At 39.0% G+C, this 288,358-nt stretch overlaps 1 protein-coding gene across 1 annotated transcript; it reads left to right on the top strand.

Annotated features, from left to right (window-relative positions):
• The first annotated feature begins 98,449 nt into the window (after positions 1-98,449).
• On the top strand, positions 98,450-273,898 carry LOC131251260 (ferredoxin-dependent glutamate synthase, chloroplastic-like). Its single transcript, XM_058251878.1, has 33 exons — positions 98,450-98,933; positions 110,794-111,106; positions 126,896-127,338; positions 127,442-127,573; positions 129,015-129,113; positions 129,565-129,635; positions 138,450-138,546; positions 152,267-152,359; positions 180,959-181,104; positions 209,093-209,252; positions 216,338-216,448; positions 216,589-216,804; positions 218,674-218,831; positions 232,292-232,421; positions 240,241-240,299; positions 240,476-240,581; positions 243,033-243,129; positions 254,346-254,461; positions 254,536-254,733; positions 254,858-254,968; positions 256,573-256,812; positions 256,925-257,023; positions 266,264-266,359; positions 266,450-266,647; positions 266,723-266,797; positions 267,027-267,155; positions 267,274-267,372; positions 270,727-270,869; positions 270,998-271,091; positions 271,198-271,436; positions 271,528-271,606; positions 273,099-273,182; positions 273,279-273,898. Exons 1-33 carry the CDS (start codon positions 98,676-98,678, stop codon positions 273,438-273,440), a joined length of 4,851 nt encoding a protein of 1,616 aa, XP_058107861.1. The 5' UTR covers positions 98,450-98,675; the 3' UTR covers positions 273,441-273,898.
• The last annotated feature ends 14,460 nt before the right edge of the window (positions 273,899-288,358 follow it).

The raw sequence follows: 288,358 nt of genomic DNA, 5'->3' as shown, positions 1-288,358 counted from the left end.
GGCTGGTGGGTTAAACAATTACCGTCTCAAAAAGTCTCACACATATGGAAAGGAATTATGGAGATGATGAGGGTTGTTCTGCCAAGCATTGGTTTCGTCCTTGGCAAAGGTAACAAAATCCAGTTTTGGGATGACATATGGATAGGTGAGCAGACGCTCAGAAGCACATTCCCCTTCTCCTACCAGATCGCCGTATCCAAGAATTTGTTCGTTGCGGACAACTACTATGAAATGGATGGAAAAATCATCTGGAATGTGACTTGTTGAAGAAGCCTTCAAAACTGGGAGATTCCGGATTTCACGGGTCTCCTAGAATGCCTCTACTCGTCAGCCCCTTCGCCCTTGTCTCTAGACTTTATTTTCTGGAAACCTGACAAATCGTCCTCCTTTTCGGTTCGGTCCCTATATAACCAGATGGACAAGCTGAAACACAATCTAAAGCCAAATCTCTCCTTTCTTTGGAAATACGATGCCCCTCCAAAAATCATTGTTTTCGGTTGGCTGGCAGGGAAAAAGAAGATTCTTACGGTAGACAATTTGAGGAAGAAAGGTATGATCTTATCCAATATATGCTTATGCTGCATGCGGGCCGAAGAGACTGTGGATCACCTGCTGCTGCACTGCAATTTCGCTACATTGATTTGGGCAGAGATTTTAAACGCTTTCAATGTTCACTGGTGTTCCCCGGGGGAGGTTAGCCATTTCCTTCTTGCTTGGCAGGGAATGTATTTGGGCAAGGTGAAGACGATTATTTGGAGGATGTCGATTCTTGCGGTCTGGAGGTCAATGTGGGGGGAGAGGAATAATAGATGCTTCAGGAATATCTCCAACTGGGCTGGTTCGGTCGCTACTAAGGCTAAGCGTCTCATGATCGAGTGGGCCTCGAATGTGAAGGACCTTTACGGTCAAGATTTCTTTTTTCCTTGGGTTGTAATGGTCGGCTGCCTCCTCAGCAGCTGTTTTTTGTTTTTTGCCTTTCCCTTTTAATGAAATTCTTCATCTTTCAAAAAAAAAAAAAAACCTGTCATGTTTTCAATATATCGTCATCATCATCATTCAAGCCGTATGCCAACTAATGGGGTTGGCTACACAAATCTTGTTCTGCCATTCCACTCTATCAAGGACCCTATCGTCTGTTAACCACAGGTCATCAGATCTCTTCTTACTGCATCCTCATGCTTTTGGATCTTCCCCTTTCCCTTGCACATGGCTAAGCCATGTAAGTCTACTTTCCTTCTTATTGCACATTTGGCTATTCCTAAGTTCCCTCAATTGTATGCATTTCTAATTCTATCCTTGTCTTTCCACTCATCCCTCTCAACATCCTGATTTCAGCTATGCTCATTCAGGCCTGGCTCAACCCAATGGCCTAAAGTTCAGGCCCAAGACTGGCCTGTGGCAGGTTGATGGGTTAGCCCGGCACTGCCAGCCCAGATATTTCTTTCATTTCCTTTCAAAACAAACTGAAGATTACCACTGTCAGACTGCAACCAGAACTTGTTGGCAGTGTCTCAGAAGGTGAGACTTGTGCTTCACTGTGTTCAAATTTAAAAGGCCGTATCTTGGAGGTCGGGAATCCTTGACAGCAATTGAGGTTCCACTTGGGAAAGTGCACCATTGAGCAATGTTGCAGACCTTCCTCTTTTAAATACAAGATGGTCATTTTTGAACACCCTTATAGCCCTTGCGAGTCCTCTGGATTGTTATTTATTTATTTTTACATAGGATGACCTCCAAATTTTCATTGTCTTGTGCTATGCCAAGCTCAACGGTAGGACTTCTCTCATCTTTGCATGATAGTATGTCAGTAGTAGAGGCAGCGTGAAATGGCGCAGCTTTATGGACCATATGGGGGGAATGAAATAACTGCTGTTTTATGAACATTAGCGGCTCTTCCTCGACGGCAATTTTGATAAGGGAATGGGATCCTCATTAGTAGGAGGTCTTTTGTATTTTCCTGTGTCTTTTCTGTTTTGTTTTTATTTTTAGTTGTATTCTTTGCCTTTTGGCTCTTCTTTAATATTATTCTTTAACTTTTTTAAAAAAAAATCATGGTCCTTTGTTGTGTTGTGAGAAATGAGGTCAATGACATCTTGTATTATTAGCCATCATTGTTTAGGTTTTTATTGATGATACAACATTTTATTTGAAAGTTCCAAAGATCCGAGTATAATGAATATGGAGACCCAATCATCCCAAGAGACCTTCACTAGAACATTGGCAGCAGAGTTAGCTTCCCTTGGAACATGGCTGAAAATCACCTTCAAAGAACAACATTTTGTATTATCACTTACGATAACAACCCTCTTCCATGAGGCTGAATACCCTCCAAATGCCTATGTTATAGCATTTCCACTGTTTGCTTGATGACAGGGGGGCCAATTAAGTCTTAAACAGAAGAGGGAGAAGGGACAGGAATCATCTACAACAACCGTTTACGCAGTGCTGCATAAAACACCCAAGCTCCATGGGGCCTGCTGTGTTGTATGAGTAAATCCACATCGTCCATCAGGTGAGAACTCTTTATTTGAACCATACCGACAAAAGATCAGGCCAATAAGAAAACTCCAATGGGCTACACCAAAGCAAACAATGTAAAGTTGCTCCTAAAACCTCCAAGTTCATGTGGTGTTGCCCACCAGAGTTTTGTACCACACTGATTTTTGTGTATCTTCGTTTCACCTTATGAGTTACACCTAATTAATGGGTTTGAGAAAAAGATACACAGCATTGGTAGTACCACACAAATCTATATTTGGCATCCCATCCGCTTTGTTCCCTGGCTTATTTTTTGCACCAGGGCCTATAATCGTGGATAGAACCTGATCAACAGGAGTGGATTTTTACATATTCAACATGGTGATATTTTAGATGTTGCATAAAACAGGTGTTGTAGAGGTAGAGGATTCCAGCCCACACATCCATTTTAATTGCCATCAGTTGAGCATTATGAGCATCACCAAAGACAGAAGGGCCTGAGAACTATATTCTAATTTCTCCTTGGAGAATTGGTCTAATGGAAATCTTTCTATTACCAAGAGCACCTGAAAGCTCAGTCCGGCCCTACCTTGCTCGGGTGGTAGACTCTCAGGAGTTTCAACACCGGGTCAAGGGTTTGAGTACCCATAGGTGGTGAAATTCCACTACGGCGTGTGTGCGTGGGGTGTGTGCGTGCGTTCAAAAAAAAAAAAAGAAAGTCCGGCCCTACCTCCAATATTTCCATCAACGGCTCCATTTAAAGAGTTTGCAGAAGAATTCAGAGCCATCACCCTCATACCTGTCAGCATCTTCCCGGCTGAAAATTTCAACTAAACTGCAAACTAACTGCGCCCAGATCCCTATACACAGCCCATGAGGTTTTTCCAACCTTAAGATTTTTCTGTCTTTTTCCAAACATTTCTTCCTAACTTATGATGCAGGACGACATTGCTGGTTCAAAGTTTTTTGATCGAATTATGTTTAGATAAGAAGCCTAATAGGCAATCAGGTGTGGGTGGCCCCACTGATAATTACATGTAGCCTTTCTGTTCGTATGGATTGTGTTTATAATCCGAATGTATGAATCATGGCTTTATGACTTGGACGTGTCTGATTCGAGTCTCATTCGGTCAGACCTGATACTGGCATTTAGACCAACTTGGACGGTTTGGCTGACTCAGACAGAGCCAACCTGGGCTGATAGGTTTCCATTGAGATATAGTCCTTTTTCAATGGAATGAGCCTAGTTGAGATGTCCTACATTAATAAGCATTGGTATTTTTCTCCAGCAAGAACTGTGCAGGTATGCTGCTGCCATGAGGCGTGGCATGCTCACGTGCGGTTCCACCAAATTCCTGTATTCCTGAAATGCCTACATAAACAGTCTCTATATACGTGGTTAGATAACAAGCGATGGCAAAATCATTAGCCATATCAGCATTTGCACAGATCAGACCATATCCATCTGTCAAATGAAACCCGTTCCCATCATCAACCACCCATTTCTGTAACATGCCATAGATTGCCAATCAAGAAGGTCCCACACCCATCTTATCCTCGTTGCCATAGTCCAAAACTCCTCAGAGGACCCGCTAGGTTCTTTGCAGTGGTATGAGCAATTTGAGCTGATGGTGGATCAAGATCCGTCCTCTCATTTTCACAACCACCATTTTTCTTTGCTCACCACCATTTTTCTTTGCTCGCTGTCACGTGTATATTAGTTTTGAAATTCGGGGCTGTTATCATAGGCATTATCTCCGTGATCTCCACACGCAGCATGAATGCAGGTGGAAACCATGAGGTACAAGAGATGGAGGCGGAGAAGAGGATGGATTTAGGAGGAACCAAAGTGCAATTTCTAGGTCTCTCAGTTGGGTTGAAGCTTGAACACCCCACCAATGCAGCCGATACCTTTTAAAAAACCCAATAGTTTTAAAAACTAACAGAAAATAAGCACAACCATATGGAGTGGGCTGATGTGTCTTCATAATCATTTGGAGTGAGTTGATGTGGCAGCACCACGGTACAAAGTGGAGTGACATGGCAATTTGGACTACATTAGGCTCTCCCTGGAGTGAGATGCGTGTTTAACATTCTCTCACTTGGCCTATGTTGATACAACTAGTTTTGTAAAAAAGCATGATAAGCTTTGGGGGAAAAAATTGGCGTATGATCGTAATTTTGAAAACAAAATAATTTCCTTTCTAATTTTGTCGAGAGAAACTGTATACTCAATCAAAGAGTTCCAATGAATGAATCCTGGTGGCAAATATCTTTCAAATAAATATTACCTTCCATGCATCACGATATCATTGACTCCCTTTGAATGAGTACTTTATGTAGCATAATTTCCTTATAAATTACTCAATGCTCATTTGGGATCCTACTTTTTATCCAAATGGACACTCATTCATCCTCTAAAACCTTATATATACCAAAATATGAGAAAACAAATAAACAATAGAATAGTCTCAAACCATATATTGTAATATCAAAACAAATAAACTCTAAATGGTGTCTCAGATACGTATAATAATTCAAACAAAAGATAAGCTAATGAGTCCAAACACTCTACATGTTCCTCCTACGATTTAGGGTTAGCCCTTTGCCATGGGATCCGCAATCATCAACTTAATAATTTATGTGCTCATTGGTCACCTGATGATTATGAACTTTCTCTCTAGTAACGAAGTACTTTATGTCAATATGCTTGTTTCAACTTCCACTTCTATTGTTTCTAGAGAAGAACATCACAATGGAATTATCATAATAAATCCTCTACAACTTCAATACAAAATCTACAACTCCAATCCCTGTAATAAAATTCCTCAATCATAATGCCTACAAAGTAGCTTTGTAGTAGCATGTCACAAACTCTACCTCAATAGTAAACGAAGCAATAAGCATATGTTTTACACTTCTCTAAGTATATCACTTTCTGTAAGCAGGAAAATATACTCTGATGTAGACTTTATTCTACAATAAGGAAATGTTTGAGTTGCTTAGCATACTCCTCACCATGTCCATAAGTGTACGGTTCCACCTTTCAACTACACTATGCTAGTCTTGTGCTTTGTTCTTTAAAGAAACTTACAAATGGACTTGGTCTTTGTCTTGATTATGTGTACCTTTCGTAGTATTTTTTACCCTTATCTAACCTCAAGATCTTAATTTTCGTTCATAATTGTTTATTTAGTTCTTTCTTATAAGTTTTGAAGGCATCTAGGGAGATTAGGACCAAATAAAAATAATGCCATTTAACATAGAATTGCTTACTTAAACAAATGTACCCATTAACTAAAAAAAAAAAAAAAAAATTAACTCTAAGACTTTCAATCCAATAGAGGGTCCAATCATATAGACTACAAAGGATGCAACATGCTAAACAACTAGTGTATAAATATGATAGTGTACATGTATATGTGAGATGTGTTAACTATCAAATCATAACATTCATCTAATCATGCATACATATAATTCATCAATTAATCATATAAGCATAATTAGAAAAGTATTCAAAAGACAATCCCAAACACAAGCATGTATAGTGGTACAGTTTCTATACTCCACTCCTGGCAGAGCACTCAACCCATGAGTGTACCAGATTTCACTATCGGAGGTTTTAAATCAAGTTCACCTCTAACCGTTACAGTCATACACATAGACCTACCTAGCGTACACTCCCGTCAGAGGCTCTTGCAAGAAACTTTAGTTGATTTTCAATTGACTAACCAACAACTTCAATCCTCTACATTTACTCCCGTCGGAGGCTCCCACGGAGGTTAATACATACACACTTATGTCTGGTGAATTCGGCCATACACAAGAGCCTAGGTCCTATACAATAACCTATTGAGTTTGGGTTACAAACTCCTACCCTCAATCCTATGCAAAGAAAGAGAGTGAGGGCTTACTATTGACACTTGTCGAATTGAGCCCCTTTAATGCGTCATGCTTGAGTCACTTCTTCAAAGCTCTCTCATGCTTGAATTAACTCCTCGATTACTCACCCGATCGTTGATACCAATGCGTTGTCAATGCTTCAACTCCAAGATCAAACACATTAATATGATGCTCCTTTGAGGTGACTAAGGTGTATGAGTTGGGTGAATCTCCTACAACTGATGAGAGGATTATGTTTCTACTAGGGTTTTGCATAGGTGGTCATTTTAGAGGTTGTTTAGACAAAGGATATATTTATTGGGTTTAGTCTAATCTCTAGAGAAAGTGAGATTTCAAGTTCTTTCATAAATGGAACATTTGAATGCTCATAGAGTGATGAACCACTTGAAAGAGAGCATGAATCTCAATGGATGAGAGCCTATAAGGATTTGGAAGTATTGGGACACTCTAGGATCTTTTTCTCACTCAAACCATCATTTCCACAAAGATCTAGTTGTTAGATTTATAGAAAAAGATCCAACGGATCTATAACGGTTAGTCTTCGGTTGGACCGAATTTAGTTTCGGCCGCACCAAATTAGACAAGAAAAGCCAATGGACAGATTTTGGCACTTTTGGTCAGAATGAATATGGTCTTCGATCGGACTTAACATGATATTCGGTCGGACCAAATGTGGCATTCGGTTGCAGTCGAATTATCTTAGATTTCTGTCTTAACACACTGATATGCTTTAGCCGATTTTGGTTGAACTAAAGATTCCTTAGGTCGAACTGAAGGTTGCTGAAAATCATCTAAAGCCTAGTTGAACATGTTCAAATTAATTCCTAAGGCTTTGGATGATTAAACAAGGGTTTTCTATTAGGAATGAATCATCTAGATGTATGTTGTTTTGGACCTAAATGAGTCTAAAGTTAGGAGAGACCACGACACCTTATATTTACTAGTTTCTTCACTCCTTAATGCTAATGTCCTTTTGTGTCTTCAGTCTTCAGCTTCCAAGGGATCAACCGACTCCCTGACACACAAATGCATGCGATTGATAAACAATGTGCACAAATAAATGCACTAATAATCTCCCCCTTTGTCAATTTGTGACAAAAAACTAACTTAGATAATGTCATGGTTCATACCAATGACATATCAAAATAACACAAAATATTACATATCAAATATAAATGATTTATAACTTAAAACAAACAAGACATGTAACAGTAGCAATACTCCCTCACAATTGCTCCCCATTTCTTCATCAATTTTTGCAACAACAAACAAATCCTGCAAAATAGAATTCAACTTGTTTTAATGAGACTTAATCTTTCTCCTCTTTTTTTATTATTATTTGACAAAGAGTTAATTCTAATAGATATACTAATAACAATGTAATATAGAACAATATAAGTCATTGATTTACCAATTATAAGGCACATATTAACAAAGGAATAAATGGTACAATTATTATTGTCATTCACAAGATATACTAATCAAATTAGAAATGACTAATGATAGTCTAGCAATAAACATATGATACTTAAAATTAAGTAACTTTGGAGTTAAAATTATTTTAAAAAAACAATTAGACTATAATCCTTAAATTTTAATATTAAGCACAAGATGAGGCTAAATCCTCTGATTTTCCCATGGTGTTCACAATGAGGCTGAAATCCTCAAAATTTAACAGTTAGCCCATATATGAGGTTAAAATTCTCTGATTTAACAATTAGCCCACATATGAGGTTAAAATTCCGGTACACAGTACAAGGACACTGGGTTAAATCGCAAGATGGTGTGCAGACGAAGATGTAAGATTTATCATTTATATGTAAGAGGAATGACCCCGATCAAGACAAATTACAATCAATCTAATTAAATCACTAAATCAAATCTAAACAGAAAAAGAAAAATATACATGAAGGATTAAATCTTTTCTAATAAATCTATTATGGGAACTAGAACCCTTACATTTTCTTACAATTTGAAGTGCTTCCACTTTTGAAAATCTTACCTTTTTTATTTTTTATTTTATTTTTACACACACTCACAACTCACCCACACACCACAATGGGTACGCGAACCATGACCTCTGTGTTGAAACTCTTGTGGGTCTACCCTAAACGCCCCTACTGTCAAATAAAGACGCTTGGGTTTCTATTTCAAATGTAATTTCCAAATATGCTCTTCTTCCAAGGATGATGACTGACGAGTGAGGATAGACAATACTATAGCAAGAAGGCTGACCATGCGTGCAATAAAATATATAATGAGATTTTTCCCACTGCAAATCTCACCTTTTACCCATCGGCATTTTTGAATCACCCAAACTTTACTTTTCCTAAGTAAATCACTGTTGTACAAATTAACTCTTCGTAGACAAAAATACCCTTGCTTTCATGGTGCCACCGTGGGACCCTGTCTTGTCCACGGTGGCATCATGGATATCATAGTGGCACCGTCTACTATCAGAAAAATAGTCAAAGGCCGTAGCTAAAAGACATATGGCTATGGATTATAACCGTAGCAAGGCCATAGCCATTGCTTTATTAGATTCGTAGCCACTAGTTCTATGGCTACCTTTTATAGTGAAAAGTTCATACAGCTATGGATAATTGACCGAGCCTAACATGAAATTGACCGATCCTCATATGAAATTGACCGAGCTTTACATGAAATTGACCAAGCCTAACATGAAATTGACCGAGTTCTTCTTGAAATTGACCGAGCTTCACATGAAATTAACTGAGCCTCGCATGAAATTGAACGAGTACTTCTTGAAATTGACCGAGCTTCACATGAAATTGATCGAGCCTCGCATGAAATTGAATGAGTACTTCTTGAAATTGATAGAGCTTCACATGAAATTGACCCAAACCTCACTCCATTCGATTATTAGTCTGCATATATCCATCGACCCAAACCTCACCCCAATCAATTTCAACTTATCTGCATACAATCTAATCTTTGTCTCATAAAATTGCTCATCTATACCAATAACAAAATACAAAATTTCACAAAATTTTCCTCTTCTTCCCATGCATGGCTTCTTCGATGGATGCACCATTTTCATCATTCCTTAAAAATGAGCTTTTGGTGGTAGGGTATTCTCCTATGAAGGAGAGAAGATTTGAGAAAATGAGTTTTCGGTGGTAGGGTATTCTTGTATGAAGAGAGGGGAGAGAAGATTTCAGAAAATATATTTATATTGTAGTGAGAAAAGCTGGTGGTTCAGTAAATCTCCCCTTTTACCCACGGCTTTTCAGATCCACCCAAACTTTACTTTCCATAACTAAACCACTACCTTTGTGAACCACATCTTGGTGGGCCCAACAAATGATTATGAATGTTTTAATGGGAGGGTAACCCCTCTCAACTTTTGTATGTAGTGTGGCCCACACAAGTCATGGATTGATGCGATTTTTAAACTTGAGTCCCAGTATGAAATGGTAAATCTGACTGATGGGGTAGATGTTCGACACCCATCATGATGGGCCCACACAGCTCGACCGCATATATATATATATATATATATATATATATATATATATAATACTCCTGCAAGAAGGCTGACCATGCGCGCAATAGAATATATGATACACTGGCAAAAAAGACTGGACATGCGCATGATCAAATATATAATGTTAACCCAGCAAAAAGGACTGACACATGCGCATGCACACATTTGCATATGTTGCTTGCACAAATTAAGCATCTACCCCATAGAAGTCATGGATTGTATTCTGGATGGGATACAACATGAAATTTGCATTGACTAGATAATACAAGCCACTTGATTGGTGGTCATGACATTGACGGTTAAAAAGCAAATATCAACGGTCCAAATTCAATGCACAAATATCCATTGATTGGTTAGTTAAATTATGGTAAAATCCATACTTCGGGATGGCCGGGTGAACAATGTAATCCATGATTTGGACGGCCATGATTGATTACATATTTCTTGATTTACAGCTATTGTTTATACACACATGCATGGTCCTCCACAATCTATTATAATATCATTTTCTCAATAGACCTTTTTTTTTTTTTTTAACACACTCGTTCACACCCTACGTACACCCACGCACTCACACCTCAGTTTAACGAGGTTTACAGAGGCAGGACAATCAGGGATCGAACCCTACTTTCACTTACAACCACAAACCTATAAAGGTTATACGGCTGAGTAGAGTATCATTTCTGACCAGCTGAGTATGACGCTCCATACGTAAACACTTATAATTAACGGGGATTAGCTACCGACGGCTTTTGTAGCTATTGGCTATTGTAGTAACGTCACTAAATTATGTGGGCCCCGGCTAGACTATTTTAGGGCATGAGCTAAAGAATTAGGTAGATCAAAAGCAGTAGGCCCAACATGGAAAACGGTGGGGATTGAACACCTACCATTAAGAGCTTTTTGAGGTCCACAAAAGTTTTTGATTAAGTTGATATTTGTGTTTCCCTCCGTCAGTGTCTACGTTAGCTCGTGAAAATGTTGGATGTCAAATAAAAATCATAGTAGCCCTAGGAAGGTTTTAACTGTGGGTGTCAGTATTTCTATTATTTTTTATAATAAAGTTTACTTGAGCTTTGGATCCGCTTCATTTGTTGGCTCATGCCCTGAAATAATCTTTCCAAATGGGCCTTTGGGGGTGGATACAACACATACACCGTAGTGAAGCCCACCGAAGTAGCAATTTTAGCTACTGAAGCCGTCAGTAGCTAATCTGCATCCCTCAGAAATCATATACGTGGCATGTATTAACTTAAATGGACAGATGGGCTTGGGTTGATGATACACCTGCACCGGCAAATAATTAAATAAGCTTAATCCGACTTGGATGACGAGTGTGCAATTTCTAACTAATTTGTAACTGCCTGCGAATCATCCATCAGTCTGGCAGAGAATCAAGTTCTTCTCCTTTTTACGTTGTTGAGATCAACCCCGTCCATCAGGTGCGCCACCCAGTTTTTTTTTTTTTTTTTTTTTTTTTTTTTCTGGGAGCCCAAAAATCAGATCGATTTAAAACTTAGGTGGGCTACACCATGGGTGACATTTTCGATGGTAAGTTCCACCATTAAAATCATCCAAATTGCGTGGGGTCCCATGGTGTGTAAATGCCATCTAATCCACTCATCACCAAGATGAATGTGTTTTAAAAAATAAGGATGATTCAATAGTCATGTGCGCCCCCACACTGAATTTACATATATATTTCAGCTATGATTTTACACGGTTTCCAACGATGTGACCCACCTAAGTCGTATGTTGGACTGATTTTTACCATCCATATTGAAAATGTGGCAGCACACCTGATGGACGGGGTGGATGTAATGAACATTCTTCCCCAAATGGTGCTTAGTTTCATTGGGTATGACCGCGTGTAAGCATGCTAGCGCGGACCATTCTGTGGGCTGGCGGCTTTTTCTGTTCGTTTAAAGCACGGGGACAGTTGATCCATAAATGCTCGAAATCACTGTTAGCTGATGAAGCTAGAATTTATGGTCGGCTAAATATTATAAAATCTCTACAAGTTAAGAAATTAAAGATTTTGGAACTTGATTTACTCCTGTGGTCAGCTTGCAGTTGGAATTTCTGAGTAATAACATCGGTGATGAAGAAAAAAAGGATCAGGCAACTTCTTTTTCTGTGTTTTTTTTTTTTTTTTTCACGCGCACAGATATGCGATTTTTACTTAATGAGAATAAGGAGTTTTAAGAAATTTACTACCTCTAGAGTTTTACTGCCTCGTGAGATCAAGACTTAGGAGACTGAGCATTCAATGTGCCAAGATCAAGGTGCAATTAGTGGAAGCAATTAAAAGATATAGTTTTCTACTTTATGTTGCATCTGGATCTGACTAATCAACTAGGCATAGAGCATACACTGGGAATCTAAAACAAAAATATTGCAACTAAAAGGAAAGCAAGTGTAGATGTATGCCTAGATGTGAAAGGGAAAAAAAAAAAGAAAAAAAGAGAGAGATTTGACACTCTTTGACAAAAGAGATGATTAGATATTTCCAATTCCGACCCTATTTCAATTAATTTGAGCTGTTGAAAAATGGAACGCTTCTCTCTCTATATGCTGCAACCTACTGGTCTTCCTTTCTCTTAGCCTCTAGCCACCCCTCTCTCTCCTTGATCGAGTGGGGGTAGTCTTGTTTATATAGAGAGAGTTGGAGGAAATCATATTCCTACTGATAACCATCACGTCTAATCTCGAATCCCAAGGTGTTCGTCAATTGTTGTGTGTTCGGGAGAGTTGACTTTGGACATGGAGGGAATTTGATGTAAAGCGGGTTGCGGACACTTTCATTGCAAAGATGGACCAGAGAAGGCCCGATAGGAGGTGGAAATAATCCGGACCGTTAGAACTTTAAATCAGTGATAGCTCATAAATTGGGATGAGTTTTTCGACATACTATATATGATTTTAGGGTAGGAGGACCTACTTAAGCCAACCAACCTACTATGCCGAATTTGCAAGATTCTATCAGGTCGATGGTCAAAAGTCTTATTTAGTTTCATTTTTACTATAAATCTTAAGTTTTAATTTGAGTATAACTTTTGATACTTTGAGTTATAGAAGTCGCCCTCAACGTGAAAAGGGCTTAGAAAAGTTAGGAGAATAATGTGGTTGGGCCAAATTGGACACTTACTATTTTTGGCTAAAAACTATGAAGTCTAGTATGAATAGAGGTTCTCTATAAATAAAAAATTTACTATTTATAGTAAGTCACATTTTTAGGGTGTTTGAGTTGGAGTCTAAGTATAAAATTCCATCCTAGGTTTGAGTTCCTTGTTTAAAGAGTTGTAACTTCATTTTTTTTAATCAATCAATCAAGTTATTCCGAATTTATTAGGAATTATTCTTGCTTTTAATCCTTATGGATTCAAGGAAGCTTCGCGAGGAGTCCAGAGAGCTCCGTGGATTTGGAGTAGTTATCCCCTGAGGAAGACAGTGATCGACCTCATTACGTCCCTCCCTGTACTAAGTGACGTCAGAGCGAAGACTCCCCTCGGACCGATGGCAACTAATGATGGAATGGACCAAAATCCCATGGACTGTAATCTAGGGATTCATTATCTATCGGAAAGAATGAAATCTTTCCACTAGAAGAGTTAGTTGACAATGATTGTATTGCGGAAGCGCTAATTATGCTCCGAGCCAAAGGAGATGCTCAACCACTCGTGATAACTATACGACACAACCCCTTTTTTCGTAAAGCGTATCTGGAGGCAAATCGCAAGGCTATCCCAGATGAGTCGTGCTCCAACAAACAAGAACGTCGATGGCGTTGTTGCCCCACAGCTGGTATACAATAAACCAGATCGTGCAGAAAGAGACTATCAAGATAAGGTCGAACTTCTCAGTTTTAATGGCATATTGTGAATAGAAAACTTCATCGATTGATTAAACAAAGTAGAGCGGTATTTTGATTACATGAACGTGCTGGAAGGAAAGAAAGGGAAGTTAGTTGTGTTCAAATTGAAATCCGATACTTCTACATTATGGGAGCAATTACAGTTCTCACGTGCCCGACAAGACAAGGCTCGAATCCAATCATGGCCATGGATGAGATGCCTTCTTCGGTTACGATTCATCCCTAGTGATTATGAGTAGGTGTTCTTCCAGTAATACCAAAATTATTGAAAGCGGAATCATACCGTCACAGATTTCACTGAAGAATTCTAGCGGTTAGTAATGTTGAATATTTTATTTGAGACCGAATCACAAAAGGTAGCACTATTCATTAGCGGTTTACGACCGACAATTCAGGACTGAGTTCAGATGCACCCAGTCGAGACCATGGATAAAGAAATTCAGTTGGTGGGTAGGGCAAAAATGCAGCTTATAAGAGTCCCTAGTTAGCTTTATCCTTTGACTCAGGTCCCCATGAAGGGTCCCACGTAGGATTCGACATTGGCTAAAGGAAATGAACCAGTAGGAGAGCGCCATCAACCTCCTACAACCGCAAACCGTGATACGAGGAGAGATCCATCTAGGCCCTAACGTATAACGCCCACAATAGCAGGTTCAAGCAGGATTCCAAATCCTTATGGTCGATAAAGGCCAGACCATTGTTATTATCATAGCCAATTGGGTCATTTATCAAATAATTCCATCAACGTCCTGCAACCCACTTGGCCATTAACGAAGGGGGTGCTAAAGTAAAGGCAGCGGAAGGATGTCTTGGATTTGATAAGAATGAACAAGCTGTTGAAGAATGAGTTGGTTATGAAGAATGGTTATCCTAGGATCATGGCAAATCCTTCGTCATGAGGCAGTTACTGTACACTCCAAGGAAGGAGTTGCACCCGAGTGGCATAATATATTCCGTATGCGGTGTACCGTCAACAAGATTTTTGATGCAATCATAGACAATGGTAGTAGCGAGAACATCGTCTCTAAGGTGATTATGTAAAATTTGCGACTACTTACAACAAATCATCATTCCCCTTACTCAATTGGTAGGATATAAAATGTAAACAAGATAAAGGTAGCTGAACAATGTATTATCTCATTTTCAATTGGTAGGAATTATAAAGATTAATTACTTTGTGATGTTGTCGACATGTAAGCATGTCATATGTTGCTCAGTCAACCATAATAATCAAATCGTGATACAACCCTCAAAGGATGAGACAATGTTTTTGTCTTTATCAAGGATAATCGCAAGACGATCCTAGCTCATATGGCACTAGATAATCACCCCGAAGCTTCTAAAGTGGAGGGGAGCTCCCTCTTGACCATTCAGGATTTCGTGGAGGAATTCAAGGAAATTGGCGAGGTGTATGCTATGGTGGTAAAGGGTGAGGAATTGGAGCCCTTAAACATTCCTCCAAGTTTAAGGCAGTTTCTGAACGAATTCAATGAAATTTACCCCAAAGAGTTACCTGATGGATTGCCCCCCCATGCGGGACATCCAATATCCCTGGGGCTGGTTTACCCATCCGACCCCATAATTGGATGAGTATGAAAGAGTGTGAGATACTTTAGAGGCAGGTAGAGGAATTAATCTGTAAGGGTCTTTTGTGAGAGAGCATGAGCCCATGTGTAGTGCCAGCTTTATTAACGTATGGGCGTTGTCACATGTGTGTCAGCAACAGGGCAAGTGTAATGTCCCAAAAAAATCCGTACAAAGACCCGAGTACCACTTCGGGCAGAAATCACTAAGGGTCAAATTATGTAGAAATTAGATAAAAATTAATTAAGTATTAAACTAAATTAATTAGTAGATTAGCTTGAACCGCTTTCAATACGAACTACAAGACCCAAAACCATTAGAATTGCTAACTCTATATTACTTAAAAACCTAGGAGAAATCTCAAAACCCAGTTGCTCTCGGGAGCACATTGAAACTCCGTATCGGACCTGGACTGCGCGTCGAAAGTCCGATAACCATAAAACTATACAGTTATGACCACCTTACTAGGCTTGACGGCCATCGTGGGAATCGAGCCCGAATAGTATCCAAAAATACACAACTAGAGCCCTGAGTAAAGTGTGTGAGAAACGCGAATATACTTAAAAAATTAACTCAAACTTAAGTGAATTGGGTTGTTCGCTTATAGGAAAAATTTAAGGTTTTAGACCTTCAATTCTGACTCAATTACACCCTTGGATCAGAGAAATTTTTCTACATAGGTCAGTGTACTTGTGGCCCTAATCGAGTGACAATAGTCGTTGAACTGAAACCGGTCCTCCACGGACGATCCATAAATCCGATCGGGCCGAAATCTTAACTTGGCTTAGATCCATTGTCAGGGAACTTGCCCCTTACCGTGTGCAGGTAATGGGCCTCCAGATGGGCCCCGTCCATCAGAAATGGACATCCTTTGACTATAACCTAAGTATACCATGGCCCTGGGGCCATTTGCGTCAATTCTGGGTCTATATAAGGGCCTTAACCCACCCCTCTCTCATTCCATGCGATTTTTCAAACCCTAAGAGAGGGAAGAGAGGAAAGAGAAGGAGAAAGTGAGGAGAAGTGTGAGAGATCCTTGGAGTTTGCTGTAGCGATTCTTCCCTGCTACTCCATACATCGAATCATCCCTAAACCTATCTACACAAGCGATTCCGATTCCGTTCTTGGATAAGAAATCCTAACCCTAATCTGTTTTAGGTATCCAAGTAGGTGAATCGACGAAATAGCTAACCTATTTCGTGAATCAGGTAGCAGTTGTGCCGTAGAAAAAGGTGTAGTGTTCGAACTGAGTTCGATACGAGTCTACCGACAAAAAGTGCAGACTATAAACATTTAGGTTATAGTTTTCAAGGCTTTCAATGTCATTTAATGATTTATGATTGTCTTAATTGATGTCACATGTACTTAAATACAATGTTTTCTAGGTATTACATATATATGAACTATGTTGGATACAATGCATTCTATGTGTTTGTTGAAATGTTCGAATGAAAGTGAAATCAGGATTTGTGCTTGCCATGACTATTAATCTAGAATACATGTTTACTGTATGTAGGACAACTCCTTTATGAAAGGATTTGCCTTAATATATGTTATAACTAATATATGTTATGTATGTTAAAATGTCTGAATGAGTAAATGTTTGATGTATTGTACTTTATGAGGGTGTTGAGATAAGATTCTCAACCACCTTCACTATATGTATAAATTCCTTCATGTAACTTAAATCCAACTACATGATTTATGTATGAAATGCATATGTGTGATGATATGTTCGTTCTGTATTTCATAAAATGCTCAAATGATTGTAGTGTTTAAATTGTTTGTTCAATACTATTATGACTATCACATGTGATTACTTATTGTAATTGAATATGATTGGGACTACTACATAGTCCAGGCAATCGGTAACGGTTCCCGTTTGAGTGGCCGAACTAGTTTCGTCACATTGGATATGTTCGTTGAATCCGAGTCATACGATGATTGTCGACAGTGGTACCATGTCGATTAATTCAGCGTACGCTCGTAACAATCGAACTTGTCAAGTAACCCAATTGGCCTATTGTGTGTTTACCATGTATGGACACTACTGTTTGAATCTAAGGTACCAACTTACCAGTGCAAAGCCCGTTTAACCTTGGTACCACGATCCGCTAAGACTCATGAGCCGGGCATGGTGGTATGGGACACTGTGGTCGAGCTGTCAGCCTACGTTGGGGTGACAAGCCTCCCCGTAGTGACCAGTGAACAACCCAAACTCGTGAGCTAAATATGGTGGTATGGGACACTGTATTTAAGCTGTCGACCTACACTGGTGCAGCCTGGCTGTGGTCCCTAATCGGGATGGTGAAGAGCCTTCAAATATAGACTGTCAGTTGGTAGGGCGTTGGTGAAGTGACCTCGAGTATACACTAGGACTACGCTAAGGTGACGAGCCTTTCCGTAGTAACCTCGAGTATAAACTAGGCCTGCGCTGAGGTGATGAGCCTCTCCATAGCGACCTAGAACTGCTAACGTATGAGATTAACTAGGTTGACTAAGTAAAGGGAGGTGCCTTAGCTTCCCAACCTGCTGTATGAATAAGACTAAGTAAGAACTTGGTTAATCACGTACATGCATCGCATTGCATGTGCCTTTAGCGTTGGAGTTAAGCACAGAGGAAGGGGTGCATGCCGCGATCGTGAGATGATGTCGCAGAGGGAGTGTATGCGAGGGCATGCATCATTAACACATATCATCTTTGCATTAACCAAAGTACCTAGGAATGCTTGTTGTATTGCTTTATCATTACTGCTTGACTGAATTGATAACATGTTAACCTTTGCTTTATAGTTCCATTGAATTAGCTACTCATTCCCACCTGGGATGGTGTTTTAAAACACCACCCAGACTCTGGTTTCGATGCAAGTAATGGTAGAATTTATGCAGCTGAAATGGACTTCATAGGTGAGGAGGAAGAGTTCTCCTACATTCAGCTCTCAGGCGGGTCTATATAGACCCCGTGCTTATTCGACGGGTTTGCAGGGACTTATGATTTAATCAAACACCTTACATTTGATCATTTCTCTATTTTGAACCAATGCATGTATATATTCAGCCCGGTAACATACTCATACTCTGGAGATTATGAAACACTTATATACTTTATATATCTATCTCAATCTTCCGCTTGCCAAATTATATTAACTCTAGAGTATGACATGCTGTTTTAGTATAATCCCACCCATGTTTAAATGTACTAATATGGACAACATTCAAACATTATTATCTATGTTGCATAAGTGATGTTTTGAACCTCGGGAGTTGAGATTTGCTCGACCCCCGATTTTCAGGGCATTACGGCAATTAACAAGATTACCATTAAATATTGGTTCTCGATACCGCAGTTGGATGGCATGCTTGATATGCTAAAAGGTGTCAAGGTATTCTCTAAACTAAATCTAAAGAGCAGGTACCATCAGATTCATATTTAGGTCGATGATGAGTGAAAAATGACATTCAAGACCGAGGAAGGGTTGTATGAGTGGTTGGTCATGCCCTTCGGTGTATTGAACACACTGAGTACTTTTATGTATCTGATAAATCAAGTGCTGAAGTTGTTCATGGGCCAGTTTGTAGTAGTATACTTTAATGATACTGATATATAGGTAGGGTGAGATAGAGCACATGGAACATCTCAAGCAGGTGTTATAGGTCCTATAGTTAACAAGTTATATCTCAACTTGAAGAAGCGTAATTTTTTAAGTGGATAGCTTGTTGTTCTTAGGTTTTGTTGTGACATTCACGGGTCATGGACGATGAAAAGGTACAAGCCATCGGAGAATAGCCGATTCCCATGAATATTCATGAAGTGAGGGGTTTCCATGAGTTGGCGACATTTTGTCATCAATTCATGTGGAATTTCAGCACTATCATCGCACCCATTATAAATTGCATGAAAAAAAATGGTTGTTTCAGTGGACCGATGAGGATGAATGAGTTTTGCAAAAATCAAATATCGATTGTCTATATCACCGATATTGGTTCTTCCCACTTTCGAAAAGTTGTTTGAGGTTGAGTGTAACGCCTCATATGCCAGAATTCGAGGAGTCTTATCACATGAGGGCAAACAAGTTTCCTTCTACAGCAAGAGGCTTAGTGAAGCCTGAAAGAAATGGTAAACATATGAGCTTGAGCTGTACGCAGTGGTTCAAGCGTTGCCACCTTGGCAACATTATTTGATTTAGAGAAAGTTTGTTTTCTACATTGACCATCAAGCCTTAAAGTTTATTAATAGTCAGACTAACGTGAACTATGTGCATGCTAGATGGGTTGCATTTTTACAGGAATTCACGTTTGTTCTAAAGCACAAGTCAAGGTGGGAGAACAAGGTGGTTGGTGCACTTAGCCATCGTGCATCACTACTGGTTACGATGAGCAATAAGGTGGTCGGCTTTGATTGTCTCAAGGAGGTATATGTTGAGGACCAGGACTTTAAGGATTCATAGATGAGGTGTCAAGGGGGTCATCTCAGTGACCTACATATGCAAGACGGTTTCTTCTACAAAGGGAATCAACTTTGCATCCCCCAAAGTTATCTGAGGGAGCGGATTATCCAAGAGCTACATGGAGGTGACCTTGTTGGACACCTTGAGCGAGACAAAACATGGGCTGTTGTTGAGGAACGGTATTATTGGTCACAATTGGTACGTGACGTGGGTAAAGCGTTGTAGTGCTATTATGTTTATCAGACCTTTAAGGGTCAGTCTTAGAATACGAGCCTCTACACTCTATTACCTGTGCCTGAAAAAACTTGGGAGGACTTATATATGGACTTCGTATTTGCTCTCCCACAAACACAGTGTGGCATAAATTTGGTACTCGTGGTGATAGATCATTTCTTAAATATGGCGCACTTTATCCCATATAAGAAGACCATCGATGCAACACATGTAGTGAATCTATTCTTCAGAGAGGTCATGCGGTTACATGGGGTTCCCAAGATCGTTACTTCTGATTGTGAAATTAAGTACATTAACCACTTCTAGCGAACTTTATGGAATCGGTTCAGTACGCGACTTCAGTTCAATAATGCCTAACATCAGCAGACTGATGGGCAAACTGAAGTTGTGAATTGTATGTTAAGAAACTCATCCGGTGTGTTTTAGGTTCGAAGCCGAAGTAATGGAATTTTACCTTATCTCAGGCAGAGTTTGCATTCAATAATATGGTGAACTGCTCAACATGAAAGTCCCCATTCCAAATTGTTTATGGTCGAGTGCCCCGCCACACACGTGACTTGGTCCCTTTTTCCAAGCTCTCAGGTATGAGTATTATAGCAGAACATATAGTGAACTGAATCAAGGACATTCATGTGAATGTCCAAGCCAAATTGAAAGCTTCAAACGACAAGTACAAGGAGCAAGCCGATAAGCATCAATGGCAAAAGGTGTTTGAGGTGGGCGACAATGTTATGGTTCATCTATGTAAGGGGAGATTTCTGACCAAGACCTACAACAAGTTGAAGAACAATAAGATTGGACTGGTACCGACCCTCCAAAAGATCAATGACAACGCTTACGTTGTTGATCTTCCAGATGACATGGAGATCTCGCGTACTTTCAACGTTGCGGACTTAACCGAGTATCATGAACTGAAGCTGGAAGAGAACTCAAGGTCGAGTAGAGTGGGTCACATATGCTTTCATCACAAAGATGGACCAAAGAAGTCCCGATCGAAGGTGGAAATGATCCAAAAAGTCAGAACCTTAGTCAGTCCTATCTCATAAACCAGGATGATTTTTTCAACATATCATATATGATATTGGGTAAGAGGACCTACTTAAGCCAACCAACCAGCTATGTCAGGTTGCCCATGCCGAATTTGCGAGATTCCATTAGATCGATGATCAAAAGTCCTATTTAGTTTCATTTTTACTATAAACAGTAAGTTTTAATTTGAGAATAACTTTTGATCCTTTAAGTTGTAGAAGTTGTGCCCAATATAAAAAGGGCTTAAAAAGTTTGGAGAATAACATTGTTAGGCCAAATTAGACACTTATTATTTTTAACTGAAAACCATGAAGTTTATTAGGAATAGAGGTCGCCTATAAATAGTAAGTTTACTATTTATAGTAATTCATGTTTTTAGGGTGTTTTAGTTGGAGTCTTAGTCTAAAACTCCATCTTAGATTTGAGTTCCTTATTTAAAAAGTTGTAATTTTTTTATTTTTTTTGTTGTTTTTTTTATTATCATCAATCAAGTTATTTCAAATTTATTAGGAATTATACATGCTTTTATCCCAAGTGGATTCAAGAAAGCTCACTAAGTCCAGAGAGCTCTATGGCTTCGGAGTAGTTATCTCCTAAGGAAGACAATGATCGACCTCATCATGTCCCTCCCTTTGCCAGAATTGAATTTTCTCTAGTGTACATGCTTATATTTTGAGGTACACTTACCATACAATCTTGGGTGCCATGTGGCAAGCTTTGATTGGTGGATGGTGGCCACTAGGAATTAGATTCTCGGTGACACCATCATCATTTAATTTTTTTTATCAAGCTTAATTTTGGAGGATTTGGGAGAAACCTTCAGCTGTCTGCATTAGGATTTTGAGTGCTTTCGAGGTCAAACAGGTGTTTAATTTTGGATGTTAGTTCGATTCAAACAGAATAGTTCTCTTGTCTCAAGTAGGGTGTGTACAGCTAATCACTTAATTTTTTTTACAAGTGGCTGGCATATCCTAACCCAAACTAAATTGTCCAAATTTTAGTACCCAAGATAATCTAGTCATCATCCAGAAATCGTATTGGATAAACAAATGCTAATTCTTGATTTACACACCATGTGACATCTCAGCTCCACTTTGTATGTGCCCTAGACTAATACATCCTATACAACCATTCATTTTTTATGAGTGTAGATCACACAAGGATTGGAGTGAGATGGCTTTTGGAATAAAGCACATGCCATCTGGGTTATGTTAGATGATAAATTGAGATGACCTTTCATAAAAGTTTAAATAAAGTGATTTAAAAAGATGAGAGAGATTTAGAAATGGGTGTTAAAACCATCAAGTCCAAGGGCCTTATTGGAGTTGCCTAACTTAATAGCATTTGCAATTTTGAATTTAGAAATAAGTCTGCAAAGGGATGTCCCTTCAGCATTCAAGATTTTCAAAATATTTTTAATAGAACTAAGATCAACCTTAAAAGAAGAGGGGCTAGGAATAATAACTTTGCAAAATGGTCAACTAAAGCATCTTTAATTTTAGATTGATTGGTGCAAAGATGGCCCTTTGAATCAATGACTTTCCATATCGTAGACGATGATTGTTTAGCTTTAGTTAGGGTATAAACAAACTTAAGAGTTATAATCACTAACTTTAAGACTACAAGAACGAGCTTTTTACGTAAGCTTGGAAATACACAATGTCTACCTTTGCATCCCTTCTACATTCCAAATTAGACAGAGACAAATTAAGTCAAATGATAAATTGGATATCATCTAGCTATTTTTTAGTATTCTGAATTTAAGAATTTACATAAGGCCTTTCCCTAAGCTAGTTCCTAAGAGCATTTTTCACATACCCAAGCTCAATAACAACAACATATATGGGAGTAACCTTAACCCACCTTCCCCAAGCTTCTGCAACCACCGGAAAGATTTTTTTATTATTATTTATCTAGTGATTGAAAAACCTAAAGGTGACCTAGGTTTGGGAAACAAGCATTAACATAAAAGAAAATGGCTGAATGGTCTGAAAGGCCAAGATTGAGATATTAGGCCTTATTGTTTGGAAAAGAAGTAAGGAAACGTGAATTTGGCTTTGCCCTGTCCAGTCTACAAAGGATCATATCCTTAACGACACTTGAACCAGACCAAAAAAGGAGTTACCCCAAACAACAATTTCATCAATAGCTACCATATTCAGACTACCTGTAAGTGCTATGTTTGTTTGTCAATTTTCGTTTAGACAAAACAACTTGAGTTATAGTCCGTCTAATGTGGATCAAGATGGAAAGTTCAAGTCTCAAGTCATTCAAGTTCATCATCTACTATGGAGACCAAGCTTAAAGTACAAGTCATAAAGTTAGAAAGTACAAGTTATGAAGTTGGAAAGTTCAAGATAGAATGAGTTCAAGTTCTACTACACTTCAAGTAGAAAATCAAGCTCCACCTTCAATATACTTCAAGTTGAAGATCTATTATGCTCTATTGAAGATTTAAGAAGAAGAACAAGCGTTAATCTTCAATGTCCAATTTTTTTAGGTATAATTGACCCTAGAAAGACCTTTGACTTAGGTGCTTTCAAATGATAAACTTATATGGGTTTTTATACTTTGGTTTGACTTTAGTTCAACTAGTATAAGCTGTGGCTCGACCAATCTACGATAGTCTTCGACCAGTCCAATTTTGAAATCCAAAAATGGATATTTTTGGTTTCACAACCAGTCAAGCAAACTTCTCAACCAGTCGAAGAGGGACCTTCGACCAGTCGAGGGTTGCTCGACTCAAAGTCCAGTAACTTAATTTTGTCACTCTCGACCAGTCGAAGCTCATACTCGACCAGTCGAGTAGGGCCCTTGACCAGTCGAAAAACCGTTTTATCCGATCGCATACAAATTTTAAAATTTGGTTAGATCTTAAACGAGTCGAAGGAGACCTTAGACGAGTCGAAGCAACAACTTTTTAGCCCATAAATAAAGGCCTTCTCTCAATCCGAAATTACTCATCCAAGATAAGAAAACCTTCACTTAGAAAGAGAGAAGTCCCTACTATTTCAAGCTATTACACGGTATTTTAATATTTTGTTCACATAGCTTTTGTTTTGATTCCTTGATCTCTTTTTATGAACTTTACTTTTTAAAAGAGAGTGATCACTCTTCTTTGAGATCTAAAGGAATTCAAACAAGTAGTCCTTGGTTTGAATTAATTTAAAATCAATCTAGAACCTAGAATCTTTGTTTGTGTTACTGGACATTGAACATTCTACTTCAAGCAAAGCAGTTCTGCAAGCTACTTCAAGAGATTTGTCTTCAAGAAGAAGATAAGTGCATTTCTATATTCTGTGTTTTTTTTTCTTTGAGATACCTAGAAAATCTCATGTATTGGTTTTAACTAAAATAGCCAGAAAATCTCAGCATGGGGTTTCTGTTTGTGATAGCCCTTCTAAAATCACAATTGTATAAGGTTTTAAGGTGAACATGTGAAAACCTTATTTTTAGTGAACGCCAATATCACGTGGATTGTGATTATTGGGAGTGGAGTAGGTGTGGCTATTTGAGAACGGTTGTGTACACACCAAACCACTACAACTCCTGGTGTTTGGGGTGGATGTTTAGTTTTTGCATATATGATGAATGATTGTAATTTATGTATGCAAATGTGGTGAATGCTTGTAATAGATAGCTCTCTTGTCTCTTGCTTGGTTTGAGATATTAATCATTACAAGCATTCGTGAAATTAGGTTGTCCTACCTAAAACTTTATTTTTGGTGTAAGGTTGTCCTACGAACTAAGTTTGAATCAATTTTTCAATACTAATGCTATTGAGATTTCTGATTTATTCTAATTTATTTATTATTTCAGTTCTTTAAGTTTTTATTTGACATAGTCCTATTCACCCCCCCTCTAGGACTGTTAACTCACCTTTTTCACTACCATTAAGCTTATTAATAGGGACATTTTGGGAGAGGCCCCACCCAACTTTCACCAATAAATCTAGTACACAATTGAGGTCACGTTAAAAAAGGACAATGATGACAGGAGGCCCCTCCAATTAAAAGGAGATGGCCCCACAACTGCTTTCTAATTAGTGCATCATTTAAGCCATAAGCTCAATAAAGTGAAGGAGTCCATAAAATGAAGAGGATTTAATGAGGCAATGAATAAGTTTATCAGTAATTTCAATCGCATTAAGGGATATAGAATTAGACCAAGTAATGATTATCCTACTGTAAGAGAATTGATTAACATTAGATATATATTGACAATAACTAGGAAAAAATGAAATTGCAAATGCCATAGAGATCAAATAATACGAGATTCAAGAATGTAAATAATGGAGAGTTTAAGGCCAACAATACTATCCTTGACTTCCTTTTGCATAAAGGTCATATTCTGTTGTTGATGTCTTAAATCTATGAGTAAGATGCCATCGAGCAGACGTCGATGGCATTGACAAGTGCTCAATCCCATCGAGAAAATCTTAAAAATTCCATGTTGGTTGTTGGAACCTTTTACATTGCCAGTCGATGCCATCGAAGTAAGTTCAATGCCATTGACAGATCCTCGATGGATGGTTGATGCCATCGAAGTCCCATCGAAGATGCACGTAGAGTTGCATAAGTGTTGGATGTGTTTCCTATTCTAGTTGCGATACTTTATATATTGGGTGTAATTGAAATTTGGGAGATGGAAGATGTGTTATAAGGCTTTCTAAATCATTTCTAAGGGTTTAAAGGGCATAGCTAGGGCTTGTGAAGTGGATTCGATGCTTGTTTGAATCGATAACACTCTATCTCTTGTAATTTCTGCTTTCATAGTGCATTACTCATCACTTTGTACCGTGGTTTTTTCCCACAAGGGTTTTGCCACATAAAATTCGGATTGTTCTTGTTTGAACTTTGCTTGATTGTCTCTATGTGCTTCCACGGTTCCCCAACTTATTCAACCCTCACAAATTCCAAGTTAGCACTTGCATTTTGTATTGTTGAATATTTGTGAGAGATAAACGGCGAGGATGAATCAATATGAATCACTAGTCCAACAACTTAATTAATTTCTACTAGAACAATAACATCTACATTGGTATTACTATTTAAGTCTGAAAGGACTTCGAGTGTGTTCGCATGAACACTATCCAAGGTCCTTTGCCTTGGAGATCTTGAAGATCTGGGGTAGACATAGATAGTTTCCAAGGTAGAAGAGCATGTCCTACAATTGGTTATACTAAGGTTATAAACTCCAAAGGAGCATTGCAGGGAGAGGCTTTCTTCACCCAAACTTGTTTTTCCCTCTAGATGAAGAAGGAGCTATTTAAGATGAGCTATAGGCTCGAAGTGGAAGGACAATTAGGATGAGAGTCATTAAAGTTGTGCACAACGAGGCAAGCAACCTTTGAGTGATTAAACGTGCAGCATTTATTATATGCTAACGGTTTCTACATATATTCCAAAAAGTTGATCTACTTCTGAAAGTGGTTAGCTTATTGGTAAACAATGGTTTTCCAATCAAGCTAGCAAGTTAGGTCCTTACTCATGGCTTAGTAACAGATTCACAATAATTTCAACACTAACGTCATGGGTTCAAGTACCCATTGTCGTGTGTGGGTGTGAGGGTGTGTACTTTAATAATAATTAAAAAAAATCAAGCTAGCAAGTTTAGTTTGTTGTATTTAAAATTATTTTAAAATAATATAGTGTTTCAAAATATCCGTTGGGATGGGCTATGGCTGTGGCCATAGGTGCCCTATGGATGTGTCTTTTCACTTAAGTCTGAAAGGTTTCATCCTTTCATATTTTGTTTTGAAAAGTTGTGTCTTTTGAAGCCTCAGGGTCACACCAATTGGGTTTAAACCCAATAGTCACAACCCTTTTTGAAAGGGTGTCTCCACACCCTTAAGGGTGTCTTCACAAAGTCTATAAATAGACTTCTGATTTTAAGTTTTGGAATAGATTAGAAAATCAAGTTTCCTCTTAAAAATGTGTTCAAGTAATTTCTAGTTCGGGTTAAGACTACAAGTGGTTCAAGCCCGTGTATAGTGAGTGCACCACTGGGACCGGGTCATAGTTGTTGTATCCTGGAGGTCGATTGCTTTGGAAACCTGTTGCACTTGGGACGCTGTCCAAGGGGAGTAAATTTGATTTCAAGCCGAGTGGCTCATGTCACGCCTTGACTTTAATAAACTGATAAGTTTTCTCTTTTTCTCAATTTAAATTTATTTTATTTAAATAGTTTTTCAAACTCCATATCCCAACAATTTGAAATCGAATATGTTTGAAAAACTATTTAAGAATTACGGTTGCATCTATCTAGTTTGAATAGCCCAAAATGAAACTACACTAACCGATTTGTGAGTCATGGTCTATATAATCTAGAGTTGTCATATCTCTCCTAATGGTCAAGATCTTGTAGATACTTGTTATGTAAGTTCTTTAGACCACATGTACAAAAGTGAATGTATGCACCGACTGAGAATGGTTAGAGTACTTTAGATCTTGATATCTATAAACGAGAATGGTTGGACTATGATCAAACATATAAGAGGCCTGAATTCCTGAATAATTAGCCGGGTTCGTTGTAACCTCAGTTAGCACAGAGTATGATTCTCAAGTTGTCAGATGGGTCGGGCTAAGGCCATCTTGGGTACTAGAGTTATAATCTACATATGGTCCTTATGTCCCAAACACATGTCATTCTATCGCACACATGTAAAATCCAAGAAATCTACAGTGCTTACCTCTTGGATAATGTCAGGCCCCGTTCACTCACAAGAAAGTCCGCATTTAGTAAATTTTCTCAAAATCATGATATGACATTAAAGAGCATTTCTTTTTAGATTTCAAAATTTGTGATTTATTTTCTCATAGCTTGAGTCAAACATAACCTTCACGTGAAAATAAATCAAACTGTTGAACCATACTGAGTATGATATACATTAATCTCAACATCCATGTACAATGAAGATCAACCTAAAATACATTTCAAAATGAGATTGTGTTGGGATTCCCATCATATTAGGAATTCTTCTTTGTAGATTATCATTCATGGTTAAAAAGAAAACTATAGAAAGAAAAATGTGAAAGCAACTTAAAAATACAATCTTTCAAAGTATCTTCTAAAATGGGCTTGATAAGTTGATGGTGTGGTCACTATCTCATAAGTCTGCTAGTTGCTCACATATGGATGGGTAATATTCATTGTACAGTCAACCGGATGAAGGATCTAAATCCGTCATGTACGTGCCAGAAATAGAATTCTTGGTATTGGAAAATGTAGTTGTTAATTATGTGCATTCCCATCATTTTCAAGTTGGTGCAAACCTTAAGAAGGGTCTAACAAGGAGTATCTGGCGGTTATAACCACTCTATCTGAACTTGACATGTTGCATGAGAGCAAATAGCATTCTAATGACCCTTGATTAGTCCACTGATCTGATGGACCTCACATAGGAACAAAATCGCCAAATATAGAAGGACTCGAATGTCCCAATAATGAGATTTATTGGGCAATCTATTAAATAAATAAATAAAAAGGTAGAGATGACTCAAATCCAAAGGGGTGTAAATGAAAAAAAAGTAATAAGAAACCGATAATTTAACCACTTGTTCAATGGAAATGAAGTGGACAGTTAGAATTATCTATCCTAATTGCTCGTGGGTTTATTTTCTCATAAGTTTGCTCTCTTAGATAACTTTTTAATACTTTAACAGAGCACTGTGGTTCATACACATGCAATCTATAATTCTATATGCTATATGTCTTTGGATAATCTAATCTGCGCCTAATTTTGATGATCAAGACTATTCAACTAATATGCCGGACCATGTATAATGTATATCATCAAATTATTCTCCCATTGGACAATCTTACATGTCCAACTTATGAACTACAAGTGGATAGTTTATTGTCTACTTTATAATGGGAGATTTTAAGAAAATATTTGATGGTGACTAATGGTGGGTGGCACAAGAGTGCATGGTCTGAATCGTGAAAAAATGGGGCCTACTATATTATTGGTGTTAGAACAAATATAACATATCATTTTGATCAAGTGCATGTTAAGGAGTTGATTTTTGTGTGATTGATGTGCATAAAATGAATATATATATATTAATGTTGATCTTTAGAAATGCAGTAGAATGCACGGTTTCACACTAAGACGTCATTGCACACATGTTTGTAACATGAGTAGTTCATTAGGTCCTTCTTTTTATTTATAGTGACCTAAAAATTAAGTTATAACATAGACCAACCATTGGTATGAATAACCTTTATGTTAATGAGTGCACATAAGAAATAAATGAGTATGCTATATTGAACTTGGTCAAATTAATGGCCAAGTCTATCAAACCATGGGTCCACTTACTACTGTGTATCTATAAACAACGCACATTATTCATTTTTTATCATTACATGTATCTTGTGGCCTTTGATCCATTCTATGTGGGTTAATGATTGATATGTTTGAGTCTTATATTCATATGTTACATGTACAAAATATATTCTTCCCATTAGAATATGAAACATTAAACAATGTATGACTCCTGACACATAGACACTCAGAAATTGTACATATGTGGAAAAAATCTCATTTATAAAGATTTTAAATTGTGGGGGTTATGTACTTAAAAAGTTATAAATCCATATAAATATTATATTGACCCATGTGGGATGATTGAGCTAGTGTAATTTTAAAATATTATCCTTCACGGGCCCAATAGATGAAAGGTTTAAATCTTACATATGTATTACTTTTATGAATATTAAGTACTTCATAACTCATATTATATGAATGTTTGTCTGTCTAGAGTTTCACTTACCATGAAGCAATGGGTAGCTTGAGTTTATCAAATGGACTAGTAGTGAATATGTCTTAATTCAATAATAATTCTGACTTACATTTTATTATATATATAGAAAGTGATATTATAGAATATTGGGTCCAATGACAGACAGATTATTGGCACATATCACTTAACTGTTTAACACACTTATCGCTATTTTTTTATAAACAGTTTATATTATTGCTCTTAAACATAAAGTTGTTGATAGGTGACGAGTACGCATGCCTAATTTATGAGACAAGTTGTCACGCCCCAAACTCGAAAATCGGGCTCACAAAATTCTCGATCGCCTAATCCGGTGCTGACAGCCTCCACAGTACCCCATTCTCGGCTCCTACCGTTCATATGCCAGATTTCGATCCTGGGATGCTACAAGGAGGATTTTTATTTTTATTTTTACATTTAACTCGTAATAAGCATAACCACAAGCATACCCAAATTACAAAGGCAACATCATCATCACATATCCACTAATATAAACATTTGAATACAATGCTGAAAGGGAAATACATAAATCGAATATCAAGCTCCAGAAGACCGTTGCACGCTCCAAGCTCAATGCTACTGCAACCTAACATCACCTGCATGCATCTATTATGCATAAGCTTATAGAAAGCTTAGAGGGTGGTGTAAGTGTGTGCACAAGGTAAGTGCCAAGTATTCAACGCAATGCCATAGTCATACAATACTGAAAATACTGGTAATCCATAAATCGTATCATATCGGAATAAGAAGAAATATTGACAAGATCATGAATTATCAGGGTAAACAGAAATACCGACAAGATCATGACAAGATCATAAATCATACAATAACAAAGTAAGCGAAAATACAGACAATTCCATGAGTCAATCAATATCAGAATACACAATATAGAACAGCTATGCAAATGAGGAGTCGTAAAGGGGCTAGGTATTAGATGCCGATGATGCGATGCAATATGCAATTTCTGATGAGTCCATGAATAGCATCAGTCGTATCTAGACCATATAATGCAGAAACACAGTAACCCAAAATGTCATATGCCATGAATGTAATGCAATATGCGGTGCAAATGGAACGACCATGCTGGAGTGTGAAGTCGGGATGATAGTACGTAGTATCGCAGGCTATAGGGTCCATCACAAGGGACTTCTATCTAAACCAGTCTCATACCTAAATTTGGATAGTCAAACCCAATGTGGTAAACCCCTGATCTCAGGTTAGTCGCGTGCCCAACCGAAATTCTGGCCATGCGAAGGTACACAGCAATTAGTTGTGCACCACCAGCCCGAGTGGATGGTGAATGAAATGAATGCATGAGTGTGCAACTCTTACTCAGTACAATTCCTCTCTAGGATCATCACCAGGGTTTAGTACACTCCAAATGGCACTGCCGCTCTCCCAGCCGCACAGTCCAAGTGAGCTTAAGAAACCTCACTATCTGCTTGGCCAATAGTCTACCAATACCTATCCAGCACGTTGATAGCGGACCCATTCATGAGCTAGTCAAACTCAGCCTAGGATTGCCCCCTACCCTCGAGCGGGTAAGGCCACACCCCCTCCCAACCGACCACGACACAGTGGGAGACGCGGCCTCCTAGTATTCGGCATTCGGGCGCTCATGTATCCACTCGGTCTTGACGTTGGGGCATCTCCTGGCCACGGAGGTTTAGGAATTTTCACCCAAAGACATCTATGGCGCCCGTATGCTAGAACCAAATATTTTCGGTGTCCCATCTGGCCATCCACGATATGCCTATGGAGGCTACGACCCTGATGTCACTAGGGCGTACAGTAATCACAACACATAATGTAAGATGCATGAGTCATACAATCCAGTCATGTGTCAATCTTGCACATACCATGCGCTCATGTGAAATAGCCTCCGCCTATCAGGGAGTCTCATAACAATCTGCCCAATGACATATGCAATAGTCAACCACATCTCATAAAAAACATACAGATGATGCGTATGGGCATGTATGATGATGTTATGCTGTCACATACTCATAATCGGTGTCAACGATCGGCCTTGACAATGTGGACATTTAACCAACATTGCCCCCAAGGAATGGCTCACATAGAGCCAAACATATAATGGGACCACGACCCCACATAAAGGCCTAATATACAACGCAATGGGCCTTACTCAAGGGCCACATATACACAACAGGTGGACCCTGCTCATGGGCCTCAAATACATGACATGTGGGCCCTACACATGGGTCTCGAATACATCAAATGGGTCATGCATCATGGGCCTAATACATATCACAATGGGCCTTGCCTATAGGCCACGAATACATCACAATAGGCCTTACCCATGGGCCTCAAATACATCACAATGGGCCTTGCTCATAAGCCTCAAATACATCACAATGGGCCTTAACTACGGGTCGCATATACATCATATAAGTATCAACAATAGGCCTTGACAATCGAAATCGACCTTAACAATCGGGTTCGACATTTGGAACTGGCCTTAATACTCAGCCTTGGCAATCAGAATCGGCCCATACAATCGGTCTCGACAAATCAGAATCAATCGATAATCTAAATCGGCAAATCGGTCACGTCAATCAGCAATTGATCACGACAATCGAAATCGATCGATAGTCGAAATCGGCAAATCGGTCATGTCAATCGAAATCAACAATCGGTCATGATAAACGGCATCGATCAGTAATTTTCCTCGATTCTCAGAATCGACAATCAGTCATAATAATCGGCCTCGATCGCCAGGCGGGGTCCATATGTGGACGACCGATGATGGACCAAGCGATATCAATGGGGCCCACTTATTTGGGTTAACCCACTGGAGAATGATGAAGATGGGCCTTATCAAGCCTAAGGAAAAGTCACAATGTAGAATCTAACCATCACTACTCAACAATGTTGACATTTAACCATCATTACTCCTAAGGAATGGCCCACATAAAGCCAAATATATAGTGGGCCCATGGCTTCACACAAAGGCCTAATATACATCGTAAAGGGCCATAATACATTGCATGGGCCTTACCACCTGGCCATAAATACACCATAATGGGCTATGACTCGTGAAACTCAATATATAGCAATGGGTCGCACTAATGGGCCTCACACACATCAAGTGGGTTACATCAATGGGCTGCATTAATGGGCCTCACACACATCAAGTGGGTTACATCAATGGGCCGCATTAATGGGCCTCACACACATCAAGTGGGTTACATCAATGGGCCGCATTAATGGGCCTCATACACATCAAGTGGGTTACATCAATGGGCCACATTAATGGGCCTCACAGACATCAAGTGGGTTACATCAATGGGCCGCATTAATGGGCCTCATACACATCAAGTGGGTTATATCAATGGGCCGCATTAATGGGCCTCATACACATCAAGTGGGTTACATCAATGGGCCGCATTAATGGGCCTCGCACACATCAAGTGGGTGACATCAATGGGCCGCATTAATGGGCCTCACACACATCAAATGGGTCACATCAATGGGCCGCATTAACGGGCCTCATACACATCAAGTGGGTTACATCAATGGGCCGCATTAATGGGCCTCACACACATCAAGTGGGTCACATCAATGGGCAGCATTAATGGGCCTCAACTCACGGGCCTCAATACATCACAATGGGCCTTAACCCTTGGGCCCTAATACATCATAATGGGCCACATCCCATGGGCCTCAAACTCACCACACTGGGCTACATCCCATGTCTTAAATATATCACAATGGGCCTCATACCTGGGCCTCAAATAAATCACAATGGGTCACGTCATGCGAGTCGAAAATACATTACAATGATCCTCAACGCATGGCCCGGAAAAATATCGCAATGGGCCGCTCATATGGGCCTCATGTATATCGAATCATGCCATGCCAATGAGCCTCATGTATATCGAATCGGCCTAGATGAACAATACCTATAACAGTGGGCCGCACGTCCAGCGGACTGGACGGCGTGGTTATAACACATACATCACGATGGGCCCAACCCCAAAATAAATGGACGGTGTAGATACAAGGCCTGCATCATGGTAGGTGGTTAGATGGTACAGCTGCATCATGGTGGGACCACACATGGGTCCTTAATTTAGACGGCATAGAAGAGGCACATACCTCATGGGGACCACAGAAATTGGTAACGTCAATTCACCAGCCATGTAGCAGGCGTGAGGTACACCATTCAAACCGTTGGTAGGTGGGTCCCACATGGGGCCCACAATATAAGTATATACCATATACATATATGTGTATGCATATATATATCACACACCTATATATATATATATAATAAAATATTATATTAAAAGGAGAGAGTTCATACGTCTAGCATCTAGATTGACGGTGTGGATGTCAAATTTAATCATGGTGGGGCCCACGGCAGGGGCCGTGGGTCCCTGCCTTCCACCCGCCGTAATGACGTTGCAGCGTCCTGCTGCAGCAGCAGTAGGCGCTACCTAATGTTCATTTTTTTTATTTTTTGAAAAAATAGAATTTCTATGGTTTTTTGTACATGGGGCCCACAATAGGTGAATCTAACCCATCCATTGCATTTCATGTCTCAAGACAGACCAAACAAGCCCAATTTTCAATATGTTTTGGAGGTGTATAAAGATCGAAGTGCATTTTAATGGTGAAAACTACTGTTTTCTAAGCTATGGCCCGCCAGATAGTCGGATTGACTTCATTTTTCGGCTCAACACCTAAAATGACATGGGGAATAGAATGGACGGCATGGATTGGATTGATATATCAAGTTGGGGCCCATAGAAGTGGTCCATCCAAAGTTAAAAAAATCAAACTGAGACTTTTGTTTACTTGTCAGTGCACAACACTGTCAGTTCACTCTTCACCTTGTGGCATCGTCCAGCGTCCCTGGACGCTGGACGGTTGGATCACACATATATTTAAGGTGGGCCTCACCACAGATATGCTTTCAGGGTGGGCCACCAATGGTTGGATGGTGTGTATAATACACACATGACTGGTGGGTCCCATGTCCAGCACCATCTTTCAAGGTGGGTCCACGTTCCAACACCAAAAGAGAAGGAGAGGAAGAAATAGAAAAAATAAGGAAAGATTGGTGGAAATAGGAGGGACCCCACTACTATGGCCCCCCTATACAACACATATATCAAGATGGGTCCTACATATGTGGCTCTCAAATCACAAATCAAGTAATAAAATCACCCACCTCAAGATCTCTCCTTCCTTCTACCGCCAATGCATGATAGAGTCCCAAATGGACAATTTCAATGGTTGAGATGGGCTTAGGATGGTGGGATCGGGTGGTAGAAAGGTGGGCCACACTACTCTCTCCCATGGAAGCCATGGACGTGAGTTGCTCCCATGGAGCTTGGGAGAAATCAGAGAGAGAGATGAGAGAGAGAGATGATGGGAGAGAAGTGATGGTGAGTGATGTAAGTAGGTACTTTCTTGTAAGAAAATGTTCACTTTTGAAGAGGGTGGTTGTACTTGGGGATGGGTGTAAGTGATGGTGAGTGATGGGAGTGTACTTGACATTTGATGTGATGGATTCTCTTAAGATTTGTAACGCGCGGCATTTTTCTCAAACTGAACGTGGGTCCACATCCCCCTACCAGGGTACCGGATCAGTATGCAAGACATGGCATTGGAACCGCGACGACGGTGCGATCGTAATGGTACAAGTTTCGGCTCGAACCGACTTCAGTATGCGAGACTCGGTTTAGGATCGCGTGCAAACGTCGGATACGGGTCAAGGGTTGCTAGAATTCGACCGAAAGGGCCGCGGAAGCCAACAGAACGGTACGGACTAGGACACGGGTCTTACACAAGTTACATTCACTTTTAGCATCATTCACAATACTTTCTATACAATATTACTTGCTTAGAAAGGCAGAGGAAATGTTATTTCCATCCAATCATGTGCCAACTTAGAACACCGTTAGGCCGCGTCTCCCACTGTGTTGTGGTCGATTGGAAGGGGGAACGGCCTTACCTGCCCGAGAGGAGGGGGCAATGCTAGGTTGAGTCTGACTAGCTCGAGGAATGGGTCTGCTATTGACAAGCCGGGCCTAATATTGGCAGGCGGATAGTGAGGTCTCTTCCACTCACCTTGTTGCGCGCGATGGGCAGCAATCTGGTTTGGAGTGTAATAGACCTCGGTGATTTTTCAAAGAGAAACCGTACTGATATGTGGACTTATTGAGCAGAAATTGCATAATCATTCGTTCACTATCCACTCGAGCTGGTGGTGCATAACTATTTATTACGTGTACCTTCGCATGGCGAGGATTTCGGTTGGGCGCGCGACTAACCTAAGATCAGGAGCTTATCACATTGAGTCTGACTATCCAAATTTCGGTATGGGACTGGTTTGGATAGAAGTCCCTTGTGGTGGACTCCATAGCCTGCGATACTACGTACTATCATCCCAATTTCACACTCTAGCATGGTCATTTCATTCGCACCGCATATCACATTGCATCCGCAGTACTTAGCATTTTGAGTTACTATATTTCTGCACTTATATGGCCTAGACGGACTTAACAGCATTTACATATTACATTGTACTCTCGACATCTGATATTTGGCTCTCTTTGACTCTTCATTTATATAGTCGATTTGTATTGCGTATTCTGATATTATTTGACTCATGGACTTGTCAGTATTTTCGCTTACTTTGATAACGTATGATTCATGACCTTGCGCTTATTTCGACATTGTATGATTATGTCATTGCATTGAATACTTGGCACTTACCTTGTGCACACATTTACACCACCCTCTAAGCTTTCTATAAGCTTATGCACGATAGATGCATGCAGGTGATGTTAGGTTGCAGTGTTGAGCTTGGAGCGTGCGGCGGTCTTCTGGAGCTTGATTTTCGATTTATGTATTTCCCTTTCAGCACTGTACTCAAATGATTATATTAGTGGATATGTGATGATGATGTTGCCTTTGTGAATTGGGTAATCTTATGGTTATGCTTATTATGAGTTAAATGTACAAAAGAAATCCTCCTTATAGGATTCCAGAATCAGAATCTAGTATATGGACGCTAGGAACCGAGAATGGGATACTACGGAGGCTGTCGGTACCGGATTCAGCGATCGGGATTCCTGTGAATCCGATTTCTGGGTTTGGGGGCGTGACACTAGTATTGGTAACCCAAGTTATACAAGTAGAGATCCTATGCGATAGATTCAATGGGTAAACAACAAGACACGAAGTAGACGATTGCACTAATATAAATGAACCCCTTCTATGGTGTACAGTGCGAGCAGCAATGAAGAAGGATGAATTTTTGAACTCTTAATGAATCCATAGCCATATATTTGGTGGTGTACCTAATTGCTACGTATACTTGATGGAATCACTTATATAGGTGTGGAGGTGGAGGCCGCTTCCTATGAGAATCTAAGCGAAATCCAGGTAATGGTGTATGGCTGAAACGCACCGAACCGCAGAATCACCTGTAGCGAAAAAGTTGTGTGAGTGGCATGTACTTGCGATCTACATCAAAAGGAATCAGGTTCAAGACTATGGTGTCACCTGATTCCTGTAAACCTGTCAGCTTACTCTAATGTCGGTTAAAGTCTATAGTGACACCGACACCATTGCACAACTCTTCCATCTTAACCCGAAATATTAAATAATGTGAAACATGTGAGGGATTATTGTATTTTAAATTATTTTAAAATAATATAGTGTTTCAAAATATTCATTGGGACGGGCCATGGCTGTGGCCATAGGTGCCCTATGGATGTCTCTTTTCACTTAAGTCTGAAAGGTTGCATCCTTTCATATTTTGTTTTGAAAAGTTGTGTCTTTTGAAGCCTAAGGGTCATACCAATTGGGTTTAAACCCAATAGTCACAACCCTTTTTGAAAGGGTGTCTCAACACCTTTAAGGATGTCTTCACAAAGTCTATAAATAGACTTCTGATTTCAAGTTTTGGAATGGATTAGAAAAATCAGGCTTCCTCTTAAAAATGTGTTTAAGTATTTTCTAGTTCAAGTTAAGCCTACAAGTGGTTTGAGCTCGTGTATAGTGAGTGCACCGCTAGGACCGGGTCATAGTTGTTGTATCGTGGAGGTCGATTGCTCTAGAAACCTGTTGCACTTAGGACGCTGTCCAAGGGAAGCAAATTCGATTTCAAGCCGAGTGACTCGTGTCACGCCTCGACTTCTATAAATTGATAAGTTTTCTCTTTTTCTCAATTTAAATTTATTTTATTTAAATAGTTTTTAAACTCCATATCCCAACATAGTTAACCCATTATTTGTACTGAATGTAAAATTCAAAGTGGGAAACTTGATCCAAAGTGGGATTGTGTTAAGGTCCTCCCTTTGAAGAGAAATTATGGAAGTCTAATTCCTAAGCATAAGAGAATGCCTATTAACCAACAAAGGTCCATTCTCAAGCACTTCTTGTTCTCCTTGTAGTCTTTAAATTTAATAAGGTAAAACCCATCCTTAAGTGTGATAAATTCCACCTTGTACAGGCCTTTTCTAGAGAAAATTAGTCAAAAATTAAACTGCACAAATTAATTTTTCCTCATTTTAGTGTAGAGTTTTCAACACATAACACCCTCCATTTTACATATATATTAAATAACTCCGCTTTTCATTATTACTAAATAACATTTTCCCTTTTTCACATAGGGTTGTAAAACACCATGTGCTCAAAATTTAACTAGAGTTGTACATGAGTCAAGTTAGCTCAATCAGCTCGCTCAACTCGACTCAGAAAAGCTTGACTTGCCTCAACTCGAAATTGGATTTGGACCGAGTCGAGTTGGTTTTTGGAGCTCAAAAAATTTTCAAGCAAGTTCAAGCTTGCTCGAGATTGACTCAATTTGGCTTGAACCTCAGCTTGAATTGTTTCGGATCGAATCAGCTCGATGACTCGGATCGGTTATTTTTATCTTAATGCTGCTCACCAAATGTTTGATGAAATAACTCAATGAAGTATCGTTTCAGATGCGTACATTCTTTGCAGAATCAGTTAGTGGCGAGGAAGGAATGTATATGAAATAAATACTATATATATATATATATATATATATATATATATATATATATATATATATATATATATAAACTTTATGCTATAGAATTGCCTTTATATCTTGGTTTTTATGTTGCTTGCTGAGTTCTTTTATGAAATACTTGTGAGGTGTTGTTCGTGTTTTGCATTTTGTGAGAGATTAAAGTTGCATTATATATGTTTGAAAAAATGTTTCATAGGCTCAAACTCAGCTCGAACTAACTAGAGCTGCTGATGGAACTGAGTCAAGTTGGCTAGTTAGTCTCGAAGATCGAGTCAAGCCGTGTTTGAGCTAGGGTTAGCTGCTAGTTGAGCCGAGCTGAGCTGTGCCAAGTTCAACTTGTGTACAGCTCTACATTTAACTATTTATTACATAAAATGACGCTTTATCTTTGACTTTGTAGAGATAGGAGAATTTTTCATTTTACCCTATGCACTCATAGATGGCTCACCATTGAACGGTATAGATCATGTGGCTATGTTAGGCCCCACATAGCTAAGCAATTTGGATCTCGCCCAAAATAAAAAGGGCAAAAGTGTTATTTCACATGGTCAATGTTCAACAATAATGGTCTATGGTTCAATGGTAAACTTATATGCACAAGCTATTTTATGATCGGATGTTAAAATGAAAAGGGTTATTTGGCATTATTGAAATGGAAGAGAGTTCTTTGAAGCATTGGAAAAGGAACGGTTTTATATGTCAAAAACTCTTTAACGTGCTGTGAAACAAAGATTCTACTTATTTGATTATTTGACTATCCAGTTAGTGGCCATTTATTGGACGGCTAAGAATGAAAAATATGCAATGGTATTATTTCAAGAAACAAGTGCGAATCAAAGGTTAGGATTGTCCTACAAATCTGATTTGAGGACTGCTTGCTCATCAAGCGTCCTATACTGCCTACCATATCTCCCCATTTTCCAAATCTGACAAGTGGGGTCCGTCTTTTTCGTCCACCATATGCCTATGCCTCTGAAGTATAGCAGACATCCTCAATGGGAGTCTCCCAACAATGGTGTACTTTCAACCGAGAAAGGTCCTAACATTGCTTGCTGGAATCTTCACGTGTTATTTCTTCAGGGTCCATGCTGGGACCCAACAGACCAACGGTCTGGATTACCGCAGAACGTGCGCAACTTGTCACCGTGATGTAAAGATTTCATCCACACGGTCCATCCATTTTTCCAGACAATTTAAGGATAAAATATCAAAAAATGAGGCAGACCACACATTGGGGATTAAATGCCTACCGTTTAAAACTTCTCTGAGGCTACAGAAGTTGTGGATCAGGCTGATATTTGTGCTTTCCTTTCGTCCATGTCTATATATACTTACGAACATGTTAGATGGAAAATAAACATCGCAGTTAGGAAGGTTTCAACAGTTGGCATCATTGGAAATGATGCTTACTGTGATGTGGTCCATTTGAGCCTCAGATATGCCTCATTTTTGAATTATTAATCTATAAGGATATAAATAAAAGTATGAACGGTGTAGATGAAAGATATAAATCACGGTGGCCCCTCGGAGCCCCAGACCTGTACCGAGCTCAATACAGGCAGGGGAAGTACCCAATCCACGTCCCATTTGACTGAAAATTATGGGATAAAGCGGAAATGCAATGATGCAGGTGATTTCTGGTCTATTTCCTCGATTTTTTTCATAACCTTTCCAGGCCTATGTCCATGCCACACGGTCTTGATAAGATACTGTTGGAATATTTGGTTGAATTAAATAGACTATTAAAAATCGAGAACCAAAAAATAAAATAAAATTTGAGAAAGAAGAACTTATTGAATTGAGTCGAGGCGTGACTGAGTCACTCGGCTTGAAATCGAATTTGCTCCCCTTGGACAGCGTCCCAAGTGCAACAGGTTTCCAGAGCAATCGACCTCCAGGATACAACGACTATGACCCGGTCCCAGCGGTGCACTCACTGTACACGGGCTCGAACCACTTGCAGTTTAATCCGAAAGTGCTGAGTTGACTCAGCGATGAACTCAGCAGAAAATGCTTAAAACCGAATATCAGAGAGTGTTTTATAAGAGAAGAATTTTTCATATCTTTGAAACTGGAATCGGATGTCTTTTTATAGACTCCGAAGTGGTGCATAAGCACCCTTTTCAAAAGGTTAGGTCCGTTGGGTTTAAACCCAACCGAGGCGACCAACCGGAAGGGACACATCTCTCTGGTTTAAAACGAAAAGGCGCAAGTGCGAGTACACTCCCGCATATACAGTCCTGCGAGTACCCATACACACACCCACGCGAGTACACACACACCGCACCCGCACCCGCGCCCACGCCCACGCCCAGCCCAGCCCAGCCCGTCCCGTCGCGTCGCGCACGCGGACACGGACTCGGACTCGGCTCGGCTCGGCTCGGCACGGCACGGCACGGCTCGGCGCGCGCGCGCGTGTGTGGTTAATGGCATAGATTAGAGCTATTGGCATAGCCCCCCCACAGGACCAAATTCACATGCCCCCTGAAAGGGGCTCAAGCCCTAAGCAAAAATACTATCTTATATACAAGATAGTTAACTTTGTGAAATCCGATGTGGGACAAAACCCCAAACTCAAAAGTACTACAATTTCAAAAATGGAGGGAAATTACCGAAAATTTGAAAATTCAAATTTTACTACTATTTTAAAACAAAATATAACAATCCCCCACATGTTTTAAAATAAAACCCTTTCGGATTAAAGCGTAATAGTTGTGCAATGGTGCCGGTGTCACTATAGACTTGAACCGACATTAGAGTAAGCAAGACAGGTCTACAGGAATCAGGTGACACCATAGTCTTGAACCTGAATCATTTTAATGTAAATCGCAAGTACATGCCACTCACACAACTCTTCCTCTGCAAGTGATTCTGCGGTTCGGTGCGTTTCGGCCATACACCATTACCTGGATTTCATGAGTGCTCTAGAGAATTCGCCTAGATTCTCATAGGAAGCGGCCTCCACCTCCACACCCATATAGGTGAATTCCATCAAGTGTATGCAGCAACTGTATACACCACCAAATATATGGCTATGGATTCATTAAGAGTTCTAACAACTCATCCTTCTACGTTGTTGCTCGCACTGTACACCATAGAAGGGGCTCATACAACTCAGTGCAATCGTCTACCTCGTGTCTTGTTGTTTACCCATTGAACCTATCTCATGGGATCTCCACTTGTATAGGTTGGGTTGCCGACACTGGCAGCTCATATATTAGGCTCAGCCCCATTCCCTTCGATGTATCATTGACTAACCTTTTAGATAGTCCTTTGGTCAGAGGATCTGCTAGATTCTTTTTTGACCTCACAAAGTCAATAGATATGACTCCATCACGCAACATATGTTTCACTATGTTGTGTCTGAGTCTAATATGCCTGCTCTTTCCATTATATATTTTACTCTTTGCTTTCGCTATAGCTGCTTAACAGTCACAATGAATAGATACGGCCGATACAGGCTTTGGCCACAATGGTATATCAGCTAAGAGATTTCTAAGCCACTCGGCTTCTGATCCAGCCTTTTCTAAGGCAATAAACTCGGATTCCATAGTAGACCGAGCGATACATGTCTGCTTGGTAGACTTCCAAGAGACTGCTCCTCCACCTAAAGTGAAGACGTATCCACTCGTGGATTTTGTCTCATCTGAATCACTAATCCAGTTAGCATCACTGTATCCTTCTAATACAGCAGGAAAACCACTATAATGTAAACCATAGGCTATACTGCCTTTTAGGTATCTCAAAATCCTAGACAAAACATTCCAATGCTCTTTTCCAGGGTTATGTGTATATCTACTTAGCCTTCCTACTGCAAAAGCTATGTCTGGTCTAGTGCAGTTTATTAGATACATAAGGCTACCAATTATTATGGAATACTCCAATTGAGACCCACTATTTTCTGTATTCTTCATGAGAGTCACACTATAATCATAAGGAGTACTGACAGGTAAACAGTCAAAATGGTTAAACTTTCTCAATATCTTCTCAATGTAATGAGATTGAGATAATATAATAACACCATTTTTCTGGTTACTTCAATACCCAAGATTACACTAGCCTCTCCTAAGTCTTTCATGTCAAACTTAGATGACAAGAATTTCTTAGTTGTATTAACTAATTTAATATTAGTTCCAAAAATAAGCATGTCATCAACATAAAGGCATATAATAACATAATCATTTCCAGAAATTTTACTATATACACATCTGTCTACATCATTTATATGATAACCATTTGATTTTAAAACACCATCAAATTTTTCATGCCATTGTTTAGGAGCCTGTTTTAAACCATATAATGATTTAATTAGTCTACATACTTTATTTTCTTTTCCTGATATCTTATAACCCTCAGGTTGTTCCATATATATTTCTTCTTCTAAGTCTCCATTTAAGAAAGCTGTCTTAACGTCCATCTGGTGTACCACCAGTTTATATATGGAAGCTATCGCTATTAAGACCCTGATAGTTGTGATTCTAGTTACAGGAGAGTATGTATCAAAGTAATCTATTCCTTCTTTTTGTTTAAAGCCTTTTGCTACCAACCTAGCCTTAAACTTATCAATAGTCCCATCTGGTTTTAGTTTCTTTCTAAACACCCATTTACAACCTATTGGTTTATTTCCAGGAGGTAGGTCTACAATTTCCCAAGTGTTATTAGATATAATAGATTCTAATTCATCATTTATTGCTTCCTTCCAAAAGGTTGCATCTGGAGAGTTAATTGCTTCTATATAGGTTATAGGATCATCTTCTACTAAGAAAGTGAAAAAACCATCTCCTAGGTTAGTTTCTCTTCTAACCCTAGTACTTTTTCTTGGTTGTATCTCTTCTACTACTTTCTCGTATGCATTTTTACTAGTAGATGCAATATCTGATTCACTGACTTCCTCTATTCCTATAGATTTAGATTTCATAGGGAATATGTTCTCAAAGAATTCTGCATCCCTAGCTTCTATAATTGTATTAGGATTTAGAATATTATCCTTAGTTTTTAAAACTAGAAACCTATAGGCCGCACTGCTTTGTGCGTAACCTATAAATGCACAGTCAGTCGTTTTAGGACCTAACTTTCTTTTCTTAGTTTCAGGTAATCCTACTTTAGCAAGACACCCCCACACTTTAATATATTTGTAACTAGGAACATGATTCTTCCATAGTTCATATGGTGTTTGTTCAGAAGCTTTAGAAGGAATCCTATTTAGAATATAACAAGCAGATAGAATTGCTTCTCCCCACATATTTGAGGGTAAGCCAGAACTATTTAACATAGCATTCATCATCTCTTTTAGAGTTCTATTCTTACGTTCTGCTATTCCATTCTGTTCTGGTGTATAAGGAGCTGTAGTTTCGTGAACTATTCCATTCTTTTCACATAATTCTCTAAATTGAGAAGATTCATATTCACCTCCTCTATCTGTTCTAAGTCTTTTAATTTTTATATTTAACTGATTTTCAACTTCAATTTTGTATTTAGAAAAAGCATCTAAAGCTTCGTCTTTGTTCCTTAACAGATAGACTCTAGTGAACCTAGAGTAATCATCTACAAAAGTTATGTAATATCTTTTTCCACCTCTAGACATGTGATTTCTAAAATCACCTAAGTCACTATGTATTAACTCTAATAGAATAGATGATCTTTCTATTTGTTTAAAGGGTTTTCTAATGAATTTTGATTCGACACATGTTTCACATTTGTCAAATTCTTCATTAGATATATTAGGTAATAAACCTAATCTTTTCATTTTCTTCAATGATGTTATATTCACATGACCTAATCTACTATGCCATAGATAAAAAGGTTCAACGATATAAACAGAACTGAATGTCTTTTTATTATTATCATTGGATACATTTATAATGAATAAACCATCGCTACCCCTTACCAACAAAGGTTCCATTCTTAGTCATTACAAGCTTATCTGAATCAAATACTAACTTAACACCAGCCTTATTGAGGAGTGAACCAGAGACCAAGTTTCTTCTAATGTCGGGCACATGTAGGACATCATTCAACATCAGAGTCTTTCCAGAAGTGAGTTTCAGAAGTACTTTCCCTTTCCCTACAACTGGAGACGTTCTAGCATTACCCATGAACACCTGTTCATCATCTCCTGATACTTGGTAGGAGGTAAACATGCTACGATCCTTGCACACGTGCCTAGTTGCACCAGTGTCTAGTACCCACTCCAAGTTGTTTACAAGGAAGACTTCTGACACCACAGCTACTATCATGTCAGACTCATTGCTTGTTTCTGTAAGGTTAGCTTGCGGCTTATCTTTGTTTTTCTTGAGCCTACAGGTTTTGATATGATGCCCAGGCTTTCCACAGTTGTAGCAGTTTTTTTTTCTTTAATTAATTGTTTGCATTCTTCTTTTTGAGCCTGCATTCATTTGCATAATGTCCAGGTTTGCCACAGTTATGACAGTTGCCCTTTTTCTTATTATTTGCCCGACTTGATTCCATAAGATTTGCCTTTGAATCTATCTCATTTTTATTTTCTTTTTGGTCCCTGATTCTATTGGCCTCCTCTATTCGTATGTGTACGATAGTTGTTTCCAAAGAAACACCGTTCTTTTTATGTTTCATTCTATTCTTATATTCTTTCCAGGAGGGCGGTAACTTTTCTATTAGTGCTCCTGAAAGAAACACTTCATCCAACTTAATTCCTTCTGTCGATAGTTCATGAACTAAACTTTGAAAATCATGAATCTGATTTGTGACAGGTATATCGTCTGTCATTTCATAATGAAGGAAATTAGCAATTGCATGTTTCTTAGCGCCTGCATCTTCTAATATGTATTTCTTTTCCAAAGCAGTCCATATGTCTTTAGCAGACACGTAAGAAGCATACACGTCATATAGTTCGTTGGATAAAGAATTTAGAATATAATTTTTACAATTATTTTCATCTGTTACTTCAGTTTGATTTGCTGGATCTATAGTAAATGATTCAGATAATATGTATGAAACTTTTGGGGTGGTCAGAGCGAACATCAGTTTCTGTTTCCACCGTTTAAATGATTGTCCAGCGAACGGTTCGATTTTGGCTAACTCAGTAGAAGCATTTACTGTTACTGTAGCCATAGTCTATGTAATTCAACAATTTTCGATTTCAAGATTGTTGGAATATTTGGTTGAATTAAATAGACTATTAAAAATCGAGAACCAAAAAATAAAATAAAATTTGAGAAAGAAGAACTTATTGAATTGAGTCGAGGCGTGACTGAGTCACTCGGCTTGAAATCGAATTTGCTCCCCTTGGACAGCGTCCCAAGTGCAACAGGTTTCCAGAGCAATCGACCTCCAGGATACAACGACTATGACCCGGTCCCAGCGGTGCACTCACTGTACACGGGCTCGAACCCTTTTCAAAAGGTTAGGTCCGTTGGGTTTAAACCCAACCGAGGCGACCAACCGGAAGGGACGCATCTCTCTGGTTTAAAACGAAAAGGCGCAAGTGCGAGTACACTCCCGCATATACAGTCCTGCGAGTACCCATACACACACCCACGCGAGTACACACACACCGCACCCGCACCCGCGCCCGCGCCCACGCCCACGCCCACGCCCAGCCCAGCCCAGCCCGTCCCGTCCCGTCCCGTCGCGTCGCGCACACGGACACGGACACGGACTCGGACTCGGACTCGGCTCGGCTCGGCTCGGCTCGGCGCGCGCGCGCGTGTGTGGTTAATGGCATAGATTAGAGCTATTGGCATAGCCCCCCCACAGGACCAAATTCACATGCCCCCTGAAAGGGGCTCAAGCCCTAAGCAAAAATACTATCTTATATACAAGATAGTTAACTTTGTGAAATCCGATGTGGGACAAAACCCCAAATCAAAAGTACTACAATTTCAAAAATGGAGGGAAATTACCGAAAATTTGAAAATTCAAATTTTACTACTATTTTAAAACAAAATATAACAGATATTGTCCCCACCACATCACAGCCACTGACAAATATGGCCAATTTTTTTAAAATATCAGGATAAAATCATTTAGCATATTTATCGCAGTATTTTCACAATATTTTCAAATTAGGGAGCATTTCAAAATATCTTGTTTTTGTCGTGATAATATAGCAATTAACTGGAAATATAATAAAGATTTAAGGAATTTAAAATAAATATTTTATTCTTTTTCTTTTTTCTTTTTTAATCTTTGCGTAGATTTCATTTAGAAAACCTCAAAGTTTGAAAATCTCCAGAAATTTTGGGCCGACAAATTGCCTGGGACGAGATTTGTCAATGTGATCACAGCCAAGGGAAGGGGGTGAGTTGATCTCAACCTCCCAAATGATACCGTTCATACGCTGGAACCTATGTTACATACAGGGTCATTGTACGAAATATTAGTTGAACGGATGATTATCGAAAGGTGAATTTGAAATATTGAAAAGTAAATTTTTAATGGTTTTTATTGATGCAGAAATCTTATTAGCCTTTCTTGGGCTATTGAACATGCACAAAGAACAAACAAGAAAGGCCCTCGCTCGTGCCAAATGCCCTCCGATGCCTAAGTCAGGAATCTAGGTCCAGTTGAGTGTTGAGGGTTTAAAGCCAGAGATTGTGCGTACCTTTCACCATTAGAGATACTTTTTTTATAGTCTTTAGGAAAGGCGGTAGTATAGAGGAAATTTTCCTATTTAGTAGATACGTATTGGAAATTGATTCAGATCCTGGATTAGTAGGAGGATCTTCCAAGATCCTCGGCAAGGATGTCAGGGGTCTAAGCATGTTGCAGATATCATTTGAAATCCTTGGAAAAGACTCCAGACGGATTTCTCTTAGGCCCGATCCAATTATCTGAGATCATTGGAGACGCCCAATGGGAGGTCAAGCTAGTCTTGGTCGGCCTGACCTGGGAGTGTCATGCCGACCTAGGTCTTGCCAACTTGCGCTATGTCAACCTATCTCCTTAGTCAGGCAACAGGGCCGAATGTCCCTGAAAAACTCTGGGGATCGGAACTGGCGGATGTAGTGCTCTTTTAGGTGTTGGCTAGGTCGTCAGATGTCCCGATCTGGTGACGAGATGCCGAGCTCTATCTTACTCCGATCTCGGGTTTTGAGTATGGGATCGAATCCGTTGTGGTGTCCGACCTGGGGAGGTGTGCAAGGGTTCGACTTGACCTTTAATTATTTGTCGACTTATTTTTCCTATAACAGTAAGTCCCTCTACTTTCGAGTTTATGCAGTGGGCTCGACAAGTAGATCGATTTTTGCCAGATCGAATCACAGTGCATTCATGTCGTCAAGTCATTTTGCCATTAATTACCAAGAAAGGTGGTTAGGTGCAAGTATCGAAGCGTATTAGTAATCATAGTATGACACCCTCGAAGTGGCGTGCCATGGCTCGAGGTCACATTTGCTGTCAAGGTGCCTTTTCGACACCAAGTGAATGCGGCAGCGACGTGTGGCGTGACCTCGGTCGTGGAGTCGTGCGGCGAGTGGCTCGTGCCGGGAACCTTCTGATGCCTAAGTCAGGAACCTGGATCTTCATTATCTGTTCTTTATGCAGGTTCGTGAGCTCAGGGAGCGCTAACAAGATTTTTGCATTAACAGTTTTATTTTCAAATCCAACAATCAAAAGGTGAGATTCATTAATGAAGTATTATTATAAGTCTGTAAGGCAATACTGAGAACATGAACATTCCAAATCAACGTGTAAGATTCAACTAGGGTGAAAATCGGCTCTTGTAAAATTGATAGTAGTTTTATGTTTTGGACATGGACCTTGTGTGAGAGCCCACTCACTGGTAGAGGTGTACACGAACTGAGCTAGCTCGGTTAGCTCGCTCGACTAAACTCGAAAAAGCTCGATTCGACTTGGATCGAAGCTGAGTTCGAGCTAAGTCGAGCTGATTTTTTAAGCTCGAAATGAGTTCGATTCGAGTTCGAGCTGACCCCAGCTCGATTCTACTCGAATCAAACCCGAATCGAATTCGGATCGAACCAGTTCAATGACTTGGTTACCTTGACAATGATGTTGCTCACCAAGTGTTTGATGAAATGACTCAAAGAAGTGTGGCCGGTGGCAAGGAAGGTATGTATATGAAACCAACACCCTTTTTTTCTTGAATTTTGTGTTGCTTAGAAGGTGTTTAATAAAATGCCTGTAAAATCATCACTGCGGTCTCAAATACAATGAGATTTTGAAGGTGCAGTCCAGGTGTTTGTGAAAATGCTGCAATGGCGAACTCGGCTTGATCTTGGCTTGAACGGGCGGAGCTGCTGATCAAACCGAGCTGAGCTGGCCAGTCAGGCTCGAGGACCGAGCCGAGCCGAGTTCGAGCTGAGGTCAGCTGGTGGCTGAGCTGAGTCAAGCTGAGGCCAGCGCAACTCGGTTCAGCTCGATGTACACCCCTACTCACTGGACGGTTCAGATGATTGTGATCTTGACCAAACTAATAGCTTATGGTCCAGGGTGTGACGTATGTGGGGCATGGTTGGCATTAGATAAGGTTCAAATTACCACCAAGAGTCAAAAGGCTTTGGTACTGGACGAGGAATTTTTGTCGTGATCTTGGTTTTGGATGAAGTTTAAGTGGCAATGAGAAGAGGAGAGAAGGTGGGCCCACTACATAAAAGGCCCTACTCTCCGACGGAAAGAGGTGAAGAAGTGGGCCTACCATAAAAAAGGCAAAGGCGAAAAAAAGCGCCTTACGTTTCCACGGAAGGTCGGCCTGTCCTCTCGATGTTTGAAAAGTCCCGTTCGCCAACTGCTCCCGTATCTTTCGTTCTTTGTTTTTTTTAATTTCATTTTCAAGGTTCGTCACCGTACATACCAATCTTATCCCTATTTTTTTTCGGAAGGGGCCGTAGCCGTCTGATAAAGGTCTCTTGCAGGGAGCGGATTGGCTTGTGTACCACACACCACCGATCTGTCTGGTGTGTGTACGTGTCGTGAGAAGACGATCGTTGACGGTCCTCGAGCTCCGGACTGTACGAACGGTTCAAAGGAGATCAAAGGTACGTGGCCCCACAATTGTGTATTTATTATAGCCACACAGTTTATCCATTCGGCGATATCATCTCAGAGCATGAGTTCAAAAATGAGTCATATTCAAACTCTCAAGTAATTCTCACCGTTAAAACATCTGTAGGTCCACCGTAACTTTTATTTGCTATCCAATTTGTTCATCGGTTTATAAGGCCATGTAGACTTGATCGAAGATAAAAAAATAATAATATCACATTGATCCAAAACTCCAGTAATGGCCGGACGGATCGCATGGGATTAGGAGGGATGGGATGAATTGAAAGGTAATGATGTGGTGCCAGTGGATTGGTTTAGAGAAAATGACCACTGTAACCTTTTACCAAGCGGTTTTTATGAAGGAATGCAAACTTAAGTTACCAACTTAGACTAGCACGTGCGGACAGCGACGTTGAGGACGAAACTAACCCTCCTTTTCACTTTCACTGCGAAGACAAGCGCTGACGCTCCTCCAAATGAGAGTTGTACGAGCGGCTTAAAAGAGATCAAAGTTACATGGCCCCACAGCTATGTATTTATTATATCCACAACGTTCATCCATATTTCTAGATCATTCCGGAGCATTATCAAAAAAAAGAAAATCATATCCAAAGATCAACTGGGCCACACCACAGAGCAGCGGAAAATTAATTTTCATCTTTGAAACTTTTGTGGGCTACACCGTGACATCTATTTTCCATCCAATCTATTCATAAGGCCACAAAGACCTGGATGAAGAGGAAAAACAAATTTCATAATGATCCAAAACTTGTGTGGCCCCTAAAAGGGTTTCAACGGTAGACGTTCAAGCATAATGGTAATGGTATATGCACAGGGATATGGATATAGCTACGGTTATAATCCGTAGCCATAGCAGTTGCCTGGCGATCAATCCTAATCCTACGATTCCACCGCAAATCGCTGTCCCTATTGGCGATAAATTGCGGATTTTGCTATTCCACCCCCCGATCTATGGCTACGGATTATAACCGTAGCTATAACCGTATCCCTATGCACTTTCTTTTTTCTTTTTATTTATTTTTATTTATTTTATTTTTTATGTGGAGAATTTTATTCTACCTACATTTTTTTCTAACACATATTTATATAAATATGTAAATGTAAGCATATAAAAAAAATTTCTCTTTTTTTCATTTCTTTCTTTATTCATATAACACGAATATTTTCTAAACCAAAATTAGTTACTTGACGTACCATATATAATTTTAGGGCTGAAAGTTGGGCGGGCTCAACCCGACCAACCTGTGACCAATCCGACATTGGGTTGGGCTTGGTCAAGATGTATCAGGTTTGGTCTTGGGGTTGAGCCATACAAACAGCAACTCGATAAAACTTGGGTTGGGCTTGGGTTGTGGTCTTAGGAATTGCTAGGAAATGCATGGAAATGACCGTGAAATGAAGGAAAATAACCGTGAAATGAAGGGAAATGACTGTAAAATGCATGGAAATGACCATGAAAAGTATGGAAATGATCGTGAAATGAAGGGAAATGACCGTGAAATGCATGGAAATGACCTTGAAAAGAAATGGAATCGCCGGAATTGACCGTGAAATACATGAAAATGACCGTGAAGTAAAGGGAAATGACTTTGAAATGCATAAAAATAATCTTCTAAATAGCATTAATTGCTAGTATTTATCATAAAAGCTAACTTTTTACAAATTTCTAAGAAGAGTGATGGAAGATTGAGAAAACTACAAATTTCTAGTCTTTTAATAACTACAAAAATAAAAAACTAATCAGTAGTAAAAATTATAACCATTCTTAGTCTTACTTGGATTATCAGAGAACAAAATCAAACCACCTCTTCAGGATGAGTTCTTTCAGTTGGTGTAGTACATTTCCACTAATTTACAGCCTTCCTTTTCTTCATTTTAGTATTCATGGACCAGCACAACACAAAAGTATTCATGGACCAACACATGCAATATTAAACAGATGTGAACGCTGGATCCCTTTTTCAAGGGCTAACCTATGGGTCAACTGCTTTGACGACTTCGTTTAGGAGAGGTTTGAAACCAAGCATCCAACTTCGAACAATACAACCAAAAAAACCGCAACACAATCAAAATATTGAACATTGATCATCGTATATACCATACACAGAATCAAAAGGTTATTTTGGGTGTTCTTGAGTGCACTCCCAAATTCACGGTTGGCAGGGCTTCTATGGCAGACGTGTAAGTGTTGGGTGGGGTGGCAGAGAAAACAGAACAACATTATGAGGGACATGTTTTCATGATTTTTCAGTTATTTGCATCTGGAGAACTTGTAGCATGGAGGAATTTCAGAAAGTAGAAATTGAGCAGGCCAAACTGGAAATTGAGCGAGACAAACTGAAAATTGAGCAGGCCAAACAGAAAATTGAGTGGGCCAAACTGAAAATTGAGCGGGTCTAACTAGAATTTGAGCGGGACAAACTGGAAATTGAGCATCATTCAAAGCATTCCTCATAAGATCCATAAAATATTCTTTTGGGACACCTCTATAGTTTAGTAGTGAAATTAAAGTCTTATTTAGGTACGTTTTCCTTAGCTGGTTACTAAAAAAGGAAGACAAGTAATTTGGATCAACTCTTCACATCACATTTGTAGATAACCCATAACCGTTACATACGAGCACTAAAAACAAACAAGGTATTGTACTATTATTCACACAACCAATTTGAAGATGGAGAACCCCAACTTCTCACCCTAATAAAATTTCAAATACTCCCAACAAGGATGGAATTTATTCATAAAAGGATTGAAATTCTTCCTACAACATATGATGTATAATCCTAAGAAAAGGTAGGAAACAACACTGGCAAATGAGCTGAGGAGTCTTATTAGAACATGGGAGATCATCAATGTATATAAAATAATCCTCCATGGGTGATGCTACAACCAATTTACTACACAATTAACGAAGAAGTGATCACGGATTTATCGATGAACCAATAGGGTTGGTTCATAATGGAGTATCCCAATATTATTTTGATTTTCCATCTGAAAGGATTTGAAGCAGAAAAAGGTTGGATGTTTGGTCCCTCCAAGACATCCAGCACTAAACTGAGAGACCATTTAGAACTGGTTTCTCAGCAAACAGGAGATATTTTTGGCATTCTGGAGGCATGCAGCCCCAAGAGGATAAGCTAGGATGTTCGCTTTATGAATATTTTTATAAAAATTGAGTAATCTGGTAGATATACCCTAGGTTGTTGGAAACTTATATTAGGCGCATCCCCTATAACTGATGAAGAATCTTGGATATACCCTGGCCCTATAAATGTGGGATCCACCTTAGGTGGTCTAAATAGTTCACATTTTGGCTTCATTGTGCATAGAACATCCCCACAATGTTCTATGTCTTCTACTACAAGTTTTATATGTTTATATCGAAGAGCCATTGTTTTTTGTTATGTTTGCAACTTTTCAGCTTTTCATTGTTTTATGTTCAATTGCCAGTAGTTACACCATCCAGGCATTGCAATGCCTGGTAATTGAAATATCCAATGCATCTAGATGCCCCCAATTCAAATGATCCTGAAGTAATCTCACATAGTTTTGTTTCTTAAAATTCTAAAGACTTACCATTTATAATTGGTAAAATTGGAGAAGCTATATTGGTGGGTATTTTGAAAGTGGCTTATTTCCCAGGGTATTCATTATGTCAAAGCACCGTTCTAACATACCTAAAAAAATGCTATGACCAGTTTGATATTTGTCATGTTTCAGGACTTGCACATTTGTGTAAGGACAATAGATTTTCAATCTTTTAGAGTTTATTAACTACTCCTAAGAGCAGTTGAAGTTGGCAAAGCTAGCCCTTCTCTCCTTGTTCAGGTCTATTCATGGTTCTGAAGGTGGCATTTTTCAGTTTGTCCCGCTCAATTTCCAGTTTGGCCGGCTCAATTTTCAGTTTGTCCCGCTCAATTTTTGGTTTGTCCGGCTCATTTCCATGTTTGCCCACTCAATTTCTAGTTTGGCCCGCAGAAATTCTAGTTTGTCCCGGTCATTTCCATGTTTGCCCGCTCAATTTTCAGTTTGTCCCGCTTAATTTCCCATTTGGCCCGCTCATTTTCTAGTTTGGCCCGCTCATTTTCAAGTTTGTCCCGCTCAATTTTCAGTTTGGCCGGCTCAATTTCTAGTTTGTCCCGCTTAATTTCCAGTTTGGCCCGTTCAATTTCCAGTTTGTCCCGCTCAATTTTTAGTTTGTCCCGCTCATTTCCATGTTTGCCCACTCAATTTCCAGTTTGTCCCGCTCGATTTTCAGTTTATCCCATTCAATTTCCAGTTTGACCCGCTCAATTTCTAGTTTGGCCCAATCATTTTCCATAAATTTTAATCAAGGGAGCGAGATTTGATTGACATAGCTAACCTTGGCCTCAGAATAGAGGGTTTGTATGGTTCTTGTTGCCTTCTAAAGCTCTTTGACCTGTGGAAATTTACAACAGTAAGAGGTATGCATTAATTTGCTTGTTTGAAATGAATAAATCATCACTAACCAGCAAAAGCTAAAGAGCATCTTACCATTTTCTTAAGTTGCAAAGTAGATCAGCCAGCTACTTTCTAGTTTCATGGAGTAGAGATAATACTTTACCATAGAGCCACAACACTATTTCCGTTTGGTAACAATAGCTCTATTCACATAATCATAGGAGAAACAGAGAAATCAACATATTACATACAAAAGGGAAAACTGTCCCAGGAGTCAAAAGTGACATCTTTAGTTGGCATTTGTTAAAGATGGATGGTATGGTCATGAATGCCTAATAAGAGTGATCCGTTGGAATCATATGTAGGGGTTAAAGATGAACAGTCTACATCAATGGATTGGACTAGGTATCCCAAAGCAACTACATGCACTATAACTTACATTACTCTGAAAGCAATGAAGCATCTCTCCATCTCCTCCACTTTCTCTTCTTTCTTGGCCTCAGCAGCTTCACCACCGGCACTTGCAGCCACAGCAAAGCCACCACCACTGAACCATTAGGCACTGAAGCAAACTTCTCCCTACATAATGATAATACAAATTAACAAGATCTCACCACCAACTTCAGTTCAATTCTTTGGAAAAACTTCCCCTTCATTTAATGGCATGTTTATTCATAATAATCGAAATACATCAAGAAAGGGGTAGCGATTGTTCAATAAAAATAAAGATCTAGGAACATTTTAGTAATGAATTTGTCTTTTAAAAAAAACATTCAATTTGTCTAGAGGCTGAATTACTCTCATCAAACCAATGTTTTCTAATTGCCATGTTTACTTAATGTCATTATTCCATTGTTAGGTGCCATGAAGAGATAGGAAGCCTCTAAAGATATTTTCAGGCTACGACAGCAAAAAAAGGCTAGGATCTTCCAACCTGGGAGATTTCAGCAAAGATGATATAACTTCAGCAAGCAACATATGAAATGCAAATAACTGAATTTTGAAAGGCATATAACTGAATTTTGAAAGGCATATAACTGAATTGCCAGCAAACTACTTTCTCATGAATACTAGTAAACATTACTAACCTTTTCCATTTCCTCATGATTTAGACAGAGCATTTGCAATTCAAGTCACATGGGTACCCAAAAGTAGACTGAGAAAATTACCATTTGGTTGTTAGGCGAAAATACCGAGTTCTTGCTTGGTCACCTCCTCCTCGTCGCTGTTGACCAGACATCTTTTGCTCGGAGCAATCTCCTACACCACAATGGGTACTCAAACCCATGACCTTAGTGTTGAAACTCCTGTGAGTCTACCACTAAGCCATGAGTAGGGACCCAGAACCACTGGAAGAGGTAGTGTGGTTTATAGGGTGGAATAAAATCACTAGGAGGAACAAATATCTGGAAATTTGTTTTCAAGTATACTATGACAATAGTTTTGCAATTCCAAATACCAGCTTCTAGATTGAGTAACTTGGATTGCATAAATGATTGAGTGAACACATAGCATGGGAAATAGGAACTGTAGGCATTAGTGAGTAGAAATGAGCTGAAATGAGCAAGAATGAATCAGGCATTTCATCGAACACATGGACTACAATGCATTTCATAAAACATAGCATTTGTAAATCATTTCAAATAAACAGCACAACAAATTCTTAAGCATAGATCGCAACCCGTGATCATTATCTGGGCCCTCCGAGGCCGATAAAACGGTAACATAGGGTTCAAACTTGTCCGCGGTTTCGAAGTAGGAGTTTGACACAGGGCGTAAGGATCTCTACAATAGATGTATTCTATTAGCAATTGTGAAAAAAGGGCTTCAATAGTCTAGGTTTTTGGGTCAAGGGTCGGATCTCACCTGTTTGTGGTCCCGGTCGCTGCACGAAGTCTTCCCAAGGAAAAGGAGATCAATGTTCCTTAGTTGGATCCCACTTCTTCGAGCTTCCTCTTCTCTTCTTCTTATTTTTCCTTTTGAAATGCCCTAGGAAAACATAGAAAATTCGTGCAAGGTAGAGAGGTGTGAGAAAATGGGGTTATATATAACTCCAGTTTTGATGAAATGGGCACTTATACTCCCATACTAACCCTATATGGGTCATTTTTGGTCAGTAAGGTCACTAGAAATGCATGGAATCGCCAGGATTGACCATGAAGGGAAGGGAAATGACTGAGAAATGCATGGAAAACGTACCTAAATAAGACTTTAACTTCACTACTAATCTTATTACAATCATTCATTCAATAACTCAGAGAAAAACTATAAGCAACTGTTTTTCCTACAGGGACTAGCAAATCTCACAAAAGTACATTTTCTTCCCTTTAATCCCATCGACAAGCCTTGCACTGTACTAATTTTTTGAAGCATGCATAGTGATTTATGTCAAATGACATGTTTTCATGATTTTTCAGTTATTTGCATCTGGAGAATTTCTAGAATGGAGGAATTTTGGAAAGTAGAAATTGAGGGGGACATGAACTGGAAATTGAGCAGGACAAACTGGAAATTGAGCTTTGCAAACTGGAAATTGAGTGGGACAAACTGAAAATTGAGCGGGACAAACTGGAAACTGAGCGTGTTGAATGAGCGTCGACCATTAAAAACTTTTTGGGGGCCCACTATGATGTTTGTGAGAAATCCTCCCCGTCTAAGTTCATTCATAGGGTCACAAAGACCTGGATGAAGAAGAAAAATAAATTTCATAATGATCCAAATCTTCTATAACCCCTAAAAAGGTTTCAATGGTAGACGTTCAATTCCCCATTGCCTTTTACAGTGTGGTCTACTTGATAGTTAGATCTATCTTATTTTTCGTCTCAAGCCTTAATATGAGCTCGTCAAATAGATGGATGGTTTGGATATAACACAGACCTCATGATAGGACCCACAAAAGGCGGTAGGGATTACAACAGCAAAAAAAATAAGGAAAAAAAATGAAAGAGGAAAGAACCTATGGCTATGGTTTTCTATGGCTACGGATTATAACCGTAGCCATACCCATAGATTAGCAATCCATTGCAGCTCCCGCGATTCCACCGCAAGTCGCTGTCCCAATCGGCGATCAATCGCGGATTCGGCGATTCGACCCCCGATCTATGGCTATGGATTATAACCGTAGCTATAACCGTATCCGTATCTTTTTTTAACATGGAGAATTTTATTCTACCTACATTTTTCTCTAACACATATTTTTATAAATATGTATATATAAGCATATAAAAAAATTTATCTCTTTTTTTCATTTCTTTCTTTATTCATATAATAAGAATATCTTCTAAACCAAAATTAGTTACTTGATGTACCGTATATGATTTTAGGGCTAAAAGTTGGGCGAGCTCAACCCGACCAACCTGTGACCGACCTGACATTGGGTTGGGCTTGGGAAGGATGTATCGAGTTTGGTCTTGGGGTTGGACCATATAAACACCAACCCGATAAAACTTGGGTTGGGCTCGAGTTGAGGTCTCGGGTTGCCTGACCCAACACGAACCTGATTAATATATAAGTTCCTTATAAATTAATTATAATTGAGTGTAGGTCATTTGTGTTGAAGGCAAAGGAAATTCCAATGCCTCCCCTCAAGCTAACAAGATATGTCAGATTTTCCTCTCCCAAATAAAATGCTTGATACAAAATACGACTTGTAATGGAGTAGTTGTCTTATATTTTAGCTTGTTTGTTTAGAAAAAAATGCATGAAAATGATCGTAAAGTGAAGGAAATTGACCGTGAAATGAAACAGAATCACTAGAATTGAACGTGAAATGCATGGAAATGACCGTGAAGTGAAGGGAATTGATAGTCTCTCAAAAAAGTCGATCTCATCTTTGTTGATGATTTAACTAGCGCTCAATTCGTTGGTTGCCTCGCTGAATTTGTACGTTGCCTTACTGAATTTCTAGGTTCCCTCGCTCAATTTCTAGCTTCCCTTGCTCAATTCTTAAGTTGCCTCGCTAAATTTCTACGTTGTCTCGCTCAATTCCTAAGTTCCCTCGCTCAATTTCTAGGTTGCCTCGCTCAATTTCTAGCTTCCCTCGCTCAGTTCCTAGATTGCCTCGTTCAATTTATAGGTTACCTCGCTCAATTTCTAGGTTCCTTCTCTCAATTTCTAGCCTCCCTCGCTTAATTTCTAGCTTCCTCTATCTTCCCTAGCTTAATTCCTAGGTTTCCTTGTTGAATTTCCACGTTGTTTCGCTCAATTCCTAGGTTGCCTCGCTCAATTTATAGGTTGCCTCGTTGAATTTCTAGGTTCCCTCGCTCAAATTCTAGCTTTCCTCGCTCAATTTCTAACTTCCCTCGCTCAATTCCTAGGTTGCCTTACTCAAATCCTAGGTTTCCTTGCAAAATTTTTAGGTTCTCTCGCTCAATTCCTAGGTTGCCTCACTCCAATTTCTACGTTACCTTGCTCAAGTTCTAGGTTTCCTCGCTCAATTTCTAGGTTCCCTCACTCAATTTGTAGCTTTATTCGTCAATTCCTAGGTTCCCTCAATTGCCTCACTCAAATCCTACATTGCCTCGCTGAATTCCTACGTTGCCTCGCTCAAATCAGAGGTTGCCTCACTTAATTCCAAGGTTCCCTCACTCAATTTCTAGGTTGCCTTGCTCGATTTCTAGCTTTCCTTGCTCAATTCCTAGGTTGCCTCGCTCAATTTCTACCTTGCCTAGCTCAATTCCTACCTTCCCTCTCTCAATTCCTAGGTTGCCTCGCTGAGTTCCTACCTTCCCTCGCTCAATTCCTAGGTTACCTCGCTTAATTCCTAGGTTGCCTCGCTGAATTCCTACCTTGCCTCACTCAATTCCTAGGTTGTTTCGCTCAATTTCTAGGTTCCCTCGCTCAATTTTTAGCTTCCCTCACTCAAATCCTAGGTCGCCTTATTCAATTTCTAGCTTCCCTCGTTCAATTCCTAGGTTGCCTCGTTCAATTCCTAGGTTGCCTCACTCAAATCCTAGGTTGCCTTGCTTAATTTCTAGCTTCCCTTGTTCAATTCCTAGGTTGCCTCGCTCAAATCCTAGGTTGCCTCGCTCAATTTCTAGGTTCCCACACACAATTTGTAGCTTCCCTCGCCTCGCTCAAATCCTAGGTTACCTCGATGAATTTCTAAGTTCCCTCGCTCAATTTCTAGCTTCCCTCGCTCAATTCCTAGGATTCCTCGCTGAATTTCTACATTGCCTCGCTTAATCCCTACGCTGCCTTGCTCAATTCCTAGGTTGTCTCGCTTTCCCTCGTTGAATTTCTAGGTTCCCTCGCTCAATTCCTAGGATTCCTCGCTAAATTTCTACGTTGCCTCGCTCAATCCCTACGTTGCCTCGCTCAATTCCTAGGTTGCCTCGCTCAAATCCTAGCTTCCCTCGCTCAATTCCTAGGATTCCTTGCTAAATTTGTACATTACCTCGCTCAATTCCTAGGTTGCCTCGCTCAAATCCTAGGTTGCCTCACTCAATTTCTAGGTTCCCTCGCTCAATTTGTAGCTTCCCTCACTTAAATCCTAGGTTACCTCACTGAATTTCCAGGTTCCCTCGCTCAATTCCTACATTGCCTCGCTCAATTCCTAGGTTCCCTTGCTTAATTTCTAGCTTCTCTCGCTCAATTCTTAGGTTACCTCGCTCAATTCTTAGGTTGCCTCGCTGAATTCCTAGGTTGCCTCGCTCAATTCCCAGGTTCCCTCGCTCAATTTCTAGGTTACCTCGCTCAATTCCTAAGTTACTTTGCTGAATTCCTACATTGCCTCACTCAATTCTTAGGTTCCCTCGCTCAATTTCTAGCTTCCCTCGCTCAATTCGTAGGTTTTCTCGCTCAATTAATAGGTTGCCTGTAAAAATTCACTATACATTGGAGGAAGTTGATAGCGTATGATTGTTTATCTGTAACCTGTAAATGATACTTGTCGTAGGCATGAGATGAAAAGGATAATTTTGTGGAATATTGTATTGAAAGAAAGGCCGAAACCAAAAGAATACAAACATAAAAGAAAACACATTACAGTTGAGGTTTGAATGCCATTTCCACCCGGTCAACCCTGAACCGCTGTCCAACCAACCCGGTCGACCCCGAACCCCGCATTCAAATCTTTGGGTGGTTGGTTTGTAATTGTTTTGGTTGTGAGAGTATTGAATTTGGGAGTGGAAAAGTTGTTGCTAGTAGTGGTCATGGGGGTTTTTGAGGCCATTGTACTTTCAAAGATTTGAACTTGTAACTGTTTGTAAGTTTTGGGAGATGGTTCTTGTTGGCATTGTTGTGTCATTTGTGTGGTGGTGAGAGTATCGGATTAAACAAAAACAGAATCAATGTTGTTTTGTAGTTTAATACTGAACGCGAGAATTGTTTGAGACTTTTGAGTTGGTAGTTATTTTGTTTTTGAATGATTTCTTTTAGAAATTGGAAATCAGCATTTTCTTGGACGTTTTTTTTAAAATTTTTTTTGAGAGATGGGATTTTAACATTTGTTGTTTAATTTGTTTGGGAGTGAGTCTTGGATTTAAGGAATGGGATTTGAAGTTGTTGGTGATTTAATGTTAACCATGGGGATTGTATGTGGTAATTGTTTATCTTGCTCAATCATCGATGTGAATTGGAACGACTGGAAGAATGTGGTTGAAACCTGCATGTTGGTGTCTTTTAGAAGATTTGGGGGATAGATTATGGTCTATAATTGGTCAGCAATGAGTCTTGGGTTTGAGAATGGAACTTGAAGTTGTTAGTGGTTAAGTACTAAACTTGAACTTTCCGAGAAGTGTAAGAAAGTTGTTAGTTGAATTGCTGGAAGTTGGTATTGGTTTGGTGCTTTTTCTTGGAAGTTTTCAGATAGAGACTTTTAGCCATTCAATGTGTAATTAGTGTTGTACTGAGAAGGATTCATGTTTTTATAAATTGCCTACGTGAGGAAAGCACAAAGAATTTTAATTTTAATAAAGCAAAAACTTTACAAGCGTCGACCAACTTAGAGCTGGAAGTCCAACCTGCTAAATCAATCTTGATTCTCCTTACAACTATACTAACTGAACTATGGAGGTTACAAAAGCAACAATTGTTCCTTTCCCCCCAAATAGCCCAAAGTGAAGCCATTGTACCAACCTCACCTAACCTGACCAGAATTCCTGTTGTGTTGTGATTGTGGAAGTTACAACTTGCTCATTGTCAAATTGCCCTGGGTATACTTCTAAATTCAACTCAGCCATTTGAAACCAATGAGGTACTAACAACAACTAGGTTACAGTGCTGAGTTGTAGTCAATGAGTAATAGGAAGTGCAGTAATGTGATTGTTCTAGTATGCTTCCCATATCCACTGATTCATCCTTTTTTTGTTACACTTTTCTTTTTTCTTATATAAGTGCAGTTTCTACCAAAGAAAGTAGCTGTTGTACAGGCCATTTATATCTCAAATTATCATGCCTAAAAATTCAGCGAGAGAAACCTAAAAACTCAGCGAGGAAACCTCGGAATAGAGCGAGGGAACGTAGTAATTGAGCGAGGCAACCTAAAAATTGAGCAAGGGAACCGAGGAATTGAACGAGGGAACCTAGAAAATGAGCGAGGAAACCTAGGAATTCAGCGAGGGAACCTAGAAATTTAGCGAGGGAACTTGGGAGTTGAGCGAGGGAATCGAAGAATTGAGCAAGGTCCGCTCAATTTCCAGTTTATCCTGCTCAATTTCCAGTATGGCCCGCTCAATTTCTAGTTCGGCCCACTCAATTTCTAGTTTGTCCTGCTTAATTTCCATTTTAGCCCACTCAATTTCTAGTCCGTCCCGCTCATTTCCATGTTTGCTCGCTCAATTTTCAGTTTTGCCCGCTCAATTTCCAGTTTATCCCACTCAATTTCCAATTTGGCCTGCTCAATTTCCAGTTTGTCTTGCTCAATTTCTAGTTTGGCTCATTCAATTTCCAATTTGTCTCGCTCAATTTCCAATTTGGCCCACTGAAATTCTAGTTTGTCCTGCTCATTTTCATGTTTGCCCGCTCAATTTTCAATTTGGCCCTCTCCATTTTCTAGTTTGTTTTGCTCAATTTCCAATTTGGCCAGCTGAAATTCCAGTTTGTTCCACTCAATTTCCAATTTGGCCCGCTGAAATTCTAGTTTATCCCGCTCATTTCCATGTTTGCCCGCTCAATTTCCAGTTTGGCTCGCTCAATTTCCAGTTTGGCCTGCTCAATTTCCAGTTTATCCTGCTTAATTTCCAATTTGGCCTGCTCAATTTTCAGTTTGGCCCTCTCCAATTTCCAGTTTGTTCCGCTCAATTTCCAATTTGGCCGGCCGAAATTCTAGTTTGTCTTGCTCATTTCCATGTTTGCCCGCTCAATTTCCAGTTTGGCCTGCTCAATTTCCAATTTGGCCCGCTGAAATTCTAGTTTGTCCCACTCATTTTCATGTTTGCTCGCTCAATTTTCAGTTTAGCCCTCTCAATTTTCAGTTTGTTCCACTCAATTTTCAATTTCGCCTGCTGAAATTCTAGTTTGTCCCGCTCATTTCCATGTTTGCCCCACTCAATTTCTAGTTTGGCACACTCAATTTCCAGTTTGTCCCGCTTAATTTCCAGCTTGGCCCGCTCAATTTTCAGTTTGTCCCGCTCAATTTTCAGTTTGGCCCGTTCAATTTCCAGTTTGTCCCACTCAATTTCCAATTTGGCCCTCTGAAATTCTAGTTTTTTCCACTCATTTCCATGTTTGCCCACTCAATTTCCAGTTTGGCCCGCACATTATGAGCTTAACATAATAGCCCATAATGATATGTTCTTGTCGTGAGTCCCATCATGTTCTAATTTTTTGTTTCTTATCCAAAATTTTAAGATTTTCAAGGTCCCATCATGTTTGGATTTTTAAAATAACCCCTAGTTCAAAGATTTTCAAGGTCTTTTCTATGCATTTCACGATCAATCCCGGTGATTCTGTTTCTCATTTCACTCTGGAATGGGAAGTCAATGTATATATTGTCCCCAGATGTGATATTGACATGGAGGAGTCTACATGTGAGATGAGTCACCGAAAATGATGTGGACCAATAAAAGCATTTCACGGTCAATTCGCTCCACTTCACGATTAATCCCGGCGATTCCGTGTTGATTTACGGTCATTTCCATGCATTTCACGGTCAATTCCCTTCACTTCACGGTCATTTCTATGCATTTCACATTCAATTCCGAAGATTCCGTTTCATTTCACGGTCAATTCCCTTCACTTCACGATCATTTCCATGCATTTTTTTTCTAAACAAACAAGCTAAAGTATAGGACAACTACTCCATTACAAGTCGTATTTTGTATCAACCAATTTATTTGGGAGAGGGAAATTCGGCATATCTTATTAGCTTGAGGGAAGGCATTGGAATTTCTTTTGCCTTCAACACAAATGATCTGCACTCAATTATAATTAATTTATAAGGAACTTGTATATTAATCGGGTTGGTGTTGGGTCAGGCAACCTGAGACCTTAACCCGAGCCCAACCCAAGTTTTATCAGGTTGGTGTTTGTATGGCCCAACCCCGAGACCAAACTCGATACACCCTGCCCAAGCCCAACCTAATGTCGGGTCGGTCATAAGTTGGTCGGGTTGAGGCCGCCCAACTTTTAGCCCTAAAATCATATATGGTACGTCAAGTAACTAATTTTGGTTTAGAAGATATTCTTGTTATATGAATAAAGAAATAAATGAAAAAAGAGATAAATTTTTTTTTTATATGCTTATATATACATATTTATATAAATATGTGTTAGAGAAAAATGTAGGTAGAATAAAATTCTCCATGTAAAAAAAAATAAAAAATGCATACGAATACGGTTATAGCTACGGTTATAATCCGTAGCCAAAGATTGGGGGTGGAATCACGGGATCCGCAATTGATCGCCGATCGGGGCAGCGACTTGCGGTGGAATCGCGGGAGGTGCGATTGGTCGCCGAGCTATCGCTATGGCTACGGTTATAATCCGTAGCTATAGAAAATTGTAGCAATAGAAAACCGTAGCAATAGCTTCTCGGTTTTTTTAATTTTTTTTGTTTTTTTTTTGCTGTTGTAATCCCCACCGGCTTTTGTGGGTCCCATCATAAGGTCTGTGTTATATCCAAACCGTCCATCTATTTGGCGAGCTCATATTCAGGCTTGAGACGAAAAATAAGATAGATATAACTATCAAGTAGAGCACACTATAAAAGGCAATGGGGGGTTGAACATCTACCATTGAAACCATTTTAGGGGTTATAGAAGTTTTCGATCATTATGAAATTTGTTTTTCTTCTTCATCTAGGTCTTTGTGTCCCTATGAATGAACTTAGATGGGGGGATTTCTCACAAACATCACAGTGGGCCCTCAAAAAGTTTTTAATGGTCGACACTCATTCAACACTGTTTCCTGTAATGTGGTACACTTGAGATTTGGATATACCTAATTTTTGGTCGCATACCATAAAATGATATGGAAAAATATATGGACAGCATGGATGAATAGTATACATCATGGTGGGGGCCACAGACCACAGACCATCCGCCATTGGCTGGTGGCAGGGGGAGTACCCAATCCGTTTCCGTGAAAGGAGGGGTAGTTTCATCCTCAACGTCGCTATCCGCACGTGCTAGTCTAAGTTGGTAACTTAAGTTTGTATTCCTTCATAAAAACCGCTGGGTAAAAGGTTTTGTCTACAGTGGTCATTTTCTCATTGGTTTAAGATCCATGGGATTGCTATATCCTGGGACAAGTTCATCGAGTCTTTTTGGCACACCCGGCATATCCTGGGATTTTACCTTCCAATTCTTTCTCATCTATCCAACCAAACACACCTCAGGCATGATTAAATAGGATTACAAGGGATGAGATCAATTTTAAGGCAATGATGGTGATGTCGGTGGATTGGTTTAAGATCCATGAGTTTGCTATATCCCGGGACGAGTTCATCGGGTCTATTTGGCTTGTTTGGCATATCCTAAGATTTTACCATCCCATCCCTGCTAATCCCTCTTAATCCGCTAAGCCAAATAGGCCCTGAGGGAGCGTTTGGCGAATGGTATTAGATGGGATCAGATGTGATGGAATTGTATTCGGTCCCGTGCCAATTCCACTGGATGTCCGGTAAGAATGAAAAAGCTTGGAATTAAATTAGATGGAATTGCATTGAGTCCAGTGCCAATTCCACTCAATGTTAGCAAGTTGTGTACGTCCCACCATGATGTGTGGGCTATATCCACACTGTCCACCCATTTTTCGAGATTGTTTTAGAGCATGGGCCAAAAAATCAAGTAGATCTAAAGCTTGGACCTACCATATAAAGCAGCGAGGATTGAATACCTACCGTTGAAAACTTCTTTGGGGCCACATAAGTTTTGGATCCACCTCTTTTTAGGCACATGCCATAAAAGGAGGTTACAAAAGAGATGAACGGTTGGGATATAACACATATGTGTTATTCTCAATAGTTTCCAATGATGGTGAGTATATTCATTCAATGTACCACATAGCGTTGAATTAATCTTATCACAAGGTAGCAGGGAACAATCCCTGATATATCTATATGTAATAATTATGTTTTTTGAATCCCATCCCACCTAATCCTTCCCAATACCATGCCCCAAACACCCCCCTAAGGCATTCGGCGCATGGTATTAGATGGGATTGGGTGGGATGGAATTGCATTTGGTCTGGTGCCAATTTCACTCTATGTTTAGGAATAATAGAAAAGTTTGGAATTAGATTAGATGGAATTGCATTTGGTCCCGGCCCAATTTCACTTAATGTTAGCAAGTTGTGTAGGTCCTACCATGATGTGTGGGCTATATCCACACCGTCCACCCATTTTTCGAGATCATTTTAGAGAATGGGCCAAAAAATTAGATAGATCTAAAGCTCAAGTGGACCCCACCACATAAAGCAGCGGGGATTGAACACCTACCATTGAAAACTTCTTTGGGGCCACATAAGTTTTGGATCTGCCTCATTTTTAGGCTCATGCCATAAAACGAGGTTACAAAACAGATAAACGGTTTGGATATAACATGTGTTATTCTCAATAATTTCAAATGATGGTGGGTATATCTATTCCATGTACAGCAAATCAAAAAAGTGAATCCCACCGTATTACAAACACAGGTGGAATTAGGCTTATCCCATGGTAAAAGGGGACAATCCCTGTCATGTGTAATAATTACATTTTTTTGAATCTCATCCCACCTAATCCTTGCCAATACCATGCGCCAAACACCCCATAGAGGGCCTCAATGGTAGACTTTCAATCTCCAACTGCTTTTTGTAGTGTTGTGTGGTTTAATTGATCTTTGGATTTATTTTATTTTTGGGCTCGAAGTCTTAAAACTAGCTCTCGAAATGAACAGACGGTTTGGATATAAACACATACCTCATGATGGGATCCATAGAGCTTGGTGACGTCAACACACCAGCTAAGTCCGTGGTATGTGTTACACCAGCCAATCCGCTTCCCATGTGGGATGGCACACACAAACGGGAGCGGATAGCGTACTTAGTAATTCAGTACGCTTAGTAAACTCTGTGAGGTCCACAGTAATTTATGTATTTTATCCACCCTGTTTATTCATTTTAACAGAAAATTTTAAGGCTTGTGCCCAAAAATGAAGTACATCCAAATTTAAAGTGGACCTCACCACGGGAAATAGTGTGAATTGAAAGTCGATTGTTGAAAATATTTTGGGGGCCACAGAAGTTTTGGATTAAGCTGTTATTTTTGTTTTCCTTTTATCCATGTCTATGTGATCTTATGAATAGGTTGGATGACAAATCAACATCACTGTAGGCCCTAGTAAGGTTTCAATGTTTGAAGTCACCGTTTACTATCGTGCAATTCACTTGATCTTTGGATATGCTTTTAATTTGGGCTCAACAAATAAAATGAGCTGCAAAAATGGATGGACGGCATGGGCCAACTGAGTTTACTCAATATGATAGAAGCATACTGAGAAACTTAGTAGTAACTTAGTAGGCAATCCGATTTCGGCACAGACCATCTATATCTATATGATGTAACAGGCAGTGGATGGGTGATTCCAATGAGCATGAACAAGTTGGCTGTCAAAAGATAAGCATATCCCACTTTTCTTTTTTATTTTTTTTCCTCGGCATGGCATGCACTTTCTTTCCTCGTATATAGGTTTAATATTTACCTCATATTCAATTATACAAAAATAACTTCTTTTCATGTGTAACAAGATTCATTTCCGTGTATAGCTGTTTATGCCAAGTGTTACCATGTCAGATCAACGATTCAAACGATACTAGGTGGCAGTGAAATCTCGACCATGAGACAAGAAAATTTTCTTTAAAGGGCTGAACTAGATTAAAATTCATAAAATTATGAGTATCATACAAAAGGTAGGCCTAGCTAACTATATTAAAGATACATCTGCGGTGTATCTCATTCAGGTGACAAATTAGCTAACTAACTGTCATGAAAAATAAAAAATTGAGATGATGCTATAAAGATCTCTCTCCACGCACAAGCCCTAAAATTCTATAAGTAGGAGGAAGATTGAAGAGATGCGGATCCTCTCCAACTCAATACATCAAATAAAATCTACTATGCAACGTTATTTATATTTTATTTTATCTTATCTTTGCATGACTCTTACTAGACTATGTCAACCATCGACATTGCTACGCTGGACCGACTTTACCATTGAGTAGTGTAATAATGCTGGTCTACGTTTCTATGTTGGACCGGCAAATTAGGAACAATGTAATTTCCTTCCATCTACATCAAGCGTTGCATCGCAGGGACAAAAAAATCTTTTAATTTCAGTAGTGTAATTTCATTCCCCTACCCCCAATTCGCTAGACCAAGGAAAACTTAAATCTACGCCTCCTCATCTACCCCATACAATTTAAATCACTAAGGGATATTATTGTATGTTTTATTTTCATTTTATTTTAATACAATTGAGTTGCTACTACTCTCACTTTAGATGATTTGGGTTCTCTACTATCATGGTGAGAGAAAGTCGTTTCGGCTAAAAGTTAAAAAGAACTTATTAAAAGGATGAACCCTCTTCTTTACAAATTGCCTAATTTCGTTTATTGGTGCTTGAATAAATGGTTGAACTGTCTCAATTCTTGATTATAGACGGCTTCTCAATTATAGACGATTGCCCACGGTCTCTCTGTTTATCTTGGTACTTAGGGTCATAATCATTCGATTCAGATCGAGTTGTAAAAGGCTCTAGCATGCTCGCCACAATACACATGTACCAACAATTGAATTTTAAGCCAAACACCTTCTTTGGCACGCCTATGGGACCCATATGTAGTGTTTGATCTAATCCTACAACGCGATGAGTAGAAGGTCCATGGGGCTTTTTACCAATTCCAAAGGTTAGGAAATGCCAAAGCTATAGAAAGAAATTCCTGTAAAGGTTGAACCTAACTCCCTTGTTTACCAGAGCCGACTCCTTTAAAGGCCAGTTCATCCTCATTCAGTGAGAGTGGTACAGGCTAGTTTGTAACAACTATCGGAATAAATATGAATCCAAACTTAGCAATCAAGACTTCAGGCTGATAACCTTAATAGGCATACAGATGTTGAGTATCAAATATTGCATATTTTTCCCTATTTATATCTTGGTTTTATGAACAAAATACTGCTTAAGGTTATATTTTATACATGCTTGTGTTGCAAGGTGAATCTGAGACCTTAGTTTGAAAAGAATGTTAAAAGCATGGATTTGATGCTCAAGAATTACCAAGGCAAAGGATAGACCTTAGGAGACAAAGATTGAAGAATTCACATGTTAAAGATCCAAAGAAACCAAGTGAGGAATGAAGAGACTTGAAGATTTGAAGTGAAAAAAATGAATTTGCATGAATCTCAACTAGCCTAAGCTCTGTCTCAACTAGCCCTAGGCTCGACAAGCCCTGGCTCTGGCTCGACTAGCTTAGGAAACTTCGGCTCGAACTCCAGCAACATTAACTTCTAAATTCGCGCGACTCTCGACCAGTTGAAGGTGACTCTTGAGCAGTCAAGGGTTACATAGATTTTGCGCGGACTGCGTAAATTTGATGCGATTTCTGGACTTTTCTAACTCTGTGCGAAAGTTGGAGTTTTCCAACTATAAATAGGAGTTCTTGGGATGCTCTAAAGCATCTTTTAGGGTTTAAGGAGTGGAGGAAAAGCGTGGAGAGCCACTGCTAAGAGTTTTCTTCTTCTTCCTTAGTTTGTTTTTATGCCTTTCTTAAGAGTTCTTAGTTTAATCATGTCTATGGTTGACTAAATCTCTTAGCTAGGGCTAAGAGGTGAAGCTTGTAGCGTGATTGAGATGTTTACTTTGCCTTAATTTATATTTATGTTGAACTTCATTGATTTCTAGTTGATTATAAAGAATATTTTCAATTTTTTATGGTTTGTTGTGACTCAAATTATAATAGATCTGCAATGGCTCTGAATATCTTCTTTTTCTTATTCGAGATTGTGGGATTGGTAAATGCTGTTGTTTGTCATTATCTCCTGGGCATGGTTGGGTGACGGAATCCCTTCCAATCTTAACTATTCTCCTCCATTCATGACTAGTTCAATGAATGTTCAGAGATTTGATCATCTTATCTTCCAATTGGATAAGATAGGACTCCAATCCAAATTGTGTCTCTTGAATCAAGTGAGGTAGCATCTTGATAACTATAAGTGGATCCTTGGCACCCTAGTTCCCTTTTGATATTTGATAAAATTTTCATAATTACTCTCTTTTATTCTAGATTTAGGTTTAGATCTTTTAGTTATTTTCATAACACGTGCAAGTTTAGCCCCTGTGGATTCAACCTCCATCTTACCAAATTATTACTACATCGCGACCCTACACTTAGGGTTGTAAACTAGTTTTTGACGCTGTTGCCGAGGACTACGGCTACGTTTTTCTGGAATTAATTGGTATTAGAATTAGGTTAAGATTAGGGTTAACTTTCTGCTTTGATTTTAGGTTAAGATTTTTTTTCTTTAAAATTATTTTTAGAAACTAACATTGTTTTCTGTTTTGTAGGATCCTAACATAGCAACTTCAATCCGATAACCTCTTTCCAATTCTCTTTTTCTTTTCTTTTCTAGATTTCTTATTTGTTTTAGTTTTTCTAGTTTTCTTTTTCTTAGGTTTAATTTGTAGTTATTTGAGGGCTGAGAGCATTTCATGCCCAAGTGGGTTCGTGATAACACTATACATCTTTTGAGTGAAGGAGGATTAGTCGAAGGGTTACCTATCCATCACAGGATTAGACACCACTTAAGACCCTTTGAGTCAATAGAAGTGATGGCTGCAAATCAACCTCAACCACCAGTTGAGGAAATTGAAGTTCAATATGAAAACAAGGTGCATAATGCATCCCCACCTCGTACTCTACAAGATTATTTACAACTGGCTGGGGTGAGTACACCTTCCCGCATGGTCTTTCCACTTAATGCAGGAAATGTGGATATCAAACCTGTAGTGATACAACTCCTTCCTAAATTTCATAGACTAGATTCTAAAAGTTCATACTTGTACATCAAAGAGTTTGATGAGATAGTCGCCACATTACACTTTCCAAACGTGTCTCAGGACACAGTGTGACTAAAATTATTTCCCTTCTTTTTGAAGGAGAAGGCTAAGACGTGGATGCACTCCTTAAAGCCAAGAGCCATCGGCACATGGACCAAGACGACTCGGGAATTTCTCAAAAAGTTTTTCCCGTTTCATAAAACTAACACTTTAAGGAAACCAATCATGAACTTTTCCCAGAAAGAGGAAGAGACCTTCTTTCAATGTTAGGAAAGGTTTAAGAATCTCACGAATTCATGTCCACATCATAGCTACGAGATATGGCGAACAATATATATATATATATATATATATATATATATATATATATATATATATAATGGATTAACTTCACCAATGCGCCAGTTTGTAGAGATGATGTGTGATGGTGAATTCATGAATAAGGAGGCCAATGATGCGTGGGATTATCTAGATCAATTAGCAGAAAACGCACAATCATGGGACACCTCTCCAGGACCCACTACTTCTAAGCCTACTTAATCAAATGAAAGGAGAGGAATTTATGCTTTAAAAGAGGAAGATGATATGAGTGCAAGAGTGGCCAATCTCACAAGAAAAGTCGAGGCTATGGAACTTAAGAAGGTTATATCTATTAAATCCGACAAGGTTACGGAAGTTGTTTGTGGTATTTGTGCTTGCAACATACATACCACTAAAAATTGCCCAACAATTCCTGCTTTTCAAGAGATATTGAAAAAGCAATAAAATGCCATGAACAACTACCAAAGACCTTTTAAAGGACCCACCTCAAACACATACAACTCCGGCTGGAGGAACCATCCAAATTTAAGTGGGATGAATGGATAAACGGTTAACCCTCAAGAGGCCCTTACGCAATTCTTAAATCAAAAGATGCCTCAAGAAGATACGGTTCAAAAATTCATGCAAAATCAAGAGTTATTCAACCAGAATACTGTGCAAGCATTCCAGGATCTCAAAACAACAATGAGAATATTTGCATCGTTCATTCAATGGATTGAGTCACACTTAGAGAGTTGGGAGAAAGGGATGCTTCCAACCCAACCCCTCCCCAATCCAAAACCACAATGTGAAATTAGTGACCCAAACTCTTCAAATCAAATGGAGTAAGCTAAGTCTATCACCACTCTTAGAAGTGGAAAGACAATTGGCAAATCTATTCCGGTAAGGGCTGAAAATCCTAAGGACCCGGAAGAAATTGAAAATGATAGACCTAGCAATACCCCACATGGGTTGGAACCGAAAACTCAAAGTAAGCCGATTGTGTCATTCCCCCAGCGGTTGATTGCACTAAAACCTCTTTCTAACTCTCAAGATATTCTAGAGGTGCTTAAACAAGTAAATGTCAACATCCCTCTACTGGATGTGTTAAACAAATCCCTTCTTATGCCAAATTTCTGAAAGATCTATACACTGCCAAAAGACGGCAAAACATACAAAAGAATTTTTTTTGACAGAGTGTCATCCTCAAGCAAGATATGACACAAAAATACAAAGATCTCGATAGCCCAACCATCACTTTTGTAATTGGGAATTGCCAGATTGAACATACACTTCTTGACTTGGGGGTGAGTGTAAATCTGATTCCTTACCCGGTCTACGAACAACTGGTTCTTGGTGAATTAAAACTCACCCGGACCACGTTACAACTTGCTGATTGGTCAGTTCGTGTACCAAGAGGGATAATTGAGGATGTGTTGGTCCAAGTTGATAAATTCTACTACCTAGTAGATTTTATTGTTCTGGATACTCAACCCATCGTGGATGTGAGCACTCAGATACCCGTTATTCTTGGTCGCCCATTCCTTGCTACATCAAATGTTATCATTAATTGTAGGAATGAGATTATAAATTTATCTTTCTAAAATATGTCATTGGACCTCAACATTTTTTTCAATATGAACAAACAGTCAGAGGATGATGACGATACCCTTGACATTAACATGATCGATTCTTTCGTAGAAGATAGAGCACTTTTGATTCTATACTCTGATACTCTAGAGACATGCTTGGACCACTCCCCTGATTTAGAAAATGACATGATTAGGGAGATGGATGCTTTGTTTGATACTACGCCGGTGCTTGAAGTTAACTGGTGAAGGCCACAATTGGAGAAATTGCCCCAAACCGATGTAGTGCCTCTACTGTCTACCCTCAAAGCATCGAAGCTTGACCTAAAACCTTTGTTCGCTGATCCTAAATATGTCTACTTAAGTCAAGATGAGACATACCCGATGGTGATTTCTTCCCACCTTGAGAAAGAACAAGAGAGTATGCTTATTTCTACTCTCATTGAGCATAAAGGAGCCCTTGGATGGTCAATTGCGGAGCTCAAGGGAATTGACCATTTGATTTGTACTCACTGCATTTATCTTACCCTATATCCGACAGTCAATAAGTGAGTCCAACTCAGGTGGTTCTTAAAAAGTCTAGAATCACCATCGTAGCCAATACTGACAATGAACTCATGCTAACCAGAGTTACTACTGGTTGGAAAATATGCATTGACTATAGAAAATTAAATACCGTTACAAAAAAGGACCACTTTCTTTTGCCCTTCATTGACCAAATCTTGGAAAGGCTAGCTGGTCATTCTTATTACTACTTCCTTAAAGGGTATTTGGGCTACAATCAAATAGAGATAGCCCTTGAAGATCAAGAGAAGACAACATTCACATTCCCGTATGACACCTTTTACTTACCGAAGGATGTCATTCGGTCTATGTAATGCCCCCGCCACTTTTCAGCGATGCATGTTGAGTATTTTTTCTGACATGGTGGGGCAATATTTAGAGGTCTTCATGGACGACTTCTCCGTCTTTGGTACATCCTTCAGCAAGTGTCTGAAAAATCTTAAAAGTGTGCTAAAGCGATGCGAAGAAAAGAATTTGGTTATGAATTGGGAGAAATGTCATTTCATGATTCCCAAGGGAATTGTACTTGGACACATAATTTCGTCCAAGGGAATTGAGGTGGATAAGGCCAAAATCGATCTTATCTCTAACCTACCACCTCCCAAAAGCATACATGACGTGCGATCTTTCTTAGGACACGCCGGATTCTATAGACGATTCATAAAGGACTTTAATCACCTCTCTCATCCTTTATGTAATCTACTTCAAAAGAAAACTCATTTGAGTGGACTGAACAATGCCAAGAAGCTTTTACTAAGCTCAAGAGCATATTGACTACCGCACCCATCATGCAGCCACCCGACTGGAGGATACCTTTTGAGATTACGTGTGATGTGTCTGACTATGTTATTGGGGCGGTGTTAGGCTAGAGAAAAGAGAAGAAGCCCTAAGTGATTCACTATGCAAGTAGAACTCTAAATTCTGCTCAAGTGAACTATTATACTACGGAGAAGGAACTCTTAGTCGTAATGTTCACTTTGGACAAATTCAGGCCCTACTTGATCCGATTTAAAATCATTATCTACACGGATCATGTGGTGATGAAGTACATTCTTTCTAAGAAGGATGCTAAACCTCGCTTGATAAGAGGGATCCTCCTACTCTAAGAATTTGATATAGAAATGCAAGACAAAAAGGGAATAGAGAACGTAGTGGTTAACTAACTCTCTAAGCTTGACCTCCCTAATTCCCTTGAGTTGACACCTATAAATGATATGTTCCCTTATGAACAATTGTTTAAACTCTCCCAATTACATTGGTTTGCTAACATTGCGAATTATCTTGCCATAGATTTCACATCGATATATTGGATTGCGCAAGATAAGAAAAAATTCTTCGTCGAGGTACCTAAGTTTTTTTGGGATGATCCATATCTGTTTAAATATTGTCCAGACCAAATTCTAAGGAGATGTGTGACAGACAATGAACATCAGAGCGTCATCTCCTTTTATCACTCTCACGCTTGTGGTGGTCACTTTTCTGCTAAAAAGACCACGACCAAAATTCTACAGTGTGGCTTTTATTGGCCTACTATGTTCAAAGATACTCATGTTTTTTGCAAAGCTTATGAGCGTTGTCAGAAATTGGGAGGGTTGTCCCGTTGAAATATGATGCCTCTGAACCCCATTATTATCATTGAAGCATTTGATTGCTGGGGCATCGATTTCATGGGACCATTCCCCCAATCCTTTAGGAATATTTACATTTTGTTAGCAGTAAATTATGTTACTAAATGGGTTGAAGCGATCTCGTGCCAGAACAATGATCATAATACGGTCATTCGATTCTTGAAAGAAAATATCATTTCCTAGTTTGGAACGCCTCGGGCCATCATTAGTGATGGAGGTTCACACTTTTATAATAAGCTATTTGAGAACTTAATGAAGAAATATGGCATCTCTCATACAGTGAGCACTCCATATCACCCGCAGACAAGCCGGTAAGCCGAGATTTTCAACAGAAAAATTAAACAAATTCTGAAAAAAACGATAAACCTTGACCATAAGGGTTGGTCAATTCACTTGACTGATGTCTTATGGGCTTACCGTATAGCTTTTAAGACCCCCATTGGAATGTCTCCCTTTAAACTCGTCTATGGAAAAGCTTGCCACTTGCCTGTGGAGCTGGAGCATAGAGCCTACTGGGCCATCAAAAATCTAAACTTTAACTTAGACAACGCTGGCTCACTGCGTAAGCTCCAACTAAATGAACTTGAGGAAATCCGGAACGACGCTTATGAGAACTCGAGAATTTACAAGGACAGGATGAAGGTGTTCCATGATAGGAACATCCTTTGAAAATCATTCATAACTAGTCAAAAAGTCTTTCTATGCAATTCTTAGTTACATCTCTTTTCGGGAAAACTTCGATCTCATTGGACCAGCCCTTTCATTATTACTAATGTCTATCCTCATGGGGCCATCGAGATAAAGAATCGGACAAATGACAATATTTTCAAAGTAAATGGACATCATCTCAAGCCATTTGTTTACAAGTTTGATTCAGAGGACATGTTCATGCCTCTAACTGATCCTGTGTACCAGGATTGACCTCCTAGTCTGATGGAGGTGTAGTTAGGTTTATTGCTTTCATATAAATTAGGATTATGATAGTTTGATTTCAGTTTGTTTAGTCTTCGTGCTAACCCATTTACATGTTAAGAACTTTGGAAAAGCTTCAATTCTCCTTCTTTAGGTATTATCTTCTCATCACTTTCCATTTCTTTTTGTTGTCTCATGTGCATTGCATGCTTATTTTTTTTTACATTGAAGACAATGTAGGTTTTAGGTTGGGGTGTGGATTAGGTAAACTAATCAATGTTTTCTTAGTTTTGAGCAAAAATTGTGAAACTTTTCAATTTTTCAAGTTCAAAACATGTTTGGGAAATGATAATTTATGGAATTAAGAATGCTTTGAGTATGATGATAACATGGAGATTGAACTTTGAATTATTAGAGTTTGATCAACCGAGTAGACTATCGTCTAAATTCTTACGTTTAATTAATTAAGAGAAAGTTTGAATATCAAGTTAATCTAAGTCGTAAGATACATTCAATTTGCTTTCTGTGAATAGTACTAGAATTTCTGATTGTTAGTATGTATATCATTGAAAGATATTTAGAATTAAGTCTGGAGAATTTTATCCACCTTAAAAGATGAAAAGAACCAATTAAAAAATAGTGAGATCGACAAAAAGGTCGTGTATGATGAAAAGATTGGAAAAGAATGTAAAGTCTGAAAATAATGAATAAAAAGAGACCGTCAATATAAAATAAAAAACTAAAAAAAGAAGGAAAATGGGATAAGTTCGGAATCAACACTTAATTATTCAAGTAATCCTGAGCCGATAAGCATGGCTAACATTATGAAATGATAGTAATTTTATGGAAAGTAAGTTGAAAATCACTGAGCACATTGGAAAAACTTGATATATGAACTTATGCTCTCAATTGATTGATGAAGAACCTATTTGATTGATTGCTTGCTTGATTCAGCTCTAGGTTTTCAAATTTTCACTCTCGCTTATTTGGATTATACTCATTCATACTTGTTTACACAAAAGATTATTTTCTTGAAGAACTTTGAACTTTGATAATTAAAGATCACTTCATGTATGTTTTGCTCGGGACTAGCAAAATGTTGCTTAAGTAGTGTGTTGAGTGTCAAATATTGCATATTTTTCCCTATTTATATCTTGGTTTTATAAATATGATATTGCTTAATGTTATATTTTATACATGTTTGTGTTGCAAGGTGAATCTGAGAGCTTGGTTTGAAAATAATGTTAAAAGCAAGTATGTGATGTTCAAGAATCACCAAGGCAAATGATGGATCTTAAGAGACCAAAATTGAAGAATTCACATGCCAAAGATCCAAGGAAACCAAGTGAGGAATGAAGAGACTTGAAGATTTCAAGTGAAGAAAAGGAATTTGCATGAATCTTGATTAGCCTAGGCTCAGGCTCGACTAGCCCTGGCTTTGGCTTGACTAGCATAGGAAATTTTGGCTCGAACTCCAGCAACATTATCTTCTAAATTCGCATGACTCTCGACCAGTTGAAGATTGTCCTCGACCAGTCGAAGGTGACTCTCGAGCTTTCGAGCGTTACGCAGATTTTGCGCGGACTACGTAAATTTGATACGATTTCCGGACTTTTTCAACTCGGTGTGAAAGTTAGAGTTCCCCAACTATAAATAAGAGTTCCAAGGATGCTCCAGAGCATCTTCTAGGGTTTAAGGAGTAGAGTTAAAGCGTGGAGAGCAGTTGCCAAGAGTTTTCTTCTTCTTCCCTTGTTTTTATGCCTTAAGAGTTCTTAGTTCAATCATGTCTATGGTTGGCTAAATCTCTTAGCTAAGGCTAAGAGGTAAAGCTTGTAGCATGATTGGGATGTTTACTTTACCTTAATTCATATTTATATTGAACTTCATTGATTTCTAGTTAATTATAAGGAATATTTTTAGTTTTTTATGGTTTGTTGTGACTCAAATTATGATAGATCTACAATAGCTTTGAATATCTTCTTTTTCTTATTTGAGATTGTGGGATTGGTAAATCCTATTGCTTGCCATTATCTCTTGGGCATGGTTGGGTAATGGAATCCCTTTCAATCTTCACAATCCTCCTCCATTCATGACTAGTTCAATGAATGTTCAGAGATATGATCATCTCATCTTCCAATTGGATAGGATAGGACTCCAATCCCAATTGTGCCTCTTGAATCAAGTGAGGTAGCATCTCGATAGCTACAAGTGGATCCTTGGCACCCTAGTTTCCTTTTGATATTTGATAAATCTTTCACAATTACTGTCTTTATTCCAGATTTAGGTTTAGATCTTCTTCTAGTCCTTGTGGATTCGACCTCGGTCTCACTGAGTTATTACTACATCGCGACCCTACACTTGGTGTTGTGAACAATAGGCCTTCTATTTGAAAGGTTTCTAAATGGTCGGCTTGTTAATATTGATCCTTGCCCATCAAATCCTCTTCATGATCAACCTATACCTCCTCCACCAAGGATTAATTAGTTTGACCAATACCAATTTGCCAAAATTTGTCGCGACCAGTCGACAAAAGAAGGCAAGGCCGCCCATACTACCAGTTTGACCAAGAGATACCAAACCATGGAGCCTTTGGGGAGCAATACGTCCCCGGAGCCGAACAACCTAGGGGCAACCTCCTACTCCTCTGGTTCCTCCTACAGTTAATATGGTCCCTCCAATGTTTAACTCGATCGTTTAGGAATAGCAGAAACTTACTCATGTCCCTCAGACTAGTCTTAATGATTTAATCAATTTAATCTAAGTGGTTGTTAGCAATTAGCAAGGCCGCCATGTAAGCAGACCAACTTATAGGAATCCCTATCCAGAATGGATAGATTGGTACTATGAGCTGCCAAGGGGATATTATCCTCATGAGTTCACCCTTGATAAGTTAGGAAAATCATGTTTTTACTTAAATAATAAATAATTTAAATTTTTAACTACATATCTAAAGTATTTAAAAATATAAAAGTAAAAGAATCTTTGCATAATGATAGTTGAAGGAGTAAACATAATTCAAATATGTAATCTTATAATGATTAGGTATCATGCAAAATAAAAAGTAATCATAATTCAAGAGATGAGACACAATTTAACTTCAAAAGGAAATGAAAATTTTAGGAGTTACTTGAATGCTTTAAAAGTTGTCCCGGATAGATTAACTGGATCATGTTGTCTTGGATAGGATATCTTGGTATAATGTCTTAGATTATCTATTATCTTTGTTGCTTATCAAACAACCTGGAATAGGGAGTAAGATAGATTATTACACATGTAGGGAGCTTATGATAATGGTGGCACATGTGGCACTTATGGTAATTTGCACATTGGGCATGTAGGGAACTTGAAGATTAATAGTGGCACACAAGGCACATGTGGGGTACTTGAACATGAATGTGAAATTACGTGGTGGAATGCCACGACTATGTGGGGAAGCTTGGTGGAACTAAGGAATGATGGGTATGTCCTAGGGGGGTGATTAGGACCAAATAAAAATTATGCATTTAAATCCAATTGCCCACTTAAACTAATATGCAATTTAAACTAAGTAAGGTAATTAACTCTAAGGCTTCCAAACCATTAGAATATCCAATCACATAGACTACAAAGGATGTGGCAATTAATCAACTAGTTTATAAACATGATAGTATACATGTGTGTGAGATGTACTAAATATCAACACCTAGCATTCATATGATTAAACATTTATCACATAAACATAATTAAACAAGTGCTCAAATAACAATCCTAAACACAAGCATATATAGTGGTTTGGTTTCCTTACTCCACTCCCGGCGGATGCACTCGACCCATGAGTATACCGGATTTCACTATCGGAGGTTTTAAATCAGATTCACCTTTAACCTTTACAATCCTACACAAGGACCAGCTCATACAAGAAACTTTACATGGTTTTCTATAGGCTCGCCACGTGAAATTTTAGTTTTTGGCCGCAATGCATTTAAATGCGAAAGTATGGCGGAGATAGAGAATGATAGTTATATCTTAGAGGTGGGGTGATTATGACCAATAAAAAATACTAATTGCTTAACTTAAACTAATTAATAATTAAACTAAGTGAGGCAATATAACTCTAAGGCTTCCAAGCCAATAGAGGATCCAATTATATAGACTACAAAGGGTGTGTAAATAAGCAACTAATATATATATCAAGATAGTGTATATGTGTGTATGGGGCATGCTACTTGAAATTGCAGTAAATCGCTATAGTAGAGGTATGGAGGTACATCCAAGTATCCTAGAGGGGGGTGAATAGGACTTTTAAGGTTTTAATCTTACTTAAAAATTAATGTAATTGAGTTATATAGAATAAAACAAGATTATCATAAAACCATTCGCCTTCAAACATAAGGATAGCAAAACATATAAATGTGTTGTGATATGTTAAACATGTAGTGTGTACGAAGTAAGCATCTTACAAATCAACATACATGAGAAAAGGCAAGCATCACAAGCACAGCGATATATAGTGGTTCGGCTATTTACCTACTCCACTCCTGGCAGACGCACTCTCCCCTAGAGTGTACCGGATTTCACTATCTAATGGTTTTAAATCAGGTTAACCATGAACCTTCATAGCCTTGCTCAAGGACTCTAGATTTATGTCCTACTCAAGGACAAAGGTTCTACACAAGAACCTAACGATTTAGGCCACACAGGCCAAGGTCCTACACAAGGGCCTAAAGTTTAGGCCACACAGGCTAAGGTCCCACACAAGAGCCTAAACGTATTCTCCCATCGGATGCCTACAAAAGGTATTAACGAGTTTGAAACTCAAACTCTGAATCCCAATCCTACCCAAGGAAATGACTTCAGACTCAATGGACTCTATATACTTACTGATAAGTAAGTGAGACCTGTTCAGTACTTGTTGTTGAAGATTTTCTTGTTGATGAAGAGTCTTCAGCTCCCCTAAACCGTAACCACTTGTAGATACTTCAATCGACAATGCGAGGTTGTTGGGTTTAAGGTTTGGTCTGATCTTCTCTAATAAATAATGTGTAATTAAGACCTAAAGAAGATTCCCATGAGCTTAGCATTCAAGGATCCTAGCAAAATGATTTGATAATAAAGACTGTTACTGGAAGATCAATAAATACTAGAGTCATAGTTCAATCCAAGCTATTGAATATATCAATAAATGCTTGAGTAATGAATTGAATGATGAACTCCTATGGGAAAGAGAGCTTGAGGATGAGGGTATTAACTATGACAATTACTCTCTTAAAACTCTCTTCAATATAAGCTTAAAAGTCCAACAAGCAACCCATGTGGTATATAAAGACAAATTTCAATGATAAAAAAAATGGGTAGAAATCTGACATTGTCGATGCCATCAAAGAGTATTTGATGTCATCAAAGTTTCCTTCTTTAATGCCATCGAACCTACTCCGATTGCATCGACTTCCTACACCAAGGTATTCAGTTGGGTGTAGGACAAATTATGTCCGATCTCATTGAGCAACCTTCGATGTCATCGACATGCACTTTGATGCCATCGAGGAATGGTTCGATGCCATCAGGATTCCCTTGAAAAATACATTTTTAGTTGCTAGACTGTTTGAGGCCTTTTTCGATGTTATTGATCACTGTCTTCGATGCCATTGAGAGAAATATGATTTTCCTATAAAAAAAATCTCTAGACAGTTTGTCCCCTATTTTGATGTCACTAATTAGACTTCAATGCCATCGGAATTTGAATTTCGATGTCATTGAACGTCCGTTGATGCAATCGAAAACATGTGATTTTCTTAGAAAGCTTGCTAAACAAACTGGTCCATACTTCGATGCTATCGCACAATCTTCGATGCCATCAATAACTTACTTCGATGTCATTGATAGAAGTTTAATTGCACCAAAGAACACTTAGAGTATTTCATGTATAGTGGAAGGAAGAGGCCAAGGTCGATGATATTAAAGTGGGCTTGATGTCATCAAAACTTATATTTTGATGCCACCGAACATCACACGATGTAATCGACAATTTCCAGCATATATTTAGTTTGTTGTTGGAGTATTTGGCCATATTTTTTATGCAATCGAACTAGGTTCGATGCCATCTACACTATCCTCGATTACACTTCGATGCAATCGACATGACATAAAATTTACATGTATAGTTCATAATTCCTCCCATACTTAAAATATCATAAACTAAGCTTACCAAGGATTTTTTTAAAAATATTTGTGGGTAAGATTAGGTTCTTATGAGTGGGGTCATATACCTTAAGGGTTTAGTTAGGGAAGTGAGGCTTTATTTACCTGTGTGAAGCACTCAAACTTCTTCAGTCTTGGTTGAGGTTTTGGTCTTGTAATCTTCAGTTTGGGGCTCACTTGACAAACTGACTCACTAGAACAGCTCCGTCAACAGGCTGAGAGTACTAACCGTTATATGGCCAGTCAGACCGAGGCCATGCAGCGATTGTTAGCCGTTGTGATGGAGCAAATGCAACTTACGCCCAAAATAATGGTAGCTCGGTTGGTAATGTTGTCCCTTTCTCGCCGACACCATCATTACAGCGTAATACGCCACCTACTCCTCAGGAGGTAAGAATTCATTCACTTGTTGCAGAGGTTAGCCGACTAGAGCAGAAAGCTAGAAATTATGATAATAGAAATCAAGGATTGCCAAAGGGATTCTTCCATCCATGAGGTCCTAGATTTCAAGAGAATTTTAATAGATTTGTTCCAGATCATCAGCCAGCCATGGAACCTCCTCGGGTGGATCGTGACCAGATATTACAACTAGAGTAGGAAGTTGCGAGCCAGGTATTGGGCCGCAATGCCATTCCTACTTATCATAAACCATACCCAAAATGGGTAGATCGGCAACACCTCTTGCCGAGGAATTATCGACCGAATTTTGCTCTATTTTTAGGGGAGCAAGGTCAATCGACTATCAAGCATGTTGGTCGACTCACCATGTAATGTGGTGAACCAGCCAATAATGATTATTATAAATTACAATTATTCAATCATCCGTTGATTGTTGTGGCCTTCACATGGTATTTCAATTTGTTGCCAGATTCAATACATAGCTGGCAATAATTGGAAGAAAGGTTTCATGCTCAATTCTTTTATAAGAATAGAAACATCACTATGCTTGATCTCGCACGATTCTAGCAATTGCATGGTGAGTCATGCGAAAGCTATATTATGCAATTTAAGTGGGTAAAGAGCCATTGTAAGGTGGTCATGATCAAAGCTGAATTTGTGTAACTTGCACAAGACAGTTTGGAATATAAGCTCCACAAAAAGTTTGTAAGCACGGAGTTTGTTGATTTATATGACCTCATTAAGAAAGTCTCTCGATATGAAGAATTACTCCAAGAGGGGGCTAGGCAAGCAAACTCATCAATTGGAATGTACCAACTACATGACACATAGACTCACGTGATTGACAAACAAGGTGCACAAATCAATGCATTAACAATCTCTCCCTTTGTCAATTACATGACAAAAACTTAACCTAAACAATGTCATGGTCCATACCAATGAGATATCAAAACAACACAAAATATTAGATGTCCAAATTTACAAAAATTTACAAATTTAAATACAGGACTCAAGATATGTAACACTAGCAATACGCCCCCCATAATTGCTCCCCCTATCTTTATCAATCCCTGCATGGAACAAACAAATTTTGCAAAACAGAATTCATTGTTTTGGTGGGACTTGATATTTCTTCCCCTTTTATCAGTATTTGACAAAGAGTTAATTCCAATATATATAAAAAGAAAAACATAGCATGTAACAACTCTATAAGCCATAGATTTACCAATATTAAGGCATGAACTAACAAGGGATTAAATGGTGCATATTGTTGATGTAAAAATCTGGTCCACTCTTTTTAGACCTTCAAGTACCCACAAAGGAAGAAGATAAAGGAGACCCTAGCTAAAGCAGTGGACCCTCCGATGCCAAAGTTAAGCTAGGAATCTGGGTCTAGTAGCATCAAGGGGTTTTGGGTGAGAGATTCTGCGTACTCCTCTTCGTAGATGGGATCTGTATATATAAGATCCTTGGCGGTGTCATATATAGTATTAAATTTGTCGCTTGGTGCCATGCCACACAAGGAAGCTAATTTGGTGGAGCACAATTGCTATCCCGGGATTCTTGGAGAAAATCTAGGAGATATATCCTAGTATATCTCGGGTGATGGGCGGCTCATTAAGTATGGGTATGGGGCCGAGCTCCACTCGAGGCCTGAACTAAGCTCGTATTCGAACTTAGGAAAATTGAAGTTGGAGGTCGAGTCCATATTTGAATGGGCTATCATCGAGGTTGGTCAGAATGAGCTCGGGACTGATCAGACTAAGCTTGGGGTTAGTTAGACTAGGCTCGGGGTCAGCCTCGGGTTAGGATCGAAGTTGGCATGATCAATTGACTTTGAGGTCGGGATGGTCATAGTATTTCCATTTTGATTCTTTTTGGTCGGTCCATTTTTACCCACAACAGAAGCCCCCATTGCTTTCGAGTGATCTTCAGGTCCTCGAGGAGCAAGCTATTGTGGGCCAACTTAGTGCTCGGTCTCAAACAAGTCAAGAGGTTGAGAGATCGAATCACTGCTGTTATGACAGACGATGAGAGGCGGTGGGTGCGGGGATCAAAACGGATTTCTAATGATGATTGCGCCTCTCAGAGGCGGCGGGAGTGACGATGTTGTTTGGTTATCAAATGCACAGTTGGATGTCAACTGTCCATGGGTCGGGGCTCAAGCTTGCTCTCGGTTTGAACGCTTGCCACGTGGTCCATTGGGAGGGCTTTGGCGTGTGATGTTACGGTTCCTTGTGCCAGAGCATTAAGTATTGGTCATGAATGCGCTGGGCTGGTCATGGATATAAAGAGGGGGAGGGACGCGCAACTTTCTCATTCTCACTCTGCTATCTTGCTCTCTGCCGGACCAAGCGATTTTTGGTAAGTCGGAAATCCCTCTGCTTCCCTCTTTTCTGGCAGTATTCCCTTTTTCGGTCCACAGTTTCCCTTTTCTAGTCTACTTTTTTTCTTTTTGTTTTCTGTTGGGATGTCGAGCATGTCTGGCCGTTGGTCAATTTATATTGTGGCTCTACATTAAGCATGCTTATTATGGTCATTCAAAAGTTATATTAATCAAATTATGAATGATAAAAAATAGTCTAAGCTAAAAACATGTGATATCAAAATTTAGTAACTTTAAAGCTTAAATTGGCTAATAGTGATGCGCGAGCTAATGGTGGGGTGTACTAACAAGCTAACAAAAGAAAAGTATCAACACAAATGAGGTTATATTCCTCGAATTTACCAATTAAGTACAAAGTAGGCTAAATCCTCATATTTTCGTATAGTGCTCACTAACGAGGATTAGTCCTCTAATTTAACTATAAAGCATAAAATTGAGGTTGAAATCCTCTTATTTTAAATTCAACCCAAATGGACCTTCTAAGGTCACCTATCGGGGGTGTTATGGTCTCCCAAGTCTCTAGGGAGGGATACCGTGGTATAGGTTGTTAAGACACATAAGTGACTAAGGTCTTTAACATTAGAGGAGTCTTCTGATGATTATTTGGATTTCTCCGTACCATCCCATGTTATCGTCATAGCCTTGCCTTTATATCTTATTTTACTATGGCAATTAGTGATAACATGTCCATAACCCCATCAGTTTTAACATTGGACTTGCTTAGGTGGTTTAACAAGCTAATCTTTATGATTCCCAATCATCTTGTCCTTCTTGTCACAACTCTTCCATCTACTTAATTTGAGGAATTAATTTTCTTTCAAAATCTTCATCCTCATCATCACTATCATTTTTATATTTAATAATTTTAAGCTTATATAAATGCCTATGAGATATTTTGAGGACAATAAGTTTCTTTACTCTAGAGAGGGTCTTAAAGTGTAGTTCATATGTTTATAGGGAACCTAAGAATTCTTTTATTTTCATCTCATATATGTTTTTATACTCTTCTATTGAGGTTATCTTGGGAGTGAACTTATCCAGTAAGGATCTAAATATTTTTTGTACATATGCGCTCTTTCGGAATCCCCTCTTCTAAACCCCACATAGAATTACAAATTTTATTAAGTTTTAAATAAAATTCCATGAAAGTTTCAAACTCTTCCATCCTTATGTTTTTTATTGGATCATTAAGAGTTAAAACTTCAATCTATTTATTATATTAGTTTCCTTGTGGAAGACTTCCAATATGTCTCATGCTTCATTCCATGTTTCACATGTGCATATACATTTAAATTTTTCAGGGTAAATTGCACAATAAATAGTATTAAGAGCTTTGGCATCATAAGTATACCGCGCTTTCTCCTTAGCATTCTCTTTGGATTTTCTTTATGAGAGTTAATTGTTATACCATCATTCATGACTTATTTCATAACCATCGTTCATCCTTGTTCGACAATTTCCTAAACATAGGGTCAATAGAACTTAGAAAGACCTCATTTTAGCTTTCCAATTGAAATTGCATAGAATAAGATACCACAATTATGTACAAAAGCTTGGCAAAGCTAAGGAATGAAAGCTATGTCCCAAAGGGGGTGATTAGGACCAATTAAAATTTATGTTTATTTAAATACAATTGTGTAACTTAAACTAACGTTCAAATTAAACTAAGCAATTTAATATTAAGACTTTCAAACCATTAGTGGGTGGTAATCAAACAACTAGTCCATAAGCACAATAGTGTATATGTCACGCCCTAAATTTGGAAATCGGGCTCACAAAATTTCTGATTTTTCAAATCCGGTGTCGACAGCCTTCGTAGTACCCCATTCTCGGCTCCCAGCACCCATACGCCAGATTTCGATCCTGGGATCTTATAAGGAGGATTTTTCAACGTACATTTATCTCATAAGAAGCATAACCACAAGTTTATCCAAATCATAAAGGCAACATCATTATCACATATCCACTAATATAAATATTTGAATACAATGCTGAAAGGGAAATACATATATTGAAAATCAAAGCTCCAGGAGTCCGCTACACGTTCCAAGCTCAACGCTGCTGCGACCTAATGCCACCTGAACGCATCTATCGTGCATAAGCATATAGAAAAGCTTAGAGGGTGGTGTAAGTGTGTTCGATGCACGTGCCAAGCATATATATATCAGAGTAAGCGGAAATACTGCAAGTCTATAAATCATTCAATATCAAAATATACAATACGGATCGACAATGCAAATGCGAAATTATAGAGCTAAATATCAGATGCTGAGTCCACGAATACCATCAACCTTAATCGGTTTGTGCAATACAGAAGCACAGTAAACCAAATGCTATGTGCTGAGGATGCAATGTAATATGCGATGCGAATGAAATGACCAAACTGGAGTATAAAGTTAGGATGATAGTACGTAGTATCGCAGGCTACGGGGTCCACCACAAGGGACTTTTATCCAAACTAGTCCTATACCTAAATTTGGATAGTCAGACTCAATGTGGTAAACTCCTGATCTCAGGTTAGTCGCGCTCCCCAACCGAAATCCTGGCCATTACGAAAGTACACGTAATAAATAGTTATGCACGAAATTCAGTGAGGCAAACATGAAATTGAGTGGGGTAAACATGAAATTGAGCGGAGCAAACTAAAAATTCACCAGGGCAAAAATGAATTTCATCGGGGCAAACTAGAAATTGAGCTGGGGAAACATGAAATTGAGCTGGGCAAACATGAAATTGAGTGGGGCAAACTGAAAATTGAGCGGGGCAAACATGAAATTGAGCAGGGCAAACTAGAAAATCAGCGGGGCAAATTAGAAATTCAGCGGGTGAAACATGAAATTGAGCAGGGCAAACATGAAATTAAGCGGGACAAGCATGAAATTGAGTGGGGCAAGCATGAAATTGAGCGGGTCAAACATGAAATTGCCATTAATGACCTTAGTTCTAATATATGGGAGCAAATGAGGCTGAAAAATATATAGTAGTTGGACATTGAATGATTAAAAACATTAACTACTTTTACGAGGTTAGTAGAGAAGGACAAGCGCTTTATACCAGATGACCTACAGCTGAAGAAAATTTCCAAATAAAAGGGTTGATTGCAAAATGGCTGATTAAAACTATATTGGGTTATTGTGAGTAGAGAAAGAACTCAGACTGAAATGTACAAAATTGAAAATTTTCTGCACTCCAAGATTACTATAAACCTCGTACAATGTATATTCAACGATGTATATAATATAATGTATATAATATGAAATGGTACATGAGTGGGACAATAATGTACAATGTATATTCAACACTGAAATTAATACTCCGTATAATACAACATCTTTCCAAAATTCCTCCTATGCCTTGGACAAATATCATCTACAGACTAGAGACAAGCAATCATATACTATTGACTTCCTCCAATCGACGGTGAATTTTTACATGGCTGTTCCCGCCAAGGTGAGACCGCTACACAAAATGTCGATGAATTTCATTACGAATATGCCACAGTCATAACCATTGTACTGCTTTGGCGCAGATTCATCGAGTCTGGTGGTCCACTTCTTCCCTTCAAGCGCAGTGCTGTCTCCAGTGGCATGGATGAGAATGGGGAGTGCATCAGTCATCTTCTTCATCTTCTGCTTGTACTTTGGCTTTAGATTTATGCATAAGATATCCACAACAACGATTTCTCTTACTCTAGGATAGATGACCAGCAAAAACCAATGTAAAATTTCATGATTTATGGGCGCATAGACCTGTCCATGATTTACAAAATAATATATTAGTCAAAACATGATAGAACACATAACAGTGAGAGTTGATGTTCTGTGACGAGTGCATTACCCATTCATAACACCAAATTATTTTGGCATATGGTTTATCTCGCTGCTTGGTAATTGCGTAGGCCGTGGTCAGTTGGCCTATTAGCGAGGCCCGTTCTGACGCCGATTTGGAGGCCCGGTATGTGATCAAAACTGGGAAACACCCCTCAAGGCTTTGTTGTTACAAACATGATCAAAGTTCAATACAAGTAAGAAAATAAAATCTTTGAATAGATTAAGGATTGCCGAAATAAACAGTTACCATAAAATACGTAGGACAGAACTTGCAATCCTGAGGATATGCTATTGAAAGGTCGTTATGCCTTTTTTCAAGGAACTCGATGTATGTGTCGATAGCCCAATCAATAGGATGGTATGATTTAGTCATAGATTAATATAACAATTAATTATATGTCAATCAATGCATATAGAGAATAAATTAGTGGTGCTTACCTCACTATCAATCCATGCATCCTTCATCCATATCGTACTGAACCATTTCCCTACTGTCATGTCCTTGTTTGCTTCATACTAGTCATTTGCCTCTTTCACCTCCTACGCGGACAGTATCCTGAAAGGATCCATCTGTAAAGGAAATGGTATCGGAGAAGTAGCAAAAGCTGTTACTTGCTCGGGTTCGGGAACCGCTCCAGGGGTTATATCGAATGCAGACAGGGACAAGTACGGAGAAATCTTGTAATATGACAGCTTCGGTATCCTTTTGGTTCTTCTTTCATAAACGGGATGAGAAGTGGATGCATTCAATACAATACCTTTGGTATTATTATACGATTGCACATCTAGATCCCCATGTCCAGGTTCTTTATCTTTAATATCATTTATTTCCCCTCTCTTCCTCAACTCCTCACCCTCCTCCTCCATCACAAAACGTCCCCTATGTGTACAACTACCTTCCTTCTCCTTATTAAACTCCTCCCCCTCATTCGTTAACTTTTCCTTATCCTCAAAAAACAAATCCTTCTCCCTCCTCAATTGTTCTTTCTCTCTCAGTAACGTCTCCCTCTCATCAAACATTGCATCTTTCCTTCTCATATCTTCCCTCTCCTTCTTTAACTCCTCTCTCTCCTTCTTCAACTCTTCCCTCTTAATTTGAAATTCCTCCATAAAAACAACATTCTTTATAATACCCCCCCTCGGTATACCCCCCATCGATCCCTCTCCCTTCATGTCTTTCTCATCGTTATCATCTGACTCGTCATCCTCCTTATGATAAATGTCATTACCCTCATCATCATCTTCCTAGGTTTTAGTGAGCTACAAAATGTATAGATGGATATATAAGAGTAAGGATAGCTTTATAATGGCAGAAAAAATATAGTTCATTTTTCATAACATATCACCTGGAAACTGTCACACACCAAGCGAAGGGCATCCATTTCCCATTCTCGTAACATTGGTTCTAATTTCATTACTACTAATGTCTGCAAAAGAACAAAGAGTAATGTTAAATAAAAAATTGATAAGGATGTCAAGTTAAGCAAAGTAAATGCTGGAGATATATATAAACTTACAGCTTTACTCTCGAAAATACCATGCATTCTATTGTACCTCCAACCCTTCCAACTTCGATATTGAATGAAGCGTGGAATTTGATGGGGAACATATGAAACAACACACTCTTGTAGGGCCAGAAATATCTCTACTGCACATACCTATTAGAATGAAACTGCACCAGGTTAAAAATCTAAAATTGACTATAGAGGAAAAACATATAGAAAATAAAAGATGTTCTTACTTGTAGAGGAAGGACGCAACCACATACAGTGTATCGAGGGGAACTTAATGCGGCAACGATAGATTCGATTCCTTACGACATTGTATAATATCCCAAATTACCCCAGGGATACCTATAGAAATCATCTAACAGGTCCACCAATTGAATATAATCGATGTTGCACATGTTTTTCGGTTCGGTTCCCCTAAGAAAGCACTCCACAACTAGAAGTAGGGCAACCTTCACGACATCTTCATGTTTATCAACTAATCTCTCAAACACATCCATTAGGTGCTTTTTTAATATTAGATATTCTTTGAAGTATTTGTCTCATAGTGTACTCGTAGTACAACGATTCTTCGGTACAGTAAGATCTCCAATCTTAAGACCGGTAATGAGGGCGAAGTCCATCTCGGTAAACTGCAATCGCCTCCCCCTGATCTCAAATACTATATCACCTTTGTATCTTATAAAAAGAAGGTGAAATAGAGCCCCTATAAATCTAAAGGATGTAACATGCAATAGAAACGAGAAAGGGGATTGCCTAAACAAATTTAGCCAACTATCGTGCTTCTCTACTCCACCCTTCACCTTGTCAAACCACCATGTCAGTGTATACCTAGATGTTAGGTTGGAGATTACGGCAGAATATTCGTCGCTTGCAGAGACGAATTGAAAAACATATCAAACATAAAATTCACAAGATAAGCATGGTGTACAAAATCAGACATAATTGAAAATAATGTAGCATTTCATTAATTTGAACAAGCTTCATATGAAATAGAGATAGAAATTGAGCAGGGAAATACCGAAAATTGTACAAGACAAACTATCAATATAAGCGAGACAAACTATAATTTGTTCGGCTCAAACTGCAAATTGAGCAGGGCAAACTGGATATTAACAAGGGCAAGCTAGATATTCAATGGGGCAAACTACCAGAAATTCAATGCGTAATCTCAGCATTCAATGTGTATTCCTGAATAATCTCATTTTTCAATTATTCGACCAATGCATTTTACCAAGTTCAATGTTAGCCAGATTAGTGAACTTTATATTGATAGTATCAACAAGAAGATGTTATTTGTAACTAGTTTTGTTGGTTGGTTAATTGGTCACATTTTCTTCATGAAATGAGTTGGATTCGTATTATTTTGGTACGGCAAAATAATTATATTACATCTAATGTACTTATTCGATCTAATAAGTACCTTGTGTCAGAATTGAGAAAGTCTATGCCTCGAATCTTTAGTGTTCTTTTATTTATCACCTGTGTCTACTATTTAAGCAAAATATCGTCGCCTATTGTCACTAAGAATTTGAAACAAACCTCAGAAACGGAAGAAATGGGGGAAAGTACGGACCAAACAAACGTAAAAATAGAAACGACTTCCGAAACGATGTAGACTAAACAGGAACAAGAGGCATCCACAAAAGAGGTCTCTATCCTTTGTTCGGAAGAAAATAAGGATCCAGATAAACTATATAGGAATCAAGGGTTTCAAGAAAATTGGAAGATGGAAATACTTAAAGAAGATAAAGACCTCTTTTGTATTGAAAAACCTCTGGTGACTCTTTTCAACTATAAACGATGGAATTGTCCATTGTGATATATAAAAAACGATCGCTTTAAGAAAATATTGAGCGGGGCAAACTAGAAAATTGATTGAGGGAAACATGAAATTTAGCAACGGAAACATGAAATTTTGTGGGGAAAACATGAAATTCAGCGGAAAAACATGAAATTGAGCAGGGCAAACTTGAATTTTAGCGGGGGAACACATGAAATTGAGCAGGGTAAACTAGAAAGTCAGCGGGACAAACTAGAAAATCAGTGAGGCAAGCATGAAATTGAGCGGCGTAAACTAGAAAATCAGCGGGGCAAACTAGAAATTCAGTGGGGCAAACTAGAAAAATCAGCGGGGCAAACATGAAATTGAGCGGGGAAAACTAGAAAATCAGCGAGGCAAACTAGAAAATTAGCGGGGTAAACTAGAAATTGAGCGCGGCAAACATGAAATTGAAGGGGGCAAACATGAAATTCAGCGGGGCAAACATGAAATTCAGCGGGGCAAACTAGAAAATCAACGGGGAAAATAAGAAATTGATCGGGGCAAACTTGATTTTCAACGGGGGAAACATGAAATTCATCGGCTCAAATCATGAAATTCAACGGGGCAAACATGGAATTGAGTGGGGGAAACATGAAATTTAGCGGGGGAAACTAAAAAATCAGCGGGGCAAATATGAAATTCAACAGGGCAAACTTAGCAGATAATTTCATAGCTTGAGCCAAAAAATCTAAACGTATCCAATGTTCAAATGGACCACACTACATGAAATTTTGAATTGAACTTCTAATGTTGATCATTTCTTAGGGTCCAAAGAAGTTTTGGATCAAACTTATAATTGTGATTTCTATTAATCCACGTCTGTATGGTCTTATAAATAGGTTTGATAACAAACAAACATAACTGTTGGGCCCACTGTGGTTTCAACGGTGGAAATCATAATGCCCACTGTTTCCCGTGGTATGATCCACTTGATCTTTTGATATGCTTCAATTTGGGGTTAAACCACTCAAATTAGATGGAAAAACAGATGGACGGCGTGGATATACTACATACATTCAATGTGGGTTCAACTGAGTTTACTTAGTACAATGGGAGCGTACTGACTAACTCAGTATGCAATCCGATTACGCTTGCTGTGCCCCACAATGATGTTTTATTTCTAATACATCATGTTCATTGGATTATGCAATACCCCTCCGTTTTCATCAGAATATGTATACACCAAAACCCCATATGTGGGAGGGAACCTAGACATTGAGCGGGGTAAACATGAAATTGAACGGGGCAAACATGAAATTGAGCTTGCCAAACTAGAAAATCAGCGAGGAAAATAAGAAATTGATTGGGGCAAACTTGATTTTCAGCGGGGGAAACATGAAATTCATCGGCTCAAATCATGAAATTCAACAGGGCAAACATGGAATTGAGCAGGGCAAACAGAAAATTGAGCGGGGTAAACATGAAATTCAGTGGAGGAAACATGAAATTTAGTGGGGCAAACTAAAAAATCAGCAGGGCAAACATAAAATTCAGCGGAGCAAACTAGATAATCGGCGGGGCAAACTTAACAGATAATTTTATGAGAAAATTCTAAACGTATCCAATGTTCAAATGGACTACACCACATGAAATTTTGAATTGAACTTCTAATGTTAATCATTTCTTAGGAGCCACGGAAGTTTTGGATCAAGCTTATAATTGTGTTTTCTATTAATCCATGTCTTTATGATCTTATGAATAGGTTTGATAACAAACAAACATAACTGTTGGGCCCACTATGGTTTCAATGGTGGAAATCATTATGCCCATTGTTTCCCGTGGTATGATCTACTTGATCTTTTGATATACTTCAATTTGGGGGTAAACCGCTCGGATGGAAAAATGGATGGACGGCGTGGATATACTACATACATTCAGTGTGGGCCTAATTGAGTTTACTTAGTACAATGGAAGCGTACTGACTAACTCAGTATGCAATCCGATTACGCTTGCTACGCCCTACAATGATGTTTTATTTGTAATACATTATGTTCATCGGATTATGTAATACCCCTCTATTTTTATCAGAATATGTAAACACTAAAACCCCATATGTGGGAGGGAACCTAGACATTGAGGGAGAGAACCTAGACATTGAGCGGGACAAATATGAAATGGAATGGGGCAAATATGAAATTCAGTGGGGGAAACATTCAATTCAACAGGGAAAACATGAAATTCAAAGTAGAAAAATGAAATTAATTGGGGCAAACTTGATTTTCAGCGGGGGAAACATGAAATTTAGCAGGGCAAATCATGAAATTCAATGGGGGCAAACATGGAATTGAGTGGGGCAAACTGAAAATCGAGCAGGGCAAATATGAAATTTAGCTCGGCAAACTAGGAATTCAGCGGGGCAAATTAAAAGATCAGCGGGGCAAACATGAAATTTAGCAGGGCAAACTAGACAATTAGCTGGGCAAACATGAAATTGAGTGGGATAAACTAGAAAATCAGTGGGGCAAACTAGAAATCAGCGGGACAAACATGAAATTGAGTGGGGAAAACATGAAATCAGTGGGGCAAACTAGAAAATCAGCAGGGCAAACCAAAAAATCATTATGCCCACTGTTTGCCGTGGTATGATCCACTTGATCTTTCGATATGCTTCAATTTGGGGCTCAACCCCTTAAATTAGATGAAAAAATGGATGGACGGCATGGATATACTACATACATTCAATGTGGGCTCAACTGAGTTTAAAATATACTTGTGCTGTGTGCTTTCTTCACTGGACCAACCATTTTTAGAAGAAGACAAAATGCTGATAAGGGGGCCCAAAAAATGGGTTTTTTGGTCTTTCTACCTGAAATGGAGTGTGGAAAGCGAGTGAAAGTAATGGCGGTGAAAGCAGCAGTGGAAAGGGAGAGGAAAAGCCATGGCAGTGAAAAGGAGGGGTATTTTCGTCCTGGAAAGTGGTCTCCGCACGTGCAGGTCTAAGTTCGTATAGTAAGTTTGTATTGTTTCATAAAAACCGCTGGATAAAAGGTGGGGTCCATAGTCGTAAATTTCTCCTTTGAATATCTGCTGCGCTTGCTGGTTCTCCAATGCAGGGTGCCCGCTAAAAAATAAAAAAGGAAAAAAAAAAAGAATAAAAAACTCGTGACAGGATTCTACGCAACAAAAGTTTTGTCAGATCCATCCTGATGTAAGTGTGGCATCCATTCCGTCCATCACTTACAACGCTCAAAAGTCAGGCTGATACAAAGGTCAAGTGGGCCACCCCTTATCAAACAGTGGGGACGAAGACACCCACCTTCAAAACCTTTTTGGGCCCCACCTTGATATTTATACATCATCCAACTTCCAACTCGTTTATAAGGCGATCTCCTCCCTTTTGTTTCCTTTAGTAGGCCAACTTGAATTTTTTGGGACTCTTGTTTTAGTGTGATCTGGCTCAATATGATGGACGGATTAGATGTTAGACAGGCATCAAGGTAGGTCCCACAGTTATTTTCGTTGCCCGAGCTCCCTACGGGCAAATTCGCGGCGCATCGCACAGGGAACATTGAAATTTGAAAGGGATACGGTTTGGCTAGTTATGCTGCCACCAGCCAGGTGGCTAGTGTTGGTGCTATGTGGACGACCCCACCATGATGTATGCAGTTTATCCACGCCGTCCATCCATTTTGAAAGATAATTTTAAGGATTGATATCAAAAATGAGATAGATATAAATCTCAGGTGGACCACACCATGGGAAAACAGTAGTGATTGAATGTCCACCATTAAAAACATCTTAGGGCCCATTGTAATGGTTATTTGACATCTAACCTGTTGATTAGGTTATAAAGACTTGGATGAAGGGAAAAATATATATCGGGTTGATCCAAAACTTTTGTGGCCTCAAAGAAGTTTTTAATGGTGGGCGTTCAATCAACACTGTGCGGTCCACTTAAGATTTGGTTCAACCTTATTTTTGGTCTCATATCATAAAATGATACGAAAGAATGGGTGGCTAGCATGGATGAAATACATGTATCATAGTGGGCCCACAGAGAACCGACCACTACCCATTGGCTAGTGTCAGGGTCCATAGCCAATCCGTTTCCCATTGAAAGCGATTGACAACCCCCAATGGGAAAGGGGAGCGGATTGGATGCTAAGTGACTTGGCAAAATGACATTGGCCGATATCAATCAGCTGTTTCCTTTCCATAAATGCTCTTCCAATGGAGATCTATTAGCGGATATTTTTTCATCCACGCAGTAAATGCACTCGGCCATGCACAGTAATTGTAAACAATTAAGAAAAAAAAGGACGCGGATTCATTGTCAAAGACTTTTGCATGAAGTTCCTACCCACGTGGGGCCACTGTGATGTTTGTGAGAAATCCTACCCGTCCATCTATTTTTTGAGTTCAATTCAGGACATGAGGTCAAAAATGAACCGTTTCAAAGCTCAAGTAGGCCAAAAACGTGATGATTGAACGTCCACAGTTGAAATATTCATGGGCCACAGAGGTTTTGAGTCATGCTAATATTTTTAATTTCAGTTCATCCCTGTAGGAATGAAGTTATTAATGGTACGGATGGCTTGTAAACATCAATGTTGAACCCAAGCAGATTTAAACTGTAGGAATTTTCCTAACCACATTTTCTTTTAGTACGGCGTACTTGAGCTTTGGATACGGTTCACTTTGGCATTATTTTATGAGATGAACTCAAAAAACGAATGGAATGGGAGGATTTCTCACAAACATTACAGTGGGCCCCACCTGGGTTCTCAGAAACTTCCGCGTCTAGAAAAAATGTACTTACGTGGCCAAGGGAAGCGAATTGCCTACTGAGTAAACTGTGTACGGTCTACTGTGATTTCTGTATTTTATCCAGTTTGTCCATCCATTTTATAAGATAATTTTAGGGCCTTAGCTCAAAACCTAAGCATATAAAAGGCTAAAATCGACCACACGAGGAAACAGTGTGAATTGAATTTATACCGTTGAAAAATTCCTGGAGGCCACATAAGTTTTGGATCAAGATTATATATATATATATATATGTTTTTTGATCCTTTGAACAGTTTAGATGAAAAATAAACATCACTGTGGGGCTTGGAAAGATTTCGATGGTGGAAATTATTATTTCCACTGTTTCCTATGGTATGGTCCACTTAATATTTTTATAAGCTTCAATTTTGGGCTCAATGCCTAAAATTAGTTAGAAAAACAGATGGAAGGTGTGGATAGATCACATAAATTCATAGCGGGCTCAACTGAATTTTCTCAGCATGACGACCGATCTCATGGCCGAGTGGGTGCACAGTGGAAACGGAAAAAGATCTGTTAACGGATCCAACGGAGTAGCATTTATACCCTGGAAGCATGCCATTGTTATCTAACCAATAGCGTTTTGCCACGTCACTTCAGTAACGTTTTGGCTACTGAAGCGTCCAGTATCCAATCCGCTCCCGTGGGAAAGAGGGCTGCGCCAAACGAAAACGGACTGGATTCCTTCTAGCATCTGTTTCATGCATTAAAAAATCAAGCATGTGTGATCCACCCTGTTTCATATGTAAAATACACTGTCTGACAGGTTATATCCTAGCAAGGCCTGATGGTTAAATATCAGCTTAGATCCACAGCTCAGATCGTGACGCTAACATGGAAGAATGAGGATGGGATGACAACCATAAGTTTGTGTGTGGGCCGTTGCAGTGTATATCTTTCATCAAACCATTTAATCAAGTGTAAGTGACTAACATACAGAGAATATGCATAAATCATCCTGATACAAAACTCAGGCAGGCCACACCGTGTGACCTTAGCAGCTTTGGTAGCAATTTTACATCGTTCCCATTGATGTGGTCCATATCAGTTTCTAATCGAGATTATCTCCTGGATGTACCGCCTAGATAATGGTTATCGCCTGATGGACGGCGTGGATTTCACACGTACAACGTATGGCTCACACCACACAGCTTGGGTGTTTTATGCCATGAGGAAAACTGGAGTTGTTGACGGTTGTGGTCCCTTGAAAAACAACATCACTGTACATAGGATTCGAATCCTCTACTACACGTAAGCAGTCCGTAGAACACCCAAATCCGTGGGAACCGCCATGTTGTATATATAAAATCCACTACTCTTATCAGGTTCCTTCTTTGATCTTATTCCGTAAGACAAAATCTCTGCTGTAATCAACAAGCTTGGATGGGCCACACCGGATGGAACATTGGGGATGGGATGCCAACAATAGGATTCTGTGTGAGACAACCACGGGTGTCTATCTTTCACCGCACCCGTAAATCATCACAACCGTAAACCAAGTGTAATTCACAAGGATAAAGAGATGAGACAAAAATCAGCCTCATCCAACAATCAGGCAGGCCAGACTGTGTTCTCGAGCAATTTTATATTGTTTCCGTTGGTGTGGTCGAAAATAAGTTTCTAATCGGCTTATCTATTACATATACGTTCCTAATAACGTTAGCCACTTGATCATACAGAGTGGATTTTACATATACAACATGGTGGACCCACATAGGTTTGGTGTTTTATAAGCTGCGCGAACACGTGTTGTGGTACAATTCCGCTGCCTGGACATCTCTATCCAACTTTCGCGCAGTCTCTCTCCGCAGTAAACCCGATTGGAGAGAGGCGGGTGGTCTTCGTTGCCTATCCTTCTCTCTATCTCTCTTTTATCTTCGTACCGCCTCCTCCCTCCACACAATCCTCTTCCCTTTCTCTGTCTCTCATCTCATCTCATCCGTGTATTTTCCTGGCCACTCTTCATCCTATTGCTTCTCTTCATCCCAGTGCCTCTCTCCATCCCAGTGCGAGTAAAATGGCCAGTCTTCCATCGTCGTTTGTTCCGGTTTCCCACCTCCTCCACTCTCATGGCCACCCTTCTCCAAACCGCACTCTTCTTCTTCGAGATTTATCCGGCCTCCGCGGCAAACCGTCGATTCGGACGAGGTTGAGAAACGGCACTAAAATCGTCCGCATAGGCCACGGATTCCTCCGGAACGGCTGGTCAGTGACACGAGCGATTCTTGAATTGGAACGGACCGGCGTTTCTTCCCGGCAACCATCGAAAGTGGAAGTACGTTGTTCTTTTTTTATTCATGGTTGAACTCTTAGTACTTTATGATGACAGGACCGTGAGTTCGGTGGGCCATTATGTATCTGGGCCGTATACTGAAAATCAAGGGAATCTGATCATGTTAACCGTTCAATTCGTGGCCTGAAAATGGACTACCAACACTGAATAATGGACAAAGTGAGGAATGGTGGGCAAATCATGAAGGTTAGGATTGCCGATTTAGGCTATGGCCGTTGTGGCCCACCAATTCAACCATCCAGATCACCAACAAATTTGCCACTGTTCCATGGAGATAGTTTGATCGGTACTAGTGAAGCATGCATTGATATGGCATTGATGATTAATCATGGGGCTTTACTTTGTTTTCACTTAATATTTTCTCTGGATGGGGACTGGAGGGACAAGATAAATGGTAATTTTGTAGGGGGGGTGGTGGTTATTTGATAATCGAGCCGTGTATGGTGCTTGATATGCAGGCACTTAAATACTACACGTGTTGTATGTTAACCAGAGCTAAACTGGTTAAATAGTGGAATCCACTATTGTTAAGTTACAGTACAAAAATCAGGTTGAACAATCCTTACCCTCTGATTCCTGGGCACTTTTTTTCTTTTTTGAAATAAGACCATTGGATATTTTTCATTTCTAACCATCCTATATATGTCTAGCAATCTAATCTTTTGTTAACCAAATAATAGTAATTTTTGTTCATGATGCTTCTGAACTGGTGTCCATAATTTTGGTGGTTTAGTTTGTATTATTTGTATGCCTAACTGTCAGCATATCATCTATCACACTTTGACAGAGTATCAAAGCATTTCTCTTTTGTTGAACTGGCTGCTCGAACGTATCTTTTCAGTAACGTATAATACTTGATTTGGAATGACTGAATTTTGTGCCATTTCTTCCATGTCTTTCCTCTTGACTTGTAAGTATCAGTGATCCATTAAAAAAAGTATCTGTTATTCTTGACAATTTCTAGCTGTTACTATCACATGCCATGGGTTCTCACTTATCAAACATGCTCTGAGGGTGTATTTGGGAAGTTGGATATAGCTGGAATTGAAATCGTTTTTCATGGATTCCTTGTTTTGCACTGTTTGTATTGCAAACAATAGGTTGGTAAATCAAAAGTAATGATTACACTTTTTCAAGGAAATTCTGTGAGTTTTTTTTTTTTTTCATGATGCCTCCTCATGAGGATTTCCACGGTTATGGGAGATACTCTCACTATTTGACCATTGACCTTTCAACATTTCCATGGAAAATAACCTTGCACTCCTAACAGTGGACTCCATGTTCTTTTCCATTATTTTCCATGTTGTCAGTTTTCCAGGGGTTTTTTTCCATATCTGCGTTTTAGGATCTTCCTATCCAAACACTCCCTAATTGCAATTTATGACCTGTGCCCCTTCATTCCCACAAGAAGTCCCTTTGTGTTCACTCCTGCTTTGTAGCTACCACAATTGGCAACTTCAACGAGAGAAAGTATACCAGTACATTTACCAAAGCAGGTTTCATTAGTTCCGCATCCCATTGAGAGCTAGGATCTCTTCAAAGCTGCTAACTTCTTTCCCATCCTAACAATGATTGGGTCCTAAAAGACGGTCCCTATGGATTCCATCTAAAGACAACCCAACTGCATCCCAAGAGAGTTGCATGATCCTGAGAACCAGTTGCCTCTCCTGCTTTGAGTCACGCTTCAAACGCCTACTCCCACTCCTGCTTCCCAGCTATTTGGTCTTCATGGCATTTTGAAGAGGCTTCCCCACTCACGCACCTGAATTTGTTGCTACTTCACTTCACACTGTGCAACTATAAGAGGGACACCTCCTTGGCATTAAGTGCTACCTCCATGTCGCTTTTACCAAAATTTACCCTTAGCAAGGAAGAACACTGATAAGTTTCTTCATCTGACTCAAGGGCTTGAAGCAATTCATTTGCACATTGAAGATGTGAAACTATTGCCTCTGGATAACCCATTGCAAAGCCTTTGAAAAGCATTAGAAGATCTCTTCCTGGCAGAGAGACAAGCAAAGTCTTTTGGCAATTGTAGTGAAAAGAAAAGAGGAAAAACGGTCCCTTGGTGAAGATCTCATGAACTTCAAAGTAACCATTCTGCTCTGTTCACCAAACTAGAAAAGGATGCTGTTGAAATGCATTCCTTTATCCATGCAACCTGCCTATTCTATACCCCATTCGTTTGATGATGGAGATTTTGGCCATCTCATCCATTGTGGTAAGTGGTTATAAGCAGTTGAGAAACAAGACATGCTTGGGCTTCAGTTGAAGTGATACTGGGACGTAGTTCTATTATGACTGGACTGCTAGACTGATGCCATGTGGGAAAAAGTAGAAATTTACATTTATTGTTAGGGGATTAAAAAAAATACCTGTAAATTGTAGTGGAGTTAGCTACTATGCACACTCCTACGAAACATCATTTCAGCAAAGTGACATGTACCTTGCAATAAATCAAATCTTCATGAGGGACTAGATTCCAGATATCAACATCAGAGGGTGCATCCGTTGGGCTCCACAACAATTTGGTATAGGGCCTCTCAGATTGTGTCGGATGCATATAGTCATGAGTTTTGACAAAAGTGTAAAAATTATTATAAAAAGGAAAAATTGGGAAGCACTAGCATATTTGTGTTTTTATCATGTATTAAATGGTGTATTCACTTCTGTTCCCTTCCTACCTGTTTACACTTCTTTACATTTTGAAACAGACGCTTCCTAGCTTCTGCGCTCAAATCTGTTGCTGTTTCGCTTCATGCTTCATGTCACGATAGTTGGGACTTTTTCTGTATGGAGGGTACCAAAAAAGAAGAGGAGCATCTTAGATTGGACTATCTCAAATTTTTGATCATTTAACTCATTTCTTTATGGGGCCAACCATGGCTCGCTTAGCTCCTAAGGGCCAGGGCCTTTTCAATTTGATTAGGGCTAGGGTCCAGGCAGGGCTTAGGGCACTAGTTGATTAGAAATACTACTCTTGGTTGCCCTCTCTTGCCACCCTCATTCTATATATTCATATTAATTTGAGGCTCATGTTATGGGGAGAGCATGCTCTAGATCCTCTTGCAACTGGAGGACGAGGTTGTCTGACTGAGCTTGCGTTAAACTTCATCATTGTCTTAGCACTTCCTCCATAGGACCAACCATTCATGTACATAAAAAACAAATGATTATATTGGTCATAACTCATAAATTAGTTGATAGTTAATATACACCAAAAGTATAACTTACTGTCAAGCCTAAGGTTTTTAAGTTGTTTACCTTGGTTGGTGGTCACTCTTGTGTGCCTTGTCATGGGATCCGTAAAGCCTCCCAATGAAGCGCATAGGTATCCAATTGTGACAATTATACGGGAAATAGTTAGTTCAAGCTAATATATTTAAAATGCATTTGGTATCTAAAACAAAGGTGGAAAGTGGTCGAGTTTGTTAATTGTTTTGATTTGCCTATCGTGTCCAGCTCCAATCTTTGTATTACCTTTTTATTCTGATTCTTATTGATCATTATGAGTCCGCTGCATGTGAAGATTTTGCAAATTGATTTAGAGTTTTTAAATTTTTTTAATTTTTTTTTTTAATTTCTTTTTTTGAGATATGGCATGATGGATGCAGTCATCCAAAAAGGAATATTCTTCGGCACTTATTCTTGCTTACTTGTCTTCAGTTGATTTGAGCTGAATGTAATAATACATTGTTTCTTGATCCTTTTTCAATTCTAGGAAGTGTTTTTTAAAGGCTAGGGTTTATTGAATGGGACAAATTTGTAAATGTTTTTGTAATCTGCCCCATTGAGTTATTCCGTAGTATTTGGGTTTCATATTCCTAGTTGTATCGGGTTCAATGGTCTCTCATCATCCATCCTTTTTGTTTCATTCCTTTTTTACTTAATAAATGTGAGACAGATTTAAAAAAAGTTCATTGATTGGGTGATCCCAATCAAATGATCAATGGCTAGGAGAACAGCAGATTCATATTGATTATACTAAAAAAGCTATGATAATTGATCTGGAGGCTAGACCATCTATTATGCGGGGCGCATTTTGATTACCCATCCTTTCAACAATCAGTTTGATAGGATGATCCGAAGGGTTCGTTCAATGGCTAGGAAATGGTTGTCCAATATATTAAAAGAGGTCTGATCATTTATCTTGCCAACCATTATTTGCGGACCATCTTTTCTTGTGGTTGTCTATGCTTCTCAAGAATCACGCATAGTTGCATAAATGTCACCGTTTTTTTACTTAATAAATTTGAGACAAATTTAAAAAAGTTCAGTGATTGGGTGATCCCAATCAAATGATCAATGGCTAGGAGAACAGCAGATCCATATTGATTATACTAAAAAAGCTATGATAATTGATCTGGAGGCTAGACCATCGATTATGCGCGGTGCATTTTGATTACCCATCCTTTCAACAATCAGTTTGATAAGATGATCCGAAGGGTTCGATCAATGGCTTGGAAATGGATGTCCAATATACTAAAAGAGGTCTGATCATTTATCTTGCCAACCATTATTTGCAGACCATCTTTTCTTGTGTTTGTCTATTCTTCTCAAGAATCACGTATAGTTGCATAAATATCACCGTTTGATTGCATGATCCCATCTCAAGTATCACTTTAGTGTTGACTGTTGCACTCCATGTATATTTGCACAAAGTGTGATGTGAGGCAGCAACAAATTCGACTGTGGGAGCACAGAAGTGTTAGTTTCATACCGTTAAAGAGTATAGACGGCTAGGGAATGGGAGTGGAAATATGAATCTGAAGTGCAATTTGGAAGTGGGAAAGGTTCCTAGATAGAAAAATCATGCTACTTTGCAAACCCAACTTCCATGAAAGAGAGATTGAAGATGTTGCCAAAGAACTCAAGTTCAATGTTGTTGGGATTTTAACTCAAGTCCCATGGAACTGTAGCCATTGAAATGGTGGAAACTTTAAAGAGTTTTGGGGAAATCGGGTTCTTTATTATGGAATTCCATGCATCCAAATGACCCCTTGTGCGTCATGTATTCTTGGCTGTCTTAGGTGCTGTAGTGCTTGTGGTTTGTCCTTGTCGTCTAGTCAACAATGATGTTTCTTGCTAGTAGAGTAAATCTAAGGCTAAATGCTGGTCTTTTATAGGATTTAGACTTTTGAAGTAATCCTCACTTTGTTTGCAAGTGTTTTCTCAAGTTTTTCTTGTGCGTAGACCTCTATGGGGCTTCGAGGTAAATACGAAGGATTGCGAAGATAGTAATGTCTTAGAAGAGGGACTTGGTGGAGATTAGAGGTTTGGCTTTGTTTGTCTCACAATATAACATTTGTCATGGACTCTATTTTGGAGATGAATGGCAATGAGTTCTTCTGCAAGTCGATCTTGGTTGATGCGGCCAAATATGGGTAGTATACCTTGTTGCATAAAAAGAGATCAATACCCCTTCGCAGAAGCCCCTCACTTGTTACAATATGCTTTTTACCCTTTGCATTCACCAAATAACATGAAGTGAGAGGCTGCATGCCCAAAACAGCAAAGGCAAGGTGGACCGTACGATTGTATGGCTTTATTATCATCACATGTGTGATCCTTAAAGGTAGACCATACAATTGTATGGACCGTATCCATTATCGATAACAGGATGGAAGACTGGTGGTGTTGGTGGGTGGTGACCTTGTATTTGCAGTCGGCTCTGTGAATCACATTTAAACTGGATTTTTATGAATGCTTGGCATAAGTTTGACAAGTGGCTACACACTTGACATCAACCCTCATTACCCACTCTAGGAACTGGCTGGCATTGTCACAGGTAGGCAGAGGTGACTGGGAATTACTTATTTGGGAGTATAGAAAAAGATAGGTCCAATGCTGTTGGAGCACTATAAGATAAAAAGGTCCAATGCTTTTGGAGTGATACAAGTCATTGTACTCCAGTTGCATCAAGGCACATTGTCAGTCCAATCAATCAATCTGGATAATGCATTAGGCCCAGCCGCATTTATGGGCTACTGCACATAAACCTGGCTGATTGCATGATTGTTGTTTGTCGGACCAATAACATATGAAATGGATGGTCAAGATTGTATATGGAATAATTAGCTCAATAAGAAATGTGAACCATCCATTTGGTTGGGTTGCATATGGTTCTAAGGAATCATTGTGATCACACGATCGTACCCATCCTAATACATGACTTGGAAACATGCTACCTATACAAAAGCAGGCTGTTGGATGGATAAGATCATTCTTCTGGTGTTATTTTTGCATGGTGGCCCATGATGTATGCGCTGGACCTATGCAACTGGAGTACTACTTATAGTGCTCTGGGTGCATGATTCTGTTATTCTAAAAGTATATGAGACAAATATAATATGAATCCAAAAACCAAAGTTAAGACATTGTTTAGACATCTATTTTCCACCACATTCATAATCAACAGTGTTTGTAGTATCGGTATTGATGCATGTATCTCACCCTTGGGACGTGGAAACGTATCGGTATCGCAAGGGCAATATTGCATGTATTGGGGAATGTATCGTTGTGTGAAGGAAACATTGGGAAAATGAAGGAATTTTTCAATGGAACTTTAGGAGGCGTTAAAAGAGACATGATTACAAACTTAAAACATTACAAAAAACAATTATGCATTATAAGTTATCACTGTATATGGTTTGTAAAATATGCATTGCCTGATAGAAGCAAGGTGTTCCGTATTCGCTATGATACGCCCTTAAAGACTGATACGTATAGATAACGACTATTACCGTTACGCGATACGGGAGTGAAACGAGGCAATTGGTTTTTTAGGACTGTATAGGCCGTTATGGTGGGCGTAAAGGCCGTTACAAGGCATAACGACCATAACCCCCGTAACAGTTGAAAAACAATCATTTTTTTTTTCCTTTCTATTTAAATCCATTTTTCTCATCATTTTTTTTAAAAAAAATTTTCTCATTAAAAAAACTCTTTAGATAATTTTACAATAGATTTCGACCATTCTTACTATAATTTTTAAGATTAAAACTGTAGATTGAAGTGATTTGAGCGAATAGAAGCTTTAAGGGCCATTTTTTCAAAAATAAAATAAAATGGAAAAATAGTATTTATGCCTTTTTCTTATTTCTAATTTTAGTGCTTGATTGTGATGTGTAAACATTAGAGACATAATCATGTTCACAAACTCACTTGACAGCCTGATACAACACTCTCACCAAAGAGTGGACTGTTACACTACCAAAAACATGTTCGAAACAGAAAATGAATACATATTTGGAATATTTACATTATTCTGGATTTTCTAGATATTTTTTTGTTCCAGAATTTTTCGGGCAAAAGAAAATCTTCAACTGTTACAGGGGTCGTAATGATCTTTACACCCTCGTATCGGTAATGCTGGTGACTAGAGGTGTACACGAACCGAGCTAGCTCGGTTAGCTCGCTTGACTCGACACGAAAAAGCTAGATTCGACTTGGTTTGAAGCTGAGTTTGAGCCGAGCCGAGCTGATTTTTTAAGCTTGAAAATGAGTTCGAGCTGGCCCTAGCTTGACTTGACTCGGATCGAATCCAGCTCGAATTGAACTCAGTTCGAACCAGTTTGGTGACTTGGTTACTTTGATATTGATGTTGCTCACCAAGTGTTTGATGAAATGACTCAAAGAAGTGTGGCTGGTGGCACGGAAGGTATGTATATGAAACCAACACCTTTTTTTCTTGATTTTTATGTTGCTTAGAAGGTCCCTTATTATTTATTTTTTTTTTCTTTCCTTGATTTTTATATTGTTCAGAAGGTGTTTGATGAAATACCCATGAAATCATTGTTCGAATTGGCCCAAGCTACTGATCGAACCGGGCCGAGCTGGCTAGTCGTGCTCGAGGACTGAGCTGAGTCGAGTTCGAGCTGAGGTTAGCTAGTGGCCGAGCCGAGTTGAGCTGAGGCTAGCTCGACTCGGTTCGACTCGATGTACACCCCTAGTGGTGATCGTTACGGCCACCGTTACCGATACAGAATACCTTGGGTAGAAGTGATGCACCTAATATCCAAAAGTTAATATATTCATAAATCACACAATACAAGTACCAAACACAAACAATACATTAAAAACCCAAAAAAGAAGCAAGAAATTGTTTTAATTATCATGATTTAATTATTTTCACTATTTTGAATTTAAGAAATCTTTTTTCAAAAAATGCAAGAAATTGTTTCCAATCCATAGATTGGCCTACAAGTAGTGCTCATTGATTTTCTGAGACCCAAATTGCAATTTAAACGGGTAAAAATGGAAGATTTTCGAATTTTATCCAAAATCTTTCACTTTATACAAATTTGAAGATTGGAGCTTCAAATCCATGATTTTGCATGCAAAATATGCATAATCATGATTTAATAACTTATTTCTACTGAATATGCGAAAAATAGTCATGTAAAAACAAACAAAATCACAAAAATCCTATGGAATGGGTTCCAGCCATTTCTACCTTTTGATTGAAATTTCTCCACCCAAACCTTGATCTCTTCAAACAACTTAAAAGAAGTTGTCTAAATCCTACCATTAAGGATTCCACCCAAAAAAGGGGGAGAAAATGGAGTTTTGGGAGATTTTTTTTTTTTTTTTTTTTGATTTTTCAGAAGAGCGGTGTTGCCTCGATATTGTTCTATGTATCTCAATGATATCAGGGAATATTTGTGAAGGGGCGGTGCGATATTTTGCAATATATCCATGTATTGACAATACATACGATATTTTCGTCAATACGGGGGAATTTTACAATTTCCTCTATATTTCATATCGTGCCTGCCCATGCGACATATATATATATATATATATATATATATATATATATATATATATATATATATATATATATATATATATATATGGGCGATGGACCAAAATTCACAGTGGGTCCCTCATGATCGCGCCTTGGGATACGAATACATATTGGTTATTGCACAGGATATATCAGTTGTATAGCATAATTTATCACTGTTGTTGGGAAACATGGGGAAATTGGTCAAAATTTTCATTGAAACTTTCAGGATTATTAAAAAAGACACCAATACACACTTAGAAATAATAATAATAAAATACAAAAAACAAGTGCACATAATATGTTTCCTTTGTTTAGGGTCCTAATCTATATGCATATTGAGTCATTGACTGAATTAATGCAACTACATTTAAAGTTAATAACCAAAAGTTATAAATGTAAGAAGATATGTAATGCAGGGGCATTTTCACACCGAGCTCGAGTGGGGTTGCCTGTGGGATGCAGGGGCACACTCGGGGTTGGCGGCCCGTGTGAGGGTGGTGGCTTGTGTGAGGCGGTACTCATGTGATTTGGGGCCCACGAGGGGGGTTTCGGCCAAGGTCCTATAATCCATGAGATGTGGGGCCTGGGCTATGAGATAAAGGGATTGATTCGCCATGCTCTAACAGTTCGAGCTTTTAGAGCAAGTGGTTAATTATCCTGCATCAAATTGGTACTAGATTGGGAGGTCTCGTGTTCGAGACTCCTCTACCGGGGGTGATTAATGCAGGGGCATTTTCACATCGGGCTCGAGTGGGGTTGCCTGTGGGATGCAGGGGCACACTCAGGGTGGGCGGCCCGTATGAGGTGGGTGGCTCGTGGGAGGCGGTACCCATGTGATTTGGGGTCCATGAGGGGGGTTTTGGGCGAGGTCCTAACCCATGAGATGTGGGGCCTGGGCTATGAGATAAAGGGATTGATTTGCCATGCTCTAGTAGTTCAAGCTTTTAGAGCAAGTGGTTAATTGTCGTACATCAATATGTATGGAAACACAAGCATTATATTCAAAAGTAAAAGAAGAAGTAGGAAACTAAAATATACCTATGGATTTTGAAAAAAATAATTATTAAATTTTATTTATTTATTTATTTTTTTGAAAAATCCCCAAGTTGCCGAGAATGTGTAGATAAGGTTATATACAAGTTTGATTTCGTGTTTGAATACTATGATTACAATCAATTTGAAAAATATTGGGAAAATTTTGATTTTTCTCTATCGCAACCCGGCCCAACTCCCCCAAATCCGTGTGATGGTTCGAGAGTGGTTTCATTATTCTATTTTATTCTTGGCATCCCTTCGAGGACAATTTTGGTGACTCCACTGGTCTTAAGTCACTAGCAACAAGAATTTCCTCCTGTTCTGGGAACAATGCTCAAATGCAAAAACGACCTCCTAGCACACGTCGAAGAAGTGAGAAGTCCATAAATTTTAATGCAAAACTATGAAGAATCATGTATTTCTTACCATTTGACGCTATTTACAACATATAGAATGAAAAAAAAGAAGAAGAAAGAATCAAAACTAAAAAATACACACCTTTTAGAATTTGGCCTTAAGAAGCTTCCAATCACATTTTCGGGGAAATTTCGAAGATATTCTTCCAAGAAACTAGAATAGATTGGATTGGTTGAAATCACCTTACAATGTTCTAGGAATAAGATTTTGTTTTTTATTTTTTGTTTTTTTTTTTTTTGGAAAGAAAAATCAATTTTTGTGATTTGTTAGACAAAACAGCGTTGATTTCCATTATCTGTTTTGATATCGCATGATACATAAAGAATTTATAAAAGGGGAGCGGATATATAGCACGATATCACGATATCCATGATATATGACAATATCGTTTATATATTGCACGATACCATGAAAAATAGATATTAAAGGTTGGTTTTGTATCTCCCAGTTGGCATAACAGATATATAGGTGATATTGCAAGATACTGAAAACACTGTGGGCGATAATATTGAAGCTGCAAACATTGATCATCAAAATAGCAACTCGTAAAGAACATTAACATAAGTAAGTGTCCAAGTAGGCTCAACCCATTACCCAAGGATGTCAATAGAGAAAAAACCCATGAAACAAGGATAATAGTTAAAGAAGGAAAGGCAATCTTATAAATGATAGAATTTCCTGAGCTACAAGTATCGAGCATCCTGAACATATATTACTATTTGCCATCAGTATCATAATTGTTGAAAACTCCTTCTCTGAATAGAACATTGCAGTGAGATTTCATTCTGTCATTCGGATAAAGGTGGTGCAGTTATCCCAATTAATATTACACTACTTTTGTATCAGTTGAAAGGAGACAACAAATGAGAAAAGTGCAAGGAATTCAGATTCTTTGGACTTACAATATTTAATCAGCACCATTGGAACCTTTTTTCCTTATCACAACAAAACGTTATTCAAGAGAAGAAAACAAATAATACATATCCATCAGATACACTAGAATGGTCTCACATTGATGTAGAAGCCGTTGGAAAAGATATATTTGAAATTCATTGACTGACAGCAGAGATCTTGAAGGATCCATTGTGAGTCGAGGAGATCTCAATAGTTTTTCTTGTATAAGTTTTTGCATTTTGAAGGAATTCTAAAGTCAAGGATCCCTCTCATTGTGCAATTGGGAGAAATCTTTTTGGGATTAAAAGACTCCAAATAACTGGGTTGAGGAGTGAAAATAAAAGGAAAAAAAGTGCAATTTTGTAGATTCTTTTAGTCATAACCGTGACCCTTTCTCATGGAATCATATTTTTGAGTGAAATCATAAAATTAAAATAGCATTATCTAAGACTCACAGAGACATGAAATTCCATCATGGCTATTGAGAAAAAAGAAGAAGATTTGAGCATAAGATTCAAACTGTTTCCCATAGTATTTAAGCAGAATTGTAAAATAGTTTACCAACAATGTTCATGGGATGGATTTATGCCAACTCCTGCTTTCTGCATAACTCCATTGCATTCTTGTGTGATTATGTTTGATTTTGGTCATATATGGTTGCTTGTGAAGTAACATCTAATAAGTTTGATTTTGTATGCTTATCAGGTTGCGAACTTGGATGACATCATATCAGAAAGAGGAGCTTGTGGAGTCGGCTTCATTGCTAACTTGGAGAATGAAGCATCACATGGGGTTGTTAAGGATGCCCTTTCAGCTCTTGGTTGCATGGAACACCGTGGAGGATGTGGAGCAGATAATGATTCTGGTGATGGTGCTGGAGTGATGACTTCACTTCCATGGGATCTATATAACAACTGGGCTAATAAACAAGGGCTCGCTTCTTTAGATAAATTGAAGACTGGTGTGGGAATGGTTTTTCTTCCCAAGGATGAGAAGTTTTTGAAAGAAGCCAAAACAGGTGATACATTGGAGAATTTGGACCATGTCACTATGTACATGCATATTACATACATGTGCATATGCATGATGATGATGATGATCATCATAGCCTCTCCCAGCACATTGGGGTCGGCTTTCAAAATCGTAGATTGGTGAAGCTTTTATGATCGGCTGCTGACATGACATCAACCTTCTTTTGCCTGAATTCTAGAAGCAATGATGGATCCCTACCTAGTATGAATGCCTAGCCAACCTAATACACACACCACCCAAAGGCAAGCAAACAAAGAAGGGTCATGAGGGTAGTTGCTAGAGATATCCCTGAGCACGAGGAACACCCACATGGAGTTTTGTTTTATGAGATACTAAATATTGGCAACCAATATCGCAACGAGGCATGCATACGTATCACCACCAGATCAGAAGCGGAAAGGACATGCTCTAGTAGTTGAATTTAAAGAATAGTGTGGAGGGCAATCATACATGTTTACCAAACATTGCTCACATGCCAACATCAATCATTGCTGTATTGCACTTGTCCCTTACTATCACTTGTAACTGCAAGCAATTGAGGTCTATACTGTGTAGTGATGCAAATTCTTGCTGAGCACTACACACACCCACCCCCCCACACACACCCACCTCACATCGTTGTCGTCGTCATCATTGTCATCATCATCATCATCATAGCCTTGTGCCAACTATTTGCCGCCTTTATGAATCCTATTTTGGCAATCAATCCTGTCTAAGGCCCTATCCTTGGTAAGTAAGCTAGCCTTCATATCAATTGTCATCGCCTCTATTGATGCAGTATGAAGTGGGAAAGTGTGCCCAAATTGGAAGAAACAATTTTCAGATTGCACATACCAGATTTTGGATCCTAATTCAAAATTTGAATGCAAGAAAACATGTTTAGGAATGAAAGAGATGCAATAGAAGAAATTAGGAATAAATGATTGACACCACACGAGTAGAGGATAGATCTAGGGCATCACACCACTGCATTAGAAAAAGGAGATAACATCACACGTGACAGGATTTAAAAGAAAAGAGTCCTTAATCATTAAATAAATGTGTCTGTACACGATCCATGTTTAGTATATATTGATCTTCACATGCTTGCTTTCCTAGGATAAACATGAGTCAAGTGTAACTTAATAAGTTTCTATGAAAAAGAAAGATATTTAACTAATTGGAGTTGAAATAGGAAACTTACAGTACACTGTTTAACCATGTGGCTAAATAGTACTAGTGGGCTATGCTGGTAATTTTGATGTGCTGACTGGACCAGTGGACCCCAGACAGGTTGATTGGACCACTATTTAGGTTCTGGGCTCCATAATCCAATCAAATCACTATATGTTTCATCCATTGGATTTGTGGGCCCCACAGGCAATCTGAAAGCCTATGGCCAAAATTCATGGATCGAATAGCAGGTGGGATCCACCCTTGGACTTGCATTTTACACAGACATGTGACGTGGTTTGCATGCATCATTTCCTTGGCTGATAAGTGTGCCTTAGATTCTCCTTCATACTGAGCCTTCTCCTGCTTAGGTGGAAATTGCAGGTAAAGGCCCATTAGTCTATCCAATGCAATCCTTGATGAATGTTGTTGTAGGTTGCTCCTCTTTCTCTTGCCCTATCACATTCTCTTTCCTCTGTGGTGATTTCACCACTCTCGCTGAATGCCGTGTTGCTTGTTTGTCCATTGTCAAATTCTGTCCACATGATTGTATCATCTGTCGACACTTCTCCCTGAATCATGGTGAGATCCTTTCACCGTTCTTTCTCCTGGGGAACATTGTCTTTCCTGGGCTTCAGAATGATCTTCTTCCCATCTTGCACGAATGCATAGGTGTTGGTAGTGTTCATATTGATGAATAGATGTGCCATTCAGCCACGCAATCTGATATGCCTTCAGTGCCTTTTCACCTTAAGCTGCAATTTAGCAACCAACTCTTGCAAGGTTGCATCCATACCACTATGATCAAAGATGATGGTACAAAGCTCCTTGGCTCTTCACTCCTATGGGAAATATTCTTTTGAAGATAGTCTTCTGTTCTGACGTTTTGGTTGCAACCAGAATATGCCGTACGAAAAAGTAGTACTGTCAAGAGCCTCTAGCTATATTTCTTCAACCTCCATTGCTTGGGCTTCCTTTCACACTCGATTATGAAAAGTTTTCATTCCAAGATAATCTTCTATTACAACTTCCTTGAAAACAGTTAGAATACTCCTCATGATAAAAATATTATCCTCAAGAGCCTCTAGCTCTGCCTTCATTGCTGGTGCTTCCTCTTACACTGCCTTTTGGGCTATTTCAACTTCCTCACTATAGAACTGTCAGGTCTTTAGTTGCGTGAACTCCAACATGATGTCCTATCTAGAGAGTGTTGTATAGTGTGTGTTTAGTGTCTCTTCTAATGTAAGTACATGTACACACTTTCTTCTTCTCCTGCAGTGTACTATATGTGCTCTATTCTAATAAACATTGCATGTAAGGGCATGTTAGCCAACACAACATTTTCGCCAAACTCTCCTCTTTCTTCTTCTTCTCTCTCACTCTTCTCCACTTTCCTCCACACTATAATCATCAAATCCTTTTCTACTTGGTATCAGAGCGTAAATCCAAGCATTCTGCATCCAACAAGTTGAAAGGTGACACGTCACCTTGCTGACGTCAGCAGCCATGCGACTGATGTCAGTCTTGTACGGACGCATGGAGCCTAGTTGAGCTAAAAGTTTAGGGGTTTGATAGATCTTGATTTTAGAAGATTTGTCATGATTTTTTCAAATTTTTTTTGGATATCCTTTCATGGTGTTTTGGCCAAAATAGAGAATTTCAAAAATCGGGTCCCTCATCCGTTTTTCTTTGATCTACCTCAAATCGGTTAGCTTTTTCTTGGTTTCTTTGCTTAAGATGGACCGAAATCTTCCTCCCAAGGTACTCGTGGATGATGTTTTAGCTAAGATTCATGTTTGAGTCGTTTTATTTATTTAAATTTTTTTAACCTCAAATGGACGTGTAGCTGGGCCGTTTTTCACTTGGTTGTGTCAGCTCTGACTGGATTTCTTGTTATTTTGGATGAGTACTATTTGTTTGAGGCGTATCTCTCATTCCCTTTAAGGATTGAGTGAGAAAGAGTTGTTTGAATCAATTCTTTTTACTTGGAGTCTCCTATGGATGACAAAATGGCCCTCATCTCTTGGCATGAGATCTCTTGAATCAAATCCCTTGCAGATTACCTCCATTAAGTTGAATGGTTACAACTATCTTCAACGGGCACAATCTGTAAAAGTGTTCTTAGGAGCTCGTGAGAACTTATCATATATTTTGGATAATCCTTCAAACTCTATAGATGCTGCTTACAAGTCTTGGACAAAGGAGAATTATCAAGTTATTCCATGGTTGTTGAATGTTGAAGTGAAGTCCCTTGATATACATTGATACATAACACTCTTACAGCTTAAGCTTTTAGAGAAAGTGGTTGTTTGACATGGTATCAGATCAGAAGGTGTTATGTTCGAATCTCGAGAGCAGCAAATATGCCTTGCTAATATATTATTCTCCCACAAGGGGTCAGGAAAATTAGGTCCGACCCAGGGACCAGGAAATCAAGCCCGACCTATTTATGGTGTGTGTCCCTCCACCCTTGTCAGTATGTTCTCATGCGAAGTTCCCACCCTACACATGCGGGGGGGTGTTGAAGTGAAGTCCCTTGATATACATTGATATACCACACTCTGACAGCTTAAGCTTTTAGAGAAAGTGGTTGTTTGATAGTTGAATAGTATGGATTCTTCGATTAGCCATTCAGTGATGTTTTTATCCACATCTGAAGGCATTTGGGATATACTTCATGATATGTTCTCGAAGTCTCAGAATTTTTCATGGGTATTCCAGCATATTCAAAAAATTGGTCAGTTCCAACAAAACTTAAGATCATTAAAAGATTACTGTTCGACACTTCGAGGCATGTGGGATGAGTTGGACCTGTATCAGCCTCTTCTTTCCAAATGTAAAGAGGATCGTGAACATATCCATAAGCAGCGGGATGATACTCGTATCGTGCAATTCCTAGCAGGGTCGAACTCCGATTATCTCCATGTTCGAGATTAGGTTGTTATGCAGGATCCTCTTCCCCCATTGACGATAATTTATGCCATGTGTCAGTGTGCTACTGTATCTGCTCTTCCTTCCCATTCATTTGTGCCACCAGAGCGTTTGACACATCTTGTTGGTAATCAATCCTCTCTTGATCTTCGGGCACCATGAGTTCAAGGTGCATTTCTGGTTATGGTAGTTGTGATAGAGGTGGACGAGGACGTGAGGGAGATCGCAATCGTGGCGGTTGTAATCTTCGTAGTCGTGGTGGACGTGTATGAGGACGTGATTGTTACCGCTTTTGTTCGTATTGCGTGGCACCAATCACACTGTTGATTATTACTAGCAGCTCTATGGTCGTCCTACATATGCCGTTGCTTCTGTTGCCTCCACAGTTGCTCCTGAGGGACAATCTTCCATCTTAACAGTTGAGCAATCTTCTTCAGGAGAGTTTCTTATCATTTCTCGGACTGCATATGATGCCCTGATGCGGCTTCATGTTCGTAATATTCTTGAGCCTTCTCAGTCAACTTCGGCCCAGTCAGGTACTACTCTTCTTGCGTCTTCTCCTACCTCTTGGGTCATAGACTTTGGAGCTTCCTCCTATATGATTGGTAAGTCACAACTATTTTCCTATTATTCTCCTTCTCCCCACACTCATTATGTTACAGTCGCAGATGAAACTCAAAATCTCATCTCTAGGATTGGCTCCATCTCTCTTTCTCCTTCTGCCTCATTTTGCATTAAACTTATTGTCTGTTAGCTATCTTACTAAATCATTAAATTGTTTCATTACCTTCTTCCCTTCTTGTTGTTTGTTGCATGACTTACAGACGAAGAGAGTAATTGGGGGGGGGGAGGGGGCGCAGGGGGCATGAGCGAGGAGACGTTTATCTTCTCTATGATACACCCGTTGCCACTTCTAATACCCTTTCTTTGAATTGAGAGTCCATGACATGGTAGCACTGTCGCTTAGGCCACCCATCCATAGTTAGATTGAGAATTTTGTTTCAGTCCTTATTTGTCAATAAATCGTTATGCTGTAATATTTGTGAATTGTCTAAACATCATCGTGCTACATTTCCTAGCTCTTCTGGGAGGAAACCTCAGCCTTTTGTTCTGGTTCACTCGGATGTCTGGGGACCAACTCTGGTTACCTCAACTTTTGGATATAGATATTTTGTCACCTTTATTGATGATTATTCATGCATAACTTGGGTTTATCTTTTGAAATCTAAAAGTGAAGTGTTTGATACGTTTAAAGTGTTTTATTATGAAGTGTGCACTCAGTTTCAATGTTCCATAAAAACCCTCCATTCTTTTTTTTGGGGGGGGGGGGGGGGGGTACACGCATCGTATTTTGTTTCAGATGTCGTGTGCTCGCATACTCCAACAAAATGGTATCACAAAATGAAAGAATCGTCATCTTCCTGAAGTTGCTCACACTCCTCCTTGGTATGCACCTACCTAAACATTTTTGGGGTGATGCTCATATAACTTCTACTTTTCTTATCAATTGTATACCCTCACATATCCTGTCTTACAAATCTTCATTTACTATACGGTATCCTCATAATTATCCATTTCCTCTACCACCGAAAGTGTTTGGTTGCTGCTTTGTTCAAATTTTGGATGAAAGTAATGATAAACTTAGCACTAGGGCAATTAAATGTGTCTTCTTAGGGTACGCTCGGAGTCAGAAAGGGTATAAATGTTATGACCCCTTGACTCGCAAGAAATATCTCTGCCGATGTAGCCTTTTTCGAGGATATTTCTTTTTCCTCATCTCTAAGTCGATCCCTCTGTGATCCTCTTGCGAGTCAGGGGGAGCATGACTCTTATCTTCTTCCTTTTTCCTCTAGTGATCATGGGGAAACGCCTCTTCCTTCCGTTCAGCATCCTGTTGGTGATTTGACTGAACCTAAGCTTTTGTGGGTGTATCATCGTCGAGATAAATCTTCACACGCTCAACCATCCTCCCTTCCGCTCACTTTGGATGTTGGTTCAGGTGACTCTCCTACATCGAGTTTAGATCTCCCCATCGCCTTGCGCAAATGGTCACAATCTTGTACTCAACACTCTATTAGTAATTTCGTTTCATATGATCATCTTTCACTGTCTTTTCAATCGTTTGCATCTTCCCTTTCATCCAGACTATTCCTTGGTTTCTCTCACATGTTCTTCAAAGTCTCGACTGGACGAAGACGATGATAGAAGAAATGTCTGCTCTTGAGAAGAATCTTACTTGGGAGCTTGTGCCTCTTTCTTTAGGGCATAAACTTGTTGGATGTTGATGGGTTTATACGATCAAGTTTCTTCCAGACGGCTCCATTGATTGCTATAAAGCTCGCCTTGTTGCTAAGGGTTACACACAGACTCATGATGTGGATTACTTTGAGACGTCTCTTCAGTGGCTGAGCTTAATTTGATTTACGTTGTGATCTTCTTGGCCGTTAATTTATCATCGCCTTTGTTTCAACTTGATGTTAAGAATGCATTTCTCCATGGGGACCTTGTAGATGAAATCTACATGCATCAATCTCCTGGGTTTGTTGCTTCCCACGACCCTGCGCTTGTATGTCGGTTGAAGAAGGCTCTTTATGGACTCAAACAATCCTCGCGTGCATGGTTCGAAAAATTTAGTTAGACTCTTTTGGAGTTCGGCTTTGTTCATAGTTATGCCGATCATTCCCGCTTTATATGTCGTTGATTGACGGGCATCATGGTTCTCATTATGTATGTGGATGATATTGTTCTGTTCATTAGTGATTCAGTTGGAATGTGGGGGGTGAAAGAATTTTTGAGGACTAAGTTTGAGATCAAGGATCTTGGTCTTCTTCGTTACTTCCTAGGAATTAAAGTTAGTCACTCCTCATTTGGGTTGGTCTTGTCGCAACGAAAATATGCACTTTATCTTCTCATGGATACTAGCATGTAAGGGTGTAAACCCACTACTACCCCCATGGATACTTCGCAGAATCTTCGACTAGACGATGATGCTCTCCTTTTTGATCCCGGGATGTATCGACGATTTGTAGGCCGGCTTATTTACTTGACTATTACTCGCCTAGATCTTTCCTTTGTGGTGGGTGTTGTTAGCCAATTCATGCAAGCTCCTCGTGCTTTATATCTCACGGCCGTATACCACATACTTCGGTATCTAAAATCAGCCCTGAGTCTTGGCTTCCGCTTTCAATCTCATGGTCATCTTCATCTTTCTGGCTATTCCGATGCTGATTGTGCAGGTAGTACTTATGATCGTTACTCTAAATCCGGCTTCTGTACCTTCTAAAGTAGCAATCTTATCACATGGAAGAGCAAGACGCAACCGGTTGTTACTCGGTTGTCGACTGAATCAGAATGTCGTGCTATGGCTCATGCGACGTGTAGAGGCTCGTGTGGCTTTACAACCTTCTTGAAGAACTTGACTATCCTCCTTCGGCTCCTATTTTTCTTCATTGTGACAACTAAGCGGCCATCCATATTGCTCGTAACCCGGTTTTCCACGAGCAAACCAAGCATATTGAGGTCGACTGTCACTTTATTAAGGAGAAAGTTGCCTTTAAAGAAATCATCACTCCTTTTTTTTAATCCGGGGATCTACTTGCTAATGTTCTTACTAAGTCCTTGAGTCGAGATGCTCTTCATTATGTTCCTATTAAGTTGGGCATGATCAACATCTATGCTCCAACTTGAGGAGTCTAGAGAGTGTTGTATAGTGTGTGTTTAGTGGCTCTTCTAATGTAAGTGCATGTGCACACTTTCCTATTCTCCTGCAGTGTACTATATGTGATCTATTCTAATAAACATTGTGTGTAAGGGCATGTTAGCCCTTACACAACATTTTTCCTAAACTCTCCTATTTCTTCTTCTCTCTCACTCCTCTTTTTTTTTCCACACTATAATCATCAAATCCTTTTCTACTTCCTATACCACTACCCTTAAAAGCACTTCATTTCATTGTTGTCTCGTTGTGTTTGTCACGTTGAAGGAGACTCTTCTTCTGGATTACCGTGGCCTGTAATAGAATCGGACAGCAAATTGCTAGTGTTGCTTGTGGAAGTATTGGGGACACTGCCAGAACTATGAGGAACCAACACATGTGGTCAAAATATTTGGGGTATTCTACAGAGCTGAGATCCCCCGGCTTGGATGGTGTTGTGCATGACTATCTATAAAACTCATGCTATGCGATCGCACTGTGATCATCTCATGCTGAATCACTTTTCGTAGTTCAGTACAATAATAAGCCACTGCCTGCCATTTATTATCACTCCCTTGATATTCAGTTAATGATGATCAATGAATGGTTTGATGCACCATCAAATACATATAAATAACTCAAATTAGCATTAAACTGATACTTTTCATTTTTTCCCCTTTCTTTCTGATTCTTGTCCACACTTTTTTTTTTTTTTTTTGAAAAATAAAAAAGAAATACTTTTATGCGGTCTGATGTAGGGCCAATACGGTCTGAGGCACCCCATATAGTATCATTTTGGCCATGCTAATATGCCCTATGAAACCAATTTTAGAACCTTGCTAATATTATACTTTTCTGCATGCAAATAGTTTGCAGCCATCTCTGACCTCTTTGGTGTTTGCTCCTTTCCATTTCGTCTCTTGCAAGTGCGTTATATTAACACTCCTTTTCATTATATCTACTGACTTCAGACTTGTATGTAACAAAGTTCCTACCTTTGTTGTGGGATCCTCCTATGTGCCGCTTCCGCTTCAAATCCCTGCTTTGGCCATTCCTGCTAACTACCAATTTATGCTTGTTTTACATTTCGAAAAGGGACACTTCCCCGCTCCTGCACCCGAATTTGTTGACACTTCGCTTCGTGCTTCATGCAACTATATTTCCTACATTTGAGTGCACATTTCCTCATTTCGACTTGCTTCTCTGCCCATACCTATTCAGTCTAGTTGGAACCCTTAGCCTCGTTCTATCACAACTTGGTGTTGCTTTGGGGAACACCTTTGCACACTTTCCACCATAACTAAGTTTACACATTGTGAGACAGCTTCCAGGCAATGCCCTAACACATCTTTTCTACTTTTTCTCCCCAACTTGGTTTACAAATTGTGGCTCATCAGTTCTAGGGAACGTCCTAGCTTGAGCAATATTCAAAACATGATCAATTCTCATGGAAGCTTTGAAAAATTTGAATAAGGGCTGCCTTCCTGAAATCAACCTTCCCCTTTTACTGGGGTTGGGGACTGGTATTGCAAATGTGAGCAGCAGGTGCAGCTCCTATCAGGTAGACATACACGTCCCACACATGGGATGTATGCGAACTTTCAAATGCAGCCCTTCGTTTTCCTAACATGTTACATGTGGGATGTTTTTCATGGTGTAGATGTCTAAAATGTGTGACATTTATATGGAATTGAAGGGCTTAATGTGAACAATGAACGTACTTCGCACAGATGATCTTGTGTGTGTGTGTGTGTGTGTATACATTATATTTTAAAATAAATGAATATATATATATATATATATATATATATATATATATATATATGTCATTATATTATCTTTGCAGTTAGCTATTTATTGTTGGTGAATTTCTGAAAAGCAACGGAATTAAAATTTCAAAAATTCCAGATTTTAATAAAATGTAATTCATGGATCCCCATCTAGATATTACCAAGTTTCTAAAACAATATCCTATGGCTACGATGATCTCTGATCAATGCCACCAGGAAACCACATGAACCGTCAATGCCAAGCCTCCAAACCAAGAGTTCTCTCCTCAATCTATCGCAGATGAAAGTCGAATGAGATGCCACACACGTGCACCTTTGCAATAGGGCTAGGGGTGTGTGGGCATGAGAGCCATCAAGACAGGTAGACCCCATAGTCCCACACATGTGGACGTATGGATGTTGGGAGGAGAGTTGGGTCGCTCTCTCTCTCTCTCTCTCTCTCTCTCTCTCTCTCTCTCTCTCTCGGTAATGCTAAGTGAGGTAAGGACGTCCTAGGCTCTCTCTCCTCCTCAAGGATATGATTTATATATAAGGAGTTAGGGTTTCATGAGATGCAACAGTCATGATACGCCTCATCCCTACAAACTTCTGTATGCCCTATTACATCAAAAGTCAGTGATCTTGCCTATCCATGTACCCAAATTGATCTAATCCTCCCATTAACTATGGCCATCCATCCTTGATCAAATACCCATGCAAATCAATAGGTGGACCACAAGATATTAACCATTGAATTATCATCAAGAGCAATTGAAACCTTTTCAATGGTTAAAACAAAGGATTAATGGTTGAAAACATTTCTTAAAACATTTAAAACCATTTAAGTGTTGGTTTCTGCTAAAAACAACTTGAATACTTGATAAATGGCCCAAAAGCTATAAAAATGTTCCTAGGCAACTAATGGATCCCTTGTTAGATTATATAGATTTCAACCGTATCCTGATGCATGCCCCCAACAACACCCACATATGGAACCACCATAGTGACCTCGTAAGGATGGCTAAGGAACATTACACCATGAACTTGAACTCCCCATATGTCCTCACGTCTAAGCATTAGTCAAAGCTGGGGCATATACAAGTGGATTGGACATGATGGGTTGCTCGATCCAAAAACTTAAAGTGATCCTCCAATATAAGTGTCCAAAGGGTCTAATAACAAGATCTCATATCCATGGACACTCACACTATTATGTGGTTTAGGGCAAAGGCACCAACTTGTTGAGCCCGACGATGGAGAATTTCCATCCAACTCATTATTGGTCCCCTCACACAGGATGACCATCTACTACCACATGCTTCCCAAAAGGCTGCTAAAATGGTCATTTTTATTGTGGGTATGAGATCCATGACCCACAACTCTCCCTTGGCCTATGGCCATTGTGTCCACTCTCTAGTACTCAGGGACAATAGAGGTACCCCTCTCTTTTAACCGATGAATATACTTATGCTTTAGAGTAAATCCACATATAAATTATGACATTAACAACATGTTCACACATGACTCATGGTCATTATGATCAACGGTTAAGATCATCATTGGCTTATGGATGGTTAAGATTGGTTTTTTAGGACAATTGACAACACCAACACTTACATTCAAGGTACTTCATATTGGTAACGGTGGCCATAATGGTCATCACCGTTACCAATACAGGTATCGGTCATAACAGCTGATAAAGGGGCGTAACAACCGTTACAACCCCCGTAATGGTTCAAAAAAAATTGCCTGAAAAATTATGGAAAATCTAGAATAATGTAAACATTCTAAATCTGTATTCATTTTTTGCTTTGAACATGTTTATGGTAGTGTAATAGTCCACTCTTTGGTGCGAGTGTTGTACTGAATTTATGAACATGGTTATGTATCTCTAAAGTTTACACATCACAATCAAGCATTAGAATTAGAAATTGGAAGAATGCATATATACCAACTTTTTTTTGATTATTTGAAAAAATGGCCCTCAAAGCTTCTATTCACCCAAATCACTTCAATATACTATTTTAAACCTAAAAACTATAATACAAGTGGTTGATATTTGTTTTAAAATGATGTAGGAAAGTTTTTGGAATTGGAAAAATGAGAAAAAATGGATTTACATACAAAAAAGAAGTGGCTTTTTATTTTATTTTATTTTAAATTTTTTAGTACTGTTACGGAGGTAATGGTCGTTATGGCCTGTAATGGCCGTTACGACCCATGTAACGACTGATACGACCCCTGTAATGGCCGATACGGTCCCAAAAACCAGCTGCCCCGTTTCACCCCTGTATTGCATAATGGTCATTGTTGTTATCTTTACGTATCGGCCTTTACGACCATATCACAACGGATACAAAACACCTTGCTTACATTCCTCGCAAGGGTAGTTCTTCAACTGATGAATTCTTTCAAACAAGAAATATCTTGTCCCCTAGGTGAAGGGACTCATATCAAATTCTAGGAGGAGAAATAGTGTAGGGAAAGGCCTCTTAGTTTTGCATTCTCTCACTTGTATAGGATGGCATTGGAGTGAAATGTATTTATAGCCTTTGGTGGGGAAGCAAACACTGTGGAGCCTGGCACCTAGAAGAGATCTTTTAGACGGGGAGGTCAACGAATGTGTGAGGATGATAGAAATGTTGCATAATTTCGGTCCCCTTCCTCTAGATATGGTAGATGGGTTTGGAACCCAAGTGTAAAGCCTACACGGTGAAATCTTGTTATGAGGCATTGATAAACTCCCAATTGCAACAACAAGAGGATCGGATTTGGTTTATATGCAAGCATTGACTATTGAGTCCCCCCAGTAGTGGTGTTTGGTTGGTTGGTAGGCAAAAACAAGATCCAAACTCTTGAAAACTTGAAGAAGGGACTAATGGTACTCCCAAAGGGATGTAATCTATGTCTGAGAGACGAGGAAGAAGTGACTGCCTATTTCTGCATTGCTCATTCACAAGGAAGTGTGGGACAATATATAGCACTTTTGAAGACAATTTGGTTATGCTTTGCAAGGTGGAAGATTTATTGGCAATGTGGCATGTTGTAAGGAATAAAACGAAGAAGATATTGTACGTTGTTCCATTGTCCATCTTTTGGTCGATTTGGTTCAAGTGCAGCTGCAGAATTTTCAACAATAAATCTTTGAGCCCAATCCAAGTGTTTCACTGGGTTAAGTGTTGGGTAGTAGAATGGGCTAGGGTTGAGAAGTAATTTACGGGATACCTGGTTGATGCATTTCTTGGGAGCTATGGGGATTCTTCTTGTTTGTATTAGCTGGATGATTTCTCATAATCCTTCTTGTTTCCTCTTTTTGCTTTTGATTTAATAAAATTTCCAATTACCCTTTAAAAAAAAAAAAAAAAAAAAAATCTTTTTTATCAATTGGAATAGTTTAGTTGATTATTGAACATAATAAAAGTCTTGTTGCTCATGATGAGCTATACTTACAAAAGCATGTAACCCTACATTTTCCCCCTAATTGTTGGGATAAAAACAACGACCAAATGAGGAGGTCTAGTGGGCCATTAAGTGTGTTGATGGTGTAGAGTATACTATTGTGGGCATTGTTGTAATTTTAGGTTTGGGGGGTAGTTCTGTAATTTGCTTCTTGTTGTTGCTTTGGTTTTAATTTTTAGTTAGGAAGTGACATAGGTTGTTAGAGTTAGTTTTGATAAGTTGAGTGTTAGTTGTGAATTGTGATTAGCAATTAATCATTGAGATTAGCTAGGGTAAGCTTGTGGTAGTTGGGAATTTGCTCAAATTAGTTGTGTTGAGTTTATAAAAGGCATGAAATTTTCACTTGTACTTATTTTTTCGCTTGACAAAGAAGTTGGAGAGGATTTCTTCCTTTATGATAAAATAAGAGGGTGCAACATATTGCAATATTGTCCTTTGGAGCATTGTATTGCGGGGAGATATTGGTGTATCTTGGTGATCTCATCATATTTCATTTTGAGCTTGTCATCTTGTATTCCTTGGTCATTATAAATAAAGGCTTATTGGAAGAGGAGGGTAGTAAGTCTTCTGTCTTCTTTTGTTCCTCACAAGTTGTCCGTTCCCTTCCATCTCTTCTTTTTCTTCTTCTTCTTCTTCTTCTTCTTCTTCTTTTTTGGAAGGCAAGCAAATCGAATTTTATTACCTACCAAAGGCAAAAACGCCTAAGAAATATAGAGAAAGGCAAAGGATGGAAAAAGCCCACATCTCGGGCCAGGGAAAAATAGAGACCCACACCTCGGGCTAGGGAAAGAAGAGAATTAGACAATAAAGCCCACACCCTAGGCCAAGGGAAAGAAAAGAAGAACAATGGAGAAGACAAGCCCACACCCTGGGCAAGGGAAAGCCCATACCCCAAGCAAGGGAGAGAAATAGAGGAGATATATCAAGTGAGACAGGCCAGTTCGCTTGCACGGATGTGCGGGTGTGACACTTGAGGGAGCACTAACCAATTTCAAAATGGAAGCTTTGTGCTGCCCATTCACAACTTTCATTCGTCCACAAGGCGAGTAAGAGGATTGTAGCGAGCGGGCACAAAGGCGCATGGTCCAAGAAGGGTATCAGGTCTCTCAATAGAAGTAAGAACTTCTTCATTTTGCACTTCAGTTAAAACTAGTGTTTTAAATATCATATCCCACGATATATCTTGTATCCCACCTGTGTGATACGAAACTCACAAGTAGTGCGATATATCTCACATGTTCGATCTGGTGAGCATTTTCGATTTTCAATCCCTTTTTTTTCTATAAATCATGTTAAATCAGTGTCAAATTGTTGCAAATCCATGGTTTTTCATGTTTTGCATGAAAAATCATGGATTGGGAGCTTCAATTTCAAGATTTGGAGGAGATGGGCCGAGTTGCGGAAAATTTAAAAAAAAAATAAATTTCCCACTTTCTTGCAAATCGGTTGCAATCCTTTGTCCAAACATAAAATCAAACATGTATATAACCCGATCTAGTGATTCTTCTTTTGCTTTTGAATGTATTGTTTGTGTTTCCACACGTTTTCTTACATTTATAAACTATATGAATAGACTTTGAATATACTTGCATCAATTCAATTAGACAATGCATGGATTAGGACCCCATGCAAATAAAACCTATTATGTGCACTTATTTTTTGTAATGTTTTTATTTATAAATGTGTGTTGATGTCTCTTTTAACAATCACTGAAGTTTCATTGAAAAATTCAACCAATTTCCCCATGTTTCCAACAACAGCAATACATTACGTGATACAACCGATATATCCCATATGATAACCGATACGCATCCGTATCCCAAGGGTACGATATGTAACATGATACCGATATTTCGAACACTGATTAAAACACCTGGAATAGAAGTGATAGCAAATCTGGTGAGGCAAAAAAATAATGTTGCAAGGGTTTTGTCTCCATGCCCTTTCTTCTCTTTTTTCTTCATCAACAACTTTCCGGTTACACCATATGTTGAATAGATGCACGAATTAAACATGAAGGCCAGCCAGCTGATATTCACTTATAATCCTTGTATCCCATGTTCTTTTGTATCTTATATGTGCATATTCTTTTTTTTTTTTTTTTTGGTTCTAGTGATGGTGTGTGTAGTTCGTAAGGGTTGATGTGTCAAAGTCCTCCTACTTATCAGTACAAGAGACCACAACACCCTTTACAGCATGAATTGAAAGGGATACATGCATCGCAGTGTCAATTGCACAACTTTACTGTTTCTGCCGTTCGCGTGTCACGTGACTTGCTGTTTTGCCTATTGTCATGTTCCAAATATAGTAGTGTGATATCCATATTTTCTTTTTGCAAATTCTAGAGTTTTATATTCATTAGGGTTTGACTTGCTTACATTCTTATGCTGCATTATCATGCGCATGCTTATCATACTATCAGTTGCACAGCCTTATTTGTGCTATTCCATTTCCAATGCAAAATTCTTCATGTTGCTTTGGTTCTTAATTGTTTTGCAGACGTTGCTTCTGTTGCATTTATCTCTTCTAGTTGTATAGATCCTCTTTTAGTTGTTAGATCCTCTTTTAGTTATTATTTACATTTCAACATGTTGGTCTTTCCCTCGTACTGCATGTTAAATAGGCTCTTGTCATTGTTGTTCATCATTGAAGGGAATCCTATCCCTCAAAAAAAAAAAAAAAAGAAAAAAAAAAGGAAAAAAAGAAGGGAATCCTATTGTTCTTTTCACAGTAGGTCTTACTGGAGAGTGATAATTTACTACTTTTGCAGTCATCATAAATACTTTTAGGCAAGAGGGTCTAGAGGTTCTTGGATGGCGACCTGTTCCTGTAAATATGTCTGTAGTTGGTTTCTATGCAAAAGAAACTATGCCTAACATACAGCAAGTATTCGTTAAAGTTTCCAAGGAGGACAATGTTGCTGATATTGAAAGAGAATTGTATGTGTGCCGGAAGTTGATCGAAAAAGCAGCAAAATCGGAGGAATGGGGCAATGATCTCTATTTCTGTTCGCTCTCTAATCAGACAGTAGTTTATAAGGGTATGCTCCGGTCAGAAGTTCTGGGGCAATTCTATTTGGATCTACAGAGTGATCTTTACAAATCTTCTTTTGCCATCTACCATCGTAGATACAGCACGAATACTAGTCCCAGGTGGCCTCTTGCACAACCTATGAGGCTACTTGGTCATAATGGAGAGATCAATACGATACAGGTGTGAATTCTTTCGACTTTATATTTTCTGCTGGTTCTGTGACTATTTCCATAAATTTTTTGTCATATGCATGATATTTATATTGTGCTATGATGTTTTCTAGGGGAATTTGAACTGGATGCAATCTCGAGAGACATCGATGAAGTCTTCTGTTTGGCGTGGCCGTGAAAATGAAATTCGTCCTTACGGTAATCCAAAGGCTTCAGATTCAGCAAATCTTGACAGTGCGGCGGAAGTAAGAATACTTGCCCTTGCTTATCTTCAGTTGAATTATTTGCATAAATCCTTTTGAGGAGATATCTGCTAACAGCAATTCGTTCAGAATGTTAATAGTAATCTTGTTATCTAAAGTTCTGAACTTTAAACTACGTATGCCGCTTTGCGATGCTTTTTTTGCTACAACTTGTGTTCTTTGCAGTACCACTTATTTGCAATAAACAGGCAATCAGTACTGGCAATTTGAGTTCTATGAAATGCTGACTTGTTGTCTCAGATCAAAGTGGTATACGCCCATTCTTGAAGGACATCCCTGCCTTTGAGAGAGGTCCCTGAAAAAAGAAAGAAAGAAAGAAAGGAACTGGTTGATTGTAATCAACCTATGTAATAAGACTATTAAATAGTGCCTGTGGAAGTTTTGTGCTCTAAATGCCGGTCCCAAGCCCGATGCGGGAGGGTTGCATCAAAAATTTGCTATAACTTTGTCATGAATCTTGGCTGGTTAGTAGGAGTGAGTTGGCGCAACTTGAAGGCTCCAACTGAAGTTATAGCCCTTGATAGAGTGGAATGGCGGAACTGGATTCTTGTAGCTGACCCCTGTTAGTTGGAAGGCGGCTTAGATGATGATGATGATGATGATGATGATGATAATGTTGTCTAAGATTGTAGCAGCTCTTCAGCCTGTAGCAATTGTAGAACTTTACTGGTGTTTCTTCAAGAATATGTAATTTATGTATGTATTTGTATATACACAGGCCTCTTATCTTGAACCTTAAAACAGAAAACATTCCTGCTTTTGGATGGTTGAGATACATAAAGAAAAACACACTGAAGGAAACAATTATGTAAAAGAAGACAAGCATTGCTGCTATTTGGTTTAAACGTTTTTCTGCTGAAAAAGGCAAGAAGCTATTGGCTAACCTGGTGTAGCAGGCATAAGCCACACCTTGTGGAACGGTGCTTTTAGTACAAACAAGTAAAACAAAGTTTGGTTTTGGTGTTGATGACATAGTTAAAATTGTGATAAAGGTGTTGTACTTTATTCTATGGACTTATTTGCCAGGGTCTCCTGTCTCTAGTGAAGCTTTTGTCTGAAAGTAACGGAAATCTGGATAAACTAAACTTCAACATCTCCACTCTAAAAGCTAGCTTTTTAAAACAAGTTCTCTTGAAGACCTTGAAGACATTCAATGCCTTTAAAGTATGGGAGTATATAGTTCTATGGCAAGTTCTCTTGAAGACGTCCAATGACTCTTAAACTACGACAGTATACGGTTTTATATCTTCTTCAGTCTTTTATTTGTTATTTCTTCTCAGATTTTAACATGTATTCTAAAGCTCATTACATTTCCTTATTTGTCGCTTGTATTTTTCTTAGTGATCTGCGCTCTAGTTTTTATATTTAATGTTTTCCGATTCCTCTCATTGTGATTTCGTTCCCCTTTCATTGTTGTGTTCAGTTGTTACTAAGAAGCGGTCGTAGCCCTGAGGAAGCTCTTATGATTCTTGTGCCAGAGGCATATAAGAATCACCCAACATTGGCGATAAAATATCCTGAGGTAATCTTCATCATGATAGCTTTGTCCCAGCTATTTGGTGTGCTTTTTAATTGTGGCTTTGCAAAAATTCTATGATTGGCTTCCTACCTGATGTCAATCTTCCTTTACCCAGGCTAGGATCCAAGAATTATGAGTGTGGATTACCTCCAGATTCGGGTAATTGTATAGAGGCTCCAGATTCATTTATCCAAAATATCTGGAGGTAATCTGTATCCATAATTTTTGGGTTTTGCTCTCTCTCTCTCTCTCTCTCTCTCTCTCTCTCTCTCTCTCTCTCTGCTCTTTTTTTTTTTTCATTATATATCAGTTTCTTCCACTTACTTATGGCAACTTTTTGAAGTTAATGATTTTCTTAACTGCATTTGTATATTCATGCCATTTTTTAAAACCCAGTGTTTAAGCTGCATCATATGTTGCATGGCCGGTTGCTTACTTATTTCTTTTCTACTAGGCTGTTGATTTCTATGACTATTACAAGGGGCAAATGGAGGCTTGGGATGGACCTGCCTTACTGTTATTCAGGTATTACTTTCAAAGGGAATTTTATAGTTTTCGAAACCAAATCTTGTTGATGTAACAGTGTTTGAGTCTGTTTGTTTTGTGAATTTTTAGTTGGAATAGGACATACATTAATGCTGATGCTGTTTTACGTACACTTATATAACTATATATAAGTGATGCTGATGCTTTACATACACTTATATAACTATATATACATGTGTATCTATCTATCTATCATCTATCAAGCATATATCCAATAGGCCTTACCATGCACTGCTTGTGATTTCAAAGAAGCACTATACATGGTTTTCATGGACTGCTTGTGATTTCAAAGTAGCACTTTCGTTAGTTGATGGATGGTTATAACAAAGTGACGAGCATTCAAAGGTTTGGCATAATCCTGTCGGTGTGATGTTTTTTTTTCATGGCCTGCCGGTAGTGTGCAAAATGAGTGGATAGTCTGGATCAATTATTTGTTGCAGATGTGTCATTTATGAGGTGTTTGGGAATGTTGAATACCTTGGAATCATACTGTATTTCCAAAGAAATATAATTTTCCCCCATTTGCGAAAAAGAAGGTCAGAGATTGTTTGTCTCCAAGGTTTTACTAAAAAAATCATTGGATGTCTCTCAAAAAAGCTGTTAAATGTTGATTTCCAAGGTCAAATGGGATACTCTCACTGTTTGACACTGTTGACTTTTTAGCATTTCTGTGGAAAAGTGCACACCGAACCAAGCAACAAAATTCTGTTTGGATCCATATTTTTCCATTTCCTGAGAATTCCATGTTGGTTTTCTAGTGTCCATGTACATGTTTTAGGTTTCCTCCAGCGTTGGGATGTTATTCATAGGCCTTTCAAAAGGTAAGGCTGGCCTGTTCGAAGTCTGCACTGGCTTCCTTGGTTGGGGTTGAGCTCATCTTTCAAGTTGAGCTTGGGTTGATCTATCAAGCCTGAGGGCCGGGCTCGGGCTCAAAGATCTTCCCCATTTCTCAATCAATCAGGCTTAGGCCAGAAAATCACACCGGTTTCTAATAGACTGGGCGCATGCCGTTTGGATAATAAGTCGGTTTGCTTAAGCTACTTATGCCTCAAGTAGCTTATCTTGGTTTCTACTTATCCAACAGATAAGTATCTTTGGTAAAACAATATACTTGTCAATAAAAAGTAGAAAAGTTTTTTTGGTTTTCAACATCATATAATTAATTTTAAAATCTCTTCCATTAATCTCTTTCTCCATTTTTTCTCTTTTCTTTCAATTTTTTTGAAATACGTTCCATTAAAATCTCCTCCAATTTTTATTTATTCATGTGGTGTCTGCCTTTAATATCCACCATCCATCATGTGAGGCCAACCTTTGTTGTATACTGTTGACCTTAGCTCAGTCTTCAATGTGAACCGTCCATCGTGTGAGTCTTGCCGTCAATATGAACAATCCACCTTGTAAGGCCCACCTTCAATGTGGCCTATCCATCATGCAGTGCCACCTTGGATGTGGGCCGTCCATTATGTTGGACATTAAATGTGGATTGTCTATCATGTGGGGCCCAACTTCGAAGTGGGCCTCCATCATGCAGGGCCTACCTTTAATGTAGGCCATTCATCATAAGGGGCCAACCTTTGATGGGGTCCATCCATTATGTGGGGCCCACCTTGATGTGGGTCATCCATCATGTGGGGCCCACCATACATGCTAATCGTCCATCATGTAGGGCCTAGCTTCAATGTTCACCGCCATCATGTGGAGCTCACCTTTGATGTGGACCGTCCATCGTGTGGGTCTAACTTCAGAGTGGGATGTCCATCATGCAGGGCCTAGCTTGGAGTGGGTCATTCATTAATTAGGGGCTGACCTTTGATGTCGACCATCCATTATGTGGGGCCCACCTTAATGTCGGATCATCATGTGGGGCCCACCTTCAATGTCCACTGCCCATCATGTGGAGCCCACCTTTGACGTGGACCCACCCATTGTGCGTGCCCCATCTTCATAGTGGATCATACATCAATCAAGACCACTTTGGATGTGGGCCATTCATTATTAGGGGTTGACCTTTGAAGTGGACCATCCATCGTGTGGGCCCCACGTTCAATGTGTACTTTTCATCATGTAGGACCGCCTTTGATATGGATCATCCATTACGTGGAGAGATGAGAAATAGAAAGATAAGAGATGGAAAGAGTAAAAAAGTAAAAAGTTAAAAAGAAAAATTCTTTACTTACAGTTATAAAGATAATAAGCTGCTTTCACAGAGGTGGTGACCAAACTAACTTTTATTAAAAAAGTAGCTTATTTGTTGCCAAAAGTAAATAAAGAAAAGCTACTTATGGGGGTGTATCAAACAGGCCTATAGAGACTTTGAATTTCCTAAACTCTACATGCGTGAACCTTACGGACTGTTGGATAACAAGGATTACACAAACCATGGTTTTAAGATTCTTTTGTGATTTTTGTCCATGTCCACCTCCAAACCATAAATATATGTTATTGAAGTCCTTAGGATGATTTAGAAGCTTCCATTGTCATCAAATTGAGAAAAAGCCAAATTTTGGGCCAAAGGTGGTTTTCAAGAATTTTTTTAAATTCCGAAACCAAGGTGAATCTTCTGTTTTCTGCACTTTTTTGGTTAGAAATTGTTGTCTAGATATAAATTTATATATTTCATGTTGTAATCATGAATTTATTATTGTTTTTAAAGAGATGGGAGTAAAAAATACGTGAAAAACTTATTTTATATCTTATTTTAATGACTCAGTTATTTTCAAGGGGTTTTCTTCATTAAGCTCTCCAAAAAAGAGATCCAAGGGGCTTCCTTCTATAATCCCATGGATTTATTAATTTAATAAAAGCAATTTGTTAATAATTGTTCACAAGTAACCTACATGGGGTTTGGGCGAACGACAAGCGTCGTGGGTGTACTCTCCACAGACGTGAGTTCGATTCCCCTCCTCGGGATTACCTGATGCACGTGGTTTGCGGGTGAATGCGTGCATCCGTAGGGAATAGTCTCGCCTCAAAATGGGGCGGGGACACCCTGACATCATTAAAAAAAATTGTTCACGAGTATAGTTGAGAGAGAAATAGAGAAGGGTTGGAATAGCCCCTCACACCCCTAGACTCTATTTTATTTTTAGGGCTTCATATAAAAGAAAAAGTACAAAAATACCTCTCCATACTTTAGTTATTATATAAACAAGGTCCATGGGCGTAAACTCTATTTTAACACATATTTTAGTTTAATAATAATGGGAAACCACACATGAGATCATCATGGTCCAGCAACACTCCCCCTCAAATTGGAGAAGTATCATGAATGCCAACTTGACAAAGAGATGATCCAAATGAGTGCGACCAAGAGCCTTAGTGAACACATTCACCAATTAATCTTGAGACTTAATGAACGGCATAAAAATTTCCTTGCAACTTTCTCTTTGATGTAGTGACAACCAACTTCGATGTGCTTGGTTCTCTCATGATAAATTGTATTGTTGGCGATAAGAGAGGCAACTTGATTATCCCAATATAGCCTCATGGGAACATTAATCCTGAATCTCAACTCACACAATCTTTAACCAAACAAGTTCACATATAGCATGAGCCATTGCCCTTTACTCTGCCTCTGCGCTTGAACAAGCCACGACCACTACACTTTGCTTCTTACTTCTCCATGTAACCAGGTTACCTCCTACAAAGATACAATAACCTATAGTAGATTGCTTGTTAGATGGAGAACCAGCCTAGCCTGCATCTGATTACCCTTTTACTTGAACACCGCCATTATGCTTATATAGAATACCATGGCTAGGAGCTCTCTTCAAGTACTTGAGTATATGAAACACAACTTCCATACAAGGAATACTGGGAGCTTGCGTAAACCGACTAATCACACTTCAAGAAAAGTGTATTGGGTTGAATGATTGTTAAGTAGATTAGCTTTCTAAGAAGTTGCCGATATCTTCCTCAATCATCAATCAATTCTCCCTGATCAACACTAAGCCTTTAATTTGGGTCCATAGGTATTTTGACTGGCTTGGCTCCCAGAAAGACTTCTCTTGGCCAATAAATTCATCAAATATTTTCGTTGTGAAAATTTAATGCCCACTTTAGATCTTTCTACCTCAATACCCAAGATATATCGAAGATGTCCCAAGTCCTTTGTATGTAAGTGTTGCTGTAAAATTCTCTTTAACTTGTCAATACCTGTACCGTCACACTTAGTGACTATGATATCATCCACATACACAACTAGCATAATGACACCTACCTCACTTCATCTTACAAAGATAGAGTCATCGGATTGGCTATGTTTCATGTGATATTCAAACACCGATTTACCAAATTTGTTAAACCAAGCCTGATGCAGGACACATGATTTAATGGTAGCATGCAATATGGAGATTATAAAAGAGTCCATAAAGTAATTCAATTAACAAAAGATACCAACCCACCAAGTAATTAAGAGTAAACAATAGGTAATAAAATTTGATTTAACCTAAATCACATTCCCGCATGCTAAGAAATCACATAAATCAATTAAAACTAGGCCCGATGGAAGGATATAACTTCCAATTTAGCATAGACACGTTTCACACTCAAGGACAGATTTGTAGATTTTATGATTAGGGTTAAGAAGGGGAAAATCTGAAATTTGAAAAATTAAGGTTCATGGGAATTGAGGATTTTGGAATTAGGGTTTTTAGAAATTGGGAAAAATAGGAAATTTGGGATCTAGGGTTTAGGGTAAGGTTATGGATGGGGAATCAAGGGGTTTTTATGGGGGAAGTAAGAAGAAATCAAAGGATTGAGCGGTTGTCCATACGGTCAGAGGGGCTCGCACGTGTGGGTCATTGGCTAGGGTTCTTGGGTCCTTAATGGTTGATTTCAGTTAGGGTTGAAGTTGGATGATGAAAAGTTGAAGAAAAAGATGATTTGGATGGTCTTTGATATGAAGGGAATAAGAGAGATGAAGTCTTTGGGAAAAGACCTCTTTTGGATAGAAATGAAGAGAGAAGGAAGATGATAGATGGAAGCCTCGCACCCCCGTTGAATGGAGAATGGAATCACACTACATCCAAGTTCTAAATCACATGGAGTATTCTTCAAATCACAAGAAGAAGAGAAAACACAAAGCCTTTTTTTTTTGGGCGGCCCACCCCCCCTCAAAATCATGGCATTAGGGCTTTACAGACCCATCTTTCTCTTTTATAGTCTCAGAAAAGACCTTTTACAAAAAGACACTCTCGGATAAGATTTTCAACATAAAGACACTTAATAAATTAAAAGTTGTTCCTAACTCCCTAATCTCAACACAAATATAAGTTACATTGAAAATAACGAAGCATGTAAACAATCTAAACAACTAAACTATTTCGTGGCCCATGAGGGTCCACGATCAAGATGTCTGATGATGATCCAACGGTTCGATCATTGTGTCCACCCGATCCAACGGTTTGATGTGTCCATCAAGCTCCTATATGCAGCCCATATACATCTTCCCAGTGTGGGTTCTTCAAAGATGCATGAATATGCACGTGAGGTCTTCAACGTGGCTAGGAATGTGAATTGGGCCAAGTGGGCCCTACGTAATGGTCGTCTAGCCATAAGGAGATTGGCTCGACCCTCCTCTGGTATGGTGTTTGGATGTCCTCATCAAAGCCCTTGGAGATTATTTTTGGCAATAAATCGATTTCTCAAGATGAGCCCTATGTAATGGTCGTCTAGCCATAAGGAGATTGGCTCGACCCTCATCTGGTATGGTGTTTGGATGTCTTCATCAAAGCCCTTGGAGATTATTTTTGGCAATAAATCGATTTCTCAAGATGATAGACTTTGTCTAACCCCCCCGAGCAACAAAGCCGAGCGGTTTCTCTAGGAAGATCCTCATAAAGAAATACATTCGTCACATCAAGTTGGTATAAGAGCCAATCCAAATTTGCGGCAACAAAAATAACAATCACACATAGTTAAGCTTTACAACAGGAGAATTGTCTCTAAATAGTTAACTCCTAGGGTTTGAGAGTAGCCTTCCGCTTTCAATCAAACTTTTAACCGATCAACTGAATCATCAGGGTTATACTTCATTGTCTACACTCATGGATACCCAAGCGCATGCTTTCCAATAGGTAATTGAACTAGAGTTTATGTTTGATTCTGATGGAGAGCAGCTATCTCTTTTTTTGTGGCTCATTTCCATCCATCATGACTTAGAGCTTCTTGGAAAGGATAAGGAACAAATAAATGACCAGAACAAAACAAATTTTTGAAAGGAAGAAGATCAACCAACAAAAGAAACAAATTGAGAGATAGGATGTTGAGTGCAAGAACATGTAACTTTATGAAGGTCAATTGCCAAAATCACATTCATTTGATGCTAAAGATGAAGATTCAGGAGGATGATGATCTTGTGGTTAAGTGGTAGGATTGGTGGGAGACACGATGGTGTGAAGTTCATTATCACGCATGAAACATCTGGAGTAGACCTGCAATGCAAAGGTGGAGCTAAATGTTGTACAAGCATTTCACTCATTGAATGTTCTATGTAACTTTATGAAGGCCAATTGCTAAATCACATTCATTTGATGCTAAAGATGAAGATTCAGGAGGATGATGATCTTCTGGTGAAGTGGTAGGATTGGTGGGAGACACGATGGTATGAAGTTCATTATCACGCATGAAACATCTGGGGTAGACCTGCAATGCAAAGGTGGAGCTAAACGTTGTACAAGCATTTCACTCATTGAATGTTCTATGTCCGCAGGAATCTCTCCAAAATGCAAGGACTTGCCACCTTAAGAAGAATAAGGAGTACGTTCAAAGAGTATGACATCAATTGATAGTCTAGTTTTTTAAATAGCTACTCTACGTAGCATGTAGCTTACACTACGTAGCGTAGTGTAGACTTAATGCTATGTAGCTCATGAAAATAGCTTAAGTTGCATGTAGCCTACAGTACATAGCTTATGCTACACGCTACATAACTTACACTAGAAACTACTTTTCACTAAAACAAAAATCAATTTGTTTTTTTTTAAAGCTTTGTCACATTTCTATATTTTTCAATAAAAATTACTTTAATCTTTTCAATGACTTAGTAAAATCAATTAATTTAACAATATTAAATCAATTTTTTTGCTCTTTCTTCATCTTTATAGTTAATCTTTGCCCATTTTTTTAAAAATCATTATATATTGTGTTTGGTTATACTAGATATCATGAAATTTCATTATTAGTCTGTCTAATTTGGTGCAAAATATCATGAATTTCATGATATTTGATGCAACCAAGCACAACCTTAATTAAAAATCTAGAAATAGAATGTAGCTTAGCTACATGCTATCTAGCTTACGCGTTATGCTTCAGAGAGTTAAACACTATGCTGCACGCTATTCGCTATTTAAAACACTGGCTGATACATAACGTTTTCCATAGGTTATATTGTAGCATTATATCCTCATTGGGTATGTAAGTATCCAATGAAGATGCACTTGATGGCCTTCGGTTCAAACTTGTCAAGAACCTGATTTAATTGATGCATGAAACACACACAACCAAACACTTTAGGAGGAACAAAAAATGTGGGAATACCAGCACATAAAACAGAAAAAGGGAATTTACATCTAAGATGTATGAACGCTTTCAATTTATTAAATGGCATGCAGTTAAGACTATATAACTCCAAAACATTTTTGAAACCTTCATATTCAATAAGAAAGCTCTAGCAACCTGACGTAAATGTCAATTCTCATGTTCAACTATACCATTTTGTTGTGGCATGTGCACACGAGGTTTGATGAATAATGCCATGAGATGAGAGAGATGAGTTAAATTTATGAGACATATACTCCCCATCATTATATGAACGTAGAATATAAACATATGCATTGAATTGTGTTTGCACTTACCTATGAAATTCTTTAAAGCAAGAAAATACTTTTAGAGTGATCTTTCATGAAATATAATCATGTCATGTGAGAATAATTGTCCACAAAAAAATATGGTACTTGAAATAAAAAAATAGTAGTATGAACTGGACACCAAACATTGGAATGTACTAAAGAGAAAAGACTATCATTCCTTTTGTTCACACAAGGTGGAAACAAGACTTTGTGATGCTTGCTTAACTTGCATGCTTCACGCTCTAACTTAGACATATACCGAAAAAAATTAAAAGGACTCTTTGAACTACTCAATGATGGATGACCAAGCCTGTAATGTCAATAACGAGGCGAAATATCTGTCAGCGGTGCAGCTCCACTTATTCCATTGTTGAGATAGTAAAGACCATTCGCTCTATGTCCTCCACCAATTATCCTAACTAAATTCTGCTATAACTTGAATATTAGTCTTCTAATATAAATGGGCCTTTCTCACTTAATGGGAGAAGTTGCTGATTTCATCTTTTAGTTTCATTTGTTTGTGCCAATTAAAGGGTTAAAATTGCCCAAACAATGTGATCCCTGGCCATGGCCCATTAACTATTGGAGATAGAAGAAAATTGACAGTTTCAATCCTGTTCATATGCCAGGTGTTCATAATGACATGGAGGCATGTAAAATGCAGTGCCTCTAGGGCACAAAATTCATTCACTATCATCATAGCTTCTAACCTTCACCTGAATATATCATAATATAACCATATATTTGTATCCTGTTGTAGTTCAAAACAGTTCCCCCAACTTTCACAATTTCAGCTATGTAGTTTGTTAACAAACCATCTGAGACTTCATATAATTTGGTTAGGTAGAGAGTTTCCTTTTTTACTGGTTCAAATACACAACTGATTCCTCTGGTTTCTCCACCGTTATTTAATATTTAACTTCTCATTTACTTTGCATAGTGATGGACAAACTGTTGGAGCTTGCCTTGATCGTAATGGTCTTCGTCCAGCTCGGTATTGGCGGACAAAGGACAATTTTGTCTATGTTGCATCTGAGGTATGTTCATCATCTTCTTTCATCTTAGGTGCATAACTGATCGATTGTTATTTTCTAATTTTAAATTACTGTTATTGTTATTTTTTCACGTTCTCGTTGTTTTGATTCATTTTGGTACTAAAATTTTTCTAACCGAATTTGATCAATGTTACTGTTAAGTAGTTACTTTCATGTGCTTCTGTTAAGTCTGCCAAGAGGATCTTCCTTTCTTTTCTTGTGTTTGGCCCACATACATTTGGTAGCATACTAGCATCCTTCTGAGAGTTTCAGACCTTCCAGCCTCTACTTGACCAAGAGTTGTATTTGCCTTTATTGCACTTAAGCAATCAGCTTTGCCTGATCCTTTATTGCACTTAAGCCTCTACTTGACTAAGATTTGTATTTGCCTTTATTGCACCCTTGGGATACATACACATCGGTTATTGCATGGGATATATCGGTTGTATCGCGTAATGTATCTCTGTTGTTGGGAAACATGGGGAAACATTGGAAAATTGGTTGAATTTTTTTAATGAAACTTCAAGGATTGTTAAAAAAGACATCAATACACACTTAGAAATCAAAACATCACAAAATATCTGTGCACATAATAGATTTCCTTTGTATGTAATCCTAATCTACGTGTTCCCTGACTGAACCGATGCAAGTATATTCAAATGATTTATAAATGTAAAAAGACATGTATGGAAATAAAAGCAATACATTCAAATGCAAAAGAAGTGGAAAACTAAAAATATACTTGTGAATAATGTGTGTGGCTGGGGCTCAAACCTACATAGAGCTGTGCGGTGGCTCAAAATCTTTATCTTCATCTCGATGGGACTGGGCATGGTATTTCGCAAACCGACAATACTATACCCAGTTTATAGTAAAATGATACTAGTGAAGATACTCTCTAATATAACTTTGGTACTCGTTCTACTTGATTTGAGAAAATTTGGAAATTTTTTGAATTTTCCCATATTTTCCACAAATCAACACATTACCCCTGAATCTCAAAATTAGAGTGTATGTTATGATGATTTCATCAAACACTCTCGAATACTTTGAAATGTGCGCCAATTGACCTCTGATTAAAGTGGAATTTATTTATTTTTAACATTTTTAATTTAAAATATTTTTTTATTCTGAAAAATTCCTAAATTATGAAGAATCATTAGATTAGGTTACATGTTTGATTTTTGTTTGGAAACAAATTGCAACCAATTTGCAAGAAATTGGAAAATTTCTAGTTTTCTGCATCTCAGCCAAGGTGTCCCGTATCGGTATCGGTTGGCGTAACGGTGTCCTCTAAAACGGATACGGATACGGGGGCGTAACGGTGATACGGGGGCGTAACGGCCCGTAACGGTGCAAATTTTTTTTTTTTTTGCCAAAAAAATATGAAAAAATATGGATTAAATCCAGAATATTCTAAGCATTCCAAATATGCATTCATTTATAAATTGGAACATGTTTATGGTGGTGTAACAGTCCACTCTTTGGTGAGAAGTTGTATCGGACTGTCTGATGAATTTATGAACCAGATAACCTGAATTTGACTACAAAATTCACATATTTACTTTTCTAACTATCTACTATCAATGATAGATATATTAGAATGAATGTAAAATGAAAATACCTTACATTAGGTGTTTGTTATTTTTGAGGAATTTCTCGAACATACCTGTCCAGTGTGGTGCACGTGACTGTGATAGTGTGATTCCTGTCTATGACCTGTCATCCTCAAGTCAAGAATATTAAAAAATAATAATTAGTAGTGTCTGATATACTCCCCTGCAACTTGATTAAGGATTACTTGATTGGTTGTCAGGGGAGCTATTTTAAATACAAGTTCGGCAGTGTCAAGTGTGTGCATGGCTTCTTGCAATAATACTGTTGTGAGCTGTCTGCTGTAAATACTTACCTTAACACAAATATATACTCACAATCACAAGTCACCATCAAAATGAAAATTTGCTTTTTTGTGGTTGCTCAACCTCCACATCATCGTCATCGTCACCATCGGGCTGAGGCTGTCCAATAGGTGTAGGTGCTGCATATCCATAATATCCAGTGCCAGAAGGAAATACTAGATCAACGAAACTAGAGGATGACTGATCCTGACTAGGCAACGACTCTGACCCGGAGTAAGGATATCCACCAGTGCTCGTCGAATAGCCATACTGGTGCCCATACTCAGGCTGTTGAGAATCTTGAGATTGAGAGTGTGTCTGCTGTGATGAGTAACTTGGATTTGGATCTGGATATCTATAATCATATGGATATTGATCGGGAGGGTTACTCCAACATGAATGTGATGGAACAGGCTCAGTATAACCATCATAATTCAATTCATCATAAGAATATCCATCATAATAACCAAGACCATAAGCCTGCTGATGTTCCGAACCTCCCGGACCCGGTGCACCACTAGATGTACCCACCTCCTGCTGGCTGTATCGTGACTTGGTACACTCATAAGTCCGACCTTGTGTACCAACTCGTCGATGTTCATCGACATCGTGATCTGTAGACGGCTGTATAGGGCGCTGAGCAACACCAGAAGTGCCAGCACCAGGGGCAGGGGGTCATCGTCATCATCCGACACGGTCACGCTACCACTGCTCGTACTCTTTTGTTGATCTTGAGCTGTATCCGTACGTGGCATAAATGCTGCCCCTCTTACTGGGTCCAACACATCTGCACGACTCTCTTGTTGGGCTCTACGTATTTCTGGGTCATCAATCTTCAATTTTTCACTATCCTCTTCTATTTCCAACCAAGGTAGAAGTGGGTCATCCTCATCATAAATATTGTCCAAGTTTATTGGACAGTAGTCTCCGTCATCAGCAGCTGTAATGCTCTTATGATGTCGTCGCATTCTTAGTTTTATATTGTAGTCCATGAAGACAAGTCTATCTAATGTTATAGTCTGCAATCTATTCCTATTCTTTGAATGAATGAGCGCAAAACAACTCCAATTCCTTTCGCAGCTAGAGGAAGATGTTGTCTGGCTCAAAACTTTTACTGCAATTTTTTGGAGAGCCTTCGTACTCTCTCCGAAATTAATCCACCATTCGGCCGGTTGCAATCTAGATACTGCATGCTGTGCAAGAGCATCTCCAAAGCTACCAAGGCGATTTCCAAATGTATCTAATTCATTTAATGCCTTTATTTGCAGATCTAAGTCAGGCTCTAATCTCTTTATCACATTTTTTAGCTCGACACGAGCTTCATCATCCGCAACAAATGATTGGGCATATCTATACCTAGGATTTAGGTAGTAACCTGCTGCATGAAGATCGTGATGGAGTTGTTTTTTCCATCTCTTGTCGATCATCTTCCAATCAGTCTCCTAACTTCTACAATCACGTTGAATTGCAAACTTTGCCTTATCCATGGCATCATATAGGAAGCCCATGGTAGGTGCTTCATCGGATTCAACAAGATGGAGTACCCTCATTAGTGGCTCCATCACCTTTAGGATCGCCTTGACCTTCTTCCAATATTTGTTGTCCCGTATGGTGTTCGCAACTTCGACCGGTGTCCCTGATGTCTTCTTCCCATGTTTTGTGTTGAGCCATTCTCGGGAAGCGAACATCTCACTCAACTCTTCCCTATGCTGGAATAAACTCTCTAATGCTATAAAGTTTGTTGCGAATCTAGTTGCCGCAGGCCTCAACAACTCTCGTCCTTTCGTGAACTTTCTCATTATTGCAACTACTTGATTATGGTTGTAAATAAACGTCGTCACTTCCTTTGCCCTTTCGACCATTTCCTTAACATTCTTCTTCTTTCCAATATCTTCCAATATAAGATCAATACAATGGGCAGCACATGGTGACCAAAAAAGATGTTTTCTCTTATCCATCAACATATGTCCTGCAAGCTTATATGTTGCTTCATTATCTGTCACAATCTGCACTATATTCTCCTCTCCAATCTCGTCCACAACTTTATCCATTAGTCCATTAATATAAGTAGAATTTTTTGTTGCCTCTGAGGCATCAATTGACTTGTGGTATATAGTTCCTAAGTGGCAGTATACCATGAAGTTGATCATGCTGCATCTGGTTGGGCCAGTCCAACCATCACACATGATTGTGCATCCTCTGGCTTGCCATACAGGTTTAAAGGTAGCCACGTATGCTTTCACATCCGTATACTCTGCATCTGTCCATTTCCCCCTAATCTCTTTAGCCGTGGGAGCTTTTATTCCTTCACCTGCTTCTGCTGCTGCATCAATTACCACCTGCCAATATGGAGAATTGGCTGCGTTAGGAGGTATGTTGGGATGTATAAATAACTTTGCTGCTGCTCTACCTAATTTCTCAACGGAAGTTCTACTCCACATTTGTTTTATCTTCTTTTGTTTAGTTGATTCTTTCCTAAATAGGATTGGATCAATAGAGGGTCTCCCAGGCTCATTTACTTCTTCATCCAAACGCATAGGGGCATCACGTGAAGATGTTTGTCGTCGGCTCCCAAACATACGTCGTAACCCACCAAACCTACCTCCCCCCCCCCCCGTATCACGCACTGACCCATGCGTGCCAAACATGCGGCGACGTTCTTCCTCTTCACGAGTTAGACGCAAACTCTCTCTCCTAGCTACAGTAAATTCTCGATCTGAATCTTCGTTAGAATCAATAATATCTTCATCACGAATGCCCATATATTCAGGACCAAACACTTCCTGTCGAGCTGCATCCAAAATATCATCTTTCTTCTTTTGTACAGCAGCACGTTTACCTTTCGACTCATCCAGACTAGCTTGCATTAAAAGCATTATCTCTTTCGGTACTCTACTACATGGTGCAACTTGACCCTTTTGATGTGCCAAATGTTGTTTGAGACGGGTAATTCCACCAGTCACTAGTCTATCACAATACTTGTACTTCATTTGGTGCCTAGTACCACCAACCCTCTCACAATGTTGCCATCCCATATCTTCACTTACTTGTTGTTGGCCAGACCCAGACATTTCTTTAGGTTTAGGTAGACACTAGATAATTAGATATGAGTATGAGTGTATGACCTATGTTAATAAAGATGATTTTATATTCTAACTAAACCCTAAGAAGCTCCAAGGCAAAACCTATCTAATATAAGCAAATAAAAACATAAAGTCACTAATTTGAAAATAGAAAAAAATTATAAAATGACACCCCAAATCTGTAAAATACACATTAACATGTTCTACTATGATTAACACATCACATGGCATGATTAAAACAGTAAAACAATCGTTAAAAAATTATTTTTCGAATTTAAAAAAAAAACGGCCATAATTAATGCGTAAATAGAAAAAAATATTAAAAAATTATAAAATGGCACCCCAAATCTGTAAAATGCACATTAACATATTCTACTATGATTAACACATCATATGGCATGATTAAAACAACAATACAACCATTAAAAATTGATTTTTCGAATTAAAAAAAAATGGCCAAAATTCATGCGTAAATAGAAAAAAATATTTAAAAAATATAAAATGGCACCCCAAATTTGTAAAATGCATATTAACATGTTCTACTATGATTAACACATCATATGGCATGATTAAAACAGCAAAACAATCATTAAAAATTGATTTTTTGAATTAAAAAAAAAAGGGGCAAAATTCATGCGTAAATAGAAAAAAATATTTAAAAATAAAAAATGGCACTCCAAATCCGTAAAATGCACATTAACATGTTCTACTATGATGAACACATCATATGGCATGATTAAAACAGCAAAACAATCATTAAAAATTGATTTTTTGAATTTTAAAAAAAAGGGCAAAATTCATGCGTAAATAGAAAAAAATATTTAAAAAATATAAAATGGCACCCCAAATCTGTAAAATGCACATTAATATGTTCTACTATGATTAACACATCATATGGCATGATTAAAACAGCAAAACAATCATTAAAAATTGATTTTTTGAATTTTAAAAAAAAGGGGCAAAATTCATGCGTAAATAGAAAAAAATATTTAAAAAATATAAAATGGCACCCCAAATCTGTAAAATGCACATTAACATGTTCTAATATGATTAACACATCATATGGCATGTTTAAAACAACAAAACAACCATTGAAAATTGATTTTTCGAATTTAAAAAAAGGGTCAAAATTCATGCATAAATAGAAAAAAATATTAAAAAAATATTAAATGGCACCCCAAATCTGTAAAATGCATATTAACATGTTCTACTATGATTAACACATCATATGATTTGATTAAAACAGCAAAACATATTAAAAAAAGTATAAATACCTATTTTTGACAAATTTCTGAAAAATAGACCGCCAAGCTTTGATTCAACAAAATCCGCAATATAATGTGTTTTTTCCTCAAATATCCAGCCAAGGTTGCTCGAAATTAGTAGTAGAAGGAGTGAAAAACAGTTTGGAAGCAAGAAGTTTCAAAAAAACAACAAAAACGGAACTTAAATTGCAAAAAAAAAAAAACCGTTTTTTGACCGTTATGGCTAGCCGTTACGGGCCAGTAACGGGCCCGTATCGGCCGATATGGGCACAAAAAATCGTAACGGCCGATACGGCCCTGAAACGGGTAACGATTCCCACCGTTACCGTTACGTATCGGCCGATACGTAACTGATTTGGCATACCTTGATCTCAGCCCATCTCCTTTAAATTTGGAATTTTTTTTTTAGATTTTTTTTTTTTTTTTTTTTTTTTGCAAATCAACGCATTTCCCCCAAATCCTAAAATTAGAGTGTATGTGATGATGATTTCATCAAACACTCTTGAATACTGTGAAATGTGGGCTAATTGACCTTTGATCAAAGTAGAATTAATATATATATATATATATATATATATATATATATATATATATATATATATATATATATATATAAACATTTCTAATTAAAAATATTCTTTTATGAAAATCCCTAAATTACCATGAATCATTAGATTAGGTTACATGTTTGATTTTGTATTTGGACACAGATTGCAACCAATTTGCAAGAAATTAGAAAATTTAGAGTTTTCTCAGTTTTCTGCTTCTCGGCCCATCTCCTCTAAATCTCAAAATCGAAGCTCCAAATTCATGATTTTTCATGCAAAACACGAAGAATCAGGGATTTGTAAATATTTGACATTTATGTAACATGAGTTATAGAAAAAGGGATCGAAAATGCTTATTGGATCGAACAATCGGTATGTATTGGTACTACCTGTGCATTTCGTATCGCACAGGTGGAATACAAGATATATCATAGGATATATTGGCCGATATTGTCGATACTGAAAACATTGGGTGACACAACTAGTGGTTGAAAGGGGTGCTACATAAACATCATGGTGGGATGGCTCTCATGGATGCTAATTGTGCACTATTCCCATGGGAAAATCTCTCTGCACATACATACATACATACATCTCTCTCTCTCTCTCTCTCTCTCTCTCTCTCTCTCTCTCTCTCTCTTGTGTGCGCACTTTAAAGGCATATGGGGATTTTACATTTCCTATCTTATTAGGTGATGGTTCTAATGGGTATTGTGGACTTCATTATGTGTTCACTTGATTTGATGTTCACCCCTTTGGCTTGTTTGATCCCTACTAGGAATAGGTCGCCAACCTGGTAGGTCAACTTGGGTGAGTCCATGCAGCTTGGTCACCAACTAGGTGACTGGGTCAAGATGTGCTTGGGTTGCAATTGACTTGGGATGACTCGGATGATTTCCAAATGCGAATCTGTTGACTCAACTGAATCGTTGGGAATCAGGTAAGTTGAAACTGAAGTGTTGCGGCAAGAAGATCTAAACACTAGGGTCACCAATGCTTGGATCCCTCATAGGTGTGCCACAATCATGTGAGGCTACATCTACAAGGATAGGTATCATGAATGAATGTGCTTATCGAAAGAAAAAGAATGTACCTGAACAACAAGCTCCTCCTCATCCTCTCTCTCTCTCTCTCTCTCTCTCTCTCTCTCTCTCTTGCATTCTCTCTCTTATAAGCTTCTGATCAGTGTGATGTTTGTTGCTGTCACTCTTAGTCCTCATGCTTGGCTTGCTCCTTCCTGTGCTATATTGATGTATTAGTTTTGCTTAAATGGTGTTGACTCATCATCATCACACGTGGCAATGATGTATAACTATCCAGACCATCCAAATTATGGTTCCCTTGTGGATTGATCGTATTTCTAGAATTACATTGATAAAGCAAACCTAAGCATCTGATTAATGGCTACTGAATATGATGAATAACTATCCAGACCATCCAAATTATGGTTCCCATGTGGATAGATCATATTTCTAGAATTACATTGATCAAGCAAACCTAACCATCTGATTAATGGCTACCGAATAAATAGTTAAAAATAAAATAATGAGTGGTTCAAGTTCAAAAGGAAAAATTAGATGGTCAGTATTAACTTAGCAGAATTTTTGGTCATGCTCCATCGATAGTTGGTTCAGCAGTTCAAATGGCCTGGATTCCCATACAACTATGCCATGAGTATGTTTGAAGAGCCACCACTATTTTCTAAATGATGAAAAACTAACATAGGAGCCTGGCCCACATTTTATTTGGGGAGATGATGTGGAAGAGCTGGGAGAACTAGAGTATGGTGGCGCCATCTATCTCTAGTATCGTTGCAGGGTGAAAAGTCAATCTAGGTGTACCATCTAGTGGATCTCATTGTGAATAGCCTATATTTCAAAACTTTTACCAATACGATGATCTTATCACTCACCTTTCTTCAATTTTTTGCGTGCGTATGTCTCTCTCTCTCTCTTATATATATATATATATATATATATATATATATATATATATATATATATATATATATATATATATATGGGAAAAGGTACTATGCGCTCGACCTCACGATAAGTTCCCGTGAAGTCGAGCTGTGTGGGCCCCACCGTGATGCGTGTCGACCATCAACACCGTGCATTTGATGGGTCCCCTCTAAATTATGGGATATCCCAAAAATCAGCCGTATACGGAACTCAGGTGGGCCATACCATCTAAAATCATGTGAAGACACCGTTAAAACATATAAAAGCACTTGGTGGGGCCCACTTGAGTTTTGAATGCTGCTGAAACTTGGTCTGAACCCTCATGCAAGTGGGACACACATAATGGATGGGCTGGATTTGCAAACCACATCTCGGTGGGCCCAAAAAATGATTATGAATGTTTTGATGGTGCACGGCCCCTCCCCACTTCTGTATGTGGTGTGGCCCACACAAGTCACGGATTGACTTGATTTTTGAGACCTAGGCCCAAGATGGAATGGTGCATCTGACTGATGGGGTAGATGTTCGAAACGCATCACTGTGAGGCCCACACAGCTCGACCTCATGGGACAGACTCGTGAGGTCGAGCGCATAGTACCTTTTCCCTATATATATATATATATATATAGATAGATAGATAGATAGATAGATAGATGAGAAGGTCTCAAGTCCAAAGAAGGTCTCAAGTCCAACTGGTTGGACTACAAGTTATAGTCCACCCAGCCAATAACTTCCAACCTTAAATATGTGTCTGACATCCAACCTGTCCAATGCATTGGCCTTATGATGAGGATCACCTTGCAAAAATAAAAAATAAAAATTATCTACTCATCAAGTGCACCACACTTCTTTTTTGTTATTTATTAATAGCTAGAAATTGTTTTATATGGTGTGGCCCACCTGATAAGTAGACATGGATGATTTTTGCATTAGATAATCCTCATGGTGGGGTATCCTATTGGAAGGGTTAGATGTCACATGCACTTAATAGGTTATGTACACACAAACAAGCGCGTGCATGTGGTGGAATGCTCACTTGCGCACCTGCTTACGTGAGCACCCATGCGCACCTTTGCTCACGTGTCATGGCCACAAAATCTAAACAATCCATGTGATGCGGCACCCTTTGAAACTCTATGGGCCCAATTTTCAGCCTGATCCAAAACTCTAGTGTCCCATAGCAAAGAGAAATGCAAATCAAGGGAGGAAACTGTTTCCTTTTGCCATGGACCACCAGAGTTTTGTATCGGGCTGAAAGTTAGGCATGTGAGGTTTCAAGGGGTACCACATCACGTTTACTGTTCAGATTTTGTGCCTAAGACACGTGTGCAAAGGTGGGAACGGGTGCTCACATAAGAAGGTGCGCAGGTGAGTATTCCTCTCTCTCTCTCTCTCTCTCTCTCTCTCTCTATATATATATATATATATATATATATGAATGAGTTGAGAGTTGACCCAACCCATGGATTGGTGGAGTCTGAATCTGGGTTTGGGTACTAGACTCCTTTGTTTGCTTTTAGGTTTGACAATCGTTTCCAACTCAGACCTTTGTTTTCCACCTTGTTTGATCAAGCATGGTGTGAAACGAAGTGGTAACAGATTCAGGTGCAGGAGTGGGATCGGGGAAACACCTGTTTGAAAATGTTATTAAGTAAGCCTAGGAGGCAGGAGCGGGAGTGCGAGTTCAAAGTGTGTTTTGAAGTGGGAGCAACGCCTCGTTTGAGTGGTTTTGTTTTCCTTGAAGTTGAGGCATCTCTAATCCTCTTTTTTATGCTGCCCAACTTGACTCCCTCCTTGTCTGCTGCCTTCGTGGTGCAACTAACCTGGCACATCTGCCTATTGCATTGCTTTTCATCTGCGTTTTCTACCTCTGTGTAGCTATAGCCTCCTCCCCATGCCCTCTTCACAGTTTCTCCAAAAACTTCTACACCTGGAGAAGCCGTCCAACTTTCCCTTAGATGTTGGTTTCTTCATCTGACCTGGAACTGTTGCTAAGTGTAATCACTCCTGCATCCTTGTCATTGAATGATAACCTGCCAAAACGTTCTGTTGTATGTAGATAATCTTGGTGTTATTACTGATTGAGTCCTAAAAAAAAAAAGAAACCCTCAATGTATTGCTGTAAATAGTTTAAAAGCTGTAGTCCTTTCCTCATGCTCCCCCTTTATACCTATTCAGGCTTGCTGTATTTTGGAAGCTAATGCTTTCAGGACATTAAACCTAACCTATAACCACTTAAGGGCATCTTAAAATCTACTTAACATTCTAAGACTTCATAAAAGTAAGATAACCTTAACTTTTTGGAGTTGTTTCAAGAAATTCTTTTACATGGCCAGAGTGGTTAAGAAGGTAGAGGCATCAATGGCCATTGGCTCACCCTCAAAGTTTCTTCTTTTCAATTAATAAAAAAAAAGAAGTGAAGTACATAAATTTAGAAAAATTAAGACAAATGTGAAATTATAAATTAATTTTGCATAATAATTGAAGCATGAACTGTGTATATGCTTTAATATTTCATATGATTGTATACTATATGCAGTTATGAGTCAATGCAGCAGTACATTTCTTTTGGAATAATTGATATCCAAGATTTTTAATGGATGAATGTGGAGCAGTTAGCGACTTAGACAAAACAAAATGTTATGTAAGCTTTACAGTAGTAAAAACTAGGATTTCATCCCTCACAAAAGGCAAGAGGACAGGATGATGAGAGATCTTTCTAACAGAGTTGCATAAATCCTAAGACATATCTTATTCAACCTACTACCCCTAAGTAATGTTTTCTAAGTGGTAGTTATTTGTGAGTAACAGAGGATTTAAAAAAACAGAAAAGAAAAAGAAAATCATGGCTGCAAAAACGAAGTGCAGATGATGAGTCAGCAAAAAGTGACCCTTGCATCACTCCTTAAGCAAGGGAATTAGTAGGTTTGAAGTGTATTAGGCTGTACACCTACCAGGGGTTGAGCGTGTACTTTATATGTGCGCAGGTGAGTGTGTGTATATGCATGTGTACTATATTCGTGTGTGCGTTTATGTGTGCCTGAATTTATAGTCATAAGCTTTTCAGCCAGCAAGCCAGGGCTTTGGAGCAGCCTATTGGTAAAACGTGCTAATGCGTAAGCTTTGAAACGTATGAGCATGCCAGCTCGCACGGCTTTTCAGCTACCTAACGTATGCGCGCGCTAGCATGCAATGGATTTTCAGCCAGCAACATCTAAGGTGGATGCATCAAGTGCATTACATCTTCAGGTGTATGCTTTGGGACATTTTTGGAGATTTTCACCTCAAGCCTTGGGACGTATCAACCTCCCACACTTATTAAAACATTGAAGTGGCCTACACAATATCACTTATCCTATAAGCTTCCTGCACACTTAGGTCGCTTTTGAGAAACCATCAGCTGCAGATTATTTAGTTGGAAGGGATTTTAGTTCAGCTACTACTGTGTTTGAGTCAACGTATGCAATGGCAAGGCAAGGTTCTATAATTTTAATGGTCGGTATCCCATTGATGGAAAAAAGGGATACGGACACACACATTATCCATTCTCAATGAAGCAAGGTATAAAGAACCAACCAAAGCCTAGGCTTCCTAGAGGGCACCCTAGGTAAAACTTCTTGCAAGGGCAACCCTAGAAGCCCATTATGCACACAACAACATCCCAAAACCTCTGTTAAAGTCCCTTGATATACATTGATATACCATCCTCTAATGGCTCGAGCTTTTAGATCAAGTGGTTATTTGACATGTTGTTAAATCACCACTTGATCTAAAAGCTCAAGCCATTAGAGGATGGTATATCAATGTATATCTAGGGACTTTAACACTCCCCTGCATGTGCTGGGTGGAGCTCCGTATGGGAACATATTGAGCAAGGGTGGAGGAACTCTCACACCATAAACAGGTCGGGCTTGATTTCCTGGTCCCCTGTGGGGGGAATCTATTACGGAAGCATATTTGCTGCTCCCGTGATTCAAACACTTGACCTTCTACTCTGATACCATGTCAACTAACCACTTGCTCTAAAAGATTGAGCCAGAATGAGGATGGTGTATCAATGTATATCAAGGGACTTTAACAACCTCCAAATTCAGGAACTGCTCTTTTTATTTATTTTTTATTTTTTATTTTATTTTAATTCACAAGTTGTAAAGCTCGACTCTGTTCTTCTTACAACTTTATTATACACAAAGCTAAATGAAACAATTTCTCATCCCCACCATCAAAAGTGTAGGAACTAATGAACTTTTACAACCAACTACAAACGTTATAAAATACCAAACATACCCGTAAAGCTTAAAACAATACTTAATATCCATCCTAATTTTTCGTTACAATGTGTGTATAATAATCATTGTAGAAATGAACATCTAGTGCAAAGTTATGTATGCCTCTTGAAGGAAGCTATTGTGGGTGCGTATGGGACATGAGAATTGAGGATATCTTTTCCCAAGCATTCTTTTTTAATTGCTTCTATTGGATCTTTATTTATTATTTATTATTTATTATTATTATTATTATTTTTAATCTTTGGCTCATCTAATACTATATCAGTCTTCTGATTCTTGGTCTTAAAAGTTTATGAAATTGGATTGCATCATCATCTTTTAAATGCAATACTCTTCTCTAAGATTCTGGAAACAAGACGCATACGATGTGATAAGCTAATTTATGTTTGTTTAAAACTGATCAGATAGTTGTGGACAGCTGAATATATCAAAGCTGGATATTTCTGTCGAACAGTTTTGTTTCATGCTATTTGTCAACACTTATAGTTAATTTAGTGGTTATTTCTTAACCTCTAGTCCTTTCTAAAAGATTGTTGATCACTCTTCGGATACTTGTTTTCTATATCTGTGGTTAGTGCCAATGGGCTTGCTGATGCTTGTTTTTATGGTAGGAAATCTTGCATCCATATATATATATATATATATAAATTAATTATGCCCTTTTGTTTATGTGTAGGTTGGTGTTCTACCGATGGATGAAACAAAAGTCATTGCGAAGGGTCGTCTAGGTCCAGGAATGATGATAACTGTCAATTTACAGAGTGGTCAGGTTTGTGGTCTGAATATCATGTTGGATTTCCCTAATCCTTTGTAACATTGTATATTGTTGTTTGTTTTGAAAACAATGGTTTAGGACAACGTTTCCAGTATCCAGTGTTCGAAATATCGGTATCGCACAATGTATCGCACCCTTGGGATACAGATACGTATCGGTTATCGCATGGGATATATCGTTTGTATCGCATAATTTATCGCATTTTTTGGAAAACATTGGGAAAATGTTTGAATTTTTCAATGAAACTTCAGGGATGGTTAAAAAAGACTTTAATACACACTTTTAAATCATAACATCTCAAAAAAAAAAGTACTGACAATAGGTTTCCTTTGTATAGGGTCATAAGCCATACGCTGTCTGATTGAACTAAGTCAACTATATTCAAATATAATGTATTACACAAATATCAGCTTGATTGAAAACTTTTATTGCCCTCACAAAGTTTTTAATGGTAGGAGTTCAATCCCCATTGTTTTGTGTGGTGGGGTCCACTTGAGCTTTGGATTTGACCTATTATCTGTCTTATGACCTAAACTAATCTTTCCAAATGGATTTACAAAATGGATATTCAATACATACATTTATGTGGGCCCACCTTTGATGATATGTTATATATCCACTACGTTCATTCATTTTTACGGATCCTTTCAGAACGTTTTTCCAAACATTAAGTAAAATCTCAGGTGGACCACACCACATGAAACATTGATTATTGAATGTTCACCATTAAAAATATATCAAGGCCTACTTTAAGTAGATCCTTAATGTTTATTTGTCATCCAAATCGTTGATAAGGTCAATCAAAACTGAATGAAAGAAATATACAAAGATTAGTGTAAATCAAAACTTTTGTGGCCTATAAAATACTTTTAACTGTCATTCACTAGTTTTTCTGGTGTGGTCCACCCGAGATCTCGATCTGCTTAATTTTTCATATAATGTCTTTAAATTATATGAAAAGACAGATGGACGGCTTGGATAAAAAATATACCGGACCCCATAGAGCCCATTACACACGCTTGTCCATCTGTGCGCATCAATTAAAAAACTACCCAGATTGCGTCCTACATTAGTCCGTCTCCAGTTGAGAACGGGTAGCACCTTTGATTGGCCACTGTGATGTATGGGTCTTATCCACACCGTCCATCTGTTTTTTTTTTTTTTTTTTTTTTTTTGTATCATTTTAGGGTATACGCCCAAAAATCAGGAAGATCCAAGGCTCAAGTGGACCACACCACAGGAAGCAGTGGTGATAATGACTCTCATCGTTGAAACTTTTCAAGGGCCTACCATGATGTTTATTTTCCATCCAACCTATTCATAAAGTTACGTAGACCTAGATGAAGAGAAAACACAAATATCAGCTCCATCCAAAACTTCTGTGGCCCCCAAAAAGTTTTCAATGGCAAGAGTTTAATCCCCATTTTGTACTCCACTTGAGCCTTGGATCTGCCTATTTTTGGATTTATATCCTATAATGATACGAAAAAAATGGATGGACGGTGTGGATAAGACCCATACATCACGTGGCCACTCACGGAAGCGGATTAGCTGGTGTACCACACACCAGCTATATAGTTGCCATGGGTACGTGTCGTGCGAAGACGAGTGCTGACACTCCTCGAGCTTCGAATTGTACGATCGGTTCAAAGGAGATCAAAATTACATGGCTTATAATGATGTATTTATTATATCCACACCGTTAATCCATTTGGCGAGATCATATTAGAGGATGAGCCAAAAAATGAATCATATCCAAAGCTCAAATGGACCACACCACATATAGCAGCTGTGATAATGATTTTCACCGTTAAAACATTTGTAGGGCCCACTATGACGTTTATTTTCCATCCAATATGTTCATAAGGTCACAAAGACTTGGATTAAGAGGGAAAACAAATATCATATTGATCCAAAACTTCTGTGACCCCAAAAGGTTTTCAATGGTAGACGTTCAATCTCCCACTGCATTTTTTAGTGTGGTCCACTTGTTCTTTAGATCTGTCTTATTTTTCCGCTCAAGACTTACGACATGCTCGCCAAATAGATGGACGGTTTGGATACAACGTATACCTCATAATGGGACCCATAGAACTTGCTAATGTCAGTACAATAGCTATATAGCTGGTTTGTGGTGCACCACCAGCTAATTCGCTTCCACCACTCAAAACGCTGCTCGTTCCCACCTTTCGAAGAAGATGGCGTCCTCAAAAAAGGCTTCCAAAGCCATTCTCGCTGCAACAGGAATAGGGTTCCAGTCATCTCGGAACCCTGAGTGGCCCCACGGTTCCAATCACTCAATCTTCTTTCCCAGGTACCGAAATCTCCTCTTAAGAAAGATTTCCACCCAACCCCCCCCCCCCCCCCCCCTTTTTTTTTCCTGATTTTCCGGTAAATTTGCGGATATAACACGACAGTATCCGCTAATATCGGTGATTTTGCAAAGAAATCATGCGATATTGTGCGATATATCGCACGATAAAAAGAATTTTGGTTTTTTTTTTTTTTTTTTTTTTTTAAATTTCCAGGGGTATCGGATGAGTTTCGTTTCGCTGTGTAGCGATAACGATAATATCGGCCGATAGTATCGATATTTCGAACACTGCCAGTATCCATAGTAAGTGTGTTTACCTTATCGATATCGCACCCTTGGTATATAGATACATATCAATTATTGCATTTGCATAGGATATATTGTTTGTATCGGATTATTTTGGGAAACATGGGGAAACATTGGGAAATTTATCGAATTTTGAAATGAAACCTTAGGGATTGTTAAAAATGACCTTAATACACACTTGTAAATCATAACATCACAAAAAAGTGCATAATAGTTTTCCTTTGTATAAGGTCCTAAGCTATGTCTGACTGAACTGATGCAACCATATTCAAAGTGAATTCATAACAGTTATAAATGTAAGAAGACATTTCTGGAAACACAACTAATAAATTCAAAACCATTTATGGAAACACAACCAATAAATTCAAAACCAAAAGAAGAGGTAAAAATTTAGAAATATACCTGTGACTGATGTGTTCGACTGTGGCCACATAGAGCTGCGCGGTGGCTCGTAATCATCTTCTCCATCTCGATGGGGTTGGGAATAATATTGCTGCTCCACAAATTGATAGTTAATGCCCATGTCATGGTAGAATGGTACCAGTGAAGATACTCTCTGACATAACGTTGGTACTCGTCCTCTCCAAACTAAACTAGTATGCCTATCCGTGGATACTTCGTAATCATCAGAGTTTGTGGTTGACATGGATTTGGAATGGGCACATATGTAGCTCCTAAGTATCCATACTGCTGCCCATATCCCAGCTGCTGATATCTCTGCTCGTACGAAGAAGTGAACTCTTGACCGTAGTCGAAAAATGATGTGCCATTACTTTTGGAGTCACTCGCCGCATATCCACCGGGTCCGTATCCATAATTATATTGTGGCATAGACCTCGAGCTACTCTTCGTGTATGTGATCCATATCCATACTGTGGCACAGAACTTGAGCTACCCTTCCGTGACTGTGATCCAGATTTACAATGTCATGCCCCAGACTCGGTGACCGGACTCACAAGAAACTTGATAGCCGGTTTTGGTCGCAACAGCCTCCGTAGTACCCCATTCTCGGCTCCTGAGGCAGGTTCCGATCCTAGAATCCTACAAGGAGTATTTTTATAATCATATAATTAATTTAACACGAGCATACCCAAGATCACAACAAGTACATCTCAGAAATGACCAATGCACACATTACAAAAATCCACTATAAATTTGAGCTTTAAGATACATGACAAGAAGGAAATACATTTGCTAACAAGAGAAGAAAAGAAGATCTGCAACTTTGGGTTCTCGGCTCAACTCCTATCCAAGCTCTCTGTTACTGCGCTGCCTACCTAGGATCTCCTGCACGCATCAATCGTGCATAAGCTTATAGAGAGCTTAGAGGGTGGTGAAAGTGTGTGACAATGGTGCGTCGAAGAGTAATAGGAGATACAGAAGGGAAATATGATTAATGCCAATGCCATAAGCCTAACCAAGGCTGTCATGAATACAATGCAATGAGTACTGGGCGCCATACCAAGGTGATGCATAAAGGGCCTATATAGCCGATGCAAATGCAATGCGAAATAATGCTAGTCCTCATATCTAGTCCACATGTCAGTACAGTTCCATCATAAGGAATTTACCAGGGTCTAGTACATTGCAGAATGACTGCCGCTCTATAGACCTGCACAGTCAAACGAGTGTAGGAGACCTCACTACCTGCCTGTGGACAGCCAATCACTAGCAAGGCCTGACAGTAGTAGACCCATTCACGAACTGGTCGGACTCAGCCTAGCAATGCCCTCTCTCCCAAGTGGGTAAGGCCACACCCCATTCCAACCGACTACACGACAGTGGGAGTCGCGGCCTAAAGGTGTAAGGCCCTCGTGCGCTCATATTTTCCACCCAGTCACGACGCTAGAGCAGATCCTTGGTACCATGAAAGTTTTGGGAATTTCACCCTTGGGCATCCTATGCACCCTATATGCTCAAGTAATACATTTCCGGTGTCCATACATATGGCCATCCACGAATGTCCTTGTGGAGGCAAGGTCCTGATGAAGCAAGGGCGATACTATATGAAATGCGATGCCAATGCATGAGTCACGCATACAGATCATGCACTAGCTCCAAGCGCTCGATGTGCACAAGGGGAGAAACTCCATCCCTCTATCATCTCAACCCAATGACCACACACAAATGCAATCCAATCACGCAAATGATGCATATGGGTCATGAGGGTGCGCCATACGGCGATGAAGACTTAACACGTACACTCCTTCCCAAGGAGGGAAACAAGTCTAGGTTCTTAGACAATTTACTATGGAATTATCCTCTAGTGGGGGCCCAACACTCTGGAGTAGCCCACAAGCTAAGACGGGCCATATAAGCCCAAGGGAAGAAGCGGTCCTAACAAGGGTCCAGGTGGACCTTCAACCACCTATATCCATCCTATGGGCCTACCTTAGGGCCACCAAGGAGGACATCCAACCTCAACTGGGTCCCAAAAGATAGCCCATTATTACTTGAGCGAATCAAGGCCCAAGGCCTTAAACAATCCAAGGGCCTAGTGGGCAATACACATGGCCCGATACATCGGCAATATGGTGGGCCCTCAAGCGAGGTTTGGTCCCAACCATAAAAGTCACAAACCCACATATTGTGGTGGGCCTAATGGGCAACCCAGTAACCCAACCTTATGGGCAATTTCTTATGTTTAAAGCAAGTGAATTGGGCCTTACATCTTGTCCCAAGCATGTGGCTAATTTAGTGGGTAATCAAGGGCCCAACCGCTTGTGTATTTTGGCCCATAAGCCCATCACAATACCATGGTAAGTATAGGCTCAAAGGTCCAATGGGGCCTAACTTAGAAGGTCCGAGATGAGTGGGCCTACCAAGGCCAATCAACACATTGCATACAGGTCCAAGTAAAGTTCAATGGAGGTGGGCCTCCAAGCATACATAAATGAGGCCCAAGGACATCTTAGAAGAAGGCAATCTCAAGTGCATAATCCACCCTTAATCTGGTGGGCCAAGCTGCCCCAAAACAAACCATTAGGGGCGGCCAGTTTGGGCCTTTTGCTGAAATTTTAGCCCACCCATATTCTGGGCTTGTTAGGGCCCAACAAAAATCATAAAGGAGTAAGTATAAGTCCCCTGGTGGCCCACTTATGTCTCTATGGGTCCCACCAGATGAAGGGACTGATTTAAACACATAAAATAGGTGGACCATGTTGCTGGACTGAAAGTCCAGCAGTGGTCCAATGGGCCTGGACGTCCCAAGGGTAGGCAGTCCTATGGGCCTGGGTAATTGGCCCAAAACTCATCCAAATGGGTCCCAAATGGATGCTATTGAAGGGGGAAATGATCATGCCCCCTATGGACCCCACTTGGATGAACGGTGGGACACAAAATATATCAAGGTGGGCCCACAAGGTGGCCTGGACAGCCAGCCAAGGCTGGACGCCCCAGCCTAGGCGTCCCAGCCTGGTGCGCCACTCCAGGCTGCACCATGGATGGTACAGGGGCCTGATGGCCCTGAAAATTTGCAGGATGGTCCTTCCATGGGTGGGCCACATCTCTACAAAATTTCACAATTTTTAGATGATCAGAAGTATTTTAATTTAATTTAGAAATACAATCTGTCCAGAAATTCTGCTAAGTGCAGAATTCTGGATAGACCATGATTGAGCACCCAATGGGATGGGCCTAGGGTGTCCAAAAATTGGGGAAATTGGATTTCAACCTTCCCATATATGTTTAGTACAAGGTAGGGTCCACCAAGGTGGCCCACCTGATCAGAAACTATTTTTAAATTTTGAGTTTCCAAATTGCAACCTTGTTGGAATTACAGCAGAAAATCCAGCAAGGTACCCATATTGGCCCACCCTTTTGGGGACCTAAATGGGGTCAATTGGGGCTGGAAATTTGGCATGCTTATAGGTGGGATATGTACTTTCTAAAATCATACTCCACTTGGTACAAAGTTTCCCACCAAAAGCCCCAAATTCTGGCCTCAAGTTTGCCCAAAAATCTGTCCAAATAGATTAGGACAACAACAAGTAATTGAAGGAAATAAAATATAAACATCATTTGCCATGGGATTTAACCCCAGGAATTTATGTTGTGGACCACCCTAGTGGGCCCCACAAATGTCCAGACCTTCCCCATCATCAAATACCCTTTGCATATGCCCCATTAAGATGAATTTTAGGGCCACATGTTCAAGGATGGACCGCTATGGGCGTCCAAGCTTCATGGATGGTCTGGATTTTTTGTTGACCCACAAGGTGGGCCCACACATGCAAGATCAAAATTCTATCATAAAGGAAAAAATGAAGAATCGGCCACAAGAGGGGCTCCGCCATATTGAGGCCCTCCCCTTCATCAATCATACCATACATTCCATTTGTTCATATGTTACAACAAAGATCCACCACATGCATGTCCTAGATTCAAGATCAATGGTTAGGATGTCATCCCAACTATGATTCTAAGGTCTAGATGACCTATCATGTGATGAAATATAAATAATCCTTCATAACGGGGCCCATAGAGGGGAAAACCCCATGCATGGGTATGCATGCACCAAAGAGGCCATTTGGCCACAACTAAGGGATGGTGTAGGATCTCCACCATTGATTGGTGGGTCCTACACTTCCCAGATGAAAGAAAAGAGATCTAAGAATGTAAAGATGAAAGTTCTAAATCCTAGGAACACACCCTCCTTAGATTGCTCCAATCTTGGACCTCCTTGCTCCTAGTGCACCAAGGGTGATGGATCAAGGGATGAGATGGGATTTGGAAGGTTAGATTTGGAGGAAAAGAGGGGGATTGGGGCTAGAATGGGGTGGACGTCCCACCCCTCTATTGCTTGGAAGAAGAAAATGAGAAGGAGAGGAGAGAGGAGTAGAGAGAGAGAGAGAGAGAGAGAGAGAGAGAGAGAGAGAGAGAGAGAAATCTCTTTTAAGCTAAGTAATGATTGCTTTCTTACCTTGGTTAGAGAGGGGAGATGATTGCAAGTAGGGAGTTATAACCAAAGTTGTAGGTTTAGTAGGTTAGTAGGCTTGTGAGTGGTGTTTAAGGGTAGGTGGTGTGTGAGATGGAACTCTAGGTAGTGTGTGTGGTATTTGTTGGAAATTGCACCAAAAAGGGAGTGGGCCACCTTGAAAAATGTGCTCTCCTCACTAGTTGGGCCACATGATCATGATCAAGGGCTAGAATTGAATTGCCTACATCTTATGATCTACACACTGGGTGAATGCACAAGACGCGACATCGGAACCGCAATGACGATGCGGACAACATGGCATAGGTTTCGGTTCAATCTAAGTCGGGTCTACATGACTGGACTTAAGGATGACCGCAAACACTATCCGATGGTCGCGGGTCGCCGGGATTCAACCGGTAGGACCGCGGGACCAAGATGAATGAAATGCATACTCACACACACACATGCACACATGCGAACTCGGGTCGGGTTTCACATACAACCACCCCACTTCTCACAATCACTCATGTCCCTCATACATTTTGCTAATAGTTCCTCAAAATTTGATAGCTTCTGGGTCTGCTTCTTTTGTAGCCTCTAACGCTCGTATGTCATATTGTGGATAAGGCAGGGCCATGGTTCTCCTCGACGAGAACCATGGTTAGGGTCCTTTGTGGCATAATTGAAACCCCCCTCCCTAGTGAAAGGGCTAAGAGGCTTTTGAGATTGACTCCTAGACTGAGCCTCACTATCGTCATCACCATCCGTGTTGCCACCATCGTAGTCGCTACTGTCGCTAGAATCACCATCATCGCCATCATCCTCATTACTAGACCCATCACCCGCATCGCTCTGTCTCGGTATCTGTGTCGGATAAGGTCTCGCCATCATGTGTACGCGTGATAGTGACTGCTGTGGGCTGCCCTCTGCACTCCTTGTCAATGGGTCGAAAGCTTTGTCAGGAGATCTAGCTTGCTTCACATGTGCGTCAACATCAATCACTGGGACGTTGCCTCTGCCGCTACATGCGACTTGGTCGCTCATCGGAATATCCAAGTCATCTGACCTAACCCACTTGTCATATGCATGTTATCCGATCATCATCAGATCCATTGGGTCCTGTGTTTTTCTTCTTTCTTCTATGCAGAGTAGCCTTTATTGTAGTTTCATACTATAGTAGCAGTATACTAGCTTCTGAAGTCTCTTGTACCCTAATCTATTGCCCTTATTCGTGCGAATGAGGGAGAATGTGCTCCAATTCCTTTCACAAGGTGAGGAAGACATCGTCTTTGTAGCCTCTAACGCTCGTATATCATATTGTGGATAAGGCAGGACCATGGTTCTCATAGACGAGAACCATGGTTAGGGTCCTTTGTGGCATGATTGAAATCCCCCTCCCCAGTGAAATGGCTAAGAGGCTTCTGAGACCAACTCCTACACTGAGCCTCACTATCATCGTCACCATCCGCGTCGCCACCATCATAGTCGCTACTAGCTGGAATCACCATCATTCTCATCACTAGACCCATCACCTACATCGCTTTGTCTCGGTGTCAGTGTCGAATAAGGTCTCGCCATCACGCGTATGTGTGATAGTGATTGCTGCGGGCTGCCTTCTGGACTCATTGTTAATGGGCCGAAAGCCTCGCCAGGAGATCTAGCCTGCTCCACATGTGCATTAACATCAATCGCTAGGATGTGGCCTCTGCCGCTACATGCGACTTGGTTGCCTATCGGAAGTATCCAAGTCATCTGACCTGACCCACTTGTCATATGCATGCACTTCGATCCTCATCAGATCTATTAGGTTTTGTGTTTTTCTTCTTTCGTCTACACGGAGCAACCTTTCTAGTGGTTTCATGTTGTAGTAGCAATACAGTAGCTTCAGAAGCCTATCGTACCCCATTCTGTTGCGCTTATTCATGTGAATGAGGGAGAATGTGCTCCAATTCCTTTCATAGGGTGAGGAAGACACGGTCTCTGCGAGCATATGACGACCAACTGCTATGAAATCTCGCAATCGCTCCTGTACATGGCTCACCATTCGCTTGTGAAATATATATATATTTTTCAATTAGTTTCATTTTTACTAAAAAAATATATAAAAACTAACTTTTAAGTTCTAAGAGGTAATTAATGCAACAACTCACATGCCATCATCTAACTCCTCGACCTCATCGTGGCCTTGTACCTAAACATTCTAATAGCATCGCTTCACAAAATCTAGCAATTTGTTGATGGCATTTAGCATTAAGGGTAAGTATAAAGGTATTGATGAAGCTAGAAAGAAGGTAAGTGCAGAACATATTTACCTCATTATCAAAGGCGTCTTTCCCTAGACAGTAGGAGAATAACTTATCATACACTTCATGTCCAACCTTCTTCAATATATTATCTTCGTATAGTCTTTGGCTGTAATGGTACTTGGAATTCAGGAAGTACACTAAAACCCAACATAATGCAAATATTTAAACATTAGTACAATAAAATAGCCATACATGCTATGCAATGAATTAGCAAAGTACTTAAAGCATATAGTCGAAAAAAGCTAAATCATGTAACTACTTGCAAACCTGATGAAGTAGGTGAGGAGTCTTTTCCCAACGGTTGTCGATTATTCCATGCACTCATTTATATGCTTTGGGGGCTTTAGCCTAGATGGCGTCTTTCATTAACTGCATGGACATATACAACAATCCCATTGACAAATATGTCTCATTATCGACCATCCTCAACACGACATAAATGGGCTCTAGAATAGCCACTACATTGTGCACATGCTCCTAAAGTCCGCTGCTCAACACGAGCTCTTCAATTCTCCAAGCTACTCTCTTCTTACTCTGATTCAAATCCACGTATTCCTTAGAGTTGAAAAGCTCTTGTACCCCCTGCCTATGTTTGAGGAGGCTGTTTAAGGCGATATCTTCCAGTGACACACTATATCCCCACCACACCTCACACGCATTTCGATTAGTAACCATGTGTGGTTGTATGTAAATGTTGTGATGCATCGTGCATTAGTAATAACGACCTTCACTGAAGACCTATCCCCGATCGCCTCAGAACCAACCCCCTCCCCCCACCACGCTCATGTGCAGACCCCTCAAATCTAGGCCTACTCGCCTCCCACTGCTTTGTTGATCCGTGTCCCACTGATCCTGTATACTCCCCTCAACTGGACGTCTGTACTCGAGATTATCCTCATCCAAATCCACTACATCCTCACCTGCAAATAGTGCTTGCTCTAACTCTTCCCTAATCTCCCTCTCTCATGCAATTCAGTCGTCTCTTGTCTTCACATTTTTTTTTCTACAAAGCCCTCATTTTTGCTATCACATTAGGGCAATCACAATGTTGCGATACCCTCTCGCTAAATGTTCCTTCAAGTGGGTTACCCCTCCACTCTTTGACTCTGTCCACACAAATTACAAACACTCTCAAATCGATTATCGGGAATAGGTTGGCCGTATCACCATCCAATATCAGGCTATCTTCCTCCTCTTCCTCCGGACATGTTTTACTTGCTAAAGAACATTGTGTTAGCAAAAGAGCATGGTACTGCATCTATAATTTTTAACATTTATTAATTATTTTTAAAGTAAATTTAAAAATGAAATTATAAAAAATGAAAATAAATTTAAAATTATATTATAAAAAATCATTAATCACTTTTAAATGCTAAAAAAATGTAGCCAATTGATTGCTGATGCAAAAGAAAATTTGACAAAAGATTTTATTTTTTTTATAGTTTTTTATTTTTTTATTTTTAACTAAAAAATATTTCTTTTTTCCTTCGAAAAGTCAAAAAAAATACATGAATCAGTAAATCAAACATCATTCATGTTTGATTTCGTGTTTGGAGTCTAGATTGCAACTAATTTGGGATAATTTGGTGATGTTTCAAAATTTTCCCAGTTTCCCTCAAATCAGACCACGTATACTCAAAATTTGAAATTAGAGTGTATGCGATGATGATTTCATTAAACACTCCTAAATACTATGAAATTGGACTCAACTATTGTTAGAACTGAAATTTCGAAAAAAGAAATTATATTTTAATAATTTTTTTTCGAATATTCACAAAAACATCATGAATCAATAAACCAGGCATCATACATGTTTGATTTTGTGTTTGAAATGTAAGATTGCAACCAATTTGAGAGAAATTGGGAAATTTTGAATTTTTTTCCCAATTTTCCCAAATTGGACCACTTACCCGAAATCTCGATATCGAAGGTTCAAATTTGATTATTCAAAAAAAAAATCAAGTATCAAGAATTTCCGACCTTTTCACACTGATTTTGTATGATAAAAAAAAAGGAAAATAAAAATAAAAGAATCAAAATGCAAAAACACTCAACGAATGAGAATCGGCCCCAATTTTGGAAAAATCTTGATTCTGCTTTGAAATTTAGGTTTTTCTCCTAAAAGATTGCAAAGTATGGACCAAAATCCACCTATAATCTGTTTAAAAGAGAGAAGATTGAAAGAAAAGTGGAAAAAATGAGCTCCTACTGGGCATTTCGAAGAACTGGGTTCAAGTCCTGTCAGGTGTCGACGATATCTGTTGATACCAAGGAATTTTACGAAGAGAATAATGTAAGATGTAAGGGGATTTTCACACTGGACTCGAGTGGGGTTACTTGTGGGATGTAGGGGCACACTCAAGGTGGGGGGCTAGCTTGTGTGAGGCGGGCCCCACCCGTGTGAGGTGTGAGGTGGGTGGCTAATGTGATGTGCGGGGGGGGGGGGGGGGGGGTGGTGTTGGCCGAGGTCCTAACCCATGAGATGCGGGGCCTGGGCTATGAGATAAATGGATTAATTCGCCATGTTCTATCAATTCGAGCTTTTAGAGCAAGTGGTTAATTGTCCTACATCAAAGTGGTATCAGAGTGGGAGGTCTCGTGTTCAAGACTCTTCACCGGGGGGTGATTAATGCAGGGGAATTTTCACACTGGGCTCGAGTGGGGTTGCCTGTTGGGGGCACACTCGGGGTGGGCGGCCCGTGTGAGGCGGGTGGCTTGTGTGAGGTGGAACCCGTGTGATGTGGTGCCCACGAGGGGGATTCGGCCGAGGTCCTAACCCATGAGATGTGGGGCCCGGGCTATGAGATAAAGGGATTAATTCACCATGCTCTATCAGTTCAAGCTTTTAGAGCAAGTGGTTAATTGTCCTACATCAAATAAACTCATCGATATCTCGTGATACATTGCGATATTGGTGATACATTGCGATATATTGACGATACAATGCAATACATTGACCGACACGAAGGATTTGAGACACTTTAGCCTTGTTTTATATTGCTCGCGCGATTCCAATAATATCGGCCGATATATCGATATATATTGTAATCATTGCATAGTATTGTTTTGATATTAATCTATTGAGGCTTAGCAATATGAAAAACATGGAAGTTATAAAACTTCCGAGTATCATGCAATATATCGTTAAATGTCTCAATGTATTGTGGAAATATCGATACATTGCAATATTTTCAATATATTGTAGTTATAAATTTTCAAATATCGTCTAGCGAATGATATTTGAGAGGATTGGCATAACGTCCTTTCCTCAATTAGTTCAAGTTATTTCATATCAATTGGTCCATACCTTAATTAGTTTCACAACTCTTGTGGGCTTGTCATGACTTACTTTTGGCAAATGAAAGGGTTGCTGTCAGTGTTCGAAGTATCGGTATCGCTACAAGTTTCGATGGCTAGGGATACGGAAACAATATGGATATCGTCAATACTATTGTTGATAATCGGAAATGCGGGAAAGCATGGGGAAATGGTAGAATTTTCAGTGAAACTTCAGGAGATGCTAAAATACACATATTTGCATATTTAGAAATAAAAAATTTGCTAAAAGAATGTATACACAATAAGTTTCCATTTAATGGGGGCTTAAAAGCACGTGTCGTTGTAAGAAACTGTCTAACCATCCAATCATCCATCCAACCTTCTATCGATATTGCAGATTATCAAAAACTCACAATATTTTCCCAAGAAATCATCAACAACTGGAAGGAAAATGAAAGATTATGGTCTTGATATCGAGTATGTTGCAATAACGATAATATTGAGATATTGTCAATATTTCCAAACTTTCTATGATATATCTACATTGGTGATATTATTGAAATATCGCCGATACACTTGTGATACATGCGTCATTACACAATCGAAAATATTGGTGATACATTGGCGATATCAATGCATTGGCAATACAAGTGACGTTTGGAATTTAAACAATTGAAAATATTGGCAATATCGATATGTTGGCAATACTTAGCGATACATTGCTGACGTCTGGAATTTCTAATACTACCGATGTTATCGATATAGCTAACAGTGTTATTGGTATCGCCAAGCTAGAAATAATGATAATATCGGAGATAATTCAAACAATGGTCGCAGTGTGGCTTTCTCTTTTGGCTGGTTTTTGGAATCTTTGGGCTGAACGCGGCGCTCGATGTTTTGATAACAAGTGTACTCAAGATCAGTTCCTGAGGAAGGTGTTAAGGGATATAGTTGAATGGGTTACCGGGTATCTTCAGTTAGATCTGAACGTAGTCTGTTCGATGTTGGTAGTGTAATTCTGTTGCTTGTTGTATTCTCTATCTCGGTTTTGCCAGGCTGTTTACAATAAATTTTATTCATAATCCTTTAAAAATTTTCAAATATTGACGATACAATTGATGTGTATTGTCGATACCTAATCAGTGCAGCCCCTTTTCGAAAAATCGAAAAAAATAATAATTGAAACGATCAAAAGAAACACAATTTCTCTATAAAAAAAAATCCTCCAATTCTTCCCAAAGATGATTTCAATCAACCCTTTCAAATTTTTGGAGGGAAAACGGGATTTGGGTGTAGAAATCGAGATCAAAGAGGGAGTGGGCTACAAATGAAATCGGTGGGTTTTTTTTCTTCGAATTAAATTATTGTTTTTAAAAAATATTATTTATTTATTTATTTTTGCTTCAATTCAATTTGAATTAGTATAATTGAGATGAAAATCCATAATTTTGCTTTTTTTTTTTTTGGATTATATATATATATATATATATATATATATATATATATGAGTCATCTTAGATTTATAAACGATATGAACTGATTTCGATTCTTAGAATACTTTTGCATCACTTCTATTAGACAGTGCATAATTTAGGAACCTATACAAGGAAATTTATTACTTGTACTTGCCTTTTGTGAGCTTTTGAGTTTGTATTGATCAGTGTTCGAAATATCGGTATCGCGTTACGTATCGTACCCTTGGGATACGGATACGTATCGGTTATCGCATGGGATATATCGGTTGTATCGCGTAATGTATCGTTGTTGTTAGAAAGTTGGGGAAATTAGTCGAATTTTTCAATGAAACTTCAGTGATTGTTAAAAAAGACATCAACACACATTTACAAATCAAAATATTACAAAAAATAAGTGCACATAATATGTTTTCTTTGTATGGGGTCCTAATCTGTGTTCTCTAACTGAATAGATGCAAGTATATTCATATAATTTATAAATGTAAGAAGACATGATGAAACAAAAACAATACATTCAAAAGCAAAAGTAGAATCACTAGATCGGGTTATATGCATGCTTGATTTTATGTTTGGACACAAGGATTGCAACCGATTTTCAAGAAAGTGGGAAATTTTGATCTTTTTCAATTTTTCGCAACTTGGCCCATCTCCTACAAATCTTAAAATTGAAGCTCCCAATCTATGATTTTTTATGCAAAACATGAAAAACCATGGATTCATAACAATTTGACACTGATTTAACATGATTTATAGAAAAAAAAAAAGGATCGAAAATCGAAAATGCTCACCGGATGGAACATGTGAGATATATCACACTACTTGTGAGTTTCGTATCGCACAGGTGGGATATAAGATATATCGTGGGATATAGCGGCTAATATCGTCGATCTTTAAAACACTGGTAATGGTGACTTTTCTTTCCCACCCCCTTTTTTTTTAACATGTCCTGAAGTTTCATTGAAAATTCTGACCAATTTCCCAATTTTTCCTATAAACAATGGTTCATTACGATGCATGCAATATTTCTCATGCAATACCCGCCCCTACACGTTCCTGTCCTAGCTCCCATTCGCTCGGTTCCACCAAATAATGCCAGAAATTCTGTGCCATTTTCTGATCCTCCGAGTGCAAACCTAGCAGCAGAGATTGTGGTTCCATACGCGGATGATATGCATCCCATATGTTTCCATATCCCGAGGGTGCAATGCATGCATCTATATCGACATTGAAAATGCTGGTTAAGGATAACATTTGTTTTTAAATCATCAATGCTAATTTGTCTTCTCTAGTGTGGAACAGTTAAATTCCACTTATTCATGTCATTTCAAATCATTGATCATGAACACAAATTCCAAGTTAAACGGGTGATTACGTGCATCTGTAGGAATTATTCTCGCCTTAAAGAAAAGGGGTGGGGACACCCTGTTGTCATAAAAAAAGAAGTGAAATTCCATTTATCAATGTCATTTGCATGTTGTTGTTTTTTTCTTAAGCCTTTGGGATATGTGTTTCTAATTACTAGGAATTTATATTTTACAAACTTATTATACGAAGTCATTTGTTTAATCATTGGATTAGATGCTATGAACTTTGTCCAAATGCTACTCTAAATGTTTTTTTTTTTTTTTTTTTTTGTTCTTTTTCATAGTTGCTTCATGAATGATAATTTTTTTCTGTGGAAATCTTCTCTATCTAGCATACTTGAATGCCACAAATATAAAAGATTTTGCTTCATCAATAATTGAAATCTAGATTTATGTGGGTTTTGAACAGTAGATCTATTAGTCATTTAGAATTTACAGTGAATAGCACCAGTGGGGCACAAGTCCAATTGTGACTAATGATGTGAAGTTATTTTGGCGTGATTGTACTTGTGAGTTTTCCTCCAAGGCCTTTCTTAAGGTCAACGTGCTGGTGATGTCCTTCAGATTTGTAGGCCAGGTATTGTGGAGCTCATCCCACTCACTAGTGTGGTTCTCAATAAGAAATGGATGGATTGGAAGATTATTCAAAGAGACGAAACAATAACCAAAATGATGGAAGAGTCAAACTTCCTAGAATAACCAAAATGATGGAAGAGTCAAACGTCCATTGAAGGAATGGGTTTGGTGCTCCCGAAATTCATTGTTGTTACTGTGTGGAGGTATTCGACGTTGAAATAGTGATCTAATCATATCTTGAATACCAACTTTTACAGTGAGCTATCTAGCTAAACTTTACCTTTTGAACAAAATAAAATTTTATTTCTTTTTCATAGAAAGTTTTTTTGGATCATTCTACACTCTTATTCTAGTCAATTAAATATGTAAAATATGGTGCTAGCCTCAAAGGATTTTTGTAGATCATTGAAGCTCTTTAAATATTTGATAATCATCCCCTTAAATAAGTTCCCAAAGCTACCTAGTATTCGCACTAGAGATCTCTAACCTGCAATGCTGTCAAATCAATCGAGTCAATAAACCTTTCAAGTCCATAAATATACATGCTTGGTAGCTGGAGGCAATTTTTTGTTTTTAAAATTTTTTTTAAATTTTTTTTTTTTTTGTTTTTTCTGAAATCATATGCTTGTTAGTTTATCTCAAGGATAATGCCAATCAAAGCGTATCTCAAAATGAATGATATCATTAATAGGTTGTGCGAACTTCACGTCTTAACAAATTTTAGCAAACTTGAGTTTTAGATCATAAAATGCTCTTGGCTATCAACAAACCTAGACTTGGGCTAGTGGCATGGACCTTCTACCCAGGTGCTGCTCTTACTTCAAACCATGCTTTGTATTTAAGTTCATGTTCCCTCTTCAAGCTTACTTGCTAATATTTTGCAACAGACACTTCCTTGCTCCCACACTTGAATCTTTGCCACTTGGCTTTCTTTCCTTAATGCTTTGTGTGATCACAAAACCAATACATTTTGATGTTATGAAAAAGTAGATTTGAGTGGGAGGGGTTCCATTGAAGACTTTGAGATTATAATAACCCATATCTAGGAATTAGTAATCTTACTATTTGCAAATTTCGCGTTTTGGATAACGCACAATTGTCGGTTAAAGTGCAACGTTGGGTATGATCTTTTGGCATGTAAATGGCGTTTGGTAAACATGTATTAGTCAGCTCCTTGCTATTCCCTCCATACAACTACTCGAGCATGTCTTTTCCACTTATGGATGATGACGGGCATGATTTCGTAGTATAGTTCAATGGAGGAACTCTAGGACACCCTAGGGGAAATGCACCTGGTGTAGTAGCTAATCAGGTGGCTTTAGAAGCTATTTAAAAGCTCGTAATGAGGGACTAGATCTTGCTCATCAAGATAATGAAGTTATCCGTGAAGCTAGTGAATGGAATCTTGATCTCGCACATCAGTGGCCTACAAAATAATCATGTGCAAGAGTTGGGCTAAGATGCTGTGCAGACTTGACCGTGCTAGGATGTGAATTGTGTTGGTAATTGTTTACTGGTGGATTCCTTGTAACGTCTGCCCTTTCATGTCTGTGTGTGAGATATTGTTCTTAGTGGTTTTTCTAGCAACTGCCCCAACCTAACCGCTTTGGTTGCTCTCCCTCTGAGGCATGTAATGGTTGGGCCAGAGGTCAATATTGGGTGGGATTGGTTTGGAAAGTGAGTGGTGTCAACGTGAGCTTCTGCCATGTCCATTTGGAAGAGGCCTAGGGAAAAAGGAAAGGACTTTTAAAACATTTTCCTGTTTTCCATTTAAAAGGCCAACCTAAAATTACTAGGAGAAAGGTTAAACTAATGATGAGATCCAAAATGGCTCATGTGAAATCCTAAGGTTTTTAGTTATTAATTGTCAACAATGGATCAACCAAATTGATTGTCAACATAAATCTCGAATAGAATACAAGCTCACAACATAATCATCATCATGAACATTAGAGCTTTGTTTGAGCTATTTGGCCTTGTCTTCATGAATCTCTTTGCACAAGTTGTTCTTTCCCTTGTAACAATGTTCACGAACCCCAAGTGCAGGGTTGCGATGTAATAATAACTCGGTGAGACTGAGGTCGTACCCACAGGGAATGGGGAACACGGTCTCCAATTACGCAAGTCTAATGAGTTGGTCTGGACTTTTAATCCAACGAGGTAAAAAGAATTTAAAAACAAATAAATAAAAGACTAAGGATCTAGGAATCCACTCATAGCGATTACAATATTCAATTTATTGATTCAATGTGTATCTCAATTGGGATTGAAGTCCTATCCTATCCAATTGGAGGACAATTCAGTTAAACCATTCATAAACATTAATAAGAATATGATTTCAATTGATTAATTCTCTCGTTAAGTATTTGGATCTCAATCGCAGGGAATCGGAAGTATCTAAAGCATCCATAGATGATAATAGATCAATTAGTTATACATAGTGAATTCTTCTCTAATTCAGGCTAAACAATTGTTAAATCAAAACATTCATTGTACCCAAAGTGTATAACAAATCCATACAAACAACTCAAAAGACTTTAAAGTAAATCTAAATCAAATCAATCTAATATCATCATTCAAAATAATGTTATTGAATCCAATAAACTAAATACTGAAATTAACTACAAGCTTCATCCCTTAGCCTTAGCTAAGAGATTAGCTAGTCATAGCTAACTAAAACACAAAAGAAAAACTAAAACATCTACTAGAACCCGTGAATAAATCAAGGTGAAGAATGTTCTTGGTGCTCCACCTAAGCCTTCTCTCCATTTCCAAACTCTAGAAGATGATTTGGGACGTCCTAGGGACTCCAATTTATAGTTTTGGAACTCAATCTTTCGCATCGTCTCGTGAAAGTTTGCAAACCGACTTTGAATTTACACAGTCACACGCACCTTTGATAGCACCTCGATGGCATCGAAGAATATGTCCAGCATCTAAAAATTCATGATTTTCTTGATGGAATTGAAGAGGATTCGATGATATCGAAACTGTCCTCGATGGCATCAAAACTACCCTAAATTTTCAGGATTCCTTTTCCTTGGTTTCTTCACTTTAAATCTTTGATTTCCTTCCTTTCTCACTTGGTTTCCTTGGATATTTGGTACTTGAATTCTTTAATATTGTCCTTCATATATCCAGTCATTCATTATCTTCTTTTAAGCTCTAAATCCATCCTTTTAAGCAAATATTCATCATAGGCTTCCGAATCATCTCGCATGGCGAAAATGTATATAATTAAATCGAATTAACACTTAAATGCCAGGAAAAATAATATAATTGAAGGGTTAAATATGCAATATTTGAGTCTCAACAAACAACACCTTCACTTCTTTACTGATGTCAAGATAACCTTGGAACTCATCAGTCTTACCACAAGCTCAAGACGTGACGAAAACTAGAGTACCAGTAAATTATATGTACCTGTTTTGTTTTGAAGAATGGTTTCATTATAAGCTTTAGCACTTTGCATTTAATTCAATGTGAATTATCTTATGCTTTGTGTGAGATGAGTATTGTGCACAACTAATACTTTCTCTAGCATGCTTGTATTCCACTTGCTCAAGGGAGCAAATTTGTTGCCCTTGGAAGCATGTGTTGTTAAAGGATATCATCTAGATCCATGACTGTTGTTGGGCGTGCAAACCGTGCATATCTACTCTCATTGTTAGTAATCAAAAACTCACTTATACATTTTAGTAAAATCATTCCCTTGCTATAACCACTATTCACAGTATCAACATTGATGCATGTATCACACCCAGTGTTCGAAGTATTGGTATCGCTACAAGTTTCGTTGCTCGGGTATACAGAAACAATATTGATATCATCAATAATATCGCTAATAACCAGAAAAGCAGGGAAACAGTGGGAAAATGGTGGAATTTTTTAGTAAAATTTCATAAGATGCTAAAATACACGTGCATATGTAGGAATAAAAAATTTGCAAAAAGAATGCATACATAATAAGTTTCCATTTAATGGGGGCCTAGAAGCATGTGATGTCATAAGAAACCAATTCAACCATCCCATCCATCTCATCTATCCATCCAACCATCTAACCTTCTATCCAAACATCCATTGATACATCAGAATATTGACAACACATGATATTTTGCTGAGAAATCATCAATAACTGGAAAGGAAACGAAAGATTGTGGTCTCGATATCGCCCATGTTGCGATAACAATAATATCGTGATATGATCGATATTATCGTTGGAAATTTGAACATTGCATACAACCATGCACCCATAAAAAAAAAAAAATTTTGAAATGAATTTATGTTTAATAAATAAAATTTTGGCGATATCGATACATTGGTGATATTATCAAAATATCATAGATACATTGGCGATACAGGCAACATGTGGAATTTACATAGTTGAAAATATTGATGATATCGATAAATTGGCGATACATGCGATACCTGGAATTTACACGATAAAAATGTGCGATACTTTGCGATACATTGCCAATACTTGAAATTTATTAGACTATCAATATTATCAGTATTACTACTAGTGTTATTGGTATTACTGAGTTAGAGATATGGACAATAACGGTGATATTTCGATAATATCGGGGATACTTCGAACAATGATCACACCCTTGGGATATGGACACATATCGGTATGATAAGGGAAATATTGGAAGTATTGAGGAATGTCTTGCCGTCTGAGGGAAGCAATAGGGAAATGATGGAAAATTTCAATGAAAATTCACGAGATGTTAAAAGAGACATGGTTACTCACTTAGAATTCAAAACATCATAAAAAGCAAGTATACATAATAAGTTTTTTTTTTTTTTTTTTTTTTTTGTCGTCTAAGCTCCTAAACTATACCCTATCTGATAGAAGTGTAATTATCTTTAAAAAAATGATATCATTCATAAATCTTACAATACAAGTACTAAAACATAATCAATACATCTAAAAGTAAAAGAAAAAAAAGAAAAAGAAAAAAAAGAATAAAAAATGCATGTGCCCACTGCCCACTACATCTTTGCGTCAGAACCACAGAGTTACATGGCGGCTCAAAGTCATTGCCTTCATTCCACTAAGGTGTTCATAGTCTTGTTGCTCCATATATTGAGAACTCCATGCCTAGGCCATGGTAGACTGGTGCTAACTCAAGTACCCTCTCAAGTATTGCCAGTACTGTTCCTCTTTGAACTGGATAAGTAAAATCAACCTGGGTACTTCGCCATTGCCATGTTCTTTGGATGGTGTGGATTTGGAGCTAGAAATGCATTAGGTATGTATGCAACTCTTGGATACAATTGTCCATAGTCATATCCTGGATATCCCTATGTGTATTTGCAAGTATACTCTTGCGCATATCTGGCGGTGCGTCATAGCTGTTGTAGTTGCTCCTCCCATATCCTTTAGGAGCATGACCATATCTGAATTATCTATATCCATATCTATGTTGTGGCATAGAACCGGAGCAACCTTACGCACCATTACAATCCATGGATCACATGCTATGTGCTAGATACTCTTTGTAGATGCTATTCAACTCTGCTTGCGACGATCATACTTCTTGTTTAACTGAGAAGCCTGTGTTGGGACAATAACAACCATGGTTTTTGTCCTGGATGGCATAATCAAATTTCTTCTCCCTAGTGAGTGGGCTGAGAAGCCCGACTTTGACTTGGACGACCGCTACCTCCATCAGTGCCTCTACAGCTGCCACCATCTCTGTCAACTCCATTGCTCTCTATGTTGAATGTTTTGTTGTTGCTGAGTTTGACCACCACATGTGCTTGAATTCCTGATGGTTGGCTATCTACCCTCGTCAATGTGTCAAAAGAGAGCGGTTATGAGCAAATCATGCTTAATCATGGCTTGGTAAATAGTTTCTACCAATTATGTGAAAAAAATTGAAGTTCAAACAAGGAAAATAACAAATTCCTGTTGAATAGGTTTCTGACACATTTCGTCTCTTTGATTTTGTTTTTCCTGCCATAAATGAGATATTTTCCGAAACATACTTGAAAGGAGTTGCCTAAATGTGATTTAGAACAAATCCCCTCAAAGAAATCTTGGAGAAATTGCTTCTTTGTTGTTGTTGTTGTTGTTGTTGTTTTTTTTTTTTTTTTTTTAAATTTTTTTTTTAAATTTTATTTTAAGGATGGAGGCACTAACCCACTATCGTCAATGCATATTGACTGTATTGAAATACCAAGGAATCTTCTATATTGGGATGGATGATTTAGTGCAATATATTATCAATACCATGGTATATCATATGATAGTATTTACAATATATTCGATGATGCCAGGGGTTTTATGACTCCCTGAATGTTTGCATTGTAGGGGTGCAATACTGATACCATTTGATAGTATTGATACTACAGTCAATGGTTATAACATGATGAAGAGATGCTCCCTCTCTAGAACTAGAATGAGTTGGCACGGCTTTAACATGTTTCTGGTCTGTGGATCAAGAATTCTTTTTTAAAGCTGCAACTCGGATGAGGTTGATGTTATTCTATAAATTTCATATGTATGCCAATATATATGTACATTTTGTGTGTAACATATATTTATCTTCGTTGAAATATGAATGGGGTGTAATGCATTCTTAACTTAGCAATTTAGATGATGACAAATTTGTTGAATTTTATACTGGTTCAAAGAGAAAGGTGCCATGGAGAGCCTTGTTTGCTAGACTATGGTCAATCTGGCATGAGCTCAGTAATGGAATATTCCGTGATAAAACAAGCTCTCCTGGGCAAAATCTTGTAAAACTCTCGTTAATTTGCCTCCGGAGGCTTTTAGGAGTTCTTGGGGGTGAGGAGTCATGTATTGAGTTGGTGACGCCTTCTCACCTCCCTTTTCCAGTTGTAGTTCCCTTTTTGTTTCATATTAAACAGGCCAATCTAGCTCTCTCTCTCTCTCTCTCTCTCTCTCTCTCTCTCTCTCTCTCTCTCTCTAAAAAAACAAAAAAAAACTTCCTTGACATCTGTGGAAAGGGAAACATTCATTGCACCAAAATGATGTAGACGGAACTATTTAGCAACTCTTATGACCTAATAAATAAGGGACATCTTTGTCTTTTCTTGTTAGTGTACCCGTGTTTTCATAATTAGGTCCTCTAATGGCAGTCATGGGAAGAATTTGGGGAGCATTCATCTTACTTTTGTGAGGAAATTTTAGGCTGCCATATGCTAAGTTCCATTTGACATACTTATATTTTATAATTACTTGTAAGGAAATTTGATCATGTATTGAGTGTTAATAGGGGAAGTTCATAGTTTCGTTGTTGGCATATCTTACATTGGGACAAGTTGATCATAAATGGGTGTTTGGAGAGCTAGTGACAATAACAATTTTGTTGCTGTTGTTTACTCTTTCTTTCTATTTTTTCCTCCCACTACTGAATCTGGACTAACAGATGTGATTGCACATCAACATTAGGCTGCCTATCAGGTTTTAGCTTGATCCAATCTCAAAGGAATGAGATCCATCCAAAAAGGATCAAACAGTTCAGAAACTGCCTTTGACCGATCTGATCATCATGGTTAAGATCCATGCCCTCCAGTAGCTTCTTTATGCGGAATACCGTTTCCCCGTAGAATTTCAGGCCAATCGGCCCTCCAGTGGGTAAGATATGGTCCAAACAAGTTCCAATATATGGTTACCGTCTAGTTGTGTAAGGTCCACCAAGAAACAAGCAATTGGGTGCCCACACTAGTGTCCAGAGTCACATCATCACCCCATTGATTCACCCAGCATGACCAAGTATGTGACTGTACAATCAAAGGGAAATCTAACTGATCAAGCAGGATAACATGATCGTATGGGCATGCTTATCGTAATGGGGGCCCTACATGACTATCATGAGCTAGGCATGTAACACCACCACCCACTAAGGGTGGGTGGGCCCCAAATATGGCACACGTTTGATGCCAGGGGGCTTTATAACTCCTTGAATGTTTTGTATCTTAGGGGTGCAATACTGATACTATCTAATAGTATTGATGCTACAGTTAATGGTTAGAACATGATGAAATGATGCTCCCTCTCTAGAACTAGAATGAATTGGCACAGTTTTAACATGTTTGTGGATCAAGAATTCATTTTTAAAGCTGCAATTCGGAGGAGGTTGATGTCATGCTATAAATTTCATATGTATGCCAATATATATAGTGTCACGACCCTAAATCTAGTGTTGGTAATCCATGATTACTATACACCAAATTTTGGTTGACAGCCTCCATAGAACTCCGATTTTGGGACTTCCAACTATCACATACTAAGTCCCATAAGCGGGGCTCCACAAGGAGGATTTCTGAAAGTAAAGACGACAAACACGTATCATTTCTCAAATTCATCATATTCAACATATATTACTGTGTACAACTGAGCACATCAATGCAAAACCAAAACATAAACCATGTCATATTTACTATACCTGATATACATATTCAGGGTATTACAAAAAAATATATACACTGATATGTACGAAACAAAAAAGGACAACTGGAGTCTGTAGCATCTACTCCTGCAGCTCCCTACTCTCACCTGAAAAAAATTAGAAAGGAAAGCTTAAGCTACTAAGCCCAGTGAGTGCGTATGTGTAGTGAAAATGCATGTTTCATGTTATGCTTATATAATGCACAAGAATGCACAGGCTTTCTGAATTGATAACAATAAACTAAAGATACAATGCATTATGCCACTTTTTATGTTTCAAATCATTTTTAATTACAGAGGTGGAACTTCTACCCACTTGTAACATACACACTCTTTCAACATTTCCACAACTTCTCATATTTCCCAATTGGATCACCAAAGTCTAAAACAGAGGTGGGACTCGCATATGATTGCTACCCACTTGTTTAGACTTTTCCACTGTGGTCAACTACAGAGGTGGGACTACATAGTTCACGGGCCGAACTAGTCTAACCCACTTGTGTTGAACCTCACTATCTGCCTAACAACGAAAAGTCATAAGTCGCCTGACAAAACGATAGCGGACAATTTACGAGCTCGTCACCCACAACCTATCTTTGCTTGCCCATAAGCAGGTCAGGTCAAACCTCTCAACCAATCGACACGCGTTGGTGGGAGTCGTTGCCTACTTTGGTATTTCGGCATTCCAACGCTTTGTTCTTCCACCCGGGCTAAGCATTGGTCGCTCCCAATGGTATTAATCGGGGTTTAGGGACTTTCACCCACGGACCCTCTAATCATGTCTTGTCGAATTACACATTTCCGGTGTGGTGTCCAACTCAAGTTATAACAAAGTATGTTTAATCGCATTTATAATCACCATATGCATAAGTCCACACACAAACACTATATGTCATGGTTTTCAAGGCAAATATAGGACGACCTTCCTCATGTGGTCTCCTCATACATTTAAGTTCCTCATAGGGGTCTCATATAATACATCATGTATCTAGACGGTTTATATACTCATCATAGACACATCGTGTGTTGCAACACAACCCCATCATAGACACATTGTGTGTCACAACACAACCCACGATGATCACCATATCACCATACCATGATATGAATCATTCACTCTCAATCATACAATGATACAACGACTATGAATCATGCATATGATATGCACCTGACTTGACCACTCTCAATCATACAATGATACAACGACGATGAATTATGCATATGATATGCACATGACTTAGCCAATCTAAATCTAATCCGAGATTTATTCTGCTATAAGACTTCATGCCAGAAGCATGCTTTTTCTTAAGAATTAACTACATCAAAAGGGTGAAGGATATTTTTTTTAAACATTTTGTCAAACAGGTAGCGGGCGGACATTGTAAGGGACAAAGAGAAACCGTTAGAAATACGTATGACTTTAAACAAAACTAAATCATCTCTATCATCTAATCTTCCATTAGTAACCTAATCACCTAACTCAAAAAATCCAGCCATACCCTTAAGAAAATCCAGCAATAACCTAACGAATTTAAATCAGAAAAGCTAGTCTGCTTAAGGCTTTAAAAGAAAATCCAGCAACAAATTAACCAACTCCATCAGAAATTCTAGCAAGAACCTCACCCTAAATCAGAAATCTCATCTTTTATAGGGCTTTTAAGAAAATTCCGCATTACCTAATTCGAAATTAGAAAATTCAGCAATACCTAACCCTAAAGTAGAAAATTCATCAATTATCTAATCGTAAAATAGAAATTCCAGCAATCTATTAACCTTAAATGAAAAGCCAGCAAAAACCTAACCCTAAAACAGAAAATCCAGCCATTATCTAACCGTAAAACAGAAATACCAGCAATCTATTAACCCTAAATGAAAAGCCAGCAAAAACCTAACCCTAAAACAGAAAATCCAGAAATTTTCTAACCCTAAATGAAAATCTAGCAAAAGGGTTTTGAAGGAAACCCCAACGTACACATATGCGTGCTCCTAATCTATGCACTCACCTGTAACTATCAGAGGATTGGCTCCCAACCTCAGCTTCTATTTCCTTCTTTTTTTTTTTCTTCTTCTCAACTTCACACTCAACACGAAAGAGTGCTGGAAAATGGAATGTTGCTAAAGGGTTTTCATATGCATGGACTTGAAAATGGTTTGAAATTAGCTTTTGTCTAAAAAGAAAAGTTATGGGATGTTTTGTGATGATTTTTGAAAAGTTTATACTTTTAGTAGCAATATAATAATGTTATTTAAGTAATTTGAACTAACGCATTCCAAAGAGTTCAAAAACATCGAGGTCATTTAAGTATATTTTCTCAAAATATACATGTGCATCTCTATGCAAAACTTACAATCCGGGTGTCCTATTGACATGCCGTTTTCGCCATTAATTCCGTAACTCGACTACGGTTACAACGGTTAGGCTCTCGGACCTAACGGATTTTGAAAACTCGATGGTGGGGCTCCGCCAGATAAAATAAGGACATAATTGTCATTTGTCAAATTGTTTAATTTTAAGTCTGTATCTTAAAATTCGGACATCGGGTTGAAATACAGCTTGCGGCTCGATAATAGAACAACATTATGATCAAGTCAAAACATTCTCGGGGCCAATGGACCTATAGTCAACAACTATCCAGTGTACAAACCAGATTTCGGGGCCTCGGGTCTTACATATAGACATATTGTGTGTAATATTTATTTATCTTCCTTGAAATATGAATGCATTCTTATCTTCAATAGCAATATGGATGATGATGAGTTTGTTGAATTGTATACTGGTTCGAAGAGAAAGGTGTCATGGAAAGCTTTTCTTGCTAGACTACGGTCAGTCTGGCATGAGCTCAGTAATGGAATATTACGTGATGATCGAGCTCTCCTTGGGGAAAATCTTGTAAAACTCTTGTTAATTTTCCTCATGAGGCTTTCAGGAGTTCTTGGGGTGTGAGGAGTCATATATTGAGTGGCGACGCCTTCTCACCTCCCTTTCCCTATATTGTAGTTCCCTTTTTTTATTCGTTTTCTAGTTCAAGAAAGAGAAGAAAGAGAAGAAAAAACCTTGACATCCATGGAAAAGGAAAAATTCGTTGCACCAAAATGATGTAGGTGGAACTATTTAGCAACTGTTGCGACCTAATAAATAAAGGACATCCTCGTTTCTCTTGTTAGCGTGCCGGTGTTTTCAAAATTTGATCCTGTAATGGCAGTCATGAGATGAATTTGGGGAGCATTGATCTTACTTTTGTAAGAAAATTTTAGGTTACCATCTGATGAGTTCCATTTGACATCCTTATATTTTATAATTACTTGTGAGGAAATTTGATCCTGTATTGATTGTTAATGAAGGAAGCCTATAGTTTTACTGTTGGCATATGTTACATTGGGACAAGTTGTTCATATATGGATGTTTGGAAAACTAGTGACAATAACAATTTTGTTGCTGTTGTTTATTCTTTCTTTCCATTTTCTCTCAAAAATTTTGAAGTTTGATCACTGCTCTTCCTTGTTGCCCAAGATAGATCACTGCTCTTCCTTGTGCCCCTGGTTTTGTAAAGATTGTAACTGTAGTCTTCATTGGCATGCTCTATCTTCAATAACCAATTCTTTTTCTACATTGAAAAATTTCTGATTCCACAGGTCTATGAAAATACGGATGTCAAAAAGCGAGTGGCCTTATCGAAACCCTACAGCAAGTGGTTGAGTGAGAATATGCGAACTTTGGAACCTGTCCACTTTCTCTCAACAGCTGCCATGGACAACGAAACAACTTTAAGACACCAACAGTAAGATTCATGTTTTTGTTAGCTGAACCCAAATTTGACAGTCAACCATTATAATATCCGGGTGTATTCATTTACTTTTGCATCATTGTTCAAATATGCTACAAAATGTAGATACTGTTGCACTTGTTCTGAATCTGGGGTCATCAAGAACCATATAACCTGGACTGAGGTCATGTGCGGTTTATTTCTCAAAGTTGCATCTTAACTACCATGTTCCATATTATGCTACCTGTGGTATGCTTTGACTCATGTCATATAAACTCATCGTAATTCTTGTTACAACATTATATACATTTCTGTTGAAATACTTTTGTCGAGAAGTGTCTAAAAATTTCTGCAAAACCTTTTGCTTCAACAAATGTGTTTCCTCGTATCTACTTTGTACTTCATAGTTGTCTGGCTGGTGGTCAACTCCATCTAATCTGTATGCAGTCTGTGATGCTTCCAGGCCACATGTACAGATGTCTACACATAGGGCCAAAGGTGGGCCCTCCTGCTTTCCAACCCATTGAAAGAGTCCAAAAGGGACATCTGATTGATCTTTGGGGTCTACAGGACCAACTGGATGCCCATATTAACGGGCCAATTGGTCTGTGGGGTCAACATGACCAATCAGATGGCTATTTCTATGGTGGTTTGCCTTGTGTGTCCCACTGGATCAATCATTTGACTGTGTGGGCAGCTTTGCTTGGTCACAGGATTAAGCAAAAAGCTCAAAATAGTTTCTTCTTCTTCTTCTTCTTCTTCTTCTTTCTCTGTGAAAGTTTGATAAAAGTTTCCCTTTTTCAATAAGAAACTTGTCTGGTGTTAAAAGTATGAAAGTAGATGGCAAAAGGTTATATATATGTGGACTAGAGACATATTATGTGCAATTGAATATTAGACTGTTGCTTCTACTGATTGGATTCTTTGAAAGAAGTGATTCTTCTATTGAAGCCTTTCAACAGTCCCCTTCATTTTTATTTTTATTTTTTCTCAAATTTATGCAATTATGCTGAAGAGTTTTGAAAGATTGAATCTCAAATCTTATGCATGCAATCCATCTTTAAACTACGTTTAGTTTCAGTCCAATGTTCAGCCTTTGCCAATGTAGTTTGAGTGTGAACGTTAACTAGTGGTGTAATTATGTAAGGGCATTGTTTGTACTTTCAATGACCGTGAGGATATTCTTGTAATATGTGTAAATCTTTTGAATAAGCTTGAGTAGATCTCTGGAATCTCTGTAGAGGGTATTCATTGCTCTCTCTTTTTTTTTTTTTTTTTTTTTTTTTTTAAAATAGTGGAAATTTTATTAGGAGTCCAAGAAGCAAACACTAATACAATAGGGGTGATGATGAGAGGTCATTGATTTGCAAAATGCATTAAGGAGCACTCCACAGCACTGCTGAATTCATGAGTGCCACACCGCCTCTCAATAACCTTTTCCTGACCTAAGCATAACACTTCATCCCTTTGCATCTCTATGTTTCAAAACACACTGTTATCTCACCTTCCAAACTGACTGTAGTGTTGATAGCAAAGACACGCATGACTTTCCTCTTCCAAACTAGGCATATTCCCTCCCAAGCCTCTAAAAACGTTAGAGATAGAGCTTGACATCGACCACGAAACTTGGAATAAGTAGAAGAGTTGATCTAATTTCCAAAGGAAGCTAGAAAAATCACATAACATAAAGAGATGATTAACTGAGTCGACATCCTGGAGACATTGAACACACATTTGTGATCACCATCTGATGAGGACATCCGAGCACAGAGAGCTCCTGTTTCTTTTTGGCTAGGTGATGCATACATGGGGCCTTCTGGGCCCAATTCGAGTGCCTAGCCCGTTAAAGGCCCCACACTGGGAATATGCATGTGGGCTACTTAATTGGACCATTTCGACTATTGGATCATCGTCATTAGACATCTTGATCAGGGGCCATGGAATAGTTTAGTTTATTTAGTTGTTTATATGTTTGTTATTTTTTGGTTTAGGTTATATTTTTGCTAAGGGAGTTGGGAACAACTTTTGTTTTTTTGAGCGTCTTTATGTGACTTTTTTATCTGAAAGTGTCTTTTTGTAAAAAGTCTTTCTTGAGACTACATATGGCTTGGACGTCTACACCCTAGCCATTATTGAGCATATGAAATAAAATTTCTTCTTTCTCTTTGCTTTGAGATGAAGCAAAAACCTCTTGTGATTGAAGTGATTTGGTGTGATGCCATGGAGTAATCCAAGTTATCACTCTTTCATTCTCTTCCTTCAAAATGTATTTCTTCTCTTTTCTCTTTCTTTCTAGTTCTATTTTCTTTTTTCTCCAACAACAAACCATCTCCATCTCCATCTTTGTTCTTCCTTTTTCCAATCCATACACCTGCAACCTAACTTGTCCCAAACTCCCTCCCAACCACTCCCCCCAACCGTACACCCGTATGGCCATACCTAGCCGTACCCACCTATCCGTACAACTGTACGGACATACTTGTAGGGTTGTCCGTATGGTTGGCTTCCCCATTCCTTTCATCCCTTGTTTACCCTATTCAAACCCTACTACCTAAAATCCCAAATCCCAAACCCAGTTTCCTAAAATACTAACCCTAAATCCCTAAAACCTCAAACCTTAATTCCCAAATCCAAAAGCCCCAAATTCTCATTTTCCCCAAAACTGAAAATCTAAAATGTCTTTGTGTACATACCTTGATGGTCTCTTAGAATCCCACCTAAACCAGCTGGACCCTGATCGTTTGTCAACTTTCTATTGAAGTTCAGTTTTAACCAAGCTACATGAGTTGGGACCATCTTTCTTTTGGCTTTGAATGATCCAAACTGATTCAGATAACTCCATCCTAGTTTGTTATGAGCATCTAGAAGGATATCCCTAGCATTTTCCTATCTGCCTTGCACTACTCCATGATGCAGTGCTTGGATAGCCATCTTCGAAGAGATACCAGTGGGCGACACAGAGTTCACCAGCCTGAAAATTGTCTTGCAGCCGATCTAGTGATGGCCCACATGAAGCCTAACCTAGTGAGAGTTTAGTACATATCTTCCATGAGAGACCTCAATGCATCAACAGATGGGGAACATACTCCTCTCAAGCTGGGCACATTGAACATCTGTTTGGTAAAGCATGACCCCTGCTTTTCAGGTGGTCAATCTTAATAATGTTGTCTAGAACTTCTGTCCAACAAAACACATTTACCTTCAAAGGTAACATGGCGAAGAAAAGCTGATTGAAATCAACATAGCCAAAAAGACTCCATATCCAAAAGTTTCTAAGGAAGATTTCACAGAGAAGATGCTGTGCTCAGACACCCTTCTATCAGTTCTCAAATCGAAATAGATCTTCGAGTGTCTAAAACAATTGGGCAAGTGAGCATAGGGAGTTAGGGACACAAGTTTCATGAAGTCTGAACTCTCCCCTACTCCAACTTTGAATCTAATGTACTTCCCAAACTCTGCCTCCATAGTCGAAGCAACCCTGCAAAAATATATTCCTCATTCCACCGCTGGCGCTATTAATTCCCCACCTGATACTGAACTTCAATATTTTGTTTTTTTTTTTTTTCCTCTAAACATTGACAATATTATTGTAAAGGCCGAAGCTACCATATACAAATATACAACACAAAACTACAAACACTGCCAGCATTTTGGGAATTGATCTGCAAGTTTTACAGCCCTTGCCCATTCCATAACATGAAGTTTTTCCCTTCTAAACACAACTGAAGCTGCCCTGTTCCTCTCCGACCACAAAGCCCAAAATCCACCTAGCATACTTGAACACCAAATTCTTGAACCTGATTTTCCTGACCCCCCCACCATGTCATGCCAGAAAAAAGTTTTCAATTGAATTCGGCAACACCCATAACACCCCAAGAAGTCGGAAAAAATTCTCCCATACTACTCTTGCAAAAGAACAATGGATGAAGTGGCTTGATAGAAAAGCAAACAAACACTCGGAAGGATCATTCTCCTTCTACGGAGAGTATCTATAGTTAACACCTTTTTTTCTGCCTACTAACCAAGCAAATGCCATCACCTTTGGCGGATCTCTGTAGCGCTGTATAAATGACATCAGGCAAACCTCTTCGCTAGCATCATTCCCATTTAGCGTTATGTAGAAAGATCTCACCGAAAACTTGTCAGATTTATCTTTAAGCCATCTGAGCGAATCCACATTCTCTAGTGCTTGAGGTTCCTTGACTAGCAACTCTAAAAGAGCACAAAATTCTTCAACTTCTACATCCTCTAGGTTACTTCTAGACGGAGGAGCCCAGATAGTTTCCTCACCCCTCTTAGAGAAGCAGCTTGCCATTTTCAGATCTGCCTCCCTAGATATCCCTGCTAACCTTGGAAATGTGACACTCAACCTGTTATCTCCTACCCATATATCCTCCCAAAATCGGATATTCTTCCCATCACTCAACTAGAAACCTATTCCTTCCCACACCCTATGTTTCAGTGATGCTATCGACCTCTATAAGTAAGAAGCTCAGTACATAGAAGAAGACTTGACCCACCAACCCTTTCTTCGACTTTATATTTTCTTCCAATTGCCTCTCACCATTGAGATCCCATTTCTACCCCAAATCTCCAAACCCATTTTCCTAACAGCACTAGATTCATCTCCTCCATTTTTCTAACCCTTTCTCCCCCTAGTTCCCATGGTTTACATACCTCCTCCCATTTAAGTGGAATTTATGACTATCTCCTGCTCCTTTCCACAAGAAATCCCGCCTCAGCTTTTCCATTTTCATCGGAACTGATTTCGGGCATTTAGTGACATGAAATAAACTGGAAGATTGGACATTGTTGCTTTTATGAGCATAATTCTACTGCTCATGGATAGATACCACATTTTCCATTTAGATAGCTTTCTCTCAAAACGTTCAATCACTTCGTCCCACATGTTTCGTCGGTCTTCCAATACATAACGGAAGCCCGAGGTAAGTGGTCGGAAAAGAGCCCTCCTTGCATCCAAATAATGCCGCATAAGTCTAAAGGCCCTCTTTCAGTAAACCCACCCTCAAAGTTTCGCTTTTACTAATATTTACCTTTATTCCCAAGACCACCTCAATACAAACAATTATCGACCAAAGATTCTTCACTTCTATATCATCCGCCTTACAAAATAATAGAGTATCATCCGCATACTATAAGTGCATAATCTAGAAATCCGAATTATCCACCCCGAAACCCTCCACCAACCCGATCTCTACTCCCCTTTCTATCATTTTGTTGAACGCTTCCATTACTATCACAAATAAATATGGAGGAAGCGGATCACCTTGACAGAACCCTCTTGAAGCTGAGAAAAAAGCATTTGGTGACCCATTAACTAACATGGAGAATTTAGCTGACCTTGCACACTTTTGCATCCAATATCACAGTTGGATCCAGCATCCCAACCTACACAACGTGTAATGCAAAAATTCCCAGTCGACATGATCATATGCCTTACAATTTCTTTCTTCTCTCTTTTATTACAAGAATTGATACATTCATTTTCCAATAAAGAACTATCCACATTCTGTTTTCCATTGACAAATGCCTCTTGCGAAGCCAAAATAACTTGTTTTAAGTCTGCACAAAATCTAGAAGACAATATTTTAGCGACAACCTTATATGGACCACCTATCAAGCTGATAGGGTGAAAATCTCTAAGGCATTCAAGTCCTTCCTTTTTAGGAATTAATACTATTAAGGTAGCCCCTAATTCCGACACTATTATAGCTCTATCATAAAATTCATTTAGAAAGCTTATCACATCCTTTCTAACTAGATCCCTTTTTTATTATAAAATGTTCTCGGCAATCCATCCGGACTTGGGGCTTTATCACTTCCTAATTTTGTCACTGCTTTCTTGATTTCTTCTTTCGAGAAGGCCTATTCCAAAGATTCTACCACTTCTATTGACATTGAATCGAACTGTAAATTGTCAAACACCAGTCTTCGCCATTCATATTTTGTCAAAAATTAACTTTGGCACAAACCCTTGCCCTCTATCCTTTCCCATTAAAGCTTTAAACTTTTGGCTCTCGCTCTAGCACTAGCTATTGCATTAAAGAATTTGGTATTTTTGTCACCTTCTTTTAGCCACGTTGTTCATGATCTTTGCTGCCATTTGATCTCTTCCTCCCTCACAAGGTGTCCCGTATCCGTTACGATACGGCTGTATCGGCCGATATGTAATGGTAACGGCCGACACCGTTATGCGATACGGGGTCGAAATGGGCACCCCCCCCGATTCTGTGACCGTAACGGCCGTTACAGGGTCGTTACGCCTGTTACAAGCCATAACGGCCGTTACGTCTCCGTAACGGCTGTTACAGGCTAAAGAAAATAGGAAAAAAAAAAAGAGAAAAAAATAGGGAAAAAAAAAGCCATACCTTTTTTTTTTTTTTCTTTCTTTCTTTTCTTCTTCTTCTTCTTCTTCTTCTCGGACTGCTGCAGGCCTCCTCCTCCTCCTCCTCTCTCTCTCTCTCTCTCTCTCTCTCCCTCTTTTTCTTTTCGGTTTTCCTCTCTCTCCCTTCCTTTTCATTTCGTATGGGAAAAAGAAAATCGGAAGCGGATTGGCTGGTGTACCACACACCAGTTATATAGTTGTTGTAGATACGTGTCATGCTAAGACGAGCGCTGACACTCGAGCTCGGAGTTGTACAAACGGCTCAAAGGAGATCAAAGTTACATGGGCTCCACAGTGATGTATTTATTATATCTACACCGTTCATCTATTTTTAGAGATCATTTTAGAGCATTATCCAAAAAATGAATCATATCCTAAGATCGTTTGGACCACACCAAAAATAGCAGCGGAGATAATGATTTTCACCGTTAAACAATTCGTAGGCCCCACCATATCGTTTATTTTCCATCCAATCTGTTCATAAGGTCAAAAAGACCTGAATGAAGAGGAAAAACAAATTTCATATTGATCCAAAACTTCTATGACGTTCAATCCCCCACTGCTTTTTGCAGTGTGGTCCACTTGATAATTAGATTTATATTATTTTTCGTGTCAAGCCTTAAGACGTGCTCGTCAAATGAATGGACGGTTTAGATATAACACATACCTCATGATCAGACCCACAGGACTTGCTTACGTCAAATGAATGGACTGCATACGAGTTACGCAGCACATCGCACAAGTTAATAAAATGTACATGTGCCACGTGGGCCCCACCATGATTTATGTATTTTATCCATGCCGTCCATCCATTTTGCCACATCATTTTAGGTTATGATTCAAAACATTAGTAAGATCCAAATCTCAGGTGGACCACAGCATAGGAAACAGTGGTTATTATAGAATGCTCACCATTAAAAATTTCTTAGGGTCCACCTTAATGTTTATTTTCCATCAACCTATTAATAGGGTCACACTGACGTGGATGAAGGGAAAACACACATGTCAGCTTGATCTAAAACTTTTGTAGCCCTAATAAATTTTGACACTTGTGTGCTACACTTCACAATTCGAGTCTTGCCTAATTCGAGCTTTGGATCTGCCTCATTTTTGGGCTCATGCCCTAAAATTATTTGGCAAAATGGATGGACGGTGTGGATATAACACATTCATTACGAGTGGGGTCCAAAAAACTTTGACACTCGTCTGTTATACTTCACAATCCGAGTCCTACCTAATTCGGGCCCTTAAAAAATTGTACACGAGACATGTATTAACTTAAAATTTACCAATTAAATTATGGACTGTAATTGCTAACTCAAAATGCCAAAATCAAATTGTTTGAATAGTTTTAATTGTTAATTTGTGGACGCTTATTTTTTAAAATAGGGCCTTTTGATTTTTTTTTTTCATGATTCACTATCCAATAAATGCCCACCAATTCACAAGTGGGATAATGCCAATAAATTGTATGAATTTGAGGCTGATTTGGGGCATGGATTGGTCCTCCAAGTTAGCCCCAAATTGGCAACGCGATCTACCTGAATTTAATTTCATTTTTTAAAAGAACTATTGGGAGAAATGATATCAAATTGTTAAGTATATAAATTAGATATTTAGAAAATTAAATATATGAATTTTGTAGTCAAATTCAGGTTATCTGGTTCATAAATTCATCAGACAGTCCGATACAACTTCTCACCAAAGAGTGGACCGTTACACCACCATAAACATGTTCCAATTTATAAATGAATGCATATTTGGAATGCTTAGAATATTCCGGATTTAATCCATGCTTTTTTCATATTTTTTTGGCAAAAAAATAAAATAAAATTGCACCGTTACGAGCCGTTACGCCCTCGTATCCGTATCGGTATCAGAGGGCACCGTTATGCCAACCGATATCGATACGGGATACCTTGCTCCCGCACCCTTGTGTTATATTTTGGATGGTGTATCACGCACCATCCTCTTTCTTCTTCCAATAATTCATCTACCTCTTCAAGTTCAACTTTGAATTTCCTGCAAAAACCTAGAAGTTTCCTCCTCCCGCCCTTGTAGATTTTCCCTTTTCCACAAACAAATTCTCTTTTTCAACAACTTTAATTTCTAGAATTACACAAAACTTGCACCTCCGTGAACCGAGAAGGATGACCACCATTCAAGCACCCTATCCGCAAAACCTTCTATTTCTAGCTAGGCCAATTCGAATATGAAAGGTCGTGGTCCCCAGTCCTCTTCATCCAACTTCAGCAATACCGAGCAATGATCAGAAATTGGTTTAGGCAGGCCCATTTGATGTATCATCGAGAATTTATCAGCCCATTCTAGGTAGATGAAAAACTGATCTAGTTTAGATTTGATTGGATTAGCTTGCCCATTTGACCATGCGAATTTAACTACTACCATAGGAAGGTCCAATAACTCATTTATAAGGATCCAATCTAAAAACTTTTTCATACTTCTTGTAATTTGCCCTCCATTCGATCTTTCATTCAAGAATCCTACCACATTGAAGTCTCCTATGGCGCACCATGGTAATCCCCATTTACTTTGCCCCAAATCTAGCTCTTCCCAAAATTCATCCCATAGTTTTGGTTTGCACGACCCGTAAACAACTATGAACACCCATGTGAATCTTGAGGAAATATCTTTAAGTACTTTCGAGACAGAGTATTTTCCTTTCCAGCAGTCCTCTTTACTTCATGTTGCACAGTTCCAGACCACTAGGATCAAGGTATTCCGTATCGGTTACGATGGCCGTAACGGTCACCACTATTACCGATGCAGGTATCGGCTGTAACGGCCGATACAGGGGTGTAACAACTGTTACGACCACCGTAATGGTTTAAAATTTTCTTTTGCACGAAAAATTCTGAAAAATATTTAGAAAATCAAGAATAATGTAAATATTCCAAATATGTATTCATTTTTCATTTTGAATATGTTTATGGTAGTGTAACGGTCCACTCTTTGGTAAGTGTTGTATCGGGTTGTCTAGTGAATTTGTGAACATGATTATATGTATCTAATGTTTACACATCACAATCAAGCATTAAAACTAGAACTAAGAAAAATTGCATAAATACTACTTTTTCAATTTTTTGAAAAAAAAAAAGGCCATCGGAGCTTCTATTCGCTCAAATCAAATCACTTCAATCTACGATTTTAATATTAAAAACTATAGTAAGAGTAGTTGAAATTTGTTTTAAAATGATCTTGGAGAGTTTTTGGAATGAGAAAAGTTAAAAACAATTTTAAAAAAAGGGAGAAAAATGGATTTAAATAGGAAAAAAAAGAAAAGAAAAAGTGGTCGTTTTTCGACCGTTATGGGGGTAACGGTCATTATGCCCCATAAAGGCCTTTATGGCCACCGTAACGGTTGATAAGGTCTCAAAAAATCAACTGCCCCATTTCACCTCTATATCGCGTAACGGTCATGGCCATTACCTATAATTAACGGTCATGTGCATCTTCCCTATGTGGGGTCTTCAAGATGCTCGCACATGCACATGGGGTCTTCAGCATGATCACGAGTACTCGCCTAGCCACAAGGAAATCAGCGCGGCCCGCCTCCTCTGATACGTACGTAAGCATGTATGTGACATGATGTCCTCATCAAATACTTATCAACTTTAACTGCATACCCATAGTTATTAATTGTAAGAAGTCTGGTCCACTACAACTTCTGTACAAAATACCTCTTACTCTACAAAGTTCTAGCAGAAATATATTTGTTGTTGGATACTTGCTTCCTGAAAATTTCTTCGTTGCATCGTAAAAAAAACTGAAAGGAACTTGCGAACTACTTTAGCTCTTGTCCAATCATCATCACAAGGTAGCCACTAATGCGCACTATCATGCTCTGCATAGTGAGAGAATGCATTTCTGAAAGCTATCTTTGAATCCAACATTTTGTAAGTTGAATTCCAATGTGTCGTGACATCCAGCTTCATCATTATCTGAGATGACAAACTCAACCGTTTCATGACTCATTCCATATATTTAACCATGAAGGTGACCCCTGTATGTACTTCACACTCTTATTTTCTCGATCGTTGGCTCAATTGTTTTAAGCTCGTCTTGTACAATCAAGTTTAGGATGTGGACACAACACCTAACCACCAAAATACAAGTCACCGGTGGCCCTAAACTGGTTGCGCAAATTCGTTATCACGCTATTGTTTGTGGTGGCATTGTCTAAAGTTATTGAGGAGATTTTCTTCTCAATGCCCCACTCCACAAGGCATCTGTAGATAAAATCTAAAATCATCAATCCAGTGTGAGGAGGCGCAAGATAATATAAATTTATAACTCTTTTGCAGAGCTTCCATTCAGCATCAACGTAGTGGGCAGTTAGTGACATATACCCCTTTCTTGATTAGATGTCGTCCACAAATATGATGTCAGGCTGATTCGGGAAACCAATTCCAACTATCATTTCAACTTGACCTTCTCGCTTGTATACATCTTCATGCACACTCTTTATTGTTGTATGAGATACATTCTTGTATCTGGGGTTAAGGCATCGAGCTAATTCAACAAAAGGACTATCTACCATCTGAAATGGTCTTTCGTTGGCAATAATAAATCTAGCCGTCAACTCATTCACATGGTCTCTATTATACTTATGGATGAACAATGTACCTTGCGACGGACCCACTAAAGATTGGGTAAATGAAAGTGTCTGTTGTTCTGAGGTTTTTAGCTTCTCACTTTTTTATGACACTTCAAAATGTGTTTCTTTAGAGTTGTGCTTGACCCATCTACTTGTTTAACATATTAAGCCTTGCAATACTTGCATTGTATATTCATCGTGTCGTTTTTTAGGGTTACTTCTTCAAAATCTTCCCACACTACTAATCTTCTTCTTCTTCTTCTTCTTCTTCTTCTTCTTTTTTATTTTTTCGCCTTTCCTGAAATTTATGACTGTGAGGTACTAATATCAATGGACACCTCTTCATCTTTTAGACCAAATCCTTCATCGTCCAAGATCATCGGCAATGTGACTGACAAACCGCCGAGGGTATTGGAAATTTCCTCACTAGGCATCTACTAATTGAAAGATACTAAATCAGATTAACATTAACACTCTAATACCTTAAAAGTTTATATTAAACCCTAAATTAGTCACCCATTTAAGGTTGGATAGATTGTAATACTTTCATATTCCCATTTAAAGGCACACGCTGAAAATCCGGTAGTATCTCCCCATGTCTCTCCAGATAAGCTGATCTTCTATTTCATTCTAATGCTAAATATTTAAGCAATATGAAGATATTTGACACGAGAAATGAAAATGAATAAACATATCCAGAGAGAAATGGGGAAATGGAGCGCAAATCATGCATGAACATTAAAGTAGGTTATATGAAAGTATATTATCTAACCTTGAACTGTCCAAAATGGGACAATTTGAGCGATTTCTATGTCACTAAGAACACACACACACACACACACACACACTATATATATATATATATATATATATATATATATATATATATATATATATATATGTTTGACCATATAGAAATCCTCAAATGGGCAACTAATTATTTAACTCACAACAATAAGTTAAGCAAAAAAACAATGTAATCCATACATATAAAGCTAACTATCTAATGCACAATAATAAGTTAAGCAATTAGCAATGTAATCCATACATATTATGCTAACTATCTAATGCACAATAATAAGCTAAGCAATAAGCAATGTAGTCCATAATTCATAAAAATAAACCACGAATTATTTAATTCAAATAAGTAAAACACATTAGCAATTTAGGATTTAGGGTTTAGGGATTAGGTTTAGCCGTTTTGGGATTAGGGTTTAGGGTTTGGATTTAAGGTCTAGGGTATAGGCCTTTAGGGATTAGGTTTAGGTTTTAGGTTTTGGGGTTTAGCGATTAGGAATGAGGGTTAGGTTTTAAGTTTAGGGTTAGGTTTTAGTGTCTAGTTTAGGGATTAGGGTTTAAGGTTTAGGGTTAGGGTTAGGGTTAGGTTTTAGTGTTTTGGATTTAGGTTTAGGGATTAGGGATTAAGGTTAAGGTTACCACAACAAGCCCAGGCCGCAACCAAGCCAGCTCGGACGCACCACAACAAGGCCAGCCCAGACTCACCATAGTGAGCCTTGGTCGCACCCGAGCTAGCCTGGACGCACCACAACGAGCCTAGGCTGCATTAGAGCCAGCCTAACCAAATTAATAATTAATAATTAAAACAAATACTTAAAAATTACTTGTTGATCGGGTGGTTGCGTGGGTGGGACTGTTGATCGAGCGGTTGCCCATCAAGGCATGCCATCAATAGGGGGAAGAGAGAGAGAGAGAGAGAGAGAGAGAGAGAGAGAGAGGAGGGCTATCGAATGGGTTTTTGGGATTAGGTAGGTCCGATCAGGTGCGGGAATGCGGCAGGTAGGGGTAGGGCAGAGAGAAGAAGTTTATGTTTTAATTTTAATTTTTATTATATATATATATCCTACCCGACAACCAGAGTCGGGTTTCGAATTGGGTCGAGTCTAACCGGATCGAGTTTCGAGTTGAGTTACTGTGTAACTCAAACTCAACTCTGTTTGCTTTCGAATCAGGCTAAGCTACTCGGTTCGGTCTAACTCAGCCATTCGATTCGGGTCGAGTCAGGTCTGACCGAGTCGAGTTGTCCTGTGCCTAATTCTACTTGTAGGTTCTATGATTAGGGTTAGGAAGGGAAAAATCTAAAATTTGAATAATTAGGGTTCATGAGATTTGGAGATTTTGGAATTAGGGTGTGTTTTTTTATAATTTGGGGAAAAGATCAAATTAGGGCTAAACTGGGGGAATTGGTTAAGGGGATTGATGGATAAGGGTATTGGTAGAGGGATATTAAGGTTTTGGAAGTAGGGAAGTTGGGGATTTTGGGTCAATTAAGGAAATTAGAGATTTAGGGTTTGGGAATTTGGAGAAATTAAGGAATTAGAGAATTTAGGGTTAGGGTTTATAGGTAGAGTTAACGATGGGGAATCAAAGGATTTTGATGGGGGAAGCAAGTGGAAATCAAGGGATTGAGGGGTTGTTCATACGATCAGCTTAGGGGCTCGCACGTGCAACTATATGGCTGCACGTGTGAGTCGTTGGCTAGGGTTTTGGGGTCCTCTGTAGTTGGGTTCGGTTGGGGTTGAAGTTAGATGATGAAAAGTTGAAGAAAAAGATGATTTAGATGGTTTTGGATAGGAAGGGAAGAATAGAGATGACTTTTTTTTTTTTTTTTTTTTTTTTTTTAAATATAGAAAATACATCTTTTTAAATAGAAAGGAAGAGAGAAGGAAGATGATAGATAGAAGCCTCACTCCTCCATTGAATGGGAAATGGAATCACACTACACCCAAGCTCCAAATCACATGTAGTATTCTTCAAATCACATGAAGAAGAGAAAACACAACATTTTTTTATTTTTTATTTTTGTGAAAATAATGGCATTAGGGCTCCACACAACCCCCCTTTCTCTTTTATAGTCTCAGAAAAGACCTTTTACAAAAAAGCCCTCTCAGATAAGATTCTCAACATAAAGACGCTTAATAAATTAAAAGTTGTTCCTAACCCCCAAATCTCAACACAAATACAAGTTATATAAAAAATAACGAAGCATGTAAACAATCTAAATAACTATAACTATTTTGTGGCCCAAGGGTGCCCACGATCAAGATGTCTGATGATGATGATCCAACTGTCCGATCATCATGTCCAACCATCCAATGTATCCATCAAGCTCATATATGCATCCCATGTGCATCTTCCCAGTGTGGGATCTTAAAAACTGCACGAACATGCACATGGAGTCTTCAACATGGTTAGGAATGTGAATTGGGTCAAGTGGGCCCTGTGTAATGGTCGTCTACCCATAAGGAGACTGGCTCAACTCTCCTCCTTCGGTATGGTGCTCAATTGTCCTCATTAATTCTCATCGACTGAGGAGATTTCGCCTCTGGCGAAATAAAGCTACAATGATGCTTGAGGAGATTCGGATCTCGTTGCTGAAGTTCTACTTCTGTGATCTACGTACTATCTGACTTTGGTTTGCCCTTCCACTTGACAAGGTACTCCTGGTAACCTATCTGTCATGTGGAAACCGCTTCTTTATCTAAGACATCATCTATCTTCTCTCTTCTCGTAGGTATGGATGTTATGGGTGGTAAAGGTTGAGAAGAGGGGCTAGGTAATGGCCATGGGTTATGGGACATGTCAAGGGCATCATCATCAAAGTTCATGTGAGGGTTGGAGGAAGGTCCATGAAACGGTACAAGATCTTCCACATTAAATGTGGAAATGATACCCATGTTAGTTGGAAGATCTATTAAGCAAGCATTCAGATCCAGTCTTTTCAAGATTTTATACGGTCCAATGCTACGTGTTTGTAATTTTTTTTATGGTTCCCTATGGAAACCTTTTTGGACGTATTCTAATCATGACTTCATCACCCACAACAAACTCTTTAAACCTATGGTGTGAGTCAGCAATCATTTTGTATGTTTCATTACTTATATTGATTCTTTCTCTAATCTCCACATGCAAGTCATGCATATGTCGTGTAGATGCATGTGCAGACTCTAAAGGCCTATGGGACACTGACATGGGTATGCAATCTATAGAGGTCCTAGGCTCATGTACTTTTCTTTCCAGATCCACTTCCTCTCTGGGACTCATTTGATCATGACGAAGGTTTGGTAGAGTCAACGCATGAATGTCACAGACGGGTGTAAGCTTATCTGGTATGTCCTCTGGAATAACAATACTAGACTCCAATACCGGACTCACCTCAGGTGATAACTCTAAACTTCCCTCGGATGTAACCTCGGGTTGCATCTCCATAATAAGCTTAGGTGTGACCTCACTTGCCACGCGGGCATACAACGTCAAATCACTTTTAGTCTCTGTTTTAGACTCTGTCATTAACTATAGGAAGAGACTCTAGTTGGAGTTTCGTTGCATCTTCATGAACACGTTTCTTGACTTCCTCCTTTTTCCGGGGTGCTCTTGGGCGGGAGAGGCTTCAAGATAATCCTTTTGCCTTCATTCAGAAGCGAACACGTATTCGAGCGACTGAACTTGTGTCCAATCTAGCTCTTTTGGGCAAATGGATTTGGCGATTTTTTGTAGAAGAGGGAAGTAGTTGGCGGAAGCTTGTTGCAAGCATGCATGGAAGGATGGTTTGTAAAGCGGTCTTCCATGTATAGAGCTTTGGGTATATGGAAGGCAATTGCAGCATCGGAGCATTTGATATATCTTTCAAGCTTATAGATGGAAGGCGGATTTGGGTGGATATCTTGTGTGGAGATAGAGCACTTCAGGATATGTTTTCGAAGTTGGCTCATTTAGCCTCGGATCGCTTTGCTGTAGTTGGGGATTATTTCTCTACTCACGGGTCGGAAGTCATGTGGTCCCCATTAAGAGAAATCTAAGGGAAGATGAAGTTAGCAATGTCGTTGGATTGTTAGAGCTCTTATAGTCCGTCAAGCTAGCAAGGCATATGGAGGACAATATCTCCTGGGATAGAAGCCGATCAGGATAGTTTTCCATCAATTCTTTATGTAGCATCATTGTGGAATCTGATCGCAGGGTTTCGATGTCTCCCTTTCATCATTGGTTCTATGGAACGCTGCCACGTGTGGTGGTGTTTGTTTGGCTTGTTGGAAGAAAGAGGATTCTCACGGTTGATAATCTCCAGAGAAGTGCTCTTGTTCTTCATAACATCCGCCTAATGTGCTTGAAGAGCAAGGAGACGATCGATCACCTGTTTATCCATTGTAGTTTTGCTACTTCATTGTGGGGTCTCTTCTTGAATCTAGCTAATGTCGCATGGGTTATGCCGAAGTCCGTTAATATACTCCTTTGGGCCTGGCATGGGGATCGTATTGGTGGGATGGGGAAGTATTCGTGGTGACTTCTTATTATGGCCATTTTTTGGGGGATCTAGGGCGCTAGAAATGGGCGCTACTTTTGTTATTCCAGAGAAGATTTTGAAGAGGTCATATGCAAAATTAATTGTCTTCTGTTGGATTGGTCGGGTTATGTGTGGGTGGCTTCAGCTACTCTTGTTGTTGTTTGTTCTTTTAGGGTTGTATTCTTTTCTCGCGTTTTGCGAGCTTCTTAATAAGATGTTGTCATCTCTTTAAAAAAATAAAAAATAAAAAATAAAAAAATAAAAATCTTGCCACCAAAGCTTCCCAAGCTGCCTATGGGAGGGGGAGAAAGCTAAGGTCTTCCTCAACAAGGTTGAATAGTGAAAGGGGAGAGGGGGTCCCCTTAAGACCTCTTGAGCTCTGGAAAATTTAAATGGCAAACCATTAAAACTATAGAGAAGGAGGCTAAAGAATACACCCTTCTGGGTATGGTTTTTGTCCCCCTTCAAACTCAAAACTCCTTTCACTCGATTCTCTTCAATGTCCCTCTCTAGCTTTATAGCCGTGTCCGCGAATGCGTACTTGAAATTGAACTTATTCATTTTAATATAGTTTAAACATCATAAAATCATATATAATGTTAACAGAAGTGGACGCAACCGTCCTAGGCCCACCTATCTCTTATTCTTTTATTATCTTCTGTTTATATTAATTAGGATATGCTGGATATTTTTGCTTTTATTACTTAAAGGATATAATTGTTAGATTGGTTTTGTTTAGTTATAAAAAGGGAGAAAGGGAGGTCCAACTCAATAAAGGCTTTTGATATAGGACCGATGCATGACTTTTAATGAAAATAGCCCTAGTCTATATAAAATCAACTAAAACACTCATAATGTGTCCAAATATAAAAATAATCAAAAAACAAATTCTAAAATATGATAAAGTCTAAAACTGATGTGGACGATCAACGATCAATGGCCCGATCATGCGATCCATGCGATCCAATGGCCCGATCGTCGCGTCCCTCCGATCCAACGGTTTGGATCACTCCATAAAGCAGCCCATGTGCATCTTCCCAGTGTGGGGTCTTACAGATGCTTGCACATGCACATATGGTCTTCAACACGATCACAGGTACTCGCCTAGCCACAGGGAAATCGGCGCGGCCCGCCTCCTCCTCTGATACGTATGTAAGTCTAAAACTAATGTGATCGATCAACGATCAATGGCCCGATCATGCAATCCATGTGATCCAATGGCCCGATCGTCATGTCCCTCCGATCCAACGATCTGGATCACTCCATAAAGCAACCCATGTGCATCTTCCCAGTGTGGGGTCTTCCAAATGCTCGCACATGCACATGGGGTCTTCAACACAATCACGAGTACCTGCCTCACCACAAGTAAATCAGCGCGGCCCGCCTCCTCTTATACGCACGTAAGGGTGTACGTGACGTGATGTCCTCTTCTCATTTTCTTCTCTTCTTTCATGTGTATTGTATTTGTGCTACAATACCTAGGAGATTGTTCTACATGGTATCAAAGTAATTTTTCTTTTTATCTTATCCATCTTTCTCCCATCTACCCTATCCATATTTCCTTCTTATTTTCCTTTTCTTTTGGCACTCTCTCATCCCTCTTGTGCTGAAAATCTTTTAAGAAACCCAGGGTTTCTTTGCTTTTTGTTATGCCAGGCCTTTGCAATGGCAATGTGTGGGCTAATTGCCTTCATTAGATGCAGTGTTTATGATCAACCCTTGTGATTGGTTGGAACATGTGGACGTGTGGGCTGGTTATTCTCTTTAAGTGTGGTGTGTATACCGTGTGAAGCATACAAGTTTGAGTGTTCATTGGTCACCAAAGATCAACTCGTGCTCGTGTAAGCTTGCGGCATATATTCTAATCCCTTGTGCCAGATGGAAATGAAAAGTGATTTAAGAACTCGATTCATAAATTCATTTGATTTTTTAGGGATATAGATAACCTCTATTAAATCAAATGGAAAAACTATTTCCAATGGCTGTCCATTCAAGTATTTTTAACGACAAAGGGAAGATTGAAATACTTTACTGTGGAGAAATTCGATGAGAGTTCTAGTATATATGAACAACTGATCTAGGAAAATCCTTAAATTATGCCATGGCTTTGGAATGGTATGGAATCAACCATAAATGCTAACATAATATTTTTGGATATTGCAAGGGAAGTGTGGGATGCATTACGAGAGATGTATTCATTTGACAAAAATATCTCTTGTACATATCAGTTATATGAATAAATATTTGAGCTCCAACAAGGCAACAAAATGCTAGGTGAATATTATTCCAAAATTAAAGGAATATGGGAGGTGTTGAATGTGTACCAACCCCTTACTACTGATTTGGAGAAGCTACGTCAACAATGAGAGGAGTTACTTGTAGCCAAGTTTTTATTTGGTTTGAAACGTGAGTATAAATGGGTCATGCACAAAACTTTGGTTGCCAAGGATGTTCAATCTTTAAATGAGGTGTCTGCTCGCCTCCAATGGATCTCTTGGCTCTACAAGTGAAGCCAATGAAAACTTTGCTTTAGCATCCTTTATTGGTCGTGGCCACAGTAACAGTTGCGGTGGCAGTGGTAATCAAGGTCGTCATGGTGAAATGGAAGGAGGTCATTGTCCTATAGAGTGTATGCATTGTAGACTCACAAATCACTCTGTTGAAAAATGGTGGGATCTTCATGGGAAGCCGACTGTTGCTAATCCGGCATCTTATGTTGGAGAGAACAGTGGGCCTTCTCCAGCTAATTCTATGTTTATAACTCAACAATCACGAGAGACGATTACACTCACTTTAGATGAGTATTCTAAGTTGCTGACAAATCTACAAAATCAGCCTGCTCCTGCTACTTCTGGAACTACTTCCACCTTTACTGCTACATTTGTGATCTTAGGTATGGCTTGTTTAGGTTATAAATTCCCTGCTTCATGGGTCTGGGGCATCTGACCATTTGATAGGTGAGTCCAATGGCTTTTCCTCCGTTAATACATTGTTAATGGGTTCATCTATCACTCTGACAGATGGTACTCAATCTAGAGTATGTGGAATGGGTATTGTTCACCCTAGTTCTTCCCTTTTATTATCATCTGTAAAATAAAAAATAAAAAAAATAAAAAAAATAAAAAAAAAAGTTTCTAAATTTCCCTTGAGTCTCCTATCACTCACCAAATCTATTAACCGCTTTGTGACCTTTTATCCCTTGCATGTGTTGATCAGGATCTAAAGATGAAGAAGAAGATTGTTGGAGGACATGAATATGGTGGGTTGTACTATCTTGATCGTGACGTTGTTGGTGCAGTAGTACAAAGGAGCATCTTTCCTTACTAGTGGCGTTGCTGCCTCGGTCATCTTGGTCATCCATCTTTGAAGATTCTTAAAAGTGTTATTCCTTGTCGTCTGTGCCAAGTCTAGAGTTTGGAGTGTGTGAGTTGAGTAAACATCATCCTTCTACTTTTCCACCACATATGGAAAAGTGTAGTTTAGTTCCATTTTATCTATTTCATTCAGATGATCAATTAAAATCTCCAGTAAGTTCGGGTACAAGTATTTTATTAACCTTGTTGATGGTTTTTTGCGAATGACTTCAATTTATTTAATGAAAGACAAATCTGAACTATTCTCTATTTTTTAAGACTTTTCACATGGAAGTACAAAATCAATTTAATTCAAATGTGTCCGTATTTCACTTCGATAATGTCAAGGAATGTTGTTACAAACCTTTGGCCATTATTTTTCTGAAACATGAATCCTTCATTTGACATTGTGTGCCCACACTCCACAAAAAAACAGTGTTGCAAAATGGAAAAATTGTCACCCACTTGAGGTGGCTCATGCTCTATTACTTGGTATGAATGTTCCCAAAAGTTCTTGGACTGATGTAGTGCTCACAACATATTTTTCGATAAATTGAATGCCCTCAACCCTTCTAATGGGTCAGTAACCTCATCAAATTTTTGGGGTGATGCAGTTCTCACAATATAAGTTGAATGCCCTCAACCGTTCATCATTTGGAATTGTGCCATGATAAATTAGATCCTAGACCCATTAAATGTCTTTTTCTTGGGTACTCCCAGACATAAAGAGGTTATTGTTGTTACATTCCTCTTTGAAGACAATATGTTTGCGCAAATGTTACATTTTTTTAGTCCACTCTATTCTGCTCAAAAAACAATGAATGTCTGGATGTGGAAGTTGCGCCTATACTTGTTACAGTTGAAAATGATATAATCAAATCTCCTCCCTCGGTTGATTCCATCATTCTCACTATGCCTCCGTTGCAAGTCTTCTCATGATGAAAACATATGGATAATATACAACCATGGTGTGCCATCCACTATATCTTCTTCCAAGTCCAATGATCCAGATACGTTTGATGTTCCTATTGCCTTGATGAAAGGTAATTGTGTTCGTGTTGATCATCCTACTAACAAATGTCCCCTTTCAATTCTTGTCTCCCACTTTCTGTAGATTTGCTTTATCCTTGTCTTCTTATTCTATTCCCAAGTTATACTAGGAGACGTTAACATAAGGGGTGGAAGCAATGGAAGAGGAAATGGCTGCTCCTTCTTAGAATAACACTTGGCAACTCACCAGTCTACCTTCCGAGAAACATGTTGTTCGATGTTAGTGGGTGTACAACATTAAGTTTCATCCTAATAGAGTGATTGAATGTTTGAATGCTCATTTGGTTGTTAATAGATATACTCAGACCCTTGGTGTTGATTATGCTGAAACCTTCTCTCATGTTGCCAAGATGAATTCCATTTGTGTTATTCTTTCCATTACAATTAACCATGGTTGGCCCCTCTTCAAATTGGATGTCAAAAATGCCTTTATTCATTGTGATCTCATAAAGGAGGTCTATATGGAGCAACTGCCTAGATTTGTTGCTCATGGGAGTTAGACAAAGTGTGTAAACTGAAGAAGGCGATTTATGGAATAAAGTAATCACCACATGCATGTTTTGAAAAATTTTGTAAAGTTGTGCTACTTTGTTCGAAGCCATACCGATTATTCCGTCTTTGCACAGAAAGGCTTCTTAGGTCTTATGGTGTTAATGTTGGTGATATTATCTTTATAGGAAGTGATAGTGATGGGATTGAGGATCTTAAGAAGCATCTTCAGAGGCATTTTCTCACAAAAGATTTGAGTCATCTTTGATATTTTCTTGGTATACAAGCGGCTTGATCAAAGGAAGAAATTAATCTGTCTCAACGAAAATACATTCTAGATTTTCTCATGGAGACATGCCTTCTTGGTACTAAGCCGGTTGATTTGCTAGTGAATTTGAATGACAAACTTGTTGGTGATCCAAGGACACGTATTCAAAGATGAGGGAGGTATAGAAAACTAGTGGGTAAACTTATCTATTTAACCACTACTCGGCCATGCAGGACATATCTTATGCTATGAGTGTGTTGAGCCAGTTTATGAGCTCTCCAATGATATGTCACTTGGATGCAGTTATTCAAAATTTGTGGTTTCTTAAGAAAGCACCGAGTTAGGGAATTCTATATGAACAGAACAATCATCTTTAGATCATAAGATATTCTAATGCAATGTGGGTAGGTTCTTTAGCAGATAGGCGGTCTACTACTGGATACTACACGCTTGTTGGGAGAAATCTAGTTACGTGGAAGAGTAAAAAGTAGAGTGTTGTGACCCGATCGAGGGTGGAAGTAGGATATAGAGCAATGGCTCATACTACATGTGAGTTAATGTGGCTCAAGAAATTGTTAAATGAGACAGCTATGTAGTTGTTATGTGACAATCAGGCAACATCTCTTATTGCAAACAATCTAGTCTATAATGAGAGAACTAAACATATTGAAGTTGACTATCACTTCATGCGTGAGGTCTCTAGTGGTGAAATCTCTACACCATATATCTGGTCTTAGGTTCAATGTCTTCACCATGGCTCTTGGTCATACTCAATCAACACACATTCTCCAAGCTTGGTATCGACAACATCTATGCTTCAACTTGAGGGGGAGTGTTGATGGAAGTGGATATGGTCCACCTACCTCTTTCTTGTATTATCTTTTGTTTATGTTAACTAGGATATGTTGGGTACATTTGCTTTTGTTACTTAAAGGATATAATTGTCATATTGGATTTGTTTAGTTATAAAAAAGGGAGAGAGCGGGAGGTGCAACTCAATAAGGGCTTTCCTCTTATTTTCTCCTCTTTTATCACGTGCTACACTGCTTGCTACAATACCCAGCAGATTGTTCTACATATAGAAAAGGGAAATGTGAATATGATCAACCGTAAGAAAGTGAGAACTGATTTGATTTCTTGTGATCAACCATAAGGGAAATGTGAAGAGACCATTCCCCCATGATCATTGTGAACATGATTTGATAAAGAAATTGTTCAATACAATTATCCACCATTGTTTAAGAATGGATTGCTCAGAACGATTGAAAATTGATTTCTTCAACTTTGCATTTAAAAAATGGTATGCTCAAACTATGTTCCCGAGAATTGCTAGGCTGGCCCCCGACTGATTCATCTTGGTAGCTGATTGTTTCTCGGTTATGGGGGGATCGGTAGTTTGGACGTTGCCTTGTCACGGAGATCTTTTGGATACAAAGATTGATGAATTTTCTAGCCACCAAGACTTTCTTAGAAATGTCAAGATTAATTCTTTTGAGGAAGATTCTATTGTGTGGGCTAGAAATGCTTTCGGGAAGTTCTTCGTTAAGTCATTATTCAAGGTAGTTTCGGATTCCTCGCATCAAATCCTTATGATCGATAACTCGTAGAGGAGGGCGATGATTCTTCCGAATATTTGTTGCATATGCATGGGTAATGAAGAGACGATTGATCATTTCTTTATCCATTGACCCCTTGCCTTTAAGGTCAGGAGTCACTTTTTTTCGTTGTACCAATCAACGTGGGTGATGCCAAAATCGGTGGACGATCTTCCTTGGGCATGGCATGGTGGAGGTGTTGGGAGGTCTGGTAAAGCTAGGTGGAGACTCCTCATTATGGCGGTGTTATGGGCTACTTGGGGCGTGAGAAATCGTTGTTGTTTCAACAATGTTTGGGCAAGGGCTGAGGGGGTTATTTGTATAGCCTCATTCTATTCAAATAGATGGGCGTGATTGTGTCTTTTGGTGTTGTATTCTTTACTTGTTATTTCGAGCTTTCTAATAAATTAAAAAACTTTGCATTAAAAAAGTCTGATACGGAATCAACATTATTTCGTTCCTCTCAGTTTGTAAAAGAAAAGGTGTTTCTAGGTTTAAGTTGGTGAAGAGTATGCCCTAACCCATCTCCCTTGTACAAGAGCAGAATAAGAGAAGCGAGAAACGAGAGTTCGGTTGAGGGTAGGTGCAACCAGTGTTCGAAATATTGATACTATCGGCCGATATTATCGTTATCACACCCCTGCAAGACGATACACTCGCGATAACCCCCGGAAAATACCAAAAAAACCCAAAATCCATATATCGGCCAATATCGCACGATATTTCGACGATATCATGCAATTTCCTCGAAAAAATCGAAAAAAAAAAATAAATCAAAACTATGATTATCCGAAAAAATCAGAAAAAAAAGCAAGAAACTGGATTTCGGTACCTGTATAAGAGATCGTCATCATCGAAAGCTTCCATTTGGTGGGCCATTCCAATTGAAGCTTCTTTCGTAGGTTAGTGCAAGCAAGATCTTCGATTTGGGAGAGAAATCCATCAAAATCCGAAGAAATCCGCGTATTTGGGCGACATCGGGGGAAATCCTCGTCGAAATCTGGAGAATCTTTGCCGAAATCCGAAGATTTGGGAGATTTTTGGGGCTGGGACCCTCTCTGCTTTGAAAAAAAAAAGGATGTCTGGCCCTTTTTTTGGAATAGAGTGGTGTACCGCACACTACCGACTAGCGTGTTGATGTCGTCATCGAGTTCTGTGGGTCCCATCATGAGGTATGTGTTATATCCAAACCGTTCGTCCATTTGATGAGCTCATCGTACGGCTTGAGCCAAAAAATAAGATGGATCCATAGATCAAGTGGACCACACTGAAAACAGCAGTGGAAGATTAAAGGTCTACCATTGAAACCTTTTTGGGGTTACAAAAGTTTTGGATCGATATGATATTTGTTTTTCTTCCGCATCCAGATTTGTGTGACCTAATGAATGGATTGGATGAAAAATAAACGTTATGGTGGGCATTATGGTGGGCCCTGCAAATGTTTTAACGGTGAGAATCTGTCCCAACTGCTATTTGTGGTGTGGTCCACTTGAGCGTTGGATATTACTCATTTGATCTAAAATGATCTCTCCAGATGCATGAACGGTATAGATATAATAAACACGTTACTGTGGGGCCCATTTAACTTTGAACCGTTCAGACAATTTGAGCGGGAGGAGCGTCTGCGACGGACGCGGATTTCCTACAAAAGACTTTCGCATTAAGTTCCTGCGCTGGGAACCCAGGTGGGGCCCATTGTGATGTTTGTCAGAAATCCTATCCGTCCATCCGTTTTGTGAGTTTATTTTAGGACACAATGCCAAAAATGAACCGTTTCCAAAGCTCAAGTGGGCCGAAAACGTGATAATTGAATGTCCACAGTTGAAATATTCATGGGCCATGAAAGTTTTAAATCATGCTAATATTTGTGATTTCAGTTCATCCTTGTAGGAATGAAGTTATTAACGGTATGGATGGCATGTAAACATCACTGTCGAACCCGGGTAGGTTTCAACGATAGGAACTTTCCTACCACATTTTCCTTTAGCACAGCCCACTTGAGCTTTATATACGGTTCATTTTTGGCATATTGTCCTAAAATGAACTCACAAAACTGATGGAAGGGGAGGATTTCTCACAAACATCACAGTGGGCCCCATCTGGGTTCCCAGCGCAGGAACTCCCTGCGAAAGGCTTTGGCAGGAAATCCGCGTCCATCTGGGGTGGGAACGACATAGTGAGTAAACTCTGTGGGGCCACTATAATTCATTTATTTTATCCGCTTCGTCCATCCATTTTACCATATAATTTTATGATTTTAGCCCAAAAAGTGAAGCATATCCAAAGTTCAAGTGGCCCACTAATGGTCAATCACCATTGTTTCCTATGATATGGTCTACCTGATTATTGGATCTGCTTAATTTTTTGCATAATGTCCTAAAATGATATAGAAAAACAGATAGACGGGGTCGATACTGGATATAGTTGTCTTAGTTCAATCGAACAATGCAAAGCTTAGGACCCTCTACAAAGGAAACCTATTATGTGCCATTCTTTTTTGAGATTTTATGGTTTAAAAGTGTGTATGGAGGTCTCTTTTAATAATCCCTGAAGTTTCATTAAAAAATTCAACTATTTTCTCAATGTTTCCCCATGTTTCCCAAAAAGTGCGATAAATTATGTGATACAAATGATATATCCCATGCGATAACCGATACGTATTTGTATCCCAAGGGTGCGATACATTGCGCGATACTGATATTTCGAACACTGGGTGCAACCATTTGTTTTTATGTTGTTGGCAGTTTCGAAATATCATTATCACGTTACGTATTGCACCCTTGGGATATGGATACATATCAATTATCACATGGGATAACATTGGTTGTATCACATAATGTATGCCTGTTGTTGGAAACATGGGGAAACATTGCCCTAACCCATCTCCCTTGTACAAGAGCAGAATAAGTGAAGGGAGAAATGAGAGTTCGGTCGAGCGTAGGTGCAACCATTTGTTTTTATATTGTAGGCAGTGTTCGAAATATCATTATCGCGTTACGTATTGCACCCCTGGGATATGGATACATATCAATTATCACATGGGATAACATCGGTTGTATCACATAATGTATGCTTGTTGTTGGAAACATGGGGAAACATTGGGAAATTGGTCGAATTTGTCAATGAAACTTCAGTGATTGTTAAAAAAGACATCAATACACACTTAAAAATCAAAACATTACAAAAAAACAAGTGCACATAATAGGTTTTCTTTGTATGGTGTCGTAATTTATGCCCCATCTAACTGAGTTAATGCAAGTATATTCAAAGTCTATTCATATAATTTATAAATGTAAGACGTGTGAAAACACAAGCAATGCATTCAAAACCAAAGAAGAATCACTAGATCAAGTTACATACATGTTTGATTTTATGTTAGGACACAAAAATTGCAACCGATTTGCGAGAAATTGGAAATTTTTGATTTTTTTCAATTTTCCGCAACTCCGCCCTCTGAATCTCAAAGTTGAAGTTCTGAATCCATGATTTTTCATGTTTTGTAACGATTTGACACTGATTTAACATGATTTACAAAAATAAATAATAATAATAATAATAATAATAATAAAATAAAAAAGATCAAAAATAAAAAATGCTCACTGGATCGAACATGTGGGATATATCCCACTAGTGCATTTCATATCGCATGGGTGGGATACAAGATATATTGTGGGATATATTGGCCGATATCGTCGATACTTGAAACATTTGTTGTAGGCATTCTCCTGGGCCTTAAGGCAATGACTTGGCAAATATGTGGGTCAATCGCCTACGATTGTCAAGGTGTGCATGATCAACCTACGTCTGGTTACCTAGGCATCTAAGAGAATCAATTTGACTAGATTAAGTGCAAGTCTCGAATCCATGCCATACTGGTGCCAGGCACATGCCTCTCCTTGAATGTGACTCTTGAAACCATGGTTTTAAATATCTTCATATGCCAAGTCTAAGTGGTATGAGTGGAGAAAGGAACAGCTCCCTAGAGAAAAAAATAAAATGCATCCATTTCAACCAAGTTAGAACGAGTTCTCCTGGCTTTGTTCCTAGTTGAGTTGCACTCCAAGAGATATTTAAACCCATGCACCCATTTTATCCCCTGATAGAGTTGAATGTTAGAAAAGGATTCATGTAGCTGGCCCCAACTAATTGGGATAAGGCTTTGATGATGATGATGATGATGATGCTGTTTGAGACCTATTTTAGTATGAATGAGAAGAGGCAGTTTACCATATTTTTAAATTTTATAATGAGCAACAAAAATTTTAGCCAAAGCAAAGACATGCAGATCTAAGGATGACTTTGGACAAGTCACCATTTGTCACTTCCTCTTTAACTAGAGTATTGGCAAAGTTTGTTAGCAAATGGTAAACAACAGTTCGCTATATTCAGGTCATATAACTTTCTGATATATACATTTTGGTGTAGGAAAGGAAGTCCATATGCTTTCTTAGAAAACATCTGAATTTGCAAATTTTAACATATCTATGGGTGGTGATTATACTTCAATTTGTGCTGCTTGGTAATATATTTTGCTTTGGGAGGACTTAATTCACCAATGTGCGCTAATGAATGTGCAAAGTAACATTCATGCTGTCAAGCTTTGTGGAATTTTTTTTTTTGTATAATGACTTATCTATTTTTTTTTTTATTCCAGTCAAAGTATTGATTGCGAGTAAAATGAGCATTTTTTAACATTTTTTTCAGCAAATATTCAAAATCAGCAAGAACGTGAACTTTCTTTCTTTTGGTTTTCTCCGTTTCAAAAGCATGTCAAACATGTGGTATCTTATTTCTCAACAACATTCTCAATGGTTTCTTTTCTTGATATAGATGGGTGAAGATTTGTTAGTGGCTGACATCCTTTTAATATGCAGCTGCTTTTTGAGGTATCCATGTTGATCTATAATGTGCTTTGGGTGGATTAGGGCATTTGGCTATTCGAGCGAGGATGTTCAGATGGTCATTGAAACTATGGCCTCACAAGGGAAGGAGCCTACATTTTGCATGGGAGACGATATTCCATTGGCTGTGCTGTCGCAGAAGCCTCATATGATTTATGATTATTTCAAGCAACGCTTTGCACAGGTTTCCTACTTTCTTTTTACCGTGACTTTATCTGAATAAGTTAAATGATTATCTTTGTATAATAGCACCCATTTAACATTATTCTGATGATAAGTTCGGTTAATGTGGGAAATCAAATTGCTCATACATTCTATGATTTTTGGGATTGGGTTTTCATTTCTACCTGTTCTAAATGCCATTATTACTGACGGAATCATCATACAAGCTATAGCGAATAATTCTGCTGTTAATCACTGCATTATCTTGTGCTTGTTTCATCTTTAATACTGAATAGTCGTTTGGTAGTGCATTTGATCTGGTACTTTATTAGATTTCTTTGCTCATATGGTTGGGATATTTCTAATTTCCTTTGTCAGAGTTTCTTTTTTTTTTTTTTTTTTTGAAGACACAGGGTGTCCCCACCTCTTTTTTGAAGTGAGACTAATCCCTGCGGATACAGGCAATCACCCACAATCAGAGTTTCTTGATCAATCAAGTTCTCTGTTTTCTTCCTTCATGATTCATCATCTACTCTTTTCAATTCTTACATCATTTTGCATGAACAGGAATCATCTTGAGTTGTATTTGAGTATGGACTTGTTCAATACTTGACTCAACTTGCATGAATGTACATTTTGGGTCCTCATCCTAATTCCTAATAACAGTAAAATATTCAAATTAATATAAATTTCAGAAGTATATGATGGTAGTGTAATCTAGAATTTTGTCATTTAATCTAAGGGCATGTTTGGTTTCATGGAAAGGGAAGGAAACACGATTTACCATTAAACTAACTTTCCATTTTTTGCATGGTTCTGAATATCAGTGTGATGGGCACATCAGCCCAACCAAAAAACTAAAATAAAATGATATGATATGGGCATTGCATATTGGTAGGGGCTCATATTGGTTGATTTTTTTTATTTTTTATTTTTTAAAAAAAGGAGGCAAAGAATTAAGGTAAATATCAGGAACAGAAAAGAGAATGCAATATTCAAGAATCCGTCTTTTTTTTTTTTTTTTTTATAGTAATTTGGACATGCATACATTGGTGTATCAGACCATTCTATGATAAGAATATTGTCTGTCAATTTGACGCATTGAAAGTCCACTAAATGGGCCCTAATTGAACACAAATGAAGCATGATTTAGTGAATTAGGTCCATTACATTGAAATATCACAAAAAGAAGATAAAAACATCAAAAAGAAAGTGATGGTTTACCTTTCTTTCCGATTTTTCCCATACTGGTCCACTTTGCTTGAATTTGTCAAATCCCACTCAAATCATTTTTTAAAAAAATCCCAAAATAGTGCTAGATCTAGCTTGAAGTGGATTTCCAAGCTTCCTCCATGGTTTCAATGAAAAAAGAAGAAGAGAAAAGATATGTCAAATTTCGAGAAAAAAAAAAAAATCAAAATTGGGCCATTATGAACATATCAGCCTATACCGGTCTGCATTGGACCTGTGGCCGATACGGGCTGATACAGTCCATTCTTTTTTAAAGGCTAGGCCGATTTGGTTCCATATCGGTTATCATATCAAACCAATACGGATATGAGGCAGTCATATTGGCCAATACAATACTTATGTTTGTGAAGAGTTTCTTTGTAAGAATGTCTTTTTTTTTTTTTTTAATGGTTTAACAGGCAATTATTTATTTATCAACAAGACTATATACAAAAATTTACAGAAAGAACCAAGAATATGGGGGAAAAAAAAGGGTATTATGATCTAAAAGTTTATAGACATAGCCCACTCCTAGACTAAGAGCCTAGCTAGAGCCTAGCCCGAATGAAACAAGCCAAAACCGAACCTCTCCGATTTCAAGAGCAACACTTGTTTCTTTCTTACCAAAGTGACCATATTCCTGCTAGAAAAGCCAATCTCCGCATAGCCTGGACTTTTTTCCTATCCCTTTCCCATGCTAATCTAAGGAGGAAGAGCCCCATAGATCTAGGGAACACCCATGATACACCAAAATGAGAAAAAACACTATCCCACCACTCTTTTGCAATAGAACAATGAAGAAAGAGGTGGCCTCCTTGGCATTCATACACATGATGTATACGTTTGTTAAGTGCCAATTTCCTTTGGCGAAGATTTTCTACTGTTAGGACTTCGTTGTTTCTGACTAACCAAGCTAAGCCCGCAGATTTGGGAGGGGCCTCGTAATGCCATACATGTGTGGTGTAATGAGGTGAGATTTCTTTGTGGGAATTTGTCGGAAAGATCATTTTTCCACTTCATCTTTTTGTTGGAAAATCAACAATTTTATTTTCCCACTCCCCCCTAAGATAATTTCCCACAATAAAAGGAAAATGGGTTTCTCGAGAGTTCAACCCAAATGCACTGCCGTCTATCTTCAATCACCATCGTGTGCCGCACGAGCCAACATCCATCTTTAGTTGTGCCCCACATGTGCTAATGTGCCACATGCACCACCATCCACTTCTCTAACGCCCTACATGCACAAAATATCCTACGTGTGCTAATGTGCCACATGTGCCAAGCATCTCACATGTGCTAGTGTGCCACATGCTAATCACGCCACATGTGCTAACATCCATATTCAAGTGTGCACATGTCAAATGTGCCAATGTGTCTCTTGTACCACCTGTGCCACCGTACAGCTTCAAGCACCCCACGTGCCATGCCTACCCTGATTAAGCTTCAAGCACTCCACATGTGTCATGTATGCCACATGTGTGGTCTGCCTCTATTCAAGTGTACCAGATGTACCACCGTCCATCTTCTCTTCTGCCCCACATGTCCAAAGCTTCCTACATTGGCTAGTGTGCCACATGTGCCATTATCCATCTTCAGTCACTCCATATATGCCATGTTTGCCAATGTGCACACATGCCAACATCTAGCTTCAAGTTCCCTCATGTGTCAAATGTGCCAATGGAGTCTCTTGTACCACGTACAGCTTCAAGCACCCCCCCATGTGTCATGTGTGCTGCATTTCAGCTTCAAGTTCTCCACATGTGCTGCTATACCACATATGCCATTGTCCATCTTTAAGTGCCCACATGTGCCACGTGCTAATCTGGCACATGCCAGTAACTACCAGGAAATTTTTCTCAAGAAAATGTTCTGTTTTGCCAAACAACAAATCTGGAAATAGTCCCCCAAATTCTGGGAAAATCTTGTTGAGAAACAAACACTGAAAACACTGTTTCCTTTCCCCCAGTTTCCTGAAAATGAAGTTTGCTAAGAAACACTTTCCTTTACCTTGCTTTCCACAAATCCAAACAGGCCCTAAGTTTCTAGTCTATCTAACATTTTCTCACTTTATTCATAAAGGAAAGGGTACAAAACTTGTTATACAGTTTCAATAAACAATTTAAACTGTAGTTTAAAGTTTTGGCAAGTCAACTTGAATCTTGATCCAGCTGACCTGACTTGGTTGAATTTTGAGTCTGTTAAACAGTATCTGTCCCATCGAGTTCTTTCAAGTTTCGTTCAAAATTTACCAAGTTTGTTCGAGTCTACTCAAATTTTTCTTGGGGTTCCTCGCTTTTGTACTTTGTCATGTTTTTATTAATTTTATGTGGGTTATAACAAAATTAAATATTTAAAATGAATATTTACTTTCAAATTTTATTTTCAAGTTTTTTCAGGTTTTCTGCCAAGTCTTCCAGCCACCTGATCTAGTGGACTTTTTTAGTTGAGTCAAGCTTTCAGGTTTTTGAATTATGATTTAAGCACATCTTCCATCCCACTTGAAACTTCTGATGAACATAGTAGATCAACTATTCCCTTATTATGAAACTGAAAAAGACTGGTTGTAAAATGTTTTTTTCTTGATAGCAAGATAGCAAATAAGTTCTACAAAGCTCCCAACCTGCCAGGCAAGCATTAAACTGATTGGAGAAAATGAGGTACACGGAGCAAGATAGCTACTAAAGCTAACAAGTCGGCACCTAAATTTGTAATGAAGTTAACGAGTGAGAATTTGTGTCAGATTTGAGAATAATTAAGGATATACATTTTATATTCGGTACCCAAAACGTACCATTCTTTTAATATCATTTTGTCCCATAGTGTACAAGAGAATATGAGTATCCTCAAAAGTAAAAGATAAAAATAAAACACTGAAACGCAATGTAAAGGCTTTTCTATTCCCTTTGATAAATTTCTGAAAAACACCTTCCCCTGGTGTGGAATTAAGTAAAATGTAATGGGACTGTTACATGGAGGTTGGCGATCTAGTTGCGAGTAAAACCAATTGGTCATAGATTGGAAAATAATTTTTAACGAGTTAACCAGATTTCTAGATGCAAATTGACAGGACTGATGGATTGAACACTTGCAGTTTCATAATCTAGGTTGGGTTAAGATTCTAGAAATCTGACCTGAAAAAGGAAAACTTTGATACTTGTAGGAATTCACCTTCACTCTGAAGCGTAAGGCAGGCACACACAATCAGGTAGTAGATACATTGAGTCTCAAGAGGAGCTTATGAGCTTATTAACTACATTCCAAGCCAGGGTGACTTTGACTGCTTCGTGGATGTGTATATCGGTGACCAAGATTCCGAGCAGATTTAGGTCAGAATGGAGTACGGGTAGCAAGAATAATATACTTTACAGGATGGTTTTTGAGGAACGTGGTTTTGCATCCCGGGTTGTTCTTCTTGGGAGAAGCTATTGGCAGAGATTCATGCAGGATCCTAATTGAGCATGAGGATCGAGGTTGGACTCTTGTGTTGATTTAAGAAAAGTACTATGGCCACAATTGAGGAGAGATGCAGCTAAGTTTGTGGAGAGGTGTCGAATTCAAACAAAGACGGGTAGAATGCTAGACTACATATGCCATTACCTATTCCATAGGCACCATGGGTGGACGTGAGCATGGATTTCATATGGGGTTGCAGCATACAGAACGTGGTAATGATTCTTTTTTATTATTATTGATCAATTTTCTAGAATGGCTCACTCTGTTCCATGCAAGAAACCAGCAATGCATCCTACATTGCAAAGTTATATTTGTAGGAGGTAGTGAAGCCGCATAAGGTGCCAAAGAGTATTACTTTCGACTGTGATAGCAAGTTCGTCAGTTATTTTGGCAAACATTGTGGAAACAGTAGGGTGTGCATTTATACTTCAATAGTGCCTATCATCCTCAAACCGGTGGGTAGAAACTAGAGTTTGAACAACTTGTTGCACACATTGGTTTAGGACAAGACAAAGCAATGGGGCCTAACCTTGCAAACAATAAAGTTTGCATATAATTGTGCGAATAACATGACTATTAAGAAGAGCCCATTCGAAGTGGTCTATAGTGCTATTCCTTCGAATGTGGTTGATCTTATACCGGTAACCAACATGACTAAGGTGCTTGATAATATTGATGAATTGATGGTGTAGATTCGACATGTGCAGGAACAATTTAGCAATCAGATCGAAGCAAGCAACAAATGTTACAAACAAACTGCAAATAGACAATGTTAGAAAGTAGTTTTCGAACAGGGAGTGTGTGGGTCTACATGTGAAAAGAAAGATTTTCGGTGAACATGTACAACAAGTTAAAGTAGAAAAAGATTGGTCCTTGCAAGATCCTGAAGCAGATTAACAACAACATCTATTACATGCAATATTCGAAGGATTGGTATCCCTACAAGTTTCGCTGGCTGGGGATACGAAAACAATATTGTTGTCATCAATAATATCATTGATTACCATAAATGCGGGGACACATGGGGAAAATGGTGGGATTTTTTAGTGAAATTTCAAGAGATGATAAAATACACATTTGCATATTTAAAAATCAAATACTGGCGAAAAGAAGCATATTTGCATATTTAGGAATCAAATAATAAGTTAATGGGTGTAAAAGCATGTATCGTTGACACAGGGAAACATTGTGGAAACATGGGGAAAATGGTGGATCCATCCATCCATACATTCATGCACATACATACATACAAACACACATGCATGATCCATCCATCCATCCATCCATATATGCATACATATACACACATACAAACATGCATTTCATCATACAACCATGTGCTCATTAAAAAATTTTGAAATGATTTTTTTTTTAATAAACAAAATTTTGGTGATATCGATACATTGGTGATGTTACCGAACTATCACCGATACACTAATGATACAAGCGATGCCTGGAATTTACACAGTAAAAATTATTGGCAATACAAGAGACACTTGGAATTTACACAGTCGAAAATATTGGCAATACATTGATGATACTTAGCGACATATCGCCAATACCTGGAACTTCCGATACTACCAGTGATATTGGTATCGCTACCAGTGTTATCAGTATCGACGAGCTGGATATACGGATAATACCGAGGATACTTCAAACAACGATTGCATGGAGCTACCACTTGGGAGTGAACCCTTTTAATGTGTTCAATATTGTTGGTCTCACACCATAAAAGGTAGCACACTTTTGGGTCCACAATAGAGTCTTTTGGTAGCATTTACTTCAAGTTACGAATTTTATGTTATTTTTGGATGAATTATGGTTTATTTTTCTTTGTTTATGTCTCACTTAAGTGGATTGGATATTTTAGATATTTTCATTTCAGTTAAGATTATAGGGCTGAGATTATAAAATCTAGCTCTTAGTTTATGCTCGATGTGCAACCTAGATTAGTGTTAGGGTTTCTCTTTTGCTTTCTCCATATAAGGAATAATTGTCCTTAACTTCTGAGACATTTTTCCTCTCTCCATGCCTTCAGTGTCAGCCCTTTTCTAGGGTTTTGAGAAGTGCAAGCTTTGACAAGTGGGGCGTGTGATCTAGGCCATCAAACTAGATGAGAGCTTTGATTATTCAGTGGTTTTTGCTTTTATTTACCTTTTTTCAAGTTGAAGAATCTCTAGTATTGGGTCGGGCGTATTTTGGGACGTGATTTGATACCAGGATTTGACAAATCTATGTGGTTGATGAATCTCCTTTGTTGGCTACACCATATTTCAACTCATGTTATTGGAAAATTTTCTGTTTATATTGTTTTTTTTTTTTTTTTTTTTTATCAATTCGAAATTTGGCGTGATGCCTTTCATTTTCTAGATTTATTTTGTTTCTTCAAACCATAGCTCAATATATTTCTGATCACCCCTTCAGGTCACAAATCCAGCTATTGACCCCCTCAGAGAAGGCTTAGTTATGTCTCTAGAAGTCAATATTGGGAAGCGTGGAAACATTTTAGAGGTTGGACCTGAGAATGCTGCTCAGGTTTGTAATACATGTTTTACTTTCAAAATAACCTCTCGTATGCTTTTTAGGTGCTCTAGATTACTTAGTGTAGCATCTTTATTGTATTACTAAATCATTCTCTTCCTTTATATTATATACTTGCTATGCCGTTGGATAAGGTTATTCTGCCAAGTCCTGTGCTGAATGAAGGGGAGCTTGAGTCTTTGAAGAAGGATTCCAATTTGAAGCCCCAAGTATTGCCAACATTTTTTGATATTCGGAAAGGACTTGATGGTTCATTGGAAAGTACACTAAATAAACTTTGTGAAGCAGCAGATGATGCTGTTCGTAGTGGTTCTCAGCTTCTTATTCTCTCTGACCGTTCTGAGGAGCTAGTAAGTATCAGTTTTGAGTTTTACAGTCATCATCATCTAAGCCATAAATCCCAATTAATTGGGGTCAGTTAGTTTCAAGTTTTACAGTATTACTCCTAATACATTAAATTGCATATCTAGTTTTCACATCTAATACTGGGAATGCTGTTTTCTTTTCTTTTCTTTTTCTGTAGATGATGAATGATTATATTAATGAAAAACGGGGAATACATCATAATAGAAGAAAATAATTCCTGATTAAAAGGAAGATCTATGGACACCTTTCTTGTCCAGAAGTCGGTGAAATCGTTAGCCTCTCTCTAATCGAGTAAAAGAAACATTACCCTAGTGATTGTCATGAATATAGAAGGTAATCTCCATGGCTTTTAATGTTCCTTAATCATTCACTGGATCGCCTAACCACAGTCTCTCTCAATCATTGGAGGACCATAGAATTCTTTGATATGATTCCCATGCCTTCTCCGAGGGCGTTAGTCTCTGTTCTCACGAGTCACCGATGCTGTCTGGACTGGAGAAAGACAGGAGTTTCTCCTTTTCATCTTTAGAAAGGATTTCGTTTCCTTGTTTCAAGATCTTCTTTTAAGGCAATGGTGGCAGGTCCCATTTAGGTTGACATGGAGTGCATTACTTTACAGTTCTTGTAGTGCTACTCTGTGTAGTATCACTTAATTTGAGGAGTGATTTGTCATTATTCTATTACCTTTCTTGCATCAGTTAGCAATATTTCCATTATGTGAATTGTAGGGATTTGAACATATATATTGAGACTGCATCACCTTCTGGTTACTCATTAGAAAAAAGTTCTTTTTCTGCTTCACACAGCATGTACCTGACTGATTCGCAAGACCCTTTTGCCTCCTTAACACCTCCATCAAGAAATGCATCTGCAAGTTGCTTTTACCCACTCATGGGATTTAATTTTTCCCTTGATTGTTTATTTGTAGGAAGAGCCATTCAATATTCTTGCACTTTTTTAATTCTCTTCCTATTGTATGTTTTTCTACCTTCCCTGACTTCATTGTCAGGTTTGCGCATTGGCTCTGAGCACAATAATGCATGCAAATATTATTTTATTCTGAAACTTTGGTTTCATTTAAGTGGACACGTCATTGATTACACAGACACAAGCACCTTTGTAAAAAACAGAAAAGATAACACAGATATAAGCATAATGCCCCCTGTAAGTGATCACAGAGAAGCTCCAAAGTTTGCGTCCAAGTTGCATTTGATTGGTTGTCTGATCAGTAGAATGGCACCAGGTTTGACTGATATTTTGCTGTACCTATATTACCTGCCCGAAGGTTGGTACGTCTGATCAACTGTTTTCCTGCGCTTCCTTGCAAAACTTATTTGGATATTCTGCTCTTAATTGTTGAAAAGAATTTGTTCAATTCAAGTGTCTGAATATGCATGTTAGCCAGAACATGTTAAGGGTTCTTCCTGGCATGTTGTTTTGGCTTCTGAACGTGGTTGAGGTTTTCCTTGACACATGTGAGTGTTGCACTTGTTTTCTGTAGCTGTACTGGAATTTGGTTTATCTGTTCTTCTCATCTTTCTCATCTTTTATTTTTCTTTCTCAGTAATAATATTTTTTATTTCATTTACATCTTGTTTGCTGGTGTTTTGTATTCCTTATGATTTGCAATGCAGTTGAGTAATTGTTAGTGTCTTATCTGGTCAATTGGTGTTTGGTAAAACGTTTTTTTTTTTTTTTTTTTTGGTGGTATCCTGAATTTGTTTGAGATCTATTCTTTTTTTTTTTTTCCTAATCTCAAGAGTCACATATCTCACTTTTAACTTTGGAGATGGATTTTATGTCAAATCATTTTATCTAATATTTGAAAAGCTTTCTTCTTTATCTCTTGTCAGGAACCAACTCGCCCTTCTATCCCAATACTACTTGCTGTTGGTGCTGTTCATCAGCATCTTATTCAAAATGGCTTGCGGATGTCAGCATCAATTGTTGCTGATACTGCTCAGTGCTTCAGCACCCATCATTTTGCTTGCTTAATTGGATATGGTGCCAGGTCCATTCTTCTTCTTGCTATTGCTATTTTTTCCCCTTTTTCCGTCTGTCGCTTCCTCTTTACTCTGAGAAGGGAACAGATCTAATTTTGTTTGCACATTATGCAATCAATGATGGTTAGGATAGTTCTTAATAGCCTTCCTAGTATTCTTTACAATCCCTTCTTTTATTCCCAGAAAAAAAAGAGACTATTGATTCCAATAGATCATACATCCATTTCTTTGAAGTTAGTAATATTTGTATGGGTAGTTCTTTGTATGTTATTTAGTCTATATTAATCATATGCTTTATTTTAATAATTCTCAGATCTTTGTACGATCCACTGACTTTGAGAATTAGGAAATGTGAAGTTTGCAGAAATTGTTCTTTCATGTGTTGATGTAGCCGACCCCAATTAATTGGGATAAGGCTTAGATGATGATGATGATGATGTTCTTTCATGCGTTGTTTCTCTTGCATATAAAGGTTATTGAAGGAAAAAGGAAGGCCAGTAGTATGTTTATCGCGTATATGATTATAAATACACAAGTATTCCCCAACGATCAAAAGGACTGGGATATAAAAATAATCACAAACCTTCCTATCTTATTCCAAAGGATGATTATCATTATCTAAGCCTCATCTCCCACTATACTGCCCCTCATGGTGGAAGATAAATGTCAAATATTCTCAGCTTGGAGAGATTGTCTTGAAAATGCTTCATTCTGGTGCCATTTGTGAGAGTCTGTCAGCAGATTCATGGAATGCTGATAAGGAGGACACACCACATTAGATTCCACCTTGCCCCTTGGCAAGTGAAAATCAACCCTTAGTTGCAGGATCCTTCTAACTTAGTGCCACCCTTACTTCAAATCCTGCTTTGGACTCTTCTTCCTACCTTACATTTTGAAAGAGAATTCCCCACTCCCACACCCAAATTTGTTGACACTCCGCTTCACACTTCTTGCAGCTATAAATCAACTTCAATATGCTAGGTTTTGTCATGATACACCTGAGCCTCTACGGGTGTATCATCGTCGAGATAAATCTTCACACACTCAGCCATCCACTCTTCCGCTCACTTTGGATGTTGGCTCAGGTGACTCTCCTTCCTCGAGTTTAGATCTTCCCATTGCCTTGCGCAAAGGGTCACGATCTTGTACTCAACACCCCATTAGTAATTTCGTTTCATATGATCATCTTTCACTGTCTTTTCAGTCGTTTGCAGCTTCCCTTTCATCACAAACTATTCCTAGATCTCTCTCACATGCTCTTCAGAGTCTTGATTGGACGAAGGCGAGGATAGAAGAAATGTCTGCTCTTGAGAAGAATCATACTTGGGACCTTGTGCCACTTCCTTTAGGCCATAAACCTGTTGGCTGTCGATGGGTTTATACGATCAAGTTTCTTCCAGATGGCTTAATTGATCGCTATAAAGCTCATCTTGTTGCTAAGGGTTACACAGAGACTCATGGTGTGGATTACTTCGAAACATTCTATCCGGTGGCTAAGCTTAACTCGATTCGCATTGTGCACTCCTTGGCCGTTAATTTATCATGGCCCTTGTTTTAGCTTGATGTTAAGAATGCATTTCTCCATGAGGATCTTGCAGAGGAAGTTTACATGCATCAACCTCCTGGTTTTGTTGCTTCTCACAACCCTGCACTTGTATGCCGGTTGAAGAAGGCTCTTTATGGACTCAAACAATCCTCACGTGCATGGTTTGAAAATTTTAGTCAGGCTCTCTTGGAGTTTGGATTTATTCGTAGTCATGTCGATCATTCTCTCTTTATATGTCGACGATCGACGGGCATCATAGTTCTCATTGTCTATGTGGATGATATTGTTCTGTCCGGTAGTGATTCTGCTGGAATGAGGGAGGTCAAAGATTTTTTGAAGACCAAGTTTGAGATCAAGGATCTTGGTCCTCTTCGCTACTTCCTCGGAATTGAAGTTGCTCGTTCATCCTCCAGATTGGTCTTGTCACAACGAAAATATGCGCTCGATCTTCTCATGGAGACCGGCATGTTAGGGTGCAAGCCTGCTACCACTCTCATGGATACTTCACAGAAGCTTCGACCAGATGATGGTGCTCTCCTTACTGATCCCGAGATGTATCGAAGACTTGTAGGCCGGCTTATTTACCTGACTATTACTCGCCTAGATCTCTCATTTGCGGTGGGGGTTGTTAGCCAATTCATGCAAGCTCCCCGTACTTCCCATCTCATGGCTGTCTACCGCATACTTTGGTATTTAAAATTAGCCCCGGGTCTTGGCCTCCGCTTTCAGTTGTATGGTCATCTTCATCTTTCTGGCTATTCCGATGCTGATTGTGCAGGTAGTACTTTTGATCGCCGCTCTACATCCGTCTTCTATACCTTCGTAGGTGGCAATCTTATAACCTGGAAGAGCAAAAAGCAGCCATTTGTTGCCCAGTCCTCGGCTGAAGCAGAATATCGTGCTATGGCTCATGCGACGTGTGAACTCGTGTGGCTTCACAACCTTCTTGAAGAACTTGGCTATCCTCCTTTGGATCCTGTTTCTCTTCACTGTGACAACCAAGCGGCCATCCATATTGCTCGTAACCCAGTTTTCCACGAGCGAACCAAGCATATTGAGGTCGACTGTCACTTTATTCGGCAGAGAGTCGCTTCTAAGGAAATCATCACTCCTTTTGTTCGATCTGGGGATCAACTTGCTGATGTTCTTACAAAGTCCTTAAGTCGAGATGCTCTTCATCGTGTTTTTGACAAGTTGGGCATGATCAACATCTATGCTCCAACTTGAGGGGGAGTATAGAGAATGGTAGTGTATTGTGTATGTGGTTAGTGGTGGTTAGTGGGCCCTTTTAGTGTAAGTGCATGTGCACACTTCCCTCTTCTCCTACGGTGTACTATATGCTTTATTATAATAAAATATTATATGTTAGAGCAAGTAAGCCTAACACAACATCTCTCCCAAACTCTCCTTCTTCTTCTTCTCTCTCAATATTTTCCTCTCTTCTTCACATTATCATCATCAAATCATTCTCTACTACATTGGATCAGAAGATGTATATCACAACTGTATTACCACAATAAGCTTCATAGAAGTTTCACTCTATACCCAATCCAAGCAGAGTTTTTAAAGACATCATCTTGCATACCCATTTGCCATGCCTATGTATTCGGGCTTTGCACTTGACCTTGCATGAGTAGTGCACGAGGAATGGATGAGAGATTCACCATGTTAAAGTGGCAAATGCAAACCATCTCCAACAACTCACTATATTAGCTAGGAATGAACCACCAACTAGGGAAGACAATGACGATGAGTTGAGTGTGAGTGACATTAACATTGTCAAAGGAAATATCAATCTACACAGCAGATTTACAGCTTTACAGATTTACAGATTTACAGCTTTACAGATTTACAGATTTACAGATTTACAGCTTTGCAGATTTACAGATTTGGTGATATGACAGTTATACAGATTTATTCCTTCCTTAATTAGGATATATTAGCTGTACAGTATATTTAGATAGATGTATATATGGTAGGGGCTGAAGATCAGCTTGTATTTTCTTCCCTAAATAGCTTGTAATCTACCTATATAATGGGCAATTGTCAATGAAGAAAAGCAGACTTTTTCAAAAGGACTCTAAACTGTCATGGTATCAGAGCTATAGCTCTAAATTTCCATTTGTCTCGTGCTCTCAAGTTTCTTAGTCTCGGTTATTCTTGTTCTAGTTCTGTTGACCTCATGTCTTCCGATAAGTCTGATGTTTCTTTGATTCGTTTCAATGGCAAGAACTACTCTGCTTGGGCGTTTCATTTCAGGATTTTCGTCAAAGGTAAGGAGCTGTGGGGACATGTTGATGGCAGTAACCTAGCTCCTGACAAAGACAAAGACAAAGACCGACACGCCAAGTGGGAAGTCAAGGACGCACAAGTTATGGCATGGATTTTGGGATCCGTTGAACCCAACATCATCTTGAACCTTCGATCTTCTCAGACTGCAGCTCAGATGTGGACATACCTGAAGAAGGTCTACAGTCAACAAAACACTGCTCGTCGTTTCCAGCTTGAACATGAATTGGCCACTCTCCAACAGGATAGTCTTTCTATCTCTGATTTTTACTCTAGATTCACTAATCTTTGGGCTGAATACACTGATATAGTTTATGCTGACTTCCCATCCGAAGGTCTTAGTTCTGTTCAATCTGTCCATGAAACTACTCAGAGGGATCAATTTCTAATGAAACTAAGGTCTGAATTTGAAGGCACCAGATCCAATCTTATGAACCGAGAATCTGTCCCCTCCTTGGATACATGCCTAAATGATCTTCTTCGCGAGGAACAGCGCCTTCTCACTCAAACCACCATGGAACAACGACGATCTACATCTGTTCCTGTAGCCTATGCAGCACAAGGCAGGCCACGAAGCAGGGATATGAGCACTGTTCAGTGCTTCTGTTGCAAGTGATTTGGTCATTATGCTGCAAACTGTCCCCGAAAATTCTGCAACTATTGCAAAAAGGATGGCCATATCATCAAGGAATGCCCAACTCGACCCCCCAAGAAATCGGAGACAGCATATACTGTCTCAGTTGGCTCTTCTAGTGCGGGTAGTTTGGTGAATACAACACAAAGTGCTCCTGCTCCTGCTCCCGTTTCAGTCCAACCCGTGACCCCTGACATGATTCAACAAATGATCATTTCTGCATTTTCAGCTTTAGAACTCTCAAGTAAACCCTTCACTACATCATCTCCTTGGTACTTTGATTCCGGGGCTTCCCATCATATGACAAACAATGCTGCTTCTCTTACCAATGTAAACAAATATTTTGGAAATCTCAAAATTCATACTGCTGATGGCAATCATTTACCTATCACGGCCACTGGTGATGTTTCCTCCTCTCTCACTGATGTCTTCGTATCTCCCGGTCTTACCACCAATCTTGTGTCTGTCGGTCAGTTAGTCGATAATGATTGTAAAGTAGAGTTTTCTAAATCTGGTTGTGTTGTGCAGGATCAACAGTCAGGGCGGATGATCGCGAGGGGGCCTAAAGTGGGACGTCTTTTTCCTCTTCAATTTCCTTTGTCTTCTTTTTCTTTGCCTTTTGTCGCTTGTAATTCTGCTCATGTTGATTACCGAGCGTGGCATAAACGTCTCGGACATCCAAACTCTAATGTACTTCATGCTTTATTGAAATCTGGTTTTCTTGGGAATAATGAAACACCATCTCTTAGTGTTGTTCAGTTTGATTGCAATTCTTGCAGACTTGGCAAAAGTAAAACTCTACCCTTTCCTTGTCACACACCGCATGTTGTCAAACCTTTCGATCTGATACATAGTGATGTGTGGGGTATGGCACCAGTCACTTCGCATGCTAATTACAAATACTTTGTCACTTTTATTGACGACTATAGTCGTTTCACATGGATTTATTTCCTTCATTCCAAAGACGAAGTATTTTCTGTTTTTAAGATTTTTCATGCATATATTTAGACACAATTTTCGGCCCATGTCAAAATCCTTCGTTCTGACAATGGGGGTGAGTATATGTCTCATTTGTTTCAGGACTTCCTACAGAATCATGGCATCATCTCTCAACGGTCTTGCCCTTCGACACCTCAACAAAATGGAGTGGCTGAAAGGAAGAACCGTCACCTTCTTGATATGGTTCGCACTCTTCTGTTAGAATCTTCCTCGCCCTCTCGATTTTGGTGTGAAGCTCTTTCCACTGTTGTCCATCTCATTAATGGGCAATTGTCAATGAAGAAAAGCAGACTTTTTCAAAAGGACTCTAAACTGTCAAACATGTCCCATCATGAGGCTCCATTTGTTGAGCCGCCACAAGAGGGAAGAAGGGATCATTATGATCAAAGTAGGGAGTTGGAAGTGAAGGTGGATGTTCTTGAATATTATGATATTACGCATGGGGACGATTTTCTGGATTGGATTGATGCAGTGCAAAGGATCTTTATTACGAAGATGTAGAAGAAGCAACAAAAGGTTAAATTAACTTCCATGAAGTTGAAAGATAGGACTTCAGTGTGGTGGGAACAAGTTAAGGCCATGTGGAAAAGTTGTAGAAAGTCCAAGGTGAAAAACACCCAGATCCATAGCTCAAGTGGTAGACTGAGTGAAAGATACCTCGTTTCAACACTGAGGTCGTGGTATCAATTCCCTAGTGGGGTGGCTAACAGTGAAGTGTGAACTGACAGTGGGGTGTACTAACAAGCTAATTATTTTTTATATATATATATATATATATAAAAGTCCAAGGTGAAAACATGGGAGAAGATGAAGTCTCCCATGAAGGAAGCCTTTCTACCTATGGACCCAACTAAAAAATGCCCCTTCAACGTCTAGGTCACGAGTTCAAAACGACAGGGCAATCGGACGGACATATAAGAAAACCATCTGGTAAATACAACCATGTTGGGCGTATTTCTTCCAAATGTAGGAAGCTAGAAGCCAATTTGGCCGGTAGTTCCGAGGCAGTTACAAAAGAACAGTTAGCTGATGAGGATGAGGCCACTAAAGGACCACATGATGTGGATTATGATACTAACAATGGAGATGGTCCAAAGACCCTCGTGATCCAAGGCTCTTATTGCACCTAAGTTGCCTAAAGAAGATAAATGATTGAAAGCTAATATCTTCTACATGAGCTATACAGTGTATGGCAAAATATGTGAAATGATCATTAACGAGGGTAGTTGTGAAAAACGTCATCTCGAAAGAAGTTGTAGAATAGCTTTAGTTGAATACTGAGAGGCATCCGGTTCCATACAAATTTGCATGGTTTAAACAAGGTAATGAGGTAAGGCTTTCTGTTGGTATCAGGTTTCACTCACTATTGGTAAAACCTATCATGACAGTGTCTGGACTCTGGAGCAACATGGTCCAAGGGGTGGATGTGTGCCACATATTGTTAAGTCGGCCATGGCAATATGATTGGCAGACCATTCATGATGGTTGGAAAGATACATACACCTTCATGAAAGATCGTCATAAAATAGTATTGAAACTCATGAGAGATGATCTGAGTGATATCGTCAACGACTAGAGAAGACTGCGACTACTAGAGACGTCAGTCTTCTATCCCATGCAAAGTTTCTGGAGGAAATTGAGGGCCATGATGTGGTTTATATGTTGATTGGGAAAAATGCTTGTGTCGCCATCTTATGAGTAAATCGATGGAAACCCTAGTTGATGAATACAAAGTCGTATTTCTTGGACAAGTTACCTTCGAGATTGACACCGATGAGGGATATCTATTATTGCATTGACCTGGTGTCGGGGTCTAGTTTACTCAATCGGGTAGCCTATAGGATGAGCCTGACAGAGAACTAAAACGGTAAGTTAACAAGTTAATAGAAACATGGTACACTAGGGAGAGTATGAGCTCGTGTGCAATCCCAACACTATTACCTCTTCAAAAGGATGGCATGTGGAGGATTTGCATTAATAGCATGGCAATCAACAAGATTACCATAAAATATCAGTTTTCGATGCCCTAATTGGATGACATGTTGGATATGCTTTTGGGGGCGAAGATTGTTTCTGAAATAGATCAACATAACGGATTATCATCAAGTTCAGATCCGCCCGGGTAATGAGTGGAAGACCATGTTAAAGATGCGGAAGGGATTATACAAATGGTTGGTGATGCCATTTGGGCTCTCTAATGCACCAAGCATGTTCATGACGGTAATGAACCATGTGCTACGACCCTACGTTGGAAAATTTGTGGTGTTGTATTTTGACAACATCCTAATCTACAATGCAAACGTGCACTCCCTTATGCATCGTTTGTGACACTTTGAGACATGTTAATCTCAACCCCCCAAAAAAAAAAAAAAAAAAAAGAAGAAGGGGGAGGGGGTGAGGAATCAGGTTGTTATTGTTGAAATTTTGAGCCCACCCGAATCAACCCTAGATATTAAAAATTCACAACTGTCAGTCCCGCGCTTTGTAGAAGCACATTTAGCGAAGATGGAACAATCAGACTAGAATCAACCTATCAAGCAATCACAAACTCACGATTTTATGTGGAAAACCCTTTCGGGAAAAACCACAGCACAAAGCAACAGAGATCTCCACTATAATATAAATCTTTGAGTTACACCACTACCCTTCTCCTATTACAGAAGCAATTCAATCTCACCTTGCAATGCACTTCCCTAAGAAAACCTTAGCCCTTAAGGAAAATCCCTCCCCAAGCCCTTACAAGTGTAGAAAACCCTCTCACAATATAAAACCATTTCCCTATAAGAGAAGACACTCATCCCTGTAAAGCCCTAATCGAATCAGGACTTAAATGGCACGACTTACACAAAACCATGTAACAAAGTCGGCAACGTTCAATGGACCGAACTCTCCCTAACTTTTGCTGCAAGTTGTGCCTTGAACTTTTCGTCCTCTTTTTCTATTAGTGCTTCCTTCTTCTTGAACATCCACTTGCACCCTATAGCCCTCTAACCATTTGAAAGTTCCACCAACTCCCATGTATGATTCCTGTATAGAGATTCCATCTCCTTCATGGCTAACATCCACTTGTCACCATGCTTTTCAGACTTAGCATCTTGAAAGGTGGAGGGATCTCCACTCTCTATGAACAATGCGAAAGAAACCATGTTCTCGAACCCATATCGAACCGAAGCTCTAATGGTTCGTATTTCCCAGTTCTTGGCTATATTCTCCTAGGTATCTTGCTAATTGTTTTGGTCAGTTTCTTGCTCTTACTGAATTTTACCTTCAGTAACTAGCTCAACTGTCTCCACCTGCACTGATAATCTCACTGCCTCACCATGTTTTTCCGACTTCTCTGCAGCATCCTTATTGGCCTTCAACATAAATGCCTCATCGAAGATGGCATCTCTGCTAATGACCACCTTTTGAGAAACTCTATCCCAAAGCTTGTAACCCTTAACAGCCTTCTCATACCTGATAAAGATACACTTTCTAGATTTGGGATCCAACTTCGTCCTTTGTCCACTCTACACGTGAACGTATGCAGGACACCCGAAGATCTTCAACCCTGAGTGATCAACGTCCTTGACTGTCCAAACTTCCTCTGCAACTTTGAAGTCCAACACTGTAGATGGTGACTGATTTACAATAAAGCATACCATGTTAACTACTTCTGCCCATAAGCTTTTAGGCAATCCCACATGCAATTGCATACTTCTCACCCTCTCCAATAGAGTTATGTTCATCCTTTGTGTCACCGCGTTCTGTTGTGGGGTCCCTATAGTTGAGAAGTACCTTATGATGCCTTGTTCCTTGCAGAATTCCATGAATTCTGCCTCTCTGTACTTTGTACCGTTATCTAACCTGAGATACTTAACCTATCTCCTAGTTTGTTTCTCTACTTACGCCTTTCATTCCTTAAACTTGGCAAACACCTCAAACACGAGCTTTAAGAAGTAGACTAAAACCTTTCTCGAATAATCATCTATGAAGCTCACAAAGTATCGTGTTTCTCCCTTAGATGATACTGTCACTGGCCCCCAAACATCAGAATGTATATAATCGAGTACCCTGCTGCTAGTATGTGTCGCAATATTGAACCTTATCCTGCACTGCTAGTATGTATAACAGTCTTGAACCTTACCTGCACTGCTTCCTATAGACGCAATGCTCGCAGAAATCCACCTTGCACACAGAAACTCCTTTCAACAATTTCCATTTATGGAGTTCTATGATGCCCCTCTCGCTCATATAACCTAACCGCATATGCCACAGATTAGTGTCATTTGTGCGGAATTTTGCGGGTGATATGGTAGCCAGCTAACCTATAACCGTGCTCCCAACTAACTTGTACAAATTTGTCGTCTTATGCCCCTTCTTTAACACCATTGCACTTATGCCCCTTCTTTAACAGCATTGCACCGCTCGATGCAGTAAATGTGCACCCATTTGTATCTAAAATTCCCAAGGATATCAAGTTTCTTTTTTCATATCCGAGCCAAGCTTGCATCACTGAGAGTCCATATGACTCCATTGAACATCCTACCTTGATGGCCCTTATTCCGATGGCCTTGCATACAACATCATTCCCCATCAGAACACTCCCACCATCATAGGACTTGTAGGTATCAAACCAAGTCTTATTCGGGCACATATGATACGAACATCCCGAATCGATTATCCACATATCTGTAAGATGACTCATACTTATGGAGACCAAGAGGAGGTCTCCTTCTGAGCTCTCTTGCACTATGCTAGCCAATTCGCCTATGCCCTTTTTATTCTTGCTTTCTAGGTCATCCTTTTGTTTGTAGTAGTTCTCTTAAAGTGCTCCTTCACGCCACAGTAAAAGCATCCATCCTTAACCTTTGATTTCGATCTAGACTTCTTCTTCCTGTCAAACCAAGATCGCTCCACGGATCTCCCACGTCCCTGACCCCCTTTCACAACTAATCCCTCCGCCTGAAAATCCTCATCGCTTGATTTCTTTCTTATCTCTTTAGACACAAGAGCTGCGGTGACTTCCTCCGTCTTCAAAGTACTCTTCCCATATAGCATAATAGTAACGAGATGATCGTATGATGTGGGAAGCGATGCTAGAAGTAGCAACGCTTTATCTTCATCCTTAATCGTCTCTCTGAGCCTTAACAATTCGCTTAATATCTTCGTAAACGGATTCATATGCTCCAGAAGATCGGATCCTTCATCCGCAGCCGTAAAGTTGTTTCTTCACAAACAACTTGTTAATGAGGGACTTCACTATATATAGGTCTTCTAGGTTCTTCCACATATCTAGGGCTGATTCCTCGCTCAAAACGTTGTACATGACTTCATTCGATAGACACAAACAAATAACCCTCATAGCCTTCTCCCTGAGTTCATTCTAGTTGTCTTCTGACTTCTTCTCTGGTTTAGTCTCCAACAATGCCTTGTTCAACCCTTGTGACATTAGAATATCCTTAACATTTTGCTGCCACAAACTGAAATTGTTCTTCCTGTCAAATTTTGTATATCAAACTTTGACTCCGACATCTTCGTTGAATTCCCGAATGTCCTTAACTTGTCGCTCTGATACCACTTTGTTGAACTTTCGAGCCCACAACAAACCTGAATCAACCCTAAATATTAGAAATTCGGATCTAACACCACTATTAATCTTGCTCTTTATGGAAGCATGTTTAGCGAAGAAAGAACAATCATACTAGAATCAACCTATCAAGCAATCACAAACTCACAATTTTATGTGGAAAACCCTTTCAAGAAAAACCACGGCATAAAGCAACAGAGATCTCCACTATAATAGAAAACTTCGAGTTACACCACTCCCCTTCTCCTATTACAGAAGCAATCTGATCTTCCCTTGCAATGCACACCCTTAGGAAAACCCTGGCCTTTGAAAAAAATCCCTTCTCAAGCCCTTACAAGTGTAGAAAACCCTCTCACAATGTAAATCCATTTTCCCTATGAGAGAAAACACTTGTCCCTATAAAGCCCTAATCGAATCAGGACTTAAATAGCTCGACTTACGCAAAACCGTGTAACTAAGTCGGCAACGTTCGATCGGACCGAACTCTTCTTTTGTCAGACCAACAGAGTTCTACTCCCTTCCTAACTTTTGACTTAGAAATCCTACACTCTATAGGTCAGATCAAACCCAGTTCGGTCCAACCAACATAGCCCTACTCCAACTCCCAGACTATGTAGAATCCAAGGCATCCGCACAACAGTTACGTTCCTTGGCTTTGTGGTGTGTGCTAATGGGATTAGTGTGGATCAGGTGAAGTTGCAAGTGGTGCACGAATGGCCCATGCCTAAGACAGTACATAATGTGTAGGTTTCCTTGGATTGGTTACTTTCTCTCGCAAATTCATTAAAAACTCTAATACATTGGTAGTGTCAAAGGATGAGAGAATTTGAGAAAGAGAGAAGGAGAAAATATGAGAGAGCACATGGGGCTGGGACGTAAATAATTTTTCTTTTCTTTTTCTTTTTTACATTGGAAGCTTCGGGTGACAAATCTGAAGATTTAGATTCATTTTTCTCACGTTGACAGCAATGAAGTCTTCCTGAATAAGTTATGTTCACCAACCATCAAAAGCAAGAAGAAATGAACAAAACATGGGTTTTAAACACCCATCTCTCAGTCACACATGCATCAGACGAGTCACACTGTTTGACTTGTCCCACTCATTCTCTAAAGGTGCGACTCACCCCGAGTCAGGTTGAGTTGGACTGAGTAAGCGCCCAGTCAGTCATTTTCTCCATACAGGTGTGACGAACTGGACCAGTGCCTACCTAAACCAATTTGATTCAGGTCATGGTACCTATGTCTCAATGTGCATGTATCTTTGCCATTAGATTCCATGCTGGATTTGTAAATCCTGGAAGTCCAAATTGGAAAGTTATGCCCTTGGCTTCTAGGGCATATTCTGCCACCCATATCTAATCTGGAATTAGGTTCTCTTCGACTCATGCATCTGATCTGTTAGCATGGCATTGTAATCATTTCACTGTTACTTTTCTTTTTGAACTTGACGATTTATGTATTCCAGGAATTACTTGGAAATTACCTTCCAAACCATGAATCTATAAAGCTTTCTTCTTCAAATTTAGCAGAAAACATTTTCCACTGTTATTTGTATCTGAACAAAAATAAATAAATAAATAAACATATTTTCTTCAGCTGTTCCTGGCTTCCAGATGTTCAAATCCTTCTAGTTTTCTGTCGAAAAATTCCAGATGACAGTTTCCTCTCAAATGCCATGTTCTTTATGCTTTTGCAAACTGAGTTTTCAAAATATTCAAATCAACTGTGTATCCATCTTTCTATCAGTAAAATAAGTTGTAAGGCACTGTCAGAAACTTAGTTACACATGCCTTCTGTGCTGCTCACTTCGAACCAGATGCACTCATGCTCCTTCCATTTCCTAGCTATGTTTATACTTGTTAACACTTTGAAACAGACACTCGCTTCCCTGCTATATCCAAATTTGTTACTTCTCTTCACACTTTGTGCAACTACAGTGCAAAAGCATTCGTATTAATTTCTACTGTGATAATGGCTTGAATTTCACAATGATGCTTCTTTATTCAGATTCTAATTGGTAATCAGTTGTCTCTGATAATAAGCCTTGATTTGTCTTTCATACAGATCAATTTTGTTTTTGTTTAGATTTAGAATTCTTGCAGCCTATATAACATTTTTTAATTTGTAGTCTGAAGTACTTGGGGTAATCCTTTGTTTATTTTTCTATCTTCCTTCTTTTTAGGTCTCAAATGTGCCTCGTTTTGACCTGTGAATTGACCATGATCCAGTTCATTTTCTTTCTTTTTTTGTTCTTATTTGATGTTATTTTCTCATGTGCATTATTAATCTAGTGTCCTTTTATCCCAGTCTCATTTTTCTTGATACTGGATAAAAGTATTTCTACATTTTGAGGACCATTGTATGTAATATGTACCGTGCACCTTATCAATATAGCTATGCTTAAAGTTTCAACATCTAATCTTTTTTGCAGTGCGGTATGTCCATATTTGGCATTAGAAACATGTCGACAGTGGCGTTTGAGCAACAAAACTGTGAACTTGATGCGAAATGGAAAGATGCCTACTGTCACTATTGAGCAGGCTCAAAGGAACTTTTGCAAGGTTTGGAAATCTGTCATAAAGTAGGCATTCTATCGGTGTGCATAGCTACTTCAACTGATATAAAAGTAGTTTGAGAATATATCAGCAAAAGCTTTGACATATTTTAGCAGCTTGTATTTTTTTTTTAATTATCAGACCTGTCTTGTTTTGCAATTTCTCGGTCCTTTTATTGTTTCCACATAAGCTTCTCCATCAGTTACACATTTGTTCATTTGATTTTATCAATTTATGATTTTCTTGTTCATCTTAGGTAATGCAATTGCCACTTGATTCTACTAATAAATTATTACAAGTATGAGCTAGTCAGCTTTCTTAACTCTTAATCTATTGAGAACATTGTTCTTACCAGAGTCCTTTACCATGTGTTCTGGTGAACCCAGTAAGCAATACATATATGCTCTGTTCGTATGCATAAGCTGCCTACTGAAAATAGTGGTATGGTGGGGTAGAATTAGATTTCAATCATGTATCTTCTCAAACTATGAATTATGTCTGGTACCAACTGCACTTGTTAACATTTGCCCCTATAGGTCACTAAGCCAACTAAAAGAGGGTTAATGTAGTAGAAGTCACCAAAAATATTCCAAATATATTAAATTTCTTACTTTCATGGGATTAGCGGCTTTGATCTCGCATATCATTTATATATATATATATATATATATATATATATATATATATATATATATATATATATATATATATATATATATGTATATGTGTGTGTGTGTGGGATGGATGAATGGATGGATGTTTGGATGATTGGATGGGATGGTTAGATGGATGGATAAATGGGATGGATGGATGGATGGTTGAATGGATGGTTGGATGGATCAATGGGTGGATGGATGGATAGATGGATGGTTGGATGGATGTTTGAATGATTGAATGAGATGGTTAGATGGATGGGATGGTTGGATGGTTAGATTGGCGGATGGATGGATGGTTGGATGGGATGGATGAATGTTTGAATGATTGAATGGGGATGCTTAGATGGATGGGATGGTTGGATGGTTAGATAGGCGGATGGATAGATTGATCGATGGGATGGATGGATGGGATGGATGGATGGTTGGGATGGGAATGGATGGATGGTTGGGATGTGAATGGATGGATGGTTGTTTTACCTACAAAAGAACGTTGTCTTAGTAAAGGCAGTGTACTACATCCATAATTTTTAACATTTGTTAATTATTTTTAAATTAAAATTTTAAATGTATTATAGAAAAATCACCAACCACCTTGAAATTCTCTAAAAATGTAGCCAATAGATTGCTGATATAATTTTATTTTTAATAATTTTTATTATTTTTAATTAAAAATAATTTTTTTCTAAAAAATCACAAAAAATAAATAAATAAATAAAAATACATGAATAAGTGGCTCAAGCCTCATACATGTTTGATCTCATGTTTGGAGTGTAAGATTGCAACCAATTTGGGAGAAATTAGGGAAATTTAGAATTTTCCCCAATCTCTCCCAAATCGGACCAGCTGCCCACAAATTTCAAAAGTAGAGTGTACTATGATGATGATTTCATTAAACATTCCCATATTTTGTGAAATTTGACTCAATAGACCGTTGCTAGAATTGGAATTTTGATAAAAATATATATTTTTTAATATTATTTTATCATTTTTTAATTAAAGATTTTTTTTTTTTTTTTTTCCAAAAAATCACTAAAACTTTATGAATCAGTAGATCAGGCCTCATACTTGTTTGATTTCATGTTTTGAGTGTAAGATTGCAACTAATTTAGAAGAAATTGGGGAAATCCCCCATTTTACCCCAATAAGACTACCTACCCTCAAATCTTGAAATTGAAGGTTCAAATCCTTAATTTTCCATGCAAAATATGGTGAATAAAAAAAATTTCTAACATTTTGGCCTTGACTTTGTATGAATTAAACCAAAAAAGAAAAAAAAAGAAAAAAGGATGGAAATGCAAAATGACTCATCGAATGTAAACCGGCCCCAAACCTAAAAAAATCTTGATTCTGGTATGAAATCTTTGTTTTTCTCCCAAAAGATTGCAAAGGATAGACCGAAATCCACCCACAATGTGTTTACTCTAGAGAAGAATCAAAGAAAATGACAAAAAAATAAAATAAAAAAATTTGAAGTTTGGAGTGTTTTTTGCAAGAGGCATCAAAGTTCCTATCAGTGTCAATGATATTTGTCGATATTGACGAATATCATCGATACATAATGGAAGACATAACTAGAATATGGATATATCGTCAATATATATATTCATCAATCAAACGTCCAATGCCATACATACTATTGAGAAGTTTATCTGATGTGTATCTTACTATGGCAAGAATCATCAATCAAGTTTACATAACTTGTCAATTGATCCATTTATCCCCCTGGAAAAAAAGAAAAAAAAAGGAATTTTTTTATGATAACGGAAGACATAACTAGAATATGGATAATGGAGAAGGATAAAAACACAAAAGCAAGAGAACAAAGTTTAGAAAATCTCATCAAGATGATTTGTCACTTTGGATGGAGAAATTCACTGTAAAAGAGTGCCCAACACCTTATTTTCTTCTCATAGTGTGAACTTTGGGGAAAAGAAATCAATAATTTTAAAGTTCCCTGAAACAGATTTGGATGTGCTAATGCACTACAGAAGGCAAAACAGATTCAGATTTACGATGTCAAAGTTTACTCAAAGTCTTCTTTGTTCAGCTATTGAAAAGCCCAAAAATTCTTCCTTTTGTTGCTAATGGAAATAGAAGTGGGAATGAAAAAGGATTTTGGTGTAAAATTAGGGCTGCAAGTGGGTCAGGTCCATTCATATCAAGGGAAGTCTAGATCCAACCTGGCTAATAATCATATCCAAATTTCCAGCACAAAGTTGATCCATTAGTATAGGTGTTGGGTCTAAATTGAAATAAACTGGGTTAGGTTGGGTGTGGTCTGAGTCAGCGTTTTGAGTTTCAGCGGTATTATTCATAATCTCCCTGATATTATTGATATTGACAGCTCGGCGACACTAATAACACTGGTAGTAAAGGTGTAAGTGATATATCACTTAAGTATTGCTAATGTTTTCGACTGAGTAAATTCCAGGCACATGTATCATGTACCGATATTGCCAAAATTTTGTTTATTGAAAAAAAAAAAAAATCCATTTCAAAATTTTTTCATGGGTGCATGGTTGTATGAGGAAATGCATCTTTATATGTGTGTATATGTATGCATGCATGCATAGATGGATGGATGAATGTATATTATTTGTGTATGCATGCATACATGGATGGATGGATCATGCATGTGTTCATTTATGTATGTGTCATTATACATACATGTATGATTGGATGGATCATGTATGTGTGGTTGTATGCAGTGTTTAAATTATTGGCGATATTATCAAATTATCGCCAATAATTTCGGTATTGCTAGAGTTGCGACACCGAAACTCCCTTTTTTCGTTTCTCTTCCCAATATCACCGATTTTTCAGCGATTTTATCGATTTTTTGCAAAAAGTCCAGTTGTCACTCAGTGTTCGCAATATCGGCCGATAGTATCGGTATCGTGGTCCAACAATACTGATACTATCGAAAAAATTGGAAAAAAGAAAAAAAAGAAAAAAAAAAAGAAAGAGAGAGAGAGAGAGAGAGAGAGAGAGAGAGAGAGAGAGAAACTTTCAATAGGGTAGATTTCCACACCTGTAGAATAGATTGCCTTGATTGGAAGCTGTATTTGGTGGGCCATTTGAATATTTGAATCGAAGCTCGCCATTCGTAGGTTATCGTAAAGGAAATCTCGATTCCCTTTTTTTCTTTCTTCTATTAGATTGTTACTTGAAAACGGAATTGATTTATGAAGAAAATGCAGAAAAAAAAAAAACAAAACAAAACAAAAACCCAGAGAAATCTGGAAATTTGGGGAAGAATCCAGGGTTTCTGGGTCTCTTGGATGAAAAATGGTGACGTCACCAAGTTCTGTGGGTCCCACCATGATGTATGTTTTGTATCCACATCGTCCATCCATTTTGAGGGACCATTTTAGGTCATGAGCCAAAGAATGATTTAGATCCAAATCTCGAGTGGACCCCACCACAAAAAGTGGAGAGAGTGACGCTCACCATTAAAAATTTCTAATGGCCACAAAAGTTTTCAATGAAGCTGATATTTGTGTTTTACCTTATTTAATGTTTGTGTTAACTTATGAACAGATTGGATCTCAAATAAACATCACGGTGGACCTTAGGAAGGTTTCAACGGTGGGTGTAACTCACTCCACTGTTTTCCATGGTGGGGTCCATTATAGTTTTGGATCTACCTAATTCTTTGGATCATGCCCTAAAATGTTCTCTCCAAATGGATGGACGGTGTGGATACAACACATACATCATGATAGGATCCACATAACTTGGTGACATCACTTTAGTAGCGAGTCTCGCTACTCAACCCGTCATATAGCTAATCTGCGTCCTTTTTCATCGGGCACGGCTACACGTGGCACGTACGCATCTTTTCACATGTGTAGTGGGCCTCCAATATGAACTGTTTATGTGATGTGGCATCCCATAAACTCCCATGAACCAAATTTTACCTTGATCTAAAACTCTGGTGGGCCAGCAAAGAAAGATGCAAATCAAGGGAGAAAATTGTTTTCTTTTATAATGGCCCACTAAAGTCTTAGATGAAAGCAAAAGTTGAACCGTAGAAGTTTCATGGAGTGCTGCATCACTTAGACCGTTCAGATTTTGGACTCACATCACATATGATGAGTTCTCAGAAAGTTCTCACGATCACTCTGCTGCGGGGAAAATCAGCGTTGGCGTGGATTAGGAGCCTAGAGATGGATGGTCTGTCAGGGCTCTGTAAGGCCCACCATGATATATTTGTTTTATCTACACTGTCCATCCATTTTGATATGTTATTCTAGGGAATGAGCCCAAAATGTAGCCAGATATGAGGCTCAAGTGGTCCACACCATGGGAAGTTGTGGTGGGAATGATATCCACCGTTGAAGCTTTCTTGGGGCCCATCATGATGTTTATTTTCCATCCAATTTGTTCATAAGGTCTAATAGACCTGGATGAAGGGAAAACATAAATATTAGCTTGCTCCAAAACTTATGTAGACCTCGTAATTTTTTTAATGGTTGCCATTCAATGATCACTTTTTCATGTGGTGTGGTCCACCTAAGATTTGGATTCGTTACATTTTTTGGCCCATACCATAAAATGATTTGTCAAAATGAGTTAACGGTGTGGATACCAAATCATTTTAGCTTATTATCCAAAAAATAAGCACATCCAATTATCAAGTGGACCATACCAAAGGAAAAAGTGGTGATTGACGATTAATGGGCCACAAAAGTTCTGGATCAATCATATATTTGTTTTTTTCTTTGAGTTCATTTACTTTTACGTGTCTTAATTACTGTATGCCAACTGCATTTGTAATATATAAACTCATTTGGGTTGCTATTAAAGTGATTTTTTATGGCATCGCATGCTTTTTGGGTCCCATTAAATGAAAACTTATTATGTAATGTATTCTTTTCGCAATTTTTTATTCCTAAATATGTAAATATGTGTATTTAGCCATGTTTTGAAGTTTCACTGAAAAATTCCATCTTTTTCCCCATGTTTCCCTCTTTTTCCCCGCATTTTTGTTTATCGGCGATAACGATATTATATCTTTATCTCTGGCTAGCGAAACTTGTAGCAATACCGACAACTCGAACACTGGTTGTATGTATGTATGTATGTGAATGCATGGATGGATCCACCATTTTCCACGTGTCCTCAATGTTACCATCAATTGGCAATACATTTCCATTTTCCCAGTACCAGCGATATCGAGACATGCTTCCGTATCCCCAGTCAACAATACATTTAACGATACCAATACTATGAACACTGGTTTGAGTTAGGTTGTAAGAGGGTCTAGACTTAACCCATTTATCTATGGGTTGAGTCCAAGTTCGGTTTGCCTTAATTTTGTTTCTTGTCTAATATAGGCATTCGTTGAAGCACCGTACCATACATTTTCTTTAGGTAGATTTCTTTGCTCTTAGGTAGATTTTGTTGCTCTTTAGGTAGATTTCGTTGCCTTAGTTACCTTAACTGAGGGAATTTATGGGTCGGGTTCCTATCTCATTTGGATCAAGTCGCCTTTTGAGTGATACTTACCTGACTGCTTCAAAGGTTTGGATCTAGGCTGGTCAAGTCTAGTCAACTTGATAGCTTCCAGAGAAAAATGTCTTGGTGTTTTGGACCGAGAGTCGGCCAAGTGGTCCTAATTCATATCTAACCCATTTATTATCGTGGTGGGTCCAATGAACTGTTGGGTTGACTTGAACCATTTACATTGCTATGTAGAATAGTGATTAGTTGCAAAATAATAATAATACATACATACATACATATATATATATATATATATAGAGAGAGAGAGAGAGGCATGCACACTTGCGCACCTTTGCACACGTGTCATGGACCCAAAATTCGAACGGTCCTGTGATCCGGCACCCCATGAAACCCCCGGGGATCAATTTTCACCCTAATCCAAATCTCTGGTGGACCATAGCAAAGAGAGATGCAAGAAACTGTTTTCTTTTACCATGGCCCACTAAAGTTTTGGATCAAGGTAAAAGTTGGGCCTTGGGTAATGTAAGGGCATTTTCACACTAGGCTCGAGTGGGGTGGCATGTGGGATGTAGGGGCACACTTGGGGTGGGCGGCCCATGTGAGGTGGAATCCATATGATGTGGGGCACACGAGGGGGGTTCGGCTGAGGACCTAATACATGGGATGTGGGGCTCGGGCTATGAGATAAAGGGATTGATTCGTCACGCTTTATCAATTTGAGCTTTTAAGGCAAGTGGTTAGTTGTCCTGCGTCAAGGTGGTATCAGGGCGGGAGGTCTCGTGTTCGAGACTCCTCACCGGGGTTGGTTAATGCAGGGGCATTTTCACACCAGGCTCGAGTGGGCTGGCCTATGGGATGAAGGGACACACTCGAGTTGGGCAGCCCGTGTGAGGCAGGTGGCTCGTGTGAGGCGAAATCCATGTGATGTGGGGCCCATGAGGGGGGTTTGGCCAAGGACCTAATCGATGGGATGTGAGGCCCGGGCTATGAGATAAAGGGACTGATTCGCCACGCCCTATCAGTTCAAGCTTTTAGAGCAAATGGTTAGTTGTCTTGCATCACTAGGCATTTCATGGGGTGCTGCATCACGTGGACCGTTCAAATTTGGGGTTCACATCACATGTGATGAGTTCTCAAAAAGTTCTCACGGGAACTCATGAGATCTGTTGCACAGCATGTAGTAGAACCATACATGAGAAGTATTCCAAAACTTTTTTATTAGCATATTACAGATCTCCGTGTCTATCTTGTCAAGATTTGTTTGTCACTATTTATTGTGGTTATGAAGAAAAGGTAGCGTGTCTTTTTTAATTTTCACACACTTCTGTGTTTTTTAGCTTTCTATTATATTTATATGGTCAGGAGAAGATTGACAAAGGGTCTCACTTTAGCTTGTGTATGTAACTTCGGTGGGCTTCAAGTAAAGAACAAAATGGTATCTTCTTAGATGGGCCTCAACTAAAGAACTACATACACTTCAAGATCATTGTACTGTGATTTTTCTAGAATGAAGTTGACTTCCAGATCATCTTAACTTCGTTCTACCAATTAGATATATTGTTATGGGAGTTCATTTAGTTTCACTGGTTTGGATTTTTATTTTTATTTCTTGTGATTTGATAATAGGTTTAGGACCTAATTGATCTTTGTTCTGTCCCATTTGTTGAACATAGTATACTGATGTTTTCTTAATGTTTCAGGCAGTAAAATATGGACTTCTCAAAATTCTTTCTAAGATGGGCATCTCATTGCTTTCTAGGTTTATATCACCCCACACCAACAATGTCTTTTGTTTCTTTTTTTTAAATATGTGGTGCTCTATGCCTTTCAACAAGCAATTGCGACCAATGGATTGGACAATACACAAGCACACATATTTAGTGCATTGGCTGTAGATTATTACCACAGGGCCACTAACTACTTTATTGCTACCAGTTATTGTGGCGCGCAAATATTTGAAATTTATGGCCTGGGAAAAGAGATAGTTGATCTTGCATTTTGTGGAAGTGTATCAAATATTGGTGGGCTAAGTCTTGACGAGGTAAGCAGCACAATAGACAGGAAGTACTCTCTCCATCTCATAATTGCCATTTTTGTCTGCCATTCCTAGTAAAGCTGCAAACTGATCTTGAATAAAGAAAAAATGCAAATTGGTCTTGACAATAGCCACTATATTATTAGTTCAGAAATTGTATGGGGTCTTTTTTTGGAACCCACTGATTTTTTGACACATTAGTTATGTAAGATAAACATGGTGCAGTTCAATATGGTAATACCTTTGTTTGTGTTTGGATGCACAACTCATGACAAGGCTAATGAAGAGTTGACAAAGAAAATAACTTCTTTGACAATCCAGTTTGATGGAGATAATATCCTCAAAAGCATAAAGATAAGATGTTGTTGTTCCTATTTCTTCCTAGTTTATATGTTTTCGTCTTAAATGGGCAGTCTTCTAACTGAAAACTCCAACCTTTTGTAATCACACTAAAACTCAAAGCTGCATTTATCCTATCAATCTAATCCTTGGCACAATACGTCAAATCCTAGCATAATATCCCAACTACTTTTATCTAAGGCCTTACTAGTCAAATCCTATCAAAATAAAATTCTACAAAAATAGCCCTCCAACCAAGGGTAAGATACCCCCCCTCTTGACAACAACCTTATCCCCGTGGTTGCTTCAAATTGCTTCCTTGTCCCATACAATATGTACTCATCTTATTGTGGCTTTTACTTAGTTGCATCTTTAACCTACTTATAGAATAAATATATCTTGCTAATATATATATATAGACACACACACCCACACCCCACCCCCCCCCCACACACACACATATATATATATATATAGAGAGAGAGAGAGTAATGCTCACCTGGGAACTGGTTCTCCCGAGAACTCGTGAGCACTTTTTGAGAACTCATCTCACATGATGTGTATATGCAATCCGAACGGTCCACTAGATCACCTCATGAAACCCCTACGGCCCAAAACTTATCCTAATCCAAAAATCTAGTGGGCCATAGCAAAGTGAGAGGCAAATCAAGGGAGGGAATTCCATCTCACTTTGCTATGGCCCACCAAATTTCTGGATCAGGCTAACTTTTGGGCCTTAGGTTCATAAGGTGATTCATCTAGTGGACCATTCAGATTTCGTGCTCATATCACGTATCAAAAACTGCTCACGAGTTCTCGTGAAAACCTGTTCTTAGGTGAGCATTTCACCATATGATGAGTAATGCTCACTTAGGAACTGGTTCTCATGAGCACTTTTTGAGAGCTCATCTCACATGAGTGTATATGCAATCCGAATGGTCCGCTAGATGAGTCACCTCATGAAACTCTTACAGCCCAAAACTTAGCCCGATCCAAAAATCTAGTGGGCCATAGCGAAGTGAGAGGCAAATCAAGGGAGGGAATTCCATTTCACTTTTCTATGGCCCACCAGATTTCTGGATCAAGCTAACTTTTGGGACTTGGGGGTTTCATGAGGTGATTCATCTAGTGGACTGTTCAGATTTTGTGCTCATATCACGTATCAAAAAGTGCTCAAGAGTTCTCATGAGAACCAGTACTTAGGTGAGCATTTCGTGTGTGTGTGTGTGTGTGTGTGTGTGTGTTGCATCTGTCATTGAGGACTGAATTTAGCATCCCAAAATATCACAAAAATTACATGAAATGCCGTTAAGCTAAAGATCAAAACAGGAAATAAAAAGACACTAGAAAATAACAAAGAAATAAGCAGTGTTTTAAATATCGACGATATCAGCCAATATATCCCATGATATATCTTGTATCCCGCCTGTGCGATATGAAACGCACAAGTAGTGGGATATATCCCACATGTTTGATCCGGTGAGCTTTTTTTTATTTTCAATACTTTTTTCTGTAAATCTTGTTAAATCAGTGTCACATTGTTACAAATCCATGTGAAAAATCATGGACTAGGAGCTTCGATTTCGAGATTTGGAGGAGAAAGACCGAGTTGCGGAAAATTGAAAAAAATCAAAATCAAACATGCATGTAACCTAATCTAGTGCTTCTTCTTTTGCTTTTGAATGTATTACTTGTGTTTCCACACGTCTTCTTACATTTATAAATTATATGAATAGACTTTGAATATACTTGCATCAATTCAGTTAGACAACGCATAGATTAGGACCCCATACAAAGAAAACCTATTATGTGCACTTGATTTTTATAATGTTTTGATTTGTAAGTGTATATTGATGTCTTTTTTAACAATCACTGAAATTTCATTGAAAAATTCAACCAATTTCCAATGTTTCCAACAACAACGATACATTACGTGATACAACTGATATATCCCATGCGATAACCGATACATATCCGTATCCCAAGGGTATGATACGTAACACGATACCGATATTTCGAACACTGGAAATAAGTGACCCAGTGTCAAGATCCGTCTCTTACTTATCTTGATCTTATTCCTTGTTGATTTTACTTATAGAATATCTTTTCTCCTTGAAGTTGGCAAGGGAAACTTTGTCTTTTTGGGTGAAGGCTTTCTCAGAGGATACAGCTAAGAGACTAGAAAATTTTGGGTTTATACAATTCAGAGCAGGAGGTAATATTTTCTGTCTTCAATTTTATTTTATTTTTTTGATTACCAAATGTACCATAAATATCCATGAGAAAATCACACCACAACAAATTTTGTTGTCCATTTTCATTCATTTTGAATTATAAGTTCATGGTATTACACAAGCATTCTTCCCTTCGTAATTTTGTTCAAAGTAAACCTGCTGATTGTCTTCGTAATTTTGTTCAAAGTAAACCTGCTGATTGCCTTCGTAGTTCTATTCAAAATAGAGTTGCTGATTTGATGCAGGACACGGAAATTAAACATGATATGCAAGATTCCAGACTTTAGATCATACTAATTTAGAAACGTTCACAAAACTTCCACATCCCGCATAAAGTCAAGCATTCAATCAAGGGGAATCTACAAGGATCCAAGCCTACACATGCTAGGGCTGGATCAATTAAAATTATAGACCAAACAATGATCAAAGGAGAGTAGATTCATCCACACATGCAAAGGATTATTTTCCCAATCAAAGGGATTCACATGTTTCAATTCGGGAAACCCTAGGGTTGAAAAAAGAGGAATAGAAATTGGGATTTAGGATAATCTAGGGTTAAGGCTAGGGAAATATGGTGAGAGAAGAGTGAAAGAGAGGACCTGGGATCAGTTCACACGTGTGGGCAGCAAGCGGGCCTGACGCACGTGCGTGGATTGTGGCCCGCGCATGTGTGGGGCCCACGAACCCAAAAAGGGTTGATCGGCCGGGGTTGGGCCACCCACACACCAATTTTCAGATCGAACGGATGACCGGTTTGAGCACAGTGCTCCGCCGAAGTTTCAGCTCTCCTGCAGGGCCTGATTTTGGAAATCTATTGTAAAGAAGGATTGGCTGCAAAATAACGGTGGATTTGAAGGTTGGATGACTATAGGAGAAGATTAATATGGATGGTAGGAGATTGGGGCAATTTGAGATGGGTGTGGCTTCGCACCGCGGTAGTTAGCCCTTCGAAGAATGGAGGGTTTCGCACCCAATTAGGCTTCCACAACTCAGAGATTTAGAGAAGCAGAAAATGCGAAAATTTTATTTCAATCTTCAATGAGAAAAAACCTACAAGGGGTTGCCTATTTATAAGAAAACTCTATACCCCAAAAGCCACGCCATGTGCGCACACTATTACTTAGAGATGAAGTAACAAAAATAAGAACTGATCAAAGCAATCTAAATCGTTCATGATGTTTCTAATAATGATAATAAACAAAACTCAAAGTGTAACGTCTCGAAAAAATCCGTACAAAGACCTGAGTACCAACTTAGGCAGAAATCGCTAAGGACCGAATCCTTTAGAAATTAGACGAAAACTAATTAAGTACTAAACTGAATTAATCGGTAGATTAGCTTGAACCGCTTTCTATACGATCCGTAAGACCCAAAACCAGTAGAATCGTTAACTCTACATTACCTAAAAACCTGGGATCAATCTCAAAACCCAGTTGCTCTTAGGAGCATCATGAAACTCCGTATCGGACCTGGACCGCGCGTCGAAAGTCCGATTACCACGAAACTATACGGTTATGACCACCTTACTGGGCTTGACAACCTTCTCGGAAATCAAGTCCCAATAGTAACCAGAAACGCACGACTTGAGCCCGGAGCGAAGTGTGTGAGAAACGTGAATATCTTTAGAAAATGAACTCAAACTTAAGTGAATTGGGCCATTCGCTTGCAGGCCAAATTTAAGGTTTCAGACCGTCAGATTCAGACCCAACTACACCCTCGGATCAGGGAAAATTTCCAACACATGTCAGTGCACTTCTGGCCCTGATCGAGTGACGACGACCGTTGAACTGAAACGAGTCCTCCGCGGTCGATCCGTAAATTCGATCAGACTGAAAACTTAACCTAATATAGATCCATTGTCAGGGAACTTTCTCTGGATCGTATGCAGAAAATGGGCCTCCAGATGAGCTTCGTTGGCCCGAAACAACTACCCTTTGGCTATATCCTACGTATACGTGGCCCTGGGGCCATTGACATCAGTTCTGGGCCTATCTAAGGGCCTTAACCCACCCCTCTCATTCCATACGAAATTCCTAAACCCTAGGGGAGAGAAGAGAGAAAAGAGGAGGAAAAGGTGAGGAGAAGTGAGAGAGTGAGAGATAGTTGTCGGGATTCGATCCCACCACTCCACGTGCTGAATCCTCTCTCCCGTGTCGCTATACCGGCAATTCCGAATTCATTCTTAGGTAAGAAATCCTAACCCTAATCTGTTTTAGATATCCAAATAGAGTGAATGGCGAAATAGCTAACCTATTTCATGCGTAGACAAAGACTTAGTGTTCGAACTAAGTTCGATACGAGTTTACCGGCAAAAGGTGTGGACTATAAACGTTTAGGTTATGGTTTTCAAGGCTTTCAATGTCAATTAACGATTGATGACTAACTTGATTACTATCACATGTGCTTAGATACGATGTTTTCCGAATATTACATATATATATTATTTTTTTTAATGCATTCTGTGTTTGTTGAAATGTTTGATTGAATATGGAATTATGATTTGTGCTTGTTATGATTGATGTTTGAGGATACATGATTGTTATACGTGTGGCAACTCCCTTGTGAAAGGATTTGCTATAATACCTGTTATAACTACTATATTACATGTATGTTGATATGTGTAGTCTAAGTGTTTAATAAAATACCTGAATGAGAAAATGCTTGTTGAAATGTATTTAATGAGGGTGTTGGGATAGGATTCTCAATTCCCTTATCTATAGTTACAGTTTCTTTTATATAACCTATCTTACTACTACGTGATTTACGGATGAAATGCCTATGTATAATAACATGTGTACTATGTGATTGTTGAAATGCTCAAATGAGATTTATATTTAGATTGGTTGTCACATGTTATTTGACTATCACATGTGAATGCTATTGTTTTAGAGTGTGATTGGGGCTACGATGTAGTCCAGGCAATCGGTAATGATTCCTGGATCAGTGGCCAAGGTCGTTTCGCCACACAAGACCCGTTCGATGAATTCGAGTCGTACGTTGTTTGTCGACAGTGGTTAGGCCACGCGGAATGCTTACGCACTCCATGTCAATCAATTCAACGTACGCTCATACTAGTCGAGCTTGTCAAGCAACCCGTTTGGTCTAATGTATGTTTACCATGTATGGACGCTACTACTTGAATCTAAGGTACCAACTTACAGGTGAAAAGCCCTTTTAACCTTGGCACCACGATCCGCTAAGACTTATGAGCCGGGCATGGTAGTATGGGACACCGTGGTCGAGCTGTCGGCTTACACTGGGGTGACGAGCCTCCCCGTAGTGACCAGTGAGCAAACCAAACTTGTGAACCGAATACGGTGGTATGGGACACTATATTCGAGCTGTCGGCCTACCCCGGCGCAGTCTAGCTGTGATCTCCAGTCGGGTTGGTGACAAGCCTTCAAAAATAGACTGCCAGTTAGTAGGGCGTTGGTGGTTGTGCCCTCGAGTATACACTAGGACTGCGATCAGGTAACGAGCCTTTCCGTAGTAACCTTGAGTGTAAACTAAGCTTGCGTTGAGGTGACGAGCCTCTCCGTAGCGACCTGGAACTGCCATCATATGTGACCAACTAGGATTGACGACCCTAGATGGATCATTGTTTGGGTCAATGATATAAAGGGAGGTATCTTAGCTTCTCGAACCTGCTGTATGAATAAACCTAAATAAGAACTTGGCTAACACGATCATGCACTGCATTGCATGTGCTTTAGCGAGGAAGCACACGTTTACCGAGAATGTTGCATGCACGATCGTGAGACAATGTCGCTGAGGGAGTGTAGGCGAGGGCATACATCATTGACTCATACCATTCTTGCATTAACAAGAGTACTTAGGACATGATTGTTATACTGCTTTATCATTACTGCTTGACTGAATTGATATCATTACTTAGGACGTGATGTCGAGGCTTATGAGGCGGAGCCTGACTTCTACGACGACGAGGAGTTCTCCTACATGCAACTCTCTGGCGGGTCTATGTAGACCTGGAGTTACGTCACTGGGGCTACAGGGATATGGATTAGATGACATTACACTTTATTATTTTGTAATTTTGGGAACTATACATATAATTTATTTGACCTGGTGATATGTTGATACTCTGGGGATTTACAATCACCTATATGCTTTATATATCTATCACAGTCTTCCACTTGCATAATCTAATTGTCTCTGGAGTATGTTATGCTGATTTGGTATAATCACATTCATGTTTAATGCACTAATACGGATAACATTTAATCATCATTATCTATGTTGCATAAGTGATGTGTTGGAACTCGGGAGTTGGGCATCTGTTCGACCCTTAATTTTCAGGGCGTTACACAAAGTCCCTAGATCATCTAGGATAGTAGGGCACGATCATAAGATCCAACGGTGGGATCCACATGATGATCGGGTCCACTTTAACCAAAACACACTCCTCTAACTAGGAGGCCTTCCCTGGACGTCGTTATCAATCCAGATCGACGGGGGCCCCCTCCTCCTTGCGTACGTGCGTAGTGGGGGCGTGCGTGTGCGCGGGATGTCCTCATCAACTCTCCCCGATTGTGAAGATTTCGCCACGGGCGAAACAAAACTTCTAAACCGCTCCAAGATGTCAGGATCAACTCATTGAAGCTCCTCCTCAGTGAGCCACGTACTATCTGAAGCTGGGCGTGACTTCCACTTAACCAAGTACTTTTGAAACCCACTGTCCGACGTTGATACTATCTGATGGTCCAAAATATCCTCTATTTCCTCTCTGGGTGTAGAAAGGGAAGGTATGGGAGGTAGAGGATAGGAAGAAGAGTCAAGGAGAGGTCATGGATTAATGGAAAGGTCTGGGGAATCAGGATGTTAGGCGAAAGGCTGGACAATGTATTAGGGGTTCCCTGAAAAGCAACTGGATCCTCCACATTGAATGCGGAACTAATTCCAATGGAAGGTGGAAGATCTACCACATATACATTGAGAGACTGTTTCGTTTTATAATTTTGAATGGTCCAGTGCTACGCTCGTGTAATTTACGAACGACTCCCTGAGTATACCACTCCGGCCTGATGCGGACCATCACAGAGTCCCTTACATCGAATTCCTTGAAACGTTTATGCTGGTCTGCAGGAAGTTTGTAATGTTCATTACTAGTATCTTTCACCTGATTTCTTGATGCAATGAATGAATGTGATGCGCAAAAGACTCTACAGACTCTGATGGCCTATGGGACAGTGACATAGGGATAAGATCAATAGGCTTCCTAGATTTATAACCAGTAATGACTTCAAAAGGACTTAAACCTATGAACCTATTGACAGAACTATTAAATACAAACTCGGCTATAGGTAGTACGATGTCCCATGTCTTAGTGTGCTCCCCCACTAAGCATCTGAGAAAACTCTCTAGGCTCCTATTGACCACCTCAGTTTGACCATCGATCTGAGGGTGGTAGGCAGAAGAAAATTAGAGCCTAGTATTCATCATATGTCATAGTGTCTTCCAAAAATAACTCATGAATCGTACGTCACAATCAGACACTGGTTTTTGGTAACCCGTGAAGTTTGACGACCTCACTAAAGAACAGTTTGGCAACATGAGATGCGTCAGAGATCTTAGAACAAGGAATGAAGTGAGCCATTTTAGAAAAACAGTCCACGACAACAAATATAGAATCGTGTTTCCGAATAGTCTTGGGGAGCCCAAGCACGAAATCCATATTGATGTCCTGCCAAGGGATGAATGGAACTAGCAAAGGTGTGTATAGTCCCGTATTTTGCTTTTTCAGCTTTGCCAGTTGACAAGTGCGTCATTGCCCTATAATTTTGGCCACATCTCACTTGAGGCTTGGCCAATAAAACACATCTTCCACTAGGGCAATGGTCTTATCTCGACCAAAATGACCCGCGACCCCTCCTGAATGTAACTCCTAGACAAGAAGATCGCGGAGGGAGGTGTGCGGTATGCATAAGTGATCACTCCTAAACAAGTATCCATCTAAAATCAAGTACTCACTGCTAGCTCCTGACAGACTCTCTAACAACGACGTGTACACAACTCCAAAATCTGGGCACTCACAATAATCCTTTCTGACACACTCGAGGCCCGTGATTTCGACACTCATGGAATTGAGTAACGTGACTTGACGACTCAACGCGTCGGCTGGCTTATTCTCTACACCGGCCTTATGCTTAAGCACAAAAGTATACTCTTGAAGGAATTGAACCCACTTAGCGTGCCTGGGGTTTAATTTCTTCTGAGAGTTCAGATATCTCAAGGCCACGTGATCTGAGAATAAGACAAATTCTTACGGCAATAGATAATGACGCCAGTGGCACAGTGATCGCACTATTGCATAGAATTCTTTGTCATAGGTGGAGTATTTTTGCTTCGCCTCATTCAGTTTCTCACTAAAAAAGGCGACAGGATGCCCTTCCTGACTAAGTACTCCTATGTCGACTCCTGACGCGCCCCATGTGACTTCAAAAGCTTTTGAAAAATCCGGAAGTCGCGTGACTGGAGCTTCAGTCATCCTGACTTTTATCTCCTTGAAGGCTTTCGAGGCTGCCTTCGTCCATTGAAAATCTCCTTTTTTTATACAATCCGTGATGGGAGCCATAATGGAACTAAAACCTTGAATGAACCACCTATAGAAGGTGGCCAAGCTGTGAAAGCTGCACACCTCGTGAATATTGCAAGGTTCAGGCCAATTGACAATGGCTTTGACCTTCTCGGGATCCGCCGACACACCCTCAGCTAACACAACAAAACCTAAGAAGATAACACTACTAAATATAAACGCACACTTCTTTAGGTTGGCGTACAATTTTTCGGCTCTAAGGATCCCACAAACTTGCCTCAAATGGTTGAGGTGTTGTTCCTTGGTCATGCTATAAATCAAAATATCGTCAAAGTAGACGACCAGGAACTTCCCCATGAAGGGTCTCAACACTTGGGTCATCACATGCATGGAAGTACTTGGGGCATTAGTCAGCCCAAAAGGCATGACTAGCCACTCGTATAACCCATCTTTCGTCTTAAAGGCTGTCTTCCACTCATCACCAGGGCATACACGGATTTGGTGATAACCACTTTTGAGGTCAATTTTTTATAAGATAGTAGCGTTGGCCATCATATCCAACATGTCATCAAGACGCGGTACGAGAAACCGATACTTGACTGTGATTTTGTTAATGGCCCTACTATCAACACATCCTCCATGTGCCATCCTTCTTAGGTGTAAGAAGGGCAGGCACGGCATACAAGCTCATGCTCTCTCGAATGAAACCCTTTTCTAAGAGATCATCAATCTGTCTTTTCAACTCTGCATGCTCCTTTGGGTTCATTCTGTAATGAGGGAGGTTTGGTAGAGTCACCCTAAAGACTAAATCAATGGCATGTTGTATATCCTTCATAGGAGGAAGCCCATTCGGTAGATCCACAGGAAAGACATCACAAAACTCATCCACTACCGAAATGGCTTCAGTGGGTAACTCTACACTAGCCTCTGGTGCACTCTCCCTAGCCATAAGGGCGTACACCACCGAGTCTGACTCGGTCTCTTGCTCAAAGTCTTTGATATTTAGAATATGGAGAGGCTTAGACTTCGACTTCGACTCCTTCAATTCCTTCGAGCCGCTCACACCACTCTTTGTGGTGGACTCCTTTCTAGTCGTGTTCTTAGGAGGAAGTGGATTTAGCTTGACTTTCTTGCCCTCAAAGTAGAATGTACACACATTTGAACGACCAAATATGGTGACATCTCTGTCACAGAGGCAGGGCCTACCCAAAATAATATGGCCAACATCTATGGGAACTCCTAAGAACTCCAAAGTGTCTTTATATGATCCAAAACTGTATAGGAATAAGACAACGGTGCGAGACTAGAATGGAAGTTTCATCAACCCAAGACACTTTATAAGGTTGAGGATGAGCTTCAAGCTTCAAGCCCAAATGGCTCACAGTGCTAGTTGATGCCACATTAGCACAACTACCACTATCCACAATTATTTTACAGCTCTTTTCACCACATTTTGCATAAGTATAGAAGATCGTGTTACGGCACCAATCATCAGTATTCTTGGCTTGTGCAAAGGCGCAACACACAACTGTCAAGGTCGCAGACTCTTACGCTCCCTCTTCCTCATCACTAAGGGTCTCTGTTGGCTCATACTCTTCCTCATTGCCGTCACTTTCTAGGGCCACTACTTCTACTTGCCCATCAATAAGGAGCACCTTGGTGCCCTCTTTCGTGCCGCACTGGTGGGCAAAGTGACCACACCCCTAACATCTAAAACACCTAGTTGCATCACTTCTGCGCGAGCTAAACCCGACAATTCCTTTACCCTTACCATCATTGAGCCTAGACTGAGAACTACTAGAAGGGTTGTTTTGGTATCTAGTGTTAGGCTTAGCCCCAGAAAGGTTAGCCTTAGCACCAGAATCGCGAAACTCAAACCGCCTTCCCATAGATGCCTTGAGGTATTGCTCAACCACTACTTGATACAACTGTTCAAGAGTATCTATGTCCTTGGCAAGTAACTCTTTCCTAATGTCAGAACGAAGGCCTGTCTTAAATTGAGCAAGAGTGAGTACGGGATCCTTATCAACTTCATACCTGATCAAGTACTCTTCGAACTTTTCAATGTATTCTACCACACTCATAGAACCTTGTCAAAGAGATTGCCATTCGTCAACTAACCTCAAGTAATAAGAGAGAGGGAGTTACTTCTCCTTGAGAGTTTCTTTCATTTCTTCTCAATGGACTATTGGGAGCTCCCTCGACCTTTCTTTCTTTCGCTCAACAGTAGTCCAAAACCTCTTTGCTTAGCGCATAAGCTTCATCTTGGCGAATCAGACCCGACGAGCATCCGACATGTCATACCACTCAAAATAGTGGTCCATATCCGCCAACCAATCTAGAAAAACTTTAGGGTCCAAGTGGCCATCAAACGTAGGGGCATCTACTCTAACTCCCTTGAGGAGTTGCGCATCTGGGTCATAATGATCATAATGTCCCTCGCGGAGTGAGTGCACAGGTGCGCACCCATGACCGTTTCTTTGGCCACCTCCATTCCTAGGTCTGTCCTCTTGACCACCTGTTTGTGATTGGGTATCTACCGCAATGGTGGTTTCTAGTTGGATAACGCGCACATTAAGCTGATCCAAGCGTTGGTCAATACGTTGTTCCAAGCGCCTACCCAAAGACTCAAACTATCGAGTTAGGTCGTTCACGGATTCTTGCAATTGCTCCATGTTTTGTGTAGGGTGCAAACCAAAACCAGACCAATACGCGTGAGCATACAACCGCTCACTCAAAGATCCTCTAATGCAACTATATGCACCTAAATGGGACTAAATGATCCTATGAGACTCTATATGAGGGAAACTACACAACACTACTAAAATTCCAGCAACATAACTGCCTAAATAGCTTGTTAACAGAAAAATCAGCTATGAACATTGGGGATTTTCTGACAACAGAAAATTCAGCAGTCCATGTCGTGAATGACGGGTCCTAAACAACCCTATATGATGATATTTAATGCAAAGTAAACGTGAGTAGACTAAACCCTAAACATGTAATGCAATCCCCTATGAAAAAACTTGGCTTTGATACCAAATTTGATGCAGGAGACGGAAATTAAACATGATATGCAAGATTCCAGACTTTAGATCATACTAATTTAGAAACATTCACAAAACTTCCACATCCCGCATAAAGTCAAGCATTCAATCAAGGAGAATCTACAAGGGTCCAAGCCTACACATGTTAGGGCTGGATCAATTAAAATTATAGACCAAACAATGATCAAAGGAGAGTAGATTCATCCACACATGCCAAGGAATATTTTCCCAATCAAAGGGATTCACATGTTTCAATTCGGGAAACCCTAGGGTTGAAAAAAGGGGAATAGAAATTGGGATTTAGGATAATCTAGGGTTAGGGCTAGGGAAATATGGTGAGAGATGAGTGAAAGAGAGGAAAGAGTGGACTTGGGATCAGTCCACATGTGTGGGCAGCAAGCGGGCCTGACGCACGTGCGTGGATTGTGGCCCGCATGTGTGTGGGGCTCACGAACCCAAAAAGGGCCAGTGAGGGGTTGATCGGCCAGGGATGGGCCACCCACACACTAATTTTCAGATCGAACAGATAACCGGTTCGAGTACGGTGCTCTGCCTAAGTTTTAGCCCTCCTGCAGGGCCTGATTCTGGAAATCTACTATAGAGAAGGATTGGCTGCAAAATAACGGTGGATTTGAAGGTTGGATGACTATAGGAGAAGATGAATATGGATGGTAAGAGATGGAGGTGATTTGAGATGGGTGTGGCTTCGCACCACGGTATTTAGTCCTTCGAAGAAGGGAGGGTTTCGCACCCAATTAGGCTTCCACAACTCAGAGATTTAGAGAAGTGGAAAATGCAGAAATTTTATTTCAATCTTCAATGAGAAAAAAACCTACAAAGTGTTGCCTATTTATAAGAAAACCCTATAACCCAAAAGCCGTACCATGTGCACACACTATTACTTAGAGATGAAGTAACAAAAATAACAACTAATCAAAGCAATCTAAATCGTTCATGATGTTCCTAATAACGATAATAAGCAAAACTCAAAGTCCCTAGATCATCTAGGGTAGTGGGCCATGATCATGAGATTCAATGGTGGGATCCACATGATGATCGGGTCCACTCCAAGGAACCAAAACACAGTCTTCTAACTAAGAGGCCCTCCCTGGACATTGTCATCAATCCAGATCAATGGTGGGGCCTTCCTCCTCCTTTCATACTTGCGTAGTGGGGGCGTGCGTGTGCGCGAGATATCCCCATCATGATTGCCTTGGCAGTTATGTTCAAAATAGAGCTGCCTAGGCAAGCTTCCTCTGATCATACATGCCAAGGGGGGTTTTGTAAATGTCTTGTAGGTTGGACTAGGGTGGCATGCAATGTCTAAGTCACCGGACTATAATACCGTACTGTTAAGGTGTGTCATGTGTACAAAATTTTTTGGGGGATTTCACTGAAATACTTGGATTTTTTTTTATGAAATTGTGCTTGGACTTCTAATGGACCTTTTTCCGTCTCATATTAAGATGACATCTTATTATTTGATCTTGCATGATTTGTGTTTGAATAGTTATCCTTACTGTTCAACCTTGAAGTATGGTCTTGCTTCCACATGCCAAATGCTAAATCACATCTTCTCTCTTGTTCATATCCATAGGAGAATATCATGGAAATAATCCTGAGATGTCCAAACTGCTTCACAAAGCAGTTCGACAGAAGAGTGAAAATGCATTTTCAGTTTATCAGCAGCACCTTGCTAACCGTCCCGTGAATGTGAGTTGCTGCATTTTTCTGCATTTTTTTGCTTCAAATGCAAGTTTTGCTAACCATCTTTTTCTTTTACATAGGTTCTTCGAGATCTTCTTGAATTCAAAAGTGATCGGCCCTCAATTCCTGTGGGGAAGGTTGAATCTGCAGCTTCCATTGTTCAGCGCTTCTGCACGGGTGGGATGTCACTTGGAGCAATTTCCAGAGAGACACATGAAGCAATTGCAATAGCAATGAATAGAATAGGCGGAAAATCTAATTCAGGAGAAGGTGGCGAGGTAATTTTGTTTGCTTATGTGTAAACTATGAAGAGCAAACAATTTCATCATTCTGATTTTGATTCTTAGTTGCATTTTCTGGCTGGTGATGTTCATTTTCAAAGTTATTAACTTCACTATCCAGGATCCTATTCGTTGGAAGCCACTTTCAGATGTTGTTGATGGGTACTCGCCGACACTTCCACACCTCAAAGGTCTTCAAAATGGTGATACTGCTACAAGTGCAATCAAACAGGTCACCAGAATAAATCTGTCCACTCAAGAAGTTTGCTTTGCTGCATAATGTTTGCATTCTATCACATTCTATGTATAGGGATTTTTGGCTAGTAACATGTCACATGTGGCATTGTTCTTTAGCTGAATGCATAGAAGGGAAAAAAAGAGATCTCACTTGGAGAGGGTTTTATTAATATTATTTACATTCCTACTTCAAATGGTTTCTCTGCTCTTTATTGTTAGCATACTTGATGCAAATCATATAGCTTGACAAGTCAAAAAAGACTCAACAGAACTTGGCCAAGTCAATTTGATCAGATTTCACCAAAAGTCTACTTTGGATCAAGACTCGGTCTAAGCTTAGTTGACTATAATTGAAAGAAGTTGTAAAAATTAATAAAGTTTTGACTCGACTTGCAAAGACTGGACACCGTTATATTTTAAATCATCATCGCCGTTATCTAAGCCTTGTCCCAATTATTTGGGGTCAGCTACATGAATCATGTTTCATCATTTCACTCTATCGAGGGCCATAACATTATATTTTAAATATTATTGATGCTTTATTTCCAAGACTAGATCTAGGCTCGAGCAAGTGTTCAAATGTAGTGAATTTTCAGTTAAGTTTCGGTTTCTAAATTATGATGCAAATGCACTTCTTTTGTAATTCTACTCTTTGGGTGTAAGTGTTCAAAGTATTGGTATCGTTACAAGTTTCGTTGGCCAGGGATACGGAAACAATATCGATATCACTGATAACCAGAAATGCAGGAAAACATGAGGAAACCGGTAAAATTTTTAGTGAAACTTCAGGAGATGCTAAAATACACATATTTGCATATTTAGGAATAAAAAATTTGCAAAAAGAATGAATACACAATAAGTTTCCATTTAATGGGGGCTTAAAAGCATGTGTCGTCGTAAGAAATGGTCTAACCATCCCATTTATTCCATCTAACCATCCAATCATCCATGCGACCTTCCATCCAAACATCCATCGATATTGCAGAATATCGATAAGTCACGATATTTTGCCAAGAAATCATTGACAATTGGAAATTAAACGAAAGATTGTGGTCTTGATATCATGCATGTTGCGATAACGATAATATTGAGATATTATCAATATTAGCAACAACAAATTAAAACTTGCATACAGCAATGTGCTCATAAAGAATTTGAAATATAATTTTTTTAATAAGTTAACTTTTCGTGATATCTCTACATTGGTGATGTTATTGAAATATCGCTGATACACTTGTGATACAAGCGTCGCCTAGAATTCACACAGTAAAAAATTTTAGCCATAGATTGGCGATATTGATACATTGGCAATACGAGCGACGCCTGTAATTTACATAATTGAAAATATTGGCGATATCGATTCATTGGCGATACTTAGCAAGACGTTACTGAGATGTGGAATTTCTAATACTACCAGTGTTATTAGTATCACTACCAGTGTTATCGGTATCGCCAAGTTGGAGATAACGATAATATCGGAGATATTTCGATAATATCAAAAGATAATTCAAACAACGGGTTTAACTCAATGCATGCTGAAATTGGGACTCAATTGTATCATTTATGGAATTAAATGTCTCCATTATGTGTCCTTTAAAGGTTGCGTCAGGACGTTTTGGTGTCACACCAACATTCTTGGTCAATGCGGATCAATTGGAGATCAAAATTGCACAAGGAGCAAAGCCTGGGGAAGGTGGCCAACTCCCTGGGAAGAAAGTTAGTGCTTATATTGCAAGGCTTCGAAATTCTAAACCGGGGGTTCCACTTATATCTCCACCACCACACCACGACATTTATTCTATCGAGGATCTTGCACAGTTAATCTTTGACCTTCATCAAGTAAGGTTTTGCAGGTTTTCAAGGGTGTTCTTTTTGTTTTTTAACTGTCACTAACAATTTTTTTCACTATTCTTCTCGATGAAAAAGTTACTGACTTCTGCCTAGTAAACAGGTCAACCCTAAGGCTAAGGTATCTGTAAAGCTTGTAGCAGAAGCTGGCATTGGCACTGTGGCTTCTGGTGTTGCAAAGGGTAATGCTGATGTAATACAGGTACTTTTTTCTTAACAGTATGTGCTTGTTGTTCACCGTGTAACTTCCAATTTTCCATGTTTTTGTATTATTTATAATAGTGGATGTGAAAAACGTGCAATCTACACATGGAAAGAGTGGAAGTGGTTTGCTAGGAGTGGGAGTGAGGAAAGGAGAAGCAGTTGCAAAAGCGGCGGCTACTCTTGTGATGGGTCACTTCTTGAGGGGAAGAGAAGCAGTTGTAAAAAGTGGTTATTCCTATGATGGTTCACCACCATTTTGAAAAATGTTAGTGACTTATCATCCTCAGACATGTATTCATGCCATCTATCCAGACCATTCGTTCAAGACAGTTCAAATTGAGAGAAATAGTGGATGGATCATATTTATAAAGTCACGCTGTCACGACCCTAAATCTGGTGTTGGTAATCTATGATTACTATACACCAAATTTTGGTTGACAGCCTCCATAGAACTCCGATTTTGGGACTTCCAACTATCACATACTAAGTCCCATAAGCGGGGCTCCACAAGGAGGATTTCTGAAAGTAAAGACGATAAACACGTATCATTTCTCAAAATTTCATCATATTCAACACATATTACTGTGTACAACTGAGCACATCAAGGCAAAACCAAAACATAAACAATGTCATATTTACTATACCTGATGTACATATTCAGGGTATTACAAAATATATATATATATATATACACACGCACACACACACACACACGCACACGCACACACACTGATATGTACAAAACAAAAAGGACAACTGGAGTCTGTTGCATCTACTCCTGCAGCTCCCTACTCTCACCTGTAAAAAAAAAAAATAGAAAGGAAAGCTTGAGCTACTAAGCCCAGTGAGTGCGTGTGCAGTGAAAATGCATGTTTCATGTCATGCTCATATAATGCACATGAATGCACAGGCTTTCTGAATTGATAACAATAAACTAAAGATACAATGTATTATGCCACTTTTTATGTTCCAAATCATTTTTATATACAGAGATGGGACTTCTACCCACTTATAACATACATACGCTTTCAACGTTTTCACAACTTTTCATATTTCCCAAGTGGATCACCAAAGTCTAAAACAGAGGTGGGACTCACATATAATTGCTACCCACATGTATAGACTCTTCCATCGTGGTCAACTACAGAGGTGGGACTACATAGTTCACGGGCCGAACTAGTCTAACTCACTTGTGTTGAACCTCACTATCTACTTAACAGCGAGAAGTCATAAGTCGCCTGGCAAAACGATAGCGGACAATTTACGAGCTCATCACACACAACCTATCTTTGCTTGCCCATAAGCAGGTCAAGTCAAACCTCTCAACCAATCGACACGCGTTGGTGGGAGTCGCTACCTACTTTAGTATTTCGGCATTCCAACGCTCTGTTTTTCCACCTGGTCTAGACATTGGTTGCTCCTAATGGTACCAATCGGGGTTTAGGGACTTTCACCTACGGACCCTCTAATCATGTCCTGTTTAATTTCATAATAAAGTATGTTTCATCGCATTTACAATCACCACATGCATGAGTCCATACACAATCACAATATATATATTTTTCAAGACCAGCAAAGGATGACCTTCCTCATGTGGTCTCCTTATGAAGTTTAAGTGTTTCATCGGGGTCTCATGTAATGCATCATGTCTCTAGACGGTTCACATACTAATCATAGACACATAGTCTGTCGCAACACAACCCACTATGATCACCATACCATGATATGAATCATTCACTCTAAATCATACAATGATACAACACCTATGAACCATGCATATGATATGCACATGACTTAGCCAATCTAACTCCAATCCGGGATTCATTTCGCTATAAGACTTCATACCACAAGCATGCTTTTTCTCAAGAATTAACTACATCAAAATGAGGAAGGATAATTCTTTTAAACATTTTGTCAAACAGGTATCGGGCGGACTTTTTAAGGGACAGAGAGAAACCAATGGCAATACATATGAATTTAAACAAAACTAAATCATCTCTATTATCTAACCTTCCATTAATAATCTCGCTAACTAAATCAGAAAATCCAGGAAGAACCTTCAGACAATCCGGCAAGAACCTAACCCTAGATTAGTAAATTCAGCAATCACTTAACCCTAAATCAGAAAATCCAGCAATCACCTAACCCTAAATGAAAATCCAGCGATAACCTAACCCTAAAACAGAAAATCCAGCAATAACCTAACCCGAAAATATAAAATCCAGCAATCACCTAACCCTAAATAAAAATCCAACAATCACCTAACCCTAAAACAGAAAATCCAGCAATAATCTAACCCTAAAACAGAAAATCCAGCAATAACCTAACCCTAAAACAGAAAATCCAGCAATAACCTATCCCGAAATTAGAAAATTCAGCAATAGGGTTTTCAAGGAAACCCTAATGTACACATATGCGTGCTCCTAATCTATGTACTCACCTATAACTATCATAAGATTGGTTCTTAACCTCAGCTTTTATTTCCTTTTCTTCTTCTTCTTCTTCTTCTTCTCAACTAGAGTGCTGGAAATGGGATATTAAAAGAGTGTTTTTATGTTTTTATGTTTATATTTATGTTTGGGAGGTGTTTTGTGATGTTTTTGAGAAGTGTAGGCTTATGGTAACAATATAACAATGTTATTTAAGTAATTTGAACTAACGTATTCCAAGGAGTTTAAAAACATCGAGGTCATTTGAGTATATTTTCTCAAAATATACATATTTATATCTATGCATAACTTACAATCCGGGTGTCTTATTGACATGCTGTTTTCACCAGTAACTCCGTAACTTGACTACGGCCACAATGGTTAGGCTCTCGGACCTAACGGATTTTGAAAACTAGATGGTGGGGCTCCGCCAGATAAAATAAGGACATAATTGTCATTTCTCAGATTGTTTAATTTGAAGTCCGTATCTTAAAATTCGATGGTGGGGCTCCGCCAGAAATACGGCTTGTGGATCGATAACAGAACAACATTATGATCAAGTCAAAACATTCTTAGGGCCAATGGACTTACAGCCAACGACTATCCAGTGTACGATCTAAATTTCGAGGCCTTGGGTCTTACAACTCTTCCCTTCTAAAAAAAAATTTCGTCCTCGAAATTTCAAAACATATCAACAATAACCATATCATACTTATACGTACCTAGGAATCAAATAGATGAGGGTAACGATTCCGTATCTCTGCTTCCCGTTCCCAGGTTGCTTCTTCTACAAAATGATAACCCCATTGGACTTTAACTAAGGGAATGACTTTAGTACGAAGAACTTGTTCTTTTCTATTCACGATACAAATTGGCTGCTCGATATAGGATGGATCTTCCCGAACTGCTAAGGATTGCCAGTTAATAACAGGTGCTATTATCTTCGGATCACATTTACGGAGCATCGAGACGTGAAAAATGTTATGAACTCCAGATAATTGGGGTGGCAAAGCGAGACGATAAGCTACGGTGCCAACTCGTTCAACAATATCAAAGGGCCCTATAAACCTCGGGGCTAACTTTCCCTTAACACCAAATCGTACTACACCTTTCACTGGTAAAACTCGAAGATATACATGGACTCCCTCAACAAATTCTAAGGGTCTACGCCGGCGATCTGCATAACTCTTCTGCCAACTTTAAGTTGTAAGCATACGTTGTCGAATAAGATCAATCTTTTCAAACGTTTTCCGAACAACATCAGGACCTAAAACACATTGCTCACCAATCTCAGTCCAACAACTTGGGGACCTACAAGGTCTACCATATAACGCCTCATAGGGTGCCATGCCAATAGTAGCCTGAAAACTATTATTATACGCAAATTCTGCTAACGGCATGTAGTCGTCCCAACTACCAGAGAAATCTAAAGCACATGATCTGAGCATGTCCTCGAGAATTTGGTTAACTCTTTCGGACTACCCATCTGTTTGTGGATGATATGCTGCGTTAAATCTTAAAGTCGTCTCCATTGCTTTTTGAAAACTCTTCCAAAACTTTGATGTAAACCTCAGATCTCGGTCAGATACAATCGAAACAGGTACACCATGTAATCTAACAATTTCGTTTATAAACAACGTTGCGAGTCGATCTTTAGACCAAGAAATACAAATAGGAAGAAAGTGGGCTGTCTTTGTCAAACGGTCTACAATAACCCATATAGCATCATGTCGACATAAGGTTCTTGGTAAACCCACAATGAAATCCATAGTTACATGTTCCCACTTCCATACTGGTATCTCTAAAGGTTGCAATTCCCCTGCAGGCTTTTGGTGCTCTTCCTTTACTCGTTTGCAAACGTCACACCCTGACACATGCCTAGCAACTTCACATTTCATTCTAGACCACCAAAATTGCCTTTTCATGTCCTTATACATCTTCGTAGATCCTGGGTGGATAGTAAACTGAGTGTGATGTGTCTCATCCATAAGGGCCTTCTTCAATTCTGAGATATCTGGAACATGTAATCTACCCTGAAACCGAAGTCCACCATCCAAACCTATTTGCCACTCCGGTTGACTTTTCCTTATTATCACATCTTTACAAAATAACGCCCATTGATCAAACTGTTGGGCTTCTATGACTTGGGATATCATAGAGGGCTGAATAGTTAAGTTTGCTAATTGTGCAACTGAGGACTGTAGTGTCATCTCAAAATCAAATTCAGCTATATCTTCTACCATTTTCCACTCTCTCATCATCAATTGTGCCACTTGGGCCTGTGGTTGACAACTTAATGCATCCGCCACCACATTAGCTTTTCCTGTGTGGTACTGAAGATCAAAATCTTAGTCTTTCATCAATTCCATCCAACATCTCTACCTCATATTCAAATCGGCTTGGGAAAAGAGGTATTTCAGGCTCTTATGATCCGAAAAGAGTTCGAATCTAACCCCATACAAGTAATACCTCCATACTTTGAGGGCAAAAACTACTGCTGTTAACTCTACGTCGTGTGCGGCATAATTCTGCTCATGAAGCCTAAGTTGACGAGATGCATATGCTACTACCTTGCCCTGTTGCATTAGGACACACCCCAAACCTATAAGTGAGGCATCTGTATAAACAACGAATCCCTCACTCCTAGATGGAAGAGTGAGAATCGGTGTCGTCGTAAGACAAGTTTTTAGTTCTGTGAATGCCCGCTCACAGGCTCCACTCCAAACAAACATTGCATCCTTTCAAGTCAATCGAGTCAGTAGGGCAGCTATACGAGAAAATCATTTAACAAAACGTCTGTAATACCCTGCTAGACCTAAGAAACTCCGAATCTCAGATGCATTCTTCGATTGTTTCCATTGCAAAACTCTTCAACCTTAGCTGGATCAATTGAAACTCCATTCTTTGAAACTGTGTGCCCCAAAAATTTTACTTCTTGCCAAAACTCATATTTTTCCAGTTTAGCATATAGTTGGTGAGCACGAAGGGTTTGCAACGTCATCTCTAAGTGACACTCATGATCTTCCCTTGTCTTTGAATATATTAAAATATCATCAATAAAAACAACAATAAACTGGTCCAAATAAGGACGGAATACCTCATTCATCAACTGCATAAATACTACAGGTGCATTAGTCAGACCAAATGACATGACCTAAAATTCAAATTGTCGATAACGAGCCACAAAAGCTGTCTTCGGTATATCTTCCTTCCGAACCCGAATCTAATGATACCCAGACCGTAAATCTATCTTCGAGAAATACTACGCACCACTCAACTGATCGAATAAATCATCTATTCTTGGGAGTAAATACTTGTTTCTAATCGTAACCTTATTAAGTCCTCAATAATCGACACACAACCGTAAAGAACCATCCTTCTTCTTTACAAAAAGCACAGGCACTCCCCAAGGTGAATTACTCTGGCGAATAAACTCCAAACGACGTAATTCATCTATCTGTCTTTGCAACTCGTGCAACTCTAATGGTGCCATACGATAAGGGGCTCTGGATATAGGGGCAGTGCCAAGGATAAGATCTACTCGAAATTCTGTATGTCTAACGAGTGGCAAACCTGGAATTTCCTGAAAAACATCTGGAAAATCACGTACTACCAACAACTGTTCAATACATACACCTTTGGACTCGTTACAAATACAGGACATCAAAATCTCTATAAACTTATCTTAAGAATCAGCCACAAACTGAAATCGAGGCTGGTCAAGTATAGAAAAGGTGACTGTCTTAGCTGTACAGTCTAACACTGCATGGTACTTGGATAACCAGTCCATTCCCAAAATCACATCATATTCTAACAACTCCAAAACATAACAATCGATTGGAAGGGCATACTCTGCTATGTAAAACAGGACAGTCCTAACATATAGAACTCAACACCATTCTTTTCCCTAAAGGAGTCAAGAGCTCTAATCCCTTGGTCATTAATGTTCTCGGCAATTCCAATGACTGACAAAAACTATCTGCTATAAATGAATGTGATGCGCCAGAATAAAAAAGGACACGTGCAAAAAGGGATGATACTACAAGTATACCTTCTATGACTCCTCCCTTAGCCTGAGAATCTCTCTTCTGGATTGCATACACACGAGGTTGCCTAAAGGGGTAAGGGTTGTCTACCTTGCTGCCGCTGTGACTGCTGTTGAGACTGTTGTTGTTAGGGCCTATACTGTGTCCTATATGGTGGCCTTTGCTGCTAGGGCTGCTGATGTCTAGGTGGTTGATATGGCTGTTGTTTCTGCGGATTGGGGCAATCCTTTTTACGGTGCCCTACACCACCAAAATTATAACAGGCTTCGAAGAACTGTCGTTGAGGAATAGACGATGATACTGGGGATCTGACATCAGGTCTGGCTAAAAACTGTCGTTGAGGAACAGATGGTGATACTGGGGGTCTTACATCAGTTCTGGCTGCATTATTATATCTAACTGTAGGCCTCTTTGAGGATGAAAAGGGCTGAAAACTACTACTACTCTCTGAAATAAATTTCCTCCTCCTTTGCTGATTAGAAGTAGATAGATGCGTACATTGTTGTTGATTCCAATTAGACTCAAAAATCTGTGCCTTCACTACTCCCTCAAGAGTTGCAACTCAAACCCTCTAACTCGAGATCGCAAACTAGGACGCAAACCATCCTCAAATTTCCTCACCTTCAAATCATCATTGGCTACTAAATGTGGAGCAAAATGAGATAATTCTATAAAACGAGCCTCATAGTCAGCAACAGACATCTCACCCTGAACCAAAGAATCAAATTCATGTGCTTTCTGACGACGAACAGCTACGGGGAAAAACTTACGATCGAATTGGTCTTTAAATGCTTCCCATGTCCACACAAATTTTGGATCTACTGAACGAACAACTGACTTCCACCATTGTTCTGCCTCTCCTTGCAATTGATAAGTCGCTAAGGTAACACATTGCTTGGAAGTATAACCCATAACTTGAAAAAGTTTCTCTATTTCTAACTTCCATAACTCGGCTGCCATAGGATCTGGCTTGCCAGAAAAATAAGGTGGATCTAGACGTCTAAACTCCATAAAAAGAGCACTGGCCCGCTCCTACACTGATGTCTCAGGAGTATAACTAGATCGCTGCTTTTGATTAGGCGTTATAGTTGACATAGTCTGCAACAGTTGTTGCAGTTGTGTTGCAGGAACAGGTATAACTGGATCTGGAATAGATTTTGACGTAGATTTTGACTTAGACTTGGGTTGCACTGGAGGAGTCTGAACAAGATTCTTTCTAGGCGGCATTCTATAGATAAAACACCGAATTAGCCTAAAAAGAACAAGTAAACCTATACAATATACACAATAGTAAATAACCATACAACTCCTCTACTTCGCAAAGCATGAACCTAACAACTCTAACACAACAACATATAGTAAATACATTATATGATTTATGCAGATATTTCTCAGATCATGCTCTGATACCATTTTCTGTCACGACCATAAATCTAGTGTTGGTAATCCATGATTACTATACACCAAATTTTGGTTGACAGCCTCCTTGTGGAGCCCCGCTTATGGGACTTAGTATGTGATAGTTGGAAGTCCCAAAATCGGAGTTCTACGGAGGCTGTCAACCAAAATTTGGTGTATAGTAATCATGGATTACCAACACTAGATTTAGGGTCGTGACACACGCTGATAATGAAATCTTAACCATCCAACTTATGGCATTAAATGGATGTTTAAAACTAAAACACCGTGTCTTCTTTTCAAATGAGTGGTTCGAATTCCAAGGGCAATACAGACAGTTACTATCTTCTTCTCAGTGTAAGTCTTTCATTATGCTACATCCATAGTTTTCGATATTCTAGATGGACTGCCTCGAAACCATGTCATGTGTGTGGTTGATGAGTCACCACCCTTTAAAAGGTATTTTAAAAAATAATAATAATAATAAAATAATTTTTTTAAAAAAAAAGTGGTGAACTATCATAGTCCCATAAAAAGTAGGGCTCCCAGCAGACGGCTTCAGCTCCAAATTACCCAAGTTCACTTTGTTTTTATTCAAAAAGTTCCTATGCCCTTAAGAATTCATCATTTTAGCAATTCAAAAGAACTAATTGGTTGCAATTTTTTTTTCCCAATTCCTCTCATTATGTATAGTAGAGATAATAAATTCACTTAAGATGCAAAAATCTGGTTTATTAAAAAAGCCACTGCATGAGAAAGGAGAAGAAGCTGAAGGATATCTAAACATGTAATCAAATGCGTATGGACAGGGGTCTTAAACGACACATAAACACAAAATAGAATGCGCCCCCTCACAGTCAGTGTTCATTGGATTTCCAGGTCTGGTTGTCACTCATATTCCTATGGACAGTGCTTTGACATCAAACATAGTTACTGCTAAGATTTTTTATTTTTTTTCCTTCTTTCTTTCTTTTCAATAGTATTTCCAATTGAGGAAGGTAATGGCTACGATTTGTTGAGGTTCCTTTAAAAAAAAAACAAAAACAAATAGTGCTGCAAGAGGATAGCTATATCATATCATGTAGTCTGTTAATACTTAGCCTAGCCCTTGATCCCCGTAAATCTTTATCTTGAAGAAACGAATATAAATTTACTGCAAAGCAGACCTATTAGCTTTAGCTTTTGTTACATGGACAACTGAAAATGAGGACATAAGCTCCAGATGCATTTTGTTGGTGTGCTTTCTTCATGCAAGAGGTGATCTAAGTATCTATGGTGGTGAATTGTATATATTGCTTTTCTTTGAATTGTATATATTGATTTTCTTTGAATGGCCAGAATATATATGTATGATTTGGTTTGCAGATATCTGGGCATGATGGGGGAACAGGAGCTAGCCCGATAAGTTCCATCAAGCATGCTGGTGGTCCTTGGGAGCTTGGACTCACAGAAACTCATCAGGTTTACCATTGATTTCCTTCAATCTAATTATGTCATTCTCATTTTTAGATTTTTCCTGAGGCATTCTGTCCGTGCGAATAAATTTTGCAGACACTCATTGAAAATGGACTTAGGGAGAGAGTCATTCTCAGAGTTGATGGTGGGTTCAAAAGTGGGGTTGATGTCCTTATGGCTGCAGCAATGGGAGCTGATGAGTATGGATTTGGTTCTGTGGCTATGATTGCTACAGGATGTGTTATGGCTCGCATTTGCCACACAAATAATTGCCCGGTTGGTGTAGCTAGTCAGGTAATAGGAAGACTAACTTATACCATGTTCCTATTAGCTAATACTATTCCTAATATTTTCTTGATTCTACTGCAGAGAGAAGAACTGCGTGCCCGTTTTCCTGGTGTGCCAGGAGATCTTGTTAATTTCTTTTTGTATGTTGCTGAGGAGGTGATCATTTGCTAGTAACTCTTTGATGACTAAGAAAAATGAAACCTATTGTTAGCATTCTGCATCCAGTTAATCCATTTTAATGTATGTGTAGCTATTGGTTGCTTAACTTTCGGAAGTTCTACTTACAAATGAACTTCTGAGCACTATGGGAACTAATATTTTCAAATTATGTCATTTCAAACTCCGTCACTCTCAACAATTTAATGAAATGTTTGTTTCTCCGTAGGTAAGAGGCATACTGGCACAACTGGGCTATGAAAAGATGGATGATATAATTGGACAAAGTGATTTACTGAGACAACGAAACATCTCCTTAATGAAGACTCAACAGCTTGATCTCAGTTACATTCTATCTGTATGGATATGAAAACACTCTCATTCATATCTACTTACATCCAGCATTTATGTCTGAGTGTCCCTGTGCATCTTGCCTTTGTAATTTTTTCACCTTGTTGGTTCTGACTTGTTTCCAGAGTGTTGGGCTACCAAAGTGGAGCAGCACTGCCATTAGGAATCAGGACGCTCATACTAATGGTGCTGTTCTAGATGACATTCTTCTTTCTGATCCCAAGGTAAATTTTTTTTGGACTAAACTAGTTTATCCAAATACTAAAGTTGCTAGATGTGCTTATTTATTTGATATAAATTACCCAAGTTGTTCAAATTTATTTCAACTACGTTTTTTACCCTTACTGATTCTGATTACCCCTGGGCCGCTTTTACCATTAGGCACATAACGGCCCTGATTTGAGATCTTGCTCTTCTTTACGATAATGCATGATGAAAGCAGAAACATGAGCAGCCCCGGAATCTACTTGATTGAGAAGATAAAGTTCTTTATCTTCACGACCACCACCAATCATCCTCTTCATTGCAAGATCCTGAATAACAGAATATGGTCGATAAAAATGGCCAACAATTCAGTTATTTAGTCAGGGAACTAATAGAGAGAAGATTAGACAGAAATGAAATGAAAGAATGTGAACTACAGATGTGACAGAAAGAGAATAAAAAAAGGCAAAAGGTTCCCTTCCCTAATGCTTTAGTAAGAGATCCATCGGCTAATCGAATACAACTGGAAATATAAACGTAGGAGGTATATCCATTATTCATACCTGTCATGTTGTCAGATGCCCCATAGTCAATGATCCAGGACACCTGAGAGACGTGTTTGCAGATGCAGAAGTATTTGACTGCCTTGTCTAGTTAACAACAGAAAGAGAGGCTTGGAGTGCATCCATGTGTTGTTGTAGTTCAATGCTGGTTTGATCTCTTGGGTCTCAGTCTTTTGTAGTCCTCAAACTAGCAGAAGGATTATTCTTCGGTTCTTCTGGGTGAAGATGAGGATGAAGAACCGAACAGTAGTCCTTCAAATGCACACCTTTTCCCACAATGTGTACATCGGAGCCTTATATTTGTCCATATTCCTCGTCCAGTTTCTTTTTTTTTGAAAGATGATAATTTATTCAAAAAGGCCGAAGCCAACTTTACAAGAAAAAGAAAAAGAAAAGACATACACCCCTAACACTACAACAAACACGGGAAGCTATAAGAAACTTGCACCGATTCCAACACATGAGCTTTTGCCCTTAAAAACACTTCCCGAACTTGCTCCTTACGATTTCTAAAGCATTGATCGTCCAGTTTCTTGCCCTTTAGTGACTTAGAGTTTGTCATCAAGGCTGAACAGTCTAGAAGAATAGCTTGAAAAGCACCTCATCATCTAGCTTGTGTATTTATGTAGTTATATACAGATTCAAGGGAAGGGATTCTCCTCCAAGAATCTGTATACGTTGAGGTTTGAAAATCTAATAAAAAACCAGCAAGAAACTTGAAATTTTTGAGTTGTTTTATTTGACTTTTCCGATCTTCCGAGTCCAATATGGTCATTTGGCAGTTATCTAATTCTTCACATTTTTTTGTTCAAGTGAGCAAAGTATTCCTCTATGGTGCCTGCCATCACCTTGTTCAAGATTGTTAGTTCCATGTGAAGTTGATAAAGACGAGTTAAATCTTCCTAATGAGAGTATCCCATTCGTCCGTGATAGTTTTTAAAAGGTAAAGTCCACGACTAATATTGGGTTGCATGGAGTTCACCAAGACATTACCAGCCAATTGTCACTTTCCCCTTTGTCATGACTAGGATCATCAACATCAGGTTGTTTCCTGGTTCCTGTAATGTTTCCTAGCTTTTTCCATGCTCCAATATACACTGGGACAATTTGGAACCATTCCAAATAATGTGCCATCTAGTTTTACTGTTTTAATAGTAAGACTAGGGCTGTCCATTTGTCTAGATGAAAGTGTGGTAGTTTTACTGTCTCCTATATAAAGATTAGTACTTTTATAGATGATAAAATAATTCCATAATTTAGATCTAGCTGTAGCAGAAGAACCGGGAGACTGAATAACCATCCAATGAGCAGAAACACATCAAATCTCACAACAGTACCTGGTCCAAATAAAAATCTGATGAGTTCTGATGTTTGAAATCCTCATGTGGTCCAGATATCAGATCCCACAGAAGCAGAGGCCTCAGGAGTAGATTCAGCATCTTGATAGGGTCCAGCAGATCAGATCTTGGTGAAATCAGAGGTCTAGGTAGCAAATCCTTCGCTGGAATATGTCCAGATAAGACTTTCGGTGACAGTAAGAACAACAGGAGTTGAATCTGCAATGCAAGTGGCTTTAGAGGGAGAATTGGTGACACTGAAAGATTCCCAATGTAGATTCGATGAAAGAAATGGATTCTGGTATCCGGTGATGATGGAGTGGGATCTAACACTGATCCAGCAACTTTTAGGGCTTCTCGACACAGATCCAGTAACGTTTAGGGTTTCTGGTGCAATTTCAGCAATGCGCGAGATATATCCCAATGTATATGTGATGGAACCGGAGCCATCTGGGGCAGATCCAGCAACACTGGATGATTTCTAGGTAAATCCGATGCCTGATAACTCACCAGACTTGGATTCTGGTACTTGTTGAAGCTTATCTGGTGAGATCTCCTTCCAGATAGAATAGCCGGTGGAAAAATCTCTTCTGGATGATCCACTAATGCATTACAATGTATATGTGGGATGTTGATGGAGAAACTCTCTCTTTCACCGTCTAACAGATTGGAAGAAAAAAAATCGGTGGACCTTCAAAGCGGAGTTTGTAGCAATCTCAATGTGATGACAGAAAGTAGGACTAGAGACTAGGAATGCCAAAAAAAAAATGGAATCAGTAATGCTCTGATATCATGAAAATTGAAAGAATATGATAGAGATTAGAGAGGAACGTATGAAAGGAAGAGAAATTTCTTGTATAATCTCTTCTCCCGGTTATAACCTTATTTAAAGAGTACACAGTTTTACAAAGGATAAGATATACAGACTGTTCTTGCTAGCTCTCTCAAGATTAATTCAAACCTTAGCATGGTTCTCCTCAGGTGTAACATAAGTTCATGTACATTATCTGGTAGGTATTCCACAAGTGTTCTTAAGTCTATACTTACTGATAGATAAGATGGTAGCCGGCATGAAACTTTAGCCACAACTTTTATTATGAATCCCAACAATTTGACATTTCAAATAGAGTGGAATGGGGGAACTGGATGTGTAGCTGACCCCAGTTAGTTGAGAATAGACAGATGCACCTTCTCTGTTTCTTTCATATGTTCATGCATTATGTCCTTGGTTTTTCTTAGACATTTAGGCTTGTTCACCTTGCCGTTTGCTGCTTGATTTACGAAATTCTAATCGTAAAATGTTAGTTTTGAGCTTTATTCTTTTATGAAACAAATATTGGGAATTTCTGAGAGTTGGTAGCTTTCCATGGAGTTATGTTTGAGGATTATTTTATGTATCATCACCAACAAGGAACTAGATTGTATGTGATGCTGTTTGTGGCTTGAGATTCTGAAGCTTTCCTCTTTTCTACAGATTTCTGAAGCAATTGAGCAGGAAAAGGTGGTTAATAAAACGATCAAGATATATAACGTTGACCGTGCTGTATGTGGCCGCATCGCTGGTGTGGTTGCAAAGAAATATGGAGACACAGGTTTTGCAGGACAACTGAACATCACGTAAGAACAGCTCTTACGTGGCACTGATGTCCAAAGAATTAGCGTTAGCATAATCTGATAGACTTGTGAGCAGAATGATCAGAACTTGGTAGCTCAAACAATTTACTTGGTCTCCCTTTTGTCTCCAGATTTATAGGAAGTGCTGGGCAATCATTTGCCTGTTTTCTGACTCCTGGAATGAACATCCGACTTGTTGGAGAGGCCAATGACTATGTAGGGAAGGTATGATGAATAGTCCATCTTGCATGCATTCATATTCAATCCTGTAGCATAATCAATGAGGAACTTGATTTTTTGTGAACGCTACTTGATACTTTGTTCTTTTAAGGGTATGGCTGGTGGCGAGCTGGTAGTAACTCCAGTGGAGAATACCGGCTTTTGCCCAGAGGATGCAACAATAGTGGGCAACACCTGCCTATATGGAGCAACTGGTGGCCAAATCTTTGTTAGAGGGAAAGCTGGCGAACGTTTTGCTGTGAGAAACTCTCTTGCGGAAGCAGTGGTTGAAGGGACTGGAGATCATTGCTGCGAGTACATGACAGGTGGTTGCGTCGTAGTACTCGGGAAGTGAGTATCTTCTTACCCTGCTCTATTTCTGTATCCTTTTTTTAAGAGACGAGGGACGTAACTGGATGCATGGCATTTTCTGTCTTGACAGAGTGGGCAGGAATGTTGCTGCCGGCATGACTGGTGGCTTGGCCTACATTCTTGATGAGGATGACACACTCATCCCCAAGGTTTGTGCTTACGGATTTTTAGTGCCATCTTATTCACTCAGATCTGGATACTTAATATTTTAAGATTATGGTGATGCTTATGTTACTGTGAGAATATATTTCTATTGTTTGAGCTGCATCATTGTCCTGGTGCACGCTATGAGCTATCTCGAAGTTCCAATTCTAATGGCAAATGGGATCGCACTAGGTTGCACACCTTGTGGATGACAGGTGTCGTGTTTTTTTGAAACAAACTACAAGAGAGGGAAAAAAAAAAAGTGCAAAATAAAAACGAACAAAAAAAAAATAATTGAGAGCCACATGGTGTTCCATTTGTTAGTATGGCATTCTGTTTTGAGGTTCTTTTGAGTTACTTGGATGAGCTACCATGGAAAGGCCATTTATTTGGTATCATCCATGTAGTATTAGTAACCATAAGTGGCAGTAAAGAGCAGGAGAAGCAATAGGAAGTACAAATCAAGTGATTTTATGACCTGAAGTGTTTGGGTATCATGAGATTCACAAGTGGGATGATTACCCTAAGAAGATTTGTGACCTATGGCATGCATGCCTCATGTTATCCACATGAGATTCTAATTAGAACATAGACTGAATTGTGCATGAGATTCTGAAGTGATGCAAATGTAAATGCACATTCAAGTGCTTGGGTATCATGAGATTTTGAAGTGGGAGCAAGACCCTAAGAAGAGTCATGCAATGATGGCATGCCTGCCTCACATTCTACACATGAAAGTAATATAGGTCCAATTGTGCGTGAGATCCCAAAGTGTTTAGAATGTAGATGCCTATTCAAATGCACATGCAAGTTTGTGGGTATTATGAAATTCTGAAGTGGGAGCATCACCTTAAGAAGATTAATGCTAACTATGCATGCACACCTCATGTTATACACATCATGCTATTTACAACATAGATGCAAATGCAGATGAAATTCTGAGGTGTCTAGAACATTGATGCAAATGCAAATGCACATCGTGTATCATGAGATTCTGAAGTAAGAGCATCACTCCGCAATGATTCATGCAGCTGTGAAAAGCCTGCCTCACATGATAAACATGACATTAAGTGAGTAACAATGAATGGTTCTTGAATTTAGGGGTTGTTTGGAAGTTTCCCCTTCTAGCACAGATGGAAGTTTTCCTCCCAGTCTTGATTTTGTCCAATTGAGATTCGCATGAAAAGGTAGGAAAACAGGATCCTAGTTAGTGCATTCAAAGCAAATTGGATGGATACTGCTCAAGTTTGGAAGTGCTTCCGACTTTGGTAGTTCTTCCAGATGGATTCATGTGGTCATTCCTCGGTAGATGCCATGTATAGGAACTTAACTTGCAAGTTCTTTGACTGTTTAAACATATCTGTCATGACTTTCAAGTTTATTATTTTCTGTTCTTATCTCTTTGTTTCCTTTTTCTGCTGTCTTGTGCTCATTCATGTGTAATCTTGACTTGATTTAAAAGCTCCCGTATATTCTGCATTCCTTGTTAATGAACAGGTAAATAAGGAGATAGTGAAGATTCAGAGAGTGATGGCACCTGCAGGCCAGTTGCAATTGAAGAGCCTCATAGAAGCCCATGTGGTAAGAATAGAGCAACCGAATTCAAATCTCTCTTTTTTGCCCATCATTGGCAACCATTGGAACTGAAAGACCTGGTATATCCATTCCTTTTTGAAGGATAAAACTGGGAGCAACAAAGGTGCCTCTGTTTTGAGGGAGTGGGATACGTATCTGTCTTTGTTTTGGCAATTGGTGCCACCTAGTGAAGAAGACACCCCTGAGGCCAGCACAGACTTTGAAAGTGCGGCAGCTGGACAGGTGACACTGCAATCTGCATAGTAGGAACAATACTACGAAAAAGCGGTGGGGTCAATGAATAATACCCAATGTGGATAGCGAGGGATGATCTAGCACAAAACAAGTTAATGAAGCATATGAAGACATCACTAGCGTGAAAAGTGAGATTACCGCATGACTTCGAAGATTCAACTGTTGCTTCACCGGACCGGTGACCATCGCTCCTCTCCTTGAAGAATTAGTCGTGCATCTTAATTGAATGAATGAGCCATGCTATCCCTCAGATGATGCAATACTTTCCGAGATGTGAATCTTTATTCATATGTTCCCATTCTTGAGCAGGGTTGGCCATGTTCGTAGCCACATTTGCTTCCTGATAATTTTTAAACCTGTGTAGTTTAAACTCTGCATGATCATATCTTCCAATGAAAGGGTTCAATGTGATTATATCTTCCAATGAAAAAGTTTCAACTACATGGTGAACAATGTTTGGAGATTCATGAGGATGGTGTGATCCAATTTGAATTGACCATAAGAGTGTTGTGTTGTGTGTTTGTGGTTACCCTCTTATTAGATTTGAACAGTTCTTGGCACAACCACAACACTCGTACCGGCAAGCTTTCTGTACTTGTGGGGCCAATCATTTCATTTATCAAGACCTTTTATCTGAAATGGATCCCACTGCACAAGTGAATGTTCAGTTTAGTGACTTTGGATACTCATTGTGGTGGAAGTGAATTCCTAAAATATAGGATCTCTCTCCAAAACCCTTTATATGGTAGTCTTGAGAGCCATATGTTACGTAGCTAATTTTGGTGGGATCTTCTTTTTAATCATGACATTGTCATCTATGAACAGAATTAGAGCCAGTATTTTATTTCAACTATATCTGTGATGTACTCTAGGGTTCGCTTGTTTGGATAGAACGCAAACTAGGAAATGCAGCCAGTTTGCATCAACAAGACAGTTGCACCAATTTAGGAGCAGCAGATGCTGCAACAAGGTATTTGCATTTGCTTTTCCCTCAACAAGAGAGTACAACCTTCTCTTCAAAAAGTTAAATGGAGGGAAGAAAAAAAAAATTACTTTTGATGTGACGTTTTAAATAGCAATTTTGGGGGGAAACTATGGGGTTGTGTTCCAAGAAGTTGCAAATGTGAAGGAAAAGCATTTTCCAGGAATTTTCTTTATGAAAACAAACCAACGTAAAGGGTTTGCTTCCCCTAAGTTGATTTCAGTTTACCTTCCACTTAATTCACACTTTTGCTCTCTCTTACATCCTCTTGCAAGTAATTGTTCTATCAAGATTAGTGTTTCAACTACATAAAAGCTTTCTCGAGACCATATGCATATATCGTAGACTTTACATGCTTTATGTTATTGGCCACCCTCTCCCATGAGATGGGTGACCATAGCAACACTCCACTCCACTCCATTCCCTATTCTTTCTTGCCTATCCTCTCTACTGTGACCGTGCTCACCTGCGAGCCATTATCATCATCGAATTGGGGAGTAGTAAAGATGCTCCTCTTCTTAAACGTGTGGTTGATTTGAGTGGACACTAGTTTTCCTGTCTAGCCATTGTCATCGTCCCTCAATCCTTAAAAGGGTAATTCAGGTGTCAAATTGCACCATCCAAGGCCCAACATTGGTATTTAAGCAGAGATAAAAACACAAATTCGATGGAGATGATAAGATGTTGATTCAGCGATGTAACTAGCTCTTTCAAGCCCTTGCCACGCAGCCCTAGTCTTGTCGTGGAAGCATACTGCATAAGCCTTGGTCCTGCCTATTTTGTTGCTGTGCCTCACCAATTGCATTGCCGAATAACTGTTCTGCCTCCACCACCACATCTTGCCTGTTGGTCGTATGTGCCCTTGAAACTCCACTTTTTATTGATTGGATTTTGGTCATGAATGAACGGTTATGATGAATGGAATTTGGTCATTAGCAACCTCTGTGATTATTTTCTTTTATCTTGTGGTACAATTTTGCATGGAAACATTTTTCACATGGGCTATATAGTTGATCCTTGTGGATTAAATCTTGGTTGGTTCCATGGTGAAAGAGTAATAAATGCATGGCCGGGTTTGGTTATGTAAGAACTTATGTCCTACAATTCTCAAGTATCCTAAATTCCATAACCATTCCAGAACATTATACCATCTAGATCTTGTTTTGTGGCTATCTTATTTATTTTAGTATACTAGTATGATGAACCAAGATGGCTTGGTCTCCACCATGGGGTCATTAGTCGCATCTTTGTTTTGGACCCTTCACCACATGGGAGTGTGGATGTTCATTTGTTTACAGATTATTAGCCTTGATGTGATGACTTTGATATATTCGCGATACCATAATACATGGTTGACACATGGATGTAATTGTGTGCCTGCATCAAAGTTAAGAAACCTCTCTTGATCTAACAAAGGATTTACCATCACCATGAACATATGATTGGTGGCTTATATCATAGTTATAGGGCATCCATCAAACTTATCTTTGTGGCCCATACTTTCAGACGTTTTGAATTGATTTTCTGATTATTATTATTTATTTATTTTACAATTGATATTTTATTTTAACCGTTGATTTTGTTTTCTTGTGCTTGACAACCAATAGTTATCATTTATTTAGTAGCCCACCCTTCATTGGGCATGAGATTAAGACAAGTGTAGGTAGCCACAAGGTGGATGGGGAGGGATATGGTCTATTTTGGTGCATTGATATTAATTTGTGCATCTTATTTGTCAATCATGTGAGTCCTTGTGTCATGTAGCCGGTTGAGCCTTTGGAAGCTGAAGAGTGAAGACACAAGAGTACAAGAGCATCAAGGAGCAAGGAATATGTAAATGAGGTGTCTTGATAACCTTAACCCTTGACCCAAAAACAACTATTGAACCACTACATGATCTTGGCTTAATAGGTAAACCTTGTCGATCATCCCATAGCCTTAGGAACCTAATTGGAATATAATAGATAATGTTAAAAGAAGTGCGAACTTGCTGTGAAAACATATGCCCAAAACAATATATTTCAAGTAGTGCTCGATCCCATTGAGCAGACCTTGAGGGGTCTTCGGTGGCATCGAAGACCCCCTTGATAGCATCGAACAGGAAGTCAAATACGTCCAGCAACAATTAACCATTTATCTGATCTTCTCGATGGCTTCAAAGATCACTCGATGATATTGAACATGTAACTCAGATATGTACAACAAGAACAAATCATATTATCCGGTTTTCTCCATGGCATCAAGGTACCCTTCGATGGTATCGAATGTCACCTCGATGGCATCAAAGACCTTTCAATAACATTGATAGAGTCATTATTTGCCTGTTTTCTGACTATTGGAACTTGAACTTCTTATAAAGGGCATTCGGTTCAATTCGTCGTTGTTTCCAATACTGGGTATGCGGGTGTGCCAGAATTAAAATTGCGGCTCCAATTCAAACCAAACAACAATGACCCTGAGCGTTGAGGTAGGCGGACACATAGTGTATGACCGAGATATGAAGAGAACGGTCGCCTATTCAACCACTTGGTTGATGTGTAAATTAGATCAGGTGATATTTAGATGGTGTGGTTTGTCATCTAATGATGGGTTACTCCTTTACCTTCCGTACGAAAGGACTTTTCAATACAGATGAAATGAGAAGATAAAGAAATCACTACAGTCAGTCACGACGAGCAGCTGAAGAACACCTTTCACCTTTCCGATTGATGAATTGAGTCCAACATGCGAGCGTAGACTCAAATTATAGCTAAGATTATATGCTACGGGATTACTGCTATGGTTTACTCTAAGAAATGTAAATCAACATATTTGGAAAGTAAAGATTACACTGGAAATGTAAATTTGCTTGATAAGGAAACTAACAGATTACATTAGGAAATATAAATTGACAGGATAGTCTGAAAGATAGATTGGTTTGTTTGGGTTGGTGTAATATGATTTTTCTTGCTGAATTCTTCTTCTATTTGTAACTTTGATCCAACCGTTCTAGATCCTTCCCACGTTCTAACGGTTATCATAATTGCTCTCCACTACTCGGCTTATGGATGCTTTCCACGTTATGCTTCCTTCGTTTCTCCTTTCGCCACTTGTCATGTGATCGATCAGGCACAACTGTTCTCCTCTCGGCCGCTTTAGTCAAACACAGCACCACCTAATACGTCCTGGCTTAACTCACCGAGAAATCTCCGTACATATCTGCAGATCTCTATTTGTGCCATGCACATCCGTACATATCACATGTACTCCCCTCTAATTGGTCATTGCAGGGTACGGACGTAATGGGGATAAACATTGCCCCCCACGTCTTTGTACATTTGGTAAAAGGTGAGTGACGTAAGACCCCTCATTAATGTTGTATTAAATGCGTACACGCGTCGCTTGGGCGATAACCACCTTCGGTCGTCTTATTAGCAACGATCACATCCAAAGCTCTCACACAGACCTTGTCCAACTCCTCAAGGTCAGCCAACATTGCCTCTGTAAACTCGAAAGGGGTTAACTTAGCCTGATAGGCGGTTCGCAGGAATGGCACCGTGATTTCCATGGGCACGACCGCATCGTGTCCACAAGTTAACGCAAATGGGCTTACCCCAGTATTAGTACGAGGCGACGTTCTATAAGCCCAAAGAGCCTCAAACAGCTTGATATGTCATTCTCTTGAATTTTCTCGTATCATTTTCCTCAAGATGTTCTTGATTACTTTGTTGCTGGCCTCAACCTGGCCATTGGCCTGGGCGTAATGCATGATTGAATGTAAATTCTTTATGCCGTATCTGTTGGCCATCGCCTGCACTTCCTTGGCCATGAAAGCCGCATCACAGTCCATGGTAATGGACTACGGTATCCCCAAATGGTGGATAATGTTGGTTTTGATAAATTCAATGATCTTTCGATAGTTGATTCCATCTTCTACCCACTTAGTAAAGTAATCAGTCGCTACTATGATGAATGAGTCCATGCGAGTCGAAGGTGGGTGAATCTGTCTGATTAAATTGATCGTCCACCCTCGAAACGGCCATAGATTTATTATGAGATAGATTTTGGTCGCAGACGCATGCTAGACTGGTCCATTCCTCTGGAAAGCTTCATAGCCTTTTTGCATACCGGATGCAATCGGCCATCATCTTTGGCCAGAAATATCCATAGCATCTGAGTGTAAGTTTCATCTTTCTCCCGGCCTGGTGAGCCCCATAAATCCCTTCATGGACCTCCTCCATGGCTAGCATGGCTTCTTTCTTTGACAAGCACCAAAGTAAAACTCCATTGACCCATTTTTCGATACAACTCACTATCAACCATTACGTAATTAGCAGCCGATCTACGTACATTTCTATCAGTCCTGGTATGGGGACTCTACAAATAACACATAAGAGGACCCTTCAATCGTCCATCTTTATTTCTGCCTAGAAGACTTCCATTGTGCTTTCCCTCTGAAAAACAAAGGGCAAGAATTTCTTTTAGACAGTGATCGACCGCTTAGTCAACCCTCCCAAGGCATCAAGTCCTGCAACAAATTGTGCTATTTCGTTGGCATATGTATTATACTCCCTAGTAACATGCATCAGCTTGACCTCTTCAAATAGGTCAAGTCACTGGACTGCTAAGGCATAGTATGGCAGTAAAGATTGGCTAGTGCATTTAAATAGTCCAACCACTTGATTTATCACCAATGTGAATCTCTAATAACAATCACAGTTTTTGCGCCCAATTCCAATAACAACTCTAGGTCGATTATCATAGCTTCATATTTGGCCTAATTATTAGTACAATCAAACTCTAATTGGAAGGCAAACTCTTGCCGAATCCCATTAGGTGCAACCAAAATTACCCCAGCCCCAAACGCATCATGAGTCCTTGACCCATCAAAGATCAACTTCCATAGTGTGAGTTGGACGCAATATAAATCAAGCATACTTGGGGGAATTTGTTCCTCTAAGTTTGAAGGGTGATCAGCTAAAAAGTCAGCTATGGCACGACCCTTCATTGCTTTCTGCGGGATGTAATGAAGATCAAATTCAGACAAAGCCAGCACCCATTTACCAATTTGGCCACTCCAAATTAGCCGGTTCAGCGATATTTCACTAAATTAGTTACTGATATTACATTTACTCTCTCAACCAACAAGTAATGCCTCAACTTGGTAGCCATGAAATACAATGAAAAGCACAATTTTTTCATGCCTGAATATTGTCTTCCGGCATTGAGCAAAGTTCTTCTTAGGTAATAAATCGTGCACTCCTTTCTATTGTCGTCATCTTGCGCTAGACGGCTCCGATCTGTTGAAGCTGCAACATATAACTTTAGCGGTCGATCTTTCATCGATGGCACATCAACATGGGCGACTTCATTAAATATTCTTTGATCTTGTCAAAAGCTAGCTAGTGTTCCACTTCCCAAACAAATTCGGATCCTTGCTTCAATTTTATCAATGGAGAAAAAATGTTAGTTTTACCTGCACAGTTTGATATGAATCTCCTTAAGAAATTGATGTGGCTTAAGAATTTTTGTCGTTCAGCCTTGTTTCTTGGCAGCCAAGCATTAATCATAGCTTAAGCTTTGTTCTAGTCGAATTCGATCCCTCTTTAATGTACAAAGAATCCTAAGAAGTTTCCGACCGAGACCCCAAAAGCACATTTCAAGGGGTTCATCTTTAATTTATGAAGCCTCATCCGCTCAAAAGACCTACACAGGTGGACTAGATGTTCCATTGCATTGGTCGATTTGACTGCTACGTCATCCATATAGACTTCCATGAAGCGGCCGATCACATCATAAAAGATAGCATTCATCACCCTTTGGTAAGTAGCCCCTACATTCTTTAATTCGAAGGGTATCACTACCTAGCAGTAAGCCCCATTGGTCCTAAACATTTGAATGTCATCTTCGGCACATCATCTAATGCAATGTGAATTTGGTTATATACAAAATACACATCATAAAGGACACAATCATATGCTTGACCACCTGATTGATAAGCTGATCAGCCACCGGCCTGGGATATTTGTCCTTCGGCGTAGCCAGGTTTATATTTCTAAAATCGATACATACCCTTAACTTACCATTCTTTTTCACAATGAGCCTAGGATCATCGAAAACATACAATCAATCAAATTACAGACAACTAATTTCATATACTGAACGGTCATACTTTCAATAGGTCAAACAAAGTCCAATCAAAGTGGTCCTAAGCATGTTAAGAATCTTATCTGATTATCTTTCCAATGAGACTAAGATTACCGAAAACGAATGGATAACAAACAAGATATAGAATGAAAGTAATCATTTAAACAATTTGTAGCAAAAAACAAAAACTAATCATTATGTTTCATATATATATATAGCGGAACGCTCACTCGCGAACCAGTTCGCACGGACTACCTACGAACTTTTTTGAGAACTCATCATATCTGATGATTCTCGAAAATCTGAACGATCCACATGAAGCAGAACCTCATGAAATCCCCTGGTACCAATTTTTACTTTGAACCAAAACTTTGGTGGGCCATAAAAATGCAAACAATTTCTTCCCTTGATTTGAATTTCTCTTTACTATGGCACACCAGAATCTTAGAACGGGGTGAAAATTCACCCCCTAAGGTTTCATGGGATTCCGCATCTTATGGACCGTTCGGATTTGACACCCATGACACGTGGAAAGGTGTGCACGTGCGTAGGTGCGTAGGAGAGCATGCCTTATATATATATATATATATAACTTAAAAGGTAATGATGACTTTTTAAATATATATTTTATAATAAATCTTTATAATATTTATTTATAAATGCAATCATTACTTATATATATATACGTGTGTGTGTGTGTGTGTGTGTGTGTGTGTATATAAAAGTAATGATTGCTTTTATAAATAAATATTATAAAGATTTATTATAAAATATATATTTAAAAAGTCATCAATATCTTTTAAGTTTTATATATATATATATATATATATTTATTAAATGTACAATATATATAACTTTATAATTCAAATGTCGGGTGCCCACAATGCAACCCAACGAGCTGCGATTGTTGGCAGTGGATTGCGGTTGCCAACGCTCATATAAGGGGCTCTTTGTCGAACATAAGGGAGGAGACTAATGAAGGAAAGTGAGATAGAGAGGAAGAGAGCGAAAGAGAAAGAAATAGTGTGCGAAAGAAAAAAAAAAAAAAAAAAAAGCAGAAATAGAGATAGGGTCCCAGGGTTGGAGTTCACCTAGAAGTGCTGCCCAACGTAACTTAAAGATTTTCAACATACCGATATGCTGTCTGAGATAGAAGATAAAAAGGGCAATTAAAGAAGTCATTAAAGCTAAGAGTTTGTCTACTACTATTTAATTCGCATTTCACTCCATGCATTTTAAGTGCATCAACTATATTCACATTTCCTTCTATCTCATTCTACATTATTCTCCGTCTTCCATTTTTTCTTACTTTATTTGTCTACCTAGGATCTTAAATCTTGTGAAGTAGGGCTAGTTGGTAATTCATCTTATTCACTGTATTTTTACTTTATTTGCCTACACAGGGCAACTTGGCTATACGATGTAAGGCTACGTAGTTTTTTCTTCTTATTTTCACCTGTCCAACCCTTATGGGTTATGCGAAGAATGACAAAATATAAAAATGTTAAAATTTTATTGAATCCCCAAAGACTGCAAAATCTTGGGAAGTAGAAACCGCACATTGTGTGGGAGGAAAATGGTACTTAATCCCTGCCTTTTCCATCACAAAGGCCCTTACTCAGAATCTATGATCGTAGACCAACTACGAGAGTCACTTGAGTTAGGGAATTGTGAGATTCCCTAACCCCTAAGCGATTTTATGGTTTCTACCTGGCCATAGATTTTAAGCTTCATTTGGATAGTGGTGGCTCCGAATCAAATGCATTTTTACACCCAAGTCAATAACATACTTTGGCTAAAAGAACAAATCAATTCTAAAGCAAAAGAAGTGAGGACACCTTCGTGCTTGCGTGGGGGGAGGCATTCATAGTTATAATATTCGATCATCTAACAAAACTTTCATCAAATCCTCTAGATGACCTAACCAAATGTCAATAATAATCTGCCGATATGATCCTCACATTCTCCTCAACGAATCTACCGGATTACTTTCTGCATCGGGCCATAATTGAACCTAATTCCAAAGCCCACATGCCTACAACCCTCTAACATGGTAATTTCGTAATTGGTAAATAGTATCAAGACCATACATGCTTTTGTACCCATGTCATATATGCGCCAACTTGTATATCACAATGTGGCATCGATTCGTAAAACTAACAGTACATTATCATCTAAATACATCAATGAACTCAATGAACCACTCCTTTTGCATTTCTTACATCACCATTCATCTCACGAACAACCTCCTATAACCTTACGTTCAAAAAGACTTCCTTAAATCAATCATTTCACTCATGAGAACCATTCACATACATGTTTTAGAAGCAGTATGCATCCTTCTGATTTGACCAATTCACATGCGTAAACTCAGAACAGCAACTTGTAATGCCTAGTTCTTAAAACATGAGTATACTACTCACTTTCCAAAAACCCTAGTGTTAACCTTTAAAGATAGCCTAAATTTCACATATATATATATTTTTTTTTCTTTATTTTCTTTTCAGAGTCAGCAATTTGGTGGAAGAGGAACAAATCAAGCAAAATGAAAATTTGCATACACATTCAGAATATACGAGCAGCTGCCCATAGGGCTTATACAAACCAATGTCTCAATGCTACAAATATAGGAAGGAAACAATTTGACATATGAGACAATAAAATGCAACTAGTCTTGAGCTGCAGGATCACGCAGCTTCTCTTGGGCAGATATAGCCATACATCCTTGGTATTTGTACCATACTCCTCATTAGTATGAATATGAATATTATTTAAACTGCTTGCATCACCTGTATGGTTATATATTCAAAGGATGAGTGGCCAGCTCAGTGTAAATTCCCATCGAGATTACACACCACCGCGTTAATTAAGCATATTTTAAACAAAAAAATATATTTATAAAAAATCCACAATGTAATCTTATTTAAATGCATGGATGTGTGAATGCACATTAATTGGTGATGCTCATCCAGTTGGCTTTTGGGCAAAACTCATGCAAGTGGCCAGTCACCAGTGAAAATACATCAAGTACGTGCGTAGTTACTAGCTCACCCACATTGGGTTGATTGTCGATGGTCTGAGAGCTAGCGAAATGATACCACAACAAAGGGTACGTGGTACAACATCCAGAATTAACCACTCATCGCATGTATGCTATGAATGCATGATTAGCCTAACCATTATTATTCCAATTGCAAACAACCAATTTAAGAAAACTCAAAGGTCACTATGGGGGCTCGCCACCCAACATAAACCGACAACTCAGGCATAGTGTCCCATACCACCATCCCTAGCTCATTCGACTCTAACACTAGAATGTTTAATGATAACCTCCACAACTAATGGCCAATCATAATTCAACAAGTGAAACTTACCATCACGGGGTTATACGAAACTAATCCATCAAAGCCACATAAGGCAAATCTTTCATCAAAGTCACAAAGGAAATATTCAATCAAAGCCGCATAGGCACAACAATCTACAAGATAGTAAGTCCACAACAAAATTCCATTTAATCCATTAGACAAAATGGTCATGTAACGCCCTGAAAATCGGGGGTCGAGTAGAAGTCCAACTCCCAAGTTCCAACGCATCACTTATGCAACATATTTAATGATGATTAAATGTTGTCCTTATTAGTGCATAAAATATGAATAAGATTAAGCCAAATCAGCAAAACATAATCCAGGGACAGTTGTAATACGCAAGCGGAAGACTGAAATGAATATGTATAACTTTATAAACCAGTATAAGTCCCCAAAGTATGTATGCATTGTCAGGTCAACAATTACATGTATTGTTTCAAATTACAAAATGTCAAAAATGTAATAGTCCACTACACGTATAACCCTGAAGCCCCGCCGATCAGAGCGGTCTATGTAAACCCGCCTGAATACTGCATATATGAGAATGCATCTTCATCGTCTACGAAGTCCGCCTCTGCCTCATCAGTCGGGTCTCCATCTGCAGCTAAGAAAGAGTCTGGTTGGTGTTTAAAACACCGTCCTGTAACATGGGAGTGAGTGATCAACTCAGTGGAACAATAAAACAAAGGTTAAATGTTATCAATTCAGTCAAGTAGTAATGATAAAACAATACAATCAAACATCCCTAAGTACTCTGATTAATGTAGGAATGGTATGTATCAATGATGCATGCCCTTGCCTGCACTCCCTCTGCAATCTTCATCTAATGGTCACGCATGTCAGTCACTTCCTCAGTGCTCTACCCAATGCTAAATGGCACATGCAGTGTGGTGCATGAACGTGATTACTAAGTTCTTATTAGTCCTTTTCATACAGCAGGATTGGGAAGCTAAGGTACCTCCCTTATATCAATTCTCAAACAATGATCCATTCTAGGGTCGTCAATCCTAGTAAGTCTCATACGATGTTACGGTTTTAGGTCACTGTAAAGGGCTCGTTACCTTATCAGTGTAGGCCTAGTATGTACTCTTGTTGCTACGTAAGAGCTTGTCCCCTACGCAGTCTTAGAGTACGCTCGAGGTCACTACAAAGGACTCGTTAGCTTATCAGTGTAGGCCGAGAGCTCGAATACAGTGTCTCATACCACCGTATTCGGCTCACGAGGCTGTGTTGCTCACTGGACACTATAGGGAGGCTTGTTACCCCAGCGTAGGCCGACAGCTCGACCACGGCGTCCCATACCACCATGCTCGGCTCATGAGTCTTAGCAGATCGAGGTACCAAGGTTAAAGGGGTTTTCACTGGTGAGTTTGGTACCTTAGATTCAAGCAGTAGCGTCCATACATGGTGAACATACATCGGGTCAATCGGGTTACTTGACGAGCTCGACTAGTATGAGCGCACGTTGAGTTGACCGATATGAAGTGCGTAAGAACTCCGTGTGGCCTAACCACGACCAACATCCCAAGTACGGCTTGGATTCATCGATCACGTCCTATGTGGCGAAACAACCTCAGCCACCTATTCAATGCCTATTACCGATTGCCTGGACTATTATGTAGTCACAAACACATTCAATTATAACAGATAATCATACAAGATAATCAGAGCAGTAATGGATCAACAATTCTAATCATACAAGCATGTGAGCATTTAATGGATTTCAACTTAAACATGGATTCACACATATGCAGTCCCTAGGTAAAATAGACAAAGAATATAAGTTACATGGAGGAAATCATACACATCGTTAAGGTAGTTGAAAATCTCTCCTCAACGCCCATATAAAGTATAATTTATTACACATTTGTTCATTCAAACATTTCTACAAACACTTAGACTACATATTCCAACATACATGACATATGTTGGTGATAGCACATATTAGGGCAAATCCTTTTGCCAAAGAATTGTCACGTATACCTCAACCATATGTCTACAACAGTTAATCATAGCAAATTCATATCCAAAATCCATACTCATATAAATATTTCAACAAACACAAGAATACACTATATTCAACATAGTCCAATATATATGTGTAAAGTGCGGGAACCAACGTGTCTAAGCATGTGATAGCAATTCAAGTCAGTCATAAATCATTAACTGACATTGAAAGCCTTAAAAACTATAACCTAAACATTTATAGTCTGCACCTTTCGCCGGTAGACTCGTAACGAACTCAGTTTTAAAGCTAAGTCTTTGTCTACGACACCACAATAACCTATAACAGGGAATAGGTTAGCTAATTCATCTAATACACTAGTCGAAAACCTTAAGACAAGTTAGGGTTAGGTTCTCTTACCCAAGTACGGAGTCGGAATCGCCTGTATAGGAATACAGAAATGACGGTTGAGTGCGTAGAGTAGCAGGATCGAATCCCAGGAAGAATCGCGAACTCACTCTCTCACTTTCTCTCTTTTCCCTTCTCTTTTCTCTTCTCTTTTCTCTTCTCTCTCTCCTAGGGTTTCTCAAATTCGTATGGAATATGGGAGAGAGTGTTTAAGGTCCTTATATAGGCCCAGGTTTGATGGGAATGGCTCGAGGGCCAAGGTATACTTAGGTTATATCCAAAGGGCACCTGTTTCAGCCCAACGGAGCACTTCTGGTGGCTCCTTTTTCACGTGCGGTCGGACTTAAGCTCTCTGATCATAGATCTAGGTTAGGTTGAGTTTTCATTCCGATCGGGTTTACAGATTAGCCGTGGCGGACCAGTTTCAGTTCAATAGTCACGGTCACTCGATCAGGGCCACAAGTACATGGCCATGTATGGGATATTTTCCCTGATCCGAGGGTGTATTTGGGTCAAATTCTGATGGTCTAAATTCTTATATTTGGCCTGCAAGCGACACGACTCAGATTACTTAAATTCGGATTTTATTTCTAAATATTTTCATATTTCTCATACACTTCGCTCCGGGCTCAAGTTGTGCATTTTTAGACACAATTAAGACTTGATTTCCAAGGGGGTTGTCAAGTCCAGTAATGCGGTCATAACTGTATAGTTTTGCGGTTATCGGACTTTCGACGTACGGTCCAGGTCTGATACGAAATTTCAAGATGCTCCCGAGAGCAACTGGGTTTTGAGATGGGTTCTAGATTTCAGGATAATGTAGCGTCAATGATACTGCACGGTTTGGGTCTTGCAGATCATATTTAAAGTGATTAGTGCTAATTTCACAAGTACTCTAGTTTAGCACTTGCTAATATTAACCTAATTTCTAAAGAATTTGGTCCTGGGTGATTTCTGCCTGGGTGGTACTTGGGTCCTTGTACAGATTTTTTCAAGATGTTACAGGCCACTAGGTTGAGGGTCCATTATAGTCATAATCAATCAAGTTACATCCCATGTTTGGATGTACATATATAAGTGGAGTTTTCCACTAATAGTTGTAGCAATTCAAGTTCCACAAACAATTCACAAGTATGAGAAGATATTCAAGTGCAACATTTATGTGTTTATGCAAGATAAATGTTGAGCATACAATTTGAGAATCAATTTCAATAACAACATGAGTAATCATGAAATAAGAATCTCAATTTATCAATAAAGAATTAAAATATGAACTATCACTTAAACTAACATTAAAATGGAAAGATTAAATGTAAAAGTCCCCTATTGTTAGATAATTTTAGAATTAGAAACCTATAAACTAAACTCTAAGATTCCCCTATTGTTGGATAATTTTGAACTTAAACTTAAAAATGATGAACAAGAGGATTAAATTCCTGATTTTGTAGTACTTGCAAACTTAAATCTATAAGTTTGAACCTTATGACTGCTTTGATTGGTATTGTCATGTATGAAGTGCTCAAGTCCGTGAAAATTCAAGTTCGAGCGACTTAATTATAACCAAACAACTTTTGACCCCCAAGCTCCAGAAGAACTATTTGTATTCGAAATGGAAATCATCTAGTGTAAGAGCGTAGACTTTGGATTACAACCGAGGATTAGGCTACTGGTTATGCAAACGAATGTAAATGACTGATTATCATAGGATAATTGAAAGATAGACTTAGTTGGTTTGGTTGATTGGGTTAGGGTGAAACCCCTTCCTTCATTGTATTCTCTTGATATTTATAGGCTTCTTTAAGAACTCTTAGGATGGCCCTTTAGACTTAGAAACTATTTAGGCTTGGTGAAAACTTAGGCATCCCAATGAATTGAATGTTAGGTCTTATCAACTCGTCTTATAGAACTGTTTCTTCAAGGACATATTATAATTAGGAACACAGAGTGGCAAAAATATAGACAAGCGAAGTATTCGTGGTTTGAATTAAATTCTAAATCCTTGTAGTTATCAATGGACTCAATATTTTATCGAGCAGAAGACTGAATTTCACCAGGGTTAGGAGATGATACGATGAACCATCTATACTGGCTAGGCAGAAGA

Source organism: Magnolia sinica, chromosome 7, assembly GCF_029962835.1.
Source record: "Magnolia sinica isolate HGM2019 chromosome 7, MsV1, whole genome shotgun sequence".
Taxonomy (NCBI): domain Eukaryota; kingdom Viridiplantae; phylum Streptophyta; class Magnoliopsida; order Magnoliales; family Magnoliaceae; genus Magnolia; species Magnolia sinica.
The sequence above is the reverse complement of the archived record's forward strand: the minus strand, read 5'-3'. Positions and strand labels throughout refer to the sequence as shown.

Bases quoted from the DNA above. Each gene is read 5' to 3' on its own strand.
- LOC131251260 (XM_058251878.1), top strand. From the start codon at position 98,676: ATGGCCAGTCTTCCATCGTCGTTTGTTCCGGTTTCCCACCTCCTCCAC. The intron at 209,253-216,337 runs GTTTCCTACTTT...TCACCCCTTCAG, and splicing joins TCAAGCAACGCTTTGCACAG to GTCACAAATCCAGCTATTGA. The intron at 271,607-273,098 runs GTTTGTGCTTAC...GTTAATGAACAG, and splicing joins ATGACACACTCATCCCCAAG to GTAAATAAGGAGATAGTGAA.